At 47.5% G+C, this 266773-nt stretch overlaps 1 protein-coding gene and 1 long non-coding RNA gene across 3 annotated transcripts; both read right to left on the reverse strand.

Annotated features, from left to right (window-relative positions):
• Nucleotides 1–57588: 57588 nt before the first annotated feature.
• On the reverse strand, nt 57589–243231 carry LOC142588987 (uncharacterized). Of its 2 annotated transcripts, none has more exons than XM_075700781.1 (9): nt 243138–243231; nt 216442–216504; nt 188503–188673; nt 184345–184418; nt 182549–182694; nt 162797–162823; nt 129310–129383; nt 93826–93921; nt 57589–57720 (listed from the first exon to the last, which is right to left on the reverse strand). In XM_075700781.1, the coding sequence occupies exons 2-9, from the start codon at nt 216500–216502 to the stop codon at nt 57710–57712; spliced, it is 660 nt and encodes a 219-aa protein (XP_075556896.1). In that variant the 5' UTR covers nt 216503–216504; nt 243138–243231; the 3' UTR covers nt 57589–57709. The 2 variants fall into 2 exon arrangements, with proteins under 2 accessions (XP_075556896.1, XP_075556895.1); XM_075700780.1 differs by lacking the exon at nt 57589–57720 and adding an exon at nt 67869–68038 and having other exon boundaries at nt 243138–243230.
• LOC142587375 (uncharacterized) lies at nt 102498–112390 on the reverse strand. Its single transcript, XR_012829504.1, has 5 exons — nt 111971–112390; nt 111139–111229; nt 108203–108388; nt 106232–106393; nt 102498–102603 (listed from the first exon to the last, which is right to left on the reverse strand). It is a non-coding gene; the product is annotated as an uncharacterized LOC142587375 (long non-coding RNA).
• Nucleotides 243232–266773: the final 23542 nt, after the last annotated feature.

The raw sequence follows: 266773 nt of genomic DNA on the forward strand, positions 1-266773 counted from the left end.
GTATTGGATGCCATGTGGTGAGGTGAACCACATCGCCAGCAATGGACTGCGATGTCTCGATTGGCTTCGCGTAGTTCGGGCCGGGTGCCATGTTGGCCGGCCTCCCCAGGTCGCAACGTCCGCCATGCCGTTGAGCGCCACCTCGAACCCGCCGGGTCGAGGGAGAAGGGTGGCGGGGATTGCCATCCTGCGTACCCGGGCGAGGAAGGTGGCGATTGTCGGTGCATCTTGGATGCTGCGTGGAGACGCGATGGACGTGGGAGCCGTTCAAGTTTCTTCTGAGCTTGCTCCACGCTTCGTCCAATTTTCTCGGCCTTCTTGAGCGTGAGGACGGTCTTTACTACAGCAACCTTTCTCGTATTCTTGCTGATGTGACGCCTTGCAAGATTTGGTCACGAAGGGTCTCGTCGTGCCATGCGCCGAACGCACAAGCAGGCGCTAGCCTTTGTAATGCGGTGACGAAGTCCTGTAGGGTGTTTCAGGGTCGTTGCTTCCTGTCCCTGAAGACAATACGATGTACTAGGGAATTTGTGCCTTCCTCATGATGTCGGTCGAAGATACCAAGAATATCTTCGAATGTTGCAGTTGCCAGGTCTGTTTGCCCAGCCAGGTCGTAGTAGAGACGCTGCCCCTCAAAACTCAAATTACTGAGTAAAATGGCTTTCTTGCTCTCATCTTGTAGTATCTCGCATCCGGTCGCCTGGAGAAATGTGCAAAAAGAACGTTTGCAAGTCATCCACGGTCCCGAAGGAGTACCGGGAAATGCAAGGAAAGGTGGCATCGGGGGTGCGAACGCCACGCTGGAAACCGAGAACAAAGGCGGGGGAGTTGAGGCTGACGGAGCAGAAGTAGGCGTAGTTGCAGCGTCTTGCACTCCGGAAGCAGTATAGGAGCAGCAGTAGAACGGAAAAGGCAAGCAGCATGCAGAACAAACGGTTTACTTCGTCGCCAGTGTGTACTAGCTTTGACGGGGCGGCAGGACGCGGGACCTAGGGCGTGAGGCCTAACGGCCGGGCGCGAAGCGCCGCAGAAGAAGAGACGGACTGCTCTAGCCGGAGACTGGACAAACAATGCGTTCATTTCAGTGAGCAGAAAGCAAACACGGTAGGGTACACTTACAGCGTTAGGCGCGCAGTGGCGCTAGCAGCCAGAACCATTCGAAGCCGAAACAGGATATCACAAGGCATCAGGGTACCCTGCCCTTCTACCAAATACTATTTATTCTTTCTTTTTCAATGTTATATACAGCATCCAAACATACATCGCCACGTCCGGAGGGAGGCTAAAGGCTCTATATGCCTAACGAGGCCTATCCTCCTCGTGGTGGCAAACATTGCATTTGAAAGATCTTGATGCGGGCTACTTGGTTCATACTTAGAACTGAGGTGAAAGAGCGCTAAAAAGACGAGGACACAAGGAAACAAACACCACAGACAGCGCTTGTCTGTGGTATTTGTTTCCTTGTGCCCTCGTCTTTTTCGCGCTGTTTCACCTCAGTTCTATTGCATTTGAGACAACAAGCTTTCTTCGAAAGTAACATTAAAATCGCACAAAAGAAGAACATTCACAATTCTGTACAATATATAAACGTTTCGTGATAGTACTTTTTGAAATTACAGCTATGAAAAGAAACAGGAAAGAGAGCACACCAAAATAAATAAATAAGTAAACCACCGTTATCTAGCAATGTTCTATATAATCTGCCGCGTTAAAACTACAGCAGGTATGATCTGTTATGTTATGTTAAGATATGTTATGACCTAAGTAACAGATCCATAACTCTTTCTTTTGTAAAGTATTTTACTTGGGAAGTCGTGTATTAGCGTTTCGATATCTTTGTTCTCATTCAAGAAAGTTATAATGGTATGTTCAAAGGTCTCAAGCCCATAGTTAGTCCTAACCTCAGGAGTTTTGCGAGAGACATATCGGAGTTCATAAACAGCATCAGGCCGTGCAACTGAACAAAAGCTAAGGTTAGGTTTGCTGTGGATCAAGCAATGATCCTCTATTGCCTGTCAAAGTGTTATTAACTTATATATGTTAAGAAAGGCCCAGTGGTCTCCAGTATTCTCGTGTACTGCAATTGTAGGGAGCATTAAGGATTGTTCTAATTGCTTCTTTTGTAAGATAAATAAGGCGTTTAGGTCTGTAGACGTTGTTCTACCCCATACAAATAAGTAGTAGTGGAGAAATGACTGAATAAGGGTAAAATATAGTTGTTTTTTAGCCAGGTTGGTAGAAGAAGCCTTAATTTATGCATTAGTCCGACTGAGTGCGATATCTTGGAACGCAAGTAATTAATACGCTCAGTCAAGGTTAACCGCTCACTGAAGACAGCTCTATCAAATACTATGAGGTTAATTGACGGTTAGAGTGTTAGCGGGTGCAGCGCAGAGTGCAGCCAAGCAGTTCCAGCCAAACGACAGCGCGAGAAAAAGCAGCGATAATGACCCTTTGGTCTTTGTCTTCCTTACTTCAGGAGACGTGCCTCCGCAGTAACGTTTGCGCTATCTTTGTCATTACAATATATATATATATATATATATATATATATATATATATATATATATATATATATATATATATATATATATATATATATATATATATATATATATATATATGAAATGATATTTCCGAAATGAAAGCTCAACTAGCGAACGTCGAAAAAATAATTGGCAACCTTCAACAGATACTCACTACAATTGAAGAAAAACTTTCAGAAACTTCTCCTGCTGATGATGATCAGGTTGGAACCACCCTTAAATCATTGGAGCATGTCATTGATTTCCAGACAAAAAACTTAACAGATCTTGAAGACCGAAACAGGTGGTCAAGTATAATTATTCATGGCATAACTGACATCCCCGATGAAACTGAAGCGCTGATTAAGGAAAAGATTATCACTGAGCTAATTAAAGATTAGTTGACAGTGGAGTGCCATTCCATTGGCCGCATTCACAGACTTGGCCGAAAAAGTACTGACCGTCCAGTTATCATATATCTCCAGGATTTCAATGAAAAGAAACTGATATTTGGTAACTGTAGAATACTTAAAGGAACGAGCATAAGCATTAGGAATGATTACTCACAAGCTACACTAAAAAAAGGAAGCTTTTGTGGGACAGCGTGCAAGCTGAGAAACTTGGGGGTAAAAAAAGTATAGCTGATTCATGATAAACTTAACATTGATAAAGATATTTTTTTCTGGGATGAGGCAAAGAACATGCGCGTAAAAATAATGAGTAAACGCTCCTCGGAGCAAGAAACCTGACGCTCCTCCCGAGAATGCGGCAAACACTTGCGTATTATTAACCTAAACGCTCGCAGCGTCCTAAACAAAACAGAAAATCTTGAAATTACTTTATTAGAGCACAGACCACACATTGCAGTTATAACGGAGACGTGGCTGCGGTCCGAAATAGGTGACGAGGATGTGTTCCCACCCTGTTATCAAGTATTCCGCAACGATAGGAATTCTAGGGGAGGCGGCGTTGCAGTCCTTATTAAACACCATATAGAAGCTGTTCTACTAGAAGACGATAAAAGTCTCGAATGCTTATGCATAAAAATCACGTGTTGGGGTCACAAATTTCTTTTGTACGCAATTTACAGACCTCCCGATGCATCACCTGAATATCTAGTCAAGCTACAAGAAAGCATGTCCCTATTCCAGTCAAACAAATTGTTACTTGTGGGTGACCTGAACTTACTTGACGTCATTTGGGAGCGTTTGTAAGCACTTTCACGGAACAATAAACATTTAAACAGCATGCTTAACATAATGCTAACGCATGACCTAATTCAAGTCGTTCAGGAGCCAACACGTGTGCAAGGACCTTGCCAATCATTGCTTGATCTGGTATTTTTGCCCAGAATGTTAACTGAATATACCGTTGCAGTTGTAGAAGGTATATCTGATCATCTACTTGTCAGTATCGATATATCCATAGTCTCTTCCACCCCATCTGAAAAACCTGTGAGGCGTTCCTTCAAGGACTACTCACGCGCAAATGATGCAGCCATAATAGAACATATGGAAACATGTCTCACCGACTTTAACGACAGTGATGTGACAGCACTCTGGCACCGTTTTAAAAACATGTGTAAGTTCTGTATTGATAAATTTGTGCCTGATAAATACAAACTAGTCCGCAAACGAACACCGTGGATGACACGTGATATTATCCATATGACCCGCAAGATAAAAAGGTTAAAGAAAACACGATTACAACCTGATCGAGTTAAAGAAATGAAAAAAAATCAACCTTGCGCGTGCAGTATGCACCTCGAAGGAACACTATTTCAATATAATGCTACCAAACTTTATTGTTGAACAGCCCGAAAAGTTCTGGAATTGCTTGAGCGAAAAAAAGAAGCCAGTAGCACAAACCTGCATCGATGGTTCAATTATTACCGATCACAGGGAAATTGCGAGTAACTTCAATTATTATTTTCATAGTGTATTTTCTAACTCTGGCATTAGTTCATCTAGAGACAAAACGTTTCACCTATCCGAAACTAATTTTATTTCATACCCTGGCTTAGTTTCGATGCTAGTTAACCTAAAAACTAAATCTTCTTGCGGTCCTGACAACCTTCCGAACATTTTTTTGAAACGTTATGCTGAAACTATTGCAAGGTTCCTTCTTATTATATTTCATGCTTCATTGCTTGCTGGAAAATTACCGGATGACTGGAGGGTAGCCAGAGTAGTACCCGTATTCAAGAAGGGCGACTGTTCATTGTTAGAAAGTTACCGGCCAATATCATTGACATCCCCATGTTGCAAACTAATTGAACATATTGTTGCCAATCAGATTAACGAATTTCTAGATCAATATTCAATACTGTCTAATTTTCAACGCGGATTTAGAAAAGGCTAGTCGACAGTTACACAGCTTGTAACCGTAATTCATTCACTGGCCTCATGCCTCGATAAAAATGGTCAAATTGACGCCGTATTTCTTGATTTTAGCAAAGCCTTTGATACAGTTCCACATGACAAATTAATAATAAAACTTAGACATCTTGAGCTCCCTGAAATATTAATCGCATGGATAAAAAACTACCTAGCAAACCGCCGCCAGTTCGTGGAAATTAATAAGCAACTGTCTGGCTGTCTTCCGGACACCTCGGGAGTTCCTCAAGGAAGTGTCCTAGGGCCACTGCTCTTTTTACTCTATATAAATGATATTACTACTTCAATCCATCCCAGCGTGCAAATTAGGTTGTTTGCTGACGACTGTGTGCTTCTTAGAAAAATCACTTCAACCAACGATCAAACTGATTTTAATGCTTCTCTAGCTGGCATTACTGATTGGTGCAAAACATGGGGAATGCGGCTTAACGCCGAAAAGATGGTTCTTTCTTCGCTTCACTCGTCAGAGAGCTCCACTAACATTTAGTTACACGTTAGGTTCGTTGCCCTTGCAGGAAGTAACAAAATATAAGTACTTGGGCGTAACAATTACTAACAACTTATCATGGAATTTACACATTGATAATATCTGTTCTTCAGCCTTGCGTAAATTATATTTTTTGCGACATAAACTTAGAAATTCCCCACCTAACGTAAAACTGCTTGCTTACTATTCATTAATTAGACATAAACTTGAATATGCATGTGTTGTTTGGGACCCGTTTACTAAACAAAATATTAAATGTCTCGAAAGGGTACAGAAAAAAGCCGTACGATTCATATATTCTAAATTTTCTCGCTATGTTTCCCCCTCACAAATAATGCGTGATAATGCCATCGAAGTCCTTGAGAAGTGAAGGCAACATTTAAGAATTCGATTTCTTACCATGCTTATTAATGGAGACTTATCAATTAAACCTGCATCGTATCTGTTCAGTACAACGTCTAGGCTCACTCGACACCATCATCCGAATTCACCAACACCTTATTTTGCACGGACGGATGTATTCAAGTTTTCTTTTTTCCCCGAACTATAACACACTGGAGTAACTCGTTGTTGCCTGTTTAAATTGACTCATTGTATTACTGTTGTGTCTTACCACCTTACTTGATTGAATAATGCATTGTAATATTGTTGTGTTTAACCACCCTGCTTGGACCTGTTTTAGGTCTGCAGTATGAAATATATATATATATATATATATATATATATATATATATATTGTAAAGGGGGTTGATTTGGGTGGTAGAGCAGCAGCGACAACCGCAGCGTCAGCAGGTAGGGCGCAACCAGAGAGCGAACTCGGTAAGCGCCATGCGATCGCAGCGGAGCTTTCCAGCGTGCCAATTTTCTTCCACACAATCGCCACCGGAATAGCAGAGTAGCCATCCTGGCGACCTAAGAAGACGTAAGTGGATAGTAACAAAGCTTGAGCTGGTCAATGTGCTCAGTCGCTCGCCCGCGATGACGGATATAGGAAGATGGCGATATGGGTTCGACCCTGTAATTAACTGGTGATGGTTGAGTAACCACTAGATAGGGCCCGTAGTACTTCGGGAGCAGTTTGGACGAAAGGCCAGGAGCATCAACAAGCGGGACCCAAAGCCACAAGAGTGAGTCGATGGGGACGTGGTGAGGGGGTGGCTTGAGGTCATGACGCTATTTTTGGCGACACTATTGAGCAGACGATATCTAGTGACGAGCAGTGGGAGGCTGCCTTGCGCAGCTCCAGGCCCGATCTTCCGGAGGCCATTCTGGAGTGGGCTGAGAGGATAAAGGAGGCCTACTTCAAGTGGTTCCTCCTCCCACCCTCTATTCCATTGCCCCCTTCCCTTTAAAGAGGGATAAAGTTTTTCATCATCATCATCAAAGAGCCGGCACGTTCTCGGCATTTCTCCACGTGCAGAGCAATCGTAAAAACAGGTGAACAGTCAGGAGGGTCCGGCTGGTACGGGAGAACTGTGTCAATGGTGCTGGAGGGATGGCGGCCGTACAGCAGAAAGTATGGTGAGAAAAGAGTAGTGGGCGGCTTGAGAGGCAGTGTAATGTGCGTATGTGACGAACGGAAGTACAAGACCCCAGTTACAGTGGTCAGACACAAAATACATCGATAACATGCCACCAACAGTTCTGTTGAATCGTCCTGTTAACCCATTGGTCTGTGGGTGATAAGCAGTAGTGGTGCAGCGAATAATTTGGCATTGATACAGGAGTGACGGCAGGGCAACCGAGCGAAATACGCGACCCCGATTGCCCAGCAGTTCACGAGGTGCGCCCAGGCGGGGAACTAAGTTGTTTAGAATGAACGAGGCGACTTATTTTGCTCATGTGACAGACAAGGTGGCGGTTTCAGCATATCGTGTCAACTGATCTACGGCGATGACAATCCACCGGTTGCCAGCGCCAGTAGATGGAAGAGACCAGTATAAATCAATGCCGACACGGTTAAATAGGTGAGCTGGCAAGGATATATAGCGGCTGGACAGGTGCGGTGGAAGGATGCGGGGCAAATTTGTGTCGTTGGCAGGCAATGCAGGAGCGTACGTATTTGTGGACAAAGTTGTACATCCCATGCGAGTAATATCGTAGGCGAAGCCGTGTGTAGGTCTTCGACACTCCACGATGACCACAATGCGGGTGAGAGTGCAAAGCGGAGCATAAATCTTTTCGAAGGTGGTGGGACACTACTAAGAGCCATGTGCGGCTGTCAATGTGGTAGTTGCGGTGCAGATGGTGAAATGCTGCGCCTGTGGGCGTGACGCTCGGGGGGCTGAAGTTGCCGGAGAATTTGACAAAACACCAAATATCATGACGATCCATGAGTCCTTTAGTTGCTCCGAGGCCATGTCCATGATATTGACACGTGTACTTGTCTTTATCGGGGGACACGCTTTCGCCGCCTAGAAAATGTTAACGCACAGCCCGGAACGAGCCTGTATGTATCCGAAGTTTCTGGAAAGTTATCGATGCTTCTATCCGCTGTCTGTTGTCGCAGAACCTTATGTTATCTGATTTCATCGCGTGACGCGAATGGTGTAGAACTTTGTGGAAGGCCACGGCGGGTCCCAACAATTGCTCTGGAACATTCGACGACTGCTGTATAAAAGCCGACGCGCTCGACCCGCTGATCAGATTTTCGACGATCGCCGACCGTGTTCGCCCCTATCGTTGTGCTATAAGTGTAGCCTGTTTTGTGGGAACAGGTTCGCCCAATAAAAGTTAGTTTTGTCGTTCACAGTATTGCTACTGTGTTATTCAACGTCACCACCACGTGAGAACGTCGAGTGGGGAGATACCATGACTGTAGTCAGAAGTACTGGTGTCTGAAGTAACTGGGAAGCGCGAGAGGGCAGCGGCGTCACATTGTCTGCGTCTAGAGCGATAGACGACACGGATATCATATTCCCAGATTCGGAGGGCTCACCGAGCGAGGTGGCCCGACGGGTCTTTGAGGTGAGACAACTAAAGAGCGTGACGATCCGTCACCATCTCAAAGGGTCGACCGTAGAGATATGGGCGAAATTCCTGAAGAGCCCATACGATGGCCGGGCGCTCTTTGTTACTGAGTAAGTGACTTCATGTTTTGTGAGGGAACGGCTGTCATAAGGAATCAATTATTCGGCATAAATGTTCTTACGGTGTGAGAGCACGGCACCAGGGCCGACGCCACTGGTGTGAGCGTGAAGTTCTGTAGGTGCGCATGGATCAAAATGGTGTAAGATTGGCGGAAACCTAAATAGGTGGTGAATAATCGTAAAGGCGTCATCAGATGCTCCCGACGAAGTAGAACTTTCATTGTCGCCTTGAAGAAGTTGGTTTACGGGTGCGATAACAATAGCGCAATTGCCAAAGAAATCGTCGAAAATGGGAGTATAAGCCAATGAAGCTGCCTAGCTAGTGCTTTCAAGTTAGTGAGCTTCTGAAATTCGAATGCGGCGCGAAGTCTAGCAGGATCAGAAAGAACATCTTGTTTGGAGATAACGTGGCCTAATATAGTGAGTTTTCGAGCTGCAAATAGTCACTTTTTGAAGGTAGGCTGGGGTCCAATATTCCGGAGACAGTTCAAAACTTTATGTAAACGGCGAAGGTGAGAAATCTGAGGAAAAGACGAAAACGTCATCCTGGCAGGTAGCAGAGACAAGTATGCCACTTCCGATTGCGCAGGATGCAGTCCACCATGCGTTCAAAGGTGGCGGGCGCGTTGCACTGACCGCAAGGGATTACAGTGAATTCATACAACTTGTGTGGTATTACGAAGGGGTTTTGGAACAGTCAGCGTAAGCCATGGGAACCTGCGAGTCGCCAGAGCGGAGATCTAAAGAGATATCCTTGCTAACAGTCAAGGGCTTCCTCGAAACGTGTATACACCTTTTCGGGTAATGTTGTTAAACCTTCGATAATCAACGCAAAATCATATGGCGCCGTCTTTTTTAAAATTAGGACGACTGGTGATTCCCAGAAACTACAAGAAGGCTGGATGACACCACGTTTGAGCATATCGTTCACCTTGCCATCGATAACCTGTTTTTCGGTCGCCGATACTCGGTAGGAACGCTTTCGAGTGGCTGCATGGCTCCCAGTAGCTATAGTGTGCGAAACAGTCAAGTGAGGCCGAATGATGTTGCTTTGCAGTCAAAAGAGGAAGAGATGCCTTGGAGTAAGTGTTGAAGTTCGTCGCGCTGCGTCGTCGTAAGGTCACTGGCAATGGCTGGCGTAAAAGGACGCTGCAGTAACTGAGGTGGTGACGCGTCCAGATCGGCGAGTGGAGTCGTCCTTCGTGTCAAATATTGAAGGTAAGGCGAGTAGCTCTGCTCTGCGAATGCTTTCACGGTGGCGCAAAGTAATCGGTTCGGCCGATCGGTTTGAGACACATGAAGGAGGCGTCAGTTTTGAACTGGAGGATGCGATCGGCAGTGGTATAGTGATTGGCGGCGAACTAAGATGCTGCGAAGAGTATTGTGCCGTCATCTAGAGTCACAAGAGATACTGACAAGAACAGAAGACTAGACAGGTATAACGGTGTCTTCTGAAATGGCGATCTTGCGACAAGGGCCCTTGTGGTCAGTGATAAAATCTGTTGAAAACGGAAACAGCTCGATTTCGGCGTGGGCGCAGTCGATCGCATGATGTGGTGGAAAGAATGTCTCAACCTAATATGATGTCGTGAGATGATAATGGCAACAAGATGAATTGGACGACATAAAGGGCCTCCTGAATGCGCCGGATAGCTCTACATGTTGCACTTTTCCAGACCGAAAGGACAGTCCAGAAAGCGGCGTTGTCACTTTTCCTATGTTGCGGAAAATACGGGCATCTATCGCTGAACGTGCAGCGCCGGTGTCGAGAAGTGCTAGCGTCAATATTCCTTCTATTGCGACTTCAATAACGTTTTTCGGGGAAGTGTGAGGCCTTATACATTTCGCTGACGCCGCAGTTTTCGGCTCCTGCATTGCGATTTTTAGCTTTCCTAGCGCAGAGGGCTCCACCGACGGTGCATGGGGAAAAGGGAGCGGCGGCGAGGAGAAGGCGAACGACGAGCGGCGAATGCGGTCTCGACGGCAGGAGATTCAAAGCTGTCCGAATAGTTGCGGCGTTGGAAATGTGGCGCATATGGAAGCACATTGTTGTAATTCACAGTGACGTGCCACGTGTACAGCACGGCCACAATAAAAACAAATTGCACGGTTGTCTTCCATGCGCCAATGGTCTTGAGGTTGTGCATGCTGCACCACTGGCCTGGTCGGGAGGGTATGCGGGCGGGCGCTAAGGTGGACGAAGGGGACCTGGAGACCTCATGCAGGCCTCGTAGCGACTTTGGCGTACGTCAGGGGAGCGGCATTCGGAGCCTGCTGGAGAGACGGCGAAATGTGGTCGGCTACCTACTCCTTGATGACATATTGGAGAGCAGGCGCCAATGGAGAACTCGACTGACCGTGTGTAAGCGGTATCAGAAAAAGCTGACGAGCAACCTATTCACGAACGAACTCCTTGATCTGTAGCAGCTGCGAAGTTTTATCCGTGGCAGCAGCCAAGGTCGACATTGAAGTGGCCTTAGGAGGGCATTGGCGAGTGGCTACGCGTTCTTTGAGTAGTTCATCGAAGCTTTGAAAGAGACTGGCGAGTTTCAGACACTGTTGCCGGATTTTTCGCCACGATCATATGGAAGGCGTCGTCTTCAATGACTTTAAAGATATGCCTAATCTTTTCGGAATCAGCCATTGTGCGTCCACGCGGTTACAGAGGTCGTCAACATCTTCTACAGAACTAGTAAATGTCTCCCCGCTCTGTTGCCACAAAACGCAAACGTTGCTCGACGAGAAGCTTGCGAACGGCGGGGTACCGAATACCTCCGTCAGGTTAGTTTTGAAGGCCGCCCACGTCATGATATCACCTTCGTGGTTGCGATGCCACATGCTGGCGACAACGCCTAAACAAAACGACACGTAATTCAGTTTTGTTGGTGTCATCCAAGGTGTTGTGGATGCTCACACGGTCGTAGTCAGCCAGCCAGTCTTCTACGTCATGGTCTTCTGTACCGCTGAAGATGGGTGCGTCGCGTTGACGCAACGAGCCATGGCAGACCACGGTAGTCATCGGTGCAACAGGTTGTGGTTGTGGTTGTCCTTCTTCCGGCATACTGAAGACGAGATGCAGTGTCCGATTGCGAAGTTCCAGATTTCCTATTGTATCCCGGCACCTCCACCAATTGCCTAGGAAGTTTATTCGAGTCCTAGCAGCAGCGACAAACGCAGCACCAGCAGGTAGGGCTGAGCCTGATAGCGAACTGGGTACGAGCCACGCGATGGCAACGGGGCTTTTCAGCATGCCGATTTTCTTCCTCACAATATATATATAAATATATTATATATATATATATATATATATATATATATATATATATATATATATATATATATATATGGTCATATCATGAGAAGCCGACAAACACTGACACCAAGGACAACATAGGGGAAATTACTTGTGCTGAATAAATGAAATAAAGAAACGATAAATTAGTGGAAATTAAAGTGGATGAAAAAACAACTTGCCGCAGCTGGGAGCCGAACCCACAACCTTCGCATTTCGCGTGCGATGCTCTACCAATTGAGCTACCGCGGCGGCGTTTCCCCATCCACTTTCTTGGGTATTTATGTGTACTAGTAGAACCCTGGGAGTGTAAGCCAGCGCCACCACTCATAGACCATAGACCACCACTCATAGACCATAGACCGCAGGCGTCACGAGAACGTGATCTTTTTGGGTGAAGGCAACTAGTCAATAAACCCACATATGCTACCTGAAGGCATCAATGTTGCCGGATTCGAGACCCTCGTTATGTAATAAACGAGAAGAAAGGGGTTAACCGAGGGGCCCGATTTTTATTAGTCCATTAGTAGTTAGTAGTAGTTAGTAGTCGTTTGTAGTCGATTAGTTAGTAGTTAGTTATTAGTTAGTAGTTAGATTAGTAGTAGTTAGTAGTCGATTAGTAGTTAGTAGTCCATTAGTCCATTATTAGTCCATTAGGCGTCGTCATTCTCGTCATCTTGCGGCGGCGGGTCAATGGGGGTGCGTGATAGGCAATCGGCATCGGAGCGTTTTCGTCCGGACTTGTAGGTTACGGTGATGTCGTATTCTTGTAGTCTGAAGCTCCACCGCGCCAGTCGTCCTGAAGGATCCTTTATATTCGCTAGCCAACACAACGCGTGATGGTCACTGACGACTTTGAATGGCCTGCCATAAAGATAAGGGCGAAATTTAGCTGTAGCCCAAACGATGGCGAGGCATTCCTTTTCGGTCGTAGAATAGTTACCTTCCGCTTTTGACGGCGACCGGCTAGCGTAAGCTATCACCTGTTGGACTCCGTTTCTCCTCTGGACTAGAACGGCACTGAGGCCTAGGCTACTGGCGTCAGTATGGATTTCTGTATCGGCGTACTCGTCGAAGTGCGCAAGTACCGGCGGCGACTGCATGCGTCGCTTGAGTTCTTCAAATGCGTCGGCCTGCGGCGTTTCCCACTTGAACTCGACGTCACATTTAGTTAGCTGTGTCAGCGGCTCAGCGATACGTGAAAAGTCCTTGACAAATCGCCTGTAGTAGGCACACATGCCAAGAAATCTACGCACTGCCTTCTTGTCGATGGGCTGCGGGAACTTTGCAATGGCAGCTGTCTTCTGCGGGTCGGGGCGAACTCCAGACTTGCTGATGACGTGGCCTAGGAACAGAAGCTCATCGTAAGCGAAGCGCCACTTTTCTGGCTTCAGAGTGAGCCCGGATGACTTGATGGCCTCTAGTACTGTCGCAAGCCGCCTAAGATAATCGTCGAAATTTTCGGCGAAGACGACGACGTCATCCACGTAAACAAGACAGGTTTGCCACTTCAATCCTGCTAACACCGTGTCCATAACGCGCTGGAATGTTGCAGGCGCCGAGCAGAGTCCGAATGGCATGACCTTGAACTCGTAGAGGCCGTCTGGCGCGATGAAGGCATTCTTTTCGCGATCTCTCTCGTCGACTTCTATTTGCGAGTAGCCAGACTTGAGATCCATCGAAGAGAAGTATTTTGCGTTGCAGAGCCGATCTAATGCGTCGTCTATCCGTGGTAGGGGGTATACATCCTTCTTTGTGATTTTGTTCAGTCGATGATAATCGACGCAAAAACGTAAGGTGCTGTCCTTTTTCTTCACCAAGACAACAGGGGATGCCCACGGGCTTTTCGACGCCTGGATGATGTCGTCGCGCAGCATTTCGTCGACTTGTTCTTTTATAGCTTCACGTTCTCGCGGCGAAACTCGGTAAGGGCTCTGGCGGAGTGGTCGAGCACTCTCCTCGGTTATTATGCGGTGCTTGGCGACTGGTGTTTGTCGAATCCTCGATGACGTCGAAAAGCAGCCTTTGTATCGTTGGAGCAGACTTCTGAGCTGCTGTTGCTTAATCACGGTGAGACTTGGATTAATGTCGTAGTCTGGTTCGGGAACCATGGTCGTCGGGGTAGATGCGGCGGAATCCGAGAGGACAAACGCATTACTGGTTTCCAGAATTTCCTCGATGTACGCGATCGTCGTGCCCTTGTTGATGTGCTTGAACTCCTGGCTGAAGTTTGTCAGCAACACTTCAGTTTTCCCTCCATGCAGTCGAGCAATCCCTCTCGCGACGCAAATTTCACGGTCATTCCAAGCGATCGGTGCACCTCTTCTTTCACGATGTCGGCGATCGAAACCGCCAGGGGCTCACGCCGCAGTACGCCATCCAAGGACTGGATTCCGGCGACCTTCAGGAGACTATCAGGGCCATTGTGCGCGAAGAACTGTGCAAGGTCCTGCCTTCGTCGCAGCCCCAAGTGGCTTCGATCGCCGACATCGTGAAAGAAGAGGTGCACCGATCGCTTGGAGTTCCCGAGCTACAACCACAATTACCCACCACCTCCACCAGATGTCACGTGGTGGTGACGTTGAAACAGTAGCACAGTAGCAGTACTGTGAACGACAAAGCTAACCTTTATTGGGCGAACCAGTGCCCACGAAAGAGGCTACACTTATAGCACAACGATAGCGGCGAACACGCTCAGCGATCGTCGAAAATCTGATCAGCAGGTCAAGCGCGTCGGCTTTTATACAGCAGTCACCGAATGTTCCAGTCTAATCGTTGGGACCTGCATGCCTTCTACAAAGTTCTACACCATTCGTGTCAAACGATGAAATCAGATAACACAAGGTTCGGTGACAACAGACAGCGGATAGAAGCATCGATAACTTTCCAGAAACTTCGGATACATGCAGGCGCGTCCCGCGCTGTGCGATAACATTTCTTAGGCGGCAAAACATGTCGCCCAATAAAGACAAGTACACGTGTCAATATGTCGCTCAGTAGACGAGACGAGGTAGGGTTGCCGATGGATGGGGCTCGCATCACCGGTGTTTATTCGATGTTTTACGACAGATGTTTGTCCTAGAGGGCGTTCTCCAAGGTCGAATATGTCCCAGTATGAGGCAAGGAGGCAACGTTGTTCTTGAGCATGCTATGGAGGAAGGTCGGGAGCAATCATTTTTGTTAGGGCATTCAAGTCTGAAGGGACAGGGGGCGAAGCAAGAGTTGAAGACGAGGAGCTGTCACAAGTTATAGCCGAAATGTGGTAGTCTCTGGCTGGCGTTATTTGCGCCAGGGATATTCCGCGCGGGAGTACTTGTGTATAGAGTCCAAAGTTTACAAGCGGAAGGCAGGACGTGTAGTGGGAAATGGTAACGATGGTGTGAGGAAAAGCGACTTTATGCATGAGCAGGACATCCGGATTAGGAGATACGATGTAGTCCTCGTCTAGTACAGGTGGAACGGGGGAGGCACCAATGTAGGTAACGGCATGGTGAGGGAGGCGAATATGCTCTGTGGAACATAGCCGTATTGGAGCACTATTGAGGAGGTCAATAGCAGCAAGTAGAGCGAGTTGCACAACACCAGCAGAACAGTCGATCAAAGCGGAATGTGTGGACAGAAAGTCAAGGCCCAGGATAAGGTCGTGAGGGTAGTGCTCTAGTACACAAAATGAAACAGAAGTATTATGTCGGGCGACACTCACGCGAGCCGGACAGATGCCAATAACGGCTGGTGTTCCACCGTTGGCGACTTGGACCATAGGCGAAGGGGCAGGAGTGAGGACTTTCTTGAGACGATTTCGAAGCTGAGCATTCATCACAGATATGTGCGCGCCAGTGTCAATTAGAGCCGTAACAGGTACACCATCCACGTTCACGTTAATGAGGTTCCGATGTGTGGGCAAGGTCAAAAGAGGATTTTTGCGTCGGGTCGGTTTTGCAGCATCACCTCCAGGTGCTGAACCCATTAGTTTTCCGGAAGGGTGCGCCGGAAGGAACTAGGGGACGGTGATCGGCGAGATGGGGGCGATCGGCAGAAGCGGCGACGTGGCGAAGGAGGGCGGCTACAGCGGATAGGAAGAGAACTGTCGCCAGAATTTGCTGGCTGCGTTTGCGGGGCGAACTGAGGAGCAGCATGAGGGCCGTAGGATGGGTGGTAGGACCAGGGGGTCGAATTCCATGAAGACCGGCAGTGACGTGAAATATGGCCAAGACGGCCACAAGTGAAGCATATAGGCCTGTCGTCTGGAGTACGCCATTCGGCCGGGTTGCGATACCGCGTTGGGGCATTCAGGTTACGGGTGCGTATGACAGTGCTGGATGGACTGTAGTCAGGCCGATTAACTGAGCAGACGTTCGTCAAACCAACGTTGGCCAATTCTTGGCGCACGACGGGCTGTATCAATGAGAAGGTCGCCTGGCAATTGTCGGGGCCATGGGTTGGGGGCGTGACAGGAGATGCGGCTTCAATTTCACGTCGGATGACATGGAGGATGTCATCAGAAGGATTGGGTGTGGGCGGGCAGCGGACGGAGGTCTTCGCAGGTGGACGTAGCAGCCGTGTTTGGAAGGCGCGGAAATGGCTGGCCAATGCGGCGACTTTCCGCTTCTTCAAACCGCCGGCATTCAGTAATGATGGCTTGCACAGTGAAAGAATTCTTGAAGACAAGGAGATGGAAGGCATCATCTGCTATGCCCTTAATGACATGTGCAACCTTATTAGGTTCGGACATCTTCAGATCCACTTGGCGGCAGAGAGCGAGCACGTCCTGGATGTACGGGAGATAAGATTCAGTGCACGTCTGGACACGCGAAGCTAGGTCTTTTTGGGCGGCGCGCTGACGTCCAGCAGGCTTGTGAAATAAATCTTTGAGTTTCTGTTTACAAATGTCCCAGCTGGTAAGTTCCTCCTTGTGGGTCTGAAACCAGACGCCTACCGTGCCCACAAGGTAAAATATCAGATTAGCGAGCATGATGGTCTGGTCCCAGTAGTTGCTGGCGCTCCCCCGCTCATATAGTTGAAGCCAGTCTTGAACGTCAGTGTCGTCAGTGCCAGAAAAGGTTCCTGGGTCGCGGGGTTGTGCTAAAACGACGGTGGGCATGAGTGCCGACGGGCCCGAAGCATCCTCGCCTTGAGCTGGCATTGTAGATGCAGCCAAGGAGCACCCGCTGCGTAAATTCGTCTTGATAATGATCCCGCAACCTCTACCGAAAATGTTACGAGGTTAAACACAGTCAGACGTGTATTTACAGAATATCTACAATAATTATAGCAGCTGACAAGATGGTAGGCAGCGCGCGAAGATCAGAACATCGTCTTCTTCCGACGATGATTAAAACATCTTCTTCGTTAGCGTGTCACAAATGTATAATGCGAAAACGTTGGATCGTTCCCCACCTGCGGCAAGTTGTGTATCCACTTTCATTGCATTAATTTATCATTTATTTAATTCAATTAGTAAGTACTAGTTTTTCCCCCTATGTTGTCCTTGACATCTATGTATGTTTGTTCGTAGGGTAGCCAATCAGACTATTGACTGGTTAACATCCCTGCCTTCGTGTGTTCCTCTCTTTTTGTTTGTTCGCTTCTCATGATATGATTAAATAAAATTGGGACCCTCGGTTAATCCCCTTTCTTCTAGTCCATTATATAACGGGGGTCTCGAATCCGGCAACATTGAGGCCTTCAGGTAGCATGTGTGGGTTTATTGACCAGCTGGCTTCACCAAAAAAGATCATGTACACGTGTCGCCTGCGGCAGAAAGGATGTTTCACATCCGTCGCCCTCCCCCCCCCCCCCCGCACGGGCGTCTGCGTCAGCAGGCGTTTGGTGTTGCGACACCACGCACCCGAGCACATGAGGGTTGGACCCTCCCGCGTGTAGCCGTGCGCGGCTTAGCCTTGTCCGGGGAAAAGGGGATCCTGGGGGTTGAGCCAATGCCGGGTGTTTGGACTTTTAAGGCCCCTCGGCGGCGGCAACACACCCCTTTGGCCCCGGCTTCACGTAGACGGCACCCCTGGACTGACCCACCCGGGGGACATTGGTAGTTGCCTTTTCCTATCCTCCTCTCTAATCTTCGTCTTTCTCTTGCTTTCGGTCTTTCCTGTCTCCTCCTAGCTTCCTTTTTATTTCCACTTTTCCCAGGCAGCAAGGGTTAAACTTGTGTGGTATAGCCAACCTTGGTTATAACAGATTTGGTTATAGTAGTGCCGTAAAGCTGGCGCGTGCAGGCCGTGTCTTTTCACGGTCCTGCAGCGTCCCCTTGCTGGGCTCCATGGTGGGTGGCTGGCAGTGCTGCCGAATTTCCGCACTATCTATGGCAAGTTCTTTTCCACCCCTTCCTGATCGCCCTCATAAACGAGGGCGCACCAAAGAAGTATTTAGGTTCTATGGTCGTCATAACGAAAACTTTCCAAAATTTCATGTCATCCACTCGGAGAAAATCGCAAAGTCAGCGAGAATGATCTCTCCTTTTCTAGTGTCTAAATCAATAACTGATATTCTTGGCCAAGGCTTTAAAGTAACCAAACTTGCAAGTGGAGATCTCCTTTTGGAACTCCGAGATAAAAATCAGTTTGAAAAGCTGCCGAATCTTGTCTCTTTTGGGAAAGTTCCAGTGAATGTGACACCGCATCGCACCATGAACACCAGCCGTGGTGTTGTATCAGATAGTGACCTGATTGATCTGACAAAGGCTGAACTACTTGAAGGCTGGAGTGACCAGAATATGATCAGTGTAAAACTAATCAAAATGAGGCGCGATGGTAAAGAAATTCAGCCTAAGCATCTTATTCTTACAGTTGGTTCAAGCGTTCTGCCCGAAACAATCGAGGCAGGCTATGTGAAGATCAGGGTGAGGCCGTATATCCCAAATCCCCTCCGATGTTTTAAGTGTCAAAGGTTTGGCCACAGTTCCCAGAAATGCCGTGGCCGACTAACCTGTGCCAAATGTAGCGACCATGAACATCCGTCCGAGTCATGCAAGAACACGCCACACTGTGCAAATTGTGAAGGGGAGCACCCCGCGTATTCGCGGTCCTGTCCACATTGGAAAAAAGAAAAGGAAATAGTGCCAATCAAAACCAAAGAGGACATTTCGTTTAAGGAGGCTCGCAGGCGCGTATCCTTCTTACCGAAGAATAGCTTTGCCGAAGTGGCGCGTCAGGGGGCAGCGCCGCAATGGCCTCCGGCGGCTGGCCGGTTCACACCTAGTGAGCCGGCAGTGACGTCACCTGCCCCCGCGGCGGTTGCGGCTAGCGCTGCTCCGTCATCCGAGAAGGGGCCGTCGACCTCCGGGCTGGTGGCCTCAAGGGCCTCATCCTTTGAGAAGAGGCTTTCTCAACAAACAAATCGCTCACAAGAGCGGGTGTCCAGCGCTTCGCAAGAGGCGATGGACACGACACCAACTCAAAGGGCGCCACTAGCGCCTACGGAGCGGAGAGAATCGCTCGATCGCCCCAAAAAGAGAAACAGCGCATTACAGGACCGGAAAAGGGTCCTGTAACCTAAACTCTTTTTCTAGACACACAGCACTAACCTTGTTCCCGTTATGGATACCCAAATAATACAATGGAACGTAAGAGGACTTCTTCACAATCTTGATGATGTTAAAGAACTCCTTCGCAAATTCACTCCAAAGATGCTGTGTGTCCAAGAAACTCACCTAAAAGTAAAACAGACCAACTTTCTAAGGCAATATGCCACTTTCCGCAAAGACCGCGAAGATGCACTCACCTCCTCAGGGGGTGTAGCCGTAATAGTCGATAAAGGCGTTGCATGTCAGCAAATCAAACTCCGAACTCTCCTTGAGGCAGTTGCAGTCCGAGCTGTGCTGTTTCATAAGTTAATCACAGTTTGTTCGATATACGTCTCCCCCTCCTGTCAATTTTCTAAAGCAGAGTTTCAAAGCATTATCGATGAACTTCCTCCACCATACATAGTCGTTAGTGATTTAAACGCACATAGCCCCCTGTGGGGCGACTCGCGTTCCGATGCGCGTGGGCGTCTGATAGAAAATTTTTTGTTTTCTTCAGGTGCATGTTTATTGAACAAAAAAGAACCAACGTATTACAATGTTACACATAACACATACTCGTCCATAGACTTGAGCATCGTTTCGAGTTCCCTATTTCCTTACCTGGAGTGGTCTGTTCTCAAGAGCCCCTATGGGAGTAACCACTTCCCAATTACATTAAACCCAACCAAACCAGATGCATGCTCGCCGCATTTCCCTCGATGGAACCTCGAATCAGCAAACTGGGAACTGTTTCGAGAACTCACGTGTTTAGGATGGGACGACATTTCTGATTTTAATATAGACGATGCTGTGGCATACCTAACTGGTTTTATTATTGACGCTGCAACAAAATGCATTAAACAATTTAACGGACTGGCAAAGAACCGTCGCATCCCATGGTGGAATGACGAATGTGGAAATGCACGCAAAAATCAAAACAAAGCTTGGGGATTGCTTCGCAATTCTCCAACAGCTGAAAACCTTATTAATTTCAAACAAGTCGAATCTCAAGGCAGGAGAATACGTCGACGTGCGAAGAGAGAGAGCTGGGAGCCGGTACATATCTAGAATAAATACTTACAAGACGAGGCAAAAGTGTGGAATATGGTGAATAAACTAAAACGCCGAGAGACGAACCCCCTGCCTTTAGTAAGTACCCATGGAGATGGCCTGGAAGACCAGGCAGACGGTCTCGGTGAACACTTTGGGTATATCTCCAGTGCATCGCATTACTCACAGTCATTCCTGAAGTACAATAAACGCGCAGAGCGACAGCGCCTTGATCGGAAATGTGGCCATTATGAGGATTACTACCTCCCGTTCAGTTTAGCTGAGCTCAAAACTTCTCTTGCATGTTGGAACAGCTCAGCACCAGGTCGTGACCGTATGATTTATGAAATGATCAAGTACCTGCATCCTGAAACACAGAAAACACTCCTCTCACTTTTTAACGTCATGTGGGCCGCTGGGTATATTCCATCTTCTTGGAAAGAAGCTGTAATAATACCCATACTCAAACAAGGTAAGGACCCGTCCTTACATAGCAGTTACAGGCCTATAGTTTTGACAAGCTGTTTCTGCAAGCTCTTTGAAAAGATGATAAACCGGCGCCTAATCTATATCCTCGAGAGCAATAGACTACTAGATCCTTACCAGTGTGGTTTCAGAGAAGGCAGGTCGACCGCAGACCACCTTGTCCGCATTGAGGCAAATATAAGGGACGCCTTCATATACAAACAGTTCTTTCTCTCCGTATTTCTTGATTTGGAGAAAGGATACGACACCATATGGCGCTTCGGTATTATTTGAGACCTTTCCGCTATGGGTTTTCGCGGGAGTATGTTAAGTATTATTGAAAGTTACCTTTCTAACCGCACATTTCGTGTTAGGGTGGGCCATGCCTTGTCAAGGTCTTTCCCCCAGGAAACTGATGTTCCAAAAGGTGGTGTGCTAAGCTGCACACTTTTTATTGTGAAAATGAATTCTTTGGGCATGACTATCCCACGAACGATCTCATACTCTGTATATGTAGATGACGTGCAGCTTGGTTTTAAATCATGCAACTTAACTATCTGCGAACGACATGTCCAGCAAGCCCTAAATAAAGTTGCAAAATGGGCTGACGAAAATGGTTTCAGGTTGAGCCACAGAAAAGCACCTGCGTTCTTTTCACGAATAAGAGAGGAATAGTACCACATCCTGCTATTGAGCTCTCTGGTAGCAGATTACCTGTAAGCGAAGAGCACAAGTTTCTCGGCATCATACTGGATTCGAAACTGACATTCATCCCGCATATTAAATACTTCAAGGCCTCAAAACAATGAACTTATTGAAACTTCTATCAAGTACAACATGGGGCAGTGACAGGAAATGTCTTTTGAGCTTGTATAGGTGTCTTGTCGGCTCACGTATTGACTATGGCGCTATGGTATATCAGTCCGCTACACCAAGTGCTTTAAAGATGTTGAATCCTGTCCATCATTTAGGAATCCGCCTTGCGACTGGAGCCTTCAGGACAAGCCCCGTACAAAGCCTTTATGCAGAAGCAAATGTATGACCACTCCATTTTCAGAGATCATATAGCTGTTTTAAATATTTCCTCAAAGGAAATTCTAACCGCGAACACCCCTCTTATTCATGCATAAACGATATGACCGATGCCATACTCTTCAATAACCGACCTGCAGCGAGAAGACCGTTCTCTTTGCGCGCAAGGAACCGCAGTGAGGAAATGGGTGTTCCGGTGCTTGAACATTGTCTTATGGCTCCAGCGAAACTGTTAGCGCCATGGCAGTGGCAGCTGATAGAGTGTGACACATCGTTTGTAGAGGTCACTAAACATGCGCCAGAGACACATATCAAAATGTATTTCTTGGAGCTCCAGTACAAGTACTCGTGCACAGAGTTTTACACAGACGCCTTTAAGTCGCATGCCGGGGTGTCCGACGCAGCCATTGGTCCATCCTTCTCGGAATCCGGTGTAATGCACCCTGAAACAAGTATATTTACGGCTGAGGCCCATGCACTGTTGTCGGCTGTGAAACATATCAGAAAATCAGATCGTCAAAAATCAATTATATTTACAGACTCCTTAAGCGTCGTAAAAGCCTTGAAGTCACTCTGTAAACACAAAAACCCTGTACTTACTGAGCTCTATTTCATTCTCTGTAGAGCATATATGTCTAACCAGCATGCCACTATATGCTGGGTACCTGGCCATAGAGGCATCGAGGGGAGTGTACTAGCTGACGAAATGGCTACATCAATCACCTCGCAAGCTATTATTCCTATGGCTGCTGTCCCTGTCACAGATCTGAAGCCTCTCTTACGGAAGAATCTGCGAAGCCACTGGCAACGCTTGTGGGACATGGAAGGTACGAATAAGCCTCACTTGATTAAGCCAAAGTTAGGTTTCTGGCCCCCGAAAACGAAAACACGACGAACTGATGTCCTGTTCTGTCGACTCAGGGTAGGACACACCTATGACACCCACAATTTTTTACTGACCGGAAATGAACCTCCAACGTGTGGTAGATGTGGTGAGGGGCTGGAGTGTCGGGAAGCCGAAGCTTAGAGAAAGAGACATTTTCCCCTTGTATATCGCCAGCACACTCCTCTCCATCCAGCAATGTTTTTTGATGAAGAACCGTTCTTTGACACCAAAGCAATTCTAAATTTCTTGAACGATGTCGACATGGAAGTTTTTAGCCCCAGATATTCATAGCACATCCTCTTTCTAGAGGATGCCGCTGTGATGGTCGTCTAGCATAGCACAAGCCTACAGGCCCTTGCATCCCAAGGACTCTGTCAAGGCCGTAGTGCTTATCGGAAAAAGTATATCTGTGAGATATATCACTAAATCATCATTATTTCACAATGTGTATTTCGCGTCCATTGTACAGCCCATTAACCATCGGCATAGTTTTATCTTGTATAGGTTTTATGCACTTTAGAGCGACTGTTTTTAGGTCCCTTTACAGCCACCGTAACATCTGCCCTTCGTTATTCATACCTCCATTGCGAACGCATTATCACCGGCCTGGCGCTCCTTGGCCACATTTGGCCCTTGCGCCACAAAACACCACATTCACCATCATCATCCGTCGCCAAGTTTTCTGAGTGGTGGAGCTGGATAACACTCCCAAGGTTAGTTCTAGTAGTAAAAACATAAATACCCAAGAAAGCGGATGGGAAAACGGAGCCACGGCAGCTCAATTGGTTAGAGCATCGGACGCGTAATGCGTAGACGTGGGATCGTTCCCCACCTGCGGCAAGTTTTTTCATCCATTTCCATATATATATATATATATATATATATATATATATATATATATATATATATATATATATATATATATATATATATATATATATATATATATATATATATTGTCACGCAATGACAGTTGGAGATGTACCGTTCGTCGGCGAGACAGACAGTTGTACATGATGGCGTACGCAAAACTCAAGCCGGCGTCCTCAGCCTCTCCTTATTCTTCAGCGCCCACCTGTTGCCGAGCGCGCGTTCCAGTCACTTCTTAGCGCTGGCGCGTGAGACCTAGCGGCATATATCTTTTCCATCGTGGTGGCTTTGGTTAAGAATTCATCCACGGTCTTCTGCGGGCTTCGAAACAGGCCAGCAAATAGCTGTTCTTTAACTCACCGCATTAGATGGCACAGCTTCTTTTCCTCTGACATGGTAGGGTCCACCCGACGGAAGAGGCGCGTCATATCCTCTACGTACGACGTCACGCTCTCATTCGGCAGATGAATGCGGGGTTGGAGCGTCCGTTCGGCTCGTTCGCGACGATCAGCATTGGTGTATGTCTCCAGCAAGGCACGGCGGAACTTGAGCCACGATTTGAGGAGCCCTTCTCGGTTCTCGTACCAAGTGCTGGCACCGTCCTCCAAGCTGAAGTAGACATTTCTCAACTTCGCCGCGTCTCTCCATTCGTTTATCTCAGCAAAGCGCTCAAACTGGGTTAACCAGTCTTCTACATCCTCGAAGACATCCCCGTGGAACACTTTCGGCACTCTGAGATTTTAGAGCAGGTACTGAGTTGCCGTTGTGGCCGTACCTTGCATAATGGTCGATAGAGACGTCGATGTTCCTTCCATACTGCTCCGTGGGGGCGTCGATGTTGTTGCGGAGAGGTGATAAAGCTGCGGAGGTAATTCTCGGATTCTCCTGCTGGCCCGTTGAACAGGGGTGTCCACTAGTACAGGACTGGTACCCCTGCTACCAGGAGGTGTTTGTGGCATCGGATGAACCGTACCTCGCACCTCCACCAGTTTTGTGACGAAAAGACAGCTGAAGATCTACCCGGCGTCGGCGAGACAGACAGTTGTACAAGATGGCGTACACAAAACTCAAGCCCGCGTCCCCAGCCTCTACTTCTTCTTCAGCGCCCACCTCTTGCCGAGCGCGCGTTCCAGTCACTTTTTTCTCAGCGCTGGCGCCGTGACACCTAGCGGCAATATACGGGGAGAAAAGAAGGGCAGAAGACAGGCATACAAGATGGAGCCCGTACGCGCGACTATAGGCGATTCTCGTCTTCCTCAGTCCTCTCATCATTCTTCGCTCCTGCAGCGCGTCTTAGTATAACACAAATCGGCGAAGGCGCTGTCCCGGAGCTTGGTAAGCTTGAGAGATATCGCTTCAGTTGAGCGACGTGAAAGATATCAGAGGAGGAAGATCGCAGTGTGGAGGTATCGAGAGGTTGTAACTCGTAGGTCACGTCTGTCACTTGATGCAAGACACGGTATGGGCCTGAGTAGGATGAAGTCAGCTTCTCACAAATACCAACTCTCCATGCTGGTTTCCAAAGAAGCACGATGTCACCAGTGCTGAAGTGGGAATCGTGATGACGAGCGTCATATATGCGTCGTAGCTTCTCTTGGGAAGTGGTCAGACGCGGTTGTGCAATCTCACGTGCCTCGATCGCTCTAGATATGACATCTCGGGCATATTCGGACGTTGTATCGAAAACGGCTGGGAGGACTATGTCAAACGGTACTATAGGGTCTCGTCCATACAAGAGAAAAAATGGAGAGAAAACAGCAGAATTATGGCGGGACGTATTGTAGGCGAATGTGACGAACAGCAGAGCAACATCCCAGTCACGGTGGTCGGTGGAGACGTACATGGTGAGCATTTCTGGTGATAGTTCTATTGAGCAGCTCTGTGAGGCCGTTGGTGTGAGGCTGATAAGCCGTTGTAAACTTGTGATATGTAGCGCAGGTGTGCAAGATGTCCTGGACAACCTGTGAGAGAAAGTAGCGGCCCCGGTCGGTAAGGGGTTATCAGGGAGCGTCGTGGTGAAGTATCATTGCGTCGAGAATGAAGTCAGTGACGTCGGTTGCACAACTGGTAGGGGGAGCCCGTGTGATCACGTACCGGGTGGTGCAGTCCGTAGCAAGTACTATCCACTTGTCCCCAATAAGCAATACAGGAAAAGGACCAAGGAGATCAAGACCAACTCGAAAGAATGGCGAAGATGGTATTGCAATGGGCTGAAGACGGCCAGCTGGTAGGGCTGCTGGTTTTTTGCGGTGATGACAAGATTTACAGGAGGTGATGCAACGGCAGATGGGACGGTAAATATTGGGCCAAAAGAAACGAGGCCGAATACGGTGTCATATGTCGTTGAGACTCCCAGATGATTAGCGGTTGGGACATCATGCAACTGTGCGAGTACAGACTCACGCATGTGCTTGGAAACGACCAGTAGCAGTTCAGGACGATCAGGGTGCATGTTTTAACGGCACAATATACCATGTTGCAGCACAAATATACGCGAAAAGTGGGAAAGGGTCGCGTCGTTGCTCATCAGCGATATCGCCGAACGTGGTAAGCGGGAGGAGGCAAATTGACTCGCCGGTTTCAGGCTGGTCTGGGGTCTACAAATGACGTGACAAGCAATCGGTGTCCTCAGGGAGTCGGCCTGTGTTATACACCACTGTGTAAGGGTACTCATGGAGCCGTAGAGCCCACCGACCGAGACGTCCAACTGGATCTTTTAAAGACGAAAGCCAGCATAAGGCGTGGGGATCGGCGATAACCGTGAAAGGCCTTCTGTAGAGATAGGGGCGAAATTTACGTACTGCCCAAACGAGGGCGAGGCATTCACGTTCGGCTATCGAGTAATTGCGTTCGGCTGGTGACAGAAGGCGGCTAGCGTACGCAATGACACGGTGACACCTGTGCTGCCGTTGTGCCAAAAGAGCGCCGATACCGTGGCCGCTGGCGTCGGTGCAAACCTCCGTTGGGGCGGACACGTCAAAGTGGCCGAGAATCGGTGGCGATGCGAATTGCCACGTCAGCTCAGCGAATGCACTAGCTTGGCCGGGACCCCAGGCAAAAGTCTAGAGTTTCTTAAGAAGTTCCGTTAGAGGGCGTGCGATGTCAGCAAAATTTCGCACGAATCTGCGGACGCAGGAGCAGAGGCCTACAAAGCTTCGAACGTTGTTTGCGCAGGTGGGCACAGAAAAAGCCTTGACGGCTCGAACTTTTGCCGGATCGCGACTAACACCGGAAGAGTCGACGAGGTGTCCGAGCACAGTAAGTTCCCGGCGACCGAAGTGACATTTCGTCGAACTGAGCTGAAGTCTCGCCTTGCGAAACACTGAAGGAATTGTCGAGAGACGCCCGAGGTGTGTGTCAAAATTCGGCTAAAAGACAATGACATCATCGACGTAGCACAAGCAGAGTGACCACTTCAAGCCCTGAAGGAGGGCGTCCATCATTCGTTCGATTTGTAACGGGAGCATTGCATAGCCCGAATGGCATAACCTTAAAACTGATAGAGCCCATCAGGCGTAATAAACGCCATCTTTTCACGATTCATCTCGCCAACTGCAATCTGCCAATACCCGGAACGAAGGTCTATCGAAGAAAAATACTTCGAACCACTGAGACAGTCAAGGGCAAAATTTATCCGAGGTAAGGGGAACACGTCTTTTTTGGTACTTGGCTAAGATTCTGGTAGTCGATGCAGAAGTGCCAGCTGTTGTCCTTCTTTCTAACGAGCACGACAGGAGATGGCCACGGGCTTGAAGAAGGTTCCATGATATCAATGACAAGCATTTTGTCAACTTCCTTTTGTATAACTTGGTGCTCAGCGGAGGAGACACGATAGGGACGTCGGTGTACCGCTTTGGCTTCGCTGGTGTGAATCTGATGCTAGACAACTCTTGTTTGCCCAGTGGTCGATCATTGAGATCAAAAATGTACTGGTACGACATGAGCAGGCCCTTCAACGCGTGTACGTGTTCGGCTGGAAGGAATCTTCGTTATGTTATCTAACATCGTGGGGTTCGAATCAATAGCAGCAGGAGGCGGTGCGGCAGGCTAAGTTAAAGCGGAAATATGGTAGTCGGAGGCTGGAGCTAGGGTTGCAAGAGGGGTATCACTTGGGGGCATAGTCCAAAATTCACAAAGGCGAGACATGCGGCATTGCCCTTTATACTGATGACCGAGTGCAGGAACATGACATTCTACGAACAGAGGACGGTAGCGTTGGGCGACACGATGTAATCACCGTCGTCCACAAAGGGATCAGGAGCGACGTCGATGTACGTCACGGCTAGATGTGGTAGACGAATGTAATCGGCGGAACGCAGCCCACTCGGCGCAGGATCACAAGGCTCAACGGCATTAGGTAAGGCAAGCTGGATAGCCCCTGAAGATCAGTCAATAAGAGCCAAATGTGCCGAAATAAAGTAAAGTCCTAAGATGATTGTACGTGGGCACTGATCTAAGACGTAAATCAAAACTGAAGTGTGGCGTCCGTCAACAGTGACATGGGCGGTACACAAATCAGCAACCGCCGGAGTCGTACCATCGGCTACGCGGACTACAGCGATCGGAGCAGGGGTAAGAACTTTCTTCAGACCAATACGGAGGTTTTGAGTGTCCATGAGTGCGATGACAGGTATACCGTCCATGTCTACGTTGATGACGTTGTGATGTCCAGGTAGTGTGAGCAAAGGAATTTCGGGTCGCATGGTCGTGGCATGCTCACCTCTCGGAGCTGCACCCGTGAGTTTTACGATGAGCGGCGAGAGTATGAGGTAGAACGAGAGCGAAGACGCAGAGGTGAGCGGGGTAGGTGGCGGGGTGGCGAAGGGGAGAGGTTTGATCGTGCTGGCGATGATGGGGGAGCGCTGTCGTCGTCATTGTGTAGCAGCGCTCGAGAACTACCAACTGGACGTCGGATGTTTCGATAGCTCAGCGAAGGTTGTGAGTTCCAAGCACTGCGAATCGCGGGAAGTGTGTCCAACGCGTCCACAACAGAAGCAGATGGGCCTGTCATCGGAAGTGCGCCATTCTGCGGAATTCTGATGAGGAGGATGAGCGGTGGGACGTCTGTGTAACCCAGGTGCATCGTGTGGGCGGTAGTCAGCTCAGTCGACTGGGCAAAGCGTATCTAATTCTACGCTTACTAGTTCTTGAGGCACAACGGTCTGGATATCGGAAATAGTTGCATGGGGCTCGTCGGGGTTGTGCACCTGAAGCGGAGCTGGGGAGGCAGCTTCAATCTCGCGGCGGATGATGCGCACAGTATTGTCAGATGCAGCAGGAACGCGTGGAACGGGTCGGAGACGGAGGTCCTCGCAAGTAGACATGGCAGCCGTGTTCGGAACACGTGCGAAGTGCGGAGTAACGTGGCGACTTTTTGCTTCTTCATAGCGTCGGCATTCATTGATGACGTCTTGCACTTTGGATGATTTCCTAAAAACCAAAAGTGTAAACGCGTCATCCGCGATACCTTTGAGGATATTGGCAACCTTTTCAGTTTCCGGCATCGTGTTATCGACTTTTCGGTAAAGTGGCAGTACGTCTTGGATGTACTTCACGTAGGACTCGGTGCAAGACTGAGCTCGGCATGCAAGTTCTTTCTATGAAGCACGACGGCGTCCGATGGGCATGCCGAACAGATCGATGAGCTTTTGCTGACGTACCTCCCAGCTCGTAAGCTCCTATTCGTGTTTCAGAAGCCACACTTGTGTCATGCCCGCCAGGTAAAATATGATGTTCGCTAGCATCAGAGTCGGGTCCCAGTTGTTGCTAGTGCTAACCCGTTCGTACAGTTGAAGCCAGTCTTCGATGCCGATGTTGTCAGAGCCAGAATAAGTACCTAGGTCATGCGGTGGTGTGAAGACGACGGGGTGGTTGACGGCGGATGGTTGATGCGCGGTTGGTGACCTGCTGGAAGCAGTCTCGTCCCCTCCATGCACTGGCATGGAGAAAAGACTCTTGACAATATATTTACAAGATATATACAATGGGAAGGAGACAGGCATACAAGATGGAGCCCCCGTGCGTACGACTATCGGCGATCGTCGTCTTCGTCAGTCATCTCATCATCGGTCGCTCCTGCCTCGCCTCGTATATATATATATATATATATATATATATATATATATATATATATATATATATATATATATATGTATATATATTATTGTCGTATTTTTGAAAATGCTAGTCGACAACGATGTAACGCCACTTGGAAGCTCATCAATCATCACTTGAGCGTGAAAATAAACATGCTCTGCCTGAATCCTTAACACTTGGCGGTCGCAATTGAACTGGCACATCACTCGCAAATCACTTCAACAACCACTTCCTAAACGCAGTAACTCCATGTAATGAACATATGGAATTGGCTACAGGACGCGGTAATATGAAGCAGAGCATCTTTCTTGATCCAACAGATAAAAATGAAGTGTGTCGCACTTTTATGTGCTTAAATAATACTAAATCACTCGATGCCTATAATTTGCAGATCTCTTCTATAAAGCACGTTATACATTTCTTCGCAGAAGTTCTTGCACATATCTTTAACTTAATTATCGAATCTGGAGCTTTTCCAGAAGCTTTGAAAAGAGCCAGAGTATCAGTCATCTTTAAGGGAGGCGATCGTAACATAGAAAGTAATTACAGACCTATTTCTGTCCTTCCTGTCTTCTCTAAGTGCCTAGAAAAAATTATCTTTGTTCGAATTCAATGTTCAATGTTCTAACAGACGCACAGTTTGGCTTTCGAAGCGGCAGGTCTACTGAAACTGCATTGCTGACACTGAAAGAAGCTATAGTTCATCGCATTGAAAAAAACGAATTCACACTCGGTATTTTTTTTAGATTTCAGCAAGGCCTTTGATTCCCTCGACCACAGCATTTTTTTGCACAAACTAGAATCAAATGACATTCGTGGTAGTTGCTTATCTTTACTAGAATCTTATCTTCAAAACAGATTCTAGAGTGTACACATTAATAAATGTAGCTCGTCATTCTTACCTATCACTAGCGGTGTACCGCAAGGGAGTATTCTGGGTCCCCTGATGTTCAATGTTTACATCAACGATATCGGGAACATGGACACAATAGTTAAGTACGTAATATACGCAGATGATTCAACGATACTTATCTCTGACATTAACCTGCCTCATGTAATATCCAGAGCTAACGACTCACTTTCGGAGATTTCCTCGCGGTCAAAAATCAATTGACTAAAGATTAATCCAAATAAATCTAAAGCTGTTATATTTCATGCTAAAAATAAAATAATGCCTACTCACCAGCCGTTAATTCTTGATTCACAGCAAATAGATATTGTTGATACGCATAAAATACTTGGGGTTTACTTTTCATCGAACTTAAGTTGGGATGCTCACGTTAATTACCTATGTAGGAAAATCTCATCTGTAACAGGAGTCGTGTCTCGCTGCCGTAGTCTGCTGCCACTCAAGGCCAAACTTCAAATATATTACACATTATTTAACTCACATTTAAATTATTGTACGTTGATTTGGGGCACAACAACAAAAAGAAACATAAATAAAATACTTGTTCTACAAAAAAGGATAATTCGCTACGTTGGGAACATTGAACGTCTGAGAATCACACGCAAATCATTTGAAAGGTTCAGTATAGTTCGGGTTGACAACATTTACTCATACCGCTTGTTGAACACACTCTACTTTTCAAACAGAGAACTCTCGGACTTTATTACAGCCTTTTCATGTCTAGAGCGTTGTGTTATTACAGTACCTACAAGAAACACCCATATATGGTCTGTACCTCGATTTCGTACCACTTATAAGTATCAAACTTTGGCATACAACGTCCCAACAACACTAAACACATCTGAAAACACAACCAGTTGCAGTAAAAAACAGTTACGTTCTTTCTTTTGTTCAATTGTTTGCTAGTAAAAGATTCAGTATCTATAAATATCTACTATATATAATATATATGCTGCTTGCAAATCGCTTATTAATAACATTAAATTTATTTTTGCAGCATTTTTAGTGTGTTTCTGTGAGTGGTAAATATGCGGTACTATGTGTCGAAATTTGCATATGCATTTTCATGTGCATCGCATTTTAAGTGTATTTGTGTGATTTATGAATGTTATATTATGCATTGTAATCTGCATCTTTTTCATTTCTGCCTTTGTAACGGCGTATCTTAGTCCTTTTCCTCTGCACCTTGTATAGCCGCTGCCACGTAACGGTTACCTGGGCCCCGTCAGGCCGTTTTTACGGCTTTTAGCCCAGCGGACCTTCCAGCATATTGTCTGGTAAATAAACTTGAATTTGAATCGCATCATCGGTCGCTGCTGCCTCGCCTCGTATATATATTCATACATAGCGCAGTCGCGAAAAACAGAGCCATGGGCCCTAAATCCGCCTCCACCCACGACCCTTCTAATTGGGGAGTCCTTTTGGACTCGCAGTCACCCCCGCTTGGAGACGATGTACAAGTTTTCACGGCGACTGCACGGTAGGACTGCAACGCCGAACTAGCCTGGGACTTTTCCATGCTGACACAGCTGAGCGGCATGGCAAGCAACTCTACTTCCGGCATTGGGTGCTCTCCACTCTCTGATAATGGAATTCCAGAGTTTCGTGGGTTTCGCCACTTGGGTCTGATATGTCAGCTCTATTACCGCAAAACACTCTTGGCCAGAGTTCCTCAAGAAATACATCGCAGAAGGGTGTCTTCGAGCAGTTGCTGAGGCCTGGAATCGCTTCCATGGAAGCATACATGCGTCATGGCCAGCATGGAGTGCGGCTTTGATTTCCGTATTTGCAACCCTTCCGAATGCTTATGACGCTCGGTGCACGCATGTCGCCATGCTTTCTGCACAGACAGTCCAAATTGATATAGACTTTCGTTCGACGAGCAGCACAGCAGGACACTGCTAGTCGGCGCCTGGACGCTGGCTTTTCACAGGTGCCCACTACATCCTTACGCGGATGCTTTTTGTACGGGTGCTTCGGCCATGGGCATAAGACCTGCCCACAAATGCCCCGTCAAGGCATCGAATACCATGCGCTGCCGCTTCCAACAGTTAAGGTCCGTGTCGATAGCATCGGGGAGCTTAGGGCTCTGTTGGTACTGGAGCTCAGCGTACGGCGCTGTTTCGGCGCCACGCCCCAGTCGCCCTCCAGCCTTGGACCGAGGCGATCCTGTGGGGCTTCGGTGTGCTTTACCTGCAGCTCCAAACCGAAGCCGGGAACAAGTTTCTTGCCGCAGTTCCCGTCTTCGTGGACTTGCCTACTGACTTCGTTCTGGGAGCAGACCACCTCCTCTCTGGTGAAGTTGAGCTCACAGTAGACGACATTGGGGTCCACCTTTGCTGCTTGACTTCAAGTACTCCATAGGCTCAAGATTAACAAGCAAGATTCACGGTCAACCTTTCATACACTATCAGCTGTATTCGAAAAGTACGGATCCCCTTTTGCCGATGGTTACTGCGCCGATGGTTGCGCAGCTTCCCGGAACCAGCTTGCTAGAACACCACACACAAACTGGCTATTATCCTCCGGTGGCCATGCCGTTGCGACGGTATGCTGAACGAGAGAGCGCTGTAGTTGCCGAACCAATACAAAAAATGATAGCGGCTAATGTTATCAGGCGCTCGTCTAGTCCGTGGGTGACACCCGTCATTTTAGTGCGGAAAAAAGGCTGCAGTTTGCGATTTTTCGTGGACTATCGGGAGCTAAATAAGCACACAATTCCCGAATAATACCCGCTGCCACGTAATGATGATGCCATTGTCATTTTGCAAAATCTTTGATTTCTTTTCCTCTTCAAATTTAAAAGTAGAGTATTGGCAAATCAATGTAGCTGAGGAGGGTAAGTGCAAGACGGCTTTTAGGACAACTTCTTGCTTGTACGAGTTCAATGGAATACCTTTCGGACTGCGCACAGCCCCATTTACGTTCCAGTGACACACTACTAGGACCGCTGAAACATCGCGCCTGCGTTGTCTACCTCGACGACATCTTGGTTATCGGTGCAGTAATAGAACATCTGCAAAACCTTGACAAAGTACTCGTGAAGTTACACGACGCTGGATTACGACTTAACCAAGAAAAGTGCCAGTTTGGATTGACTGCTTTATCCTACCTCGGTTACACCATATCTCATGACGGCGTCCAGCCCCTTCCTGAAAGCATTGAAGCCGTAATGAACTATCCCGTGCCCACTTGTATTAAACAGCTGCAGCTATTCCTCGGAAGTGCGTCATATTTGTGCAAGTTTGTCCCCAACTCTGCGTCTGCTGCTGCTCCAATTACGGACCTACTTAAGAAAGGAGCTCAATTTCAATTGCGACCTTGGCAGAACGCCGCATTCCGGACCCTAAAACACTAGCTGACACAAGTCCTGCTCTGCGCCACGTTGGCTCCTGCTTTCACCTTGTTCTCATTTTGCTCATCATCTTGAATTTCCATCTCCCGCCTTCCCCGTGTTTTCCCTGAATTCCAGGAAAATTGGAAGACAAAAGTGCGCACTGATGCAAGTCAGTTTGGTGTCGGGGCAGTTCTGATCCAGCGCGACCCTGACAGACATGAGCACGTTGTCGCCTGCGGCAGCCGCAAACTCTCGCACGTGGAGCGCCATTACCACTCGAACGAACTAGAGTGCCTGGCCGTCATTGAAAGTGCCGACGAGAAGTTTTGACACTACTTGTTTAGCCGACAATTCCCCATTGTTACGGATAAGTCCGCTATTGCTTGTATATTTGCCAAACAATACCTCATGCACAAGTTTGTGCGGTGGATCGTTCGGCTGCAAGATTCCAATTACAACACCCGACACCGTGCAGGAGTACAACTCTAGGCCGGGGACGCTCTATCGCGAAACCCGGTTGAGGAAAGCTGCCCACAAAACCGAGAAGGCTGGATCACGTTCTCCCAACAGGACATTTCGAAGGCCCAACGTGTCGACAAAGACTTGGCGCCGATAATGAATTCCCTAACAGATGCGGCATGCCTTTCCAAGTTTATTTTTGCGCAAAGGTACGTTCGATCGTTGTCATAGGGTCAATAAGGAAGACGAACGCTACCTTCTGGTCATTCCTAGCTCTTGACGCTCAAGCATTTTGCGTGTAATCCATGATGCACTCGAAGGAGGCCACATGAGATATCGAACCACCCTGCGCAAGGCACAGGAGCGCTATTGGCGGCCGAGAATGGACCGAAATGTGCGTTCGTATGTCGCAGGTTGTGGTGTGTGCCAACAACACAAACGGCGTCGCGAGTGTCCACCTGGATACCTTACATCTATCACGCACTCTGAGACAATTTCTCGCACTGTGGGGATAGATCACATCGAGTCTTTTCGAAGAAGGACAGAGGGTAACCGATACATTACGCCTGCTGTGGACCATTTGTCAAAGTTTACAGAGGTCAATGCAGCGCCTTCGCTTGCCGCCAGCTGTGTCATAAGGTCCCTATGAGACCACCTCGAATGGAAACACGGCCTCCCTAAGAAGCTCATCTCCGACAGGTCAACCACGTTCCGCAGCCGCGAACTCCTCACTCATCTCCAAGTAGCTGGAGTTGAGCACCACTTCGCGCCAGCGTACCACCCACAAGCGAACGCTCTGACAGGGAGGTCGAACCAGACCATCCAAGCTCGACTCGCACTGTATTGAAGAAACAACAAGCCAGGTGAAGCCGATGGGGAAGAGCACTAGCGGCTGCATACGCAGTTAACGCAGCATTACAGAACGCCACAGGCACGTCCCCTTACGAGATTGTGTACGGCCAAATTCCAACACTGGGCGCTACACTCAGCTTAGACATACCTGTAAAATTGAGACGCCAGGTGCTTTGCCACATCATCCGAACAGAGTCGCGCAAGAGGATTCTGAATTCTCAACAGGCGCAAAAACGGTACTACGACCGCGGCCGCCACCTGGCACCGGAAAACAATATCGGCGACGAGGTGTGTTCATTGCACCGTCACCTTTAAAGAAATTCGGCGCAAAGTTCGCGAAGGGCCTTTCATTATTACCGCTCACGCGGACGCGAACACTTAGCGTGTGTGGTTCTCGGCGTCTGACTCACACGCGGACAAGAGAAAGCAAAACAACTTTCCCGTGCATGCGTCGCGTATGAAGAACTGCGTCCGTGGACAAATCTAAAGTACTGCGATGTGTTTTTCTTTCAGTGGCACACCAATCGCAGCGTGGCCGAGTATAAAGAAGACAGAGTGGAGCTCGGGCTGCGGTGCTCGCCCGGCGAGCGTGAGGAAGCAGAACGAGGCGAGACGGAATAGAAGTGCCAGCGCGGTGAGTGGGTGTTGTCTGTGTTTCTCCTTTGTAGCTGCAAGAAATAAATGTAAACCACGGCTCACCATGTGTGACGGATAAATAGGTTTATGTCTGTTAATTATAAAAACAACTGACGTACGCATGTCCAGGCTCTTTCACTTCTTGTAATAGTAATTCGCACTATATATATATATATATATATTGTAACGACGTGGGATCGACGAGTATGCGTAGCAGCACCGCCAAGAAACGCACTTTATCAGTCGTCCAAGGGAACAACAACAACGTCTTCGTTTCCCCCGCTTCACCTAAAAACCCGCGCTACTTCAGCGTCTTCCCCGCTGGCGCATACCCGCTGAATTATGGTTCTGCCAAATATAGTTGCGCCATTTGCTCCCCCTTTAGCAAAGATCATCGTCCCGATGATAGAGGCTTGGAAAGCAGTGGTAAAGAACTGCGCAGTCTTGGTAGTCCTCATAGTACGGCTTCATACGCAGCACGTGAACGACCTCGGGTAAATGCCGGCGGCGCTTTGAACAGTGCGAGCTGTCTGGAACGACTTCGTAGTTAACGTCACTGATGCGTCGGAGAACTGCGTCGGATTCCCTAGTGAATCGTGATCTAAATAATTCTTTTTTCATCTCAGTTGTACTTTGGTTGTAGGTTGTAAACAGATACGGTTTATAGATGTCTTGTATTCAATGTATTTTCTATGTACTGCCCCCCTTACTCAATGCCTCACTTTGAGGCCTGTAAGGTATTTTTAAATAAATAAATAAATAAATAAACTATGTAGGGCCCGAAGTATTTACGTAGGAGCTTTTCAGAGAGCCCACGCTGTCGAATAGGTGTCCAGACCCACACTTTGTCGCCGATGTTGTATGTTACGGCTTTGTGCCGAAGATTATAGCGTCTGGCGTCAATGTCCTGCTGTTCGTGGATTCGCAGACGCGCAAGCTGCCTAGCTGCCTCTGCTCGGTGTGTTATCTCTTCAGCACCCGTCTCGTTGTCGTCAAAATCATGAGGGAGCATTGCGTCTAATGTTGTTGTAACCTCACGGCCGTATACGAGACTGAAGGGCGTCTTGCGAGTGGTCTCTTGACGAGCCGTATTGTACGCGAAGGTGACATAAGGTAAAACCTCGTCCCAGTTCGTATGCTCTACATCTACGTACATGCTTATCATATCAGCCAATGTCCTATTGAGTCGTTCTGTCAGTCCGTTCGTTTGTGGGTGATACGCTGTTGTCTTCCGGTGGGCGGTACCACTTAGACGTAGAACGATATCTAAAAACTGGGCCATGAACGCAGTACCTCTGTCCGTGACGACTACTGCGGGAGCGCCATGCCTTAAAACGATGGATTCCAGAAAAAATCGTGCCGCTTCATCTGCTGTTGCCCGTTGCAGGGCACTTGTCTCGGAATATCTAGTGAGATAATCCGTGGCAACGATTATCCACCTATTACCAGTAGTAGACGTTGGGAAGGGGCCCAGAAAGTCCATGCCTACTTGTGCAAATGGTGTGGCCGGTACGTCAACAGGGTGCAGTAAGCCGGCTGGCTTGACGGATGGCGGTTTACGACGTTGGCAATCCAGACATGTCTGAACGTAACGTTTAACGACCGCAGTAAGTCGCGGCCAGTAGTAATTCTGCCGAATCCGTGCCAATGTGCGAGTGTAGCCCAAGTGCCCAGCAGTCGGCTCGTTGTGGCAGGCGTGTAAGATTTCACGTTGAAGCGGTGATGGAACAACAAGTAAGTAGTTGCTGCCGCTAGGCGAGAAGTTCTTCTTGTAGAGGACGTTGCGACGCAAGCAGTATGATGCCACCCCTCTTGCAAAGAGCCTCGGCACACGGTTGGTTCGTCCTTCGAGGTAATCAATAAGCGGCAGCAATTCAATGTCATCCCGCTGCTGGCGTGAAAGGTCGGCAGTATCCACGAGTCCCAGAAAAACCGTGTCGTCATCGTCTTGTGCTGCCGGCTCAACAGGAGACCGAGAAAGGCAGTCGGCGTCTGCGTGCCGTTTTCCCGACTTGTATGTAACAACAAAGTCGAACTCTTGGAGTCGAAGACTCCAGCGTGCGAGCCGGCCTGAAGGATCTTTCAAATTAATGAGCCAGCAGAGGGAATGGTGGTCACTAACGACGGTGACAGACCGACCATACAAATACGCACGAAATTTCAGAACTGCCCATACCATTGCGAGGCATTCTTTTTCAGTGGTGGAGTAGTTAGCTTCGGCTCGGGATAGTGTCATACTGGCGTAAGCAATCACCTTTTCGCTGTCGCCCTGCCATTGTACTAGCACCGCCCCTAGACCGACATTACTAGCGTCTGTATGCAATATCGTCGGGGCTTCCTCATCGAAGTGTGCTAATACGGGAGGCGATTGCATGCGTTGCCGGAGCTCGTGGAATGCCCGCTGCTGGTCTTCGCCCCAAGTAAAAGGCATATCTTCTCGGGTGAGCTGTGTTAACGGCCATGCGGTACGCGAGAAATTCGCAATAAATCGCCGGTAATATGCACAGAGTCCGCACGGCTTTTTTGTCTGATGGAATCGGGAAATTAGCGACGGCGGCAATTTTATCCGCATCAGGTCGGACTCCATGGCTACTGACGACGTGACCGAGGAACTGGAGCTCATGAAAACCAAAATGGCACTTCTCAGGCTTCAAAGTAAGACCGGCAGAGCGTATCGCTTCAAAAACAGTTTTCAGCCTTCGTAAGTGTTCGTCGAACGTTGCGGAAAAGACAATCACGTCATCCAAGTACACCAGGCACGTTTGCCATTTGAGTCCGGAGAGCACAGTGTCCATTAGACGCTGAAATGTTGCTGGCGCCGAACACAAACCGAAAGGAAGTACCTGAAATTCATAAAGTCCGTCAGGCGTCACAAAGGCTGTTTTCTCACGGTCTCTCTCATCCACTTCAATCTGTCAGTAACCGCTTTTCAAGTCCATTGAGGAAAAGTAGCACGAGTTTCGCAACCTATCCAAGGAATCATCAATACGCGGCAGTGGATAAACGTCCTTCTTTTTGACCTGATTGCGCTTCCGATAGTCGACGCAGAAGCGCAGGCTACCGTCCTTCTTCTTCACTAGAACTACAGATGATGCCCACGGACTATTAGATGGTCGAATAACGCCATCTTCTAGCATCGTCTTCACTTGTTTTTGTATTGCTTCGCGTTCCTTTGGGGCCACACGATAAGGGTTTTGTCGGATGGGTCTGGCGTCGACATTAGTAATGATGCGGTGTTTCGTAAGTGGCGTTCGACCAACTCTTGAGGCAGAGGAGAAACAGCCATGGTACTGCTTGATGAGCTCAAGCAGACGGTTCCGCTCAACGGCCGTTAACGTCGGATTAACGTCTACAATAGGTGCAGCTGTGTGGATTGTAGAGGCCGACTCCTGCGCTAAGTGGCAGTCTTGTATTTCTGTCACTTCGTCGAAATAGGCGACAGCAGTGCCTCGAACGATGTGTCGGCGCTCCCTACTAAAATTTGTCAGCAAGAGTTCGGCGCTTCCGTCGATTGCATTGATAAGTGCTCTGGCAATGGACACACCGCAATTCAGTGTTAGCGCACTGATGTGTTCAGCTACTCCAGTCCCACTTTGCAGGCTGTCACAGCGCACCTGTACGAGGGAGCAACTCCGCGGCAAAAGTATGACGTCGTCCGCGGCAATACGTAAGCGAGGTTGTTGTGGCTTCTCATGGGTGACATTATCCGAACTCGTGGCAAATGTGACGCTTCTGTCACGGATGTTAATCACGGCGCCGTACTCCCGTAGGAAATCCATGCCAAGTATAAGTTCTTTACAACACTCAGTAAGGATGACGAGGGTGACGACGAAGGTTGAACCGGCGATTAAGAGTCGGGCGGTGCATTTCCCGACAGGTGTCAACTGACCTCCGGCGGTTCTTATGTTGGGCCCGTGCCATGGTGTCTTCACCTTCCTCAGTTTGTCAGCAACCTGTAAGCTAAGGATTGAAAAATGGGAGCCAGTGTCAACCAGAGCGGCTATTTCGTGGCCGTCAATGCAAACGATGAGCTCGGCGCTGACGATGTCAGTTACGTCTTTCGTACTTCTATTCGTCGTATTCGTCGTTGTGCTGGGCGTCTTTTTCGTCAATGTAGTCTTCACGTCGTCGTTCGTCGATAACGGGGGATGTGGAGCAGTTAGAGTATTGGCAACCTCACCCCCGGAGGTCGCTGCGGCTAGTTTCCCCGTCGAGGGCTAGGCGATCTGCCCCTAGTGACGTCGGCAAAGCTGCGACGAGTCGGCGAATTGTAGCGCGCCGGAGATGGAGAAGGAGAACGTGGTCGGGGCGTCGTCGTATTTGGTGGCTGACTGTTCCCAGGAGCGTCGTTGTAAGCGCGTCGACCGTCGTACGGAGAATAAGCATAGTTGGCAGGAAAGCTTGGTTGTTGAGCGGCGCGATAGTTGTTCCATTTGCGGCAAACTCTATAGACGTGTCCAGCTTCACCACAATGGTAGCACACTGGTCGACGGTCGACGGTGCTCCACAAATCGGTTTTCCGACGCTGGTAGTTCGGCGGTAACTCTCCATGGAGCCAAGGGGTGTCGTGCGCATGTCAAAAATACGGCGTTGTTTGTGCTGGCATGATCGGCGGGGTCGGTAGAGTCGACGAGGGTGACGATGTCGGCTCTATTTGTGGCGTAGGTGGTGTTGTAGTTATGGGTGTCAACGGCGTTGAAGTTGCGTTGAGTGGACGGCGAACAGCTTCCGCATAAGTGTGGCGCCGCGGAACGTTGCCACAGTCTGGCGCTGAAAAAGCTTGCCGGACTTCCTCCCGGACGACATCAGCAACAAAAGATAACGCTGGCGTCGGTTCCGTAGGCGCAACCACAAAGCCGAGCTGCCGAAGCTCTTCGCGCACCACTTCGCGGACAACTTCACGCAGAGACATGTCGTTACTCGCAGCCAGTACGGAAGTGTTCGCCGTCGAGTTGCCCATGTCATGCTGGCGGTATCTTTGATGCAGGGCCCGTTCAATGGCTGTAGCCTCTTTTGTGAACTGTGCCACTGTTGTCGGTGGATTTCTCACAAGGCCGGCAAACAGTTGCTCCTTCACTCCTCGCAGGAGATATCGCAGCTTTCTTTCCTCTGGCATGTCTGGGTCTGCCCTACGGAGAAGACGGGCCATGTCTTCCGAGAACATAGCAACACTCTCATTGGACTTTTGAACGCGGATTTCAAGGAGACGCTGCGCGTTTTCCCTCCTGTCGACGCTTGAAAAGGTATCCATCAGCTGTGCGCGGAAGTCGTCCCACGTGGCAAAGCTCCTCTCCCGGTTTACGTACCACGTACGAGCATTGTCCTTCAAATAGAAATAGACACTCGAGAGTTTGTCCGCCGAGCTGGTCTTATGGTTATACTGGGCGACGCGCTCGAACTGGTCTAGCCAATCTTGGACGTCTTCAAAGGCATCACCATGAAAGCTCTCCGGGACCATAGGATTCTGTAGTGTTACTTGCGATGGAGCTGCGGTGGCCATGTTATTTGTCGGAGGCAAACGATTTCTCGAAGTTTCTTGCAGGGGACTGGACTCGGGCGCTAAGCCTAGCAGGTGACGACTGAAGCGGTGGACCGGTGTTTCGATGCGCGATGGTGATTCCGGGCTCGATCGTCGGCTCCGCGAAGGGGTGCCAAGCATGAAGAATACCCAGCACCTCCACCAGTGTAACGACGTGGGATCGACGAGTATGCGTAGCAGCACCGCGAAGAAGCGCACTTTATCCGTCGTCTAAGGGAACAACAACAACGTCTTCTTCGTTTCCCCCGCTTCACCTAAAAACCCGCGCTACTTCAGCGTCGTCCCCACTGGCGCATAACCGCTGAATTATGGTTCTGCCAAATATAGTTGCGTCAATATATATATATATATATATATATATATATATATATATATATATATATATATATTGATACAAGGCAGAAACACATTTAAACAATGCGCGCAGGTTCGTGCGCCCACTCAAGAGAACAATGGCGTATTGGAGGAAAAGAAAAGACGAAATAATGGCACGTGTTTTCGCCGCACGCACTCGCATCGCAGGTGGCCGTTGTCGGCGTCTACAAGAAGAAGACGAGGTAAAGCGACGCTCGAGAGAGAAGAAGAAGGCCTTCCTGATCTCTCGTTTAGAACGCGGCAGTGCTCTTTATTACCCCTAGGGCACAAGTTCGGCCACAATAAATAGTTGTATCTGGACTCCCTTAACTGTCCATTACAATTCACACAGGCGCAGACCATTCCGTTATGAGTAAAGTACTTGCCAGAAGACTGAAAAAAGTGCTGACTCATTGGAGAGGACCGCAAATTCGAAGCGCCGGTGGACCCCTTATCAACCCGGTGGGCAGGTGCGCTTCTAGAATCGGAATACGCGGCTTTACATACGTCGCCAATTTCATTGTCCTATCAGAATTCTCAAGGGATTTAATTATTGGAATGGACTTCTTGCAGGTGAGCGGTGCAGTTATCAACTTGCAGGAATCCTGTGTGTCTTTCTCAACGAAGCATGTCATCGCGACGTTCGAGTGTGAAGAACAATTCGATGCGCTTCAGATTATAGACGACGACGTCTCGGTACCCCCAAGATCCAGCATAGCTGTCGCCGTAAGAAGCACCATATTCATCGGCTATGAAGGAATAGCAGTCAGTAACACTGGGCTCTTACTCGAAAAAGGTATTTGTATGGCAAGGGGTCTTGTTCGGCTGCGTGGCGGGTGTTCAAATGTCTTCCTGACTAGTTTTGAAAATGAAGCCCAGCATGTTGCGAAGGGAACCGTCATTGCCCGCCTTAACGATTATGAACAGATTACGGATTTGAGCCCTTCTGATGCTGCACTACTGCAGTCTAACAACGTAGACTCCATACTCGCATCCGTCAACATCGAAGCAGCACTATCACCGAGCCAGAAGCAGCAAACAGAGAACCTTGTACGAGAATTCGCATCGTGTTTCTCAACGACATCGAAAGTCCAGAGAACATCCATCGCCAAACACCGTATCATTGTCGACGAAGCTGTGAGGCCTATCTGCCAGCATCCTTACCGAGCGTCACCGAAGTAGAGAGAGATCATCAGCAAACAAGTCGAAGAAATGCTTACAGATGACGTAATTCAACCATAGACCAGCCCGTGGGCTTCGCCTGTGGTGCTGGCAAAGAAAAAGGATCAGACCTTGCACTTCTGTGTTGATTATCGCAAGCTAAACGTCGTCACAAAGCGGGATGTCTATCCACTTCCGAGGATCGATGAAACCCTCAAAAGACTACGGGATGCGAAATTATTTTCCTCTCTGGACCTCAAAAGCGGATACTGGCAAATAGAATTGGACGAACGGTATTGTAAGAAGGCAGCATTTTTCGCACCAGACGGACTATACGAATTCAAGGTACTTCCGTTCGGCCTCTGTTCCTCACCTGCCACCATTAAGCGGATAATGGACACTGTGCTCTCCGGGTCCTGTCTGGTTCCGTCTGTCTGGCAGTCCTGTCTGGTTTATCTTGACGACGTCGTGATTTTTTCTACCACCTTTGCTCAGCATGTGGAACGACTAAGGACTGTGCTCAAAGCTATTAGTTCAGCAGGGTTGAAGGTAAAGACACAAAAATGTCACCTCGGCTTCCATGAGCTTCTTTTCCTCGGCCATGTGATTAGCTCCGAAGGCATCCGTCCTGACTCTGAGAAGACTGCAGCAGTAGAAAAGTTTCCTAGACCAAGCGACAAAAAGGCCGTTAGGCGATTCCTAGGACTTTGTGCGTATTGCAGGCGTTTCGTCAAATATTTTTCAAAGATTGCCGAGCCGTTAACGCGATTAACTAAAGAACATGTGCCTTTCGTATGGCACAGTGAACAAGAAGTTGCATTCAATGAGCTGCGACGGCGACTTCAAAACCACCCGGTCCTTGCGCACTTTGATGAGGAAGCGGAAACAGACATCCACACAGACGCCAGCAATTTAGGAGTGGGTGCCGTCCTCGTTCAATGGCAAAACGGAGAGGAAAGAGTGATTGCATACGCCAGCCGCACTCTTTCTAGGGCTGCAACCAACTATTCAGCCACAGAGAAAGAATGCCTCGCAGTAATATGGGCCATAGGAAAATTTCGACCATACTTATACGGTAGACCGTTCCGAGCAATCAGCGACCATCACTCATTGTGCTGGCTTGCAAACCTGAAAGATCCTTCTGGGTGACTTGCTAGATGGAGTCTGAGGCTGCAGGAATACGACATAACGGTCGTGTACAAGTCAGGTCGCAAGCACAGTGACGCTGGTTGTTTATCACGTGCGCCGGTCGAATCTGCTCCTGTGAAAGATGGACACGAATTTCCATTTCTTGGAGCCGTAACCACATCTGAGATGGCCAAACACCAGCAGTCTGACGCCGAGTAGCTTCTGCTCATCAGGCACCTCGAGGCACACCCCGTCCATGTTCCGCGAGTTTTCTGCCGGGGATTGTCATCGTATGTGATGAGAAATGGCGTTCTGTACAAAAGAAATTTTGAGCACAGCACAGAGAAATTTCTACTTGTCGTTCCTTCAGCTTTGCGATCCGAAATCTTAGAAGCCTGCCACGACGACCCATCAGCAGGACACCTCGGAGTGAGCAGAACGTTCGCCCGAATTCATGCTAAGTACTACTGGTCAAAACTATTGAATTCAGTACAGCATTGTGTACGAACACGTAGGGATTGTCAAAGACGCAAAACGCCTCCATATACAATATATATATATAGTTGGTGCTGCATACGTGGCTTGCGGCACCAACTTTGGCGGATGACGGAATCATCACCTGGCAACGCGGGCAATGCACCGGCACGAACATCGGATCCGGCGCGGGATATAAAAGCCCGCCACAACCGCTCTCTGCTGGGACGGACCCGGCTACGACAAGGGGACGCTCACCGCTTCTGTTGTTACAGGTTAGTTACCTGGACAATACCAGCGGCTTTAAGTTCAATAATTGCTGTGTAATAGCGGTGTCGTGCCCAATTGAGCTCTATGACAGTGTCAAACGCGCACTGTGCTGTTTTGTGCGACTTCATGCTTCTTTCTGTGTCTCGTTTCGATTGATGGTGTCTGGGGATGTCGAACTTAATCCTGGACCTGAAGGTTCTGTGTTAGACATTGTACGCAGTATAGAAGCAGGCTAAGCTGCAATTTTGGTGGAACTTAAGGGGATAAAAGAGAAGCAGGACGCCACAGACATTGAGGTGAAATGCCGTAAGGACAGAGTCGCCACTCTCGAGTTCACCCTTAGCCTATGTGAAACCTTTGGGACAGACGCACCTGACAGTATCCAGTCATTTTCTCGCCAGTTAAAAACCATAACTTCAAGGTGCGAGGACGCCGAAAACACACTACGTAGATCAAATTTACTTCTTTTGGCATTAGCTATGAGTCCGGTGAAGATTGGACGACTTCAGAGCAAAAACTCGTCAAACTCTGCGCTGAAAGGCTGGATCTTACTTTATCAAGCGACCAGTTTGAACGTGTGCACAGAATTGGTCGATTCGCTCATGACAAATGCAGGCCAATAATCGCTAAGCTTGTCCCATTTAAAGACAAACAGAACATTTTGGCTTCTGCAAGGAAGCTAAAAGGCTCCCGCTTATCTGTCCGCGAGGATTTCGCGCCAAGCACTCGCTTAGCAGGAAAAAAACTGCTAGAATATGCAAAAGCACAGGAGAAACCACGCCAACTTTCACTTGACAAGATGCGCATTAACAACAAGGAATACATGTACGACGCTGGTAGAGACACCGTCGTATTATGTAGCAGATAGCTAAAGAAATCTACGGGTGCACAGGTCCCTAAACTGCCCCCTCATACAGACTCATCTCGCTTGCTCACAATATCGTACACTAACATACGCAGCATACTATATAAGCGCGATATATTTTGTTCTTTTATAGAAGATAGCAATCCCGACATTCTAGCTCTAACAGAAACATGGCTGCACCACGATGTATCAGATAGGGAAATTTTTATAGAAAGTGACATATTCAGCATTTATCGGCATGATCGCAATGATAAAAAGGGCGGTAATGTCTTGCTTGCAATAAATAAAAGGATTCATTCTTATGAAATTGACACCTCATCATCACTTGATATTATCTGGGCTGCCTGTCAAACCATTTGTGGAAACATATTAGTTGGTGTCTATTACCGCCCCCCTGAATTGTCCCTTCCATTTGTTGATAAACTACGCGAAAGCATTGTTACTGCCATGCCAAAATGTTCAACTAGTTATGTTTATCTGCTTGGCGATTTCAATTTTCCACAAATCAACTGGCGATGCTTGTCATCGCCGTGCAAGCACGCAACCGATTTCATTGAATTAACCTTGGACTTAAACCTTTCTCAGGTAATCAATCAACCCACCCGTGACAATAGCCTTTTAGATTTGGCTCTAACTACCGCACCTGAAATCATGTGTCCTGTGTTAATTTCTGACGGTTTTAGTGACCATAAGCTGCTTCAGCTGGTGCTCCGAATACCCATGTTATTTACTGGGTTTCAATATAAAAAATTCGGGATTACAACAAAGCGAACTACGTTTCCATCAAGATTGAACTTCAGTTATTCCTCAATGACTCATTCTTGCCGTCTTTTCCACAACGTTCCGTTAACGAAAACTGGGTACTTTACAAAGACAAATTACTCGCTCTTGCAGACAAATATATTCCGTACGTTTCGGTAGCGAACGACAAGTATAAACCATGGTTCAATCAAGAACTTCGAACACTACGCAATAAAAAAAAAGCGTCTGTACCGCAATGCTATAAATCGTGCAGGCGAGTCCTCATGGAGCAAGTACAAAAGTTTCCCTAGTGAGCACACTTCAGCCTTACGCGCTTCTGAAGACAAGTACTTCACTCACGACTTACCTTCTCTCCTGAAGACTAATCCGCGAAAATTTTGGCAAACGTTAACACCCGGTCACACTTCTGATATTTCTCTGCTAGACGACAAGCAGCACCCTCTTTCAGACGGGGAATGTTCATCGCTATTTAATGCTTATTTTTCTTCTGTTTTTACAAGGGAAGACCATTCCGATATTCCAGTGGTTTCGGATTACGATTACCCATTTATGGCACCCATAAATATCTCAACTGAAGGCATTGCTAGCCTCATTAACGGACTTAAAACCACATCTGCCTGTGGTATTGACAATATTAACACTAATTAAGCTATTAAAAACACAGTATATACTTCAAGTGTCATTCTGTATCATATCTTCAAGCAGTCCTTGTCGCCTGGTGTCTTGCCTGTTGACTGGAAGATTGCGAAGGTTGTCCCCATTTTTAAAACTGGAGATAGACATAGGCCTGAAAACTATCGCCCAATATCGCTAACATCTGTGTCATGCAACCCATTTGAACACATAATCACCTCGCACATTTACACGCACCTAGAAAAAATAACTTTTTCTTTCAGAAGCAGCATGGCTTCAGGAAAGGTCTATCTTGTGAAACACAGTTACCAGAGTTTACCACCGATCTACACAGCAGTATGAACAACAGTCAACAAATAGACGCCATTTTTCTGGACTTCTCCAAAGCATTTGATCGCGTTGCCCATTGCCGGCTCATTTCTAAAATATCTCATCTATAGGTATCGACTCACTAACCCTTTCTTGGCTTAGAAACTTTTTATCGCTTCGTCGCCAATTTACCGTTGTTAACGATTGTCCTTCTCCTATCACTGAGGTCACGTCTGGTGTACCACAGGGGAGTGTGTTGGGGCCTCTGCTTTTCCTAATATTTATTAACGACCTACCTTCAAACATTTCCTCCTGCATACGACTGTTCGCCAACGATTGCGTTGTTTACCGACCAATTATTTCCATTAACGATCATACCGCCTTGCAGCATGACCTTCACATTATTACCCACTGGTGTAATATATGGAAAATGTCTCCTAACCCTTCCAAATGTAATAACATATCGTTCTCACGCAAGCGCACTAGCTACATTCACATACACCATAAATACACGAATCTGTCACGTACCATACTTACAAAAACCTTGGTGTAAACCTCACTAGTAACCTTTCTTGGTCTCCGCATATCACTACAATTTGCGCAACTGCATCGAAAACCCTTGGCTTTCTGAGGCGCAACTTGCAAAATTCATCTGCTGACGTGCGTAAATTAGGATACCTTACATTCGTACACCCGAAATTAGAATTTGCATCCGCTGTATGGTCACCGCACCAAGACTATTGAATAACCATGCTGGAACGCATCCAGAACAGAGCTGCCCGAAATATAACTCGGAATTTTCATCGAAAGTCAAGTATAAGGCAGATCAAGCTCGATATTTCTTTACAACCCCTAGACATCCGCCGCAAGATTGCTTTGCTCTGTCTATTTCACAAATATGTTCATTCTGATAAGCCATGCATATTACCCCTCGAAGCCCCCGTCCGTACGTGCTCAAGATTACATAATAATTTTAGCTTCAAGCGCATTTTCGGTAAGACCACTGCTTTCAATTTATCTGCTGTACCTCGTGCCATATCCTACTGGAATGGTCTTCCCGACGATACCGTCACGATAACTGATCGTAAAATATTTCGTGAACGCCTGTGCGTGCTTTTTACATAATCTCCTTCCTCTTATATATCTGCTATGCTTGATCATGCTGTGATTTGTTTTGTTTTTTAGTTCAGCCGCTGTACAGTTGTCTTAGGTTTATTTTTGAGTTGTTTCCGTTGTACTTAACAGTTCTTTGTTACATTGTCCCCCTTACTCAATGCCCGACAGGGCCTGTAAGGTGTTTTCTAAATAAATAAATAAATAAATAAATAAATATTATATATATATATATATATATATATATATATATATATATATATATATATATATATATATAGAGAGAGAGAGAGAGAGAGGGGTCAGATTGTTTGTGGCTTGCTCCTCCCTCCCCCCTCCCCCCGGCCTCCAATTCGAGAAATAGCTGGTACGCCAGTGTATACAAACTTAGCTTGTGTGATATCAGTGTCTAATGAACATTGATGCCTGTTTATCCACAACTGACGTGCAAGATTTGGCAAGCGCTGCTGTGCAATGCGTCGAGTGACTGGTCTTCGAAGTCTCGCGGTGCATGCCAGCGCAATATGAGTAAGGCTTTGCCGTATTCAATTGGGTCGCGGGGATCTCTAAAGTTTGTCCAGTAACCTTGGTGGATGTTATGGATGACGACGCCATTCTCGCCGTCAGATATAAATACGTCAGCACTCGCCTTTCACTTTATTTTGCAACTGGAAGTAACGATGAATAAAGCCTTGTAGGCATCCGCTTTTTTGCATTGCTTTCTGCTTTAACGCGAGAGCGCTAAGGGTCCCGCGTCGCAGAAAATCCGGCGACGGCACCCGGCGTCCAGCGTCGGACGTCGTCTCGGCAGAATTAATTTCGAACCATGCACATTCAACTACGCAGGCCTCCGTGTGGCGCGAGGAAGTTATTGAAGTAATTGAATTTTTCAAGGTAAAATACGTAAAAAAAATGGTAAAGTGCGACTTACACACAACCTGGAGACATGACAGCGTCGGATTACTATTTGAATATGCGCGAAAACATAGTTCTGTTACGCGAGAACTTAAAATAAACACACGCACACACAAACCCCTTTTCCAGCATTTCTACCGTTCATAGAGTGGCCATGGCCTCCCAGATTTGGGCTCGCAAATCTCAAAGGCCACGAGGGGAGCGGCCGTTTCCTTGCAACACCTCCGAATGGCGCTCTGCTCAGCCGCATCGTAAAGCCTTCCGCATCGCGGTCCATGCAAGATGCCGCGTTTCTACCAGAAATCTCGCCTTAGTGCATAGCGTTTGCCGCCAGCGCTTGCAGGTAAACATTCTGGTTGCATAAGCTGCAGTGGCCGGGAAGCAAGCAGACAACGATCTTTGATCTATATCGCGTTCCACTCTTAAGGGTGAAGCTTAAGCGTCCTCGAAATTTTTTATAGTAATAATTCCTCCTAGTACAGTCATTTCTATAGTAAGCAATTTTTTTAATTTCTCTGGGAAACCGAAGGACCTCCTCATGATATATTCCTGGTTGCGTTATTTATGTGCTAAAGCGACAATTACTTTCTATTTCGTACAGCTATTATGATAAAAAGCAGTTTAACATTTCAAGAAGAGCCTGGAATAGCTAACCATGAAAGTGCTTGGTGCACAATTCAGTTTGATAATACGTCATTGTTAATAGGTGTACCCGCCGTGGTTGCTCAGTGGCTATGGTGTTGGGCTGCTGAGCACGAGGTCGCGGGATCGAATCCCGGCCACGGCGGCCGCATTTCAATGGGGGCGAAATGCGAAAACACCCGTGTGCTTAGATTTAGGTGCACGTATAAGAACCTCAGGTGGTCAAAATTTCCGGAGTCCTCCACTACGGCGTGCCTCATAATCAGAAAGTGGTTTTGGCACGTAAAACCCCAAATATTATTTATTGTTAATAGGTGCTATTTACAGACACCCTGGAGCGCCTGAGGAATATCTTTTGAAAGTGCATGATTACCTAATCAGCAAAATTAATAACCGTACAAAGCTGTTATTAACTGGGGATTTTAATCTAGCCGGGATAGATTGGAATAAGTTAACTATCGGCAACAGAGATGCAAAAACTGTGAGCGCCTGTTTGACTTAATGTTTAGTTTTTCTTTATCACAGATTGTTAAAGAACCTACGCGTGCCCAAGGAAATGCCTGTTCAGTATTTGATCTTGCTTTGGTATCGCAGTCGATAACACCCCATATATCCGTTGAAGAAGGGATTTCAGATCATAAGATGCTGGTTCTAACATTTTTTACTCTGCGTATGAGCGCTGGGTGTAAGACCAAACCATCTCGAATAGCTTTCAAGGACTATAAGCGAGCTAATGATGAGAGTATTATTGACTACTTAGAGGAAATCTTGGATGGTTTCTCAGCTGAATCCTGCGGAGGCGTTAATGGCCATTGGATAAAAATTAAAAGAGGCTATAAGGCATTGCGAAAATAATTTCATACCTACAAAATTCAAAAGAACTGAGCGGAAAACACCGTGGATCACGCGGTGCATAATTCATCTAAAACGAAACCTAAAAAGACGTCGAAGAAAAAGGATAAATTCTGCGGAGATAATAGAGCTCGCACGCAAATTGAAATGAGAAATAAAAGCTGCAAAAGGCGATTTCGTTTCAAATAAGTTAACAAATTTCATAACGAATCAACCGCAAAACTTTTGGCGCTACTTGTCGAAGCCAGAAGGCGTGAGCAGTAAAATATAAGTGGCAGGTTTGGTCATAGAAGACATGCGCGTTGTAGCAAATACATTTAACACCTATTTCCAATCCGTTTTCGCGCGCTGGCGCCCGTGAGTGCGCCCGTGACAGCCGCTGACACCCGGATGGGCGGAGTTGTCATAACAGAGTCGGGCATTTTAAACTTGCTTTGGGAAATAGACACCAAGAAGGCGCCGGGGCTCGATTGTATATCAAATATATTTTTGAAACGATACACGCAGCAGCTGTCTCCCTTTTTGCAGATCATATTTTCTGAATCGCTGAGTACAGCCTCTCTCCCCAAGGATTGGCTATGTGCCAAAGTAATCCCCATTCATAAAGAAGGCAATAAATTACACGTGGAAACATATAGACCAATATCCCTAACCAGTTGCTGCTGTAAATTAATGGAACACATAGTAAGTAAAGCCGTCATGACATACTTAGAACAAAATAACATATTATATCCTAAGCAACATGGTTTTAGAAAAGGCTTGTCTACTATAACACAATTATTAGAAATAACACATGACTTCGCATCAATAATCAACTCCAAATTCCAAGCTGATGCTATTTTTATTTATTTTTCGAAGGCTTATGACCGCGTTGTGCACTGTAAACTAATCGAGAAAATAAAGTCGATCGGAATTGAACACAATGTAGTAGAATGGATAGCAGGCTATCTGTCAAACCGAGCTCAATATGTTACCATAAATAATTATGACTCGGACCAACTCGAAGTTTATTCAGGGGTACCGCAGGGGTCCGTATTGGGGCCATTATTATTTCTCATATACGTTAACGACATCGCTGTTTGTGCAGAAAATGGAGTAAAATTGCGGCTATTCGCCGATGACTTGGTAATTTATGCAAGCGTGCAAGAAATCGAGGACCAGCTTAGACTAAATACTACACTAAGCAATATAGCCCGCTGGTGTGGCATGTAGGGAATGGAAATTAGTCGTAAGAAAACACAGTATATGACCATAATTCATAGAAAGTCGATCGTTAGGTTCAATTATACGTTAATGGGCAACGATTTATTACAAACTGACACAGTAAAATATTTAGTCATAACCTTTACAAGCGCGTTAAAATGGAATACCCATATCGATAATACATGTACGAAGGCCTTCCGAACACTCGGTTTCTTGCGAAGAAAATTAACTGCAGCACCATCTTATGTGAAACTAACAGCATATAAAACTTTAGTAAGGCCAATTCTTGAGTATGGTAGCGTAGTGTGGAACCCGCACAAGAAAGGTCTCTCACAGAAATTAGAAAGTATTCAAAATAAAGCGTTGCGATTTATATCCTATAAGTATTTTCGACACGAAAGCGTAAGTGCTCTTAGAAGCCAGGCAGCACTGCCTACCTTTGTTTGTAGGCGTCGTGTGGCTGTCATGAAATTTCTCTTTATGCTATGTAATGACAACATTAATATAGATAAGCGAGATTACGTGCAGCCACCATACCGACGCTCCAATAGAACCTGTCATAATAAACACATCAGGCAGTATCCGACACAGTGCGACACGTTTAGATATTCATATTTCCTATGGGCAATCGAAATCTGGAATTCGTTGCCAAAGGAAATTGTAGAATCAGATTCTGTGGATGGCTCTGTCGCAATATTGAAGCCATATTTTGGTTGTTCATGAAAGTATTTGAGTGCGTAGTTCAAAGGTAATGCGTTGGTTGAGTGATTGGACATTAGTGCACGTGTGATTGCATACTGTCTCATGATTTCAAATGTAAATATAGCAATGTGCTGAATAGTGATGTTTTATAGATCCACGATAACTACAAGAATGTTATACGACTAATATTGAAGTTGTTTTGAGCACCTTTCGTTATTCCTTGATTCATGAGAAACAAATCAAATGTCTTGTGTTGAATACCAGTGCTGTTGTATGGCAGTTTTTTTTTGCTTCCTATATTTTTTCTTTTTCTTTTTTTCCTGTTTTTCCCATGCTCATGTGTATTTTTAGAGTCCACTTCCTGTTTGGGCCTGTGCAAAGTCCTACAGTATTGTTAAATCAAATAAATAAATAAATAAATAAACAGCATTGCCGAGCTTGTTTACACAAGGCACCGCAAGCTATCTGTTTAGCAACCTGAACAACTTAAAGGTCATATGCTGCAGGGGGGCCAGAACTTCCGTCATGAACTTAGGTGTGGACGCCCTTCGATATTTCATATGTGTTCAGAAAAGCTGATGCCATTCATCCATGCCGTGTAGGACTTATTGTAACTGACGCCAACTGAAACACCGATCAGAAATGATACAGAGATGTAGGAACACCAGAAAACATTTCCAATGGAATCCTTAGCGTTTAGAATGCATAATGGTGTATATATATATATATATATATATATATATATATATATATATATATATATATATATATATATATATATATATATATATATATATATATATATATATATATATATATATATATATTTTTCACCATATCACTCAAGAGAAAAGTGTATAACAGCTGTGTTTTACGAATACTCACCTACGGGGCAGAAGCCTGGAGGATTACGAAAAGGGTTCTACTTAAATTGTGGACGACGCAAAGAGCTATGGAAAGAAGAATGATGGGTGTAACATTAGCCAGGATAAGAAGAGAGCAGATTTGGTGAGGGAACAAACGCGATTTAATGACATCTTAGTTGAAAGCAAGAAAAAAAAACGGGGGGCATGGGCAGGACATGTAACGAGGCGGGAAGATAACCGATGGTCATTAAGGGTTACAGACTGGATTCCAAGAGAATGGAAGCCTAGCAGGGGGCGGTAGAAAGTTAGGTGGACGGATGAGGTTAAGAAGTTTGCAGGGACAACATGGCCACAACTAGCACATGACCGGGGTTGGAGGAGTATGGGAAAGGCCTTTGCCCTACAGTGGGCGTGGCCAACCTGATGATGATATAAGCTAAGCTTGTAACTCATGTTCCGCGTTCATTCATTTTTAAATATTACTATCCTGAAAGCAGTGTCCATGCTTTCTCGCAGTTCGCTCGTTTTGCATTCTTAGTGATGCGATGCCCTATAACGTAGAACTACTCCAATCTGTTTTTATTCCAATCTCCTGACGTGAAACCTACGTAACCACCGACGGAAGCAACGGGCGGTAACCCACAGCGTTGTTTGAAAAGCTCAATCAAACGCGCTCCTCGTTTATAGGAGGTCACTTCTTTTGCTCCCAAAGCGAATAGCATTGCCTAGATTGAGAAGATTTCCTGATCGAATTCGCTGACAAGAGGCGAGGAGCACACTCAAGTGGAGAGTGGTTCTATGGGGCTGAGACGTGCAGCACAGTGAAAGTAGATAACCGGCTAAAGCGGGTGGTGCAGGCGGCTGTGATTGATCCGCTTCTCCTTACATAGCTTGAAGTGGCTGGTCGAAAATCGCTGCGGCGTGCAACGGAACGTTAAAAATGCCGCCAGAACGGATCCTGAGCAAAGAAGAGTTGGCAAAGTGATGTCGCATACGTGCCGAAAGGGCTCGATAACGTTACAGTGTCACGGAAAATGTTTATTATGCTCAAAGAAATCCACGCTCTGCGGTCGCTCCCAGTAGCTTGTGCCAGAGCAATCGGTGGGCAGCCCTCTTGTATTCCTTTCGGGACGGAGCAGCCTCCTGCTACTGAGAAAAAAAATTCAGGTTTGTTCGGCCCACTAATGCGTCTTTAAAGCGTGCACGTCCCTTTGACGCTATGCGTGTTCGTGGATTTGTGGCATTGCGTGACAGACAGGCGAAGTGAACGCTGCCCCAAAACGTTTGAGCAATGGCAGATTACTATGGAGAAAAGGGCGTCGAACGAGAAACAATTATTTTTTCTTTCGTTCAGTCCAATCATACGTAGTCTGTGTGCGCACATCACATAGGATGGCGCGTTTCCGCGGTTTTCGTGAAGTCTCACGAGATACAGGCGATGTGAGGGTGGCCCGAAAATTTTTTGACCAATCTTGACGAGCTGATTGCAGAATTGGAATAGAAAAGTCTAGAATAGCTTTGCGTTATAGCATTCGTGATGTACCTAAAACCTTAGATAGCACTCCGCAATATTTAAAAAAAAAAGCAGGAAGCTCATGGTCTTACGTTGAAGCCCAACTTTTACAACAGAATTCTTTGTTGGGCTAGTTGGTGCAGATTATTTAACAGGAAACCTATGAAGCATAAAGACGCGTACACAAGAGAAGTGGCCAGAACGAGCACTGAACTTACAGCTCTTCCCTTTTAAGTCCAGCGTTCGTCCTGTCCACGTGTTCTCCTGCGTACGCGTTTATTAAACCGCAGTCACTGCGCGCAACGTCGACGGTACAAACCAAACAGTGTATGTCGTCGCACAAGTTCACCGCACATGGATTCGAGCACAACCCGAGATCGCTGCAAGCCAGCGACGATATCCTATCCTGCCCTTTGAACACGTAGCCCATGCATCCGCCTGTGCCAGGCAATATTGAAGGTACGTGTACGTTAGATACTACCACAGATACTCTTCGGGTATCTTGTATCTGTATCGTGATACCTCTGGCAAGACGCGTATCAGTATCTGTATTTAATTAATTAATTTAATTATGGGGTTTAACGTGCCAAAACTACTGTCTGATTATGAGGCACGCCGTAGTGAAGGACTCCGGAAATTTCGACCACCTGGGGTTCTTTAACGTGCACCTAACTCTAAGTACACGGGTGTTTTCTCATTTCGCCCCTATCGAAATTGCGGCCGCCGCGGCCGGGATTCGATCCCGCGATCTGCCTTTCCGATACATGAAAGAATGTATCCTGTATCTTAATATACAAGGTACTGGCTATCGCACCATTACCGTGCGAAACTGTAAACTTTCGCTGATGTCCGCTTCGCAAGCTGATATTGTGGCCACTAAGTCACCTAAATTTCTACAGGCACTGAATTTTATATTCTCTCAGCTTAACAGGAAAGTTGACAATACATCATGCTTAAATGTCATAGCCATTAGTGGTGTCACCTGTATCGTGTTTCTACGTATTCACTGTGATTATGTGATCTGGAATCACTTTTCTATTTTTCTTCGATATATTCTTTTTTTAGCTCACTCTTACTTTTTTTACTGTTTACTGTTACTGTTAATTTCTTACTATTTCAAATCACCAGGTAAGCGGAGCTATAAATCGCAGTAGTGTGAACAGTGGGGGTATGCTGCGACGCTTTGTGCCACTACAATACGTGCGAAACGTTGCTGGGCTGCACAAGTAGAAGAAACATCGTACGAGGATGGCACGTTAACGAGTATGTCGCCAACGAATGCCTTTGGACAGCAGATAAGTAGAATATGCAAGGTCATCGCCGCTCTATGGGCTCTCTGTGTACACGATGCGTTGCAAAAAAAAAAAAAAGATTGCTACCAGCGTAGTTGGTGCTGTAACTTGCCCGGTGATCCGGTATTGCGTAAACGGCAGTACGTTTACAGACAAGGTAAAGCTCCACAGATGTATTTGCGCAATTGTGCAGAGGCTTCTGATTGACGTTCTTGTAGTTAAATGGCGACCCGCTATCTGGTTGGCCAGCAGAGCAGTGACTCCCGTCAATTACAAAAGCGACAAGCAACAACCACTGACAGTGGCGCGTATAAAGAGCTTTCGTGTTAAGCATCTAGAGCAACCACACTAAATTGTTTCGGAATAAAACTATTATGCTTTGAACAAGAAAGAAAAACTGAGATACTGACAGACATTTCATTCAAATGAAACCTGGTTAGTGCTGTGCAATTTCCAATTTCCAAGCAATTTCCAAGAAAACATTCTTGCGCATACGCATTTGCTGATACAATATATAGATCTAAAATGCAAAAAAATTGCGAATGTATCCAAGTATCTTAAGATCCAAATCGAAAGTATCGTATCGGATGGACTAATTGCGGTAGTATGTTGTATCTGTACGTAAAATATTGCCCGAGTAGCTTGTATCGTATCATGATACAATTGCAAAGTATCTTTGCCAAACCCTGGCATGCGCTACATAAGAACCGCACACAGTGACGGGCGAACGAGCATTTATAGGACGTAAACGTAAATTTAAGAATCACATACGCGTATTTTACGAGCACTTTCCCAACCGTTGCCAAATGAAGCGAACGCATGCACGCACGACGTACCAGAGTCCTGAACAGGCGACACGAGCATACAGGTGTATGTTAGAAGTGAAACGTTATAGCCGGCGTCATGGGGGGTGGGGTTCCGGGGCTCGAGCCCCCTGTGGAGTTTTGCGGACGGGGCAGAGCCCCACCGGCGATGCCCCGTCCGCAGACGCGAGCTCGTGGCTCCGGATCTTCTGCGACTCGCTCACGTTTCGCCGCCACTTCACCGGCGCCATTATTCGGGATGGGACCGAAGTCGCCGCATCCGTTTTCGAGTAGCGGCGCGGCAGCTTTCGCGCCGCGCTTCCTCTTCTTCGGCAGTGACGGTCTCCTGTCGCCCCGTCTCTCTCTTCGTCGGGGACCCAGGGGTGAATCTCCGCATGCCTGCCATTGGCTGTTTTTAAAGGGACCCTGAAACAATTTTGAGGATTTTGTACAAACGTACTCAGTCGCTAGAGTAGGTCCTTCTGATAACTAATTGACGCAGCTAAGTGCTCCGCGCAAAGCGTGTAATTTATTATAAGGTTTTAAAAATGTACATCGCTGCCGACTGCAGCACACTGCTCGGTGGAATTTTCAACTGCCCCTGCCTATATGACGTAAATCACCCAATTGACGTCAGTAGGGCGAGCTACCCGATTGGCTGCCCAGGGCGCGTCATCGATAATTTTTCCACCTTTATTGTGAACAAATGGTGTTCATAATAGTTGGAATGCTAGTGAATTTGTTTCTATAAAAAGAAAGTAACAGAAAATAATGCACCAACACAATTTCTCACTACACTTACACTTAAGCACTTCTGGCACACAGCAAGCGTTGTCTGCTTGTGTTACAACGTGCTCCATTTTGACGAGAGCTCCGCCGTCAGAGTCGGTCTCAGTCTTTTCGCGAGCACTATGATTCGACTTGTTGCGTTATGCACTACAAACGTACCTACTGGCAATATGTCAAGCTGTGACGTCGTGTCCCTCTGCAAGGCGGCAGACGAGCGGACTGGCTGCAGCGCGTCAGACTGCCGCTATCCGATCGGCGCCAGGATTAGCGCGTTTGCGGCCGTGACTTTATACCGGAAGATTACTAACACCATAGCGGTTCGCGAGTCCGGTATTAGGGTAAACGCAAGCGCAAGAGGACAGGGCCTGACCGTTTGACCGTGTCGTTTCACGGGATGAGCAGAAGCGTAAATTTGAATGCTCTGCATGGTGCTGCCATCTGGTGGCACAGAGCTCAAACACACGCAGTAGCGGTAACGAAATACATTCTTCTCTGCTGCTGGCGTAAATTTTTCGCAGCAGTGTGATTTTTAACACGTTGTTTTTGTAAATGCTTAAAATGGTTAAAATGTTTTACACTTGGTTAGAGCAATATTAGCGCTTTGTTTGACTGCTTAAGCTCTGCGCTAACAGGTGGCTGGACCGTGCAGACCAATCAGGCCCCTCACGTACGTCTACGCTAAGGTTCCTTCATCAGCTTGAGTTTATGCCTCCAGTCACCCATCGAAACATCCAGCTAGCCCGTGGTTACCAGAATACCAGACACGTTCGGTGCTGCGACAGAATGCTCGCCACACACTCTGCTTCGATAGCTCTCGCTTGGGGTCGACTTCCAAGCAGCTGGCGGAGAGTTTGCAGAGGCTTCGCGCGCTCACTCCTAGAGAACCGTAAGTTGACGACACGACGTGCCATCATGACGCAGAGCCAGTGAAAGCGGAGCTTAACCCGATCACTCGGTGAACGAGTTGAGGAGAAAATGCATGACTATGGAGGAGGGTAACTTGTAGTCGTCCGTAGCTCTCTTAATATCAGACGTTTCCCACAAATTGTGGTGCGAATGATTAACTTAAACTGTACCCTGCGCGTCTACAATATTTGTCCGAACCGTTTCAGGGGCCCTTTAAGCAGACACTCTTTCGACGCTAGCGCCAAGGTTCCCTTCAGTTACGGTCCTAGCAGGCGGGCGATATTTTGGCAAAATGGCGGCGCGCACGATTGTTTGCGTTGTCGTGGCAACAGGAACAGCAGCTGCGCGGCTACTCCTCACCCCAGCGCTCTTTGTTTTTCTTTTTGTTTCTATTACGACGATCCGCTCCCTCTCCACCCTTCTCCATGCGCCGCGCACCTTCACTCTTGCTTTCTCTTTGCCTGTCGGCGGTGCGTTTTTTTTTATCGTGCGCACGCGCTACCCCAGGCATTGTTTGTGAACTGGCGCGTGGTGCACCGTGGGCTCTTTATGCGTTGTTAACACGCACGCAGTCTTGTACATACTTTGAGTATGCCAGCATATGCCGGAGATATATAAATTCCAATTCCAGCCCAACAGATCTATGGCCTCGTTTTATTGACTTCCGTTTCCGAAACCAAATATTTTCGCATAACTTGATATGATACACGCTCAGAAAATGAGGAAAAGTGAAGACTGTATGACATGTACATGGCTACTAAACAACACAAAAGTTCACAAACAGTGAAACAATAAAATAGAACTAAAGAAAGCGGGAAGGCCGTTTCATGTACACACATATAAATATATTTTTATATAATGCCCTAAAGACAAAAGTGTAGAAGAGCTTCTGATATGTGCACTGAGAGCTTCTGATATACTCGATGAGATATTGCACAAAACTGGACGACATATATGACATAGTCATGACAACTAAAGAAAGGGAAAATTCACTGGCAATGGCAAGAACAATGATACGTAAAACACCTATACATATAAACCAACATAAAAAACAAGAACTTACTTATAAACTTGCACAACAGTATATGAAATCCGCGACATGTTTATTACTGCTGAAGAAAATGAAAAAGACATGGCAGAACAAAATCATCATTGTACTAAGAACGGAAATACACATTTTGCACTTGGCCACAACTTGAGTAATGATGGCAAGGGGGAGCAGAAGGTAGACTCAGCTTTTGCAGCAGCACAGAGAAAACATTCGCAGAAAGGCCTATTCTTCAATCAAAGACCAAGTGAAATAAGCAAAAAACACGACTTTTCATTCACCACGAATGCAATGTCTAGCAGTAAAGTTACGCCGCTTAAGGCACTTAGTCATACCTACCGGGCACTCCTTTGTGTGATAAAGACGAACTGCAAAAATCTGCATATAGGACATTTGTAATGCTCATGCTTTCCAGAAAAAAAGAAAGCGTATCATGCATACACATGAAGGTCGTTCGCGTGGTTTTCCCATCGGCAATGACTGAGACAATACATAAACACAAACAGCAATTTTTGAGGTTTTAGTACGTTTGTAGAACGGTGACACACAGAAAAAGCACTGAGGACGAAATGGAAAGCTCGGCGAGTTACTGAAGTTGCAGAATGAGACTTGGAATAGAAAAACAAGTCATAGGCCAGGTGACAATGCGGAGGAACATCTATTTGTCAGCTTTCTCTACCGGTAAGAGAGAACTGTAGGATCATCAAGGCGCAACAACGTCCGGAGACGTATGGAGCACACTTCTTCACAGGGCCGTGTTCGTGTACATGCGTCTTCTTATGTCCTTGGGTCTGCGCGCTCAACTGTTGTCTTTAGGCATCCAGAAGAACCTTGCCAGACGTGTTTTTAAGGTATTCGTGCACCACTGAACGATGCACGAGCGGTGCGAGTTGTGAAACGGGAGAAACATCGCGGAGCACAAGCACACAGCTATCGTGGACCGCGAAACTGACGAAACTGCCCAGGCCGGTCAACGCACAACAGCGCACGCTTCCCGATAACAGCAGATAACGAAACATGAAACTTCATGCAGGGGCCTAAGCTGGCGCCGAGCCGGCGGGCCCGCGCGGAGACAGTCGAAAGTGCGAGAGTTGCGAGGGAGGGGAAGGGGAGAGGAGTTGAGAGGAGGGGCGAAAGGGCACGGCCTCCTGGATCGGCGCGCGCAGATCTCGGAGGCCGTGTTATGGAAGCGGAGTTGCTTTCCCGTCCTCCTGATGGATGGCGCCAATTACCTCTGCCACCAAAGCGCCAGAGTTGCCGTGGCCGGCCCGGCTGTTGGCGCGGCGGTGGAGCGGAGCTGCTTTTATACCCCCGTGGTGACATCAGGGCTTAGATCCGCATCTGTCCATGCGCGGCCTCCGTACGGCGCGGCGAGGCAAAGGTACGATGAAGTAGTGCAGGCGCGCGCGATGACGTCATCGCTTGGCGACGTTTTGCTGCGCACATTCGCCGGCCTAACCATCAGCTTAAGCAGGAACGTTGTTAATCAAGAAAAAACATCGTGATCGAGCTATTTCCTTATCTACCGTGCCACGGCTGAAGTAACACGTCGCGTTTGGTGTTAGTTGGAAACAAGCGGTGATAGTTGTCTTAGCGTAGATAAAGTGCACGGATGGCATTTTTATTTCTTTTTTGCCGCAATAACTAACACAACAAAAACGAATTCACAACGTCAGTGCAAAGGTCTAAAGGTGCACTTTGTTTCGTCCCAGTCGCCATGTCTCTCTACTGTGCAGAAGGCAAGCATGAGCCCTGCCTTGGGAGCTGCAGATACCAACAAGAGGAAGGTCGCAAACACATATCATTTATGGAAGTGTGGTGGTAGACCAAATGCATCGACTGTCATCATAAATTATGAAAACGTGCGACAAACCGGCAGCTTCAAGAGATAGCGGCAGAGGAATCCAACTTTGAGTCCTAGCCTGCGCGTGGATGTTCTAGCATTTATGGCCACAAACCCTCTTGACAGCGTGCGGGACGTGGCTGACCAGGTATCAATTTCCAGGTCATGAGTTTGGAGGATTCTAAGCGATGGCCTTTCACCCGTATCATCTTAACCTGCCCCAATGCTTGGGAGATATGGACAACATCATGTGCACAGATGAAGCCACTTTCTTCAGAAACGGCCAGGTAAATTTGCATAATGCACACTATTGGACTGACTACAATCCACACTGGGTAAAGCTCACTCGGCACCAGTGCCAGTAGTCGTGCAATGTGTGGATCAGAATTTACGCCGGTCCCATCTTCTTTGATTACACACTGACTGGACAGCGTTACGTGGACGAAATACTTGAAAGAAGGGGGGGGAGATCAGTTCCTCAGTGAAGTCCCGCTGTCATGTCTTCCACTTATCTTGTGTCAGCAAGATGGCGCGCCAGCACACAGCAGCAGCCGAGCACGAAAACTGGCCGGATGCAAGTTTTCATGCGCAATAGACTCGAAGGTACGGGCTTGTAAATTGGTTGGCTAGGTCACCTAACCTCTCTCCACTCAATTTCTTTCTTTGGGGTTATATGAAATATCGTCCTTACATGATCGAAACAGACGTCAGATTAGCTCAAGGCGAGGATAACGGATGTCTGCCGTAGAATTTCAGCGTCAGTCATCAAAAAACCCACTGAAGATGTGACAAAGCGGACTCGGTACTGGGTGGCTGCAGAAGGAGACCTACTCGAACACGTCCTCTAGGCAAGAGCTGGTGTTCGAAGGCGATTACGAATTCAAAGATAAAAAGGACACACTGAAATCTTATGTTATTTTTGTTTTGTTTAGTTTTTTGTGCAGGCGTCCCGACTACCATTTGGGCTAATTTAGAAGACGTATATTTACTTTTTTGAATGCTTCGCTTTTGCCTTTTCTCTACACGTGCGACACTTCCCGATATTTTTATTTCACTTTTATTTTTTACCCCGAACCTGTTTTAGCAGCACGTATACACTCTTATCAAAAATAAAACCGTCACTTTATGTTCACTTTGGTCCGAAGCAAGTTTCTGGCGTGAAATATGGCGGCGTGCACACTCTGTCGATGCGATGTGAGCAAAGCCGGGATTTTGAAACATTCTATGTCTATTACATTGCTTTTCGCGTTTCTTGCGTGTCAGAGCGGCGCTTCAGCTGCGTTATCAAGGCGCTTTTGTTATCAACATGATCAGTCGGTCTTGGGGGACGGATAATAAGAATGACATTGAAATGAGAGCAAGAAATAGCTTCGAAGCCACGAAACCTGCTGTTGCTTCTCCTTCCGTAAAGATGTGCTGTCTATTCGAGTTAGCGACGGGCATGCAGTTGCTTTCAATCAGCTTATTTGAGGGCGCTGCTTTATGATGGTGGTTGGAGCGCAGTCACTTGGTATGTTTGATATTTCAAGAGGTTGCTTTGCCAGCAGGAAAAAAAAAATTGTGGGCAATTAGTACGTCGCTGAAAACACTGCAGTTGGATGTCATTTGGGGGCGCCTACAAGTGCCTCATCGACAGTTTCATAATCAGGTCAGTAGTTACCGAGTTACGTAATTATTTGCAATTACCTAAGTAAATCTCAGTAACGAAAGAATTACTGGCGGCCGCTCCACTGTATTGGGAACAACATGTACTAAGTTTTCTTCGAGTAACGCAACAACTATCTTTTAGAGTCTTGGTGCATGATAGCTGGGGACCCTGTATGATTCACCCAGTAACCGAAATGAGACCAAGCCAAATTCACTCGAAATCAGAATGATAGCAGTCATGCGCAACAGCGCTTATACTCTGACTCGCAGCAAAAGAGAGAGATACAGAGGGCGCAATTTCGCCGGAATGGCGAAGCAGCGTTAGTGATAGCCAAGTATGCGACTATTACACGAAGGAAAATTACACCACCGAGAGATGCCAGATTCTTGGTGGTGCGAGGGCTCATGCTGTGAAATTGAATTGTCTCCTAGTATGAAGTCATGTAAATTCTCGTATAAGGCCGTGACTGCAGTGAACAATTCTTCGAGGTCAAACGAATTTTCTTCAATGCAAGAAATATATATATATATATATATATATATATATATATATATATATATATATATATCCATCTATCCATCCATACATACATGCGGGGTTCGGAAAGCTAGTTGCCCCCGCCCCCTCCTCTCGGAAAAATGAAAACTTTCCGCCAATTCCCGCCGTCACCTTCACGCGACTGCTGCAGCTATGGCCTACTGAGGTGTAGCACTGCTCTCGGAAAGCATGTCACAATTAGTTAAACCCTTATGCAACAGCGCACGACCAATAAACAAGACGAACCTACTCTGTGCTTTGTAACTGCCACTACGGTGGTTCGGGCTTCTTGCCTCTAGCAAGATGGTGGCGGCCGGCGTCGTTGGAAATCCACCTCCACTCCAGGAGTTTAAGTACATAAATTCCTTGAATAAGCCTTAAACTTTTATTTAGGGGCTTTAGCAGCCCTCGGTTGCGAGCGCCGCGGTGCGGAAGAGGAGGCGGCCCCGCCCACATAAAAAATTACGCTCTCTCCGTGCGATTGGGAGGACCGGAGAAAGACCTGCTGGCGCGCAAATCTCGGAGGCCATGAGCAGACGCCCATAGCAAAGCGTCGGGTATGCTCGCAAGTTTGCTAGAATAGCCGCTCACTTTCAGGCGTAAAGAAAAGCCACTGCCTAGCGCACAGAAGGAGAGTGTGCACACGGGCCCGTAAGTGCGCCGCTCTCCGTGTGTTTGGAGGCCACGGGTGGAAAGTCACAGCTGCTGCAGGTGCTTCAAGCAAGTAGGGTCTGCTCTTGTGTCACCAATGGACAACGCCTGCACCCGGGAATGTGAGACCCACTTGAGCGCTGTGAAAAATTGCATCTGCGAACACCAAGCGACTAAGAAGATGGCACATTGAAGGCACATTCTGTTATTTATCATTTTAGTATTCATTTGTTTAGTATTCTTTGCGATAAGGGCAAGTCACGTGTTGAGGGTCTCAAATGGTGCAGACGCAAAGAAGAGCGCATTGTTTTAAGCTGTTGGCCATTTCTGCGCGCGAAAGATGGACATTTTTAACTTTGTTGCTCATGTTCTGCAGAAACCTGATTTCGGAACGCTCGAGTAGAGAAAGCGTTATTGTTTCAGCTTGTTTCTTCTTTCTACATATATGTAGGCTAGGAAGAGCCTAAATGCTTAATTTAGGTGGTGACCTGTTTAATGTATCGTACTCGTTAGTTAATGACATCTTAGTGGAAATAATAAAAAGAAATGGCCATGGGCAGGAAATGTAGTGTGGAGAGAAGATAACCGATGGCCATTAAGGGTTACGGACTGGATTCCAAGAGAATGGAAGCTTAGCAGGGGGCAGTAGAAAGTTAGGTGGACGGATGAGGTTAAGAAGTTTGTAGGGACAACATGGACACAATTAGCACATGACCGGGGTTGTTGTAGAAGTATGGGAGAGGCCTTTGCCCTGCAGTGGGCGTAACCAGGCTGATGATGATGATGATGATGATGTTGACATGCTACTAAAGGTAGTTTGGTAGCATATACAGTAACTCTCCTTGCGATTTGAGATGCGCGCCGCATGGCGTCTATGCACGTGCGCTTTGAATTGCTCTTGCATATTATTACACCAGCAGGAACCTCGTGTAACAGTTGCATAGGTAGCGGTACAAGGTAGATAGGGAAGTCTTGAGGAAGAAAACGAAGATCATGGGGACGTATGAATATTGATGCCATGAAAAAGATGTATGGTATACTTTACTAATTCATGTAGGCTAGGTGACTGCTTTTCACCGTTTCGTTTCAAAGGGCATACCATTAATTCATAATCATCATCATTAGAAGCGTATCGTGCCATTTGACACGCGATGTCACATGCGCGCCGCGTATCATCGATGCGTACAAACCGTACATTGCAGCTCCGTTATATTCCAGCAGGTGTCACTACATGCTGCAGTTTCAGATGTCATTTGCATGCTGCACTTGGCTGGACCTGGTTAACTAAAGCTGGCTAGGTGGCTATTTGCCACCACCCCATTTCGAAGGGGATACAAATAAATCATCATTATCATCTCCATCATGAACAGCAACGTACAGTGCCACGGGTGAAGGGATGTGATATGTGCGCCAAGTAGTTTGGATAGCCGTATTTACTCTTCCGTAGATGTTATGGCGCCTCATCGCAAGGTACGAAGCGCTGCTCAAGAAGTGAATCGCAGAGCTACGCGTGCGGCTGCAACCGGGCAACATCGGGCTCAGCAGACCGCTGTGCAGGGAGACGGACAAACCGGAGGACTTGCCGTCGACGCCGGGCTGGCAGCACATATCCTTCTCCTGAATACGATGCGAAGACACTTCGCCGCGAAGACTCTGTAGTGCGTGGTGCCGAAAAATGGAGCTTACGCTGTGTCTGCCCTGCGTGTACTGAGCAGGCCTTTGATTTTTTTACACAAATGCCTACAGCAACCGATAGTCACATAAATATGCGTGGTAAGTTACCCAGTCAGAAAATCTTTTTGTGCCGCATCACAATGCATGAACGCCGAATCGCTTCTTGATATTGTGTTCCTCTTCATTCCTAAGCATATTTTAGAGGAGCGAACACGCATTCGGCCAAACTCGAGTGCATTCTTCAGTCTTATTTTTTGTACGCCATGCCTTCAGTGAATCTGGCTGCAGGGTTAAAATTCTAGTTTGCACAGCGGGAACATTAGCAGCAGCGCCGACGAGCTGTGACGGGTGGACCACGCGTGACAATGTGGTTGATTCCACTGTGCTTAAGTGGCTTATTTAAATTGCAGGGCCTCGTGACCCCCGGAAAGTCGTTGAGGATTCTAGTGCACGGGCATGGTGGGACCAGCTCGCGGGTGCCAGTGGGAGTTACAGCCAACAGAATGCCAGTAATGGAGAGGCGCGTCTTGCTGCCAGTCAGGCGATGGCAGCGCATGCTGACATCGACGTCGAAATGGGTGAGGAAGTCGGAGAGGAGGATGGCATGATTGTCGTCACTTACAATGAAGACCCACTGGAACGTGCGCAGCAGGCCACGGTTGAGAGTAAGAGACCGCAGACCATACGGGGCGATAGAGGTGGAGTTCGATCAGCGAAGTGGTTGAGGGTCAAGTCCGCTGCAGCGGCCAAGACAACTTGGGTGGACTGCGGCAAGCACTGCAGGGAGAGCTCGCTCAACTGCGCACCGTGCTAAGGAGCTGTCGCATGCTGTTAAGCAGCCGGGAGTAGCGCGAACTCCAAGCTCCTCGGAGGTAAGCAGGCGCTGGAGGCGCGCACTTTCACAAGCCGTGGTGCGGTCTAAAATACTTTGCATGATTTGCTGGTACGTGGCATTGTCCAAAGCTGCAGCGGTGACGTCCACCACCTATTGAGCCACCTCAGGAGACAGGTTGCAAAGTAAGTGTCGAAACCGAGAAGTCTCCCAGGTGATGTGATGCAGATTGAAGATGGCTTTGACCTGCCCGAAACAAACCTGCGGCTTCTGGTGCCAGAACGTGGGCAGCCATAGCTAGAGACGTCCCGTGGGCGCGAGAAAGCGCCAGGCGGAAAGTTGCCCGAGCACAGCAGGGTGCGTGGGGTCCGTTACCTCTTAGGCCAGGTCAGGTCAGGAACCGAAGGGTCGCAGCGGAGCGCCAGAACAAGAGGACTATGGTAACATGCTTGTAGAAAAGAACTGCTCGTGCCGTGCTTGCGCATCGAGCACGCGCCGCCCGTATTTATATTCTTCTCGTCTTTCGCAGCCGGCTGAGGGCGCCAACCTTGGCGTCCCCGCGTTGTGGGCGCTACATGATCGTCAACGTAGAGCCCCTTGCTCAGTTCAAAAACACAGCATAGCAACGCACAACGCCTCCTTGCTTTTATAGTGTCTTTTATTGCACCCTTTTGTTCCGTAATTCGCAGACAACCTTATCAGCTTCTCTCACGTCGATTACCGGACCAGCGCATGTGGATTTCCAGCTAAGAAGACAGCTGTTGATAGAACTTTTCACAGCATCCTTCTTCGCCCAGGATAGACACAGCGGTTTACCTGTGTTAGAAACAAAGGAGAAACTGAAATCTTTCTTCATATCAATAAAAAGCACACCCTAATACGCAGAATTAATCTTATATTAACCTGACGGAATATAGCTAAGGCAAAGACAAAAACAACAGCTGTGCACTTGAAAAGAAATCGCACAACAGGTGGGGGGGGGAGGGCACCGTACCAAAGTAGCAAAATCAACACAAAAGAAAAACTATCATCAGGTCTGCTGGTCACGGCCGGTGATAATTGACTGCGCCTATCACTCGAATTGGGGCGAATGACGTTATTTCTTGATGGCGAAAGGGTGTAGTTTTATCACGAAGTTTCGTCGCCGTAAATACGAAAGTCGAAAACAAAACTCAAAGCAATGATTTTATGTGAGGGCCGCCGAAATAAGAGCAGCTGCGAGCCGACGGAAGGACATGGAAATGTTGAGATCGCACTTGCCTGGATGTGATATAGCATACCAATAGCATCTCCAAAATTTTATTGTAGGGCAAATCGCATTTGGCGAAGTCTTTGTTCCAAGTACTCTGCTCGGAGCCGCACTGATCCAACAAATCATGCGCAATGCAGTGCCGTAATTGCTTATTCACTTGCCAAATTAGCCAAGCATTACTTTCCTTGTTCACAAATTCGCATTTGGCCCCCTTGCATTCTTGCTTGCAGCTCACCAGTTCTGTTATAATCCGCTGAACGAAACTTATTTAGTGTATTATAGGTCGACACGATCTTGCGAACACTTCGCAATGCTCGCCATCTCATATAAGATGACAATATGCTGAGAGATGGAGAGCTGACATGACTTAGCCTCAATAACCTTGACTCAACAAGTGGGCGGTTCGAACAAATTGCGACTACGTTGACTCCATACGAGACCGACACACACAAAGGAACAAACACATTCGCTATACATTCAACAGGTAGTAAACAAATGTGTCGGCAGTTGAAAGTCCACCGCGTGATTTTCACCCAATGTTTTGCGCTAATATATGTAATGGCTTATGGATAGGATCTTGATGAAAGGCGAGGAAAACGAAGAATGAAGATAGTGTTGGAATGACTTTGCCAACGTCTACAACTTCCTACTCGCGTCGCGTATACAAAAGTGATATAGACACCCCAATCTCTGATGTTTATGTTTTTAAGAAGTGTCTCCGTAAAAACAACAGTTGATCTATATTCAAATATTTTTTGCTAACTTGTGGTCTTGAAATGCGGGGGTCGCGCCATGAGTTTGACCCACTTATAGTTTAAACAGAAGGAGTACATCGGGAATAACCAGAAAAGACAAAATGACGCGGACCGCGGCTACACAAAGAAACCTTCCTTGGGCACAATGCGGCCCGAAGAATCAGTAGACGTGTTTCCTGGTAACCATAATAGTCGCACCTTGGGTAAATCAATGTTTTGCGCGTGTGCCTGGTAATCTACTCGAAAAATTTAAGGCATGAATTTCGGCAGCGTGCCTTCTTAACTTATGATCCCGTTAGTGGTTGTTATGAGAAGAGAGAGGGGGAGGTCGCGGAACACGAACAGACTGTCTCAAACGACGCGGACATCTGCATCGCTGCAAGGCCGAAGCAGTGCCTCATATTTCGTTTTTATCAGGATGCTTTCCTCCCATGATCAGTCCTGTTTTATTCCTATCATCTGACAAGCAACAACACTTTTCCAGGCCTATATGCCACCATGCGTGTGCATTCATCAACGGCAATTCGGAAAGCTTGCATAGATAGTTTGCAGTCCCTTCCTATTTTGTCTTGGCTCTGCTAAGTCAAGGTCTATAATCTGAAAAGGCTTTTCTGAGTGTTTTGAGTTATCGACTGCTTTTCCACGGGGTCGGAACATTGCGTTGAAGACTTGGAATTGATGGCACATTTTAATATATTAGGAAATATTGTTTTTCAATGTGCTCCAGTGAAGTCTCTCTTTTATCTTCCACTAGGTCATTCAGAATTCTTTATGACCACCAGATTCCGAAAAATTATGATAGAGTCGGAAATGTTTTCCACACTTGTTGTAGGCATATGCAGCTTACGATTTTTGAGAATCACCTCTTGCGTGTCGTCCTACAACTTATGGGGGACATACATGTTCTCGCCTGGGTTGCTAATTAGCACTCTCGACAAGGTGTCCGCATTTGGTGATTTCTTTGGCGGCCTATATGAAATATATCGAAAGCAATTAAACTGATGCATTTAGCTCCCCCACCTGAGCAGCCTTCATTTTAGGTCCGTTTTAGATTGGTTTTCATGCTTGGCAGCAGCGGAAGTGCTCGCGCACCAGCTAACGCATTCTTTTCTGCTTCTACAGGTTGGTTACGACAGCATATGTCCTTTTCTTTGTTATCCTCCTACTGTCGCTGCTACCACGAACTGTTTTTTTACGGTACTTGTGTCATTTCATTAGGTTTTTAGTTAAGTATTTAGTGTGTTTTTAGTTGTGTGATCTTAGATATGCCCATCTGTGTTGAGCTCGCTAAAGGATTGTTGAACTGGAGTCAAGACTTCTCTGTGAATCTGATCGTATGGCTGATCGCATTGTTGACAAGATTATCGTTAACATGGAGACCTCGGGGGTTGTTGTACTGGAGCTGAAGAAGCACATGGACCAGTTTAACCAGTTTAAGGTTTCTGAATAATCTGGTTGACAAGCTGCAAAGTGAAAATGCCTCACTTATGGCAGAAAACAAAGCCTTCAACACTGTTCACTTTCCCGCAAGGTCTGCGAGCTCGAGCAGTACTCTTGAATTAAAACATGGAAATCAGGGGTATCCCCTGTAATCAGGGTGAGGACTCTGTTGCTGTATTGGAGACAGCTGACAGGAAAATTTGATGTTCCGTGACTTCCTCTAATATAGACGTTGCTCATCGAGCCTCTACTAAAGATAAGGACAAGAAAAACATAATTGTTACATTCTGTTCCCGTATAAAAAATAATGGTTTTATCAGCAAAGCACGAAAGGCTAGGCTCAGCCTGAGTGACATCGGCAAATATGACAACTTTCCTATATTTATTATTGACCACTTGACACTACAAAATAAGGCAGTCTTCTCCAAAGCACTGTTGCTAAAGAACGCTAACAACTGGATGTAGATGTGGAAGGATAATTGCCAGATTAAGGCTAGAAAGACTAATGAGAGCCGTGTTTGTCGCATTGCTGATAAGTCTGACCTTTCTGTTTTCTACTAACTGCTTCTATTATAACCCTTAAACGTCATTACCATCCACCATGGATTCTTACGTGTCAGAAACTGCGCTGAATATATTCATTATGCAAGAAAGAGGTGACGCGTGCGGACAGGACACAAGAGTAGAGAAGTGGACAACACTAACGCCGGAATAAATTCATGAATAAATTCATGTCGCGCGACTACCATTCAGTCATTGACTTAAATGCTAAAAGTCTCTGCAAGCATTTTGATGATTTTCAGCACATGTTTTCGACACTTCACAACACCTTTTCAATGTATGTGTGTCTGAAATATGGCTTAGTAATGATGACAAGGACCTATTCTGCTTTAACTCAGACACTTCTGAGTATTCTCACAAACAGAGGAGTAATCACGGTGGTGCAGCTATATTTGTCTCATCTAACATTCCATGCAAACGCCGGCATGACTTGGGGTTGAATATTACTATGAATATGTATTTGTTGAACTTGATTCTCCCGTTTTCTGTATAGACAAGAACTTAATGTTTGGCTGCACTTACTGCTCCAATTCTGCTCTAGTTATTGACTTTTGTAGTGTCCTTGATCAAGTCATGGAAAAAATGTGGTTCACAAATTATAACGCAATAATCATGGCCGATATCAACATTAACCTCGTAGATACCACTTCATCTAATTATTTTAGTTATTCAAGCATCTTCAATAGTTTTGGGTATGAATGTTTAAATACTCTCCCTACCCGCTGTCCTAACATTGCTGGTGGCATTTTAATTGATCAGACATTATCGAACTTAACAGACGCACTAGATTCTGGCGTTGTTACCACCAATATTACCGATCAGTACCTTATCGTTCTACGCCTGCGCAATCACTCAACCTTATCAAACACTTCATTCAACAGAGTTGCACTTGACAAAGAAATATTCCTTGCTAGCGTAACTAAAACTGACAGGTCGGAAGTTGTACCATATAATGATCCTCAAAAAGCCTATTCACAATTTTTAATGGCACTTTCATGATATTTCAACGCAAATTCTCATAAACTAAAATGCAGAAAAAAAGTATAATCGCCCCAAAATCAGTGGTTTACAGATAGCTGATCGCAATGCGGTCTATGAAAATTAGCACAAACAACCAAGAAACAACCTTTCAATACTAAACTACTTGCCCGTTGCAAAAAAAAAAATTAACTCACTTTCTGCACAGCTGTGAAGTGCGGAGAGGAATTATAACGAGAAAAAATTATAGAATGTGGTAATAACACTAGGAAAAGATGACTGACTGACTGAATAAGCTTTATGGAAACCAGCAAGAGATGGTGGCTGGGCCTAGGCCTCCCACGTGGGGACGTCGAAGTGTTGCCTCTACGCCGTCTCGCAGGTTTGCTGGGTCGCCCAGAGTTGGTCGCCAAGGTTGGGAGCTGAGCAGGGCAGCTTGCCATCTCGACGAGAGGTTGGTGGGGTTACTGTCGGGGTATTGTTGTATATAGTCCCAAAGCATCCGTGGACGTGTGGCTGGCTGTGTCTTGCGGATATGGCACGTGGGATTGGTGCAAATGTCTGGGTAGATCTTGTTGTAACGGTGTGACGAGGGGTAGGTATTGGTTTGTAGCAGGTGGAAAGTTGTAGCCTGCGCTCAGGATAGTTTGTTGTGTGGACCGAGGAAAGTTCCACCCTCTAAGTAGAAGGATTTCACAAGATCATTTTAGCGTGTGAGGCGATCCGTACCGGTTGGGCCAGCTTCCACATCTCCCGCGTGGTTAACAAGCCCTCGCGCTAGGGAGTGGGTGACCTACTTGAGGCTGGGGACGTGCGGGTGGACGGCGCTTAAATGAGGTAGGAACCAGACGAGTGTAACCTGATGGTCCGTTGAGCGGGGTGCTTCCTGCAAGATGCACAAGGCTTGGTGTGAGATACAGCCGTTGATGTAGTTGATAACGGCGGAGCGGGAATCAGAAACGATGGTATGACCTGTTAGGTCTAGAGCGACTAGCGCGATGGCCAGTTCTTCAGCTTCATCAGCGTGTGGGGCTACTAGGCTGATAGTATGGAGGAGAGAGCCTTAACGCGTGGCGACGGCTGCAAAGCGTGTGCCGTGGGGATATTCGGTGGAGTCAACGAAACTCACACCGTCGTGGCGAGCAAGGGCTTTGGTAAGAACTGTGGCACGTGCTATGCAGCGTGCGCGGTTGTATTTGGGGTGCATGTTTCTGGGGATAGGGTTGGCGTGAATCCAGGCTCGTATGGGGGAGAGGATCTGGTGTTTATGGTCGTATTGATGGCGGTAGGTGATACCGAGGGAGGTGAGGATATGGCGGACCGTCGCTGTGAGAGAGTCTCTCCAGCTGAGAGCGGCCCTCGGCCTCGATGAGCTCGTCCAGCGTGTTATGGATGCCTAGTTGAAGGAGGAGGTCTGTGCTGGTGCAACTGTGGAGGCCGAGGGCTTATTTATAGGCACCGCGTAAGAGGATGTTGAGTTTGGTTTGTTCAGCCTTGTACCAGTTTAGATACGCAGCAACGTAAGTGATGTGGCAAATTACGAATGATTTGATTAATCGGAGGAGATTCTCCTCTTTCATACCACCACTGCGGTTGGAGACCAACTTCAAAAGTCTCATGGTGTTAGATGTATTGATCTTGATTTTGGCGAAAACCATGCCGTTTGCTCCGGTCGCCTGTATGAGCATGCCGAGCACACGGATATTGGTTAAGAGGGGTATGGGGCGGCCATCCGTGAGGTGAAGCGCGATGTCTTCGTACTGGAGTTTAGCGGTGGAATATTTAAGATGGGGGCCACGGAGAGTAGGCCTGTAGACGAGGAGTTCGGACTTCTCAGGGGAGCAGTGAAGCCCCGTGCCTTAGTGATATCTCTCGACTGTTTCAATGGCGGGTTGTAGTGCCGTCTCAGCTTGCTGTCATTGCCTTGGTGGGCCCAGATGGTTATATCGTCAGCGTAGATGGTGTGGGGGACACCGTCCACTTGCTGCAACTCCTTGGCAATATCGATCATGACGACATTAAAGAGCTTTGGGGGAGACAACGGAGCTCTGGAGGGTTCCCGCGCTGCCCAGCGTCTGGGCGTTGGAGCGGAGATCCCCCACCGAGAGGAAGGCCGTGCGATTAGAGAGAAAGTTTTTGACGTAATAACAAGTGCGGGTACCTAGGTTAAGGCGTGAGATGCGGTCAAGAATGGTGGAATGGGCTATGCTGTCAAAGGCTCTTTCGAGGTCGAGGCCAAGTATAGCTTTAGTAGTACGTGCTCTACCTTCGAGTATATGGTGCTTAAGTTGTAGCATGGCGTCTTGGGTCGACAAGCGGGCCCGGAAGTCAATGACCGAGTGAGGATACGCTGCAGTGTCTTCCACATGGGTGTTAATTCAGGTGAGGAAGGCATGATGCATAACCTTACCCACACATGAGGTTAGTGACATGAGGTGAAGATGATCGAGGCTAGAAGGTTTGCCATGTTTGGGAATAAGGATGACCTTTGCTGTTTTCTAGGCCGGGGGAATGGCACCATTGCGCCAGCAGCCATTGATATAATCTGTGAGGTGGCTGACGGAGGCGTCGTCCAGGTTACGGAGGGCTTTGTTAGTGACCCCATGGGGGCCAGGGGCAGAGAGGCTGTTTAATTTATGCAGGGCGGCTTGGATTTCAGCGATACTAATGTCTTCGTCCCGTAGGGGATTCGGGGCCCCTGTGTAGGAGCCGTGAGGTTGCACTGGGCCCACTGGGGCATACTTTTTCGTGAGGTAGTCTGACTTGGGGGGGGGGCGGCCTTGTTTCTTTGTTTCTGAACAGAGAAGTTTAGTGAGGCAATCTTGTTGGGAAGAGCGGGTGGCTTGACTATCAAGGAGGTATTTGAGAAACTTCCAAGAAGAGGGACAGTGGATCTGTCTGTCAGCAATATTGCACAGTTCAGTCCGCTGTTGAAGGCTGAGGGTGAGGCAATTGGCTTTGATTTCCTTGTTGAGGAGGGTTATTTTAGCTCGGAGGCGCCTGTTGAGGCGTTGCCCTTTCCACCGGGATAGGATGGATGTTTTCGCCGCGAGGAGGTGGACCGGTCTGCTGTCCATGCGCTCGACGGGGGTAGCGGTGGTAACGGTGTGCGTGACTGCCTTGGTATCGGAGGGGAGATTTCGGGTCCATGCATCAATGTCCGCTATGCGTTCTGCGTGCTGGTCAACGGATCGATACTTGCAAAATGCATCTCAGTCAACCCAGGTGAACTCACGTGGTTTGGGGGTGACTACAGCTATCCGAGGAATAAGTATTGCAATGATAAAATGGTCACTACCGAGAAAAAGTGGAAAAAATTAAACCGTAAGCTCATTTCAAGAATCATTCACAGTGACATGGTGTACAATGTGTTATTCCGCTTCATATTGCAAATGCCTTTTGTGATGCGTTCTTCAATAATACTTCTTATACCGCTTCATGCTGTAACATGTCATTTAATCGCTTACCTCCCCCCTATACATTTTTCCTTTTTTCCACCAACACCTGACGAAGTAATTTTAATAATCCGGACCCTTAAAGTCACTACCCCTGGTCCCGATATTATTAACGCTTACCACATTAAAATGATCCCACCCATATCGCTAACGTTCTCTCAGCTATCATTAACGTGATTGTGAAAACCAGTGTTTTCCCACGTGAACTCAAACGTTGTTGAGTTATTCCTGTTTAAAAAAAGTGATCGCATGCTTACACAGAATTATAGACCCACTTGCGTTCTTCCATTTTCTAATAAAGTTGTTTTAAAACTTATCGAAAAGCCTGTAAAAATATTTAGATAAATTTAGTATTCTTTCGCCTTACCAGTTTGACTTTCGTGCTGGCTTTTCAACTAATCTAGCACTTATCTCTCTTACTGATTATCTCAAAAAAATATTGATGAAGATAAATTTGCAGCCTCGATATTCACTGACCTGTCCAAAGCCCTTCGGCACAATTAATCACACAATTCTTCGTGCTAAACTTGAAGCCATTCGAATAACTGGTCCGCCTCTACTTCTAATCCACAGTTACTTACATGGCAGAAAACAAGTCGTTAACATTTCTGGGTACTACTCTGAAGAAGTTACTTCCAACATTGGTGTACCACTGGGGTATACATTAGGTCCCTTACTTTTCCTAACTTATATTAATGATGTGCCCAGTTGCCTCGCCTCATTGATGTGCATTCTGTACGCTGGCGATATTAATGATCTGTCCAATTGCCTCTCCTCATTGAAGTGCATTCTGAACGCTGACGACACTACTATATTTAGTTCTAACAATTGTGTAACAACGCTAACAACCAAGCTAGCCGAAGATCTTGTGAAAATTTTTACATGGCTTGAACTTAATAAACTGCAGAATAACCATAATAAGACAAATTTTGTCATCTTTCCCTCGCATCAGCGATCGCGTGAGCTCTTTCAGTCTATTTCCATCAACAATCACCTAATCAGTGCAGTTGATCATTGCATCTATTTAGGCGTGGAATTTGATCCCCACCTTAAATTTCGCCTTCCCTAAGCTAATGTAAAAAATAGTATACGGAATACGCGTTTTAATCAAAGCATGGCCATATTTCTCCTTTTCTACTCTCACGCTGCTTTATAATGCTTTTGTTCATTCTCATTTTAACTATACCATTGAATCATGGGGACCTAACTTCGTTGCGAGTCGTTCAGAATCGAGCTATTCGCCTAATAACATTTTCACCTCGTAGCGTAAGCGCAAATCAGGTATTACATGCACATAATATTTTGAATGTGACCGCTCTTGTTAAATACAACTTGGCCAAATTTATTTTTAGGGCATTGAACAATGATATTCCAGTAAGCATCATACCAACGACGTCCCTTACTAATATAAACAAAACAAGATTTGCAGGCAATATGAACTTCATTTCACCCTACGTTGGCACCAATTATGGTAAGCAGCCATTACACTTTTCAGCTTTATCTCTCTGTAACACATTACCATTTCCATTAAATTGCTCAAAGCTGACAGATTTCACACAGAACTTAAGCGCTTTCTTTTAGCTTCCTCCGAGTTTACTATTTTAATGTCGTATGTGTCGTATTTTTAACTTTAACTTTGTTTCTGTATTTGTTTCCCGCATTAAAATTGTTTCTCTTAAGCCCCCTTTGTAGTTTCACCGTTTGTTGACTAATCGGAAGCCTTGTTATTGTTTAAAGCATTCATCGGCTGCTTTTGTGTTCATTTATGGCTTGTCTCCCAAAAGCTTTTATTATCGTAAATTTTACATTTTGCCATTGTTGTTTGTATTATTAATTCTAGTCATCATGCACAGGAGGCCCCGTTTCAGTTTGTAACTACGGGACCTCTTCCTTTATCTACTTATCACGTAATTATCCCCATTTTTGTCATGAACCAATTGATACAGATTATGAAAGGTAAAGGGTTACGTCAGTGCTTGGTTGTCGCTGAATAGACAGAAGTGTTTTTCTTCCAGGTACGTCTTGAAATAACCTAAGGGCCATTGCGACAGGCAATGCTTCTTTTTCCGTCACCGCGTAGTTACCCTCTGCCTTGGTGAATGAATAATAGCTGATAACTCTGAGCTGTCTCTTCGGGTACTCGCTGTCATCCCGCTGGTATAGTACACAGCCAGTACTATAATGGGAAGCGTCGGTGTTTAGCTGGAACGGCTTCGAGAAATCCGGTATTGTAAACACCAGGTAAGATATAAATTTTGCAAGCTATTGACACGTTTAGTCGCATTCATCCATACAAATGGAATATATTTGTGTGTCAGCGACGTTAGAAATTTGGTGCTCCGGGCGTTGCCTTTTATAAAAGGCTAAATTTTTCAGCGAGACCCAAGAACACTCGAAGAGAATGCACGTCATACAGCTTGGTCAGGTGGAAGATACGCTTAACGGACTCTTCTGTGCTTTTTCTTTGCTCGGCAAAAACTCTTCCAAGAAAAGCGACGGCGTGCAGGAAAATTTCGATCTTCTTCACGTTAATCTTCAGTCCAGCTCTGGTACGTTCCCCTAGTACTCTGGACAGATGCGAGCAGTGATCAGTTGCTGCATAGATCATGATGTCATGCACATACCCGTAGCAAAATATGTCGGTAACTTCCCGAAACACGTTGTTCATGATCTTCTGAAACCATGCATCGGAATTTTTACACTATAATGAGGTCGGTTGACTTCGAAAATCTCGAAACGAGGAACGAACCACGCAAATCACTTGGAGTTTTCTTGGGGCGCAATCTGCCATTAAGTTTTGCAGCGGTCGGTGCGGGAAGCACGCACATTAATGTCGATGCTTAGCATCGAGCATGGTAATAAATCAGTCCGACAATTTACAAGTCTGCAATTAGTACACATTCTTAATGTTCTATAATCTTTGGTCACAGTTATGATCGGAGGTGGAAAGGTAGATGTTCATGGTCGAACAGTTTCAGCATCTAGAAAGCCATGTAACTCATCTTTAGGACATATCTGTTTTTGATAAGATAACCCATGGGGCTTTCTTCTAAGAGCCATCGTGTCGCTGAGCTTGAGCGGAACTTCCGTTATCTTCGCTGCAAGAGGGTAGACTCCGATCCATATCAGCTCAGGGTACTGTGTCAGTACATCTGAGCTCTCTCTGACCGACTTGAGACACGTTTGAGATTGTGATCCTACATTCAACCGGCAGGTCTGTCTGAACTGGGATGCCTACACTGAATTCATCATGCCTTAAGATATTTATCTGCAAGTCTTCCTGTCAAGGTGTGCCAGTATAAGATTTGATGAGGCGTCATTGCGTAGTAGTGCTTCTACAGTTGTTTTGCTTGTTTGACATTCCACGAATACGCTTGTATAATGCTCGAGCACTTCTATTATAACTGTGCTTTTGAAAACTTTACCGTTGAATATTTGCTCTTGCAAAATCAGCAGAGAATTAGCTATGGGAACTCATGCTCCCTTGTGAATTAATATATTCAATGACATTTCCTTTGACGCTCATCTTTCCTTTGAGTAGGCCTGCGATAGACGTCGCCGAGCAAACCCTTTTCTTTCTGTTTCTCCCCAGAGAAGAAAAGTCGGGGCGTACCAGCTGTTCTTAGTTGTCTCGGGTGTTGGTGTAAACTCATCGGTTGGGTCCACTTCAGCATAACTCAGTATACTGCTGCAGCCGTAGGACGCTTGGTGTTCTATGGAGCCAATTTTATAGCTTAGGCTGCTGATGTTGTTTGGTTAGTGGCTAGTAAAATGTAATCGGGAGCATCTTGCAATGACTGTAGGCGCTCATATAAGGTCGAAATTCTTTCTAATCCAGGAATAAGCAGGGGCACGATTGATGATTCCCGCGGGTCGGGGTCGGCGTGTCGCAAGAGCAAGCATTTATCGTAGAACTAGTAGATGACAGATTCTTCTCGCTGCTTGAATACAATGACCTTCTCTCACCCTACAAGTGTCAAGGCTTGCAAGCAGCGGTACCAAGTACCATATGTAGTAAGAGTAAGAAGAAGACAACACTCCGAAGTGGAGACCCAGATGGAATCGCCCCAATTGACACAGGAAACCCCTCCGGGTGCCAGCAGGCGCTCACGCTCAAGAAGCACATCAAGATCAAGACAGTGTTCAACATCAAGGGGAAGAAACAGTTCCAGGTCTCGGGAGGCGCAGGTGCGCTTCGAGGAACAGGAGGTGAAGACAAACAAGAAAAAGGAGCCAGCAGCGATCTGGGCCGAGAAAGACAAAGGCACTGTGAAAGTCACAGGAGCAATAGCTTCGCAGGAATAAAGCGATGATGCCAGAGTAGAACAGCTTATCAGAGAGGTTATATCACCAAAGAAAGCAAATGATGAACTTAAGAAGCAGATGACGGAAATGAACAAAGCGTTGAGGGCAGAAGGCGGCAATGTGGTAATAGCTAAGCCGGTGAGTAGAAGTAACAACCAGGAGGAAGAAGCCACACCGGCGCCCCCCAAAAGAGCGGTAGTCCCGGAGGTGGAATCCATGTGCTCGGTTCCGGAGGATATCAGGAATGTGATTAGGGACCTAAAGGACACGGTAGACAGCGTTAACCTTAAAGTGAATAAAAGATAGAAGTGGAAGTTAATAGCTGAGAAAAGGCTGAGAACGCTAGAGGCCCAAGGAGAGGATGAGGAATATATGCCCTCGGAAGCCGAAAGCGCTAGAAACACCCCTAGGAGCGGTAGGTGGTACAGTCAAGAGAACAGTGACAGGGGGTAGGAAGTCAGAAGATAACGGTAATAATAATGGATAGCAGAAAGAGACTTAGTGTGTGGCAGTGGAACTGCAGAGCATTTCAGCAAAAAAGAGTGTCACTAGCCCAGATAATCAAAACGGCTGAAAATAGGCCGATTTTAATAATGCTGCAGGAACCTCTAGCGGAGGAGATCGGGCTGTCCGGCTTTAAATCTGCAAAGGCAAGGAACCGGGCAGAAGAATTGCCACCCTAATTGACAAGAAAATTCCCTACATAGAACATGATGTAAAATCAGGGGCGAGTAAAATTGAATACTTATTTATAGAAATGGTCCTAAAAAGGCACAGAGGTAAAGCCCAGAGCTTGTGCTGCCTCAATTTTTAGTGAAAACTGCACCCCTCATAATAGGAGGGGACTTCTACGTCCAACACCAATGTTGGAGCTACCAGCTGGAGTAGTAAGAAAGGGACAGGAATCTGGCATCTCGCCACGGACTTAGGCCTCTCTCTTATCAGAGACCCAGCCTATCCTACTAGCTGTGGCACTTCCACGTGTAGGGGCACTACGTCGGACTTATCGTTCACTTATAGCTTACCCAGGGCACAATGGATCAACACTGGCACGGATCTAGGCAGCGACCATTATATACTACACACAATGATGTAAAAGACGGGGGTGGAGGTAAAACATTTCACTTACACAGACTGCGATCTATTTAGAAAAATCAGAAAAGACAGAGCAGACACTGATAGAAAAGAGCGCATCAGACTAGAGTGGGTGGCTCAGCGTAGGGACGACTTGAATGCAGCAACTAAGGCTATAGAGACATAGAAATAGGTCGAAGAAATTGACAGTTGATTGGCGCATTTTATCGAAGCCAAGCAATCGATTTTACAAAAATGGAAATCAGAACGCTTAAACAGAAGACTTAGGAAACGAATTGCTCAGCTCAACAGGGATATCGAGGAGCACGCACGATATTTGCAGAAACATAAATGTGATGAGGTGTGTAAATGTGTAGATAAAATGATAAAACGTGGAGGCGATTCGAGTCTGCTCAGGCATCTGCTCAATGAAAAAGGCAGTAAATTGAATACATGTATGGCAGTGGCGAAGCCGCTACAGTAGGAAGGTCAAACTGCAAGCGCAGAGAGCATAATGGAGCGAATGGCAATTGAATATTTTCCTCTCAGAAAAGAGTAGTATCAGGATGTAAGTTATCCCGATTACTTAGGGGTAGAAGGCAACTATATGAATAAGGACTTCACTGAAAGTGAGGTTCGCACGGCACTGTATGAATTGAATAGTAGGTTAGCAGCGGACCCGGATGGCGTCTCTAGCAGATTGCTTAAGAATTTGAACGACGAATCAATAAAATATCTGGCCACATAAATTAATGAATTATGGAAAGATGGGATATATGCCGAAGAATGGAGGACGGCCAATACTATCTTAATACCAAAGCTTGGTAAACAACTTGGATAACCTCAGGCCATTTTCGTTAACATCATGTCTAGGGAAGACAATGGAGCATGTCACATTGAACATGTTAACGAAATATGTGGAGGACAATGACATCCTACTGTATAATCTGATTGGTTTCAAACCAGGCTTGTACACGCAAGGTGACAGGTTGGTAATCAAACATCAACTGCTGTTAGTCGAGCCAGTGAACACTCGAGCTCTCTTGGGGTTAGGTGTGGAAAAAGATTTTGACAGAATTAAGCATAGAGCAATGCTTGAAGTCATTTCCGAACTGGGATTGAACAGAAAGCTCTATGAAGTGGTCAAAACCTTTCTTGGCAATCGTCCAGCTCACCTTAGATTCGGGGATATTAAATCAAAGAAGATGGATCTCATTGACAGAGGGAACCCACAAGGGTCGGTCTTGTCACCTATGCTTATCAACCTGGCCCTGTCAAAAGTGGTAAAGGGATTAAAAGGGATATAGGACGTTCACTTTACCATTTATACAGACGATGTGACTATATGAACCACTGAACGAAGTATGGTACACGCGGAAAGCAGACATCAGAATAGCATTTATGAGGTGGGGTCCATTCTAGAGGACATGGGACTCAAATGATCTGCTGATAAGTCTGAGCTCCTTGTAGTGAATAACAGGAGGAGGGGTAGAAAACCGAGGGGGGATGTTCCTGAGGAAGAACCCAGGTTAGTATTAACCACGAAGGCAGGCGAATCTATTAGGCAAGCAGAATCCATTAGAGTCTTAGACAAACGGGCCGAACGGAAGAACAATACAGCACATCACAAGCAAAAGTGAGGAAGTAATAAGATTGCTAAGGAGAGTCACTAACAGACACAGAGGGCTGGGAGAGGAGAGAGCCATGAAACTGGTCCATGCTTTCGCCCTGTGTCACTTCTCGTACGTAGCTGGGATGCTCAGTTGGACACAGACAGAGGTATATAAGTGGAGCAGATTATTTAAAAGGCTTGCCAAACAACAGTGGGGCTACCAATTAACACGCCAGATGATAAATTAATGAAACTGGGGCTCCACAACACAATAGCCGAGATAAAAAAAGCTCAGCAAATTGCCAACAGAGACGTTTTCTGGAACAGTCAGGTAGAGCAATACTCGAAGAGGTAAGGTTGTGCCCAAACGAATCCAAAATTTCAGGTGAAGGCACAGTAGAACTAAAAGATAGCATAAGAAGTATAATCAAGGCGACTCCTTTACCCAGAACTATGGTACATCTGTGTTAATAAGTATGCACAAGTTGAACCATTTCGCATTTCCAAAAATGAACGGCGCATACTGTAGATGGGGTCGCCATCCATGGTACAACTGTTATGCGAGCATGCATATTCATAAACGTGAAGCCGCACTGACGGGATTGATAACGTCTCATAGAAAAGATCAGGCTTTTCAAGTTCTTGAACTTTATTGATCTAAGCGCTGATGACAACAAAGCCAGAAGCACTTAATGTCACTGGGCTTGCTTTTGCTGATTTTGCACGCAGTTCTTTATGAGAAGGCCGGCGGCTTCAGTTTCATTTTTAACCACGGTTCGGTTACTCGAACTGTGAATACAGTGCTCGAAGTTGTTAACACGCATAATGATTCTGACTGAGCCAATACATTCCAGTTTCTTAAGTACTGAATGGCTTTATCGGCTAATAAGGCTAACAATTCCGGTGTGCTGACTTTTTCAGGTAACTGGACGGTATTGTCTTCATCCTCCTGTTAGTTGCTCACCAGCACACAGCCATCTTCATGTTGGGCGATGGTGAATGACACCCACACGGTTCCAAATGGTAACTGCGCCAAAGTGTACCATTCTGTTTATTCAAACATAGTTATTCTGAATGCATATTCCTGTTTTCTTCCCTTCCACTTGGCTCAACAAGCTCCCTTTTTTGTTCTCTTTTACCAGCGTTCCATGTTCTCTTTCACCAGCGTTCCAAACTTCAATTTTCTATGTCCATCCTTTCATTTAGGTGAGGTCAAGGCGATCGTTGTTGTACGCAAGCTTATTGTTTTAAACTCTGCTTCATCATCGTCATAGGGCGAAGAAACAAGAAATTCGTCGCCATCAGGGCCGTTACAGTGCTCGAGCTGCAAGTCCAAACGAAGTCCCAAAGTACCGGCGTAAATAATTGTCATTTTCACCTACCCAGTGGGGGCCGGTAAGTGAATGTTTATTCTGCGTAATAAACAAAGTTACCGCAGAACCTATTTCACAATGAATGTTGATGGTAATCCAATTTGCATTCGAGCAATGTAGCGACGCACCATATTTCTGAAGTCAAGTTTGTTTAACATCGGAAGTTGTGATTATGAGACTTCCACTGCTTTGGTTATATGTGGCCTAATCCGGTATCCTCCCATGTTGCTATGGAACTCGCTTACCACAGTAATGCTAAAGCATGGCGGCTTGACGACGGCTGTATGACGCCGACGAACTAATGGCTATGGAATGACGAAGAAGGAACGGCGTTGATATAACGACAAAGGCGTTATGACAACGACTATATCACATCGACGCACGGACGACCATGGAATAAAAAAGACAGAATGACGTCGATGCAACGACAAAGGTGGTATGACGATAACGGCATGATAGCAATAAGATGACCATTCTTTTAAATGTTGACCTTGGTATAACGACGACAGCATGACGACGACAATATGAAGACGGCTGGATGAGACGGCTGCAGGACGACGATGGTATGCCGACGGCGGTATGATAAAAACCGGGTGGCGACGATGGCGCGACGAAGATACCATAGCGATGATGGTATCACAACAGATGTATGATAGCGATGGTCTGAAGACGACGTAATTACGATGATGGCCTGACAGCGGTGGCATAATCACGATTGAATGACAACAGCATAATTATGATAGAAGGACGAAGAAAGATTGATGCCTATGGAATGACAAAGACAGTATTTCGACGATGGCAAGACGACAATGGGATGGCATCACTGAAATGATGACACTAATAAAACGATAGCGTGACGAAAACGGCATGACGACGAAGGCATGTCGAAAGCCAGACAACAAAGTTCGAATGACTACGATAGAACGACCGCGAAGGTTTCACGACCATGGTACTGCGACTAGCGCATGACGGCGATGACTTGACAACGGTATAAAGACAATCGGATGACGACAAGTCTATGATGGCAATGACGTAACGACGACTATATCACGAAGCCTGCATGACGACAATGGCATGACGAAAGGTGATTGAGAAGCTCGAATGACAATGTAGTATCGACCACAATGGCATCAACGAAATAAGCTCATAAGCAATGGTCACAGCTATTGCACAAATTGGCCCACTTTGTCGGCGTGGAAGACGTGACGACGTCGGCAGGACGTGAGTCATATGTCAAAGCTGGAATGAGGATGATGGAACGACCATGACGGCGTCAGGACCATGAGCACATACGTAGTGGCCCAAGTTTGTAGGCAACTTGGGGAACTCGATCGGCGTAAGAGTCCAGATAGATACGTAATATGAAAATTACGACAGAACTTATCTAAGGATGATTGTCGACGGTAGTGCAATTAGAATTCGAGCTATATAACAACGCACCGTATTTTCGAAATCAGGTTCATTTAGCATCTATAATGGCCATTCTGAGACTTCTGTTGCTTTGGTTATGTGCGAGATATTCAGCTATTGTCCCGTTTTGCTATGGCACTCGATTACCAAGGTTGCCCATGAGAATGGTAGGATGACGACGACTGTATGACGCCTACACAGTCCTAAAAATAGAATGACGTCGATGGAAAGAAGACAGCCTGACGACAATCGGATGAAGATTCTTGTATGATGGCGATGGTATAACGACGACAGCGTGACGACGACGATTGTACGACAACTGTATGACGACAAACGGAAGATGCAGGTGAAATGACGACGATGTTACAACCACGACGGCATGACGACGATGATGCGTAATAGTGACGGTCAGAAGACGATGCAATGAAGACGATGGCATACCAACGGCAGCATAGTGAGAATTGAATGACGAAAGCGCTATTGAGAAACAATGATAAAGCACTGAAGTTGCTGCGTAGACGAAGGTGGTTCGAAGACAATCGGATCGCCTTACTTTAGTGATGACGATGGGGAAAAGACAGCATGATGATCATGACGTGACGACAACAGTATGACATTTACTGGGACTACAACGGCGTCACAATGGCGGCACGACGCGAGTCGGTTGTCGAAGCTAGAATGACAATGACAGAACGAGCGCGACGGCATGACGGCGACGGTATGACGAGGAATGCATGACGACAATGCATGAAGACAATTGTGTGATGATTCTATGACGGCTATGGCGTGACGAAAACGGCAAGGTAGGAAATAGATATTAGCGCTGTTTGATGTGTGTTTTTTTACATGAAGCGCTTCGTGACATCTGCTGTATCGTGTGTTTTTGCTGACAGCTCACTGCCACGATGACGGGATCTGTGTTCGTCGCCTTCGTTGTTCTCGAGGCGTCTGTATACGTCGCACGTTCGAACATCAGTTATTGCGGTGAGTGAAATACTTGGTTTTTTGTCCACAATGATTGATTTTTTTTCATGTGTTAACCGCGACACATGATAGTTGGGCTCTTCTCCCTGCCCGTTTTCGTCATCTTTATTTTTATACGAAGGTTCTACTTGTTAGTCTTTATGATTTACGTAGCAGGAATCAACCGAAGGGAGCCCATTCGAAGAGGATGCGTTGGCCGTTATAGTGAGCAAGACATGAACTCGCCCGATGTTGTGTCCTTTTGTTTTTGCATGGGTTGCAGCTTTGCGTGTGTGTGTGTGCGTGTCTGTGACTATACAGCTTGCAGTGTTCGCACTTTATAGCAAAACAAAAATATAACTGCAACGCTTACTCGGGTTGTATAATGGCAAATTCAGTCGGCTGCTGATGTAAAAATTGCACTGGTATTTTGTTCCGAACAAGCTGCGAAACTTCTATGCTCCATCTAGGAGGGCAATCACGATTGCTTCCCATTTATTAATTGATGACTGTGGCACACCTCATTTGTAATTGCAAATCTGTCTTTCAGCTGACTTGATGCTTCCTTATTTTGTTCTTTCAGTGTAGAGATTGTTGGACATCCTGCTTGACTCTTGGCACTAGCTGGATGATGGGACCTCGATCATCCTTAGGATAAGTGTAAGCCATGTACGGTACCTTCTGTGGTCCTCACAGTGCTTTGTATAAATGTTAAGACCAGGGAGACCATCGCGGTAAAATAGTTAGTTGCTTTCTTATAAACGGAAATTCCTTTGCACCCATCCCTTATAAGTTGCAACTATTATTCCCAGTTTCTCAGCGCCTGCAGTGTACACAGTTGACTTCTAGTACTACTTAGTTTCCCTAACCTTTACAAAACCTCATAACTGTTGGTAGTCAATACCATGTGAGAAATGACAAATTAACTCTGTCGTGTTGTCATTTACCTGTATTCCATAAATAAGTAAAAATTTGCTACAACAGTGTGCGCCTGTCCTGTCTTCTTCCTTCGTGATCGTCTACAAAGCGCATCCAATCTTTCCAAAAACAGTGTACGTTGCACCTTGCTTCCTTAGCGCACAAATATATTCAAAGCAGTATGTGATGAGTTGTGCGTTATGAAATGTTGTGTGTGATTTAGTTTCTTTACGTGAATCTACTGTACAGCATAAACAAGGAATGTAATTTCATATGTTTGCGTGTGCTGCAGAACCTATGCTTTGCTGCTGCGTTTGATAAAACATGGGCCGAGGCTTCCATTGGCATTTGCCTTGCGCCTGCCGAGTGAACCGCACCAGGTAGCGTTTGCAGGCTCGTTTTTGACCTTACTGTGAGGGGATCGCACAATAATGTGTAAGGCACCTGCGTCTGCGATAGAGATTGCGTTTTTATATGTGCGTGTAGACCGGGCGTCATGTTGAAGGTTATATCAGTTTGCCGAGGTGTTTTGCAAGATTTTGTCATCAGTCTAATTTTACTTGCGCTATTTTTTTCTATCTATATAGATAGTATCATTAGAGGTGTTACTAGAATTTAGTAAGTTATTTGCATTGGCTCTCTGATTAGGCTGCCACGTTTGATCTTGCACAAGGTGGGCAATTCTTCAACATACGCTAATAAATCTTTCTGTGTGTAGTGTTTTCTCAATTGCTAGTTAGTGCAGATGCTGAGAATTACCTGACGCTATAGATGCACTGATGAATTTCCTACCTTTACAAACCACTTAGCACTTTCTGGCGCAACCAGCATGGTAACACATCCGAGACAGGGGCGATGTTCTCGTTTGATCACAGCATGAGATACTTTAATTTTGTATGACGCATCATCCAAGGCGATGCGTTATTGGTGTGAAGTATTGCCCTAAGCCACTTAGGGTCGCATGAACATGTATCAATAAAAGTGAATGACCCAGTCCCAGAGCATTACTTCATAATACTACTTTATCACCAGTCTTTTGCATGTTACCTGCTGACTCTACACTATGTCACGTTTAAGTTTAAAAAAAGGCAGTAACTAGACAGTTCAAAATGCCAAACTTGCTTTTGGTTTAACTTTTTAACCAAGATAGTACATCAATAACTGTTTTCAACTGATTAGATTTTGCAGGGAGATTTTCAGACTTGTTTGACAAGTTGATAAGGGCCTTTTTAGTGGCGAAACACGATGCATTATGTTGAAGGCTCACTCCGTCTCACATTCTTGAATGTATTGCATGTCTTACATGTCTTACTCTGGCTGCACTGTAATGACTGTGTGCCAGGAAATACACTAGTAATTTTAGACAGAGAAAAAAGCGCTTAAATTAATTTTAGTGTGAGACAAAGTTCCTGCTTGGCAAATATTGCTAACTGAAGTTCGAACCCGCACATTCTGATTTCCCTCCTCACATTTTTTCACTCTTCTGTGTAGCAATATTTTGCTTGCCTGTGTCTACAAGATCCTTCACGCGTGGCCAGTGACAGTAAGCATTTGTGGGCAGCCAGTGTTCTCCTATGAAGGCTGGCCTGCTATGGCTTCGGTCGCAATCGTATTGGAGATCCATTCATGGCCACCTTTGCTACTATTTGTCACTCTTGCTAATTGCACATCTGCATCTCTTCTAATTTATTAGGTAATAAAGTTTGACTATGCCACACGGTGAGAAGTGGCTGTCCTGCTTATTTTAACTTACTGTAATGTTTCCTGCGCTGCACTGCATAAAAGGCACATCGTAAAGTGTGTGTAAAAATACCAGCATACACTTTTTACTTTTCACTACCGGTAACATGAAATATGCAAAGAATTCATTGCAGGGACTGGCCATTGTTTCTGCGTGATGCTAGGCAAGTAAATGACGATACTTCACGAGGGCCACTTACAAATTGAGTTACAATTTACTTTGAAGTAAGGCATGGAGTTCAGAAAATATATATTGCAGCGTAGAGTGGTGAGCAAAATGTTTTTCCTGATGTGAAGCATGCTTTAATCTTTAAGAAATAATTGTAGTACATAATTTTGTTCGGTATCCTTGTGTCAAGCTATCTTGCCGCCTGTAATTGAAACCAGGATGCCATTTCTGCCTGAAACGCAGCGTAACTGACAAAATATATCCCCACTAGAAACTATTTCCGTTTGCAGGGAGACTCAGCAGGGCAAAGTTTTGTCACCAGTGACGTGTTTCATGCAGAGGTGCCATTCTTGTTTCAGTAAATGGGCGCACATTGGCATGACATCGACATGCAATACAGATCTTGTTTTATTTAAGAAATAACTGTGACAGGCGGCGTTCAGTTGACTGGTATAATCAAGATGCACTAGTCGACCACTCAAGCTTTACTACACCATTCCTGGGGTTAACACCTGGAAAAGGGACCAGTGCATCCCTCTACCTTACAGTATAAACTTTCTTCTGATGTGCGTGCTTCATTTATTATAAATTCTATAAAACGTCGTGTTACTGTAACCGGTGCCACAAATTTTGAGGGAATATCTAATAAAATATCCAGTTGGTCTTGTCAAGGTGTTCGTTAGCCAACGTTTAGCGTAATATTAGCAGGGCTTACTGAAGTACTTCTGAAAGTTCATGGTTATAAAATGTTTTGATCAAGACAGCTGCTACACTTCTGAAATATCCGTTCAAGATATCTTTTAGACTTCAAATAGATGCTTCCGTGTTTCGTGGGTGTAATATTTGAAATGCTGCATCTTATATACTTACTTTCACTTATGACGTGATTAGTTATCCTCGCTCCATTGTCTAGTTAGTCGTCCCCTCGAATTTAGTGAGCGGAATTATTTGAGGTGCAAGAGAACAAATAAACGTCTCCACCGTAAATGAATGGTGTAGTCGCAGTGAGTTCTGAGTTGAACCAATCGTATAAGTTTTCTGCTGGTTTTATTTATTTAGCAGTTCAAGTACGTTTTAGTTACCGACTCCATGACTGCCGTGATATTCCCGCAACGTTTATACTTGCTTCTTTAAGGACGGAAAAAACTTTAATGAAAAAAGGACCTCCTTGGTTGCCAGCCCGGGCTCAGACCACCCGGGCATTATGTGCTGTGAGGCAAACCCTTTCCACCGCTGCCCGGGCCCGCTGGATTGTCCATAGTTGGTCGTGTAGCTCCGAGCTAGTAAGAGCGTTTAGCCATCGCTTCTCGAGAAGGTGGTGTTCAATGTTGTCCTCCACATATATTGATCTGATCTCTGTGCATTTCCATAAGATGTGTGCCATGATTGCGTGTACGTGCTTGCAGAGCTTGCAGCTCGCGTCTGGCTATTGTCTTGGGTTTACTCTGTTTAAATGTGCTCGATTTCCGAACGTTCTCGTTTGCAACTTTCTCCAATCTGTTTCTTGAGACCTGTCGAGTTGTTTGTGGGGTTGTGAGTACGCTCATATTTGTTTCATATAGTGTGTCAGTATGTCGTGGTACCTGACCAGTCTGTCCCTGTTGTCTTGTATCACTACTTTGTCGTCGGCGCCTTCGCCGTGTTCTCTATGGCCTCCGCCGCAGTCCTGCCCCCTTCCCCGGAGGTTGCGGGGTGTTGGGCCGTCACTGTCCGAGCCACGGTGGGTTAGTTCTCGCGCGGCTCGGTGGGCCTTGTCGGTTGAGGTTGGGAGTAGCGTTCGTGGTTACTTATCCAATATGTGCCGGGACCCATTAGAGGTATTCGGGTGCGCTTTTGCCGTTCTTGAAGTCTTCTACTTTGCGGTTCAGGATTTTGGCGGCCACGATGGAGACCTAGCCCTTTGTGAAGTTCCTAGTGGCCGTCTTGGAGCCGCTGATTATTGTTCTGTCTTGTTACTGACCGTTGATTACAGCCAATGCGACTGCCATTTCTTCCGCTGCGTCTGACGATCTGGTCCTTACGGAGCCCACAGTCACGGTCTTTCCTTTCGTGCCTACGACCGCCATTGCGAAGAAGGAGGCACTCTCGTCACCGCCGACACTACCATTGCCGTCCCGGTTTCGGGGGTACTGGGCGGCGTCTACGAAGAGCACTCCCTACCACGCGCCGTGGTTTTTGAGAATGGTTTTCGTGAGGCATTTTCTTCTCTCGAGATTGTGCACAGGGTGCATGTTCTTCGGGATATTTTCCGTGTTTATTGCGGCGCTGACGTCCGAGTGAATCTGCGTCTTGGCATCGTCCATTCCGTGGTAGTTTATGCCGATCTTTTTCATGATTTCTCTACCCGCCTTGGTTCCGGAGAGACTTTCGGGTTGCGCTATCCTCTCTGCTTCCGGGATTTCCTCCAGCGTGTTATGTACCCCGAGTTTTAGTAACCTTTCGTTTGTTGTGTATTGGGGAGACCCAGTGCTGTTCTGCACGCTTTTCTAATGAGCGCGTCGATCTTGCCTTTCTTAGCCTTGTTCCAGTGGACGAATGCCACCATGTACGCGGCATGGCTGATCGCGAAAGCCTGGACGAGCCGTACAATGTTTCTTTAATGCTCCTTTTGTTGTTGGAGACCCTCTGTAGTAGCCGAACGGTCGCCGTGACTTTCTTTTCCAGGCGCGTTATGATTTTCGCGTTTGTTCCCCTGTCTTCGATCCAGAGACCCAGGACTGTGATCTTTTAGATAATAGGTATCTCTGTGTCTTTTCCTGTGGTTAATATGATTCCCCTTTTGTGTAGTTCCGCTACGTCTCTGGGCAGTTTGCCTACCCTCCTTGGATGGTAGAGCAGCAGTTCCAATTTCTCCGGCCAGCATTCTAGTCCGGTGCCCTCCAGATGATTTTCGATTGCCTCCACCGCCCCTTGAAGTCTGTTCTCCATATCGCCCTCGCTTGCTTCCTTCCTGCTGCAAATTGTCATGTCGTCAGCATAAACTGTGTGATTACTGCCTTCTATTCACTCCAGTTCACCCGATATCCCGATCATGACGAGGTTGAAGAACATCGGTGACACGACGCACCCTTGCGGTGTGCCAGCGCTGCCCATGTCCACCTGAATGCTCTCCTTCTCGTCCAGTCTGATTCTGGCTGTTCTTTCCGTAAGAAAATTTCGGATATATTTATACGTTGGTTCGTCCAGGCCGAGTTGCGCGATTCTGTCGAGGATGGCCGCGTGCTTGACCCTGTCGAAGGCCTTCTTTAGATCACGTTCAAGTATTGGCCTCAAGCCCCGCCCCGCGGTGCCTTAGACTCGCTTCTTGAGTTGTGCCATGACATCTTGGGTAGAGACCACTCTTCTGAAGCCAATTGTGTTGCTGTGGTACATGTCGTTTGACTCCAGGTAGCCGTTAACTCTACTCAGGCAGGTGTGCTCCATCACTTTACCAACGGAGGAAGTGAGGGAGATCGGCCGCATGATCTGTATTTCTAAGGATTTACCCGGCTTGGGGATGAGGATCATGTCGGGCCTCTCCCATTCATAGGGTGTCCCGCGATTCCGCCAGCACTCGTTGATGTATTCTGCCAAGCGGCTCGTTGTCGGGTAGTGCAGGTTCCGGAGCATCGTGTTGGTCACTTTGTGGGGGCCCGGAGCCGACTTCATCTTGATGGTTTGCAGGACCACTTTGATTTCTTACTTGCTCCTATAATTTTTCATACTCGAATTAATGAATTGCCACCTTGAATTTTTTCACATAGTCATTTGTTTGCGATGACTGTGCAGCATTACAAGAAATAACACATGTGAATGACATGGCAATCCTAAAAATGGTCTTAAAATTGTTTTGAAAGAACTAACCACCACCATCAGACGTATTTTTCGATTGAAGAGAGCCGAACGGAGCGAGAGGGGAGGCCTAACTACCGCAGTGTGCCTGGTAAGAGGCAAGTGATGTTTCGTAATAAAGTAAAAACAGAACTAATTGTCTGATATTAATTAACCAGGCCCCTCCAGCATAAGAGAGGGGTGTTCCAAAATAGTCCACGAAATGCATGCATACTTTTCTCGCGCCAAGTATCGCCTTGAGATAATTGGCGTTTGAAGCCTGTCGCCAAGGGACAATTTGTTTTTTAAAGGTAAGCACAGCTGTGCACGTGGCATCACGACGTGCATACGAGAAGTTGCCGAAGCAGTAACGGAGTAACGGCATATCAAGCAGGTGTCTTGATATCGATGCCGCCGTCGACATCATAACATCGCCGCAGGGGTCATGCCGCTGTTATCAAGCCATTACCTTTGCGCTTTTCTTATTGACGTTGGCGTCATACCGTCGTTGTTAGCTGTTGTTTTGTCGTCATGACCCACATGCTCGTGTCACGCACACACAATTGGCCATTTTGGACGTACGCGTTGTGCCGTCTAGCTGGTTCGTTTTACGCAACCCCAAACGAGGTTATACAGCCAGCAACACGCGAAACGCGTCGCATAACATTCACCTCCTCACTGCGTACGAGCCGCAATTTTTCTTTTGCTCACGCTTTCACATGTTACTGCCAGAAACCAATGCCCACGTCACCAGCTCAGTTAATTTCAGGCAACTGCAATCTACTCACCGTCTGTTGTTTTACCAACGGCCATTGCCACGCAGGAGTCCGTAGCTTGCGTCAGTGTGTACATGTTGCTAAGGCCGAAAGGAAGAACGTCTGATGCTGCAAAATACAACAAATATAATTTAGGTGCTACTCCGCAGAAAACAATGGCCCTTCGTTCGTTAAGTATTGTCGCGCTCACACCGGTAATCATTACAGGTTTTGCAGTTATAAAGGAAACGCAAACATGAATGAAGCCATATGTTGTTAGTAAAGATGCGCGTCATGAAGAGCAATGTTTCACTAACATAGCTATCAGCAATTTCTCCGCAAACAAGCTCCTTGCACTAACCAAACTACGCGTTGCACACTTCACGATTTCACTTTTTTGAAATAGTCTATGGGTGCGAAATTGAAGCTGATGAGAGTGCATTCATTTGAGCTCTGGCTACTGGTCACCCGCTTTGCTTCTGCCGTTAACCAGGCTACAACTTCTTCGGATTGTGCGAACGCAGAAAAATGACATAACAACGCTCGATATACTACGCTTATACCATTAAACAATGTGGGTAAACATGAACGCCAAAGAAAACAGCGTTGAAGGACGCTATGGAAGGAAAAAAAAGCAACAACTATAACAAATAGTGTGCCTCCGAAGTTGCACGATCCGTCAGTGTTACAGCACCGCCGGTTTCTTTCAGATTGCCGAGCGAGCGTACATACGTATAACATGAATTGTTCACCTGATATATCGCGAAGTTCTGAAAACCTTGTAGAATCTAGAGAAACATGTTTCATAAGCAGAATCCTCGGAGACTTCTCTCAAATATCCTTGATATTTTCCTTTACATTGGAACAATAGATGGACAGTAATAACCAATGATCTTGAATTTTTGGAAAATGTCATCGCCACCTTGCAGTTTGGGTGGTGCTTTATAGAGGGGGGGTAGGGAGGGATGCTTTTTATAGCAACTGCTTGCAGCTACAGAAACCAGTCCATGAGGGAGAGTTGCCGCGTGTTCCCCACTCGTGAAACACGCATCAGCTCTCCCTGAAACGCTGCTTTCTGCCGCTGTCAAAGGGGGCGACAAAAGATTATGCCTGCGCCGTCGCGGCAGCAGCTCGCATCCGCACAAGAGAAAGCAAATTTACACTTTGTTTTTAAAACCCAGGCAATTAAGTGTGGCAACTGTTACATCGAACGACGTGGACTACAAAATGCTGTCGTTCTGCAAAATTGCTATCAGAGGAATGCGGCGGTAAGTGCAAAATTTTTTTTTCGAACGCTCTAAGCAAAATATGCAGGGCCCTGTATATATACGGGTTGTTCAACCTAAATTGAGCGAAAGTTTTAAAAATGAAAGACACGCCGCACGTGAATTGAACCTAATGCATAATGTTGCACTGCCCTAGAGTTACTCAGGTTCTTTTTTATTTCCGCCTTAACTAACGGTTTAGTTATATTCAATTAATCAAAATTTTAAGTATTGGCTGCAAACCCGAAGTGTGATAGGCAAAGTTATAGAGCACCTTGAGAAACCTCAAAATAAATTGCTTCCAACACGTTATATCTCACGTGGAACTTTTTTCCACATTCCAAAGAAAGTTCGCGAAATATGAAAAAATACCACGTGATGGGGCGTTTGCGCACCGTTATTGTGCTGCTGTCAAGCGTGCGACGGATGAACAAGGTCGGCTGCAGCGAGACTGGCCCGCGACAGGGCGTTATGCCTGGTGTAGGTATCTAGGCATGCGGCTCTTTAGCACAACGGTGCAAATGCATGCTGCTGGCCAGGTGGCGCCGAAGCGATAAAGGATCTAAGGAAGTGACAGAGAACAAGAGCATAGCTTTATTTTTAATGCTTGAAATAGGAAAGAGCTGGTGGCCTGCCGACGGTGTGTAATGGGGTTGCGTGGGGAGGCCGCGTTAGCGATGGAATGATTTTCCAGTGACCTTCCATCGAAAAAGCACCCTTTGAATATAATCCGTGTTCGAAGAGGTCACCATCTGCTGCAATGAACATTTGGCATCTCGAAGGCACATTTTCCGACGCGTTCGTGATCATGGTATCATGGATGGAGTTGCAGACTTGTCTTATTTTTTTCTTTTAGGTTGTCTGATGTCGTGGTTGCTGTCCTGTTTACTTGATCCTTGACGTAGCCCCGGAGAAAGAAATGGAAGGGAGCTAAATCTGGCGACCGTGCCCGCCAAGCAATGGGCCCATGCCGCCCAAGTCACTGCTGCGGGAATATCTCATGCAGCCAATTGCAAGCCACGCTGCTGCGGTGCACGGGAGCACCATCATGCTGATACCAAATATCCTTGATCCTAGCCAGTGGAACTTCGCAAAGAAAATCCTCAACGCCCCATCAAGGATGTCATTGACGTATCTTTCACCTGTGAGCGTGTTATCAAAAAACACCGGGCCAATGATAGTGCCACCGTAATTTCTACACCACACATTAACCGACCACCGATTTGGTCGCCGATTTGGTGATGTGTGTTCAAAATACAGTGAGGGTTTTCGTTGCTCCAATAGTGAGCGTTGTGGATGTTCACTTGGGTGTTACGCGAGATGGTAGCTTCGTCAGTACACAATATTTTGTTGACAAACCCTGAGTCATCTTCCGCCTTGATTATAATCCAATTTGCAAAGTCCTTTCATGTTTCGAAATCGCGGGGCTCCAACATCTGGTGCGGCTGCACGTGGTACGGATGAAGTTGCCTCTTCTTAAGTAATCTCCACGCTGAAGACTTTGACAGTCCAGCTTCAGCACTCACACTACGAACACTTGCATGTGGGTATGAAGAAAACTTTGAGAGAATATCTTTCTCCACGTCCTCGCCCTGTATTGGAGATTTATGTCGCTTCTTCGTAAAACTCCCAGTGTGTCCCAACGTTTCATATGCACGCACAATTGTCATTGAGCTCGGACGCGTACCTGGATGTCAGCGTTGAAATAGCTCCACTGCGTGCCTTCTATGTCCACTTGACCCACATAGAGCCAAAACCATATCCTCTCTTCCCTCAATGGGGTAAGCCATATCCACTGCTCAATGTTTGTCACAGCCAAATAGCGTACCTGTGGAGAACACGCAGGAATACGGGCGCCTCAGGAGCACTGGATATATTGTATTTCGCTGGGATTGGTTCAGACGCGGTGCATGAGGTATGATCTATATCCGGTAAAATGGTACAGCCTACGGGCGCACTCTCTCAGGGACTGACGCGCCGGTCACAGTGCACAAGTATGAAGCCAGACGCGGCCACACGATACTGCGACCACGAAGCGATGCGCAAGTGCGGGGTGCCAGGTCAAAAATGAACGTCTGGTAGATAGTAAGCGTGAGAACATGTTCCTATGGGTGGGCAGCGCAACCCGGACGAAGGACAAGAGGAAGTACACAACACGAGCGCCTTGTCCTTCGTCCGGGTTGCGCTACCCACCCATAGGAACATGTTCAATCACCAACTCGCCCAGCTTGCCGTCTTAATTAAGCGTGAGAAGGAGAGCAGACGGGGCTAGGGGCAAAAGAGTCCTCGTCTGAAGAAGACATGCGTAATCTTCCTTGGATATAGCGAATGTTTTTTTACTATTAGTTAGATTTGCCCCCGTGTGCTTTATCCGCTGTTATTCGAGCCCTATAGGCTTAACGTTGTAGCATCATCGCTCCATTCGAAAACTACTACAAGGTCACTTCTGTACAAAGGCAAAATTGTAGCAGCCATCATCTCCTCCGATCGTTCCCACGCGCTTCGCCTCTTACTTCTTTGAAGCAGAATCGAAATGATGCTTTCGTTCTTTTTCGTGGCCTTACACGCTCGGCCAGCAGCATGCATTTGCACCGTCGTGCTAAAGAGCCGCATGCCAGGCATAACGCCCTGTCGCGGGCCAGTCTCGCTGCAGCCGACCTTGTTAATCCCTCGCACGCATGACAGCAGCACAATAATGGTGCGCAAACGCCCCGTCACGTGGCATTTTTTCATATTTCGCAGACTTTCTTTGGAATGCGGAAAAAAGTACCACGTGAGATATAACGTGTTGGAAGCAATTTATTGTGAGGTTTCTCAAGGTGGGGCTCTATAACTTTGCCTATCACACTTCGGGTTTGCAGCCATTACTTAAAAAGTTGATTATTTGAACGTAACTAAACCGTTAGTTAAGGGGAAAAATAGCTCTAGGCCAGTGCCAACATTATGCATTCAGTTCAACTCGCGCCCGGAATGCCTTTCATTAAAAAAATTATGCTTCAAGTTATGTGGGACAGCCTGTACAACTAATTTTGCGTTGCATTGTGTGTCTGCATATGCCAAAGAGCTACCAGTTGTGCAACAACATTTTAGTGATTTCGAGACGCGTTACAGAGTAAGCTGCACTGAACTCCGTAAGCTTGTATCTGTGTGCCTGTATCTGTGGCGTTCGTGTTGTCCACTTCTCTATTTTTGTGTCCTGTCTGCATGCCTCACCTCTTTTTTGCATAATGAATCCTTACCAACTAGCTCAGCCTTCTGTCGTTCTAGTGCGAAGATTCTGCCTGAAAACGCGCTTGTTTCTGCCTGCCATATAGTGCAGTGATTTCACCTGAAAACACGCCTGTTTCTGTGTGCCCTATAGTGCGTCGATGTAGCCTGAATACGCGCCTGTGTGTGTGCCATATAGAGCGCCGATTGTTCCTGCAAGCGCGCTTGTTTCTGTGTGCCATATATTGCATACATTCTGCCTGACAACACGCCTGTCTCTGTGTGCCATACAGTGTGTCGATTTCGCCTGAAATCGCGCATGTTTCTGTGTTTCATATAGTGCTCCGATTGTTCCTGCAAATGTGCTTGTTTCTGTGTGCCATATATTGCGTTGATTCTGCCTGGAGACGCGCTTGTTTCTGTGTGGCATATAATGAATGAATGAATGAAGTAACTTTATTTTGGTCCAGAGAAGACGCAGGGGAGATCCCGCGCCACCCGGCTAGTCCCACGTAGGGACCGCCAAGCCGAGCTTGACGGCCCGATCGCGGGCACTCTGGACGGCCAGGGTTTGGTCGTTGAGTTCGGGGCTGCCCAAGAGCGCAGCCCACCTATCCTCGCTGACGGAGGAGCCGATGGCTTCACACTCCCACAACACATGGTCCAATGTTGCCCTTAGTCCACAGGCAGGGCAGTCCGCACTGGGATATCTTTCGGGGTATATGGCATGAAAAACCGCGAGGTTAGGGTACGCACGGGCTTGTAAAAGTCGAAGGGTAACCGCCCGCGCCCTACATAAGGCGGGGTGCGGTAGGGGGAAGACTCGTCTTGACAGATAGTAGTGCGTAGTGATCTCATTAAACGTAAGCAAGGGTTCCCCGCGGGGCTGAGGGACTGCTGAGGCGGCGCGGTCAGTGAGTCCTCGCGCGGCCTCGTGTGTGCCCTCGTTAGGGTTAGAGGGAGAACCCTGAATCGACCCCAAGTGAGCGGGAAACCAAAATAAAGAATGCGGAGAGATACTTTTGGCGCTTTGGAGAATGCGGAGGGCCTGGGGGGAGACCATGCCGGTTTGGTAGGCCTTAATGGCTGCCTTGGAATCACTATATATTGCCTCTCTGCGACCATCGAGCACAGCCAGCGCGATTGCAACCTGTTCGGCTACCACGGGCCTTGAAGTGCGTACCGTAGCGCAGCAAGTGAGCCTTGAATTGGAGTCTACGATGGAGACGGCGAATGCCTCTTGTTGGACATATGCCGCGGCATCCACGAAGCTTGCCTCAATGTGGTTATTGCGGACATGTTCGAGTAGAGCTCTACCCCTGGCCCGATGTCTGCCGACGTTGTTTGCGGGGTGCATATTGCGGGGCAGGGGCGCGATGTGCAGTTGAGACCTGATGTCGCTGGGAATCCGCATGGCGTCAGGGCACTGGTCGACAGGATTGAGGCCCATCTCGTCGAGTATCTTGCGGCCCGTCGGGGTGCCGGATAGCCTGAGCAGCTGTGAGTGCTCTTGTGCCTCGATAATCTCTTCGAGCGTGTTGTGGACTCCGAGCTTCAACAGGTTTTCGGTTTGGGTGCTTGCAGGCAAGCCGAGGGCAAGCTTAAAAACCTTTCTGATGAGTGAATTGAGCTTGTTCCTCTCAGCCACATGCCAATTATGCATGGCCGCCAAGTATGAAAGGTGGCAGAGAACAAAAGCATGTATAATGCGGATGAGATTTTCTTCCTTGATTCCCCGGTGCCTGTTGGCGATCCTCCGAATGAGGCCGAGAGCACTCTCCGTCTTGGCGGTGATCTTTCTGAGTGCGGTTCCATTGGAACCGTTAGACTCGATATACATCCCCAATATTCGGAGTGAGTCCACTCTAGGCACTGGAGACCCGTCACCAGTGAAAAGCCGTATTTCGCTTTCGGACGCCGGTTTCCAATCACGATGGCCGCCACCTCTGGGTCTTTTCTTGTAGAGAAGTAGCTCAGATTTTGATGGAGAACATCTGAGCCCAGTGGGGCGGAGGAAGCGCTCGGTCGCATCGATGGCGCTCTGCATGGCGGCTTCAACTTGGCCGTCGCTCCCGCCGACGCACCAGATGGTGATGTCATCTGCGTAGATAGTATGGTTGATTCCTTGAATCTTCGCGAGCTCCTTAGAAAGCCCGACCATTGCGATGTTAAATAATGTTGGCGAGATGACTGAGCCCTGAGGCGTGCCGCGTGAACCGAGGGTGATCTCTTGCGAAAGGTATCCTTCGATCTTGAGCTTGGCAGTTCTCTGGCTAATGAAGGATCGGACGAAGTCGTAGACCCTCTTCCCGAGCCCGAGGCCGGCAATAGACTGGAGAATGAACTCGTGTGAAATATTGTCGAATGCCTTCTGCAGGTCTAGTCCAAGGATGGCTCTGGTATCTCCCGTGCTCCGGTCGATGATCTGATGCTTTATCAGCTTCATGGCGTCCTGTGTCGAGAGGCCGGCTCTGAAACCAATCATATTGTGGGTGTACATGTCATTGGCCTCGATGTGCACCTTGAGCCGGTTGAGCAGGGCATGCTCTGCAACCTTACCAACGCAGGACGTCAGGGAAATTGGTCTTAGATTCTCTATTCCTGGTGCTTTACCGGGTTCGGGGATGAGTACCGTGCAGGCCGCCTTCCACTGTGTGGGGACCTGTCCACTGCGCCAGACTTCATTAATTCTTTCAGTGAGGAAGTCGATCGACTCATCATCGAGATTCCTCAGCATCCTGTTAGTGACGCCATCTGGACCAGGGGCAGATTTGACGTTGAGTGAGAAGAGGACATCTCGGATCTCGGCCGCGGTAAAGTCCTGGTCCAACTCCGGCACCGCACACCCCGCGTAGTCCGGGAACTGGGTAGGGGCAGAGCTATCCGCGACCGGCAGGTACTTGTCTATGAGCCTGTCGACAATCGACACGTCCGGGGTAGAGTCCGTAGCCAGGTGGATGGCTCGCGCGAGGGATCGTCTCTGGCTGGATCTGGTGCTGCCCTCATCGAGAAGGTGTTTGCGCAGACCCCAGCTCTTGCCTGATCTGAGCTGACCCTCGACGGATTCGCAGAGCTCATCCCATTGTTGCTTACACAGGTTCTTGCAGTGATGTTCGATCTGCCTGTTAACTTCCGAAACCTTCTTGCGGAGCCGCCTGTTATGCTTCTGCCCCTTCCATCTCGTGAGGAGGGCTTGCTTGGCTTCCAGAAGGTGCGCCAATCTGCTATCCATCTTGTCAACGTCGAGCTCAGTGACGACCTCCTTGGTTGCCGCCGCGGCGTCATCCCTGATCCCTTTGCACCAACCTTCAAAATCTGTCTCCGCCATCGGCGCGCGCTCGGCTCTGATCTTGCGGAAAACGTCCCAGTCGATCAGCTTGAATTTCCTCGTCTTATAGCGGGCTATCGGGAGGGAGACTTCGATGACGTAGTGGTCACTTCCGAGGTCTAGAGCCGTGTTGACCCACTTGACCTCCCCTACACTGTAAAAAAAATTTGCCTTACTTTACAGAAAATTTGCTGGTAATTTGTGACCGAACACTCTTCCGTAAATTAAGAACGGTCATTTCCGTAGAACGGACAACTGTAAAAAAGAGACCGTAATACAAGATACGAGTGCTTCTGTATCTAGAAAACGGAAGACTCTGTATTCTGAATCTGTACTATAACCGTTAAAGTACGGTGCTTCTCGTATTCAGAAAACGGAACACACTGTAAGCTGAATCTGTACTATAACCGTTAAAAAACAGGTGCTTGCCATATTCAGAAAACGAGACTCCGTATGCTAAATCTGTACTATATCCGTTAAAGTACAGGTGCTTCCCGTATTTCATCTTGCAGAGCATATCCATTATTCGAAGAATGTGCCATCGGGGACAAAATTGCCCAGGACGTGCGAGAGTTGACCGAATTTTATTGTTGTGCTATTTGCTGGGATCAGCCGTGCCACCATCTGCGTTCGGAATGTGCATACGTGACCCACTGTTTTCAGCAGCCTTGAGCAGAAATGCAATTTGGTCAACGCTCGCACTTCCAGGGTACTTTTGTCCACGATAGTACATCTTTAATGCAAATGTCATGAAGGCAGCTCATAGTCAAAGCAGCAGGTCACCATTGAGAAAATTGTCTTGCCAACACACTGACATGGCTGCAGAGATAAAACACTTTGCACTTTGTGATATGAATGCACTGCATAGCATATATACACAAAGGTGCAACATTTCAGTCCTCAAGTTCTTAGATCACAGAAGCAACTTTATTTTCTTCAATCACTCGTCTTGCACTTCTTCCTGGTGAAAGTTGTTCTTGACTCCAAACGCTTGCAAGGATAAACTTGCTGCTGTTAGGAGAAACAAATAGTATTCGTGAATATCCATCCTAAAGAAAGCGGCAAAAAAGTATAATCACAGAACACGACAAAGCAGTAACTTCTGTGTTAGAAAAACATGTAAGTAGATCAACATTGTTGGAACAAGGGATGTTGCTGTAGCCAACATTTCGACATAGGTGCTTGTCATTAGGGTAGCAAATGTTTTCCTTGGCTGTGTTGTTTTGGATTGTGCATATCTCACTGGCCCCTAGCCTCATTGGGGGAGAAGTAACTGGTGCATATAATAGGTCAAGAGAAGCCAAAGTGTTAAAATAAAGGAAGGAAGGGTGTGCTTAGCAGTGGTGATTGTGATGGAACGGGTATGAGCAATGCTGTCAGTACTTGCCAAGAGTAGGGGTGACCAAAACAGAAAACGATGTACACATGTAAGCAGTCATTAATCCAGTAGACCCAATCTTCCCAGAAGACAAAATAAGTATCAAGATAAACAGTTTGCACTTTTGGAAAAGGAAAACGAAGAATTAAGGAAAATAAATTTTGTATCAAGATGCATCTGGTTAAGATCACTGCAAATGGTAAATGAAGGCACATTATGAATATATATTTTGTTGAAAGCCAATGAAGAAAAGATATATTAACCAAATATTAAAAAATAGGGACATTAAAATTAAACTGGGTATGACCATAAAACAGTAAAGAACAGCCTGTGGAAAAAAATGGGATGGATAATATAACCAGGTGCAAGATTGCAAAACGTCGAACGCTGTTTATATTCATGCTGCTGTTAACGGCTTCAAGTTTCTGTCTTCCTGTGGAACCTTTGTCTTACTTGAACAAGGAAATGGGTCATTTTTTAAACAAGCCAGTTCAAATGCGGTTCAAAGCTTCAGCAGTGTTATAATGAAAGAAAATATTATGGTCAGCTCTCCTGGGTGTGCTTTCATTCACCAGTTATTTCCACCAGTGTAAGTTCAAAATTTAATGGTCTATATGGACCTTAGCTCCTGGCAAACCATTAGCTGGTCTTTTTTTCAACACAGATGCCTGCACATTATATGTGTTGACAGGAGTGCTTGCGAACTACATTATACTTGTTGCCACAACCAAAGTGAAACTTGGTAACAGTGATTGAACAAAAAAAACAGCATTCCACAATACTGATTCAAGTCATCTGGAAAAGTTGCTTAAGTTAACGTACACCCCCTACTCCACCAGACACAATTATTCACCACACTGACTCTTATGGTGTCAACCATGCTATTACAACACTAGGCATCAAATGAGGAGAATTAGGGGATAAGAGGGCACAATGCTTTTTGTTAGAACATCAAATGTGCTTTACATAAATGCTACATTCCAACTAACAAAGGAGCAACCGGTTTGTGAGATAGTGACCAATGCATACGAAAGCTAATGACATTCTGTGCAGCAGAATGTTGACGATGAGGTGTTATGCGCACAAGTGTACTCTTTCACACAAAATGACATCCTGCACTCAAACCTTGTGCCAAGATTAGAGTTTTAAAAACACCATAGTGGAAAGCAAAGAGTGCTAAATTTGTTGAAAATTACTAAAAATTATTCGATTATTCATTATCCTTACTGTTCGTTAAAGATTCACAGATTGTTCCCTACGGGTGCTGTAAACAGGCACCCTGCTTTTACAGTGGTAGCAATAATGATCTGTGGCACAGACAAGAATAAATGCTCATGAAGTTTATGCAAGAGTATATCCTACAAATTACACCCCATTTCACATTCCAATATTGTAGAAGAGGAAGACGAAAAAAACTACTTTCTGGTGGAGGATGCATACCGCAGAATAGAAGAAACAAGTGTACCCTAACCATTGCTGCTGCCGATGCCTGTGCACTAACAGTTACATATAATATGGCAGTTACAATTGTTTTTCCACAAGCACTGCAAGCTGCGGCCAGTTTACCAGTACACAGCTGTAATAAATTTAGGGCAAGCTAAAGCTCTCTAATGGATTTATCTCATATGACACAATTGGAATGCAATATTCTGCAAATAAGTGAAGCGCGATGTGCCATCCCATACAATGAAACACCTTTGAAGAATCTGAATCACCACCTGCACTCTTAGGCAAAGTTACACCCTTTGGAGTGCCCCTTCTGCCACACAACAATAAACGTTATCTGCCTTGATGCGTTTCCTTTCTTGAAAACGCCACGCCCGCTACTTTGCTGTCGGGAATGCTATCATGCTGATAACGCGCATGCCGTTCGTTACTGGAAAGCACAGGGCTCGCAGCGTTAAAGAAAGGAAATGCATAAAGGCAGATGACAATTATCGTTGTGTGGAAGAAGGGGCACTTCAAAGGGTGTGCCTAAGAGTGTGAGCAGTGACGAGGGAAAAGAGTGTGTTCTGTGTAAAGTAGTGCACCTGTATAACCTAAAGCTTTGGAGAATGCATTTAGGATGAGCTGGGAAGGTTCCTAATTTTAATTGCACACAGTGAAAACCTCCATGCAGTTTTGCAAAACGCAAACCCCCTACCTTTTTGTTGTTCAAACGTAATGACACGCAGGGACATAACATGTACATTATGGGTTTCGTTCCCAAACAATCAAAGTGAATAGCACCACCCTAAGTGTCATGTGCCTTCTTGTTAGTGTCGAATGCTGCGATCGGCAGAGAAACGGATTTCTGGAGCAATATAAAGTATTAGGTACTGTGATCCCAGTCCTTTCACTGCTGTTTAAGCATTATCGGGTCCTAAAGTAAAAAAACGAGGAATAAATACATGCATATTTTACGTCACAACCCTCATAAGTATTTAGTAGTCTGGATTATAAAGGATTCCAGATTTACAATGCAGGACAGATTTTATTCCACTGAAAGAATGGCATCATGCCAATGATTCTGCATTTGGTGCTATATTTATTTGTATTTAGTTCAGTTGGAATGTGTGTGTACCGTCAGCGATATTGCTTGACATGTTTTATATTGACTGTTTCCTAAATTTAGGCAAATTCGTATTCGCAAATAACCTTGTATGACACCAAGAACTTGCTTAGCAGGAGTATTTCTAACATTTGCAAGATATGAGGCTCTTGAATGCATATCTAAGCCTGGGGTACACGCCGCCCCCTAATCTCATCAGCAAGTTTCTGGAACTCATCTACGAGGTTTCTTATGATGAATGTAAAGTTGCTTGAACGGGAGAAATATGGAATTTATAACAGGTGAATTATGCAGCATAAGAATGATGTCAGCAAGAAGCAAGCATCAAGAACTATAAAATGAAGACTATAAAATGCAAGAATTATTTGGGATGATTTAAAATTCTGGCATTGGAATGAAATGTCTTTCAATCTATATATAAACTCTGATTATTCACTCTACTACCACTACCTTCATTAGAAACATTCATAATCATTATCCTATCTATGCCACATCATCTTCGCTAATATTCAAGCCTTCATAAGCTGCTTTTTTTTACAGCTAATTCTCTGTGGGAAAGAGGTGTCCGTGTGAAGACCACATCATATACTTATTACCCGTTTTTTGATAAATGATAAGGGAAACACTTCACACCAAAAATGCATTGAGCTTGAGCAAGTTCTGCGTTTGATGCTATTGATTCTTTTTTCCCTTTGCCATCATTGACCCACCTGGTTAGCTAAGTAGACAGAAAAGCTGCAGGAGAAAGGTGGGGGTGCCAAACCAGACTTGTGCCCCAGGGGACCTTTTCACGGTCACTGGAGGAACTGCCTGTGGCCTCGGCATCTTCCTTGAGGGCCATGGCCATGTCTAAGAAACCTTGTCTCCACAGGCTGCACATAGAAAGATAATTTGCTGAGCTAAGTCTTTTTCTTAAAAGAACCCATTTAAGTTGTATTCATGACTTTGCACCACAAAACTGACACATGACTGGCCACTCAAGACACTTTATGTGTATTCGTAGGCTTATTCCTTGGAAAAAACACTTTTATGTAGCACACAATGAGTAAGAGTAACAAAAAAGTGTATCAGGAGGCTTTCATATTGCTCTACAACTTTTCGTTGACACATTTCATTTAATTATTTGAGATATTTAATAACTAATTAAGAATTATGTAATTAGGCAGAATGCACAATATAATCAGAGTATCTCCAAGCGATGGCAAACATCACCTTCATTTTGTCTAGTTACATCGCATTTACATATTTCTAAATCTTGGTGCATGATAGTTAAGACACCCTCAAAAACAATATTAAAATTTTCATAATCATCTCTTGCGTGTTATTGGTGGCTATGGCTGCTTCAAAGTTATTCTTTCAGTATGGTACAAGCAGTTTTGAAGTGAAATTGTTTTGCATCGAGGGCATGTAATCTAGACAATCAAGCAAAAGGTCAAGTTGTGTTCACTATTCAGATGTTTAACTAAGAAGCTGCAGGAAAAGGAAACAGGACACAACACCTAATCAACATTGCAAAATTTGAAAATTTAAACTGAACAAGAAACCAGTTTTTGAAAACACAGAAAAAAAGCCAGAAGCTTACATCGAATACACCCTTGCTATGTACTCCAAGTGAAGTTGTTACCGCAATGCTTGAGCACCATATGAACGTAACAATCAACAACTTCGAGCAGAATATTAACACCACTAAATGAACTGGCCTTTGAAGATTCTTGATCTGAAATCCTCAACGACTTGTTCTGGCATTTAATCTGTCAAGCTCAATCTGTATTCTCAAAAGCTGGCTCTCGGCCATAATTTCTCTAAACGCAACATCAGCTTAAATCTCAAGATAGGGTTGACCTCTAAATAAAGTGGATAATGCATGGCAAACATCATGAACTCTCTTACATGTTAACCAGAGGGTTCACTCATGCAGCCATGAAATTGTGATGCAGACACAATATATTGAAGCTGGTTTTGTGAAGTGTTTCATGCTTCCAAGGCTTCTTCAGTTGTGAAAGCTGTCTCCATTAGCTAAATAAGCGATGAGAATAAAAAAAGTACTTCAACATGCTCACAATATGTTGGCCATTTGCAAGTAAACAGCAGCCTTTTTGGGCGCCCAGGTTGCCTGGTGCAAATCTACTATGCCACAGTACTTGCGTTACCCAGTACCAGCAACTTTAAAATGCAATGTGTTCAGAGCCCTTTCCCTCTGTTTGTCTGCTTTGGAAACAGTTTAACATGTGTTCAGTAGGCGTCGAGAAAGGGGACAGAAAACACTGTGCACCACTGATTTCTAACATGTTTCGCTGGATGCAGCACACCGCACCGGATGCAGGTGAAGCCAGTGGAAATGCGATGTCATGCAGTCGCTTGTCCTGGAAGCAGGGCATATGGTGGACTAACTAGTGCGTGCGATCAGATAATATTGCTGCCGAAAAACTTTTCTTTGTGGTTTTTCACATTTTAGGAGGTCTCTACATGTCTGGTAAGCACTTTTATGACAATGTGAACCCGTATACGATAGTGTTCTCTTACATCAAGTTTTTTCTGATTTACCAGTGTTTCCATTGCAAGCCACTTATGTTAGCGACACTGTAGACACTACAACGGAAAAATTCTGGACACCTCGAAACACTGCTTGGGTAGGTTATGGCACATCAGGCAGGCATGTTAGGGGAAGAAATGCCACACACCCGTGCAACAAAGTGCTGCCGCAAAGTTGTGAAGCACCAACTTCCGGGACAAGGCCAGCTTCAGTCGAGGGCGCTCGATGTGCTGTTCATCCCCTGTAGTAGAGATCAGTGGCGTGTACCCTTTTATACTGGCTGTCTTTTCTGGTCGGAACCTTGGCAACAGCTTCCACCATACTTTTTTTGAACCTGCAACATGTGCAGAGAAAGTCACATCACTGTGCGTTGATTGTCTGGCTTTATTGTGCTACACATTCTATCAAATCATTAAAAGATACAGTTCACACATTTTTACTACTGTATATAGACAGTCTAGTTGCTATACACGCGAAACATTACCATTCCTCTGACAGAATGCAACAATAGAAGCGTACACTGTAAAGCTACACTAAAATTTAAATTGATGTGACACCGTATGAGCATACAGTATGCTTACTGTATGCTCTAGCCCTGTGTCAAGTAAAAGTTAATTGTCAATCATTTATGGTGTATTTCTACTTATTCTGGGTCATCAAACTGTACAATCAATGTTCCATGTTTACACATTGTTGGCTTTTGATTGCCTATGTGATCCGTTTCCTACTTACGCATGCAGTAATCCCACTGTAATAAGGAAAAAGAGAATAGGAAATGCCGTGATAATCTTCCACATTTGATGAGGGCAGGAGCAATGGCCAAAAGCATGTGGTTGAAGCTACGTAAATACTCAGTTTTCACACAGCTTAATTATTCAGCAAGTAATAAAGCGCTATCCTGTGCACCTCTGCATGACCAATAAAATCTGACTACTTGACACTGCACTAAGGCTGCCGCTTGGTACTGTTCGGCAGTTCAGCTTTGGTTTTCTGATATACAGAACTGTTTAGGTACCAGTAGTTTACTTTGCGATAAAATGGAGCTTGGAGCACTGGTCAGTCATTTGCACATAAATAATGCGACAGCAAATATAACACAAGGATAGGAATATGGGTCTCTTGGAAAAAGTACATACACATTATGATTATAATGTGATGTGATGCCACAATGAAACAGAAAGCAACGCATAGAAGTGGACGGCGCTTCCATGCCACCAAGGTTATTGGACAGACAGTACTTCAGAAGTGCCCGCAACACGATGTGTTGGCGGGCTAGTTGGTGTGAATCCATAAATACTTTGTTAAGCGCAAAACAATGGACACAAGACGACCAGCACAAGGCGGTACACTCAACTGACATCACTTTATTGCGTCGCTCCTTTATAAATAGTAGAATCTAGAAGAACATGCGCAGTGAGCACCATGTGCAGAGACCACCAACAACCAATCACAAGAGTGTACTCATGCGACGGGATCCACAAAACCATATTGAGCACTGCACAAGGTTAAAGAAGGCACACTAATGCACTGTGACCCCAATGACTGTATGAAGAAAGCTTCCGATAACTCTCGGGCGGTGGTATCACAGCACTTTTTCAAAATCGAAGTATCACGAGACATGGCTTTGCACTTCCATATTTTACAATGTTGAGCCAAATGGGAACCTGTGCCTGTTGGTATGGATCGCTTAGGTTCGCAATGTTTCGTGATGCTATGATTTTGAAAAAGAGCCGTGATACCTCCGCCAGAGAGTTATCGGAAGTTTTCTTCATACAGTCATTGGGGTCACAGTGCATTAGTGTGCTTTCTTTAACCTCGTACAGTGCTCAATATGTTTTTTTTTGGATTCTGTCGCATGAGTGTGCTTTTTTGATCAGATGTTGGTGGTTGCTGCACATGGGTGTTCACAGCGCATGTTCTTCTAGATTCTGCTGTCTACAAAGGAGGGACGCAATAAAGTGATGTCAGTTGAGAGTAGCACCTTGTTCTGTCGTTTTTCTTGTGTCCGTTGTTTTGAGCTAAAAAAGCAATGATGTATTCCTTGTGTGTGTTTGAAGACAGCTCCACACGCAGTAGCGTATCCAGTATTGCTGCCCAGTGGTTTAGCTCGCCGCAGTTTGAAGTGCCACAAAACATAAGGAGAGAAACCTGCATTATAGTCTTGTTGCAAACAAGAATATAACGTGAAGTGCATTCTGAGGCCAGAAACTATAAAAAAAAAATTTCATGATGCACTGCTGTGCAGGGTTTTATAGCAAAATCAAATACATTTAGTGTAAATATCACACTATGATGGTGCACAATGGTGGTAATCTGTAATAATATAAAAGGTGCCTTAATGTTACAACAAAAGCTGACATTACTTAATAATAGCCCTGTAAAATTTAGCATGCAGGGGCACCGCTTGGTTAAACAATAGTGATGTATTGTCTATGTACACAAGTATTACCCACGCATTTATGCCATTGTCTAAATGGCATAAATGAATAGGTAATACTTGTATACATAGATATTACATCTCTATTGTTTAACCAAGTGGGTAAACTATGTCTGCCTGACACAAGATTAGAATTAAACCATAAATTATATATATTCACCCTAACAGTAACACCTCATTTGAACTTCACAGTAAGTAGACGCCTGTTGATGCCAGCCTCCCCAAATGCTAAACTGTGCTGCATGCTCTACAGAGAAATTATAGTGGTATCACTCAACTCTGAAGCAATTCAGGACTGCAGCATTGTAGAAGACATCTACAAATGTCCCATTTCATGTATAACAGCCTGAATTGCTTGCACATCTTACCAAGTGCAAATTAAAATTTCTTCTTGTTTAGCATTTTTGCCTGCTAGACCACAATCCAATGTCATCAATATATTAACATATTACCTCAAAGAACCTAATTTGGTTTATAGATTAACACCTTTGCATACTGCCACAGCTGCACTCTGTCATATGCGTTGCAATCATAAAGGAGTGCTGGTCCACCAGCACTCCAATGTCACTAACAGTGATCACCTACACAGCTAAGTAAACGGTCATGATTCAGGTGGCAAATAGCTAAGAGAAAAAAAATCCACTCACCTTGAGAGCTACAATACTGCAATAACTTGAGAGAGATGGACCCATTGCAGGCAGCAGACCTCTTCTCAGCTCCAGCACAACAGCAACTTGCCTTTCAGTAAAAGAAAAGGATTGATTAGTAATGATAAGTTACCTTGTTTTTGCTGAGTATCAATACAATCTGACTTTCATGCATATCCACTCTCCGCTTTAGTAACACAACTGAATTATTCGTCAAATAAGAGAGTCTATGATGATACCATTCGCTTCTCTTGTAGGTCCAAATTTTTTCGCACTGATACCCCGTTTACTGCTTGCTTACTGACACGAATGCCTTGACTGCCCAGACATCATTCGAAGGAACACGTCTTGCTGCACCGCAAAAAGTTGCACCAAGGAAAAACAGTAGAGCAAAGAACTTTTTTTTCTGGTCACAATTAAAACGTGCACCCAAGCAAGAAAGTAACGATCACAGGTAGTGAGCGACTGCTATTGCCTCGAACATTTATTTCCGTATTTTAACAGAAGTTCTTGTATCGGATACAGTATGCTCTCAAGCCAATACAAGCTTCAATACAAGAGCTCAACTGAACGCAGTTTTATTCTACGCTTTTAACGCGAGTGAACAAAAGGTTAGAAGTACCTCACGGAAATTGCGATCGAGCCAATCGCGCTACGACTGGAATCGATCTGAAAAGATAGGGTGATCCCTTTCCCCATTCATGCGTCATTTTTGCCCTAAGACGTTGCATAGTGGTCTTTTGAAACAATATTTCTGTTCGCGACACCGGCTTACCACACATCATTTTAACACCTACGTTATGCAAACCAAATAAGATTAAAATGAGCTTACCTCATGAGCAAGTTACGAGCGCGCGTAGACTGTTGAACACCCGTTGAGAGCAAGCAGGCTATCCGTGTCCAAGCGCATACGTGCACCCAAACACAGGACAACTTCTTCGATGCCGCAGCGTGCAGAGTTTTGTACACGAAGTGAAAGACATCCAGCGCAAATATCTCCGCGCGATGACGGCAAATGACGAGCGCACAAGCGTACACGACACAGCGACAAATTCGGAACTTTGCCAATTCGAACGTGCCGAGACCCAAGCAGCGTAACCATCCATCATTTCTGTTTTTCGCTCCCGATGCGTCAATCTCTCTTCCTTGGGGTCTTGCTCCACTCTTGAGTACAAATCAAGAGATATTTACGGCGAATTAACAACACTTACAACACGACTCGAAAAATGCCGGCTGACTACACATGTGCAGCTCCGTCGTCCACTCCAACGGACGCGCAGCGCGTGCTGCCCCCTGGTGCCGCACTCTGAGCGCGGAGAACCGAACAGAATCGGTTTCGTTTTCGCATTTGTGCTCTAGTTACTCGAACTGCAATATAATTGCTTGACAATTAATTGAATTCTAAAAGAGGAGAACGCTTTCTCTCCCACAAGTTAGTGCGTTTTATACAAAGGGAGGGAGAATTCAAAAAGCTGAAAGGCAGGGAGGTCAACCAAAGCATTCGCTACTGGCGATAGCAAACCCCTGTGCTACAATAAAGTGCAAAGCAGTGCACTGCGATGCGTCCATAAGCTCTAGTACAGTGATAATTTGGGCTGGTTGGTGCATGTAATGAACGGGTAAATAATGAGTTGTGTCATAACATTACCCATGCATAAAGCACATGGAACTAATGGTGTTGCATTCTTGGTCAAAAAGAAATAAAGCTTGAATCGTTACATCTCGACACTGGGCATTCTGTCTTTCCGTATTATTTTTTTCTTCTTTTTGACAGTATACACAGTACTAGCACGGTAATAGGTCCTTCATCTTCAGTCACCTTCCAGTAGTTCACACATGTCGGTGCATGTTCGCGTTCTTTATTCTACCGTACAAGAACGAGCGCGCTTACCGGTCTTGTTTCAAGATGAAGCGCCAAATGTTTGCGATTACATCTTATCGCAAGAATTAACACATGAACAGTGAAGATTATGCGTAATCGATTTGTCTCAATGAATGGGCAGTTATTGTCAGAGACGAGATATTTGGTAAATATCATGGGAATGAGTTCAACCAACTACATTGCAGTTCAGCAGTGCCCTTTGACATTTGGTTTAATTGCTTGCCGCATTCGAAAATTTCCTCCGACCGTTGTACTTGGATCTATAGGCCGCCAGTCCCCTTCGAGACCATTTATTGCCAAATGTAAACGCAGTTACGGTCATTATACCACTCTCTGCGTTTCGGTACTGATTTAGAGTGCGCACAATTTTTGGCGTATATGACGTAAATGCTGGCGTAAATGCACCAGCACCTGAGTGCCGCAAGCTTGCTTACGTATGCACGTATGTCCCCGGCTCTTCATTCACTTAAACATATATGCTGTGTTATTAACTATAAAAGCGCTTAATTTGAGAACATTGCGAGAACACGCATATATTTGCGCATATGATCAGCGTTACAAAGCCCATATGCGCGGCAAACTGCGACCGGAATAGAAGATGCGTATATATATTTATACGATCTGTTATTGCAGCTTTTGGTAGAAGGCTAGCTCTCACATTTTGTACGCAACTTCATAATGCGTACAGTTTGCGTGTTCAATAAAGTATTGTTAGCTGAAACTTTATGAGTACGAGCGCTCATTCAGACAGCTTAAATTTTCTCACAATATACGGATGTTCAGATAACAAAAATACGGAATTCTCTCTGTTTCGTCCAAAACAGTGTATAGCCGTTATATGATTACAGTGAAAATGTCCGTAAAGCTGAATACGGAGAGCACTTTCCGTATATTAACGGCAGATTTTGCCGTATTTTTGAAATATGACATACTTTCCGTATTTTTATCTGCAGTTCTCCGTATAATGACAGAAATCCCCCGTAAAATTACGGAAATTTTTTACAGTGTACGTTCTTGACAAAAGAGAGGTCTGGGGTAGTGTCCCGGCATGCGGAGTTGCCTCTCCTAGTGGGGAAGTCCTTATCGGTGATAAGGGTCAAGTCCAGTTCCATCGCAGTCTGCCACAGTTCGCGTCCCTTGGGCGTGTCATGGGTGTACCCCCACACCCTATGTGGAGCGTTGAAATCCCCGACGATGACAAGGGGTGCCCACCGGCCAGGCTGACGGCCCTCTTGAGGAGAGAGTTCGCCCTCGCCCTGCGGTAGCTGGGGCTGCAGTATACGTTGAGGATATAAAGGCTGTTTCTTCTAAGACCCTTTCTGGGTGGGTTCATGAGGATTTCAGTCATGACGTACTCGATGCCATCACCAACTGGGCCGAGGTCGCGAGAGAGGCAATTGTACCTTTTGCTGACAAGGGTAGCAACTCCCCTACCTCCTGAATGTGAGGATACTACCAGATAACCTGCGAGTTTGATAGGAGTACTAGTTGCAACTTCCTGAATAGCGATGATTTGGGGCTTAACCGTGAGAGTTCTTAAATATTGCTGCAGAAGCGGCTTCTTGTTGGGAAACCCTCCGCAGTTCCATTGCCAAATACTAAAGTTCTCGTCCGCACTATCCATGGCTAGGCTGAGAGGAGGCTTGAACGGCCCTGAGAATCGCGCCCTCCGTCGGTGGTGCTAGTACATGACGTCGTGCTGCGACTTGCGAAGGAGCGGGGCTGGGTTCTCTCCTGGCATCGACCTCCTCTAATTTGCTTATCCGTTCACTGAGTGCACCTAAGCCCATTTTTGGGTGCGATATAGCTTCCTGGACCTTTGCTAAGCTAGCCTGCATGCTGGCGAAAGCATTCTTGAGTTCTGAGAGCAATTTTGTAGTCTCGTCTTCCTCTCTGTTCTCTACCGCTCGACGCTTGGGCGCGCGCGCCGCGTGGGATGTCTCGGATGTATCCACGGCGACCGGGGCCAAAGGGGGTTGCGGCGAGGAGGGTGAAAGCGCGAGTTTCCTAATCTCCGCCATCTCCGCAGCTAGCCTGCACATTTCTTGTCTAACCTGCGCGTTTTCTTTCCTCAACTGCTCGTTAACTCGTCGCAACTCCTCGAGCTCGTGTGCGTGGTGCGAATCGCGAGGCGGGTCGTCACCTCTTGGACCCTCACGTCCCCCTCGAACCTTGTCGGCCCAGGAGAGCGTGAACTTGCTTCTAAGAGCGGTGGGCGTGCGGGAGCGGGACCTGGTCCGCCTCGACGTGTCGCGCCCCGGCCTGGAGCTGGAGCGAGGCCGAGAACCGGAGCGTCCCCGGGAACAGGCCCGTCCTCTGGACCCACGGCGGGAGCCGGAACGTGCCCTGGAGGCGGAGTGGCCCCTGGATACGGAACGGACTCTCGAGCGGCCCCTGGAACGGGAGCGTCGTCTGCGCTGAGCACCCGGAGTGGACGAAGCCTGGACGAGTTCCGCAGTGTCCGAACGCTGATGAGGGGACGGTGACACGGCACCGGCCATCTTGGCGCGCTCACTGCGACGACGACGCACGATGTATGGGATCTTGAATCTTTGAGCACAGTCCTTATTAGCCGTGAGATGCTGGCCACCACAGAGCTTACACTTGGGGGTGCACTGATGCTGCTCATCGGGACTAGGGGCACCACAGCCACGGCAAATAGCGTCAGCTGGATTGGGACACACGTCGGAGCGATGACCGAGGCGGCCGCACGTATAGCACACGTCGAGTTGCTTGCGGTAGAGTGAGCACTGCATGAGTAACGGTCCATACCTGACAAAGTTCGGTACACGATGCCCGTCGAACGCGACGATGACCGTGCCAGTTTGAGCTATTCTCTTCGCTGCTAAGGCGAGTGGATTATTGGTGTTGACAATCTTGGCATCGATGATGTCAGGGCCGTCTTGAAGAGGGATGTTGCGGATCACTCCCTCGCACGTGGAGTGCGGGGCCGTCTCGTAGGCACTGAGCTCATATACCTTGCCCGAGATGAGCATCTGCTTCATCCGGACGTAGCGGTTCGCATTCTCGCGCTTGGGAGTACTAGCAACCATAATATTTTGCTGTAGATTCGGGCATAGACTATCTTGGCATAGATCTTCCTGACTAATGCCAGCGGCGGCGAGTATTGCGTCAGCCACCGTAACAACGCCAATCTTGGAGATATTGAGTCTACCTCGCGGCCTGATCACAATCTTGATATCATCTCGAGGAAGTGAGGGCATTCGTCCCGCCCGTATCACTCTGGATTTTAGCGCAGCACCGCCTGATTTGCCACGTCGCGCTCCCGGCTGGGGCGATAGCGCATTAGTGTCAGCCGTGCGTGTTTTGGCGCCAACTCTTCTGGCCTCCGCAGATTGCCAGCCTTGATCTTGGGTAACCTCTTCCGGGGAGATATCCTCCCCCGCCACTTGATACTCCATCTTGAGTATGAAGCGTACCCAGCCTTCAAAGGGCCAGTACGCGGCGGGCAGATGGTTCACGAAGTGAAGAGCTCGGTCTCAAAGCTCGGGCACGGGCAGGAGGCTCGTGGCCGAGGCGCGAGGCGCGTGGCCTCGGGGAGCAAAGCTTGGCAATCGTCCGTAGGCTTAGCTTGGCGGCCGCCGCCTTGCTGCTGTCAAAGCGTGTAAATATGTGAAAAAGAAACTCACAGCGCTGCGGATGGTCTCTCTGAATGCCGCTTTTCGAGCTGCGTCGAATAATGCAGACGTTCTGGCGCTTCCGGGTTGCAGTCCGCAGGAAGTACGCTTTGAAGCGGGAGCTCATGTGGAACAAGTCCGCTGAGTTGGCCCCCTCGCGGCAGAATATAGTGCGTTGATTATGCCTGAAAAGCTGCCTGTTACTGTGTACGTGCCATATAGTGCGTTGATTTCGCCTGAAAACGCGCCTGTTTCTGTACGCCACATAGTGCGTCGATTATGCCTGCAAACGCGCTTGTTTCTGTATGCCTTATAGTGCGTTGACTATGCCTGAAAACGCGCTTGTTTCTGTGTGCTATATAGTTCATAGATTCTGCCTGTAAACGGGCTTGTTTCTGCTTGCCATATATTACCTCGATTCTGCCTGAAAACGTGCTTGCGTTTGTCCGCTATATGGTGCGTCTATTTCGCCTGAAAACACGCCTGTTTCTGTGTGCCACATTGCGCGTCAATTCTATCTGCAAATGCGCTTGTTTCTGTGTGCCATATAGCGCGAAGATTCTGAAAACGCGCTTTTTTCTGTGTACCATATAGTGCGTCGCCTGAAAACGCGATTGCGCCTGTGTGCGATGCAGTGTGTCAATTCTGCCTGGGAGCGCACTTCTTTGTGTGTTTCATAAAGTGCGTCGACTGAAAACGCGCTTGTTTCTGTCTGCCATATATTGCGAGGATTCTGCCTGAAAGCGCGCTTGTTTCTGTGTTCCCCATAGTGTGTCGATCCTGCCTGAAAACGCGCTTGTTTGTGAGTGCCATATATATAGTGCGTCGATTGTGCCTCAAAACACGCTTGTTTCTGTGTGCCATATAGTGCGTCGATTTCGCCTGAAAACGCGCATGTTTCTGTGTGCCACATAGTGCGTCGATTCTGTCTGCAAACGCTCTTGTTTCTGTGTGCCATATAGTGCGAAGATTCTGCCTGAAAACGCGCTTTTTTGTGTGCCATATAGTGCATTGATAATGGCTGCAAACGCGCTTGTTTCCGCTTGCCATATATTCTGTCGATTTCTCCGGAAAACGCACCTGTTTCTCTGTGCCACATTGTGCGTCGATTCCGTTTGCAAACGCGCTTGTTTCTGTATGCCTTATAGTGCGTCGATTCTGCCTGAAAACACGCTTGTTTCTGTGTGTTATATAGTGCATCGCTTGAAAACGTGCTTGCATCTGTGTGGAAGGTAGTGCGTCGATTCTGCCTGGAAACGCACTTGTTTGTGTGTGTCATATTGTGCATCGGCTGAAAACGCTCTTATTTCTGCATGCCATATGTTGCGTTGATTCTGCCTGAATGCGCTTGTTTCTGAGTGCCATGTATATAGTGCGTCGACTGTGCCTCGAAACACGCTTGTTTCTGTGTGCGATGTAGTGCGTCCATTTAGCCTGAAAACACTCCTGTTTCTGTGTGCCACATTGCGCGTCAATTCTGTCTGCAAACGCACTTGTTTCTGTATGCCTTATAGTACGTCGATTCTGCCTGAAAACGCGCTTGTTTCTGTGTGCCATATAGTGGGAAGGTTCTGCCTGAAAACGCACTCTTTCTGTGTGCCATATAGTGCGTCGGCTGAAAACGCGATTGCGTCTGTGTGCGATGTAGTGCGTCGATTCTGCCTGGAAAAGCACTTATTTTTGCGTGTCATAATGTGCGCCGACTGAAAACGAGCTTGTTTCTGTATTCCATATGTCGCGATGATTCTGCCTGAAAGCGCGCTTGTTTCTGAGTGCCATATATATAGTGCATCGATTGTGCCTCGAAACAGGCTTGTTTCTGTGTGCCATATGTTTCGTAGATTGTGCCTGAAAGCGCGCTTGTTTCTGTATGCCATATGTTGCGTCAATTCTGCTTGAAAACGCGCTTGTTTCTGTGTGGCATATGGTGCTAAGATTGAGCCTGAAAACGCGCTTTTTTCTGTGTGCCATATAGTGCGTCACCTGAAAAGGCGATTGCATCTGTATGCGATGTAATGCGTCGATTCTGCCTGGAAGAGCACTTTTTTGTGTGTGTCATAATGTGCGTCGACTGAAAACTCGCTTGTTTCATAGCAAAGATCCATGAGAGACCGCTATCGGACGAGTTTCTTTTAGGTCCTTGGCCTAATGCAACCAGCGCAGCCCTGGTAACAAGAGCCGCTATAGCTTTTCTCCAAGCCACTGGGCTGGACGCACGGCTTTAGAGATGCCACAACTCCGTAAATTTGTATATAGGCATCTCTTCCTTACACCATCATCATTCATCAGCCCTTTCGCTCCCCGTCCCTTTTCCCCAGAGTAGAGTAGCAGACCAGAGCAAGTTATAGCTCAGGCCGACCTCTCTGCCTTTCTGTAAATAAATTTCTGTCTCTCTCTCTCTGTATGCCATATGTTGTGTCGATCCTGCCTGAAAACGCGCTTATTTCTGAGTGCCATATATATAGTGCGTCGATTGTGCCAGAAAACACGCTTGTTTCTGTGTGCCATATATATAGTACGTCGATTCTACACACAAACTCGCTTGCTTTTGTGTGCCATATAGTGCGTAACCTGAAAGCTCGCTTGTTTCTTTGTGCAATACAGTGCGTCGATTCTGCCTGCAAATTCGCTCGCTTCTATGTGCCTATATAGTGCGTCGATTGTGCCTGAAAGCACACTTGTTTCTGTGTTCTATACAGTGTGTCGATCAGGCCTGAAAACACGCTTGTTTGTGAGTGCCATATATATATTGCGTTGATTGTGCCTGAAAACACGCTTGTTTCTGTGTGCCGTATATATAGTGCGTCGATTGTGCATGCAAACGCGCTTGTTTCTGTGTGCCATATAATGCGTCGCCTGAAAACGCGCTTGTTTCTTTGTGCAATACAGTGCGTCGATTCTGCCTGCCAATGCGTTCGCTTCTATGTGCCTATAGTGCGTCAATTCTGCCTGAAAGCGCGCTTGTTTCCCTATTCCATATATTGAGACAATTCTGCCTGAAAGCGCGCTTGTTTCTGTGTTCTATACAGTGCGTCGATCCTCCCTGAAAACGCGCTTGTTTCTTTGTGCAATACAGTGCGTCGATTCTGCCTGCCAATGCGTTCGCTTCTATGTGCCTATAGTGCGTCGATTCTGCCTGAAAGCGCGCTTGTTTCCCTGTTCCATATATTGCGACGATTCTGCCTGAAAGCGCGCTTGTTTCTGTGTTCTATACAGTGCGTCGATCCTGCCTGAAAACGCGCTTGTTTCTTTGTGCAATACAGTGCGTCGATTCTGCCTGCCAATGCGTTCGCTTCTATGTGCCTATAGTGCGTCGATTCTGCCTGAAAGCGCGCTTGTTTCCCTGTTCCATATATTGCGACGATTCTGCCTGAAAGCGCGCTTGTTTCTGTGTTCTATACAGTGCGTCGATCCTGCCTGAAAACGCGCTTGTTTCTTTGTGCAATACAGTGCGTCGATTCTGCCTGCCAATGCGTTCGCTTCTATGTGCCTATAGTGCGTCGATTCTGCCTGAAAGCGCGCTTGTTTCCCTGTTCCATATATTGCGACGATTCTGCCTGAAAGCGCGCTTGTTTCTGTGTTCTATACAGTGCGTCGATCCTGCCTGAAAACGCGCTTGTTTCTTTGTGCAATACAGTGCGTCGATTCTGCCTGCCAATGCGTTCGCTTCTATATGCCTATAGTGCGTCGATTCTGCCTGAAAGTGCGCTTGTTTCCCTGTTCCATATATTGCGACGATTCTGCCTGAAAGCGCGCTTGTTTCTGTGTTCTATACAGTGCGTCGATCCTGCCTGAAAACACGCTTGTTTCTTTGTGCAATACAGTGCGTCGATTCTGCCTGCCAATGCGTTCGCTTCTATGTGCCTATAGTGCGTCCATTCTGCCTGAAAACGCGCTTGTTTCCCTATTCCATGTATTGCGACGATTCTGCGTGAAAGCGCGCTTGTTTCTGTGTTCTATACAGTGCGTCGATCCTTCCTGAAAACGCGCTTGTTTTTTTGTATCATACAGTGCGTCGATTCTGCCTGCAAGTGCGCTCGCTTCTATGTGCCTATAGTGCGTCCATTCTGCCTGAAAACGCGCTTGTTTCCCTATTCCATGTATTGCGACGATTCTGCGTGAGAGCGCGCTTGTTTCTGTGTTCTATACAGTGCGTCGATCCTGCCTGAAAACGCGCTTGTTTTTTTGTGTCATACAGTGCGTCGATTCTGCCTGCAAGTGCGCTCGCTTCTATGTGCCTATAGTGCGTCCATTCTGCCTGAAAACGGGCTTGTTTCCCTATTCCATGTATTGCGACGATTCTGCCTGAAAGCGCGCTTGTTTCTGTGTTCTATACAGTGCGTCGATCCTGCCTGAAAACGCGCTTGTTTTTTTGTGTCATACAGTGCGTCGATTCTGCCTGCAAGTGCGCTCGCTTCTATGTGCCTATAGTGCGTCCATTCTGCCTGAAAACGCGCTTGTTTCCCTATTCCATGTATTGCGACGATTCTGCCTGAAAGCGCGCTTGTTTCTGTGTTCTATACAGTGCGTCGATCCTGCCTGAAAACGCGCTTGTTTTTTTGTGTCATACAGTGCGTCGATTCTGCCTGCAAGTGCGCTCGCTTCTATGTGCCTATAGTGTGTCCATTCTGCCTGAAAACGCGCTTGTTTCTGTGTGCGACATATTGCACTTGAATGCCAACTAATAAATTGAGCGTACTTTGTTGTTCTCGTGGCATTGTGTTGATACGCAGATTGATAGAATTAGGTGACTATTAAGGGCGTCTGCAAGCACTGAAGAATCAAGGCCTTAGTATTGCCTAAATAGTGCACGTGTGAGGAGAAGAAAAATATAGTCGAGGGCTGCAGACAGCCGGCTAGGCGGTGTTTCGAAATTCTGAACCATGTAGGCATAGGTGAATGGTGTCGTTTGATATAAGATAGGGGAGATGATGATGATGATGTGTGGTGTTTTATGGCGCAAGGGCCAGGTTTGGCCAAAGAGCGCCATGACAAGTGGTAATGTTGACGATGTATTACCAATGGCGTGCACAACTAATTCCTCATGGTAGATGTCACATGGCTGTAAAAGGGCCTAAAACCTGTAGCTATAAGTGGCGTAGAATATATAGTTGCTAAAATAATGACGGTGACTAGGCAGTGATGTGGGCTATGGCAATGCGCTTTCGTTAAAATTTTATGCAATAAAACAACATTGACACCAGAGTTTCAAGAGAGCCCTTGAATGCAGGGCTGTTAGTCATGTGCTAAAAATTGCCTGGCCAAATGATTTTCAAGATGTCGGTTTCGATTAAAATCTAAGACTACTTGCAGTTTAAAAAATCGTTTGTCACTAAGGAAAAATGCAGGATGGAGAGGTATGTTTTCCCGATATGCAGAAGGGAAATAGTTTTTCCTCTCTGTTTCTATTGCAGGGCACTGGATAAGAACATGGAGGACAGTCAGGCTATCGCCGCACCTAGTACAAGTAGGAGGATCCCCGCCAGTCAAGAGGTAGGAGTGAGTACTGCAAGTATGTCCTTTTCTTAATCGGCAAAGAAGTACTTCTTTGTACCGTGCTGTTTTGTCACTTATCCAATTCTGCAATCTTGGTTTTATAATATGTAACTTATTCAATGTTTGTGTATCCCACTCTGCTTGCCAATGATTCCTCAATTTACGGCGCAGAAAGGGCTTTAGGTCTGTGGCAGGAATGGGGATATTTCCATCTGTGTGGCTAAAACTCACTGGCGTAGCGTTTTCGTCAGCAGCTACGTTGCCTTTTATACCTTTATGGCTAGGTACCCAGCAAAGGATAATCGCTTGGTTGCACATATATGCGAAGTACAACAAGCTATACAGCTCATTCAAAACGGTATTACTATGCTTTCGTAACCTTATTAGGGCTCTCACGACACTTTATGAGTCTGTAAATACAATAGCCTTAGCGACATTCCTGCGCCTAGCCGAAAGTATAGCGTACGCTTCTGCCGTGAAGATACTGGTGTGTGGGTTTAGTGGCCTAGATGTTGAAAATGAGGGTCCGAGAGCTGCGTACGCAACACCAGCAGGAGACTTCGAAGCATCTGTGTAATATTCGTCCCAGGAATACTTTTCTTTTAATTCAAGAAAATGCGATTGTATGTGAGCCTCAGGTGCTTGTTTCGATATTTCTAAGAAAGAGATGTTACATCTTATAGACTGCCACTCCCAAGGCGGTGGAAGCCGTGTAGGAGCCATTAGGACATTGTGTAAAAGAGGGACCCCTGTTTTTTTCTGAGCGTGCTTCCAACTGGAGGGACAGAGGAGGCCTAGTGGCCGGGCGGTTACGAAACAGCCTAGCAGTCGACAAGTCGCATATAGTGGAATGACAAGGATGTTTAACATCTGAGTTAACTTTCAGGGCGTAGGAGAAAGTTGAAGGGACACTAAAGGTTACTATTAAGTCAACGTGGACTGTTGAAATACCATCCCAGAAACCTCGAAACGCTAGTTTCGTGCCAAGGAGAGACTTCTTTTAAGAGAAAATGCGTTCCGAAGCGTCCGCGTACCTCTAGCGCAGTTCAAATCGCCCGCCCTCCGATCGAGGAGTACTGACATCATGATCTCATAGTGAAGTTGTGCCGTCGGTGAGTAAAACGGCGTCCGCAGACGGCGCTACGGCTTTTCTGCGCAAAACGCAAACGCGCGGCCAGAAACAGAGCCAAGACAGAGCCGACAGCAGAGCGAAAGCGGGAGTATGGTGGCTAGCGGAAGGAGAAACGCGCGACCATAAGCTGGTACTTCATTCTATGACGCAAACTTCAACGCTCGTCGCAATGGACCCTGACAACGACAGATTGGCTCGCGATGCTGGGCTCAACTTCAGCGATTTGAGCACTGACGAGCGTGACCTGCTGCTGAGAGCTCGCGCTGCCGGCGTCGTTGCATACTACGACGGCGGCCTCGACACCGGCTCTCCGGAGCGGGAAAGCAACGAGGGCTTCCCACGACATCACATGGACGTGGCATTCTCGCTGCTTGTTCCAAATGAAAGTTTCGCGAGTCAGCAGAACCCGCACAGCACGACGCGATAACGAAACTACTGAAACTCCAAAGGGTGCGCTGCGCAGAGTCGAGCCAAAACGAAACCTTTCGACCACCCATACTACTGAAGGGTAACGTCAAAATGTTATTTTTTCTTAGAATCGAATAGACGTAGTCAAGTAGCATTTTCTTCCATCTTATAATCGAATGAAATGATATTTTTAATACGAGTAGTTGAGTATTAGTAACACAAATTATGAGGAGTGCTTTCGTCATCGGGCTAGTACCGGAATGTCGCTGGGGGTCTCAAATAGTGCCATGCATTTACCTCAATTTCTCGGTTACTAAAGCTCTGTTCGCGATTATATTGACGCCTTAGACGTTCTAGAACATTGCTCTACCACTTTAACTTGACTTTCTGGTAACCTTTAGTGTCCCTTTAACTATGTCCTTTGGTAGTGCAATGACCATTCGTTTGATTCGACGTAGAGGCTTTGCACAGGGCTAGTCCTAAAGGCGCCTGTAGCAATGCGGATACCTAAGTGGTGAATAGGATCTAGCATTTTCAAAGCGCTAGGTGCAGCAGAATTGTAGACTATTGCTCCGTAGTCAAGCCGTGTTAATATTAGACTTTTGTAAAGTTTTAGAAGGCACCGTCTGTCGCTTCCCCAAGATGTGCGTGACAAGAGCTTCAGGAGATTGATAGTCTTGAGGCACTTTGATTTCAGATACTTCAGGTGTGGTACGAAATTCAGCTTACTGTCTAAAATGATTCCTAGAAATTTGTGTTCATGGCTCACAGATAGCCGCCCTCCATTTAGATCTACTGCGCGGTCCGCAAGTATACCTCTCTTGTTAGAAAACAGGACGCATGCACTTTTTTGTGGGTTTAGCTTGAAACCGTTTTTTTTCCGCCCACATACATAATTTATTTATGCAAAGCTGTACTTCCCGCTCGCAGATACTTAGGTTACATGATTTGAAACCTATCTGGGTGTCATCCACATATACAGAATAAAACATAGTATGTGGTATGGAGTTCATTTTGACAATAAAAAGAGTGCAGCTTAGCACACCACCTTGCGGAACACCAGCCTCTTGCGTAAATGGATGAGACAGAACGTTACCAACTCCAACACGGAACGTGTGATTGGAGAGGTAACTCTGAATCACGTTCAGCAAGTTGCCTCGAACTCCCATTTCAGACAGGTCACGGAGGATTCCATAGCGCCAGGTTGTGTCGTATGCCTTTTCCATATCTAAATATACTGATAGAAAAAATTGTTTGTGGACAAAGGCGTCTCGGATATTTGTCTCCATGCGTACAAGGTGATCTGTTGTGAATCTACCCTCTCTAAAACCGCACTGTAAGGGATCGAGTATCTTGTTGCTTTCAAGAAAATGGATGAGGCGACGGTTTGCCATTTTTTCAAATAATTTGCATAGACAACTTGTCAGAGCTATAGGCCTATAACTGTTGGGTGAGGAAGGGTCCTTGCCCTCTATGAGAATAGGAATTACGATTGCTTCATTCCAGGCAGAAGGAATGTAGCCGGCAGAGAACATGGAATTGAAGAGTGACAGTAGTGTTTTTTGGGTTTCAGGGTGTAAGTGTCTGATCATCTCATACATTTTTCTGTCACTTCCTGGAGCGGACTTGTTGCAACAGTTCAGTGAGGCCTGGAACTCAGCCATACTAAATGGATGATTGTATGCTTCATTTGATGTGCTTTTATGACCAAAATGCAGCTATTCTGCTAGTCGCTGGTATTTTAGGGATGTTTCTGTGTAATGAGATGTACTGGAAATGTGCTCGAAATGTGCTCCTAGACAATCAGCTTGTTCCTCAACAGTGTCTGCTTGTGTGTTTACTAATGGTAGAGGATGAGTTTCGCGGCCTTTTAATTTGTTTACCCTGTTCCAGGCTTTTCTTTCGTCTGTATAAGAATTAATGTCGGAAATATATTTTTACCAGCTATCCCTTTTGGCACGGTGGTGCGTTCTTCTGCCTTCTGATTTTATTTTCTTAAAGCTGATAAGGTTTTCGATAGTCGGAGAGTCACGGAGCTGATTCCAAGCCTTATTCTGTTTCTTTCGTGCTTCCTTACATTCATCATTCCACCAGGGAACACGTCGTTTATTAGGCGATGCATTTGTTTGCGGGATACATATCGACGCTACGTCGACAATAAATGCGGTTAAATATGACACTGCATCGTCGATACTAAGCGCATGAATATGATCCCAGGTCATATATGTCAGCTCTTCGTATCGCTGCCAGTTCGCTGAGTCAGCTTTCCACTGGGGTACATGTGGATAACATTCGTCCCGTTTCCTTAATTTTAATACAATCGGGAAATGATCACTCCCGTATGGATTGTTATGTACTTTCCACTCCAAGTACGGCACGACTGTACTTGAAACAATGGATAGGTCTATAGATGAAAATGTCTTGTTAGCAACGCTGTAAAATGTTGGCTCCTTCTTATTTAGCAAACATGCCCCTGTATTGAAGAAGAAGTTTTCAATCAGACGTCCTCTGGCATCACACCGAGAGTCACCCCATAAGGTATGATGAGCATTTAAGTCTCCAACGACAATGTAGGGTTCCGGCACTTGCGCAATAAAGCTATCAAATTCAGTTTTGGAGAGTTGACAGTTGGGAGGAATGTATAAAGATGCAATTGTCAGCAGCTTACTAAAAAGCACTGCTCTGACTGCAACTGCCTCTAGGGGCGTTTTAAGGGGTAACTGCCGGCAAGCAACACACTTATCTACTATTATTGTCACGCCGCCCGACGAGGCAGGGGCCTCGTTGCGGTCTTTCCAGAAAATGGCATACTGTCGGAGAAATTTGTTTGTGAAGGTTTAAGATGTGTTTCTTGGAGACACAGCACCTTTGGCGTGTACCTATGCAAAAGTTCCTTAATGTCGTCTAGGTTGTGGAGTAAACCCCTCACATTCCATTGTATTATCTGTGTATCCATAATGTATGTGTTTTGTGCTGTGTGTCTAAGAAATATAGATTAGATTATCTCACGGAACCTTTCCAGGCCCCGTGAAACGAGATCTCTCTATCTTCCGGACGCGCTCGAGGGAGCTGCGCCGTTCCTTGGGCGTCTGAGACGCCGGATTTGTGTTTGTATCTATCACCTCGTCCGAGGCGGTGGATAGTGCCTGCGCAGCGGGCACGTTCGCGGGGCTGGTGGGCCTATCTGCACACGCAGTGGCCCTGGGTTCAACAGGCCTGAGGGTCTGCTGTTCCTCCTTTGAGGGGGCCCGAACAGCGCTGGCTGTTCCGGCCGGGGGGGGGGCGGCTGGTGGCGTGACCGCCGTCACACTCCTTGTGACTTGGGCGGCCGCCGAATGATGTAGCGCTACCCCCCGGCGCGCCACATCGGTGTAAGACGAACTAGATTGGTTCATCGAGAAGCGCTTGCACGCCTCTGGGAAGGAAAGGTTCAGTTTGATTGTGATTTAGATTTTGATTTAGTCACACGGAGTGTGACGGCGGTCACGCCACCAGGCCCCCCCCCCCCCGGCCGGAACAGCCACTAAGATCGAGCAGGTCATCTTCAGAGGTGACACCGCGGGCAGTGTTCAAAGATCTGTGTGGGCCTACTGAAACTGGAATGTCCCCAAAAGCAATTAGTTTTGACAATTTACTGTACTGTGTCTTGTCACGAAGTTCAAGAAGATTGCCGCTTCCCATTTTAGCTACTTTGTAACCTGGGCCGATGGAGTTTGCCAATGATATTGCCACAACAAACGGAGATATTGTTCGGACTGTGTTGCTTTCATGTTGACTGTGAATAACATGGTATTTTGGGAATGTTTCTTTCTGACTCGTGAATTTGAAGGAATGTTCGGTGCGCCCCCTCTTGAAGGAGCGATCAGTGAGTGGAGAGAAATTTGATTCCATTAGTAATAATAATATATTCGGCAGGGATGGCCGCCACCCACCATGGAGCCCAACCAGGGGACGACACAGGACGGGAAGTATTCAGTTCTGCGCACGCCATCTGTACATCCCCACTATAACCAAATACCTATACCCGAGGTTGGGCATAATGCACAAGGTTAACCCTTGCCGCCAGGAAATACGGAAGTAATAAGAAGTGAAGACAGGAAAGATGGAAAAGTTGGAGAGAAAGACGAAGAATGGAGAGGAGGACAGGAAAAGGCGACTGCCGATTTCCTCCAGGTGGGTCATTCTGGAGGTGCCGTCTATGTGAAGCAGAGGCCAAAGAAGTGTGTTGCCTCCGCCGGGGAACCTTAAAGGTCCTAAAACCCGGCATCGACTCAACCGCCAGGATCCCCCTTTCCCCAGACACGACTAAGCCGCGCACGGCTACACGCGGGAGGGTCTAACCCTCATGTGCTCGGGTAAGTGGTGTCGCAACACACCAAACGCCTGCTGACGCAGACGCCCCTGCGAGGAGATAGGGGAGATCAGTGTCTTAAAGCGTCGTCTTGTAGTTGTCCTAAAATAGGCTGCGGATATGATAGAAAGCTCGCACACCTCCCTGTGATCGTGTGAATTTACATCCGGGACCTCAATGCCGCACATTGCGCTAATTATTCTGCTAGACTTTCGCGAAATGTAACTCCCGACATTGCACGTCGATGTAATTACAAATGCCGCACATGAGCCTTCGATTTTTTCGGCTCAGTGCGGCAGTTAGGACTAGAGTGACGTACTTTGCTTGCGCTGCAGTTTTTAAGGCTCACTCATACTAGGCCTACCAGACGCCGATTGCTGTCTGCCGTCTGTTGGCGACAGCATTTTTTACCTTCGTGTCAGGGCCTCTGTCACACTGTAGCGATGCCGCGCTCTCTGCCGACCGTCGGCAGATTGTCGGCGCTCGTACGTTGTGACAGAGGCGCCAACACAAAGGTGAAAAAAAGCAGTCACCGACAGTCGGCAGACCGAAATCGGTGTCTGGTCGGCCTAGTATGAGTGAACCTTTAGCATATGAGAGAACAGCAAGATCCAATTCAGGGTGCGCAACGGCGTTGCATATACATGGCAGTCGTGCGTCAACGTGCTTTCATACAAAGCAAAGCAAGGCTATGCCTTGTGAGCAAACGCACGCATCTGTTGCCTGGGTACGGAGTTTGAGGGTGCCTGCGCAGCGCTCTCGTTGCTGGCGAGGTCGTCGGAATGTCGGCAAATCAGTGACCGTTAGGGTTGGCGATGCGAGCGTTAACGTTGGCGCTATATTTTCTGCAGTGCTGCAAAGGGTGCTGTTTAAAACTGGCAAAACAAATATTACTCTACAGCAGTCCGCATTGCAATGCGTACGGGAGGGGAAACTAAAAGCAACTAAGAGTTGTGCACTGCCGCACCTTTGAGGGTTGCGTACGTACGCACCGGCTGCGGAACCTAACGTATTATTGCCTAAAGTAGTGCGAAGTGCGCAGATATAACCACGGCTCATGCACTTACCTGTGTCAACGCGCTCGCAGTAGTGACATTATGCTGAAACACTGCACTTATTGGAGCATGTCCAGAGTTGCGTGGTCATCCGCCTAGCTTTCATTAAACTATCGTTACAAATAAGAAAATGTATGGCTCAAGCAAGTATTTGTGCAAACTCCTGGAGACGTTCGAACGCAATATCATGAAATACTTTTTTTTCTCACCGTTTCCGTCAGCACTGAGTCTAAGGTAATTTCTTCCGAGATAGTTAGTCAACACCAGGGAAACTCTTGAGGTTCTGAAAGTGCATACCACATGTGTTACATATGTTGTTAAAGCCTTATAATAGCGTTTTTATGAAATACGAATATCTCTGACACGCGGGAACTACCAATGTGTTTAAACTAGGGGAAATCTGCCGGAAAAAGGCTCACACAGGGTGACACGAGAAATCGAGAAAACCTAATGATGCGGTAATAGTAACTTAAGCCCTTGGAAAAAAATCAAACTCGGGCTTGGTTTAGCGCTAAATGTGACAGAAATGAGTTAGCGTTACGGCGCGCGACTTTGACGTTGCGGATCCATGGTGTAAACTAAGCGCAATGCAAGGATATTACATGTGGCAAGGAAGATAACGAATATGAGTGCAGAGTCAGCAGCATGGGCAGCATCAATCGCGCGGCAGATGCTCGAGCTAGGGGACTGTGCTCGGTGCATCCTAGAACCGGCGCTCGAATTCGCTGGTTCTGATGGCAGAGGCTGATCGCCCGAAAACTGCCTTTGTTACAGCAGACGGCGTATATGAATTCACCGTCATGCCTTTCGGACTTTGCAACGCACCTGCTACGTTCGAAAGAATGATGGATAATGTTCTGCGTGGCCTCAACTGGAAAATTTGTCTTTGCTATCTTGACGACATTGTGGTGTTCGCCCCTTATTGCACAACGCACCTGCTCCACCTCCAGCACGTACACAGTTGTTTGAGCAACGCCGGGTTGCAACTTAATCCGAAGAAGTGTCGATTTTCTGTCTATCAGCTCACAATTTTAGGCCATGTCGTGTCAAAGGAGGGCATTCGGCCGGAATCCGAGAAACTACGTGTTGTTACTGCGTTCCCAAAACCTACCACTATGAAAGAGCTACGCAGTTTCATCAGCCTCTGCTCTTGCTTCCAGCGATTCGTTCGAAACATTGCGTCAATTATATCGCCTCTCACGCAGCTCCTTGGTGGTACTGGAGATCTCTCATCATGGTCGCCAGTGTGTGACGACGCCTTGACAACCTTGAGCCCTCTTCTCACGACGCCACCCATTCTTCGCCATTTTGGCCCTCAAGCGCCAAACGAAATCCATACTGATGCAAGCGGTGTAGGCTTTGGCGCTGTGTTCGCACAGCGTAAACCTGGCTCCACATAATACGTCGTCGCATACTCGAGTCGAACGTCAACCAAGGCGGAGACCACTTAAAGCGTGACAGAAAAAGAGTGTTTGGCCATTGTTGTGGCGCTTGGCAAGTTTCGCCCATGTTTATACGGCCGACCTTTTGCTGTAGTGACCGACCACCAGGCACTATGTTGGCTGTCGACGCTCAAAGACCCATCGGACCGTCTTGCCCCCTGGGCATTGCGAATCCAAGAATACGACGTCCGCGTGGTTTACCGTTCCGGGCGAAAGCTCTTCGACGCTGACGCGCTATCCCAATCACCGCTTCCCCCGAAGGCCAGTCACGACTCCTCCTGCGAGTGAACATTGTCCTCTCTGGACTTTGACACTATCGCTGCTGCACAGCGTAATGATCCCTGGACTGCCTCTCTGCTCGACCTTGTCTCAAATACGTCGAAAGTTCCAGCGTCACGTATGCTTCGGCGTCAAGTTCCTCATTTTGCGATTCCAGACCAGCTACTATATCGACGCAACTATGCCCCAGAGGGACGCACCTAGTTATTCGTCATTCCGGGCATCTTGCGATCAGAGCTCTGCTCCTCGTTCCACGTCGACCCTCAGTGTAGCCACGCGGGGGTCTTCAACACCTACGAAAGACTTCGACACCGCTGTTACTGGCAGGGAACGTACAATTTCGTTGAAACATCGTGCGCTGTTGTCATCAGTGCCAACGCCGCAAAGCGCCACCGCACAACTCCGCCAGTGAAATCCAGCCTTTACAATGCACATCCTGAACCTTTGGTCGCGTGGGCGTATATCTCTACGGGCCACTTCCGTTAACTCCGGCAACCGGTGGATAATCGTTGCGGTAGACCACTTAACCCGTTATGCGGAGGCCACTTAACCCGTTATGCGGAGATCATATGCTACAGCGCAGGAGGTCGCCAATTTCATACTTCGCCATTTCCTCCTTCGTCATGGAGGTCCACGTGAACTATTAAGCGACATAGGCCATCCCTTATCTGAAGTCATCGAACAACTGCTTGCTGAATGCGCTATTGTTCATCGTAAATGCACTGCTTATCACCCGCAGGATAAAGGTACCACGGGACGCTTTAATCGAACTCTTGGTGACATGCTCGCCATGTATGTCTCACCTGATCACTCTAATTGGGACCTAGTTCTTCCATTTGTCACCTACGCCTACAACACCACGACTCAGACCGCTACCGGATTCTCACCCTTTTACCTTCTTTGCGGCCATCATGCTTCGCACACAATTGATACCTTCTGCCCTACCGGCCGGACCCGTCCGAATGCCTGCCAATCTCGGAAGCCGCCAGACACGCCGAAGAATGTCGCCAGCTGGCCCGGCGATTCACTTCGGACGACCAGAACCGTCAAAAAGCCGTTCACGACGGCCAGAACTCGACACCCACTTTTCTTCCGGGTGCTCTCGCCTGTGCCACACCGCACGCCTGGGCTCGTTTCAAAACTCCCTCCGAAGTACGATGGGCCATACCGTGTTCGGGACAGAACATCACCCGTTAATTACCTGGTTGAGCCGCTAACGCCGCCGTCCGACATGCGACGTCGTAACCAACGTTACTTGGTCGTAACTGCGAAGTCGTTCACGTTCGGCGTCTCAAACCGTACCACCACTCTACCGTCCTTCCAGAAAACTAAGATGCAAGGATGGCTCCTTTATTTCCGCGGGGCCATTGTACGGAAGATAACCAACATGAGCGTAGAGTCAGCAGCGTCGGCAGCTTCAAGCGTGCAGCAGAGGCTCGAGCTAGGGCACTGTGCTCAGTGCATCCTATAACCGGCGGTCGCTACGAAACTAAATAAATCTCCTTTATAATATACAGGCTGTCCCAGTAAATTTAGCCAGAGTTTAAAGACATGCAAATGACATGTAGATGGCAAGAACACAGGTAATGTTGTTTGCCGTCACTTGGAGACACGCAAGTATTTTTTCATTCCGCCTTAATACATAATTAGTCGCAAATAAACAATCAACTTCTCAAATGTTATAATTAGTTGAAACGTGTCAATGAATAAATTGCACAGCGACATAAAAATTCCTGATAAAGCTTTGTTCCCCAATACGTGCTACATAAAAGTGTTTTTCAGAGCGTGAAAGAAGCCCGCGAATACACGCAAAATGCCTCGAGCGGTCAGTCGCGCGGTCAAATTTCCGTGCATTTGCGTGCATTTACGAGGGTACCAAGATTGGCGCCAGTCAGAAGACAATTTGACGTGTAGAGGTGGAATCGATCTCGGCAGCCATATTGTTTGTGCATCGGTGTCTGTCTTGTAAATATTGTAAATAGATCGTTATATGTGGTTTCTGGAACGGAGCAAATTAGTGAGAGGTGCGGTGTACCCACGAGAACAACAACGGAGCTCCACAGTTATCGTCACCTCAGACTGGACAACATGACGGAAGAAACAGGAGGACCCGACATGGCGCGGCCCACATCAACGCCTTCCCCCAAGACGGTTGTGCTGGCTCAGCCGCGGGATCCAGGGACGTTCCGCTGTATCAACCATCTCCATTCGGAAGACTGCATCGCCACGTATGAGCGTATAAGTGCCCACAACAAATGGGATCTGACGATTGTGTAGGCTAACTCGGTCTACTACCTACAAGGCACGGCGAAGGTGTGGTATGACAACCACGAGGGAGAGCTGAATGATTGGGACACGTGCAAACAGAAGCTGAGGGACTTGTTCGACCGTCCCTCCGGGCGAAAGATCACCACTAAGCAAGAACTAAGGACTCGCGCCGAAACTTCCACAGAATCATACGTTTCTTACATCCATTACGTGCGGGCTCTGTGCCGTAATGCCGACAGAAACACGGCTGAGTCAGACAAGGTTGGGCATGTACTGAAGGGGATCGCTGACGATGCTTTCAGCCTGTTCATGCGCAAAAATTGTGAAATAATACAGGACATCACAAAAGCGTGTCAGCGCTTTGAGCAGGCCAAGAGCCGCCGCATTTCAACGCCGTTGGCACGCCTGCCTAGCACAGCTGCGACTTCCTATTGTGACGCCAAGCTAGGAGTGCACTGCAATGACCTGACGCGGATAGTGCGGAGTGAAGTTGAAGCCATGGCTCCTGCAACCATTTTTTCCCACCCCATTGAGTCGAACAACTTGCCTACAGCATGATTTGTGCAGGCAATAGCCCGGGAAGAACTAGCTAATCTTGGAGTTCATTCTGTATGTGTTGTCGCTTCACAGTTGTCTCGGATGCCAGGCTCATAGATTGGTCCGCGGTATCCTGCACGGTACCAAAATCCTAGCGTTCATTACTATAGCAAGAGCCAAACAATAGTGGTCGTGCTTCCAGGAACAGTCTATCGTCGTCATTCCGGCGTCACCAGTCCCGCCGGCCACAAGCTCGTCGGCCATCATCCCTATCGCCGCAGGCTCGTCGCCTACCGTTCCCGATGCAGCCCGGACGCCCGTCTCCGGAAAATTAAGCGGTGCAGCTCCTGGAGGTGACACTGTATTGATGACTCGGCCGGAAAGCTCTGTGACAACTTTGCCGACCATACAGAACTTGATGGACGTTTTAGTCGATGGCATCAGTGTCCCAGCACTCATTGACAGTGGCGCGCACGTATACGCGATGAGTGCCCAATTGCGCTTACGCCTGAACAAAGCTCTCAAACCCGCTGCATCACGCACCCTCCGCGTCGCTGATGGAGGAACGCCTACCGTGCTTGGTATATGAACCGCTCGCGTTGGCTTCGCGGGGTGCCTAAAAGTGTTTTGGTAGCCGTTTTGGAACAATGTCCTTACGACGTTGTACTCGGCTTAAATTTTTCACTTTATTTTTAGCCCTCTTTGATTGCGTATCTAGTGTCATTCAGCTTGAACGGCCTCACGGCTCTTATAGTCCACGGATCACACAATCATGGTTACACTCTCCCAAAGGCATCCACCTGTCACCTCAAGCCACTACGTGCGTCACTCTAGGGTCATTCTCATATGTTCTTGACGGCGTCATTACTATACCGCCACGGACGTACTACTTGAAATAAATTTGGTCGTTGCCCATACCATGCCCACCGTCACAGGCAATAAGACTTCGCTCCCTCCCCTTAATTTTAACTGGTCGACTTAAGTTATCCCCAGAAGCATGTCCTTGGGCGACATCTCGCCTGCGAACGATTGCGAGATATCGGCTCTTGACGCCGAAATTCCGTCGCCCTCTACAGGAACCTCCGATTCACCGACTCTCTCAGACGAACTTAGCTAGATGATTGCACCTGATCTTCTCCCGGCACAAGCTGCCGACATCTGTCATCTCTTGGAAACTTATCACGGCATTTTTTACCTTGACGGCTGCCCTTTAGGCTAGACATCGGTTGTCACCCATCGGATTTACAACGGACACGCAAATCCCGTACGCCGCCGGCCGTACCATGTTTCACATGCTGAACGGCAAGTGATACAACAAGAAGTTGATAGGATGTTGACTAAAAGAGTTAGCGAGCCATCTTTCAATACATGGGTGTCCCCTGTTGCCCTTGGTAAGAAGGACGGCAGTTGGCACTTTTGTGTGGATTACACACACCTCAACAAAATCACACACAAGGATGTCTACCCCTTGCGGCGTATTCATGAGGCTTTGGAATGCCAAATATTTTCATCTATAGACCTCCGATCAGGCTATCGGAAAATCTCGGTAGGTGTCATGCACCTTGAGAAAACTGCCTTCGTAACACCTGACGGCCTGTACCAATTGAAGGCTATACCATTCGGCCTTTGTAATCCCCTGGAAACCTTCGAAAGACTTATGAACTCCTTACGTCGTGGCTATATATGGTCCAGACGTGTTATCTAGACGACGTTAATGTCTTTTGAACAACTTTCACGAATTGCCTAATGCGTCTGTTAGCTATTCTTGCTGTTTTTCGACGCGCCGGCCTGCAATTGAACTCATCCAAGTGCCAATTTGGACGACGGGAAATTACCGTTCTTAGCCAACTCCTCAGCGCCGCTAGCGTTCAGCCCGACTGTGACAAGGTTCGCGCTGTTCAGAACTTTCCTGTTCCGTCTTCTGCCGCAGACGTAAGAATCTTTGTAGGACTATGTTCGTATTTCCGTCGTTATATCAAGACTTTATCCGAAACCGCTAGCCCACTCACCTACTTAAGACGTTGCTTTCACATGGGGCTTTACTCAAACGAAAGCATTGTCCACTCTCGTACTCTTGCTGACGGCTCCCCCATTACTGGCTCATCCACTGCCACTGAAATTCACAAGGATGCCAGTGGTCATGAAATTGGGGCTGCACTTGTTCAATGGCAGCGTAACGCAGAGCGCATAATTCCATACGCCAGCCGCCTCCTGTCAGTCGCCGAGAGGAATTTTTCTATTACCGAACGGAAGTGCCTGGTGTTAGTTTGGGTAGTTGCCGAATTCCGCACCTACTTGTACGGCCGGGCATTTTTCGTGGTTACCAATCACCACGCCTTGTGCTGGTTCTCTTCACTTAGACTGGATGATTTCACTGGACGATTTGGTAGATGGGCGCTGCGGCTCCAAGAATATTAATTTGCTGTTTTAGACAACTCACGCCATTTGCACAAGGACGTCGACTGCCTCTACTGTCATCCAGTCAACCGCCATGAATCTGATGCGCGTGACACCGACTCTTGCGTCCTCGCCATTTCCGACCTGCGCGACATCCGCACTGAATCATGGCGCGACGACTGCTTACGTGTTCTCATCGACCGTCTCAATTCCAGACATACGGAGCCCACGCTGCGCATGTTCGTATTCTGCGACGACTTTCTCTGCAGTCTCAGCTTACGCCCCGAAGGACCAGAATTTCTGCTTCTTGTACCACGCCATCTTCGGCAGCAGTTCTTGAGCAGCTGCATTACGCCCCTACTGCAGGCCACCTCGGGGTTTCGCGCACTTACGACCACGTACGGCGCCGCATCTACTGGCCAGGCCTTTACCGCTCTTTGCACCGCTACGTTGCAGCCTGTGTACTCTGTCAGCACCGCAAAAATACTGCTGTGCTTCCGGCTGGACGCCTCCACCCCATCAATCTGACTTCGGAACCATTCTTTCGCGTCGGTCTTGATCTTCTCGGCCCTTTCCGACATCCAAATCTAGGAACAATTGGGTCGTTGTCCCGACTGTTTACGCAACCCGGTACGCGATAACACTAACTTTGCGCACAAGCTCGGCAACTGAGGGGGGAGATTTCATTTTACATGACGTCGTCCTCCGTTATGGCGCACCCGGGCAGCTCCTTAGTGATCGCGGCCGTACCTTCTTGTCCCGAGTAGTTAAAGACCTAAGTCTCTCATGTTCTGCCAAACACAAGTTTTCCGCCGCCTACCACCCGCAGATAAACGGACTGATGGAGCAGCTCAATCGCACGTTGACAGAAATGCTGTCTATGTACGTTTATGACAACCAGAGTGATTGGGACAGCTCGTTGCCCTTCGTGACTTTCGCCTATAATTTGTCCCGTCAAGAGACCGCTGACTTTTCACCCTTTTACCTTCTCTTCGCCCACCACTCTTCTTTCCCCTTTTACACACTGCTTCATTCCTCGACGAACACTCCCACAGAATACGCTCGAGACGTGTTCCCCCGGGCTCGCATGGCACGCCAGATTGTCCGCTCCCGGCTCACAGAGTCTCAGGCCGCGCAGAAGATCCGGTACGACAGCCAACATTCGGACGTCCGAGTTCCTGATGGCTCCTTTGTCCTCACATGGACACCATATCGCCACGGCGGCTTGTCTGAAAAGCTGCTGCCGCGCTACACAGGCCCCTGCACAATATTGCGTCAGCTTGGCGATGGGAACTACGAGATCGCTCCACTGGACTCGCGTATCCTCAAGGAGGTTCTGCATCTGTCCCAGCTGAAGCTTTACTTTGCCGCGAGTTCACCTGCCTTATTATTAGCGCCAAGATGGCACTTCTACAGGCAGTGGCTATGTTATGACGTAACCAAGAGTGGCGCCTGTTAAAAGAAGACGATTGGACGTGTAAAGGTGCAATTGGTGTCGACAGCCATCTTTTCTATGTATCGTTGTCTCTCGAGTAAATATTGTAGATACATCTTTATATGAGACTTCGGCAACCTAACAACATATATATATATATATATATATATATATATATATATATATATATATATATATATATATATATATATATATATAAATTGTAGTGGGCAATATGCATGTGGAGCTGTGCGGACTGCCACCGCTGCGGCGCGAGACCCGAGCTCGGGCTGCTGATGCGAACGCCTAGGACTCGCGATCATGCGCTACTTGCGATCCCGCGTACGAGCTGCAATAAACCCCCTTTCATTTGTTGGAGCTGCGGGGTAGACCTCGGAAACTGGAACTCCGAAGCCGGACGCTACCTACTGCTGCGACCATGCCTGACGAAACCACCCAGGAAGATGCACCACAGCCTCCGGCGGTCATCGTTTCCAATGTGTTGCGCCAGCGTGATCCTGCCATCTTTAGCGGCAGCGATGATCATGACGTGGAGGATCGGTTGTCATCTTACGAACGGGTGAGCCAGCATAACAAGTGGGACGACGTCACCAAGTAGCACAACGTGTTGTTTTACTTAACTGGCGTCGCGAACCTCTGGTTCCGAAACCACGAACACGATTTCGCAACATGGAGCACATTCAAAACAAGTTTCTCAGAAGTGTTCGGACGCCCCGCTGTGCGCAAGCTTCGCGCAGAACAACGCTTACGGGGGCGTAAGCAACATAACGGTGAAACTTTCACAAGTTACATCGAAGATGTCATTGACCTGTGTAAGCGCGTGAATCCCTCAATGTCAGAAAAGGACAAGATAAAACACATTATGAAAGGCATTGATGAGGACGCCTTTCAAATGTTGTTAGCGAAGGATCCGCGTACCGTGGCTGAAGTTATCAATTTGTGCCAAAGTTTTGACGAGTTGCGGAAACAACGCATCTTAGCTCGGCGCCCACCGCCTACGGAAGATTCGTTAGCAGCATTAATTATTGGCGACAACCACACAACTTTGCTGACGCAAATAAAAGAATTTGTGCGCGAGGAGGTTGCACGCGAGCTCTCGATTTTGCCGACCACGGAGAATCCTTCTCAATGTTTGGCTCCAGCGATCCGACAGATAATTCAAGAGCAAGTGACCGAAGCTATTCCACCTCCGTGTAAGGCGTCTCCCGTGGCCGCGCCTCTGACGTATGCTGAAGCCGTTGCACGGGCGCCTCGTCTGCCGGGGTTCTCTCCTCCGCCTTCAGCGCCTCGCCCGCCGGTGTTCTCTCCTCGGCCTTCGCCTCGCCAGCCGGCGGATCCCTTTTTCAGTGCACAGCAGCAGGGTACAAATCCTTGGCGCACTGCTGACAACCGCCCAATATGCTATGCCTGTGGTACCCCAAGTAATGTAGTGCGCTTCTGCCGCCGGCGCTTGCCGGCCTTCGTGGACAGCCCGCGACGACCCAGCTCCGACTTCCGACCTTTCCGTATGCCTCAACGACCACCACCGGAAGTCTACGCTGCTGATGACATACCGGCACCGCAGTCACAGCTTTACAGCACTCGTCGCTCGCCTTCCCTTCGTCGGCGCTCACTCTCACCCATGGGTACTGAAACTGATTTCCGCAGTTCCTGAGGCACGAACTGCGTCATCGTCGGAACATCAAAGTCCTCGTTTTTCCCCCGCTAAAGTTATTGAAGTGTCCGTTGATCGCATCAAATCTCTTGCGCTCGTCGATACAGGTGCTGCTGCATCCGTTATTAGTGAGAAGCTTTGTCGTGCATTACGGAAAGTGACCATGAAGCCGTCGGACCCGTTGCTTAGAACAGCCAGTGCACAACAAGTACAGCAAGTCGCTATGTGCACTGCCAGGGTGCTTATTCGAGACATCTTGTATTGGATTGATTTATTTGTGTTAACTTGTTGCTCCCACGATGTGATTCTCAGTTGGGATTTTCTGTTACGCCATCATGCCGTCATTGACTGTGTACGGGCTGCGGTTCAGTTCTCCGTTCTGTGCGATTTGCCATCTCACGACTTTCAAGTTCAGGATCTTAGCAGGATCTGTGTAGCTTCAGATACTGACCTTCCTCCTCATAGTGCTGTATTTGTCCCTCTTTCATGCGCATCGCTTGCCGAAGCGACGGTCATGTTTACACCCGCTGCCGTCTTCATTGGCCGCCAGCCTATATTATTGCCTTTCGCCCTCCTCACGGTTCACCATGGTGCTGCAGAAACACTGATTTCAAACCTAAATTCGTACACTTTGGCTTTGCACTGTGGCGAGATTATTGGTACCATCGAGTCTGTGGACCCTGACGGTATTGTGCATTTCCTTATTGCCGACGACGTAGATACTGCCAACGGAACAGCACTGACACTCCATGTGCCATCTACCCGAGTACCACCGGATGTTTTTTGTCGCTCCATTGCCGATGACCTCGAGCCGACACAACGTGAACAGCTAATAACTCTTTTAAAGGATTTTCACGCCTCTTTTGACTGGAACCAAACATCATTAGGCCGCACAAGCACCGTCTCCTACCACATTGATACGGGACATCACGCACCATTACGCCAGCGTCCGTACCGCGTGTCATCCACCGAGCGTCGTGTCATCACCCGGCAAGTTGAAGACATGCTTGACCGTGGTGTTATCAAGCCATACTGCAGCCCTTGGTCGTCGCCCGTAGTACACATTAAGAAAAAAGATAGCTCGATTCGTTTCTGTGTGAACTATCGTCGCGTCAACAAGATTACACGAAAAGATGTCTATCCTCTACCGCGCATAGATGACGCCCTGGATTGTCTACATGGTGCTGAATTATTTTCTTCTTTGGACTTGCGATCGGGCTACTGGCAAGTGCCAGTGGATGAATCCGACCGCTCGAAGACAGCTTTCATTACGCCTGATGGCCTGTATGAGTTTACAGTAATGCCATTCGGCCTCTGCAATACGCCCGCGACATTCGAAAGGATGATGGATAACATTCTGCGAGACCTCAAATGGAAGACGTGCCTGTGTTATTTAGACGACGTGGTAGTTTTCTTCCCTGATTTCACCACTCACCTCTCTCGTCTACGCGAAGTCCTTACTTGCCTTGCCACCGCCGGCCTTCAACTTAACTTGAAAAAGTGCCGCTTCGGAGCCCGCCAGCTGACCATACTTGGCCATGTCGTTTCCAAAGACGGCGTCCTTCCCGCCCTTGACAAACTTCGTGCTGTCGCAGAATTTCCACGGCCGACTACACTGAAAGAGCTCCGAAGTTTTGTCGGCCTTTGCTCTTATTTTCGACGCTTTGTGCGCAATTTTGCCAGCATCATCGCTCCCCTGACGAAGCTCCTGGCTGGCCCTGGTGACCTTCGCAATTGGACTACGGCATGTGACCAAGCCTTCACCACTTTGCGTCGCCTGCTTGCCTCACCGCCTGTTCTACGCCACTATGACCCGACTGCAACGACCGAAGTTCATACGGACGCCAGCGGCGTTGGTCTTGGAGCCGTCCTTGCGCAACGCAAGCCTAGTTTTCCGGAATATGTGGTTGCGTATGCGAGCCGTGCCCTCACGAAGGCAGAAACCAATTATTCTGTCATAGAAAAAGAATGTTTGGCTATAGTTGGGGCGTTAAACAAATTTCGCCCTTACTTGTATGGCCATCCGTTCGATGTTGTGACAGGCCACCACGCACTCTGCTGGCTTGCGTCACTGAAAGATCCGTCAGGCCGTCTTGGATGTTGGGCTCTTCGGCTCCAAGAATTTGACATTCGCGTCATCTATCGATCCGGGCGCCAACATTCTGGTGCAGATGCACTCTCCCGATCGCCCATGCGATCTGACGAAACGCCACCCCCATCCATAGAGTGCCCGGTTGCTACACTTGCTGTTACTGACATGCCGTCTGAACAGAGGAAAGATCCGTGGATTGTGTCTCTCATTGACATTCTTCACACTTCTTCAACGGCTACATGCCTTCGAGCCCTTCGTCGCCAAGCCACCCATTTCGTGCTACGGGACGCCGTCTTGTACCGCCGAAACTATCAGCCGGACGGTCGCAAATGGCTGCTAGTCATCCCTCGCCATTTGCGCTCCGACATATGCACGTATTTCCACGCCGACCCACAACAAGCTCATGCAGGCGTCCTGAAAACCTACGAGCGGCTCCGCCAGCACTACTACTGGCGCGGCATGTATTCTTATGTCCGCAAATACATTCGGTCATGTGTAGCCTGTCAGCGATCCAAGACATCTCCTCATACGACAGGCCCTCTGCAACCTTTACCGTGTCCTGCACGTCCTTTTGATCGGATTGGCATTGACCTTCATGGGCCTCTTCCACGCACTCCTAAAGGAAATCGTTGGATAATTATCGTAGTAGACCACATTACAAGATATGCCGAAACTGCTGCGCTTGCTTCGGCTGCTGCTCGCGATGTCGCCGCATTAATGTTACGGCATTTCATCTTACGGCATGCCGCACCACGAGAACTGCTCAGTGACCGAGGCCGTGTCTTCTTGTCCGAAGTTATTAATCAGCTGCTCGCCGCTTGCCGCACTATTCACCGCCCCACTACGGCGTATCAACCACAGACTAACGGTCTAACGGAACGCTTCAACCGCACTCTTGGTGACATGCTCACTATGTATGTTGCGTCTGATCATTCCAATTGGTACGATGTCCTCCCTTTTGTGACGTACGCGTATAATACCGCCATTCAGGCTACCACAGGCTTCTCACCATTTTTCCTTCTTTATGGACGTAAACCGTCCACTACCCTCGACACCGTGCTACCATATCATCCGGTTGCCTCTGAATTCACCCCTCTTTCCGAAGTTGCCCGCCATGCTGAAGAGTGCCGCCAACTGGCTCGCTCGTTCACGTCGGCTGCCCAAGGAATTCACAAAGATCGCCACGACAATGGGCAGCCCACACAGTCCTTCGCCGTGGACTCTCGCGTCTGGCTTCAGCTGCCCTTCCAATCTCCAGGCCTTAGCCCAAAGCTTGCTCCGAAATATCAGGGTCCGTACCGGGTCATCGTGTGTACATCGCCTGTGAATTATGTGGTTGAACCGGTGACGCCATCTCCGGACAAACACCGCCGTGGTCGCGAGACGGTTCACGTCAGCCGCCTGAAGCCGTACCACGACCCCCTTATTGTGCCATCCCTTTAGGTCGCCACGATGGCTCCTCTTCGCCGCGGGGGCAATTGTAGTGGGCAATATGCATGTGGCGCTGTGCGGACTGCCACTGCTGTGATGCGAGACCCGAGCTCGGCTGCTGATGCGAACGCCTAGGACTCTACTTGCGATCCCGCGTACGAGCTGCAATAAACCCCCTTTCAATATATATATATATATATATATATATATATATATATATATATATATATATATATAATATACATGTGGTGTGTGTGTGTGGGGGGGGGTGTTGTCACGCCGCCTCGGAGCGCAGTATAGGAAGAAGGAGCGGTGCGAGGTATTTGGGGATCCGCTGCTTCGGACCGTCTAATGTGTACTCTGCACTTTTCATTGTAAATAAATTCATTCTAAATCCCTAAGGAGTGGTGCAAATGCTGGGTATCGGAAGCCCCGGACAACCCAGTCCCACAAGATATTTGAAGCAGACGCCTGGCTGGACCACCAGCAGAGCCAGCAAGCATTGCCAACGGCCAAGCAACCCAGTCAACGAACACAAACCGAAGTGAGCTGAGCGTCGATCAAGTCAGCCAGAGATCAAGGCAACCTAGCCAGTGGATGCCTCGACCACGCATATTCAGGTAAAACAGATGAAGAAGGGTATAGTTGATTGGCTTAGGCACTACGAAAAAGTAAGCTGGCGTAACGGGTGGAGGACGTCAGCGCAGTTTGTGAACGGTGCATTTTTTTCTTCGCCGGTAACACTCTACTTTGGTTTGACAATTATGAATCCGTGTTGACCACTTAGGAACCTTTTGCCCAGATGTTGAAAGCCTACTTTGGCGACTAAAATTCTAAAGACATGAAAACGGAACGCACGCTCTCGCGCAGAGCCCAATTACCTGGTGTGCAACGTATATTGAAGAAACATTGAAGCTATGCAAAACTGTAAAGGCGAATGTCTGACGAAGAGAAAGAGGGACATCATTTAACAGGTGTCGCTGAAGACGTCTACAATTTTTGAATAACGGATAAAGATCAGAACTCTGCTTCCGAAGTCAGTCAGGCCGCAGTGTCGCGCGTTCAAAGCTCTGAAGACCCGAACTACCTTAGCGAAGCTCGGGCGCTTGGACAACGCCACCACAGTTGCCAGTATAGACGTCGCTACTTACGATGGCATCACCTCGATCATGCGTCGAGTGGTTCAAGATGAGCTAGCACGATATCAGGGTGTAAGTAGACGCTGGTTATCAGTGCGCGTTTGACGAGTGCATCCCCGAACCACCATCCCGGCCGCGAGAATGTCTCATCGAGCGCCGACCACCATCTTAAGAACTGCACCTAAGTAACACGAGCTTTCGGTCCCTCTCGGTTAATCTCGGTCGCCGCCAGTCCTCACAAATCCGTCGCGGAACCAACATCACAACATACTCCTGCCACCTTTGCCTTCCATGTTTTTACCGTCCCGCTAACTCTGCAGTCACCCTCTAGACTCGTTGCAACTATCGACATACTCTGTCCATTTGCGTACTCAGCCGCGTCCACATAGACCACGTCCCTGGCACTACGAAATCTTTGTGGAGAGCTCTCGTTCTTGCGTTTCTTAAATCTTGGTGAAACTCCGGGTGCATGTTTCTGGGGATTGGGGGTATTAATTGTTCCCTTATTTTCCTTGGGATGTCTCTCCGCACTCCGTGCTGTGCTTCGTAGGTTATTCCGATGTCATCTAAGATGTGTCTCCCCGTCAAACTCTGTGTGAGCCTTTCATACTGCGCTACTCTCTGGGCCTCAATAAGTTCGTCTAATGTGTTGTGCACGCCGAGCGCCAAGAATTTCTCGTTTGACGTATTTGCCGGAAGTCCCAAGGCTAGCTATATGCCCTTCTAATAATGCAGTCTATTTCGGCTTTTTCCGCAGAGTAGAGCTTGAGGTAAGGAACCACATATACAATACGACTGATTACGAATGTTTCTATTAATCGGATGAGATTGTGCTCTTTCATGCCATAGTGCCTGTTGGATATCCGCTTTATTACTGTGATTGTTTGTTGAACACTATTGTTAAGTAGTCTAATGGTTTCTCCGTTATGGCCGTTTTTGGATATGCAGAATCCCGGTATTCTCAGGCTCTCCACTATCGGTATCATGGTGCCTTCTGCTGTGATCACAATGCCCGGCCTTTTCCTAATGCTTTTTCGACCCCGAAATGTGGGTCTATAGAGCAGAAGTTCTGATTTTTGCTAGGAGCATCTCAGTCCCTTGTCTCTGATGCAGTCTTCCACCGTGTTTACTGCTGTTTGAAAGATCTCTTCCACATGCCCATCGCTTCCACCCGCCACCCAAAGGGTGATGTCGTCCGCCTAGAGGCTGTGTCCGAGTCCTTCGATCTTTTCGAGTCTCGCAGGAAGACCGATCATTGCCACGTTGAATAGAAAGGGAGATAAGACTGAAACCTGCGGGGTACCACTATTACCTAGTTTGAGCGCGTCCGATTTGGCTCCTCCAATTGAAATCTTTGTGGTACGATCTGTCAAGAAGTCTTTGGTGTACGCGTATGTTTCACGTCCTACATCCAGCTTTTGGAGATATTGTAGTATGGCCTTGTACGTGACGGTGTCAAAGGCCTTAGTTAGATCGAGACCTAGTATTGCCTTAGTGTCTAGACTTTTCTCACCCGCATCTATGATCTGATATTTTAGTTTGAGCATAATATCCTGCATCGATAGCTTTGGTCGAAATCCAACCATGGTATGTGGGTAAAGTCCTCCATCATCCATGCATCTCGTGAGACGTGTGAGAACCACATGTTACATGATTTTACCGAGGCAGGATGTCAGCGATATGGGCCTTAAGTTCGTCAGTTGTGGTTTCTTTCCAGGCTTTGGTATAAAAAGGATTTGGGCTGATTTCCATTGACTTGGAATGCTGCCTTGCTCCTTGCGTGGGCCTAAAGTACACAAGTATATCCGAGACAATAGCAAGGCAGATTTTGTCGTTATTAACTAAGAAATGTGTCAGTGCTTAGATACTTTTTCCTCCATTTTTGATACGCGCAGTGTACAAGAAAAAAAAACTGGGATTACATCGGGAGCCTAGTCTCTGATCTCACAAATGCGCATGGGCCCCTTCGGCGTGTGCGAAGCAACAACATCAAGAACAACAACAAAAAAAGAAAACGCCATGGCATAAATCGAATCGGAAATATTTGTGTAATAAGAAACGTCATTTCCCAGCTGCAAAGCAGCAAAGCACTTTAGATCACTGGGAAGGGCACCACAATGCAGAAGCAGAGCATGCGGAAGCTGTATATGCTGCTAAGAATAATTTTCATAACCATAACCGCTAATAACTTAATGTTATCGCTCAGTGCAAGTTGTCGGGATTATTCGACGCGCTGCAGACAGGCGGCAAGGCAAAGATTTTCTTCGTCGGTGACGTGTGGCAGCATGGCGTCGAGAAACGTTGTCGGATTTCTTCCGTAAAGTAGCTTGAACGGCGTGATCTGTGTTGTTTCTTGCACCGTAAGCAAATGTTACGTATGGAAGGGCGATATCCTACGTGTTGTTTACGTCGGCGTATAGTCAACCACAACATATTACGGAACACGAAATCTGAGAAAAAGCTGAATATCGGCGCAGCCTAGTATTCGCCTTTACAGCCTCTACTAGCAGATGTTAAGAGCATTGTGATATTCGCTTTTACTGACCACTGTTACAGGCTACTCGGAAATTTAACGTTTTCTGAGAACCCGTTGTCCGTAAACATTTGTGGTTTACTGTAGATTGCTAACATGTAGGCGAGCGTCTTGTTCAGTTGCGTTAGGGCATTCGTCTGCGGGTGGTAGGCGGTTGTCCTACAGTCACTTGTCTGGCTATACTGCAGGATGGCTTGAGTACGCTCAGCTGTGAAAGCCGTTCCCTTGTCAGTAATGAAGACTCCTGGCGCACCATGTCGCAGCAGGATGTTCTGGACGACAAAATTTGGCTACTTCCGCCGCACTACCTTTAGGAAGGGCTTTCGTTTCGGCGTAAAGGGTAAAGTAGTCGGCGTCCTCGATTATCCCCTTGTTTTGAGATGTTACCGTCGGAAAGGGCCCCAGCAAATTCATCCTTATCTGCTGAAAGGTCGGCAAGAAGGCTCTATCGGCTGTAGTCATTCGGCTGGCCTTCTCGGTGGTGTCTTCTGTCGCTGGCAGTCACGGCATGTCTAGACGTAACGGACGATGTCGGCGGTCAGGCGCAAGTAGTGGTAGTTCTCTTGTATTTATGCGAGGGTTCGGGAAGATCCGAGGTACCCGGCTGTCTGATCCTCGTGCAAGGCGTGCAGAACTTTTGACCGGAGTGCTGCGAGCACAACGAGAAGGTAATTTGGGTGGTATGGAGAGAGGTTTTTATTTACAAGGACGTGGTTCTGTAGCGAAAATGAAGTCAATGCACGCCTAAACACCCTCGGGAGGAAGTCAGTCTTGCCTTCCAAGTACTCAGCAAGGTTTCTTAATTTCGGGTCTGCTTGCTGCTTTTCGGCGAAGTCGTCGGCACTTATTGTCCCCAGGAAAGTGTCCTCGTCTTGGTCCTCCTGCGGCAGCAGGTCGATGTGTGCGTGAGAGAGGCAATTCGCATCAGAGACTTTGGTCCGGACTTACAGACCCCGCTGATGTCAGATTCTTCCAATCTAAGGGTCCGCCGTGCTAGGCACCCTGAAGTGCTCTTTAAATTTGAGAGCCAAGACAATGCGTGATGGTCGCTCACGACTTTCAAGGGCCTGCCACATAGGTAAGGCCGGAACTTTACGGTAGCCGAATGATAGCGAGGCATTTTTTTCCGTCACAGAAGAACTGCCTTCAGCTTTCGATAGTGAGCTCTAGCGTAAGCTATAACCCTTTCAAGCCTATCTTTTATTTGGACTAGCATAGCGCTGAGGCCTACCCTGCTTGCGGCAACATGGATTTCTGTATTGGCGTTTTTCTCGAAGTGGCGATTAGTGGTGCTGACTGCAGTCATCATTTAAGCTCTAATAATAATATTTGGGTTTTTACGTGCCAAAACCACTTTCTGATTATGAGGCACGCCGTAGTGGAGGACTCCGGAAATTTTGACCACCTGGGGTTCTTTAACGTGCACCTAAATCTAAGCACACGGGTGTTTTCGCATTTCGCCCCCATCGAAATGCGGCCGCCATGGCCGGGATTCGATCCCGCGACCTCGTGCTCAGCAGCCCAACACCATAGCCACTGAGCAACCACGGCGGGTCATTTAAGCTCTTGGAATAATTTGGCTTGCTGCGCTTGCCTCCTGAATTGAAAGTTTGATTTCGTGAGGTAGGTCAATGGCTCGGTTGTGTGAGAAATTCCTTAACAACGCGCCAATAATAGGCAATGACACCAAAGAATCGGCGCGCTTGTTTCTTGTCGACGGGTTACGGGGATATTGTTATTGCTGTTGTTTTCTATGGGTCTGGACAGACTCCGAACTTGCAAATGAAGTAGGTCAGCAACATGAGCTCTTCGTACGAGAAGCAGCATTTTCCGGCTTCAGGGTCAGCCAGGATAACTTGATTGTCTCGAGAACAGTTGCAAGCCACCTGATGTGGTCGTCGAAGTTTCTGACAAAGACGCCGACGTCAACCAAGCAGACGAGGTACATCTGCCACTTTAGGCCTGCCAGGACCGTATTCATAATGCGCTGGAATGTTGCAAATGCCGAGCAAAGGCCAAGCGGCTTGAACTTGAATTCGAAGAGGCCATCTGGCGTAATAAAGGTGGCCTTTCTGCTGCACCTCTCGTTCGATTTGCCCGTAGCCACTGTTAAGATCCATCGACGAAAAATGTTTCGCGCCACAGAGTCGGTTCAGTGCATCGTCCATCCGTGGGAAGGAGTACACGTCCTTCTTGGTGACCATATTGAGGCGGCGATAATCCACGCAAAAACGCATACTTCCATCACACTTCGTGACCAAGACAACAGGGGACGCCCACTGGTTTTTCGATGCTTAGATGATTCCGTCACGCAGCATTTGGTTGACTTGTTGCATCATAGCTTTTCGTTCTCGCGACGAAGCCCGGTAGGGGATCTGGCGGAATGGTCGAGCGCAATCTTCAGTTATTATGCGATGCCTATAGCAACTGGCCTTTGTAGAATCAATAATGACGTCGCAAAGCAATCTTTGTACCAGTGTAGGACACTTCGAAGCTTATCCTGTTGATGCCTTGCAAGACTTGAATTTATGTCGAAAGCTGGTTCGAGAACTAGGGCCGTCAATGTACGTACATATGGCAGAATCTGAGAGGACAAACGCGTTGTTGGGTTCCCCATTTCCTCGATGCAATTGGGGTGTTCCCTTGGATACGGAAATTTTGAGGGGGAGCAGTTGACGTTGGTCACCCTCGACGATGCCTTCTACATCTGCGGGTTTCTCAGTGTCGACGGAACAGACGCTGGTACGAGGCGGGATGCTGACTTGGTGCTCCACCAAATTCAAAGCACGGAAACTGTGAGGTATGTTCGCCGGGATCATTTGGTCTGTGGACAGCGTTATCAACTTGGATCGTTAATACCTGGACCATGCCGAGTATTACGTGCTTTCAGCATTGCTGAAGCTTAACAAACGTCCTTTAGAAACTTCATTTTAGAAAATTCGAAAAGTAACAACAAATTTACATGTAAAATATTATTATTAATCATATGCGAAACTTAACTTGCTCTTGCTTAAGTTTATCTTTTACTTTATGTATTTCAGTAATAAGTTCTTGTTACCATGCCTATAAAGGCAAGGTTGACTATCGTATGAAACAATATCTCATTTATTAATAGTCTATTTCTCATTTTAGGGGATTCTTCATTTATTTTCCTTTTTTGTGTTGCTTATTTATTTTATTTTCAATGATATTACCACCCGATTCATGGCCTATCCCCGGTACTGGGTTTGTGCCATTCATTGAGGCTTCATCATCATGATCATCATCATACGTTGAGACCACAACAATAACGACGACACGACAAGTTTTGTTGCAGTTCAGAGTGCATATTTCCCAGAACGCTAGTACGATCAGGCAAAACTCAACGGCGCAAACGTTACGCGGAGCGCGCGCCTGTCCGAAATAATTCGACGTCACACAGAGTGACTGAGTGCGTGCCGCGCGCAACGAGAAGCGCGCACATATTTGCAGATGTGCGTCCATAAGCCTTCAAAGCTTGCTTCAAACCATAAGCACTTTCCTGCGGCCGCCCGTGCGGCTTAACTCTGATCCCCCATTCCTCGGGAGATATGATTTTCTGATACCGGCTATGCGTGAAGGAAAAGCGCGCGGCCAACTCGTAATTGTCTCGTCTCTTATTGGAATAAAGCGTAGAGCAAGCGGCAAACTCTACTAAAACACCGAGCTTGCTACAATTCTTCAGTTATGAAAAAAAAAAAATGAAAGGGTAATTTCTGATGGCTTCAGCGCATGGCAACTGTGTAAAGCCGCGAAGCATTCAGGCTATTGCAGTGAAGCGAGTGATAATTTTCGCGCATACAGTGTACACAACACGTTATTATAAAAACTGTAAAGCTCACGGCCACGCTTGTAGCCTTTATTATCTCAGGTGCTCACCTGAGGCCTCCGCGCTGAAGCATACAGTGTGTTGCAGTGAAGAGGAGAATTTGCGCGCCTACTAAGTGTAAGCAACATGTTATAAAAACTGGAACTCCCACTGGGCCAGGGTTGTAGTCTTTATTATTATCTCGGATGCGCACCTGATGCCTCCGTCTGCCGGTATTATTTTTCTTTTTGCTTGCTATGCAAGTTCACCGTAGTACATAAAAGTATTGTGGAGAAGCTTTTTAAAGCACATTCACCATCATGTAATGCGTTTCTTTCTGTACTCTGTCTATACGTCTTCTTTATGCTCTAAATCGTGAAGTAGGCTTGATGTTGCAATAACAACACACAAGTCTACTGTTGCTCATTCAGCACGTCTTGAGCTGTTTCTACATTTGGTCTTATAACTCGGATAGCACTCAACTAGCCTAGAAGAAACAGTGTACTGACAGGGAAACGCTTCTTAATTTGCTCCTAATTCTCAAGAAATGTTGAAGTACCCCCTCCTTCGCCTCTAAAGAAACAAGAATACCTACCAGATCAAAAATGATGCAAAGAAGAGCCCATGAAATGGAAGCAGAAACAGGAGCGTAGTCTTTAGAAATCATTCCTCATCTTGCAAATATACGAACATGTTTTGGTTTCATTGGCATTGCTTAGACACATTTTTTGAAACCAATGCTTATTCAAACAAGGCATATAATCTGAAGAAAAGTGTAGAGGATTCTATAATGCCTTGCAGTTACGAGTGCAAGTGGAAATACTTGACCCAGATCTGGTACACTAACGAGAGACCTCAGCAACCACCTGTCAAAACGAAGCAAGTGGAGAGGTTATCCACTCGATGGCAGCATATTGTTTCTAGACTTGTTTTTAGAATTCGGGGATCACTCAACTAGCGTAGAAGAAACTGTCTACTGATAGGGAAGCACTTCTTAATTTGCTCTTAAATCTCAAGACATGCTGACGTGAGAGTGAGTTCATTATATGTGCGTGCAGAAGTGCGGTAAATGAAAATACTTTCATCCAAACGTAGAACATTGCAGAGCGTTGTCCTCATGAGCAACAGTAGACTTGCATGTTGTTATTGTGACATCAAGCCTACTTCACGATTTAGAGCATAGAAAGACGTATAAAAAGGCATACAAAAAGAAACGCATGTCATAATGGTGAATGTGCTTTGAAAAGCTTCTCCTCAATACTTATTTGTACTGTGGTGACATTGTATAGGAAGCGAAAAGAAAAAAATACCGGCTGTCGACTAGCCTTAGGTGTGCACCTGAGATTATAATAAAGACTACAACCGTGGCCGATTGGGGTTTGTAGTTTTTAACAAATTCTCACTTCGCTTCACTGCAGCACACTGTATGCTTCAGCGCGGAGGCCTCAGGTGAGCACCCGAGATAACAATAAATGCTAGAAGCGTGGCCGAGTGAGGTTTACAGTTTTTATAATGACGCGTTGCTTGCGCTGCGAATGCGCGCAAATTCTCACTCGTTTCACTGCAATTCAGTGCAATACACCATTTGCTTCGCCACAATACATACGTGCCATGCGTTGAAGCCATTAAAATTATCGTTTTTTTTCATAAATGAAGAATCGTAGCAAGCTCAACGTTTTAGTAGAGTTTCCCCCGTGATCTATGCTTTATTCCTATAAAAGAGGACGCAATTACGTGTTGGCCACGCGCTTTTCCTTGACGCATAGCGGATATGAGAAAATCATATAGCACGAAGAATGAGGGGTCAGAGTGAAACCGCACGCGTGGTAGCAGGAAAATGCTTATGATTTGAAGCATTCTTAGAAGGGTTGTGGACTCACATCTGCAAATATGTGCGCGCCTCTCGCTCCGCGCGGTATGCACTCAGTCACTCTGTGTGGCGTCAAATTATTTTGGGCAACAAGGTTCAGTACACTCTGAACTGCAACAAAAACTTACCGTGTCATCGTTATTGTTGTAGCCTCAACGCATGGCTCATGATCATGCCGCCGCCGTCTTCTTCCTTTTCGATGTGGCGCATGTCTACGTTCGGCATGAATGCTTTTTCAGCGTCGTTGAAAACGGAGCGACGTGGCTTTCGGCAGCGAGGCGTGGTGTTGTCAGGAGCCTGCACACAACCCCTGCGCGCGCAGGCATTTCTTGAAGCATTTCACGTTGCTTCACGTGCCTCGGATACATCACAATGGTAGTGATGCGTGCTACTGTCAGCAAATGGGCGTCAATGCCCACTGCTGCAGCGCGTTTACCGCGGCGGCAGCTCAGCGTCGGGGCGTAAATAACTTAAATCTCGGAGGCAACTTCGGAGGCCGCGGTCCTGGGTGCCGCCATGATAGCGGAACTCGCCTGTGGCGAGAGCCAATAGGCGAGCAACTCTGTCCCCCCGGCGCCCAGGGGATATGTTTTCCGTATTGGCAGTGAGGACTTACGGAGTCGCCATTTGTCGGAAGCGCCTCCCTTGCATAGTATGAGGGATCACGCAGCGCGCTCTCATAGGTTTGGCTTATGGCGCTTAAAACACCGCGTGGCAGCCCTCCTGTACGTTTCTGTAAGTACTCTCAAAACGAGGGAACTTTATTACTGTCGAAATAATAATCTTGGGCAGACTGAAGGCACAGAATCATTTACAGACGCTGTCTCTTTACCGAATACGTACAGTGAAAGCCACTGCGCGCGGTCGCCGCGATGGAGTCTCCCGAACCGGCTTCTTGCCTGAAAGGTCGGCAACCGCTGAGCGCCAACTATGTGAAATATGTTCTTACAATGGGTGGCCTGTATAACCAAATGGCGCATAACAGAGCGAAGCATCAATGCATGCGGCGAACACATGGGTTTGCGGCGACCGACTGCAAGTCTGCATGCATGTCCGCGCACAATGTTTCGCTTTCACTGAGAGGGTTTTGAAACCACGTTGTGAGCTTTAGGCACCAGCATATGAGCATTTAACAGTCCACAAGCAACCATTGTTGCGTGGACGTTATCAGAGCTGTTGAAACACAATTTCGTTTTAACAAGGGACTTCGACGCCTACGGCGACTGTGATGTGCCGTCGCGACGATTCAATAGTTTTTTTTTCTGCTGAATTCTTGGACGCTTCAATATTATTTCCAAAGTTGCGTCGCACTGTATGCTGTCAGCGGGCGATATCGCAGTGCTTCTGTCTCGTGATCCAGTGCGTTAATTCATAATACAAACATGACCATATGTCATACCATTATTTAATGTACTTCTTACCACTCCCTTTCCATTACAGTGAACATACCAGTGTCTAGCATCAACAAGTTCATAGACCAAACCGTCGTGACATTAGCCGGGCAGGGAGCGCGGGCGAACTCTCAGTGCGCGTTTACTGCTACTGACCGAACATCGCAGTCCCGGCGCCGTAGCAGAAATATTCCTGGCGTCTGTGCTTGCTGCATACCCGAGTTGTAGCCGATAGCTGTTTGCCGGTTCTAAGTTTCGCGAGCCAAGCGTCACGGAGCTTCTTGTCCTGCGGCTACGTGTGAATAGACAGTTTTAGTAATGCGCCATGACGATACGTACGCAGCACGCAAGTGCTTTGCGGAACGTGGGAGCGCGTGTCGCGTTAGCGCTTTTAGTACTGCGAAATGCCTTCGTACGTAAGCGGGCGAGCGTTAGGCGCCGGGCGCGCCGCAGCGCATTGGCCGCGTCCGCCAGTATACGTAGACCGTCTGTCGAACTACACGCTGTTGATCTCGCTAACGTGATGCAACGTGTGGGCGCGTTCCCGCTTCGTCGAACTATATTTAGGCCTTTAAGCGACTCTGCTTTTAATACGGATGGAATACACGAATCATATCGAAAAAAAAAAAACCGAGTACTTGCTTTACGAGGATGGCACGCTCATTTGCGATAAACTGCGCCAAAAGCAGGTCGAGCCTTTCGTGCAAACAGCACACACTGAACACTTCCTCAAAAACAAGGTTCCTATTTTCGCTACGCATTCCCACCGTGAAGGATCCGGGAAGGGCTTCTGCGCGTTCACTTCACGCAGCAAAGCCAAATCGTAGACCATTGAAAAGTACAGCCGTCCGCTGGTCGCCGTTGACGCTGCCCTTTTGGGAAACTAGTTTGTCTCGCGCTCTCCTGAACGAGCGAGAACCACGAGAGCAGCACTACGCTAATCGCTAATCGCATGCTCGGATATCTTCGTCGTAACTTTGCAAAATCACCTTCGCCTCTCAAACTAATGCTATATAAAACACTCATTCGCCCTAAGTTAGAATATGCCGCTTCGGTTTGGGATCCGCATTATAATACTTTGGTGCATACGCTTGAAATGGTGCAAAATAATTCCGTCCGTTTTATGCTTTCTAACTTATAGGGGTATTACTCAGGCTCGCGCGTGCGCACCTGACCCTTCTCTGGATCGCACAGCGCCGGCGGAGCGGCAGTCGCTCACTAGCACTTTCGCAGCAGCCCTAGCAGTCAGAGCTGTGACCCCTAACCCGCGGTTCGCAGTGAGTTGCGACCACGGCGGGTTCAGGCCAGTGGGGACAGGGTGAGTCTCGACCTAAGGTGTTTATTCACCTTAGAGTACAAGGATACCAACAGACAACAACAGCCACAACACATACAAATACAACACAAAACCACAGCGGCGGAGCATTCCGCACGTCTGGGGTGAAACAAACCGCACAATGTGGGAACCACAAAAGAGGCTGATAAGAGTTCAGCTCACCCAGAGTGGATCCGCGCTCGGGCCCTGGGGCGGTGAGTCGCACACAAAGGCCGGACGCAACAGGGGGACGGCGTGCGGCGGTCTCAGCGGCTGAATTGAGATGCGGCCAGTCGCAAGCTCCTCAACCGAAAGACAACCGTGCATCGGGGGAATAGCGCTTCTCCCCGAGCGGCGGAGAGGGAGTCTTCCCCGGTTCCAAGGAAAGGAAAGGAGGGAACGGGGTGCCTTGGGCTGCGGCGTCGCGGCCAGGCGCGAAGAGCAGCGGGAGCGGCGAACGTGCCCTCTCCCAGCCACTCTCCGCGAGCGAGCACGTGATTATCGCGTGATAACTGCGTGGCCGCTCCGGAGATATTGGGATGCGCGTGCGATCCCCACATCAACTACAGTCGAATCGCGAGCATCACGGTAATGAAAGCTAACCTTAATCTACCTACGCTTGCTTCTCGACGTGCGATGCTTCGGTTAAGCCTTTTTCACAAACTGTATCATCATCCCTACCTGCGTGATTTACTAATACTTCCTCCCCATTACGTTTCACACCGTTTGGATCATGCTCATAAAGTTGGCATTCCGTTGCGTAAAACAGAAACATTCCTACATTCCTACATACCACGCACATCAAATGATTGAAAGTGCCTTCCCAAATTGGTAGTAACAATTTCAGATCATGAAAAATGTGTGACTTCATTTACCAATGCTCTGTAACATCTTGTTTTTGTTTGCCTCTTTATAGCTATTATTGTATAATTAGAAAAACTGGACTGCTTCTTTGTATATATATGGTAATTTTCGTAACATGTATTTTGCCCCTTCATAACTACTATCGCATAATTAGAAACATTGTGCTGCTTCTTGCAGTTAAACTATTGCTTTTCTGTGTTTTGTACCACTCCCCTCTGTAATGTCTGTGGACCCTGAGGGTATCATAAATAAATAAATAAGTAAATAAATAAATAAATAAAAAAGGCTCCCTACGTACGCACGCAAGAATCGGATGCGTGCGTACGCAGTGGCCGCGTAAGCATCACGTTCCATTCGTGTTGCGTTCTGCACATGCGCACTTTGCAGAACGTAGCAAATCTTACGTGCGCAACGGCGTTGCGTACGCTACTTACGTAGTACTAAAACTAGACAGCTTTAGTATAGCGTAAAACGCTTGCGTTAGCGCTAGCGTCCGATACAGCGCTAACGCAAAGAAAGGCTGCACTGCGCGGCACAAGGTAGTGTTTTAGAATAGCGGAACGGAGAAAAGCGCTAACGTTAACGCAAACATATACGGCGCCATCTAGATGTAAAAACACGAAATACTGGCAAGCCAAATCCACAAGAAATGTCGAGCTAATCCAATGCCGAATCCGCAAGTATGTCCCTAAGTCAAGCTTGTCCAAAGCAACAGTCGCTGCGTTAATTACGCATGTAGGTATTTGGTTTCAGTGTTGTTTTGTCGAGAGTCGCAAAACACACCGATTATTTTTAGCATGCCGCGATCGAGTGTTCTGTGGGACCCATATTACCTGTACTTTCTAAGTAGGGATGACATAGACGCCCTCATGCTTCGTGAACAAGAGCGACCGCGCAGGTTGTACGTGTTCTCAAGAGGCGGCCTGCTCAATATCGAGGTGTATTCCGGAGGGGACGTTTCGCCGGCAATTTCGCTTCCAGATAGCGGATTTCCCACTTCTTTCCACTTTTTTGCAACAGACGCCCATCTTGACGTCTGTCGGAATGGGTTCAAGGCGAAAACCTCGTTCAGGAGGTTCATGTCGTCGTTGTTAGTGAAGCGCACACGCATTGTGACCACTGCACCGACCACACTACTTTGTTTTGCCGCGGAAAATGTGACATGCATCGGCTTGACATGCGGCTTTACACCAAGCGAACGAGCGCAATACACTTGGGCGCAATCTCGAGGCGGATACAGCAAACATAAGCAAACATGAGCAAACCTACTCGTTAAGCCTAGTGCGCCGCTAAACGAGAACGTATATCGTAAACAGCATCCATTTGTCACCTGTACGCCGCTGTCGAAGCATCATCACACAAATCTAAAGCGAACAAGAGCATTAGTTGGGAATGAATGAGCCGAACAGTGCAGGCCGACGACTCGATAGATCCGAAGCGGGCAGCTCTCACTTCGACTGGCGCCGCCATGTTGCCGTACGTAAGGCTCCCTTTGCGTGCGTTAGCGTTCACCGCTAAATCCTGCAAATAGCGTACGTACATAAGAGCTCCAGCAGCGTTTACGTACAGCGATGCGCAGTGTGGTGCACGCAACGCTAACGCTAACGCTAACTCTTTTCGTTTGCTGCTTTACGCTATACTAAATCTGTCTACTGTCTAATAAGGCTGACGTCTGGCTCCGTTGCATACGTCCGGCACTGCGACACCGAGCAGTAGCCTACCATGCTGCATGTCTCCAAAAGCAGCCACTACCTATTATAGTGATTTCAAATGTTGTCAAGCAGACACCCAAGGAGGGAAAGCCTCGCCACTTCATCAGAACCGTAGCGAAGGTAGGACTTTACACTTTAGTTTTCAGCTCGCTTCGGCGCTTCCGAAGCAGACGATGCGGCCGCTGTGTCCACGTGATCCCTCATTCCACGTCACGCCGACGTTGGCACCAGCTTTTCCAGTGGTGGAGCTCACCCCCATACGCCCCAGGAGAGGCTCTACTCAGTCCGCGCGCTAGGAGAAAAGTGTGGAGAAAATGACGTAGAAGATCCTTATTTTTACTTGCTGTATTTTTTTTTTGCTGTAGCGGCCATGTTTTTCTGGCCACAATAGCGGCTTTGTTATGGTTCTGCGCTCTCACACGTGTTGCTCCGTAGGTTTCGTAGCGTGGCAAAGGCGCCGTGTGGGCAAATTTGCGTTAGCCTCCGTGTTTTGTTGCACTGTGTTATCTGGGCCGTTCTCTCCGGGATGTCGCTGTGGCCAGGTGGCACAGGAGGAACTAAAGCTCGTGAAATGAAAGCGTAAGGAACGCTGTACGCAATGTACCACGCCACGGCAATAGCAACGAACAAAGGAATATCGGCGGGACATTTTGCCCTTTTCGGCGGAATCATGCTAACGTGCCATCGCAGGCCGAAACCCATGCGTTTCAGAATCTGTACCTGTACAATGAACGCCTTGCAGGTCAGTGATGCCTGCTTTTGACTTCCTGCGTTTGCGGCACGTAGAACGTGCGTTATGCAAGAATGCATAGTCCTGGTTTTAGAACATTCCTGTTCAGTAAGAACTTGCTTTTGTGCATATTACGCACGTTGCTTAACTGTTACTTGTTTCTTGCAGTACTGGCGACAGCACGGAGTCATTTAAGCAGAGCGTTCGAGGTTCATGCACAACTGCACAGGTGTACCATAATACACGTGCTGTTAGAGTGTCACGCAGAATATGCGCATTTTGCTGCCCACGGCACCGTGCGCCAGCCAGTTGACGCATCATCCGGAAGATGAGAAAGAAGTGGCTGTATTTACTTAAGGACCAATCTTCCCTACCACAAGCATATTTTATCTGTGCGCGCGAGAAGCGCAGGAAATTGAAGATTAGTGGATGCGCTGCAAGAGTGAGCAACGCTCCATACACTGTAGTACGCCTGCGAACACATGAAACGGCTGTTCCATGGTCGCACGTAGGCCCGTTCTACGCGCGTACTCTTCTGCACCGTGCGCCGGCTATCGAAAAACCGTTCCGTGAGGCTTCACTTATCGTGGGAAAGAAGGCACCTCAGGCCGCAGTCAACGAATCTAAACGCGGAGTCAGAAATGACGTTCTGCCTCCTCGGCGGCGTGCTGTCATAGTGATGAGCGGCCACCCAAAATTTGCTCAATAAAGCACGGCATTTCCTCAAGCCACAGCGAGAATGTGTGTTTGTGCTCATAAACTCCAAATGGATTGCAAATGTGTTCTTGCAATGCATGGAGAATGCGTACATTCTTTTCGTATCGCCAGTCGTCTAGCTTGCAAGGCCGTCTGAGAACCCCAGGAAGCCTAGGCAGAGGAATGCAAGTAGAAGGCAGTGATAAAGGCGACCTTATTTAAAAGCGCAAGAACAGGGCAGCAGCCGGTACCTGCGGTTGATGAGAACAGTTCAGTTGGCAGGCCCTATAAAGCTTGCTTATTTTCATAAAAGCCAATAAAAGCAGCCGATTCGACATTATTGCCCAATATGCGAAGTTCATTATGAACTTCTTTCAACATGACGTCGGCGACGGTAATGCAGTGAGGCATCACGATTACATCTATTTGTTTAGTATTGCTGTGGAGCGCGCGCTTCCGAGCAGCGCAGTTGCGCGCAGCGGGGCGTGATTTCACGAGAAATGTAAACAAGAGAGGAGAACTGGCCCGATATGATGGCGGAGCAACGCCAAAATCCGGCTTCACTTAGTTTAGCGAAGAGTGAGGCCAGGGCCCCGCCTCAGTTTTCCTTCCTCCATGATTGCCCCTCTGTTATTACGTCATCGCTTCGAATTTTCTGGGTAGCAGTGGGTCGTTGCTGCGTGGTGGAGATGGCTCTTGCAACGTCGTCGTCGTCGTCCTGACTCATGCGTCGGGGGCCACGTGAATCAGTCCTCGCAAGCTGATCAGCGGGTCAATCGCGTCGGTATTTATACACGACTCGTCGAACATTCCAGGGTAATCGCTGGTGTCCATGTGCCTTTCAGAAACTACTACACAATTGTTGTCGCGCATACAACCTGATCACGAATGGTTCGGCAAGAACATACACAACAGACAGAATCAGTGATAACATTAAAGTAAATTCGGAACCACGCAGGCGCGTCTTGCGCTGAGCTATAACATTAAGTTGTTAGTGGGGGAAATGCATTCCCCGAGAAAAGAATAACTAAGCACACCGGTCAATAGCATTTATAATGGCAACGGGCTGCGTGGAGATGAGGAAGGGGCACAATGCTTACACCATACTTAGATAACTCCCATAGGAATTTCTGCAGGAAGTTCTTTCTTGTTTTCTGCATTTTTTTCATAATCGGTTCCTATAATTCGTTTCATACATGAGGTACAACGCTGTGGAAGCTAGAAATACTTTTTGCAGTGGCTGCTTTAGAACTTGCGGATAGTTCGATATTTTTTGACCGCAATTCCGCGATTCCAGACATAGGCTCAATATTGAATGGAAAATAAAGTTTAATCCTTACAAAGAAAGCAACTGTGTTATGCAACTGCAAATGCGTTGTTCTAGATCAATTTGGTCTTCGTAGTTTTTATTTGCAGCCTGGCGCGGCAGCCTCCCGTGTGTGCGCGCACGAGGAAACGCCGTTGGTGCACAGCGAAGCATTGACGGAACGCGCGGAGTGATAAATTTTCGTGACCAAACTACTTGCGTAGCTGCCACAGCGCTGCACCTGATGTCTGAAAGGGTGTATAATTTTTGGCACATCCTTATCATTTTGCAACGAATTTGTTTGATCACCAACCACAAAAAAAGGGCTTGCGTGCTCGTCCACCATCACGTAGCACGCGTAACGAACTACTTTTCTCACTCTACTCACTTCCTGGCCCCACCGTACTTGTCTTGAGGAACGTGTCAACGACCTGAGCACTGCCACTGATGAGCGGCATGGCTCCGCGAATGCGCGGTGTATACCCCTGGAACCAATGAGTAATTTGGAAGGGTAGTGGTTTTGGCTAGTCGCTTTTGCATAATGGTAAGTGGTGCAGCGCCAAGCAGGCCAAAGGGACACGGAAAAGACGAGGACGAGCGCTTACTGCCATGTGAAATTTTGTTGTTTGGTAGTGAACTTTATGAAAAAAAAAACTGAAGAAAGAAAGATGCGAGAACGTGAAGTGAAGCCCCGTAACTGTACGTGTAATTACAGAATTCGTACAGATATCGTTGGGAATGTGGTGCATGCTACGTGTGCCAGACTAGCAGGTGTTTAAACGGTTGACTGCGAGAGCATGCCAACAATGTTAGGAACGGAAGGGAAAGGTTTCTAGCCCCACATTGTGGTGCGTGTGGCTGCGCCCCCACGTTCGGGAAAACAAAGGCAATTTTTGCGCGCATGGACGACCACACGCGCTTCGTTATCGAAGCAGCAGGCACGACACGTCTAGGATGTCCCTGCGTAAGCAAGTCATCTCTGGCCTTATCGCAACGGGAGTTGGCATTTATAGACCAACTCGACGCGAAAAGTGGGCTGTTAGAGTGTCTGTGTTTTACGTCGAATTTTCGTATCTTGTTTTGCTTCGGCGTTTTCTGGTTAAACTTCCACGTCAAAAATGAGATTTGCGTTGGCAGTAAGCGTTGGTCCTCATCCTTTTCGTGTCCTTCTGTCCTGCTTCGCGCTGCACCACTTACAAACGAGTAATCTCGTTAACACTTTCTTTTTTCTTTTTTTCCGTCTTCGTTTTAGTTTACTGTAACCTTTGAAAAAGGTCGACCCACTGACCGAAATAAACCGACGATAACCACGAATTTGTGCTTGCCATCCTTCGAAAAAGCTTGGCCCATTGAAAAATCCAGGCCGTATGTATGTATGTATGTATGTATGTATGTATGTATGTATGTATGTATGTATGTATGTATGTATGTATGTATGTATGTATGTATGTATGTATGTATGTATGTATGTATGTATGTATGTATGTATGTATGTATGTATGTATGTATGTATGTATGTATGTATGTATGTATGTATGTATGTATGTATGTATGTATGTATGTATGTATGTATGTATGTATGTATGTATATGTGACCGCGACCATAGTGTCGTTAGAATTGCTATTGCAATAAAAGTTGAACGAGTCTCCTGACATATGCGATGGCCTATTTTCAAAGTAGATTTCTGATATCATCGTCAGCATCGTCGCCAGAGGAGCAATGGCTTGCGTGATGACAACGATAAGAAGGCACGAGCATGGCGCCAAGGCAGCCATACGACCACGGAATCGGAGATGAAGGGTGACTTTGGCAAGGACCACAATTTGACGGCGATGACATAACAAGACGAATTCGACGACGAGAAGAACAGCATGACGACCATAATGGCGTGACGAATGCCAGGGCAGACGGTGGCACAACAACGACGACAGCGACAACTACGAAGTATCGCGTCGACAACGATGACAGCGGCATAACAATGGCGGTAGCATGACAAAGACGTCGACGCCACCGACAACGCCATGACGCCTACAATGGCGCAAAGATTACGGAAAGGTGGCGACTATAGTGTGCGGGCAATGAAGCGTAGATGAAAACGATAAGGACATAATGACGACAAGACGACGAAACTACGACGGGATAGGTGTTTTCGTAGTAAATTGCACCCAAATGAAGTTTCGTGCCCGAAAACGACGATGGAGACGGCAACGATGCATGACTACGACAATAGTGACAATGGCGTTTTAAAATTACAACAGCATGATAATGACGATAGCATTGCGCTTATGCCAGTTTGACGACAGCTGCACGTCAACTACGAAGGCGTGACGACAATTGGGAATAAAAAATTGTGATGGCACGAACACTGTGATGCATTACACAGGGACACTACTGACGGAACACGAACCACATAATGTAGACGTCATAATAATGACGTCGACATGACAATAACGGTGAAATGCTATCGCCATCGCATTCGTGCATCATTCGCATAAACATTGTTTCCCCCTAGTATGCGGCCTAAGCATATATATATATATATATATATATATATATATATATATATATATATATATATATATATATATATATATATTAATATAGCAATTTATTATTGGAAAGATATGTCAGATTTTTTGTAGGCACTTCGCTGGCGTAGTTACGCGTTATTATGAGTACTTTAAATGAGAAATTTACAATTTCTGCAGGACTAGATGGATAAATGGCAATGACAAAAATTTAGTTACACATACGTACTCTTTCACCAGCATGCCAGAAGGTTCCCTGGAAAGGTATAAAAGCATCTTTATAAAATACAGCACTCTCCAGTACACCTAGACAAACGAACGTGTAGCGTAACCTATTTACGCACGCATGGAGCGGAAGTAAAATACTGCATAATACAGGTGATCTAGTTCCCCAAAAGTCATGGCATGCATGATTGAGGTCAAAAAGACTTAGACATACTATTAAAAGAAAAGGGCCGAATGAATCTCTGAAAGACAAACTGACCTCCGTTCTAGCTGACTTCAGAGGAAAGTTAAAAAATGCAAAGCATCACTATTTCAGCATAACATTCTCCGACTTCATTACCAACAATCCACACAGGTTTTGGAAATACTTTCGCCCGTGTTCAGGTGTGTGACCTGAACGGTCTGTAGAAGAGAAAACGGCTCGAGCAAACACATTCAATAACTTTTTCTTTTCGGTTTTCACTTCAGATAATGGCTTAATTCCCTCCCTACCCCGTCCACCTAAAAGTATCAATTCATTAAGCATTACCAACGCCGGAGTTCTTAATCTATTGCTTAATCTCGACATCGAGAAAGCTAACGGGCCAGATAATATCCCGAATGAGTTTTTAAAAGCGTATGCAGAATGGTGTAGCCAATACTTTGCCATTATATACCGCAAATCACTTGCGTCCACTACCAGATGACTGGAAAAAAGTGAAGGTGATTCTTATACATAAATCTGGCGACAGCAACGAACCTTCTAACTACAGGCCAATCTCACTTATCAGCACATCTTGTAAAATATTGGAACATATCTTCAAACACACCACTATATTTCTCGAGCAAGAACGTATATTAATACCTCAACAACACGGCTTTAGAAGTGGCCTCTCAATGGTCACACAACTAACCGAAGTAGTGTATGACCTTGCGCTCAACCTGAACAGCCGAAATCAGACAGACATGATCCTCCTCGACTTCAGTGAAGCATTTGATTGTGTAAGCCATGTAAAATTAGTTGCAAAACTAGAGGCTACGATCGGGGACGGTCATATTACTGCATGGATAAAGAACTTATCGCATCGAACACAGCACGTTACTGTAGATAGCACCCCTTCCAGGTCTGTAGCTGTCACCTCTGGTGTTCCCCAAGGGTCAGTACTGGGCCCGTTGCTATTTTCGATCTTTATTAACGACATTGCTGCTAACATTGAATGTGACATTAAGCTCTTCGCGGATGATTGTATCATTTATACAGAAATTTTCAGTTACGCAGACCACTTATTATTAAACAGAGCACTCGATTTGGTGTCCGATTGGTGTAAAGAATGGCAAATGTCAATTAACACCAGTAAATCTGTATGCATGTCCTCTACAACAAAAAAGAAGCCTTGGGAATTTACTTACGCCCTCGGTGGTACTTGCCTTAATAATGTAAATAACCACAAATACCTAGGTTTGACATTTTCTGACCTTTCATGGTACTTACAGATTGATAATATTACCTCAGTCGCATTACGCAAGCTTTTTTTTCTTAGACGATGTTTAGGCCTTACGCCGAAGCACACCAGACTACTAGCCTATACAACTTTTGTTCGCCCTATCTTAGAATACGCTAACATTGCCTGGTTCCCGCACACACCAACTAACATATAAAAACTAGAAAAGGTGCGAAGAAAAGCTGTGAGGTTCATTTTTAACAAATACAGGCCCTATGACTCCCCAACAAACCTGTTAGCTAACGCACGTCTTAATACACTATCTGTTAGGGCCAGAGAAGCCCGCTTAAAATTCATCTACCAACTAATGCACGGCAGTTATAAGATACACCGAGCTAAGTACATTACTTTGTCTACATCACGTCTATCGCGAAAAAACCACCCATTTACACTAAACCAGTAAAGTGTTCGCAATGACGCGCTTAAGTTTTCACTTTTCCCATGTGCGATCAAAGGTTGGAATCTCCTCCACTCAGACGTAGTTTCCACTCCGTCACTATCATCATTTATCAACCTACTCGACACAGCCAACAGAGAAGACGGCACTTAACGCATCCACATATATTAAACTGTAATACTTACTTCTGCGCGTGGAACGTCTGCACTTCAACCCCCAAACTGGCCGCTTCTGCGCGGTTATCTGTTAGCTTTATAGCTTCTCTAATCCTACATGGGTCATTTATTCGCTAATTTTTATATAAATTCTAGTAATACTATATTATTATATTGTTATACCAACTATACTGTTATATTGTTATGGCCATATTGTTGTACCAACCAAAAGTATTGTACTTCACATCGGCATTGGTGATTTCTACAGTTGTTAATGAAGCTTTTTCTCTTTTCTTTCTTTCTTTTACTGTGCCATGTATAATGACCTGTTTGTTTCTTTTTGTAAGACTGTGCCCCCCTGCTTTGGTCTTACTGAGACTAGCAGTATTGCAAATAAAATAAATAAAGATAGCGTACGGTGACTTTAATTTTGAACATTGTTTAGGATGTCGCCTTCTTTGTAGGATTCGACGAGGCCAAGAGACACTGCTACGGCGAGGACTTGATGTATCATATTGACACGTACACAACAAAACATGAAAAAAATACCTCAAGATGTTAGTCCTAACTGCGGCGTGTGCTCTACTTTTGAAAAGATCCGCCATGTAATCTGCCTCCGCCTGCACTATGCGACTTAGCGGAGCACACTTCCAGCTCTCTATCTCCTCTAGGCTGGCAGCTACTTTCTGAGGAAGTTCTATGTGCCCAGAAAGACGTTAGAATATGCCTACGTGTAGCAAAAGTAGGGTCATGCTATTCATGTGTGGCCATTGTCGATGGCCAGTTCACAGGTGTTGATCTGATGTCTATATTTTGTTATTATGGGCTGCACTATTTCATGTTCAGATATTTATAGATAATTTATGTATATTGTCAGTTTATTTCGTGCTTGATCATGTGCTATGACAGTACAGCTTCGATACAGTGGTGTGTTCGTATAAGTGCTGTACAAATACTGCTAGCTTGTGTCATATTGCTTTATGTGCTTGTGACTAACAAAAACTTGTCGCGTCGGTTCTCCTTCTCAATCATTGCTGTTGTTACAATGTGTATTTCCCTGCAATTGCCAGGACAGTGACAAAATTTTGTATACGAAAGCTGGTGCTTAGGTAATTGTATTATTTCATCATCGTTACGCGTACTCCTTCATCACTCCTTTACTTTGTTGTATTTTACACTTTCTCTTTAACCTTGTGTGGAGCCGCAGTACGATCAAGCAGTACTTGCTGTGCATATCAAAAATGGAAGGTACAAAGACGGGACAACCACTTAGTGGTCTTACGGTGGCCTAATTCACTGTTTGCAACTTTATTAAAAGTTATCTTTATAATATGGATACCTTCATAGCAGAACAATAATCACGACAATAAGCTCACCTGCGGATTTACAGTGCCTACATTGGGTTGTAATTATATGAGTGGTAGTCTGTATTGGCGCAGGACGCATGCAATACGTTAAACGAACGAATTTTCTACTTTTATCAGGTTAAGATGCACCAGCTATACACCTTTTCACGCTGTAAAATGGGTTATGCATTTTTATTATTTAGTGCAAGATATTTCTCGTAGCACTTGAAAAATATTGCCGCCTATAATCTAAGCATTTCTGACGCTGACATCATCACAAATAAACCTTATACGGATGCTATAAGCCATAGGTAGTATTGTAACCAGGAGCAAGGAGCGAGGAGGGGGGTTGTGGAGACATATAAGCACATTTCGAAGTGTTCTATAGAAGTCATGCGCTGCCATATCATCATATGTAAAGGAACCAACCAAGCGCCGTCAAGTAAAACTATCTTGCACCGCTTTGAATAGATATCATTATGAGTTACACAGATAGTGGCTCGCGTACAAGATGGCAGCACATAGGATATATCCCCAATATAGTTCTCATAGCACATAGGCCTCGTAGACTTCGTAGGCCTCGTTTGCGCGAGTGTTAGCTGCGTCGTTACTCTCGGCACCAAATTACGCCTTCTGGTGAGGAATGCAGTGGACAGGAGAAAATGGCTGCACTTGCTGTGTGTTCACATATTGTGCTTTTAGACGTGTTGTAGGATCTGCTCAGGTGTTTGCTTTAGACGTGTTCTTATCTTCTGAGTGAGATGTACAAAGGTAATTCCCTGAGCAGCTCTATTCCGTCCTTGGCTACACAAAAAGCAAGCGAACTAGGAAGCTGCTCAAGCACGAGCCCTGCAGTCGACGTTCGAAGTTTGTGGTTGTGTGGAGTGCATTCGCTGTTCACGCAAGGTTTGTGCAGGGTCTGAGAAATGACACTATATGATAGTGGCTTTAAATTGGAAATACTTCATGCCCAGCAAGGTTGCTTGCGTGGCTATTCACTTTGTTGTCGTTAACTGCGCGATAGTGTGCGTCTTGCTTCCATGCGCTGCGGGTTTTTGATAAAAGCATAACAGTGCCGCTTAAGACCTTTCAGCATCTTTATTTTGGGTCTGCTCAGTTCACTTTCTGAATCGAAAGCCCATGGCGATCAACTCGTACTAAAAACTGCGCCTTGGATCCGAAATAGCTTTTATTCCGAAAAACTTTTATGTTTAGGCCAACGTTCGGCGCTCCCCTCAAGGTCGATCACCTACCAGTCCTCACCCGACACGTCTCTCACGTGCTGGATAAGCAAAGGCAGTAGAATGTTAGTTGTATGGAGTGAGCCAGTCCGTCCGTGACTTTGGCTTGATGTTACTGGGAATGGTGGAGAGGGCTGATTACAGGTTGGGTTGAATTTGAGCGCAATGCCATAGACAATGCTGTAGAGATGAATATTCCATGCAGTTCGGGCATTTTCGTCGCCCGGGCAGGCCCGGAATATAGTGGCGCAAAAAAGGAGTCATTATTTTCTTTGGAGTCTTCAGAGAATAGCATTGTACTCTCTCGAGGGGTCAGCAGGATGAGCGATAAGGGCAACGGCACTGGTGCGAAGTTTTTTAGAAGTGATTTGCGCACCTTGTGCAAAGACTTCCTGTGTTCCCTTGGTATAAATAAATTCGGGTGGCCATAACGACGGAGGAACCTGAAAACTAACTACACGGGTGAGCTCATGAGCTCGGGAGCTTCTTGCTCCCCCATCCCTTGATGCCCAAGTATCTACTGCAAGCTAACACAGAGGGAAGGGTGTACGTACAAGTGACATTGAAATATACGGCGTATATACCCAGGTAGCCAATTGTCGCTAAACCTGCGGCATGCATCTTGGTTGTCGGTGCGAGTAAAGATGCGTTGAGTAGAATGAGGAGGCAGGGTGACTGCTCCGAGCAGCACCCTGCGTGCTTCGGATGAGCCCGGGACTCCTATGTGTGCGTTTACAGGCTCGTAGCCAGGGACAATCACTGCAGTCAGATATCTACCCTCCAAGTGACTAGCACCCGTATAGTAATACGTAGAGGGTTTTCCCTATTTACTGGTTTGGCTATCTGGGAGCGGTGAGCTTCGTGTTTCGGTGACTGCATATGTTGTGGTATAGGTAGGACTGTGAATCTGGGCAGTGAGTCTCATGGTGGTGAATACAGTGGTGGAAGAGGGGTTAGAGCGCCTGTGTGATATGCTTGGTGATCGAGCAGTTTGTGCTTTTGTGGGGATGGTTGAAGCCTTTGAATCTGCGCTTGTCCTCAAATTGTAATGCGTTCGTCAGATGTGTTGAAAAGCCATCCATCCAATAACATTGTAACAGAATCATTATCGATTTGTATAGCAGGTTGTGTTTGGCCACGTATGTGACAGTGCTAATTGGGATGGCCATATCCTGTGGACCTCTTTTGTCTCGTTTAGCAATACTTTCTGGGAAAAAATGTTAATATTACGATAATGGTGTAAGTCCGCAAGCTTCTTGAATTAAAAGGATATCTGGGTTTTGCGTTTCTCGGCGGATGAATTGTTGCAAGAAAGCCTTCTTCATTCGAAGGCTTCTGCTATTCCATTGCCATATTGCTAGAGGTTGAATAGTGCTGGCCTTGTTATAGATCGGCAAAGCCGGAGGACTCATCAAACTTGGACTGCGCGGATGTCAGTGCACAAGCGAATATTTGTGCGTTTGCTACTAGCCGTTGAACCACGACATAGTGCGTGCGAGCTTTTGTTTTGGATACTGCATTTCAGCCTCTATCGTGCTGAAATGCAGTAACCTCGTTCGCGAGGCTGTCTTGTTTAGCCATTAGAACCTGGACAGCTCGACAAAAGCGTTGCATGCTTGTTTGGCCAGACATATGCGTTGGTGTTGTAGATTGTGTTGTAGGGCGATGAAGAGCTTCGGACTACGAGTGATCAAGAACTGGAATCCATAAAATAGAACGCGTAGCCTGTGAAGTGTTAAGTGAGGTTTGTGAGGAGTTAGTAGGTGGGTTTGGACGGACTGGCTCACCGACCTCAGAGGCTAGCTGGCTGTTATTTGTGGGACGTTTTAGCCCCGGAGTGGTAGATCATTTGGCGGCCGTAAATCGCGGGCTTCTATTCAAATAATTTCTTCTGCTGGTTTGGCTAGTACTGTGACTCCGACTGCGGCAGCGACTGTCCTTGCGAAGTTCTGGCGAAGTGGCAGTGGAAGTGTCTGGCGTCTTTCTGTTTATGGTGACTCTTCAGTCCTGTTGAGGGGGACAGTGTGTCCCATGTGACGATGCAGGGAAATCAGTCGTATACTGAAAGGCCTTCTTGTTGTGTATCTATCGGCCACAGTGCTTGGAAGCCCGCGAACGCGCCGCACGGTCCGCTTCTTTTCTTGCTGGACAGTCTTTCAAAGTTGGCGAATCTTCACCTCCAGATTTAGAGCAGTAGGGGAAGCAGTCCAAGGGTGAGGAATGCTTTCCGGACCAACAAATGTTCTACTGCAATGGTGGCATATACAACGCGTTAAACGATTTGGGCATACGTCGGTGGCGTGATCGAACGTGAAGCAATGGGAGTGCAGTGAACTTTTGCGTCGAAATGGGTGGAGACACTGAACAACGCGAATAATAAGGGCAAATCTGGGTAAACGTGGGTCTTCCACCGTCAAGAGCACGGCACTGGACGAGCTTATTCGGCGGGTAGTAAAGTGTTTTTGCTTGTTCTGCTTTCACAATACTCTGCAGGTCTTCGTCGGAGAGCGAGGAAGGTATTTTTTTGTCCGTTTTGTCCGTTTTGTCCGTTGATAGGATCAGCAGCCACGTAGGTGTTTGTCTCGTAAGACGCATCTTTGATGGTGATGCTCTTTAGTTCCGCTAGCTTGTCGCAGCAGATAGACGATAGGTGTCGACGGCCATCAGGTTTTGCGTGGTGCGAATTTTGAAGTATGTGTCGCTGCGTTCCATTGTGTTGAGTCCTGCAGCCGAGCGGACATCGTTACCGAGGCTACCGACGTCTATCGGGGTAAGGTTCAGGCGTGCCGCGATTTTAAAAATCACCGTGGTGGCTTGTTGCAAGGGCACGGCGTTGTTGCAACGGTGCACCACTGGCCGAGTGTGGAAGCGGACGCCGCTGCTTGCTCGATTTCCATGATTCAGAAGCCCACGAATGCGCGTGGCGTCGGTGGTGTCGAGGTGGCGTCGAGCCAAGCAGTAAGCTTAGCGGCCGGCGGCCGGAAACCTGGGAAACTTCTTGCAAAATCTGCACCGAAAGGATAAAAACTTCGTCTCACTGGAAGGTGGGTATTTTTATATGTTTTCTTAGCACAATTTTGGAGTCCTATAGGGGCAGTTGGGGCCGTTGATAGGGCGAAAGCTTTGAGGAGCGGAAGTGGATCCGTGCTGGCTTGGCGACCGCGTCTCAGCCCCAGCGATAGCGAGGGTGTGGATCTGAAAGAAGGGTAAGCAAGCAGAAAGCGTTCGGATGGGCCTGTCAACTTCGTAAGTTGTGTAGTGGTTGTTCCGGTACGACAGGTAAAGAAGACTGCACGTTAATTGACGGTTTTCACGTACTGTGTTTTCAGAGCGCAGCTCTTAGGCGCCCGTTCCTGTGGCCAGCATCAGGGCCGGCGTAACCGAGAGAATGAGCATAGCGAAGGATAAAAGACCGAAAGCGGAGCGCAGGTCGGCATGAAATACGCGAGGACGAAAGCGGAGGAGGAGGGTGCAGCGGAACCATTAGGCGGAAAGTGAAGGAGGAGGGTATGGCAAAAGGGTGAGAAGAAAAGCGTAGCGTGGTGAGAATGGATTACGAGGATTACGAGGTGGCGCCAGAGTAGTGCCCGTCGTCTGAACTGTCTGTTGGTGACTGCTGCTGTGCACCGTGCCCACACGTCACTTACGGGCTGACTCTCGCGATCTCCAGATTAGCGAGGCTGTCGGGCCAAAGTTCGCTCCATTTGCAGCGTGCCAGCCAATATATCGCGAAATTAAAACACTATAGAGATGGGCTCAAATTTCTCATTAGGGTGGATCGTAATCGTCGGTGATGTTTTTTTGCTACGTGATACGCATAGAATAAAGCGCCAAGGCTGAATAATATATGAATTGCAATTTTAAGCAATAAGTATGCCCTGTTTGTTAAGTCTACTTACGTATAGCAGTCTCATGTACTACATTCAAATTACTAAGACTTCACCGGCAGGCCATGCGACTTACCGATTTTAAGACATTCTTGCCCAATTTAAAGTTATCGTTTCTGCTAATATCGCAGACAGCGTGCTGGATTATATCGCGGCAAACTACGGTCATTTCATTTTGATTAACATATCACAACAGATTCTGGCCAATTGCCAGCCTCTTTAACGGTGCGACAGTCAATTTTGGCCAAAGAGCGGCCAACACATAGTCTTATGAATTAATAATGGCAACAAACGACGCAAAATAGCTGTAAAGGCGCCTAAAAGCAATCGCTGTAGATCGCTTAGGATATCGACACATGCACTTGTTTGTCTTTATCGGGCGACACGTTTCACCGCCTAACAAATGTTATCGTACAGCGCAGGACGCGCCTGCATGTATCGGAAGTTTCTGGAATGTTATCGATGCTTCCATCCGCTATCTGTGACCGAACCTTGTGTAATCTGATCGCATCTGTGCGCGACGCGAATAACGTAGAACTTTGTAGAAGGCACTTGGGTCCCAGCGATTACTCTGGAACATTCGACGACTGATGTATAAAAGCGCACGCGCTTCACCCGCTGATCACATTTTCGACGATCGCCAACCGTGTTCGCCGCTATCGTTGTGCTATAAGTGTAGCCTGTTTTTGTGGGCACATGTTCGCCGAATAAAAGTTAGTTTTGTCTTTCACAGTATTGCTACTGTGTTCTTCAACGTCACCACCATGTGACATCTGGTGGAGGTGCTTTTCGTTCGTGTACCGGACGCCCCCGACAAGCCGTGATCCAAGTCCGGACCGCAAAGAGAACACCAACATAGTCCCGGACCATCGAGCAAGCCGCCGTCTTCAACAACTTCCTTTGGAGCACGGACTTTTGCCTGGGATGACCAGGAAGATTGCCACCAAGTCCACCCCAATGGCAGCACCAGCGTCCCCCATCGTTCTGCAGCAGCCCAGGGAGCCTCCGGCCTTCCGCGGTTCAACGTTCGAGGACCCGGAAAGCTGGCTTGAGACATACGAGAGGGTCGCTGCTTTTAACAACTGGAACAGCGACGGCAAACTGCGACATGTCTTCTTCGCATTGGAAGACGCTGCCAGGACGTGGTTCGAGAACCGAGAAGCCACGTTAATGACCTAGGAGCTGTTCCGAAGCGGCTTCCTGCAGACATTCGCAAGCCTCGTACGGCGAGAACGAGTCCAAGCGCTATTAGGAACCCGGGTGCAGTTACCTAATGAGACAACCGCGATCTTCACGGAAGAAATGAACCGTCTATTCGACCATGCCGACCCTGAAATGCCCGAGGAGAAGAAAGTCCGCCTACTCATGCGTGGTGTGAAGGAGGAACTTTTTGCCGGAATGGTGCGAAGCCCACCGAAGACGGTCGAGGAGTTTCTTCGCGAGGCCACCAGCATCGAGAAGACACTCGACATGCGAAACCGGCAATTGGACCGCCGCATGAACTCGACAAACTACGCCGGTGTTCAGTCACTGGCCACAGAAGACCTTTGCGAGACTATCCGAGCGGTCGTGCGGGAGGAGCTACAGGATCTGTTCATATCATCACAGCCTCAAGTGGCTTCGATTGCCGACGCCGTACGTGAACAGCTCCAACAACAACTCGGAGGAGCCCCTGAATCGCCGCAACTTCAGCCACAAGCGATGAGATACGTCGCTGTAGCCCGCCATCACGTTCCCCCTCCGCGCCCACGGCAGGGCCCACTGACGACACAGTTACGTCGTCCACCACCAGCCCCGCCGCCAGCACGCCAACCCGTCACCCCACGCGGCATTCCAAGGAAGACTGACGTTTGACGCGCCCCCGACCACCGTCCGCTTTGCTATAACTGCGGAGGAGCCGCGCACATCTACCGCCAATGCCCATACCGGGAGATGGTACTCCGAGGGTTCGCCGTTAACGCGCGGCGACCACAGATTGGCGAACGACCTCGCGATATCGCCGACTACCTCGCCGCCACTCAGTGGAGCCCTCGACGACCGTCCCGTTCGCCGTCACCAGGCCGCTACCTGTCGCCGCAGCGCCAACCATACACCAGCCCAGCCCGGGGCCGCTCTGCGAGCCCATATCCGGAAAACTAAAAGCAGCAACCGATAGAGGTGCGGTTGCTGTCCGTCAAACTGACGAAGATCCTTCGCTGCCGACGAAGATGACGAAGAGACCATCTCGACGACATAATAACGACACGCCGCCATCCAGACGAAGTCAGGAAGCCAAGACTACACCGACGAAAGACGATCTGACGACGCGACGTTCCAACTTCAGTTCAACACGAAGCAGCCGTGATCCGACGCCAAGATCTAACTGCAACGCCAGACAAAGAACCACCGACCTCGACGTGCTTCTCGACGGCCACTCAATTACCGCCTTAGTGGACACAGGGACTGATTACTCCGTAGTGACTGGACACATTGCCGCCCAGTTGAAGAAAGTTAAGACTACATGGGAGGGCCCTCAAATTCGGACCGCTGGAGGACACCTTATAACGCCGACTGGAATGTGCATGGCAAGAATTACTATTCATGACCGGACTTACCCTGCCACCTTCGTTATCCTCCAACAGTGTTCACAAGACGTCATTCTCGGCATGGACTGCCTGAACCAACACGGTGCAATCATCGACCTGAAGTCGAAGTCAATAACGCTGTCGGAAGATCAAGCGATACCGCCGGAGAGCCTTCCTAGTCACTGCGCCTTGAGTGTGCTCGAAGATCAAGTGAGCATCCCGCCTCGCTCGAGCATTGCTATTTCTGTCAGCACCGAAACACCTGCTGACGTAGAAGGCGTCATCGAAGACGACCAACGTCTACTGCTCGTTCGCGAAATTTGCGTGGCAAGAAGAATCGCTCGACTGCACGGAGGAAACACGAAAGTGGTGCTAACAAACTTCAGCCAGGAGTTCAAGCACATCAACAAGAGCACGACGATCGCATACATAGAGGAAATTCTGGAAACCAGCAGTCCGTGTGTCCTCTCGGATTCTGCCGCGTGTACCCCCCGACGACCGTAATTCCCGAAGCAGACTTCGACATAAATCCAAGTCTCCCCATGATTACGCCACAACAGCTCAGAAGTTTGCTTCGACGATACAAAGAGTGCTTTTCTACGTCACCAATGGTTCGACAAACGCCAGTCGCAAAGCATGGCATAATAACCGAAGAGTCTGCTCGACCACTCCGCCAGAGCCCTTATCGAGTTTCTACACGAGAACGTGAGGCTATAAGGCACACAAGTCGACGAAATGCTGCGCAACGGCATCATCCAGCCGTCAAAAAGCCCGTGGGCATCTCCTGTAGTCTCGGTGAAGAAAATTGACGGAACCCTACATTTCTGCGTCGATTATTGTCGTCTGAATAAGATCACGAAGAAGGACTTATACCCGCTCCCACGAATAGACGAGGCATTGGATGGGCTCTGCAACCCTAAATACTTCTCATCGTTGGACCTCAAGTCTGGCTATTGGCAAAGAGAAGTCGACGAAAGAGATGGCGAAAAGACCGCCTTCATCACGCCAGCCGGCCTCTAGGATTTCGAGGTTATGCCATTCGGACAGTACTCGGCGCCTGCAATGTTCCAGCGCGTGATCGACACGGTTTTAGCAGGACTGAAGTGACAGACCTGTCTCGTATACTTGGATGACGTCGTCGTCTTCGCCGGAAATTTCGACAATCACCTTAGGTGGCTTGCAACAGTACTAGAGGCCATCAGGTCATCAGGGCTTACTCTGAAGCCGGAAAAGTACCACTTCGCTTAAGACGAGCTTCTTTTTTTAGGCCACGTCACCAGCAAATCTGGAGCCCGCCCGGACCCGCAGAAGACAGCTGCTATCGCAAAGTTCCCGCAGCCCGTTGACAAGAAGGCAGTGCGTAGATTCCTTGGCATGTGTGCCTACTACAGCGCTTTGTCAAGGACTTTTCACGCATCGCGAAGCCGCTAACACATGTAACCAAATGTGATGTCGAGTTCAAGTGGGAAACGCCGCCGGCCAATGAATTTCAAGAGCTCAAACGATGCATGGAGTCGCCGCCGGTACGTGCACACTTCTACAAGGACGCCGATACCGAAATCCACACTGACGCCAGTAGCCTAGGCCTAGGTGCCGTCCTAGTCCAGAGGAAAGACAGACTTGAGCGGGTGGTATCTTATGCTAGCCGGTCGCTGTCAAAAGCGGAAGGCAATTATTCCGCGATTGAAAAGGAATGCCTCGCCGTCATTTGGGCTATAGCAAAATTCCGCCCTTACCTCTATGGCAGGCCATTGAAAATCGTCAGCGACCATCACGCGCTGTGTCTAACTTAACGGACCCTTCAGGACGGCTGGCGCGGTGGAGCCTCAGACTACAAGAATACGATATCACTGTAACCTACAAAGCCGGACGAAAACACTCAGATGCCGATTGCCTATCGCGCGCCCCCATTGACCCACCGCCGCAAGATGACGAGGATGACGACGCGTTCCTTGAAATAATAAGCGCGGAAGACTTCGCTGAACAGCAACGAGCAGACCTGGAGCTAAAAGGCCGCGTCGATTATTTGGAAGGGCACACCGACGTTGTCCCTAGGGCACTTAAGCGCGGATTGTCTTCGTTCACGCTTCAAAACAACCTACTCGTGACGCGCCAACTACCTTCTTATTGTTCCGTCGGCGCTGCTTCCAGAAGTACTGCACGCCCTACGTGACGATCCGACCGCTGGGAACCTCGGTTTCTCCCGGAAGCTATCGAGGATCCACGAAAGGTATTACAGGCCGCGCCTAACCACCGATGTCGCCCGTTACGTCAAGACATGTCGAGACTGTGAGCGACGCAAGACACCACCGACAAGGCCAGCGGGATTACTACAGCCGATCAAGCCTCCTTACCGACCTTTTCAGCAGATCGGGGTGGACTTGCTGGGACCGTTTTCGACATCAACTTCCGGAAATAAGTGGATCGCCGTGGCGACGGACTATCTCACCTGCTTCGCTGAAACTAAAGCTCTACCGAAAGGCAGCGCAGCCGAAGTGGCGAAATTTTTCGTTGAGAACATCCTCCTGGGACACGGCGCTCCAGAAGATCCCATGACCGACAAAGGAACGGCTTTTACAGCAGAGCTCACCCAAGCCATTCTGCAATACAGCCAGACAAGCCACAGGAGGACAACCGCCTGCCACCCGCAGACGAATGGTCTCGCGGAGCGCCTGAACAAGACCATCGCCGACATGCTAGCAATGTACGTCGACGTCGAACACAAGACATGGGATGCTGTCCCGCAGTACGTAACATTCGCTTACAACACGGTGGTGCAAGAAACAACACAAATCAACCCGTTTGAGCTGGTTTACGGCCGGAACCCGACGATGACGCTCGACGCCATGCTGCCGCACGTCACTGACGAAGATAATCTTGACGTCGCTACCTATCTCCAGCGCGTCGAAGAAGCCCGACAGCTCACCCGCCTACGGATCAAGAACCAGCAGCGTACCGACAGCCGACACTACAACCTCCGACGATGCTTCGTCGAGTACCAGCCCGGCGACCGTGCTTGGGTTTGGACCCCGATAAGCCGACGATAAGCCGAATTATTGCGACGCTACTTCGGACCCTACGAGGTCATTCGACGTATTGGCGCAGTGGACTATGAGGTCGTGCCATACGGCATTTCGCATTCACAGCGGCGCCGCGCACGATCTGAAGTGGTCCACGTGGTGCGTCTTAAACCCTTTTATGGACGCTGACGAACTTTCCTTACTTTGTTGTTTTCTTTGCTACGAGTGCTTTTCTTTATTACTTTAGTTTGTTTGCAGCATCGGGTCGATGCTTTTTAAGAAAGGGGTAGGGACACGTGTACTTGTTTGTCTTTATCGGGTGACACGTTTCACCGCCTAACAAATGTTATCGTACAGCGCAGGACGCTCCTGCATGTATCGGAACTTTCTGCCATGTTATCGATGCTTTCATCCCCTGTCTGTGACCGAATCTTGTGTAATCTGATCGCATCTGTGCGCGACGCGAATAATGTAGAAATTTGTGGAAGGCACGCGGGTCCCAGCGATTACTCTGGAACATTCGACGACTGATGTGTAAAAGCGGACGCGCTTGACCCGCTGATCTCATTTTCGACGATCGCCGACCGTGTTCGCCGCTATCGTTGTGCTATAAGTGTAGCCTGTTTTTGTGGGCACAGGTGCGCCCAATAAAAGTTCTGTCTTTCACCGTATTGCTACTGTGTTCTTCAACGTCACCACCACGTGTCAATATAAATATAATTAAAAAAATTGGCTGAAGGCTTAGCTTGGTTAAGCCTGGAAGATTGCGAAAGCAATACCCTTGGCTGCGCCTTGGTTCGGCTGATGGTGTGGACATGGTTGCCCTTTGTTAAACTTGTGGCTATACATTGTTTTGGTGGAGGCTATACATGGATAGTGGAGGCGCGCAAGGCTTCGCCTCCACCATCAAGTCCGCGAGCTGGGGCCCCTTCTCTCGGTACGGCGTGACGTCACACCAGCGAGCGCCCTCTCTGGGTAGCGCCGCAGCAGCGGCGCGCAAGGCTTCGCCTCCACCACCGATGCCACGAGTTGGGGCCCCGTCTTTCGGTATGGCGTGACATCACACCAGCGAGCGCCCTCTCTGGGTAGCGCCGCAGCAGCGGCGCGCAAGGCTTCGCCTCCACCATCGATGCCGTGAGCTGGGGCCCCGTCTCTCGGTCTGGCGTGACGTCGCACGGTCACGAGACGCGCAGCTGTGTAAGGAGGCGCCACGACCACCGATTTGCCGAAAGTGCGAGCAGTATTGCTTTCGCAATAATAATGACAATTATTAGCGATATGCGCTAGAATCGTAAATGTTTCGGTCTGAAGAATCATTAGTTTACCGTATAGGTGAGGGTAGCACTAATAACTCATAGAGCTCTTGGGCGAAAGGGCTGGCAGGCACGGGCTCTAAAAATATGCTTGAATTGCTGCTGCAAGCAGTTCTGCTGAGATAACATGTCCAAGTGAGCTTAAAGGCGTCGGTTTCGGTTAAAACGTTTTAGACCGTGTTAAATAAAGTTGCAGTTTCGTGCGACAGGTAACGCACTGATTGCGAAAGCAAATTAGTAGACAGCTGTAAGAAGTAAAGATAATAGTGTTATCGGCCGCACATACATGGAAACATTCGCTTACTAACTGAATTAACAAGCATGGTGTCAACGTGCACAAATAAACATGTGAACACATCACAGCCGCTGTCAAAGCGCTGGTGCGAGTAAGCGCAGTAGCAGCAGCAAACTAAGTGACCTTCGTGCCGTCTATCGCTTCAACGCAAGACCGGCTAGAAGAGAGCACACACAAAAGCATGAGCCGCCTGCAGATCCCTTTCAAGATACGGAACGTTGGACCGCGCGATGCCGTGCAAACTACGCACTTACTTGTTGGCGGAGTCGAAGCTGCGCCCTCCCCTCCCTCGTTCGCTGCCTCCTCGCTTTTCTCCATATATGGCGCGTGAGATTGAACCGTGATCGTCGGCTTTCCTCGCCTGCTATCACTCACACATACAGTCTACGACCCGTGGCGACGGTGTTATCGCCCTTGGACTTTATACGGAACATCACAGCGACTCCGATGGCCACGGCAAATGCGTCTGGAGTATCCACATAATTTCTATCGCAGTAGTATAAAAAGCAGTTCATTGCACAGAAAAAAATGTGAGGTGGAGAGGTATGTGCTCACGATTCAGGGAAGGAAAATGCTTTTCTATGTTTGCTTCTATGTGAGGGCACTAAAGAACATGGATAATTGTGAGGCTGTTGCGACACCTACTACATGTCACAGTATCCCTTCTAGTCAGTTGGTAAGAGTGATTGACGTAGGTATGCACTATCCTCAATCTACAATCAAGCACTCCCTTGCATCTTTCTTTTATCGCAGATATTCAGTTCTCTCACCATCATCATCAGCAGCAGCCTGGCCACGCCCATTGCAGGGCAAAGGCCTCTCCCATACTTCTCCAACTACCCCGGTCATATGCTAATTGCGGCCATGTTGACCCTGCAAACTTCTTAATCTCATCCGTCCACCTAACTTTCTGCCGCCCCCTGCTACGCTTCCCTTCTCTTGGAATCCCATCTGTAAACTTTAATGACGATCGGTTATCTTCCCTGCTCTATACCTGTAATGCCCATGCCCATGCTCTAGATTATTCTCTCTTCCATTATCATCGTGGGTACCACTGGTACTGTACAAATCTCAATAGAGCTCCTAAGCCACTTGAACTATCTCATCCATATTAGCAATGATATTGCCGGCTTTGTCTCTTAACGCATACATCTGATTTTTGCCTATTCCTGGTTTCTTCACTGCTTTTAGGTTTCCTCTGTTCCTGAGAACATGCTCAATTCTATCCATGTTATGTTTTGTTATGTCAGCTATCTTACACTTGTTGATTATCTTGGCATGTTCTGCGATTTCTACTCTAGCTGTAGGGTCAGAGGCTTTCGCACATTGGCGTTTATTAATCAGATCTTTCGTCTCCTGCGATAGCTTACTGGTATCCTGTCTAATGAAGTTACCGCTGACCTCTTTTGCACACTCCTTAATGATGCCCATAAGATTGTCGTTCATTGCTTCAACGCTAAGGTCCTCTTCCTGAGTTAAAGCCGAATGCCTGTTCTTTAGCTCTATCAAGAGTTCCTATATTTTCGCTCTTACCGCTAACTCACTGATTGGCTTCTTATGTACCAGTTTCCTCCGTTCCCTCCTAAAGTATAGGCTAATTCGAGATCTTACCATCCTATGGTCACTGCAACGCACCTTGCCGAGCACATCCACATTTTGTATGATGCCAGGGATAGCGCAGAGTATGAAGTCTATTTCATTTCTTGTCTCGCCATTCGGGCTCCTCCACGTCCAATTTCGGCTATCTCGCTTCCGGGCGAATGTATTTATTCTCCGCATATTATTCCGTTCTGCAAACTCTACTAATAACGCTCCCCTGGTATTCCTAGAACCTATGCCATATTCACGCACTGACTTGTCTCCAGCCTGCTTCTTGCCTACCCTGGCATTGAAGTCGCCCGTCAATATAGTGCATTTTGTTTTGACTTTACCCCTCGCCGATTCCACGTCTTCATAGAAGCTTTCGACTTGCTGGTCATCGTGACTGAACGTAGGCGCGTGGACCTGTACGACCTTCAATTTGTACCTCTTATTAAGTTTCACAACAAGACCTGCCACCCTCTCGTTATTGTTCTAGAATTCCTGTATGCTACCAGCTATAACCTTATTAATCAGGCATCCACTCCTAGTTCTCCTCTCTCCGCTAAGCCCTGGTAGCGAGGGACGTGCCCGCTTTTTAGAACTGAACATGCCTCCTTTGTCCTCCTAACTTGGCTGAGCCCTATTATATCCCATTTAATGCCTGGAACAGGATTGGCCACCTTGGTGAAGCACTTGGCCACAACCTCCTATATGATTACAACACTCAAACCCCGGCCCTCAGTCTCCAGCAGCTTCGAAGCAACTGACCAAGGCGGCGGTCAGACCTGTGACGCAGTAGTGGGTGCTAAGAATCTCTGGATCCGGACAGGCCGCCATTCGAATCTGAACCTGGCAACGTTTAACGCTAGACCGTTATCTAGGGAGGCGAGTCTAGCAGTGCTATTGGAGGAATCGTTTGTAGTATAACAGCCCAAAAGGCGAGGTTAGCTCTTGGAGCTTTTCAGATTGATAAAAAAATGCATGTTATAAAATTAACGTCGTAAGCTTGTTCTTGAGCCTCCTCAATGGTAGCTTAGGAGGGCGTATTTCGTGGGTAGAATTCCTGATCTTGAAGTCCACTGGCGTACGTTGAAGGAAGACTTGAGTCTAAAGTTCAATCATTGGACGATTCGACTGCCTCGTGGAATCATAGGTCTGCGGTCGCTTGCTAGTTTTTCAGACAATTAAACCGCCGCGACATGTACACCGAAGCATATGAACGCTTTTTGAGGCAATCCTGCCGAATTCCAGGTGTGCTTTGCTAAGCAGAAAATACGTGGGCGTTTCTGATACTCTGTTCTTACCGGAGGATGAAGATGGCTCTGCTGCACCGTTTGAACCAGTGTCGCCTTTTTCCCGTTTCGAAGCGCAGCAAATTGTTTGGTCGCCGGGCGCAAATTAGCTCACAGATGGGATTTCCTTGCGTGGCTTGGCTTGTGGCCAGCGGACGAGCTCAACAGCCTTCGAAAAGTGAGTGTTCTATTGAACTGCAGCCTGGCGCGATATCCACTTTTCTGTTACCCCAACTACCTGACGGTCATGTACGAGGTCTTCTCGAAAAGCTCCAAGGTTCAGTCTTTCAAATGTATGTGAAGCGCAGCAACAGAACTTTCCAGCGGCAGTTTTCTGCACTATGGTGTTGAATGTCGCATGTGATCATATTGGAATTGAGCAACGGGATGAAGCTTTTTTGAACTTCCCTACGGCTGCACTGAATTTTTTTGAGTGCACTTCAGAGAGGCAGAAGACGTGGCATTGTTCTCCCCGGCTTCCTCACGTACATCGCTTGGTATAGCTTGAAGTTGCTGCTTTCCGGGCTTTCCGCGCAGTCCTGAGGTGGTTCCAAATAAATCAAACCTTTTGCTCTTGTTTGGTCGCTGGAAGTAGAAGGTGTCCCGTGGAGGAAATATGAATTATCCCGTGCCCTAGAGCATCACAAGGCGACGTGACCATGTGACGCAACCGCGTGCCGTGCTCAGCTTCAGAACCACGATGAAAGGGAGCCTCTACCCTCTGTTTCACCGTGATTAAATGAGGGCTTTTGGTTTATTTAAAAACATATTAGTTTTAAGCGCCTCATTTATTTATTTATTAAATTTATTCAATTTACCCTATAGGCTCGGAAGAGCGTTGAGTAGGAGGGAGATCTACAGAATATGACAATAATTAAGACAAGAAACTACGAACGTTCAATGAACATTTGTGACCTAGCGTTGATACTTAAAAACTGAAATAGGGAATCATGTTTGGACTGCCTAATAATGATTAGGCAGCCAAAACGGGATACGGTAGTTGAGTTTCAATGTGACTGGAGACATTCTGTTGTATACCTTTGGTGCAGGCCTTATTCTACAAAAGCTATTAGGTTTCGCTTCTCCTAATTAGAAAAGGAGAGATATGACGCTCAAACACCTGCTGTAGTAAAAACAGCTGACCTAGTGTATTTACATCACGCAGTGACAAACACGGCACTCACCGATACACTGTCCTAGACTCGATGGTTCTCTGAAATATTCCTTCTTTACTTGACAAAAAGCCGGACTCAATGCAGAACCAATCCGTATTTCCCCGCAATTTTTTCGAAACGTATGTTAGAGCGAGACGCTCTCGATACCGGAATAGCTGTAAGAAACAGAACCAGAATTTTTGTTTTATCGAACTGGGAGTCATTGGTTATCGCATCGCATTATTTTGACGTGAGGTTCAGGCGCGTAACGTTGCTATTTGCGGTTCTTTCGTGGTGGCAGGTCTGGATCCACTGATCAATAGCCCACTCTCATGTTTTGCAGTTCTCTTGTGTTATCACTTTTCTTGGACCGCTTATTATTTGGCACCCTCCTGGTAAACAAGAGCTACTCAAGATTATCTTGCTTTGACTCAAGCTTACCTGATGAGAACAAATCCCCTTCACCAAACGTTGACTTACAGTGACATTCCTTGGTCTACTGCTCATCATGATTTCAAGCTGCTCTTGTGGCTATAGCTGCTCACGCTTGAGCCACCTTCCGTGTTAAGACACCTTGGATGTGTTGTTCGGCTCCGCGGTCGAAATGATTGCTCAATAATATTCGTCGTTGCATGAAAAATTAGTAACTTTAAAGGGTGGTGAAACAATAAGTGATAGTTTTTTACGAAATAACAAATACAAAGGGCACATGGAAATTCTTTGTCTAGCAAATCAATCAAGTTTGTAATGTTTCTTATATGAATAAAGGGTAAACGAGACATCCACCCCAATGTAGCTAAGTGCTACAAAGGAAACCCATACGGGTTTCTTGAAAGAAAAGCTTCGCAGTTCAAGAAAAATTCGTGTGCACACGAATATATGTGTGAAATATGTGCAGCCAAAACGATGCTTTCAGTCTTAGTAACATGTTTTTGACTAAAACGCGTAGATGAACGTGCTTTACGCTCGACTATTGCAGGGAAGAAGAAAACATTATTACTCTTGTAAAAACCTTACAGTGATGCGATCGAAGTTTTCGCAACTTCCACGTCAAAAACGTTCCCATCTATACTGACAACCTCACTGCTGGTAGGTCAATCAAACAAGGAACAAAACGACTGTGGATTTGTTTGCGGATTCACATTAATACAAATATTACCCTGTTAACAATATTGCACAATGGATGCAAGAACACGGTCATGCCCACACCAATATATTTGCTTATCACAGTGGTCGCAAATATCCGCCCTTAACAAGAGCAGGCGCAACTAGGTGCCTGATTTATGTTAGCCGCAAACACATGCCACAACCACATGACACTCCTCCAAGCTGCCTCCCCTCTGTGGCCTGCTATTTTCATTGCTCTAAAATCTACCCGCCGTTGGTACACGGTGCCTTTATCACCATCATGTGTCTGTTCCATTTCGTAAACTATTCTCGGGGGAAGGTAGACTTCCTCTGGAAACGCGGGGCCAAGGCATCCCTTAAACCAGCCACAAATTGTACGTGGTGCCTACAATGTGAAGGAAATTTTAAAGTGTTCCGCTCTTGCATCTCCAGTGAATCTCCGTAATCAACTTTAGGCATGTAGGGAGACAATGTGGTTCCCAAATTTTTACCTAGTGGTGTGAAGTTGTGAGCAGACAATTCTGACAGCTGTGAAGGAGGGACCACAGACAATATGTTTCATGAGTCGCCGTCACACAATCTGTATTAAACGCGGCTCCATGCTTACGTACAATTTTATTCCTACATTAGGCAGCTTCGCAACCCAGGTGACTAAAAGAATTCTTAACAGATTATACCAAGTGTAGTATAGCTCTCACCTTCGAGGCATTTTTGTATTGCTTTTGACTCCACGTTGGGCGCTTCGAGAAGACATTCTTGTAAGGGTTAGCACCTAGATGCAAACAGGTAGGGGGTGGTTTTATCACTCGTTTGAAACATGTTGACTCCCTCCATCTATGCGTCTACCTTCATTTATGTAAGATATAATGTTTCGAGACATATATGAACTAAAAACTTCAATTTAAGCTTGCCAATTCAGGTAAAGTGTAGTTTCGAGGAACGAAATCATGTGCCAGATATATAGAGAAATCTTTAAGTACAGATGAAGCGACAGCCTAATGCAACCTTTAATTGAGATTTTTGGCCAGTTCTGTGTTTGGTACGTCCGCGCTGGTTGTTGAGCCATGATAGTCCGGGAGGCTTACGTATTAGCTTAAATATATGTTACCCTGCTCACAGGGAGCCTCACTTAAAAATTTTCCGTGTGTCATCAAAGCGACAATAAAGTTCAAAAAGGTTTCAGTGAAAACAAGAAAATATAAAGCATTATGCGGAAAACACCAATCGCGATAACAGGTGGCGTTGGTGTTTATTTTGCTCTAGTATCCCTGTGCATACAGCGACACTACTTTGCCCGTGTGTGGCGGAAGTCGTGCACTGCAAACAGTTGCAGAAAGCCGACAGCAAAAACGACAAAAAACACTAGTACAACTAACGCTAAAACCAACCAACCAACCAAAAACAAACAAACAGACAAAATATTAAACATATGCTTGTTTTCATGATGCGCTTATTTCTTGAGTGTCTTTCCTTTCACCACATATATGGAAATTGCCGTTTTATTTCTTCGAGTGGGAAAAACGCGATAACAATCAAGGAAGCTTCCGGAGCGGAAAAAAAGGTTTCTTCGGTTGTCTGAATTTTTTGAAGAAAACGAGTAACAGCGCTGAACAAGGGGACGTGACTGAGACAGTCGGAGTCACGCACAGTCGTCCAGCGCTGTTACTCGTTTTCTTCGGACATGTAGGAACCAGCCGAAGTTAGTACGTTAGCGCGTTTTCATTTGATTAGGTTATTCACATTTGATGGTATCTAGAGATTTGGCGTAGTCACGTCCGTGTAAAACTTCAAGAAGCTTCACGAACTGGCCATAAAATGCAGGTTTGCATTCGTCACGTTATCGCTCTACTTTTGGCTCTGTTCTTGCTTGGGAATAGTTTTTTAGCACCTGTGGCCGCTGTGTGGCAGCTAAATCTGTTTTGCAAGCTTTGCAGTTTCTTGAAAGCAGGGCTTAATCCAATTTCTTAATATATATATATATATATATATATATATATATATATATATATATATATATATATATATATATATATATATGTTACGGCAATGCCTACCACAATGAGCGAGGCGTTGTATATACGTGCCCTGCTGTTTTTATCTTGACTGTCATTTTGATAGTTTAGCCTCATTAGGGTTTGCTTTTGTTTCCTGTTGTGCCCACAAAACGTATTACTGCTGCCGAAAAAGGTGTGAGATGCGTGCTTTTCGCACAAGAATATGCTCAGCTCTTTTGTTCAACCAACTGCTCTTTTCTTCCCCAAAGTACATCGATTGACACGCACATGACAATTAAAAACGATTCACTGCTCTCGCGATAAATTACACTTACTGAAGTTCACACTTGTCCTTGCAGCTTCCACAGCGTATAAAATTGCCGTCTACATAGATAAGAAATTTATTTTTGTGCTTGGAATGCTGCTGCGTTTGGTTCATGATTGATTTTCGCATCTTCACGTTGTCTACGTGTATCCGCTACCTACGTCCCGAATGCTTCCTAACCATATAGTCAGAGACTGGACCCTTGTAGTACAATAGTCATAAATAAAAAAAAACTGCGGGAGGTCTATATAGGTTATATATTAGGTTTTAGTATCGCATGCAAAAAAAGTCCTCAAAGACCCGTAGTCGATTCCCTAATGCGATGACACTTAGAGTTCCAGTATAGTTCGTGCTAGCACCTACAGATTTGTCAGGGAGTTTCGTCCTGCAGTGTACAGAATATACCTTTCCGAGAACATAGCGCAGCAACGTTACATTCCTGCCCCAAGTGTTTTATTGCTGACGCAGGTGTAAAAAAATAATAAAGAAGCTAGAAGCGCGCGTGTTCCTTTGCCCGTGCAACAATATATTGTAGGGGCTCGAACTGTGCTATGCGACCCTTCCCCTGAATATACAAAGGTTTTAATTATCCAGGTGCTTCTTCTTTAGGTCAAGTCAGTACTATGCAACTTTGTAAGCTTTGCAGAGTCAAACGCCTTTAGAAAAGTGTGCTCAGGACATCCTAAACATTTATTTATACAGGTCACTTGTAGTAAAGGTCGAGCACCGCCCCACACACAAGAGAGCAGGCTAATCACTTTCAACAAAATAGAACTTTTCATCATCATCATCATCATCATCATCATCATCATCATCATCATCATCATCATATAGCCTGGTTACGCCCACTGCAGGGCCAAGGCCTCTCACATACTTCTCCAACTACCCCGGTCATGTGCTAATTGTGTGCGATGTTGTCCTTGCAAACGTCTTAATCTCATCCGCCCACCTACCTTTCTGCCGCCCCCTGCTTGAATCCAGACCGTAACCCTTAATGACAATCGGTTATATTCCCTTTTCATTACATGTCCTGCCCATGCGCATTTCTTTTTCTTAATTGCAACTGAGATGTCATTAGCTCGCGTTTGTTCCCTCACTTAGTCTGATCTTTTCTTGTCCCTTAACGTTACACCCATCATTCTTCTTTCCATAGCTCGTTGCGTCGTCCTCAAGTTAAGTAGACCCCTTTTCGTAAGCCTCGAGATTTCTGCCCCGTACGTGAGTACTGGTAAGACACAGCTGTTATACACTTTTTCTCTTGAGGGATAATGGCAACCTGCTGTTCATGATCTGAGAATGCTTGCCAAACGCACCCCAGCCCATTCTTATTCTACTGATTATTTCAGTCTCATGATCCGGATCCGCGGTCATTACTTGCCCTAAGTAGATGTATTCCCTTACCACTTCCAGTGCCTCGCTACCTATCGTAAACCGCTGTTCTCTTCCGAGACTGTGAAACATTACTTTAGTTTTCTGCAGCTTAATTTTAGACCCACCCTTCTTCTTTGCCTCTCCAAGTCAGTGAGCATGCATTCCAATTGGTCCCCTGAGTTACTAAGCAAGGCAATATCATCAGCGAATCGCAAGTTGCTAAGGAACGTTTATTGAACATAAGTTCGAGAGAAACAATTGGCTGATTTTCGTGCACGCTTTTTCCGACATAAATGGTGACTGCAGCTAAAGTTATTGCACCGAGCTTGACGGCATGCCCCGCGGCGAGATGTAGGAACTGCGCAAAATAAAACTGCCGATCGTCGAATGCTGCCATCATCTCCCTCGCCGTAAAATTTTTTTGTTGGTCTACGGGATCTTCACATACTTTTGCAATTGTTCACATTCTGATCGATCGCGCCCTAGATGGCTTTGAAGATGTGGTCTATCGTCAGTTACGATTAAATCCTGACGTCCTCATTAGCTACAGCGTATTCTCCAGCCAACTCAACCATTGAACAAGCAGCGCAACAGTTGAGCGATTGCTGGCGCGGTGCAGCAGGACTACTTCTGACACCCTCGTTAATTGCGTCGCTAGCGTTAGCTCTAGCGCAGAGTGCACGTCGGGGGACGTCTGCGGAGGGGAATGACGGTCCCCCTATGTGGCATTGATCGTACAGCAACAAATCAACCTCCGGGGACGCCAAAACTGCTTCGTTGTTCCGGCAAACTTGTTATAGTCTTTGTCGTAGAAGCACGCATAACACATGCGAAAGTTAGAAATCAGGTCGGGACCTAATCAATGCCTCGTTATACAGCTAATTTCGCTATAGAGGCGTTTGATGTAAAGGCATTCTGTTGTAGTGACCCCCGGTAGCAAAAGTATTTGCGTAGCGTTTTCATTCCAACCAGTATATTTGATAATCTTCGCCTATAGTGAAAAAGAAACGCGAACAAAACACCACAGTTGAGCTCGGGCTCGTCAGCACTGTTGTCGACACATTTCTTTGTATAAAGAAGTTCTTTTTGATACACTTTCATAGCATGGTCCAGAAAGTTCCTTCTTTTGCTAAGCAGTGTGTTCTCGGCATTGTGCTTGCACTTACCGCACTCCTTCCGGTCTACACACTGGCCATTGATGTTCAAGTATTTGTCATCTTTACACCCGCACCTGTTCCTTCCGGGTGTGCACTTCCATGACGACACTCCTGCACACTGTTTTCCAGGAATGTAACCACTTTGGGGACACCTCACACGTTTTTCGTTCCCTGCACAACCTGTAAAATTTTAAAACAAATATTGGTTGTGCTGTAGAATAAAAATTAAGGAGCACTGACATTGCAAATGCAGTTTGTGCCGGTGCACGCAATTTTTCCGCGTCGTGCCGCCACAGTCCACACTGGTTGAATTGCATATGCCCCGAATTTGATCTATATTTAAGAAGTTTAACACAGAACTTATATGTTGGAATGTATGGGCATCAAAACTGTAACGAAGCAGTTAAATAAATTCACTAGAACAAATTTTCATCTCTTACCCTTTAATTTCCCGCCATATTTGTTTTTGCAGCTGACAGATAACAACGTTAAACTCGTACAGTTTTTAAGTCTGTCATCGGGTGTTCGACGGAAACTCGTCTGGTCGGGATGAGACGTGACAAAGAAAGACGTGCACCGACCAAGTAAACGCATTAAAAGACAAGACGTTTCTTTGAACAAGGCACTTTGAAGCCGAAACGTCTTGTCTTTTGAAAAGTTTTACGTGGTTGGTGCAAGTCTTTCTTTGTTAGTGTTGACGTCTGTGCAGTTCACCGTTCAAAAGCTATGCTAAGATGTAAACACCAAGCAAGGCGAACGAACATTGTGCATATGTCACGAGGATGAAAGCGATGTATCAGATTTTCATAAAAAATCAAGCGCAATGAATGCGTCGCTTTATTAAAGATCATGCGCAATGGATATTTTCATGAAAAGATCCAAAAAACCATTAATAGTCTATTTCAAGAAGTACCGTAAGGTAGAGGGATTTGACCAACAATTGCGTATCACATGTTTTAAACCTGCATGACTAAGTGTGATGTTGGATAGAGGAACTGTTGAAATTAGAAACACATCTATAGTACATGATGAGTACTAGTCATAATGCACACAATGATGGAACGCTCGTACTTATCCATTTTATCTGCATACCGTCTAGCAATTTGTCCTTCTCAGAAGTACAATCCCACCGTCTTTTAGATTTAGGAAACTTGTACTCAATCTGATCGGCGCATGCTTCGAATCGAACTTACATAGTTCAGAGTTAAGAATGGCCCTGGATGGGATAAAAATTAAACATCGTGAAATAACCGCAAACTGTAAACTGACCGTAAACTGACGTGAAATATATACGTCAACTTAGGAGGAACACCTACGAGGCTTCATAAGTTTCAGGCGGTTTTCGATATCATCAGTGACGCGTAGATTCCACACGAATATTTCGACGAAGGAACGCTCCCACGCCCCGCTGGTTCGTGTAAAGGCATAGTCTTTTGAATACTTCGGTGTTGTGTCAAATGATTCGTCAAACTCGAAGTTTTTCCAGAAGTGCCAAAAACACTGCTAATACTTAATTACGATTCGCTTCCCCAGATTCACATATTTATTGATGATTTTGTTTTATTGCGAGAGCATTAATTAGCTCATTGTGCGACCCCGCTGTCACTAGAAAGCTGTGGCAGAAGAAAGGCACCTCCCCCCCCCCCCCCCGAATTACACCATCTCACTAAAAAAAAAAAAATGCAGATGCCACGTACTTTGGGAATCGATGTAAGCGAAGCTTTCTGTGCTGGATGCTTTGACTGACGATAAGTAGCGGTGATATTGACGGCTAAAGCTTAATTTCTTCAGCGTTTAGGCTAGCACGAGAGGGGTGATTTATTAAACGTTTCCTTGCGTGCACTCTGCTTTTTGTCTGCGTAGTAGACAGAAGACACAGGGAGAGGTGTTTGCTTGAGGCGTTGTTGTACGCCATATTCTATAAGCTCTGAGAGGGTTGAGCTTTGTCATTTCTTCACATGGCACACAGCATTGTGGCAGAAGTATAAAACTTGAATTGAATTATGGGGCTGTACGTGTACCACACTCGGATTATGAGGGAAGCCACAGTGGCGGATGCCGGATAATTTTGACACCGTGACTGTTCATTAACATGTCCCAAATCTAAGAGCACGTGCGTTTTCTATTTTGGCACCGTTGAAATGCGGCTGCCGTGATTGGGATCAAATACACCAGCTCTAGCAATGCCATAGCCGCTAAGCTGATGCGGCCTGCAACGAAGTGTTGATTTGACGGTCGACCGCTTGCGCAGTGTCTCCTGGACCCTGCGGTGCGCTTTAATTATTGCGGCTCTGATTCTGCACGCCCTGAGTGAGTTGCCGGCTTGACATATTTGCATGGCGTTTATTTTTCAGAAACGTACTGTACTGTACCTTGAACCTAAGCTTATCCAGTTTCCCCGCAACCGCTGTCGTATAGTAGTGGGGTTTCCTTGCCTTCTCACGTCACCTCCTCCATCTCTTGTACGGGAACTGCCTCTTCTCCTCCCTCTCCTTCTCCTATCTATAGTTCTATCTGCGCTCCTTCTGGCCTCACACATTTGTAGAAGGGGAAGCGCAGCAGTTTCTGCAATGCTTCTGAGGGGAGTCACGGATAATTACAGCTGTCAAGCTGCTATGTGGCGACGGCCAGGGAGCTCCAGGGGTCATTGTGCACATTTGACGCGGTGGGGTGAAAACGAGTCTCTAGTGTCGCCTTTCCTCTCTTACTCGCGCCTCTGCACCACCTTCCTACGCGGTGTGCGCGACAGCAGCAGCAGTGGGAAAGTCGAAGGAAGAGGCAAAGAAAGATTCGCTTCGAAAAATAGGCCGCGGTGAGTATTCGCTCCTCTGCCCCACCGACACCGTGGTGCGCAAACCGTGGTGTGCTAATCACTGCACCACGGTTGCATTGCGTTGCCGCTGCAACAGGCGACAGTGATGAATAGAGTGTTTTAGTTGAGCGTCATTGCGATATGCTCCGCTCCGCGTTGCCCCGCAAAGCCACAGTGGTGCGACGGGCGAATTTCACGTTTTAGTTATAGGTTCAGCTTAGCGGAGCGGACGGACGGATGGATGGATGGATCGATGTTATGAGCGTCCCCTTTGGAACGGGGTGGTGGGCTGCGCCACCAAGCTCTAGCTATTATACTGCCTAATGTCCTACCTAGGTTAAACAATGAAAAAAGAAAGAAAAACACTATGAACTACCACGCCCAAATTTTATGATCCCCTATTGCAAACTGTGCTTTTGTACGTCTCCGTCTTTTGTCGTTTCCCTACTTTTCTTCCACCAATCCTCCAATCGCCTCTTACTAATGCCTATAGCGGACGTGTTTGCTTTACCACTGCTCCCGCTGAACCCAAGAGCTTCAAGGAGGCCAGTGGTGCCAAAATCGACCGCTGGGTAGACGTCTTCACATTCTAATACAACATGCTCCGTTGTTTCCCTAGCTTTACCGCAGCAAGCACATGCTTGTTCTTCCTTCTTATATCTCCCTTCATAGGTGCGTGTTCTAAGGCATCCCGATCTCGCTTCGACAAGTAATGAGCTTACCTTTGAGTTATCATAAATGGTTCCTTTACTGGTTTCATTTTTTCCTCTTAAGTAGTTACTCATGGCAGGTTTCTTTTCCACTGCCGCCACCCATGAGATTATTTCAGCCTCTCTGACTTTCCGCTTGACGTTCTTTGTTGCTGTGTTGCCCACCCTACAGGCCGCATACTTGCTGGTAAGCTTCCTAGTTCTTTTCCTCCGCTGTGAATTAATGTTTTTCCTGTACAGATACCTGAACACTCCCCCAGACCATTTACTTTCTTCCATATTACTCAGCCGGTCTTCATACTCAATTTTACTGCGAACTTCCCTCACTTCAAAACTAGTCCAGTCCATGTCACCCTGCACAGCTTCATTTGTAGTCTTTCCGTGAGCGCCCAATGCGAGGCGACCCACTGACCATTGGTTCCCGTCGAGTCCTGATTGTACGCTTGATTTAAAGCAAACAACCCCATCTCCAAAAGTAAGTCCTGAAACCATTACACCTTTCCACATACCTCGGAGGACCTCGTACCTATTGTATCCCCATAGCGCTCTGTGCTTCATTATGGCTGCGTTTCTCTTCCCCTTTGCTGTTATTGTTTTTTCCTGTTTCCATATACCTATTGCCTTTCGTATTTTTCCTTTCGTACTTTTCAGCGTACTAGCGTACTTTTAAAAAGTACTTTCGCACTTTTCAGACCTTTCGTATTTGCAGCGCCTTCTGGCCAAATTCAGGGTAATGAAAGAAAATAAAAACAACTATTGATGAGTTTTATACAGCGAAACCTATATATGTGTATATATAACATATTTCTCCAGGAAGTACATAGACGCGCGATAGTAATGCGTCACTGGTCCATTTTACCTAATGGAATATAAAACGCCGTTTTGGGGAACGCCACGTGGTAGCCAGTGCGCTTGCTTTCTGCATCCAATCCAATCCTTTCTGACGCCAACGCTAGCCAAAGCGCTGCGCAGCACGCTCCGCTTAGGCAGCTTCTCAGCGGACCGTGTTCCTTTGTCCGCAAGTCCGCTTACGGCTAAACGGACGGCGCATGCGCATTCGCGCTTCCGCTCCGCTTAGTTGCTTAGCGGAGCGTAAACACGCTCAACTAACACACTCTATTATCTTCGAGGCTGTTCACGTGATTGGGTTCTGCCTGGCTGATGATTCACTAGATGGCGCATGACAGGAGTGGCGCCACTGCCGGTAGTGTGGAGTATTCATCGTCCAAAGTTGAATCTCTCGCGTCTACACCACGAGGCGAGACAGTAAAGCGTGACCGGAGGCGCCAGTTCACTGCCGGCGAAGAGACCATCGCAACGCAGAGAAACGGGCAATGCGAGCTGTAGCAGCGAAACAACGTTCACCACCTAAGTCCCCGACAACGTGAAAAGAAGAGCTAGCGGCTAGGGAGTGCGCACATCGACTACTTAGGTGCAGACGGAGAGGTGGGCGCTGTGCAGTTCGTCGTGACAGGATCATCATCATCAGCCTAGCTACGCCCACTGCAGGGCAAAGGCCTCTCCCATACTTCTTCCAACTACCCCGATCTTCTTAATCTCATCTGTCCACCTAACTTTCTGCCGCCCGCTGCTACGCTTTCATTCTCTTGGAATCCAGCCCGTAATCCTTAATGACCACCGGTTCTTTTCCCTCCTTACTACATGCCTTGCCCTGGTCCATTTCTTTTTCTTGATTTCAACTAATATGTCATTAACGCGCGTTTGTTCCATCACCCAATCTGCTCTCTTCTTATCCCTCCCCCCTAACGTTACACCTATCATTCTTCTTTCCATAGCTCGTTGCGTCGTCCTCAATGCAAGTAGAACCCTTTTCGTAAGCCTTCAGATTTCTGCCCCGTACGTGAGTACTGGTAAGACACAGCTGTTACACACTTTTCTCTTGACGGATAATGGCAGCATGCTGTTCACGATCTCAGAATGCCTGCCAAACGCACCCCAGTTGATCCTTATTCTTTTGGTTATTTCAGTGTCATGATCCGCATCCGCGGTCACTGCCTGCCATAAGTCGATGCCACTTCCAGTCTCTTACCACTTCCAGTGCCTCGCTACCTATCGCAAACCGCTGTTCTCTTCCGAGGCTGTTAGACATTACTTAGTTTTCTGCCGATTAATTTTTAGACCCACCCGTCTGCTTTGCTTGTCCAGGTCAGTGAGCATGCATTACAATTGGTCCCCCGAGTTACTAAGCAAAGTCGTAGTGGTGGCATAGAAGGTAGAGCATCCGCCTCGCGTACATGAGGACCGTGCTTCGAATCCCGGTGCCGCGCAATTTTTCACCGGATTAAAAAAAATTCGCATGTTGATAAAATTGCATAAGCAGGCCTGGAGTGCAGCCTGATCCCGGTGACCAGAACCGGTAATGCACTCCCTCACCAGAGCAGGATTGGCCACCCTGGAGCCGTACATGGCAACAACCTCGTAAATATGAATACAATAATCAAACCCAAGCCCTCAGTCCCCGGCAGCTTCGAAGCAATTGACCACGGTGGCGGTCAGACCTGTGACGCAGCATAGGGTGCTAAGAATGTCTGGGTCCGGACCACCATTGAAATCTGAACCTCGCAACGTTTAACGCTAGAACGCTATCTAGTGAGGCGAGTAAAGCAGTGCTATTGGAGGAATTACAGGGCAGTATATTCGATATAATAGGGCTCAGTGAGATTAGGAGGGCAAAAGAAGCATATACGATGCTGAAAAGCGGGCACGTACTGTGCTACAGGGGCTTAGCGGAGAGACGAGAACTAGAAGTCGGATTCCTGTTTAATAAGAATATAGCTGGTAACATACAGAAATTCTTGTCTTGTTCCGAAACTTAATAAGATGTACAAATTGGAGGTCGTACAGGTCTACGCCCCTACATCCAGTCATGATGAAGTGGAAAACTTCTATGAAGACGTGGAATGGGCGATGGGTAAACTCAAAACAAAATACACTATCCTGATCGGCGACTTCAGTGCCAGGGTAGGCAAGAAGCAGGCCGCAGACAAGTCGGGGGAGGAATGTGGTATAGGTTATAGGAATAGCAGGGAAGATTATTAGTAGCGTTTGCAGAACGGAATAATTTGCGGACAATGAATACCTTCTTTCGCAAGCGGGATAAACGAAAGTGTACTTGGAGGAGCCCGAATGGTGAGACTTGAAATGATATAGACTTCTTATTCTGCGTTAACCGTGGCATCATACAAGATGTGGACGTGCTCGGCAAGGTGCGCTGCAGTGACCATAGGATGTTAAGATGTCGAATTAGCCTAGACTTGAGGAGGGAACGGAAGAAACTGCTTAGATAAGAAGCCGATCAATGAGTTAGCGGTAAGAGGGCAAATGGAGGAATTCCGGATCAAGCTATACAGAACAGGTATTCAGCTTTAACTAAGGAAGAAGACCTTAGTGTTGAAGCAATGAACGATAATCTTAAGGACATCATTAAGGAGCGTGCAACAGAAGTCGGTGGTAACTCCGTCAGACAGGATACCGGTAAGCTATCGCAGGAGATGAAAGATCTGATTAAGAAATGCCAATGTATGAAAGCCTTTAATCCCTACAGCTAGAATAGAGCTGGCAGAACTTCCCAAAATAATCAACGAGCGTAAGATAGCTGACATAAGGTATTTTAATACGAACAGAATTGAGCATGCTCTCAGGAACGGAGGAGGCCTAAAAGCAGTGAAGAAACTAGGAATAGGCAAGAATCAGGTGTATGCGTTGACAGACAAAGCCGGCAATATCATTACTAATATGGATAAGATAGTTCAAGTGACTGAGCGGTTCTGTAGAGATTTATACAGTGCCAGTGGCACCCACGAAGTTCATTGAAGCGGGAATAGTCTAGAGGAATTTGACATGCCACAACTAACGTCGGAATAAATAAAGAAAGCTTTGGGAGCTATGCAAAGGGGGAAGGCAGCTGGGGAGGTTCACGTTACAGCAGATTTGTTGAAGGATGGTGGGCAGATTGTTCTGGAAAAACTGGCCACCCTGTATACGCAATGCCTTATGACCTCGAGCGTACCAGAGTTTTGGAACAATACCAACGTAATCCTAATCCATAAGAAAGGGGACGCCAAAGACTTGAAAAATTATAGACCGATCAGCTTACTGTCCATTGTCTACAAAGTATTTACTAAGGTAATCGCAAATAGAATCAGGAACACCTTAGACTTCTGCCAAGCAAAGGACCAAGCAGAATTACGTAAGGGCTACTCAACAATAGACCATATTCACACTATCAATGAGGTGATACAGAAATGTGGGGAATATAACCAACGCTTATATAGAGCTTTCATTGATTACGAGAAGGCGTTTGATTTTGTCTTCACGGGATATGTGGCGAGAAATCTGTCTGAAATGGACGCGGCAGCGGTCGTGAGGAACCTGCCTTTGCTTTAGGCTCTCTGCGGAAGGTCCATGCACGTTGTAGGAGACTTCAATCAGGACGCGTAATCATTGGCACCGACGCGTGCTGATCCCAACTTAAGACTCGCCTCTCCAATAGATTGAATTGCAACTTCGCGGGGCACTGGAATTAATCTGGCGTTCGAGAACATGCCACGCGCAGTGGACATGGTAGGCATAGGCTACTCCTACCACATGGCCATGCTACTGTTGATCAACCTGGACCAGCAGACGCCGTCGTCGGAGCCCATTGATGGTAGTTGAAGATAACCCCTTGTGCAGCTAAGTGTTCGAAAAAGACAACACACATCAAGGTCCTTTGTACGTCTGGAATTATACCCAGTGTTTCACAAAATGCATTTAAATTCTTCAAAGACAGCAAAGATCGCGTGTTTAAATGATTGAAAAGACGTGAGCCTTACCGTCGTGCAAGCATGAAACCAGTGAGATCCCGGCTTGATAAGACGCTTGCTTGATGCTCGCTCACCCGTGAGGCACAAGAACTAACATCACTGACGGGCTTCTATTATGGCGCAATAGTTGCGCTCTTCGGCTTTTCAGTTTGGCTTTGCTGTGTAAAATTGGGTGGAATGCATTACGCTGGAAAAATTTGCAGCGTCAAGTTTTTACAACTTTCGATGGTTTCCCAGATGGCGCGCTAGAAGTCTTCCATTGGTACCACTCGCATATTTCTTAGTTAATCATCAATAAAAAAATTAGCGTAATTTATTGCTTGTACAATTACTGCACAGAGTCATTGACATACACATATGTGGCAAAAGCAATAAAAATATATAAACATGTGAGCAGTTCCTTACGAATCTCCAAACGCATTTCAGGAACAACTGGTATATTTGAAACGAGGTATCGATGGAAATTGTATGCACACTCTAGGCGAATTTTTGTCATCGGCGTCGACATCAGTAGAAAGTCCAATGGCGATTAGATACTATAGGGCCCCGCGATGCGGTATGCTGTAAGGTGCGAGGTCGAAGCAAGACGGATATGACGTCTTCTCGGGTGCGCGCGACAAAGGGGCGGGGAGTTGTGTACGCACTAGGAGAGGCTAGGAATGGGCGGCTATTCTCATTTTCCACTCCGGGCGGCGACTGCGCATGGCGCGCCGCGCCGGCCGACCGGGGCCGCCAGCGCCGTATCTTGGAGGTAATTTGCTGCCGGTGCAATCTTGGCAACCACATACAGCTGATCGCTTCGTGTGGGCTTTGTTTTTGTGGACCGACTTCACGTTGAAGCAAGGGGCAACACGAAGGGCCAATTCGCTCGCCGCTGTAGCCGCTCTCTGTCACATCAGCGTTATGGCAGCGATAGTCTGTAGTAATCGAGTGAGATGTGTTCATGCGTGCCTGTGCGCACCTGACACCATCTTTGTTAATTTACTAAGGGAATGCTTACGGCACTTCATACGGCCATTAAAACTAGTTACCCTATTTCCTACAGCTGACTAATTATTTGCTATGCCAATAAATGATTTGCACTTCAAGCGACAGACAGGCAGGCAGGCAGGCAGGCAGGCAGACAGACAGACAGACAGACAGACAGACAGACAGACAGACAGACAGACAGACAGACAGACAGAGGGACGGACAACTTTAATTAGGTCCTGAGGTACGCTACCGCTCAAGGCGTTAGAGCAGCGGGCCGCTCCCACGTCGGGACGGGTAGGCCGAGCCTCACCGTCGCGGCGTGGGCTCTCTGGATGGCCCTGAGTGGATGTAGAAGGTCTGAGCTCCTGAGGATGGAGCTCCATTCCTCTTCGGCCGTGCGTTAAGCACCCTGTAATGAGGGGCACTGCCAGAGAATGTGATCTAACGTACAAACGGTGCCACAATCGGGGCATGTTGGATCGAGGCCTTCGACGAAATGGTTGTGGGAACGAAGACTATGGTACGACCTGGTATGAAGCATGGGAAGGCGAAGTTGCGAATTTTTGTCTATACGGCTCTCACGTTTTCACTGTTGGTGAAAGGTGTGTCTTGCCGCAACTATTATCTATAAACAGCCTAACAAGGGAAGCATCGGATTTCTAGATCTGCTTTTTATTCTAAGGGACAAGCACTTGTGATCATCCTACAGATGGCGTGACACATCGGCCTTAGTTCCAATCACTGCATCCACTCTTTCTTGCTATAAAAAAGTCATTTTCAAGGCTTTAGTAGTAATCTTTGCTAAATTTATGATCATGTTTATAACATGACGCTATATATTGTTACGTGTGGAAAGGCACAGACGAAAGATGCTATTTACACGCTATTTACACTGGAGCCAGGCAGCCAGGCTGACACTCGCTCGTGCCAAGGGCACCGACCAATTTCGTCGTTCTCGCGGCGGCTCGTCTCTTGAGCATCGCTCGATGATATCGTAATACTACCCCCCGGCGGCAAAAGCACCGTCACGGTGCTGTTAAATATCCAAGGTGCATGGAGAGTTGTAGGGCTTGATTCGGGCAACGTGGACAATGCCACTCGTTGTCCCAGCGGAGGACGTAGTGGGCGTGGCTAGAACGATTTCATAAGTGACATCGGTCACTTTGCGTATCACGCGATATGGGCCTGTGTAACAGGAAAGCAGTTTTTCACAAAGGCCGACTTTACGCGATGGTGGCCAAAGCAATACGAGGGCGCCGGGCACAAAATGAACATCACGGTGATGGAGGTCGTAGCGTTGTTTCAGCTTGTCTTGAGACACTTGTAGACGAGCGCGCGCAAGTTGGCGAGCATGGTAAGCATGGGCGATTGCATCACGGGCATAATCGCTAGTTGAAGCTGTGGCGGACGGAAGCGCAGTGTCCAGTGGTAGCGTCGGTTCGCGGCCATACAAAAGGTAAAACGGGGAAAAGCCAGCAGTTTCGAGACGGGAAGAGTTGTATGCAAAGGTAATGTAAGGTAGAGCCAGGTCCCAGTCACGGTGGTCGTCTGAAACGTATTTGGATAGCATGTCTGTAAGGGTGCGGTTCAAACGCTCAGTGAGGCCGTTCGTTTGGGGGTGGTAGGAGGTGGTAAATTTATGCTGTATTGAGCAGGCACACATGATGTCGTCAATGACATTGGCCAAAAAGGTGCGGCCGCGGTCTGTAAGCAATGGACGCGGAGCACTATGCATCAAAATGATATCATGCAGGAGGAAGTCCGCAACATCAGTTGCTCAACTGGTCGGAAGAGCACGGGTTACGGCTTAGCGGGTCGCGTATTCCGCCGCGACTGCAACCCACTTGTTTCCTGATGTGGATTCCGGAAATGGGCCGAGAAAGTCCAAGCTGACACGATGGAAGGGGTCGGCAGGGATGTCGAGCGGCTGCAGGTAACCAGCGGGGAGCTGGGAAGGCTTCTTGCGTCGTTGGCAAAGTTCACAAGCGGCGACGTAACGTCGTACGGAACGGGCAAGGCCCGGCCAGAAAAAACGGCGACGCACACGGTCATAGGTTCGAAATACGCCGAGGTGTCCTGCCGTTGGTGCGTCGTGAAGCTCTTCTAGAACGGTGGAGCGGAGGTGTTTAGGTATTGCAAGCAGGAACTCGGAGCCGTCCGGATGAAGGTTACGACGGTACAGAGTACCGTCGCGGAGGACGAAGAGGTGTAGAGCAGCATCGGCCGGAGAGTGTTCAAAACGGTCGAGGAGTGCTCTGATGTAGGCGTCACGGTGTTGCTCGTCGGCGAAATGAAGCAGCTGGGATACAGAGAATACGCAAGAAGCACTGGAAATATTGGAGCAGTCAGAGTAGTCAACAGGGTAACGCGACAAACTGTCAGCTTCTTGGTGCAGGCGGCCAGACTTGTACACCACGGAATATGAAAATTCCTGTAGCCTCAAAGCCCATCGACCAAGCCGGCCTGTAGGATCCTTTAGCGATGAGAGCCAGCAGAGAGCATGTTGGTCAGTGACTACGGAAAAAGGGCGACCGTAAAGGTAAGGACGGAATTCGCAACCGCCCAGACAACAGCAAGTCATTCGCGTTCCGCAATGGAATAGTTGCCCTCCGATGGTGCTAGGAGGCGGCTCGCATAAGCAATAACGCGATTCTTGCCACGCTGACGCTGGGCTAAGACGGCACCTACGCCATGACCGCTCGCATCTGTACGTAATTCCGTAGGGGCATCAGGGTCGAAGTGGGCGAGAACGGGTGGTGAGGTTAGAAGAGTGAGGAGACGAGAGAAGGCGGCGGCTTCTGCAGTACCCCACGAGAATTGTACGCCTTTCTTCAAAAGATTAGGTAGGGGCCTAGTAATTGTAAAATCTTCAACAAAACGACGATAGCACGAGCACAGCCCTACAAATCTTCCAACATCTGCGGCTGACTTCGGAACCGCAAACTCTCGGACAGCGCGAGTTTTGTCGGGATCAGGCTGTACTCCGGAAGCGTCAACGAGATGGCCCAGAAGAGTAATTTGTCAGTGGCCAAAACGACATTTGGACGAGTTAAGTTGCAGCTTCGCCTTTCGAAATACATCAAGTATAGTTGTGAGATACTCAAGGTGAGTGTCGAACATTGGCGAGAAGACGATGACGTCGTCGATGTAGCAGAGGCATGTGGAGCATTTGAAACCTTGGAGCAAGGAGTCCATCATACGCTCAAAGGTGGCAGGAGCGTTGCATAATCCAAACGGCATTACTTTAAATTGGTATAGGCCATCAGGTGTGGTGAACGCGGTTTTCTCTCTGTCCATATCGTCAACAGCAACCTGCCAATATCCTGAACGCAGATCAATAGACGAGAAATAGCTGGAACCGTGCAGGCAGCCAAGGGCATCGTCTACACGCGGTAGCGGGTAGACGTCCTTCTTTGTAATGCTGTTCAGACGACGGTAGTCTACACAGAAGCGCCACGTGCCATCCTTATTAACCAACACCACAGGTGACGTTCAGGGACTCGATGAAGGCTCAATGATGTTTTTATCGAGCATTTTGTTCACTTCATCTTGAATTACTCGGCGTTCCGATGCAGAAACTCGATACGGTCGTCGGTGAATAGGAGTAGCATCGCCAGTAAGAATCCGATGCTTGACCGCGAGCGTCTGGCCTAAAGGGCGATCGTCGAAGTCGAAAATACCGCGGTAGGACGATAATACTTCGCAAAGGTCTTCAGCCTGCGTAGAGGACAGGACCGTCGCAACCAATTTCTTTATGTTAGGATCGACGCCCGAGGCTGGCGCGATGGGCATGCTAAGCTGGCGAGAACCATCGGTCGATAACACTGCCACGTATTGGTCGACGAAACAATCAATGGTGGCAAGGCAAATACCTTGCGGTAGAATTTGCTTTGGCAATCCAATGTTACAAACGGCCATGCGAGTGTGGTTCGCAGTAATAGTAAGTATACTGTGAGGCACGGTGACGTCATGCTGTATTGGGATGTCGGGCAGAGGAGTGACGAGGTACTCGCCATCAGGAACAGGTGGGAAAGACAACAGTTCGATGTAGGCTAGGGACTTTGGTGGCAGGCGAAGAAAGCCGGTGGAGCGTAAGCGGCAGTGGGGTGCGTCAGAAGGTTCTGCGAGCATCGCCAACTCAAGGCGAAGGGTACTGGAAGAACAGAAAATAAGAGCACAATGGGCGGAGAGAAAATCGAGGCCGAGAATGAGGTCGTGGGGACAATGAGCAATTACGGTGAAGAGGACAGGAGTGTGGCGGCCGGCGATGCTGACACGTGTCGTACACATGCCGATGATAGGCACTGTACCGCCATCCGCAACGCGGACGACGCGTGCCGAGGCTGGGGTGAGGAGCTTGTTCAGTCGTCGTCGGAAGGCAGCACTCATAAAGAAAGATGTGCTCCTGTATGGATGAGTGCCGCGACAGGATAGCCGTCAACGTCAACGTCAAGAAGGTTTCGGTTAGTAGGTAACGTGAGCAGAGGATTTGAGGGCAGGGTCCACAACGCAGCTTCAGCTCCAGAAGCTGCAGTGCCTAGTTTTCCGGCTGGATCCGGGAGGTGATAGGCTGCGAAGAGAAGCGCGGGGTTGGGGCGAACGAGACTAATGGCGTTGAGGTAAGGGCGAGCGGCTGTAGCGAAGGTTCGGAGCAGGGGCATCAGCGGTAGTGGGTTCATGGAGGGTGGCATAGGGTACAGAACGTCCAAAGGTGCGGGAATAAGTGGCGGCGTAAGTCCGAGGAGGTGGTGGCCATCGGTTGCGGCAGTGACGGGCGACGTGGCCGATACGACAGCAGTGGAAGCAGATCGGCCTGTCATCAGGGGTACGCCATTCGGACGCGTTGCGGCGAGATGTGGCAGAAAAGGACTGCCGGGGACGAGGAGGGCCGCTAGATAACTGGCGAACGCTGGGTCGAGACGTGTAACACACGGTGTTCAGACCCATGTTTTCAAACTTCTGTCTGACGACGGCCTGAATCATCGCAATAGTTGTTGCTGGCGGATAGGGAGGCGTCGTGGAGAAGGCTGGCGAACAGGCAGCCTCGAGTTCGCGGTGAGCAATACGAGTGACGTCGTCACAGGTGGTCTTCTCTCGCGGTCGACCCTCACATGTCAACGTAGCAGCAGTGTTGGGTACAGTGGTGTAGCAACGAGGGGGGCCGGGGGGCCGTGGGCCCCGGGTGCAAGGGGCCAGAGGTAGGGGGGGTGTCATATACGTCTGGAGACACCCCTCTTTCCGCCGGCTACACTGCGGGGGGGGGAGTGACAGAAGACCTATGGGCCCCGGGTGCCAGACGACCTAGCTACGCCACTGGTTGGGTAGCCGTGCAATGTGGTGTGAGATCCGGCGGCTCTTAGCCTGTTCAAGGCGACGATAGTCGAGACGTTGCCGAAAACAAGCAAATTGAAAGCGTCGTCGGCGATGCCTTTTAGCACATGTGCCACTTTATATGCTTCGGACATATTATCGTCAGTTTTACAGCATAGAGCCAAGACGTCGAGGATGTAGGAAACGTATGGCTCTGTAGATGACTGAACACGAGACGCAAGAGTCTTTCTCGCGGCAGCCTTGCGCCCAATGGGGTCGCCGAACAGTTCCCGTAGCTTTTCTTCGAAACTGTCCCAACTGGTTATTTCGTCATCATGAGTTTGGTGCCACACGCGTGTGGTGCCGCCGAGATAAAAGATGACATTAATAATATTTGGGGTTTCACGTGCCAAAACCACTTTCTGATTATGAGGCTCGCCGTAGTGGAGGACTCCGGAAATTTTGACCACCTGGGGTTCTTTAACGTGCCCCTAAATCTAAGCACACGGGTGTTTTCGCATTTCGCCCCCATCGAAATGCGGCCGCCGTGGCCGGGATTCGATCCCGCGACATCGTGCTCAGCAGCCCAACACCATAGCCACTGAGCAACCACGGCGGGTAAAAGATGACATTGGCGAGCATAATCGTTGTGTCCCATCTGTTATTAGCGCTGGCATGTTCATATAGCTTGATCCAGTCGTCGACATCCTGTGCCTCCAGGCCAGAGAACACACCTGGGTCACGATGTGGGGCAACCGTGACGATTGGAGCAGTCGGACAAGCCGAAGGCGTTGCAGAGGCTGGCTCGTCACCGGGAGGCATGGTGACAAGCTCGGTGTGCCGACCACTTCGGAGTTCCGTGGTGAGGATGGGGATCGCTGACCTCCACCAGAAATGCTACGTGTGGAAAGACACAGACGAAAGATGCTATTTACACGCTATTTACACTGGAGCCAGGCAGCCAGGCTGACACTCGCTCGTGCCAAGGGCACCGACCAACTTCGTCGTTCTCGTGGCGGCTCGTCTCCTGAGCATCGCTCGATGATATCGTAATAATATCAAACCAAATAAAAAGGAGTGCTCCCCAGGAATATAAATTTTAGAGAGATATGTCACAGCGAACACGTAATACATTTTTGAAAAACAACCTTTATTGAGAAGCGTAGAAAATATTACCGGCGTTCCAATCGCAATGTATAAAAAAGAAGAAAATATTTTGAAATCTATAGAATGTTTCGATTTGTATTGCCCAGCGCACATGAAAGTTCGAAATTTGTAGCTGATTACAGACGTGAGCTGCAATTTTTTTCATTTGAGTGGTCATTGCCTTTTTTGTACGTGCGGCCATATAACGGGAAAAAAACACACTTTTTGAACCGTGGTAGGATATTCCCACAATATGCTTTTCTGACACAGTAAATAATACCCATATTATTTTCACACTGTGCATGCAATCTGAAGACACCATTCTTCGCTAAAGAATCGGCGACATTATTGCTTACATCTCCATGGCTTTATAGGCAGCGTAAAAAATCAGTAGATAACAAGCATGAAACGAAACCCGTAGTCGGGCACTTCAAGACAGTTTGGGCTAATTTCACGGGTCTCACTCTTCTAAATAAAATCGCATAGTCTGGCATCTTATCAGCCTTACTGCTACTTGCAGCATCCCAATATTACTCTGAACATGCCGCGGAATTTTGAAAGCAATGTTGTTCAGGCAAAGGCTCAGCTGCCAAAAGGTACCACTGGTTTTAGACCACTGTGCACCTTTGAAATAGCGTTGCCCTTATATGATAGACAGGCGCAAGTTTCATCAAAGTGGGGCTCACGGTCAGATGCTAATTATCCTAAGCATAGACTGATATCTGGTGCTAAAGTTCCTATTACTGAGAAAGTTAAAGGAAAGAAAATAGAACAGTTTCTAAGTAAGGGCAAAGCGTTGAAAGTGATGCAAAGCTAAGGATCGCGCTGAACCTCCTCGGATGGTCCCCTAACAATACGCAAGGAAGCTTCTGCTGCTCAGCATAAACAGCCCTCTGGTCGCTACAAGGTGCCTCACAACGCTGGCATAATTTAGTCACTCTGATCATTATCAGCCTATTTTTATGTCCACTGCAGGACGAAGAAGGCCTCTCCCTGCGATCTCCAATTACCTCTGTCTTGCGCTAGCTGATTCCAACTTACGGCTGCAAATTTTCTAATTTAATCACCCCACTTAGTTTTACGCCGTCTTCGACTGCACTTCCCTTCTCTTGGGAACCATTCTGTATCTCGAGTGGTCCACCAGTTATCCACCCTACGCATTGCATGGCCTGCCCAGCTCCATTTTTTTTCTCTCTTAATGTCAACTAGAATATCGGCTATGCCAGTTTGCTCTCTGATTCCACACCGCTGTCTTCCTATCTCTTAATGTTATGCGTAAGATTTTTTTTGTTCCATCGCTCTTTGTGCGTTCCTTAAGTTGTCTCAAACTTTTTTCATTCTACAAGTTTCTGCCCCATATGTTAGCACCCTAGAATGCAATGATTGTACACTTTTCTCTTCAACGACCGTGGTAAGGTCCTAGTCAGGATCTGGCAATACCTGCCATATGCACTCTAACTCATTTTTATTCTTCTGTAAATTTCGTTCTCATGATCAGGTTTCTCTGTGAGTATTCTACCTAGATAAACGTACTCCTGTGCAGACTCTAGAGGCTGACGGGCGATCCCGAATTCTCACTAACTTGGCAGGCAGCTGAACATTATCTTTGTGTTCTGCGTAATAATCTTCAAGTACTGTATATGGCTGTATGTGGCTGTATATGGAGTTGTTGCACATGACTCCAAGTAGGAGCTCTAGAGCTATCTAAACACCTACACTCACATTAGGGGAATGCAGCCGGCGGCGCTCTGGGCGTCACTCCTCAGTGGTGCACTAGATGACACGAAAGGAGAAAACCAGACGGCGCTTGTAGCTTGAACTTTACCATCGTCTGTTTCGCTCAAGGCACTGGATTCACACCGCTACACAGTAAGAGCCTTCTCTTTGTGCGTTCGACGCTTATGTCAGGCAGCGGAAGGTTGTGTAGAAGACTGAGCGGCTGCGTGCACTTGGCTTCGCAGTTTTTTTCATCCAAGTGCACTGCTCCTCTGTGGAGCACCTGGGGGCATTCTAACTCCTAACGCACGAGGCGTCTGGTCGATATGTCTACCGAGTCTAATGGTAAGTATCCCACCGTCTCATACTGGTGATTAGTTTCGAAACGCAAATGCTTTTTCTAGTGCCAAAAGGCTCGGTAATGAATATTCCGCGCGCCTAAGTCATTTGCTAGAATGAACATGCGTCGTAACTTATGCAAGTGAATTAAGAACACACGTAGGCCACGAAGCACTCAGTCAAACTCCAGGGTCTACCGAAGCTGCTTAGGTATTCATGAGAGTTGGGCAGCGGAAAGGATGCAATATTTGCCATCCGACTATACATTTTGGCGGGATTTCTATTAATTGAGAAAGTGCAGGGTTTTGACGTGAGTGGGTACCTGCTCAATCGACAATGGTGGAACGGACGCCACAGTTTGGGATAAGCGGCTAAGAAACTTCATGAAGATAAGCTCAACAAAGTGTCGACGCTAAAGAAAACAAGGTCAACGCACATGATGGTTAAAATTATCCGATCTTAATTTTATCTATCTAGCCTAGGTCTTTCTTTCTTTGTTTCATATCTATTATTAACTCATTTGGTTTCTTAGTGGTATCGCATGTCACGCGCACTTACGTTGATCTTGTCATTTCTATAACGTCGACATTTCGTCTACCCTCTCGTTCTTTTTTCCGCGTTTGCCGCTTTAAAAGTGCTACTCTCCTAGATTTTCTTTTTTCGTTTTGACGTCACCGCGAGGCACAGGACCCGCCAAACCAACCACCCTCCTCCTCTCTATCCCTGATCCATTCCACTCCATCGCCTGTATGGCTGACTCAGGCTTCCACCTTAGCGTCGCCACAGTACCTGGCGGATTTCATCAGCGCCACGCCGAAAGATCACATCATCGAGACTCTGGGCTGATGGTCTCTTCAGCTGCCTCATTATGCTAAATAAAGTTTGTTTCTCTTGTAGCTAGATTATTGACGGCTTCTTCAAAACCGACGCCAAAGGGACGGGTGGCGCACTGGCGTGGCTGGCAGCTTCCGCTCCTCCTGCATCTCCGACGAAGTTGTCATCCATCCCGATGATGACGATGATATTATTAATGCGAAAGCGTAATATGTTGCACAAGGCGAAAAATCCGGCGTAATCAAGCGATGGTACCCAAAATGGCCTACGGTGCAAAGAGTAAAACACGTCAAAAAGTCTCGGATTGATGTCAAATTTCTCAGGGAGGTTCCTGAAAACAGAGTAATTTAATGGCTTTGAAAAGAAAACTTGTTACATTTGGGCCTGGGTGGAGCACGCTTCTCCGACGACACGGCGGTTCCACGGTTCCGGCGTACTGAAGATGTGCCTAGTGCGTGCGTTATTGCACATGTCACGTCGCAGCCATCTGGCTGGCTAAAGGTGTGGGCTGGGACGTGTGTCCTTGGTCACGTGACGGCTCAGCCATTGGGGAGGAGGTGACACAGTCATGAGTGTCGACACGTTGTAACAAGCGAGGTTAAGGTTTCCTAAGGTGAAGAAAAGTGAATTAAGGTGAAATAACTTAATTAAGGTGAAATAAAGTGGACTAAGGTGCAGTAAAGTCGATTAAGGTGCAGTAAAGTCGATTAAGGTAGATTAAGGCTGGTACAAATTAGAGTGAACTGAATTAAGGGTGATTAAAGCGAATTAAGCGCGGTAGAAATTGGAGCAGTTGGTACAAATTAGAGCACAGTTTTGAAGGACACGTGACAATGTATGACGTCATGTATCACGGACGTAACCTATTAACTGGAGAAGTCACAATGCTTGCGCATTTAAATCGCGTAAGGATACTGTTCGCATCACCTTTGAAACAGGGTGGGGACAAATAGTCACGTAGAACGCTTGATCTAATCAGGTTTTAATACATCTATCGGCGTCTAGCATTTTGCCATCTTGATCTCGATCTTTACTTTCACCAGTAAAACCACTATCTCTACATTTCACCGTTACCTACAATTGCAACGATTATGGTTTTATCAATGGCGCTCCTCCTTTTTTTCACCAATATTCTAAGCGTATCTTACTTATATCTACACTGCGGACTAGTAAATACTTCCATCCTCTTTGAATTCCAGCGCTTCTGGAAAGTGGACGTTCCGTACCGATCTTGCTGGGTGAATACGTTTGCATTCCATTGCGATGTGCTGAGTCGTTGGAATTTCGCTGCCGCGAACACATGCCTCATCCTTTGGCGCATGTATGTAAGCTCAGGTTTCCAATAGCAAGGCGAATTTCTTTTTTATCCTACAGATTTCTCGCCGCATTTGATTCTTGCCATTTTTGTAAGTCTCCAAGGTCGTTTCTGTTTCTTTACTTTGCATCCAATTTACAATCTGTTTCTATCACTTTCTTTTCGATGACTCCGGTTGCCTACTTAAACTATCTATTACCCTCTACTTGATTGTGAACTTCCTCGAGGAGTTCTTTCCTTCGGTGACCATGCTCTTGAAGTATTTATATTTATGCACCTTCGTCGGCATTTTAAAAGGTTTTTCAAGTTTTTTCAAGTGTTTTTCAAATGCTTGAGTTAATATACACCAGTGCCAATAGTATGCGTTCGGTTCGATCCGACAATCATGGCTCAAGTTACATGGGACACCCCGTATATATATTGTTACGGGGAGAAAAGACGCTTGACAATATACTTACAAGATATATACAACGGGTTGAAGACACGCATGCAAGATGGAGCCCGTGCGTGTGACTCTCGGCGATCATCGTCATCGCCAATCCTCTCATCATCGTTCGCTACAGCAGCGCCTCGTGGCAGGACCCCCGGCTGCGAAGGTGCTGTCCCGGCACTTAGTAGGTTTGAGTGATATCTCTTCAGTCGAGCGACGTCAACGGTATTAGAGGAGGATCGCGATGTGGAGGTATCCAGAGGTTGTAACTCGTAAGTCAGGTCTGTCACTTGACGCAAGACACGGTATGAGCCTGAGTAAGGTGAAATCAGCTTCTCACAAAGACCAACTCGCCGTGCTGGTATCCCAAGAAGCACGATGTCACCAGGGTTAAAGTGGGCAGCGTGGTGGCGAGCATTATGTATGCGTTGTTGCTTTTCTTGGGAAGTGGTGAGATGCACGCGTGCAATCTCACGTGCCTCAGTCACTCTAGATATGGCGTCTCGGGCATATTCTGACGTTGTATCGAGAACGGCTGGGAGAATCGTATCAAAAGTTCGTCTAGGGTCTCATTCATACAAGAGAAAAAATGGAAAGAAGCAAACAGAATCATTATGAGACGTACTGTAGCGAATGTGACGAACGGCAGAGCAGCATACCAGTTACGGTGGTCGGTGGAGACGGACAGAGCGAGCATTTCTGTGATAGCTTTATTGAGCCAGTCTGTGAGGCCGTTGGTCTGAGGGTGATATGCCATTGTAAACTCGTGCTTTGTAGCGCAGGTGTGCAAGATGTCCTGGACCACCTGTGAGAGAAAGTAGCGGCCCCAGTCGGTAAGGAGTTGCCGGGGAGCGCCATGGTGAAGTACCATTGCGTCGAGAAGGAAGTCAGTGACGTCAGTTGGACTGCTGGTAGGGAGAGCCCCTGTGATCGCGTACCGGGTGGCGCAGTCCGTAGCAACTGCTATCCACTTGTTCCCACTAAGCGATAGAGCAAAAGGGCCCAGGAGATCAAGACCAACCCGAAAGAATGGCGCAGGTGGTATTTCAATGGGCTGAAGACGGCCAGCTGGTAGTGACGCAGTGTTTTTTGCGGTGCTGACAAGATTTACAGGGGGTGACGTAACGGCAAACAGAACGGTAAATACTGGGCCAATAAATACGCCGAACACGGTCTTGTGTACCTTAGACTGCCAGATGACCAGTTGGGACATTATGCAACTGAGTGAGTACAATCTCACGCATATGCTTGGGAACGACCAGTTCAGGGACAGGGACATGTTCAGGGACATCAGGGTGCATGTTATAACAGTACAATATGCCATCTGGTAGCACAAACACACGCGAAGAGGGCGAACTTGTCAGGTCCGTTAGGCTGAGAATGACGTCTTTCAAGTAAGGGTCGCGTCGTTGCTCATCGGCGATGTCACCAAAGGCGGTAAGCACGAGGACGCAAGTCCACCAGGCTGGTCTGGTGGATCTATTGCATGACGTGACAAGCAATCAGCGTCCTCATGAAGTCGGCCTGTCTTATACACCACTGTGTAAGACTACTCCTGGAGCCGTAGAGCCCACCGAGCGAGACGTCCCGCTGGATCTTTTAAAGACGAAAGCCAGCATAGGCCGTGGTGATCGGTGATAACCGCGAAAGGCTGTTCGTAGAGGCAGGGGCGAAATTTTCCCACTGCCCAAACGAGGGTAACGCATTCAGGTTCGGTGATCGAGTAATCGAGTGATCGGTGATCGAGGCTGGTGACAGAAGATGGCTGGCGTAGGCAATGACACGGTCGCAACCGTGCTATCGTTGTGTCAAAGCAGCGCCGATGCCATGACCGCTGGCGTCTGTGGGAACCTTCGTTCGGGCGAACACATCAAAGTGGCCGAGAATGGGTGGCAACACTAGTGGCGTCGTCAGCTCGGCGAATGTACTAGCTTGGTGGGGACCCCAGACAAAGTCGCGTCTTTCTTAAGCAGTACTGTTTGAGCGTATGCGATGTAAGCAAAGTTTCTCACGAATCTGCAGAAGTAGGAGAAGAGGCCTGGAAAGCTTTGAACGTCATTTGAGCAGGTTCACGCAGAGAAACCCTTGGCCACGTGAACTTTCTCCGGATCGGGACGAACCGCGGAAGAGTCGGCGAGGTGTCCGCGCACAGTATGTTGCGGGTGGCCGAAGTGACACTTCGTCGAATTGAGCTGAAGTCCCGCGTTGCGGAACGCTGAAAGAACTTTCGAGGGACGCTCGAGGTATCTGTCAAAAGTCGGCGAGAAGACAATGACACCATCGAGGTAGCATAAGCAGATTGACCACTTTGAAGCCTGAATGAGGGCGTCCATCATTCGTTCGAATGTGGCGGTAGCATTGCATAGTCAGAATGACACCACATTAGACTGGTAGAGCCCATCGGATGTAATAAAGGCCGTGTTTTCACGATCCATACGGTCAACTGCAATCTGCCAATAGCCGAAACGAAGGTCTATCGAAGAAAATGCTCGGAACCACTGATACAGTCAAGGGCGTCATCTATTCGAGGCAAGCGGTACACGTTGTTTTTGGTTACTTGGTTAAGATACCAGTAGTCGATACAAAAGCGCCAGATGCTGTCCTTCGTTTCTAACGAGCACGACGGGAGATGCTCATGGGCTCGAAGAAGGTTAGATGATATCAGGGGTAAGCATTTTGTCAACTTCCTTTTATATAACTTGGCGCTCAGCGGAGAACATACGATAGGAACGTCGGTGTATGGGCTTGGCATCGCCAGTGCGAATCCGATGCTTGACAACTGTTGTTTGGCTCAGTGGCCAGCCATTGAGATAATAAAAAATATCCTGGTGCAACATGAGCAGGCCAGGGGGCGCTTGGACGTGTTGGGCCGGAAGGTCAGTGGCCATCAATTTGGTTATGTTATCGAACATCTTGGGGTTTGAATGAATAGCAGGAGGAGGCGGTGCAGTAGGAGCAGTTAAGATGGAAACATGATATTCCGAGGCTGTTGCTAGGGTTTCAAGAGAGATAGATACCTTAGGGTAGCACTTTGCGAGCATAGTCCAAAATTGCATGCGGCACTGTCTCTTATACTTATGATGGAGTACGTGTATAAGACATTCTGCGAACAGAGGAAGGTAGCGTTGGGCGTCACAATGTAATTACCGTCGCCTAAAGGAGGAGCATGAGAGATCTTGATGTAGGTCACGGCTAGATGTGGTAGACGAATGTAATCGGCGGAGCACAGCCGGCTCGGCGCCGGATCAGAAGGTTCAATGGCATGCGGTAAGGCGAGCTGGATAACCGCTGCAGAGCAGTCGATAAGATCCGAATGTGCCGAGAGAAAGTCAATTCTAAGATGACTGCATGTGGGCACTGATCCAAGACGTAAAGCAAAAGTGAAGTGTGGCGTCCGGCAACAGTGACATGGGCGGTACACAACCGAGAAACAGTCGGAGTGGCACGATCGGGTACGCGCACTACAGCGATCGGAGCAGGGGTAAGAACTTTCTTCAGACGAGTACGGAGGTTTGAGTTCATGACCGATGTGTGGGAGCCGGTGTCAATGAGGACGATGACGGGTGCAGCGTGCATGTCTACGTTGATGAGGTTGTGGTGTCCAGGTAGTGTGAGCAGAGGAACTTCGTGTCGGATCGTCCAGCAAGCTCACCTTGCGGAGCTGCGCCCGTCAGTTTTCCGGTGAGTGGCAGGAGTATGAGGGAGAAGGAGAGCAACGACACAGAGGTGAGCTGGGCAATTGCCGGAATGTCGAATTTGAGCGGTTTGATAGTGCTGGTGGTGATGATGGCGGAGCACTGTCGTCGTCATTGTGTACCGGTATTCGGAAACTACCAGCTGAACATCGGATGTTTCGATAGTTAGGCCAAGGCTGCGAGTTCCAAGCACTGCGACAATGGCGGGAAATGTGTCCAACGCGTCCACAACAGAAGCAGATGGGCCTGTTATCGGAAGCACGCCATTCTGCGGAACTTCTGATAACTAGAGCTAATGTATGGGCTTCTGTATAACTCAGGTGCATCAGGTGGATGGTAGTCACGTGCGTTGACTGGGCAAAGCGTCTGCAATCCTGCGTTCGCTAGTTCTAGATACACAACGGTTTGGATAAGGGAAATTGTTGCATGGAAATCGTCGGGGTTACGCACCTGAAGGTGAAATGGGGGGGGGGGGGGGCTGCTTCAATCTCGCGCCGGATGATGCGCACAGTATTGTCGGATGCCGCAGGAACGGAGGAACGGGTCAGAGATGGAGGTCCTCGCAGGCAGACGTCGCAGCCATGCTCTTAAGACGTGTGAAGTTCGGCGTAATGCGGCGACTTTTTGCTTCTTCATAGCGTCGCCATTCATTGATGACGTCTTGCACTGTGGATGAGTTCCTAATAACCAGGAATGTAAACGCATCATCCGCGATACCTTTGAGGATATGCGCAACCTTTTCCGTTTCCAGCATCGTTTTATGCCGTTTCCGGCATAAAACGGCAAAGCGGGAGCACGTCCTGGCTGTACTTCACATAAGACTCGGTGCAAGTCTGAGCTCGGCACGGAAGTTATTTCTTCGCAGCACGACGCCATCCGATTGGCTTCCTGAACAGGTCGAGGAGCTTTTGCTTACATACCTTCCAGCTCGTGAGTTCGTGTTTGTGGTTCAGAAGGCACACTTGTGCCGTGCCCGCTAGGTAAAATATGATGTTCGTTAGTATCAGAGTCGGGCCCCAATTGTTGCTAGTGCTCACCCGTTCGTACAGTTGAAGCCCGTCTTCGACGCCGGTGTTGTCAGACCCAGAACAGGTACTTAGGTCGTGCGGTTAGGACGACGGGGCGGTTTGTGGCGAATGGTTTGAGGCATAGTTGGCGAGCTGCCCGGAGCATCCTCGTCCCCACCTTGCGCTCGCATTGTAGATGACACCAAGGAGCGTCCGCTGCGTAAATCCGTCTTGAAACGCTGCTCGCAAGGGTGGGTCTCCATCGCCTGACGCGAGTCGGTGGACAAAACACCGAGATAGGCGGTGTCGCCAGCTCCTAAGGAGCAGTGAGATTCTTGCGATCAATAAAAAAAAATTGTCCGTATCACAGGCCAGAAAAAGCGCTTTTTAAGCCAATATTATCTCTTAGACACGGAGCACAAATCTCTTTTCTACGAGTTATGCGCAAATATTGCAATGGTACGTTAGGTGTCTTCTCCATAAGCTTGAAGGCACCTTCACAAATATAGTCCGAGAATGCTGTGTGTTCAGGAAACGCTCTGCGAATCAGCGCACTTATGCCACTTTTCGCAAAGACCGCGAGGAAGCTACCACCTCGTCGACTGGTTTGGCTTTATTTGCCCACAAAGATGTTGCTTGCCGGCATTTAAAACTGGAAATAACACTTGGGGCAGTTGATGTTGAGCGTTCTTCTTCAATAAGCTTGTTAGCATCAGCTCAGCTTTATATGTATTTCTCTTAGTTATTAGCTTCATGGAACCAGTTTCGAGAGATTCATAGATGAATTTCCTGAACCATATGTTGTCGCAGGAGATGTGAACGCGTACGGCACTCTGTGGGGAAATTCTCCCTGCAATTCAAGATGGTGTTTATTTAAAGACTTCCCTCGTTTTCATCTTCTACATGCTTGCTTAATATCAAAGAACGAACGTACTATATCCTGGTGCATAAAACATAGTCATCCATATATTTAAACATATCAACTACGCCCATGCCATACCTTGAATCCAGGAATTCGGTGGAATCGAAGCTTTCGTGAGCCACAAGGACGAAACTGCGAGCCAGAAGACAAAGCGTGGCAGGTTTTTCCCACGAAGCCGTCTCGCAACTCTACTGGGCCCACTATGGCAAACCTTGTAATGCAGTGGGGTGTCCTATGTTGTATTAAGACGTATTGAAACAGGAGCAATACAGTGCCTAACCTTGCCGGAACGTTCCCCTGTTTCACCACATACCACCGCGTCCATACCGTGGGCTAAACCTTCGGACGCTTCCACAGAACGCTTTATTGAACAGGGCATAATAACTGCAGTTGGTAGTAATTTGTCCTGCTGACACCGTTTGATTACGGCAGAGCATATCTTACTTTGAAGAAATGACGGCTGCATGGTATTCCTTTTCAGGCGGAATAATATTTTGGCCAATATCAGTTCGAAGAGCGTGAGCTCTCGCGTTAGTGAATCAAGTGTTGATTGACGATGACGAGGCAAGCTGGTGAGTGTGTGATTCCAACATACCCAACATACTGGCAACAAAACGGTCGCTTAGAGAACACCACACGTAGGGTGACATCACCGACCTTCACGCGCATGCGCCAGGTTTTCCTCGGTTATGCGCCGCCGTCTTGCTAATAGTGTTCTGATCGCATCTGCGCCAGCTACACGTTTTCATTTACGGTTGTCACTGGATTTCTTTGAAAGATTTCCTAAAACATGGCTCTGTCAGGCAAGAAAATTTTGCATTAGGAACTTCTATGTGCTGTATTGTTCATAAAATGCCGCAACAAGATTTACGTGGAGGTACGTTTTGATTCTACAAAAAATTTAAATGCTTGGTGCGCACCGCTTTTGTTCTGACGCGAATTTCGCAGGAAGATCGTATTCTTTGAACATGCGTTGTTCGGCCAAGCAGTAAATATCTTTGTCTTTGCGGCACGTTTAGAAAAACAAAATAATACAGCGTCGTGAGAGCACCTCCACATGTGGAGTTTCGCTGCCTCTGATTACGAGCCGGAAGAAAGAACGATTTCAATTGTTTTATTGAAAGATGCGGAATAAAAAGTGCTGTCTAGGTGCGAAGCCTAGCTCAAAACAAAAATCTGCTAAGCTTGCAAGAACAGCAATGCAGGCCACTGTAACTCCGCACGCGCACACCGCACGCAAAGAGTGAACAGGTATGGAGCGCTTGCGAGCGTTCTCTACACGAAGTCGATCCAAGCCTGTTCTTTTTCTTTCTTTAAACTAACGACCGCTCGTCGTACCGTTGTGAAGGATGCGTTTATTTATGTATACTTATAACTAAGCAAGGATAGGCGCAAAACACATCTCCTGGTCTGTCGATCTCCCCGGCTTTGCTGCTATTCCTGGTGCGTTATTGCAGTTATTGTTCTTTATAAAAAAGCTGATGCATCTTCGTGTTTTTATTGTATCCTGGCACGCAGCACGCACACCCCACCATCGTTGAGCATGGATGAAAGTCGATGCGCTCGATGACGAAACGCCTGGTGTAAAGCTGAAATATCCACACGAAGGCTGAGAAAGCAGGGAACAGTCGCGACGTTGACAACATGGACCATGTTGCACTGCGTGGGGCTGCCACAGCGGTAGCGTAGTGAAATTGTTAGTGATATCGGTCTATTGGCAACAAGTTGCGTCCTACTGCTCACTCGGAAAATATTCGTTGAGAAGTTACCAGGTTGCGACGCACTACAGACGTAGTTTCGCAGACGAAATAAGACAATCGTCGTTCCTTTACTTAAAGCATGCCGCGATTTTTTTTGTTAAATGACATAAAGGTCTGGGAAGCCATGCACTTAAAACAAGATAGGGCAACTTACCTTCGCAGAAATAGGACACGCCGCACATGAACGTAAGAAATACGACGCACGTGGTCTTCATACCTGTGACAGAAGACAGCTTTTAAATTGTGGCTGCACGAGATTCCGTGCTCGTTATGGGTTGTATGTGGCCAGCGAGCAAACTTGTAGTGGCCTGCCGCTCAGTTTCAACTTGTACGCTTTGACAATTCTGCTATCAAAGCATGACCATATGATGATGGTTCGAATTCATAACGTGGACCACTAATTGTATGATGCGCAGTAAAACAGAAAATGTGGGGCACGGATCTCTTGCTGGGAGCAGGTAAGAAAGATGCACGAAAAAAGCACTTTGGCAAAACGTATGTTTCTGCGCATTAGTGGACATTGTAAAGTGCACGATAGGGTAGAGTAGCCGTAATCTCTTTATTCCTGTTAATTCTTATGGTGTCTATAACAAATGAAGTTGACGGTATTTTCTCTAATATGGATGAGAGAACTGTGATTTTCGTGTTCCTGTATTTGCGGTGTGCCTCGCACCTTGAAGCTGCCTTGAGGCGCTTTTCGTCTGGTGCCCCCCCCCCCCCCCCGCAAATGTGGGAAATAAAACGTGGTGGATCATTTACTGATTTTACTAAATGAAAATATTTTTAAAGTCAGCGAGAACAAGACCACAATGTTGATACTCTAAATAAAGGGCAAAGAAAACATGGACTAAGGTAGTACAAGACCCATACGCTAGCTTCAACAAATGATTTTTTCAAACAGGGCGCGAATATAGACATATATATAGACAAGGCCGAAGAAAAAAAAGAACCGTAGGTAGCCTTTGAATAAAAACATGCGTGCTGGTGTTCATGACGCCGTACGTTTTTAAAAAGATGGTTCACCCGTATAGAGAAAATGTAGAAATCGAGCTTTGGATGCTTGCAATCGCGCTCTTGTTAAACGCCGGGCCTTGGCTGAAGCGTCAAAATGAAAAGTTAGTTTGGGCGTTTCTACGTGCGCCTGCGCTTCTTTGAATATGTATGTATATATATAGCAAGAACGCCTGTGTCATCAGCTACCGGTGTCTTCTTGGTAAGCGAGAATGAGGGGTGGGATTCCCAGTTGATAAGGACATAGCGGGCAATATTTATGAATTCTAGAGCAGTATTCAAAAGGTACAAGTTGTTGTAATCAAGCTACAGTGGAGATATAGATTGAAGGTAGTACATGCCTATGTTTCGAATTGCCGTCATGATGAGGAATAGAATAGTTTTATGAAGGTACTGAATTACCAAAAAGAAAGGGGGCAAACTCAGTACACCGTAGCCATGGGCGATTTCAATGCAAAGGCAAGGAAAAAGCAGGCTGCCCAGGGGAACCAGCAACATGAAATTACAGTATCGATTTGAGGAATAGTAGAGGATAGAAATAAACTCCGAACGCCGAAAGAAATAAACTCCGAATAATTAATGCTTTAGCAAGTGCAGTAGCCGGAAGTGGACCTGGAAAAACGAGGAAACAAGAAATGAAATAGAGTTTCCACTCTCTTCAGATCCCCGCATAGTGCAGGATGTAGAACTGTTAGGTAGGGTAAAAGGCAGTGACCATGTATTATTGAAGTAGAGCATTGCTCTTAACTTGAAGAGAGAAGGATTAAAATTAGTCGAGAAGAAACAGACCAACATGATACAGCAAGGGCAAAAACAGACGAATGTAAGGCTGGTGCTTGCAAAAAAAACAGCTATAGAGCAGGGGGATGAATATAACACCCAGATAAAGTATGAAATTGTAACTAGGCGGGTTTAAGAAGCAGCACTGAAAGTGGGAGATAAGGCACCAAGCTAACCAGCAGGTAAGCTCTCCCAGTAGCAAGGGAACTAATAAAAAATACTACCCGACAAAGTATGAAAGTGTTGAACTCAAGAGATCAGACAGAATTTGCTGAACTGTCAAAGCTGGTAAAAAAGACGAAAGGAAGGAATATTTGAAGTCATAATGTCGGAAATATTTAGAAAGCAGTAAAAAATGGCCGCAGTATGGAATTAGTGAGAAGAGAACTTGTGATAGTACACGGCAACATGCCTGCAGTGTGAGATAAACAGGGTAATGTCAACAGCAATTTCGATGTTATAGCAGAAATAACACAATTCTGTACTGACCTGTAGAGTACCCAGAGCAGCCACTCAACCTTTAGTGAAAGTAGTGCAAAAAAAGAGACAGAGGCTTCTTCTATGATTAGCCATGAAGCTTGACTTTGCAAGCCATGTTCCCAGAAAAAAGCGGCAGGAGAAGATAGAAGAGTGGGCAATTTCATGAAATATGGAGGTGATATTATGCTCGAGTGGACTTGGTGATATTGTGCAGTGGACTTGGTGGCGCCGACCAGACGACCATGCTTATTCCTGCTCTTTTCGTTGTGCAGATTGCGCTGTGGCCAAGCGGCCTCACCACCGGGCAGGCCACACACATGCACGCAAACGGAACAATGCCAGTGGCTTCGGATGACAGAGCACGGGACAACAAATCTGCGCAGACTCCGATCACGATCGACGCCCTTCAGCTACACAGCGACCACGTTACGGATGCGGTCACGTCAACCTTATCAGGCGCTCGGCAGTATATAAACCCGACCCATGATCCCATCCGCTTCAGTGGACTTGGTGGCACCGACCAGACGACCATGCTTATTCCTGCTCTTTTCGTTGTGCAGGTCAGTAACTATTCTGTACCCTCTTTACGGGACAATGATGTAACGCTGACGGTGCTTGCAAGTCCACACTTTCTTGCTGTACTGATTGTTGAGTGCTATGATGTATTTAAGCTATGGCTACTAACATCGGGCGATGTCGAGCTTAACCCCGGTCTGACGTCAGACTCAGAATCTCGTCTTAATAACGACCTTCTGAAACAAATTCTGAAAGAACAATCTAAAACCAACAAAACGTTAAAAGAACTAGTAACTAACTTGAAAAAAGGTTGAGCGAACAGTTGATAACATGGAAACTAGGCTTGCCGCAATAGAAAACGACATGGAACGACTGAAGTATTGCGAAGAGAAGTTGGCCGAATGTGAAAATAATTATTACACCACGAAAAAATCATATCCAAGATCTTGCATTGAAATTGGACGATTTAGAAAATAGAAGTCGACGGAACAACTTCATTACTTACGGCGTAACGGAAAAAACCTAACGAAGATATAGTTTCACTCGAAAAGATAATGAGAGAAAACATTTTAAAAGAAACGCTAGGAATTGAAGTGAAAACCCTTGAAAGAACTCACGGGATAGGTGCCCGCACAAGTAACCGAGACCGCCCGATCATCCTTAGATTGTTTGATTACGCCGAAAAAAACCAAAATATTTCTTGCTGCTACAAACTGAAAGGCACACCATTAACTGTTTCCGAAGATCTTTCCAAGAGAGTAAGGGAAATGCGCACGCACTTGTGGCATTCAGCCGTAAATGAAAGGGCAAAACGGAGCGAAAGTTAGGCTAACATTCGACAAACTGAGAATCGATGAAAAAGTGTATACTTGGGACCCAGTGAAGAATATTAGGACGGAATTACCGCAGAAAAGCAAGTCTTTCTAAACAGTCCCTTTCCACTTAGACTTCGCTGAAGTCCTCTAAAAAAACAAGAAAGCTTCCAAATGACAGCCCATTACCAAAACTCTACGAATCCTTTCCCTATATGCCCATAGTTGGTAAATAAATTTGTTCAATTAGAAAACCTAATCTTGTCTTATCAACCTAACATTTTAGTAATATAACAGAAACGTGGCTTAACCCTGGTGTACGTGATTCTGAAGTTATTCTCCTTCATACAAACTGTTCCGTAAAGACAGAGGATCAAGAGGCGGCGGTGTCGCGATAGCAATTAAAAAATAATATAAAGTCCTTAGAACTTGATGGTATTCCCGACAATGAAAGCTTATGGTGCAAAAATAACATATTGTAACAAAAAACATAACTGTAGGGGGCGCTTATCGGCCCCCAAATGCAGCACCAGACTTCATCGATCAGATTCATGATTACCTTTCAAAACATACTAATTCTAGATCAAAACTTATTATTGCCGGGGATTTGAACCTTCCCGGAATAGACTGGAACAACCGCTCACATGACGGCCGTGATGTCGCAAGTTTAGAATCACTGCTAGACGTGGCATTTACGTTTTCACTGAGCCAAATGGTAACTGATAAGACTCGTATCACTTCAGCATCATCATATTTACTTATTCCACAAAGCGCTTATTCTAACCTGTCCCATTTCGACGACGCGAAAATACAAAAAACCACAACCTACATACTTTAAGGATTACACACGCGCAAATGATCCTGCTGTACTAGGTTTCCTAGAATTCCAGTTTCATTCATTCAATGAACTAACAAATGTACAAAAACTCTGGACGCGTTTTAGAAATATTGTTAAGTATTCCGAAAACACCTTCATTCCAAATACGAGAAACGCGTTAACCGAGAATACCCGTCGATAACACGTGAAATAATCCAACTAAAAATAAAAATAAAACGACGGCGGAGAAAGGGAGCCAAGTGCATATTAGACGATCTTATCGGTACATTCAAACAAAAAATATAGGAAGCAAAAGTCCGTTTCTTTGACGCTACATTACCTTCGTTTATGGCGCATGACCCTCACTAATTCTGGCGATATTTGTCAGATGAACGAGAAAAAATAACGCAAATCAATATCTCGGATCATGTTATTCAGGACCCTGAACTCATTGCTAAAGAAATGAATAACTTCTTTCAGATAGTTTTTAGGAAACATGCTACAAATACAGCTTTAACACCTTACGATGTCAAAATACCTATGGAAGAATTAACTAAGTGAGGAGGGCATACTGTCTCTATTGCATAAGCTCGATCTTAAAATAAATCTGCCGCCCCGATCAGATTTCTAACTCATTCTTAAGTCGATACGCAAGCTGGACATCAAAATATCTACTTAAAATATTCACTCTTTCTCTTCAAACATCAGTGTTACCAGATGATTGGCGCAAGGCTGCAATAATTCCAATACATAAATCGGGCTCAAAATTAGATTTAAATAACTACCGCCCAGTGTCATTAACAAGCTCATGCTGCAAAATAATGGAACACGTAATATTTAAGGCCATAATAACTCACCTAGAAACAAACGAACTTCTATATAAACAACATGGTTTCAGATCAAGCCTGTCAACTATAAACCAACTAGCAGAGTTAACTCATGACATAGCTAACGTACTTAATAATGATGGCCAATTAGATGCAGTTTTCTTAGACTTTTCTAAAGCGTTTGACGTAGTTCGGCACCAGGATTTACTCACAAAATTATGGACTTTCGGTATTAGTAATAAAATAATATCCTGGATCAACAGTTTTCTAACCAATCGTAAACAGAGCGTTTCAATCGATAATAATCTTTCACAAACACTCTATGTCTTCTCCGGAGTGCCTCAAGGATCAGTTCTGGCACCACTTTTGTTCTTGATGTACATTAAGGACATCCAGTTTTCCATTAAAACTCAATTCAGATGTGCCTGTTTGCTGATAACTGTGTCGTGTACACAGTCGTACACAACTAAGAAGACCAGATAGAACTTCATAATTCACTGCAAACCATTTACTCTTGGTGCAACACTTGGGGCATGAAACTGAACACATCAAAAACACATTACATGTCTTTCACAAATAAGAAACTCCCGCTTAACCTTACATATTCGATCGGAAGGTCAACAATCAACAAAAGCAACCAGGTAAAATACTTAGGCATTAAACTCACGTCTAACCTTAACTGGGAGCCTCATATTTTGACCATGTGTCAAAAAGCCATAGGCAAACTGTCCTTTATAAAAAGGAGACTGCGCGCAGCACCACCACACCTCAAACTAAATGCGTACAAAACACTAATAAGACCATGCCTAGAATACGCCGATATAATCTGGAGCCCTCATCAAAAATGCCTTATAAATAAAATAGAATGCATACAAAAATTAGCAATTAGGTTTGTATATTCGGACAACAAAAGGCAGTCCAGTATTATCAGGTCTGCTAGCAAGGGCAAACCTAAAATCCCTCTCGCAGAGAAGAGCAATTTCGTGACTAAAATTCGTCTATCAATTATACCATGGTCATTTCCAATAGCACGTTCTCATTACCTGCAAGATCCTCCAAAACGCTCAACCCGACAGTCATTCCAGAACAATCTATCTTCCCCCAAGTCGTGTTAATGTTCACAAGCATTCCCCTTTACCGCCTGCCATTTCCCAGTAGAACAAGTTAACTAACGATATTGTGTATTGCAATAACATCGACTCTTTTATTAACCGCATTCAGTGTATTTACTTGTCACCACGATTTGTTTCCATTGCATTTCTGTACCACTCCTGCACGGACCATAAAGGGCCTGCAGTATGTTCAAATAAAAAAAAAATAAAAAGCTTGCGGCCCTTTGTACGAATGCCACACGACTTCAAGCGTAAAAAAGAGCCTAAAGTATTCCAACATAATAATTGATAAGAAGGGAGACGTCAAACAATTGAATCATTATAGGCCCATTGGCTTGCTTTCAGAATAGTATAAGTGATACACCAAGATAATTTCCAACAGAACCAGGGGAACACTCACATCAGTCAACTTATAGGCTTGTTTCATGAAGAGATTTTCTACAATGGATCACGTCCATGTCACAAACACGTAATTGAGAAATCTGCGGAGTACAATCGACCACTCTCTGACTTTTATAGATTAGGAAAAGGTATTTGATTAAGTAGAGATACCAGCACTCATGGAGACGTCGCCTAACCAAGGAGTACAGAAGGCATACGTGAATATCCTAGGAAACGCCTACCATGAGTTCGCAGCCCTTAGGCAAACCTTAAGTTTCACAGTTCGCTATCCGCGCCCACTGGCTGGTGTAGCCGCAGCGGCTGTCGTTGGAACTACCGGCGCTGCAGTCGCGTCTTTCACCACGCGCCGCACTATGTCTGCTCCTGCTGCAATGCGTCGTTTGCACCGACTGCCCTGTAGCGCTTGTCCGTCGGTAAATGCAGTTTAGCTACACATTCAGAGTTTTGGGACGACTCTACAAAGCTTAAGTAACAGGGACTTCACGGTGTGTGTGTATCTGTGTCACTCACGGTCACGCGGTCACGTCTCTCTTCAGGCACGGTGCTTCGTCTGCAGTATAATTGCTGCGAAGGGTTGCTTTAATCCCCTATCATGCACCGCTCGCTCGTCAGTGAATGTAGTTGAGCTGCCACATGAAAACTTTATGGCAAGGATGATGCGAAAAAAGTTACCCGGTGCCGATCTCGAAAAACGCACGTAGCTGCTGGCTCGAAGTTAAAGCTGTACTACAGAATTAAGCAGTCGTGCGCGATGATTCAGCTTTCCAATCAACTTTTCGAAGTTGAAACCGGCACGTCGCTGTACTCAGTTTTTTTTTGCGGCCTATACTTAACATGTGTAATAAAGACGATGAAAGTCTGTATAGAAGCAGCAGTATCAAGAGCGAATGCATTTTGACAGTCACTCGCGGATACAGAAAGATGTGCGTTCAATGTGACCGGCAGGAAGTGGCAAGAACCGATTACAAAACTGAACATTCACAGTTCAAAGGTTTTTCATTTCGATGAACAAAATTGGCAACGAACATTGTGACGCCTTTTATTTACTTAAGCAACATTTTCTTTTGCGAAGTATTTTTTCCTTTTTCTGGCGGACTGTGTACCTGTGGGCTGTAAACGATAACCTTATATATTTTTCTTTTTTTATAAGTGCATGATCATGACCGTACAAAACTTGATTAAGCATGCCAAGGTTTACAAATAATCGCATCCAAATGCTGTGTCTTTACATAGTTGCTCCAGCCTGACCGGGTTGTTCCAGAGTAAATCGCCGGAAATAGGACTCACCCAAATGCGTTACGAATAGATTTCAGAGCGCAGCTATTAAGCGTCTATTATGAGCAGCTATTAAGCGGCTAGCGTCGTCCTTATCCTATGGCGTAACCGAGCAAAGCGAAAGATGAGATCGAACGCGTAGTGCCGAACGTACTGACAAAACGGCGAGAGAGAAGGGGCGTGAGGAGGACAGCGGGGAGGAGGGTGCAGCGGTACCATGAGGCAGAAAGCGGAGGAGCTTAGGGCAAAAGCGTGAGAAGGAAATCATAGTGCCGCGAAAGACTTGCGACGACCGTTACGAGATGGCGCCAGATGAACACGCCGTCGAAAGTCCATTAGCAAGGGGCTTTAATGCCGTCGTCTGTTCACCGATGGCCTGCGGCGAGCGTGTCGCCCGGTACCAAAAACGGAAACAATGCGCTGCATTAGTGGAGGTCTGTCTGAGGTGGCTACTGTCAATCGCGCCAACGCGTCACCCACGCGCTGCCTATCGGGATCTCTCGATTAGTGAGGAAGTGACGTCCCACTTCGCTCCCTTTGCAACGTGTCGCACGAGCCAGATCAGACGCGCCAACCAATATTTCGCGAAATCAAAACACGTATAGAGCTGCGCTCAAATTTCGCATCATGTATCACGTTTCTTAGCTTCGAAATGCGTTCATGAAGATTGGGAAAAATGAGGTCTAAGATCGCGCCGCGAACGCGCGTCCATATTTCCCGCAAGTATCAGTATACCATTGTTTTCAAGAATAACGTTTAAAAGTATCCGTCGTCCTTAACATGACGTTCGCACATTTCGCACTTATCTGTGAGGAACTCTTCCTTTCGGGGTAGCATGTTTCCATGTGTAAAACTCTCTTTCGTCATCGCGGTGCGAACAAAAACAGTGAGCACCAGCATTAGTATGGATCTAGCCACTGGAGAAGCCGTGGACAAAGCAGGACCGCATAGGAAACTTATCCCTGTCATGTGATGCCAAAACACTTCTGCGCGATACTTTTCACCGGAAAAAGCAGCCTCACGTCAAACATCGCCAACAACATGACGACAGTATACCGACAGGCCGTAGAAATGCACTAAAATCAACACAGAAGTGAAAGCAGAAGCTGCAGAAGTGACGAAAGATGCGATCGCAACGCCACTAGATTGCGCGACCACCACTTCGGCCATCTCCTGAGAGGCGTTGTGAAACTGAAGTGTATCTAAGAACGTTGTTCACAGCCACCATGTTTCTTCACAAGTGAAAAGAACTACGAAGCAAGGGCTTGGGCAAAGAGACACAAACTGTGCAATGCTAGTCACTGCATGCTCGGAAGTATTCAAGATATTAGAATTGGAAGGCTTAAGAGAGCGAATCATAGGCGAATATCTAAACATGCTTCGGTTTACGGATGACATTGTCCTGTTCAGCAACAATGGGAATGAATCGCAAGAAATTACTTAACGATATCTTTACCGAGAAAGTGCAAGAGTAGGGTTGAGGATTAATATGCAGAAGACAAAGGCAATGTTTAATAGCCTGGCAAGGGAACAATAATTCACAATCGCACGTCAGCCTCTAAAGTTTATGCAGGAGTACGCTTATTTAGGTCAATTACTCACGGGGGAACATTGGTCATGAGAAGGAAATTATTAAAAAAAATAAAAATGGGTTGGAGGGCATACCATAAGCATTACAAAATCCTGAGTGGAAGCTTACCGCTGACGTTGATAAGAAAAGTGTACAAGCATCACATTCTGAAGGTACTAACATATTAACATGGAAGCTGGATAACAAGTTAAGGAAAGTGCAAACAGTGATGGAACGAAGAATGTTAGACATGACATGAAGAGACAGGATGGGAGCGGTGTGGATCAGAGAGCAAACAGGGGTAATCAATGTTCTAGTTGAGATTAGGGCAACAAAATAAAAAACTAAACCTGGTAAAACCGGCTGCGTTGGCTTAGCGGCTACGGCGTTGATCTCTTAAGCACGAGGTCGCGGGACCAAATCGAGGCCGCAGCGGCCTCATTCCGATGGAGGTGAAATACAAAAGCGCCCATGTCCCGTACATTGGGGGGCACGTTAAAGTTTCCCTAGTGATAAAGATTAATCCGGAGTCCCCGCTATGGCGTGTGTCATAATGAATTTGTGATTGCCGCATGTAAAACTCCAGAATTTAATACCAGTTTATTTTAATGGACCTGCGCAGGTCATAGGGCAGATAAGCGGTGGACCGACAAAGTTAAAGATTTGTTCCCAAGGGAAGGCAAGCGCAGTCAAGGACGGCAGAAAATTAGGTGGAGCGTTCAAATGATTAAATTTGGAGGTGAAAGTTGGAATCAGCTAGCGCAAGACAGATCTCTGGGAGAGGCCTTCGTACTGCAGTGGACATACAAATGCCCTGATGATATATATATATATATATATATATATATATATATATATATATATATACAGCACAAGGATGGGTCTCAAAATTCAAAATTAATCTGCAGAAAACTAAAGTAATGTTTAATAGTCTCGGAAGAGAACAGCAGTTTACGATAGGTAGCCAGGCACTGGAAGTGCTAAGGGAATACATCTACTTAGGGCAGGCAGTGACCACGGATCCGGATCGTGAGACTAAAATAATTAGAAGACTTAGAATAGGCAGGAATGCGTTCGGTAGGCATTCTCAGATCATGAACAGGAGGTGGCCATTATCCCTCAAGACAAAATTGTATAAGAGCTGTGTCTTACCAGTACTTACGTATGGGGCAGAAACCTGGAGCCTTACGAAAAGGGTTCTACTTAAATTGAGGACGACGCAACGAGCTATGGAAAGAAAAATGATAGGTGTAACGTTAAGGGATAAGAAAAGAGCAGATTGGGTGAGGGAACAAACGCGACTTAATAAGATCTTAGTTGAAATCAAGAAAAAGAAATGGGGGCATGGGCAGGCCATGTAATGAGGAGGGAAGATAATCGATGGTCATTAAGGGTTACGAACTGGATTCCAAGAGAAGGGAAGCATAGCAGGGGAGGGCAGAAAGTTACGTGGGCGGATAAGATTAAGAAGTTTGCAGGGACAACATGGCCACAATTAGTACATAACCGGGGTAGTTGAAGAAATATGGGAGAGGCCTTTGCCCTGCAGTGGGCGTAACCAGGCTGATGATGATGATTCAGCAGCACTGCGCAACTGAAGCAGAGAATGAGCAAGCAGGGTGTGCTCGCATTGGCTCGTTTGCACTCCGCGCCGGCTGGGCCTTCCCTGTGGCATCCTCGTGGACCTCGTTTCGCTCTGTGAATAAACATCTTTAGTAACATCTTTGGCGGAGGTGCTGGGTCATTCCTGGACGATCTTGGACGACCCAGCTCTACCGGCTGTTTGACGGAGTAGGCCCTTGGCCGGTTTACAACCACAAGCAGCGAACATGGCCGATTCCGGAGAAGGCAATGATGACCCCACTGGCGGCGAACCAGACAGCATTCACGCAGGGCAGGCTGGCTACTGGACACCGCTGCGAGAGCCACCCACCATTTCCGGGAAAACGAACAAAGAAGTCGACGATTGGCTAAAACGCTACAAAGCAATGAGTTGCCACGACCACTGGAGCACTGCGACGAAGCTCAATAAGGTGGTTTGTTTTCTCGCTTTAACCGCGCTCCTCTGGTTTGAAAACTACGAAAACGTTCTGACGAGCTGTGGTAATTTTGTAGAAGAATTCACCAAGTGCTTCGGAGACCCAATCTCTAAGAAAAAGAAGGCTGAGCAGACGCTTTCCCGACGAGCTCAATTACCTGGCGAAACTTGTACAACGTATATAGAGGCTGTTTTGAAATTATGCCGAATCGTCAGCGCCACCGTGACAGACGAAGACAAAGTAGGACATCTGCTGAAAGGAATCACTGAAGATGTTTATTCTTTTCTACTAACGAAGGAAGGTCTTAGTACTCCGTCTGATCTAGAAGGATTGGACCAAAGTTCAGACGCTTGGGCAATGTCACTACTATTGCAAGTGTGTCCGTCCTAGCCCTTGACAACATCTCGTTGATTCGGCAAGTGTTAAAGAACTTGAATGCCTTAACGTTGTTGACGACGCTCATGCGTATCATCACTGTGCATTTGTCGATCGCTTTCGTGTGCCACCGGCCACCTGGTCCCGTTAGCCTTACCGGGAGCCTCGCAGGACCTATGGTGATCGCCCGGAGACCAGCAACTTGCCACCGCAACCGTCAAGTCTCGGACGCCGGCAAGATGCACCACAACGATTTGTTCCGCGGGCTGCTCCCTCTTACAAGCAGCCTACTATTGTGGTGAGTGACGTGGCATTACTGTGCATTTTTCATGTTTTTACTCTCTTCCTTCTCCTTTTATTGCCCTTTCCCCAGCACAGGGTAGCCAGCCGGTATTTACAATGGCTAACCTCCCTGTCTTTCCTTCCCTTTTGTCTCTCTCTCTGCGAGTTCGTTTTTACCCGTGACACCCATGTCAACGGTGTCACCTGTGACAAGCCGCGACTGCCGTATTTGCTACAGCTGTGGTGTGCCTGGAGACATTGCTAGGTATTCGCATCGCCGCCCGCAGCGTGCTCCACGGTTTAATTCCTATACATCCCGTGTGCCCGCTGACGAGCCCTGGCCGCATCCCAGTTATTTCCAACGGCTGCAGCAGGAACGCGTGAACCGCAGCGGCTCCCCCGTTTCCGAGCGCAGCCTTACACCACCACCGACACGACAACGGCGCTGTCCGTCACCTCATCGTCGCTCATTCGCACCGCCGCCGCTGGGAAACAAGCTGGTGTGGCCGACGGAGGTGCGGCCGCAATATATTCATCATCAAGACCCCCTTACCCTAGTACAATAATGTTTAAAAAACAAAGTTTGTATTTCAGTTGACAATGCGAGTGCTTTTCGAAGTTCCTGTTATGAGCCTGTCCTTCAAAAAATCGTCTTGGACAAAAAGTTATGTTTTCTTGGGATCGGAACGCTACTTTCGAGGAGTTGGCGGGGAAATGTTACGCCCACTTGAGGGTCTGTTCTGTTTCAGGTATGATAGGGGACCGGACATCTCGAAGTGAATTTACTGTGCCTGCACGTACAACGCATGGCATTATTTTAGGAATTGATTTCTCGCGTGATTGGCGGGCAACATTGGATTGTGGAGGTGGCGCGATTTCTCTTCGTCGGGACGAGCGAACTCCAATGACAGATAACACCAGTGATACCGCGGACGCCCTCTGCCTGCCGCAAAATGCGTGTTTGCTCCCTCAGACTGCAGTGTTTGTACCTGTCAATACTTCTCGCCCAACGTTACTAGATCATCTTACTCCTCGCCCATCGCAACTAGAAAGTATCCAGTAGCGATGTTCTCGCCCTCGTACGGGTTCTTGCTTTAGTTAGCCGAGCCTGATTAAAACAACACGCTCAAGAAAAATGTGACAGTCCCTCGCATCCTCGTTGTCACCACTGGTAGTGGTACTCGTTTGTGGCTAGTGAACGTTTCAACACAATCCATAATTTTGCCGCTAGGACTTAAACTGGCAAGCTTTGACAAACAAGCCATTGTCAGCGTCGTAACGGTCGAATCGTTAACTGCCAGAAAAAAACACCAACCCCGATTTCAACCATGATAATTCTGCTGACTTTAAGCGCATAATTAAGAAGTCGCTGTCTTCTAGTGAGCAGTGTCTGCTTCAAGAAATGCTGGCTTCCTATACAACAATATTTGATTTTGCTCAACACCAACGACCGTCCTATACACCACTGGCGTCTCATATTCAACACCGCGTTCATACAGGGCAAGCGACGCCAATTTGTCAGAAGCCGTATCGCGTTTCACCTCTAAAGAGAAAAGTCATCGCCGGGCAGGTCGAAGAAATGTTACGCAAAAGAGTTATCCAGGAATCCTGTAGCCTCTGGGCTGCTCCTGTGGTCCTATCAAGAAAAAAAAGTCAACTCATGGAGATTCTGTGCGGATTATCGCCTCCTGACCACCGTCACGAAGAAAGACGCGTACCCGTACCACGAATAGACGACGCCATCGTCTGCCTCCACTCCGCGTCGTATTTATCTGCTAGTGATTCACGGTCAGGGTATTTGCAAATTACAATGCACTCCTCAGACAAGGAGAAGACTGCCTTTATAACACCTGATGGTCTCTGAGTTCAACGTTATACCATTTGGCTTATGCAACACTTCAACTACATGCGAGCGTTTGATGAATAGCGTGCTCCACGGACTCAGATGGGAACTTTTCATTGGCTATTTAGACGACGTCATTATCTTCAGCCGGACATTTCGCGAGCGGAATTAGCGCCTGTCGGTCGTTTTTGACGGTTTCCCGCAAGCTGGCCTTAGTTTAAGCTCGAAGAATTGTCATTTAGGTGAGCGTCAAGTCCTCGTACTAGGCTTTCTGGTCGACAAATCATAGGACCAGACCAGACACACGGGGAAAGACCTGCGAAGTTTTTAGGATGTTTTCTCATATTTCCGGCCCTTTATCAAGAATTTCGCACAGCTTACCTCTCTCCTCACGTCTTTCTTTCACAAAGACACCCAATACTAATGGACCGCTGTCTGCGAGTCTGCTTGAACAGCTGAAATTTTTGTTGACTTCTGGACCGGCAATCGATCGGATAGAGCAGTAACTCTGAAGATGCGGTATCCAGTGCGCCCCTGAAAAAATTGGAGCTACTTAAACTCAAGGCAAGAACCCGGGGAAGACCGCCAGTCTACGTCGCCCCAGATGCCAACGTCAGACTCAATGGAATCGATATTGCTGAAGTTAGCTGACTGGAAAGAAGACAATATCCTTTAACACATCCAAAATTAAGCAAGGAAGAAGCCACCGCCCTCCGCAAACTACAAACGAATACGTATGTCCATGGAATTATCCATGCACCAGATGCACTCTACCAAATTCTCATACCTATGCCGATATTGTGATGTACCAGACACCCTCCAACACACGGTGTTGGTGTGCCCACACCGCGCTGAAAAACAGTCAAAATGATGCCTCAGGACCGCTACAAGTGATCGAAAAAAACGTTGGAGGCTATGTTAAAGGGCACAGAGCTTGGAAGATCAGTGAAATCTGGTGGACTGGGCTCGGGCATCGGCATTAGCCAACGGCTTTCTGGACTAAGAGAGCCGCCCTCCTAGGGCAAAGAAAGAACACTTTCTCGCTGTTTCTCACAATAACTGTTCATTCCTCCTCCTCTGGACCGGTTCTGCGGCATTTTGATGCGGAGGCGTCAACAGAGCTGCATACTGACAGCAGCGGTGTAGGTGTTGGCGCTGTGTTTGTTCATATATGCGGTGGCCGCCAACATGTCATTGCCTAGGCTAGTTGCACACTTAAAAAAGCGGAGAGAATTTGCACAATTACTGAACTCGAGTGTCTAGCAGTCGTCTTCCCCATTCAGAAGTTCCGTCCGTATCTGCACGACCACGCATACATGATAGTGACTGACCATCATGCACTCCGTTGGCTCGTTGGGCTGCTGACCCATCTGGCCGGTTGGCCCGCTAGGCTTTGCGCCTTCAAGAGTACAGTTCGCCGTCACCTACAAGAGCGGACGATGTCACGCGGATGCTGATTGCCTATCCCGTCTCCCTTCGCCGCACGCTAAAGCTGACGATGATTATTTCGACGACTACCTAGTTTCCATCTATTTCGACTTTCCAGACCTGAATACCTTCGAGATCTAGCAATGTTGCGACCATACTCTTATATCTCTGCGGGTAGCTACGTGAGTCAGCAAGAACAACGACGTTTACTTTTAATAATGGTTTGCTGTACAAAAAAATACTCAGCGGATGGCCCTCCATTGCTCCTAGTTGTACCCAAAAAAAAAAAAAAACGTGCACCCTGCTGTCGTCCGTTCCATGCATGGCGATTTCCCGTCCGGGCACCTTGGCTTCGCACGCACACTAACCGACTTCACCAGAGATTTTTCTCGCCCATGCTCTTGAAAACAATTGAACAGCATGTCGGCAGCTGTTCTGTTTGCCAGCGCCACCAGCAAACGAAGATGGCTCCAGCAGGCTACTTGCAACCAGTAGGGCGCCGACATTACCCTTTGAAAAAGTCGGCATCGACTTGCTCGGCCCGCTGCCAAATACGTCAGCTGGCTATCGCTGGATTATAGTACCCGCAGATTATCTTACTCGCTACACAGAAATGGCGGCACTTCCATCTGCCGCTGCAGCAGATGCCTCCTATTTTTTGTTGCATCACGTCATGCTACGTTACGGCGCTCCGCGCGTTGTCGTCAGTGACGGTGGACGGCAATTCACCGCCGACGTCGTTGAAGAACTTTTACGGCTTTGTAATTCTGCATATCGTCATTCCACTCCTTACTACCCGCAAACCAATGACCTCACGGAGTGGACGAATCGAACCCTTACCAACATGCTATGAATGTATGTCGCCGCAACGAAAATTGGGATGCCACATGCTTCTGCTGAATTTAATGTTTCTAGAAAAATAAACGTGGCGCTATTTGTTGTTATTGTCATGAAAATGTGTAATTTATGCCTAGATGACGATAGAGCAAAGTGCATTACAAATTTTAAGGAACATCTGCAGTATGACCGTAAGGAATCTCGTAAGGATACTTCGTTCGCAATGCTATAGATCTGAATGAGTCTTTAGGAGCATTGCATGCTGTGTCGCGAAACAAAACTTTATATAAACAAATATAGAATTTTTCCATAGAATTTGCAGAATATTTATCGGCACATTAGCACAAGGAGAGCGGTACAGAAAATTCACCAGGTATAGCATATTTTGCGGACTAGCAAGCATACCCGTTCTATGGAATAAAAAAAGGTGTTTGTTTTACTGGTGTGCGAAAAACGTGTATCTACTGCTCTTGATAGTTTTTTTTATTATTCACAAATAAGTGTTGCTACAATAATTGCATTGGCGTATTGTGTAGAAATTGTAGGAGGTTTTTTTATGCATGTATGATCGTAGTACAGAATGCGTCCATTTGTACTCATTAATGAGATACTCAGCTCTAGATTTTTGTGTTGTGCATTGAATGCCTTGCAGCGCGATAGGTTTGTAATAAAAACAGTGAATAAACCAAATTTGTTCCCCCTTATGTTGTGCCCCCCCCCAAAAAAAAGAACACAGCCGCGCGCCATGGCATGCTGCTCACGCATCTTGAACAGAAAAATAAAAGTTTTCACACAGATGCGCTGTACGTACGTTGCTAGTACGGAAAGAAAATTACAAGCCGAAGGATATTGAAAACGAGATCTGAAACATAAAAACTATGTAAAAAAATTAAATGCAAGAGTTGTTGGTTTCCATTGGTGCTTGCAGAGAAATTCCTGTGCTCTTCGAGCGCATAGCAGACAAGCAGGATAGTGTTTCCTCCTGGCGCATCAACAAGATCGTTGTCATGGCATGATGCCTAATTTTTACAGCTAAGCTATTAGGGCTAGTTCCCTTGCTGTTGTGGCTGCATGTAGAAAAAAGAAACTATCATCATCTCGCGAACGCGCTGGTGCGGCTGCTCCCGCATTCGTCGTCTTCTTCTACAGCTGCTCCGTTACCGCTTGTCATTCCAGCGTAGAATTTCACTTCTCTTCTGTCGTCGTAATGGGAAGGCCGAGTTTACGGGGGTATGAGCCAATGTTTAAGGGAGAGAGAGAGAGAGAGAGAGAGAGAGAGGGAAAACATTTATTTTTCATAAGATTGGGCGACTTCCTCACAGGGTGGAGCCTTAGTTCAGGGCGCCATTGGCTAGCGCCACTTTGCGTGCCCGCCGGATCAGCCATCGCTGCTCTTGCGGGTCTGAGCTGGTCAGCGCAGTCTCCCAGGAGGAAGGTGAGGGAATAGGGGAGTAGCCCGAAGGGTGTGGCCACTCCCAGGTGCAATGATATACTGTAGGCTTTGCTCCACAATGGGGACAGTATGAGGGATATTGTGTGGGGTGGAAGAGGTGACGATAAAAGAGGCAGGGAAATGAATTAGTTTGAAGCTGTCGCCACGCGACGGCATCTTCTCGATTAAGGGAATTATGCGGTGGAGGGAAGTGTCTCCTGGTATCTCTGTAATATTGTAGAGTTTCAGTGCAGTTCAGTGGTTCTGTCGGTGCGTCGTCTGGGTTGGACAGATGTTCCAATGGTGCCCGGTTAGCGAGCTCTCGTGCTACCGCATTAGCGCGTTCATTACCATGGAGAGAGGCGTGTCCAGTTGTCCAGACGATACACACCCTGTGTAACGCTGTGGGGTGTAATGATGTAAGGATGCGGTGTGTGTAGGCTGTCACCCTCCCTTGTGCCAAAGTCGTGCAGGCGGTCTGTGGATCAGCGACCACTGTGATAGGTCCATCCGGTGCTGGCATGGTTGAAGCGTGTACGATGGCTAGGGCGATAGCAGCCTCCTCCGCCGTGCCACTGTCACAGTGTTTAGCGTGGCCGAAGCCCTCAGAATGTCTGCACTATCTATTGCGACTAGACATAGGGCACGTTTCTGTGGGTAGCGGGCCACGTCGGTGTATAGGACCGGTGTGTTCGATGTGTTATCGCCAAAGAGTGGAGCCAGGGCTTGTGCTCTTGCGTTTCTTCGGCCTTTATGACAGTCAGGGTGCATATTCCGGGGAATCGGGGTCACGTGAACTTTGTTGCGATTGCTAAGCAGAAGTGTGCGGTTTTCCTGTTCTGGTTTTCTTGGTGTTTGGTATCCTAACCGGGATAGAATGTGGCACCCCTGCATTGTTCGTTGCAGACGTTGCAATTGGCTGTTAAGATGACCTTCAACTAGTTCGCGGATGGTGTTGTGCACCCACAGTCGTAGTAGGAGCTGCGTAGACGCATGTTGGGGAAGTCCCAGCGCTGCCTTTAGTGCCGTACGGAGGAGGATGTCCATCTGGCGTATCTCAGTCCGAGTCAGATTATTATAGGGGAGGTGATAGGTTAATCGGCTAATTATGAGGGCTTGCACAATTCGGAGTACATCTTTTTCTTGGAGTCCTTGACGGCGGTTGATAATGTGCTTTATCATGTGCGTTACTTGGGTAAGTTGTTGGCGGGACACGTGTAGGGTATGTGTGGCCTTCCCGTTGTGTGGTATGTGAAGGCATAGTACACGTAGTCTGTCTACCCTTGGAATAACGTAGCCATTGAGATGCAATGTGATGGCTGGTGAAATATCGACCTTATTGCGTTTTTTGAATACAAGCAGGAGCTCCGACTTCTCAGCTGCGCATGTGAGTCCTCCGGCTGTTGCATACTCTTGTACTTTATTTACGGCTTCCTGTAGTGCGTCTTGAATGGCGCCGTCTGACCCTGTGGTAACCCAGGTTGTAACATCATCTGCGTACAGGGTGTGCTGCACGTTCGGAAGTTTGTTGAGGAGCGGTGGTAGCTTTGCCATCGCCACGTTGAACGGGTGGGTGAGAGAACCGAACCCTGCGGAGTCCCTCTGCCGTAAAGTTTTATGATATCCGACCGAATTTCACCTAGGACGATGGTGGCTGTTCGGTCAGATAAAAAGGATCGGACATAGTCATAGATGCGTTTTTCGCATCGGGAGAATGCAAGATGTGAGATGTTATCGAAGGCCCCTTTGAGGTCTAACGCTAGAATGGCTTTTGTTTGAGCTGTACTTGGACTATCCACAACATCCTCCTTAATTTGTAGGAGTATGTCCTGCGCAGAAAGACCTAGTCGATAGCCGATCAAGGTATTGCGGAAGGATTGGTTCGAGGTGAGGCTGGAGGTGATTTAGAACTACGTGCTCGAAGAGTTTGCCAAGTACACGAAGTCAGGGAAATGGGTATGTGATTTTGGAAGAACAGCGGTTTCCCGGGTTTCGGAATTAAGGTGATATCGGCGTGTCGCGATTCCTGTGGAAGCGTTCCGTTTTTCCAATTGTCGTTGTAGTAAGCAGCGAGTTGCCGTATGGCCTGGTCGTCGAGGTTGCGTAGCAGTGCATAGTGAATGCCATCTCCTCCGGGCGCCGTGTTACGTCTTATGCCGTGTAAGGCTGCCCTCACTTCTGTCTCTGTAATATCGCCATCCAATTGGGTTTCTTCCTCGTGTGGATAGTCTTCGTACTCCAGTCGGGGACATGTAGCAATGTATCTCTGTTGCAGTGTTTGGAGGAGCGCGTCATCATCCATTTGTTGTTTGTGGATGATAGTGTGGACGGTGTTCGTTCTGTGCGTTTTTGTGTGTCTTGGGTTGAGTAGTGCTCCGAGGAGGAGGACATTTTGTAACTGCTTAGTGTGCCATTAAGGCGGTCGCCGAGGTTGTGCCATTTGCTATTAGTGAGGCTGCTGGCGTATTCCTCAGCTTCTGCTGTGATCCGGGCGATTCTTTGTTTCAGCCTGCGGTTGTGCCGCTACCTCTTCCATCGTTTTGTCGAGCATGCCAGAGATGGAGCAGATGTCTGTCCACATCCGGTGTCTCCGGTGTTGCAGTAAGTTGCTTAGTGGCTGCTTTCATGTCTGCTTGTAGCTGCTGTGTCCACTCGTGTAGAGATGGCGTGTCGTGTTGTTAAGATTTGGTTCTTTTGCACCGGAAAGCGTCCTCATTCGTTAGTTTAATTGGACGTTCTGGGGTGCGTATGGCCACCAGTTGGACTTCTGTGGCTAGAATGCTGTGGTCACTGCCCAGATTCTCGATTAGGTTGTTCCAGGAGCATTGAGTCAACCCCTTGACCATTGTTAGGTCAGGGCAGGTATGCCGGCTTACGCTGTTGCCCGTTCTGCTTGGTGTGTCAGGTTCTGTCAGCAGAGTGAATTGATGAAGGTGCATGACGTGGGCTAGACGGCGGCCCTTTGGAGTTTATATTTGGTACTCCCAGGCTGGGCGGGACGCATTGAAATCTCGCAGAATAATAAATTGTTTGGCTCGTTTACTGGCGGCCGAAAAAAGTTGTCCGAAGTCGTCTCGTCGCGATTTGGGTGCTATATAGATATTAAGTAAAACCAAGCTAGTTTCATATCGATTCCTAGGTACAATTTCTAAGAGCACATGCGGAATATGGGAGCTGTCGAGCGTGTGCTCGATCACTGTGATTTGTTTGGACACAAAGGTGGCAGCTAGTGGTGGTTTGGTGGTGTGATGGTTGTTGATGTATGCATTGTATCCAGTGAGTGCGGGAGTGCAATGTACTTCTTGAAGTGCTATAGCGTCTGGTGGGTGAGGCTGTGTGGCTAGAAACTGTGTGAGGGAACCCCTCTTCCTTCGGTACCCTCTACAATTTCATTGCCAGACCGGGAAGGAGGTGGCGTGGGCTAGACGGCGTCTCTCACGTTTGCTGGCCATATTGGTTGATACCGCCTCGTTGGTGAGAGCAGGTGTTGTACGAGCCGGACGGGTAAAAGGGTGTGACCTTCTTGGTTCTTGAGTGGCGTTAGTGTCATGTGGAAGTGAGTCGTCTTGATGGCTGAAAGTTGAGCTAAAATTTGCACTGATGAATTGTTGTATGACCTGTTGAAGCATGTGCTTGACATCAGCCATGATCACTCCCTTCCTTTTTTGCATCTCCGCTCTCAAAACAGTTACCATTTCCTCTATCATTTCGCACACTTCTTGTTTGGTGCAGGAATTGTGAGGGAGTTTCTCAGGTGCGAGTGTGGGTGTCTGGGTGAGTGAAAGCGTCGCTGTGGGAGACAGTTTGTTTTGCTTGTTTGTTTGCTGTGCGGACGGAGGTGAAGGAAGGGAGGAGGAAAGAGGGGAAACTGCGCTGACGAACTCACCGCTGTGACCTTCCTGGTGTGATGGTCTGGCGTTTTTGTCCATGCGGCATGAGGTTCCTTCGGTAGCTGTTTGTGCTGCATCAAGCTGCAGCTCCCAGATCGGCTTCAACCACGTGGTTGCTTCTGGTCCTTGGACGGCCGCGGACCCTGGACGTACTGCGACTTTGGGACTGGCTGTGTACCCGGGATCGGTAACGGGAACGACCACGAGTTGCATCAGTGGTCGTAGGTGCCGCACCATTGAATTTCGTTACCTTGCTGTACTTGTCGCGCTGGAGTTGTTGCTCCACCATTTTCTGCTGCTCTCGGAACACGTGGATCTTGTTAAAGGGTTTGCGTTGCCTTACTGGACATCCAGAGTCAGTGGCGGGCTGCTCACCCCCACAATAAAACATTTCAGCGTGCAATCATGTCCTTCGGAGGGGTTGGAAGTTCCGCACGCAGCACACCGGGGGTTTCCCCGGGGTTGGGCAACCATTCACTCGATGAGCCGTGGAGAGGCACACGCTGCACAGCTGGTGTCGGGGTTTATGAATGTAGCACTGGTATTCTGCTCCGTAATAGTAGATGTACCGGGAAAGCCGAATTCCAGAGAACGTGATGATGGCCGTGGCTGAATTTCCATCATCCTTGCATGCAGGACCTGAGCCATCGGTCATCGGATATTTGTCATCAGCGTTGTCGGCGTTGTGTTCTTTTCTATGCCGGAGGTGACTCCTTTGCAGGAAGCATCCGGAGCAGCCACCATAGGCCTGAACCTCGTACGGCTTGCTTTCCAGGCATATAGACTTGATCAGTTGCAGTCTTGCCGCTAGTTCTTCGTCCGGTGTGCTGACCACTGCGACGTTCTGCTCTCGGCGTATGCGGATGGTTAGCTGGTGGAGCGTGCTCTCGTTTAATTGAGCCACCGTGCCTATAGCTCTGGCTATAGAGTGCTGCGGCCACTCGCTGAGATTCAGTCCATCTCTTGGTCGGAAGACCACTTTCAAGGCGTCGATAGGTAGGGGAGGGGGCAGCTGCTAGCTCTTATTGCGCAATGTCAGATGTAGGTGATCCTGCTGTGCGGGTTCGGAGTTGGGTGGCAAGCTCGACGTAGCTTGGACCTCTCTCTTGCGCTTTCGGGCGACGAGAAACCAAGTCCCGTCTTCGTTGTATTGACTCGGTTCTTGATCCAAAGCGGCGGCTGGTGTAGTTTCGTCCAATGCTGCGGCAGGCAGTGGGTCTCGGGCAGCCATCGTCACGGTAGCAGTGCAGTGGTCATGAGCGGCACGCGATGCTGTCGCGCCGTAATCGCGGCGCCTACGTTAGGTCTAGCGCTGCTGCCAGCTCGCCTCGAAATGTCCAAGGGCGGAGGTCTCACCAGATCTGAGACATCTTGGTCTCAAAAGATTTCACCTGTTAAGATCCGTCGACTGGTGGTGGTAAGCACGTTGTAGAAACAAGGGAGTATGAGCCATTCATTGTCTTATGGGACGGACAGATTTAATTCTGAAGCAATTTAATTTTGAAGAATCGGAATAGGCAGTGCCAGTCGGATGCTGCTAACCACGCCACCGAGCAAACTCGCGACATCGAACCCAAGCGACCACGATGGACGGTGGGCATACCATCACTGACGTATTTCTCTCCGTCGCAGTCGAACGTGTGCGTAACCTCATTAAGAAACACAAAAACGTAACCAATAATTGAGAAATGCTTTAAGGAACCATCGGGATTAACCCACTGATGAACACCGGGGCCGCACGTTTCAGCTTTGCTCGCTGACCATCTGTACGAAGTGCTTAGGCGGTGAAGTTTTCATTTCCTTTTCCTCTCGGAGTTTGGCCGACCAAGCACCTGAGGAGAAATTGGCGCTCGGGACGCAATTCACGCTTACCTGGGGGGTATAGCAGCTTACATAGAGATGGTAACGAAACCTGCGCTGTATTCCACTGCGCAATCGTAACAACTGCCTTGCAGAACGCTACATATAGCTTTCCGCAACATACCTAATGCTCCACGGGTTTCCTTTCACGGCAGAAGCGACGTAGTTGGGTTTGAACATCTGTGACGACCACCAGCGCTTTATGCGGAGGTGCGTTTCCGTCACGGGACTGCGAGCCAGTCTTCTCAAGGTCATTGCTTAGGGCTGCATTCAATGTTACGTCGGGCATCCGTTTGCGAACCTGGCTTGCGCGCCGGTGAACTGCAGTCTTGTCCGTCTCTACACTCACCCCTCTAAAATCCACCGTGAATCTGATCTTGCCAGGAGATGCTGCTCAACGCTCTGATGAGCAGCATGCTAGAACTTTGAGAGCATCGCACTGCCGGCACAATAACCAGATGGCTGCTGTACAGCAATCCCCGGTAATCTCACAGCTCGTGCCAATTTTTTGGTATTCTGGAAGGTCTATTTCATAGCTACTTGATTATCTTGGCCAGCCGTCGACGGCATACATGTACACCGCAGAAAGCGTGACGTCGGTCGATGTTAACCCTTGCTTTTCCTTCGAAGCCATAGCCGGCTCGTCCCCTGGTGCAGCATGAGCACGCATTCCGTCGAATGTTCCTCGGCGCCAACTTCGGGCTGCAAAGTTGAGGCAAACGTCTCAGTGCGTCAGCGCTTACTAGCTATGTACTGGGCCACAGGCAATACTTGTAAGCACGAAACAGAAACGCCCATTTTTCAATTCTCGCGGCGGTTATCGCTGGTGTTTGATGGTCCGGTCTTAGCAAGCGCAACAACCGCTGCTGAACTCTATTAATTCGAAATTGTCGCCCAAGAAGGTAATCTGGAAACCTTCTGACAAGAAAGACAAGTGCGAGTGCCATTCGCTAAATTCGAGAACAGTTCTTTTCGGCAACTGTCAACGTTTGGGATCTGAATCCCATTGGTTGCTGCTCGCTATCAATGGGATGGAAGAGAGCGGCACCAATGCCGTAAGGCGATGCGTTGCATCCTAAGAGGAGCTAACGGTCCGGATTGAAATGGCGAGAACAGGCGCTGAACAAAGCGAATCTTTAGCACTCTTAAAAGCAGTTTGTTCTTTGGTGCCCCACACCGATCTGGCTTCTTTTTACAACAGTCTTTAAGCGGTGCGACAATCGTAGACAAATAAGGTAAGAAGTTATTATAAAACGTGATCATGTCTAGGAATGAACGCAGTTCACTGACGTTCCGGAGCTTCAGGGCTAATCTGATAGCCTCGACATGTTTTGCGATGGGATGCGAACCCTTGCCATCGATGTGATGTCGAAGATAAGTTACTGGTGGTTCCGGGAAACGACGCTTGTCTGAACGAAGCTTTACAGCATGCTCACGGAAGCGTTGCAAGACCACTTTCAAGTTTTTGTTGTGCTCCCACGTTTTTTATGATACGAAAATGTCATCCAGGTATGCCTGTATTTCGGATAGCACTTGTAATAGTGTCTCTATTATTTTCTGAAATATTGCCGGGGCTGAATAGATACCAAAAGGCAGCCTGTTTTATCGACAAAGTTCCTTGTGTGTGTTGATAACTGTCAAATTCCAAGTGTCTTGGTCTAAAGGATTTTCATTGTAAACATCTCTTAAATCTTGGATGCTGAATTGCAGGCCGCCGTGCAAATTAGCAAACATGTCGTGAAGCACGCGTAGCAGGTATTGTTCAACCTCACATACCAGGTTCAATGTGACCTTGAAGTCACTAGAAATTCTGATCGCCTTGTCTTTTCTTAGCACTGGAACTATCAATGTGGCCCATTCGGAGTGTTTGATGGGTGTTAAGATTCCCGCGGCCACCAGCCTGTCTAGCTAATCGGAAACTTTATCCTCAGTGCAAATGGAACTTGTCTTACCTTGTAAAATTTGGGCTTTGCTCGGTCCCGGATCAGGAGGAGCGCTGGCCGCCCCTTGACGAGTCTAAGGTCTTCCGTGAAGAGGGCGGTGAAGTTTTCGTTAAGGTAGTGTCCGTGTTCTTCTGACCAGTCAGTACAGTGACATGCCGGAGTGATTGTCCTTCGACATTCAGTTTCTGCGACAATTCGCGACCACAGAAGCTGGGGAAGTTGCAGCTTAGCACCGCCAACTGTTGCCGACTTGTACAAAACGTGCAATGGCAGTATGCCGAGAACTGGAAGTTTTCCACAATAACAAGATAGCGAGTTATATGCTTCCTGTAGTGGCAGCAACTACGGACGGCGAGCTTCGTAGACGTCTTTCGGTATAACACAAACTGGTGAGCAGGTGTCGATGTCCACATTTTTCACGCCATTCCACTTGAAAATTTCTCGTATAGGTGGAACTCGCAATGGTTACGGACCGAATTTGTGCGCCTCATTGTCGCTTTCGCCACTCTCACACTGTACCATCATGGTCATCGTTACGTTCGTGGTTTCGTGCTGTCCGCCCGTCCGGGCTAAGTGCCCTTGTTGGCCGCACTAGAAACACCTACGCTTGCGTACCAGGAGAGTCGCGCCGTGGTGACTTGAAATACCACAGCACTCACCGTTTTTCATCGCCAGGCTGCTCAACCTTTCCAGATGTAGACTGGTGCTGTTCCTTTACTCTTAGAACACATCCCTGCTGTGAAGGCGCTGTGCCCATAGATTTCGCATCCCTTCCTGCGTTTTTACAGCTAATGCAAGTAGTTGCGCATCCTTCGGAGTAAATTCTTTCTTCGCAAGCAGCTGAATTTGCAGGTTCTTTGATTGCACGCCGCATACAACTCGGTCCCTTAGCATCCTATCTCTCATAGAACCAAAGTTAAAGTGTTGTGCGAGCCTCCGAATTTCTACCAGGAACGTGTGCACTGATTCTCTCTCCTGCTGCCATTTAACCTTTAAAAAGTTTTCGGAAGTGTTCGCTGAAACACCCTGTATATGTATGCTGTGATCCCGCAATATAGTATACTAGTTGTTGGAAGTTAGCACCAAACATGTGTGTCGTCTGTATTTTTCTTTGGCCCTATTTATGACGCGCAATGCCTTTTGCTTCCATCATGATGTACCAACAAAGCGAACCTGAAAATTTGGAGGATGAGAGAGTTGACGCTACTTAAGATGGTGTTGTCGAAACAGTTCCCTCGGTTTTCGCAGTTAGCCATTATAATCTGTACACACTCTTCAAAACTTAGGTCGACTTTTTTTCGAATGATAGGAAGCCTTACCTTGATCGTCGGCCTCGGGGTCCCTTTATGATAGGTATTGTTTCTTGCCTACGGACCGCATGTCCGTCTACGCGAAAGGTTGCCGAAGATGAGCGCTTTCTGGAATTTGCAAAAGGTCTGACAGATCACGCAGCGCTCTTTTGCTTCTGCCCACATCCTTATGTCTTATACATAGATCTCAATATGATAATTCAGGCTAACAACATTCACAAGCATAAAAAAGATTTGTATGAGCGGTGAACACAAAATTTGACACTGTCGATGTTATTTAAAACCATAAAGTTTCCAACGACATTCAACGTGAGTGAATCATGTCGGAAGTCAGTTCTTTGGTACGGAAAATTGTGCAAGAGCTCTTCGTGCGTACATTAGACGTGAAACGGATAGCCGATCTCATATTTATTTATCTGGAAGTACAGCAGGCCACATGGCCCAAGCAGGGCGGCCAGTACGGAACACGACGCAACCATAGACAATAATATGAAAGTACAAAAATTCATAACAGAAATTGAATTGAGAAATTGCTAGAAGCACCAAAGACCAACGCAACGGGAAAAGATTGCATGTGCATGCAACTACCTCTAATTGCTAATACGCGGAAAATGCACTAATTGAGATATGAAGAGACATCACATACAAGGTAAGAGCTAATTGGACAATAAAGCAACACTGGACGCTACAAAAAGCAGTTTAGGTTGTAGCATTGAAGTGTACGATCAGCAACATGTGAGAGATACTACAAATCACTAATAACGTCTGGAAATAACGAGAATTTGCATACACTCCTTCTGACAAAATAGGGAGCTAGACAAAGTCGGTGTTCATGACGAGTTCAGCAGGAGTAATAGATATGTTGGGAGTTCGGTTCGGCAGAGGCAAGGAATACACGTTTTGACAGCTTGAGAATGGAGAGTCGACTGGCTTTGTTCAAAAGTGAAAGCCTGTTTCCCCAGTAACAGTGGTGGATCCCCAGTCGGGCAACCGCTCTTCGGTTCCAAGAAATGGCAGGACTCGACTAGAAGGTGAATCTGCTCTTTTTGGTCTTCGTCTGTGAGACTTGCAACGACAATGTCGTGAAGGTAGACGAAAATGAACGGCAGGCCGCGAGTAACCTCGTACATGATCCTTTGAAATGTTTGCGCCGCATTCTTCAAACCGTAAATCAAACGGACAAGCTCAATCGGGCCAAGGAATTAGTGACGGCTGTCTTCGGAGTGTCGCTGGGTTCGACAGGAATTTGGTGGTACGCGGTCATCAAATCGATCTTGCTGTATATTTTGGTTCCTGCGAGACGGGCGCCGAAGTCATATATGTGGGCAGGGGTATATTGATCCCGAGTAGTGAAGGCATTCAAAGCTCGATAATCACCACAAGGCCACCAATCGCCACTACCGTGTTTTGGGATCAGATGAAGTCTGCACCAATTGCTGGAGGAATAACGGCGAGCTGAAGCATGTGTTCTAACTCACTGTAGGCGACTTCCTACCTCTGTCCATCGAGCCACCGTAGCTGGGCGGTGGCAGGTGGGCCGGTGGTCGTGATAGGACCTTGTGTTTCACCTGCAGCGCATCGTTTCGAGTCTTCATGAGTTGCGGGTACTCAGCAAGTATCTTGTCCTACGTTGATACCGGTGGAAACGTACGGATGCCAAATGAGATGAGGTTCGACTGCAGGCGAAGTTAATTGAGAGATGTGACGTTACTCTTTAGGCGCTGATCGTGAAGACACACATTTAGGTTGAAATGGCTGAGGAAGTCTGCCACCAGTATGGCAAAGCTGGCGTCGGTGATCACTCACACCCATCTGTACAAGCGCCGGAGTCCGATGTGTAGCATTACTGACCGGAGACCATACGGCGCGATATCAGTGTTCACTTCATGGAGCGTGGGTGCGAACTGCCGCGTTGGTGATCTGCGGCCGTGGTGGAAACGATAGACAGCTCGAGTTCGATGTCGGCGAGGAAGCATGCGTCGGTGATGCGGCCGACTGCGAAGAATAGGCGGCTTGCGTGAGAGTTGATATCGCATGCTGTCGTTAGCGAGAGGCCGGTGCGTTTCCCGTCCATGAACGGGGCTGGGTGCAGCAATATGCTTGTTCGTGAAAGCGGCGGTGGTACCAGCACAACAGCCACGGCGAGTCTGAAGCCGCGCTGCGAGACTGTGAAGGCGAATGGTTGCGCTGAAGTTGGTCGCTAATATTGCCACCCGTCGTCAGCTTTTCCAGTGCACTGGTAAGGCGGATGACTGTTTCCTCCAGGAGCGACAGTCGGTCTTCGGGCTATGAGACTCTCGCAGCAGTGATAGCTACATGCTGCAGACGAGCAGTCGCATATGCGGTCACCGAGTCCAGCTACCCAATAGGGATTCATCTCGTCGGAACTCGCCAGTACCATGCGTGCGGACTGTGCAAGGCGTTGCAAGAACAGCTCGCGCAAAATTGGAAGCTGGCTCTCGTTTTCGGAGTGCTCATCCAGTAACTGACGCAACCGGTGCTAGAGTTGTGACGGTCGTTGGTCGGTGAGTTCCTCGGAGAGGAGCTGTTTAAGGCTACTTTGTTGCGATGGCTCAATGCGCTGCAGGAGCGTGCGTTTCAGGCCATCGTATGCTGTCACCGAAGACGTACCCACTAGGAAGTCGTCTATGGCATCGGTGATGTCGGAGGGTGGCGCGGCAACGTAGTGCAGGTACTTTAGTGTCTGTGAAGGGATGCGCCGGGGTTGAAAACTGGCATTTATTTGTATAAACAAAACTCGGCTATTCTCGGGCCAAAAGCTGCGAAGCTGAAGCTCTGTGGCGTTGACATGAGACGTAATCGGGGTGTCGTCTCTGTCATCAGGAGTAGAAGCAGCGCCGTCCATGGCGAGTTCTCGAAAAAAAAACTTAAATATCCCGGGTCACCCCTTGTTGGGAGCTCCATTTGGGGGAGGCAAGGAATACATGTTTTGACAGCTTGAGAACGGAGAGTCGACTGGCTTTATTCAAAAGTAAAAGCAAGTTTTCCAAGTGGCAGTAGTGGCGCCGCAGTCGGGCAGCCGCTCTTTGGTTCCAAGGAAGAGCAGGGGGTGATGGGCCCCCACGGCGAGGCAAACTGGATATCTGGAGCACGGGGCACTGGCCCCCACGTCGTGGACAACGAAGTGACGAACCGTTGCTACAGATAGAAGGAAGGTTTAGGGTCGGAACCTCTAATACACATAAACAATAAAAAAAACCGACGCAGAACTTTGTGCCGGGATCGCAACGAAGTAACCTGGTTAGATTCAATATGTGATGAAACACAATATGAGCAATCTTATCTAAACAAAATAAATCGCACACTTAGCATGCACAACGAAGTCTATCGGGCTCCGGTATGACTTGAGGCAAAGCGAAAAAAGTGCGCGCAGGACAGCATACTGAGGCGTAGATACAGCTCTACTAACAATTCATGGTTCATTGCTCATGGTTAACAGATATCCACCATAGTAAAACAGAAACAAAACATGGAAAAAAATATCGCTGTCGCAACATAGATTGCTTTTCGGCATAGTCATCGATCCTAGGCACTATCATGATATAGAACACGATTTCTTTTTTCGACAGTGATACAGATGGGCAGCTTACAGATTTATAGCTTCTAATCATTTCGAACTCCTTGACAATCTCCAAAGTCACTTGATTCGCGTGTTTGGATACCACTTTTGATCTGTCAAACAATGATTTACAGCCACAGCGCAGGCAGTGTGCAGCTAGATGACCGGTGTTTGCCAGATTGCCAACATTGTTCGGATGGCAGCGGCCTCAGCTCTCAGTCGCATGACTTGCCGTGTGAGCTACTCGTTAGTTTCGATGAGACGTGCATAGCTGTCGCCAGCTGCGGCGCCGTGGGACGGCGAGTCAGGAGGGCGATGAAATTTGGCCACGGGGGAGAACCGACATCCACAATCTTTGTCGGCCACTGGGCCAGAGATTCCAGCGTCGAGAATGAAGACGCAGCCCGGATCATGCGCACCTGTCGTGGAAGACGGTGTAGGAAACATTCCCGGAGAAGTGCGCTGTCAGTTGAAAGAGCCAAGCCTCCAACCAAGGCTTGCACATGAGGCAATAAGGCGGTAGGTTTGCGGTCGCCGAGCTGCTCCAATGTAAGAAGTTGCTGTAATTGATGCCGCTCCGTCTCAGTGGTGCACTTGATAAGCACGCCTTAAGGTGGTCATAGGAGCGATCGATGGGCAGGGAGCATAGAACATCGCGAACAATCGCAGCAATAGTAGGTGCAAGCGCTCCAAAGACGTGGTCGAACATGGTGAACAGCGAACTGAGGCAGTGGTGACGGACCAAGGATCCGATGGTAATGAACGAAGTTCCCAGTCCGACGACCAGAACTCCGGAAGCTTGAGAGCAGAGAAGGTACCTGGGGATCGCGGGGTAGTGGTGCTGACGGCAGTACTTAATCGGTATAATCCGAGGCCATGGCTGACTGGATAGAAGGCGGACTCCGAAGACAGCGGGGCTTGAGCTCCTTGCTGCAGTTGGCCAAGCGAAGCGGCTGAGGCACCCGAAGCTGAGAGCGATGACGCGGAGTTGGGAGTCACAAATTTGTGGGGCAGAAAATCCAGACAGACGCTGGTGCCTCGTGTCCCCAAATCACATTTTCAGCGAAGCCCGCTCAATCAGGCGGAAGCCTGATTCCGCCGATTCCACTGCTCGTGCACCGTCAGCGTGCTCGTCGTATCGCCGTCATCTTTTGCGCCCGGACCATTGCGGCACGTAGTAGTAAGCTACATAGCGACCGCTTTCCCTCCCTTTTTCTTTGTGCTTCGAGGCTGCGGTGCTCGCTGCACACGTTCGCGGCGTTTCTTTGCATGCCTAGCACTTGCGCTTTGCCTGTGGCACAACAGGCGGCGCACCATCGATATCAATGTAGCGTCCACGACTGCATTCCCGCCCTTTGAGTTTGTGGTTTGAAGCCGCAGTGGTCGTTGCGCGTGTTCGCGGCGTCCATACGCTTGCGCGTAACCGGCGTTAACAAACTGCAACGTTAGAGGGGCCTAGAGGAGTGGCGCGCGCTGTCGCCAACCGATCTCCGAGGTCTTGGACGGGAAAAAGCGGCCATGTCACCACGATTGTAACGCATGTTTCGCACGACTTGTGAAATATTATTATCGGTTGAAGTTTGATCTCTGTTGAAGCAGACATGCTGTGCTAGTGCTCAACCCCAGCTGAAATGGACGACCAAGAAGATGCGAACGTTCACGGAATGACTGGTCTCCACCGTCATCAGCAAAGCAACAAGGCGGCAACTACAGAAAGTGTAAGCGGATCTGTATCTTAAGAGAACCATGCAGCAAATGCAAAAGGGCGTGATGTTAGATGGAGAGCTAAACTTTGTCTCTCTGCCTATCTGCAGACGATGGCATCTTCCTAAAGGGCAGCATACTTGCACTGAAATCGATGCGCGTGGAAGTTCTGACAAAAATCCGTGAAGAGTAATGGGCATAATTTCAAAGCCCGAATCCCTAGATTCCTTTTCTGGCCTGGAATAAGCCGCGACATTGAGGATCATGTCCTTGCATGCAGTGTTTGTTCAAAATACGCCTACAGCGAGCCATACAAACCTTCCGTGCTACAGCAAACGCAAGATAGATCGTGGTATTGAGCAAGCATTGACCTATTCCAGTCAAATTCTAGAAACTGGACGGCACAACAGCGCGCTAAGTGCTCACATAGATATTTGCGATCTTTTCGCGATGCGTCATTTCTATGCAAGTGCACACTATCTACACGGCTCAGTTTGCATAGTGAGAGTTTGCGTGGTTCGCTGTCGGGATGACAGAATGCACATCAGGTAAAGTCCCAAGTTCTCACGCTCAAATGAATTGGCTGAGAAGGGACTTCGCATCATGAAACGAATTCTTTCAAAAAAAAAAAAAGAACTCGCGAGGCCCGCTATGAATTCTGCTTGGATATGTTGTCTTATCGGTTTCCCTATTTTTACAGTGGCTATTCGCCTATAGGGAATTACTGTAAGATTGTCGCCTCCGCAGCACATTTTCCGAGCTGGACACCGCGGCAAAAATTCACGGGCCGAAGTGCCATCAGTGTTTCCGAGGAAAGCCGTTACCACCGCTAAATAGTCGAGCCGGGGTCCGTGTCAGAAGTGGTAGCTGATTAGGCCGAGTGCAGGGGATGAAAGAAACCACACCACTGTCATACCTCGTCCGAACAGAAAATCACAGCCTCATGCGTTTAATGTGGCGAATCAGCTGTGTTGGTGCATATTTCAAAACGCGGCAGCGCAAAAGAAAAAAGAAGACGGACGGAGACGAGGTGACAAAGACGATTGCTGATACGTTCCACACGCGTTTCTTTGTCTTAGCTACCCCTACCCATTACGGAGTAGAAAATCGACCTTTTCGTCTAGTCAAACACGGAACTTGCGTTTTTTGTCATTTCGTGCGGTATAAAACACTGTAAAATGAAGCTTCGAGCGCATTAAAATTATCACAAGGTAAAAAAATCAGCGTTGCAACAACATTATTGAAAATGTGCGGTTCCTTCAAGTTATGGAAGCAAGTAGTGCACAATGAGCTGCACGTGTAGAGTCTATGTAGATAGCGGGAAAAGGTCGTCGGTGATTTCAATAGGAACATATGTGGCTTTGCTGTCTTTCCTGCAGCTGGTCCGCGACCTCTATAAAAAAGAGAGAAGTGAAAAGGCCGTTGCCTGCCATATTCCGAAGTGCAACTGCGGTTTCGGTGTGGGCACAGCCTTCTGACGCTGCTTTCATGGGATGAACTTTAGAACGCAGCTCTTAGGTGGCCGTTCCTACGTTGAGCGTCGGCGTGCCTCGGAGTCGTACCTCACAACAGAGCGAAAGATTAAAGCGAGCGCGGAGCGCAGTGGGAGATGAAAGAAGAGCGTGCAAGGAGGAAAGTGGAGGAGGTGACAGTGAAAACATGAGGTGGAAAGTGGAGGGAGAGCGGAAGAAAAACGGCCTGCATTTGTGCTGAGTTGCCGGCGGCCACCGCATCCGCCGCTGCCTGGGCGATCTGATCTGCGCTTCCGAGGGAGGCGAGGGTGGCGTAAGGTGGGGAAGACTACGCTCATCCGCCGCGTGAGCAGCTGTGGGATGGGAACCAGTGCTCCTGCAAGGGGCGCTGAGGAGGGGCTAAAGGTAAGGCTCGATGATAAGCTCACTCGGTTGTTGTCGCCGCTGAGACTGGTGGCAGGAACTCGAAGGCTTAACGTGGGATCGAGGGAGTATAGTCGGGACTTTCTGAAATGTGGCTCATTTCATTGCGAAGTGGTACGCTGGCGAGCAAACAGGTGGTGCTTCTGTGCTGCCTCAGTTCTAGAAAGGGGTAGTCGCGCGTAGCGGTCCTCAGTATGGGCCGAACGGGCAGCTTGATCGGTCCGTTCATGGCCGATAATACCGCAGTGACTTGGAAGCCATTGGAAAGTTATTTCATAGCTTGCATCACCTATAGGGTGCATCGTCTCTATAATCTGAAATATTAGCTGTTCATGCAGTCCGCGTCGTAATGGTGACAGTAGAGACTGCAGTGCCGCCTTTGAATAGCAGGAGATCGTACACATGTGTGGCGGTTCATCGCCAATGTAATGAAGGGCAGTAAAGAGCGCTGCGAGCTCTGCTGCCGTCGATGTTCTCGCGCGAGTCTCCTTAAATTTGATAGTTGTAACTTTCGCTGGCAGACCGACTTTCGCAACGGAGCTGCTTGGCAGGGGAGATCAATCAGTGTAGATTTGCGTAGAGTCACGGTAGTTCTAGTACAAAAGTAGGAACGTGGGGAGCTGTTTGAGGGCTGTGGATGACAGATAATCTTTTTTCGTGATGCCAGGTATTGTGAGGTTGATTTTTGGCTGAGCGAGGCAACATGGAGGAATCAAACGTCTGGCAGCCGGATTGAAACAAGCTTCACCATGTGCGCTTATTGTTTGGCTGAATGATGTGCGTGGTCTGTCCGCTGGTAGAGAGGCTAGGCGGTAGGGAGGAGATCTGGCTAAATGCCTTATGTGGGTCCTCAGCACTTCAGTTTTAATGTGGGTCTTGACAAGGTGGTCTCTAGCGATTGCAATGGTAGCCACTGTTGATGCTTTCTGAGGCCGGCCTAGACAGATCCGGAGCGCTTGAGCCTGAACACTTTGTATTGTGCGTAGATTCGTTTTGCTTGTGTTGGTTTGCCTGCCTTGTAAGAGCAATTATGATAAAGTGGTGCTGTCTCTTCCACACACAACTGGAACACAGCAGTCACTCATCCATTCTTACCATATGGCAACATGTTTTACGTGTACGAGCTGCTGTATCTATTCTGTCTGAATCATTTTATTACGGCATAAATTATATGGACACTCTAGGGGCTTTGCCGTCGCCATCGCCATTGTGTTCTGTACAAAGCCCAAGAGCGATAACACTGTCGCCGCGCGCCGTATGCTGTATGTGTGAGTGAAAGCAGGCGAGGGGAGCCGGCGATTTCGGCCAAATCTGGCGCGCACGAGGCAGGAAAGCGAGAAAGGTCGCGCGAAAGGCCGCGGTGGTTGGCAGGGAGGAAGGAGGACGGCGTTGTGCTGCGGCAGCAAATGCTTATTTTACGACTGTGCGTAAGGAGAACTGAAGAACGTGGCTCGCTATCGTGCGCGAAAGGGAGAAAAGTGGGGAGGCAGCGTAGGAGGGAGGGGGGGGGGCAGCTTCTACTCCGCCATCGACTGCGCACGTTGCGCAGCCGCGCGCAATCGGGTGCACTGCATCTTAGATAGATAGATAGAATAAACTTTATTGTGCAAAGGATAAGGTCATCTACTCACCCTCCGACACGCAGTTTAGGGGGCGGGTGCCGCCGCGTAATATGGGAATGCCCGTACTTTCGCGGAGGGACGCACAATATAGGTAGTAGAGACACCTGGGAAATCCTGCTGCTCAGCTCAGTTTGCGTTGAAGCGATACACAGCCGGATGGCCACTTCTCTCGCTGCTGCTTCCGCTTTCCCACGCCAGTGTTTTGGCAGTGAGTGTCCGCAGTCATCATGTGTTGATGTTCGCCTGTGAACGCTAACACCGTGCTTGTTAATTCAATTAACAAGCGAATGTTTCTAAGCTTGTACGACCGATAAAAGTACTGGGGTGCAATCGGAGATGATTGTTCGGCGCGTCCTTTCGGTTGCCGGCGCGCGCGATTGGCCTACTCCGCGCCGACGTCGCCAGCCGCGGGGCGCGGCCACGTTTTTGGTTACGTCAAAATGACGACACGCTCCTGTCAATCATCCTCCCACCGAGCATTTCGTCTGCTAGGCGCCGAACCCGACGGGAGCTGGGAAGTTTGGAGCGATCATACGGCTTCGCATGGCACGTCTGGTGGATTTGATTGGATCCAACAGGCGGCCTTTTCGGCTGCGGAATGGCACGTTTGAATCCAATCCATAGTTTAATTCGAGAAAATGGAGCTTCCATAGGGAACTTTCGTTGTTGCGCTGGCGTTTCTAGAGAAAGGAGGAGAGCGGGTGGCGGTGCGAAACGCGTTTGAAGAAATGGCAGAAAGTGAATTCCGGCGTCGTTTTTGTTTCTCGAAACAAAGAATTCGTTGGTTGTACAGAGAAATCGACAACATCATCGGTGCCAGCGAGCCACTGGAATGTTGTCGCTGCCTCTTGAAAAGCGCGCCACTCTTCCCGTCGTTTTTTTTCCTTTTTTCTTCTCGCTGGGCGGGACACCACCTAAGGACGACGCAAAGAACCTAATAGTTATAAATTGCAGTAGTCACACGTACTACTATTTGAAAACGTGTTTGGGCTTGAGAAGAAAAAATTACATTTTTTAGAGAAAGATTTAATTCATTTGGAAGACGAGAAACATTTGATTTTGTAGTATACTCTTTGCAAGCAGACGACAAACGACGGAAGTAAACTTTCGGGGAGGTCACCGCTTCCTGATTGGCTGCTCTCTCCGCCCCGCTGTCACAAATTTTGCATACTGCAACTTTGTGACTTTGCAGCAACTGAACAGAACGCGTATCGAATAAAATATCTCCGATCGCGCCCCTGTCTACTAATACTAATTGCTGTTTACTAATTCACTATCGCACTCCATGCTTCGCCTTCCGGGCGAAACTGGGACCTTTTTAAATGATTGGGTTACTCTGCTAAGACAACCTACCGGCGTACAGCTGGATTGTTTCAGAAAAGCGCTTTTAAAGTCCCAAGTGGCATGCATTTCCCATAATATGCCCAGTGATAGCATATTAGTGTCTTAAGTATCAAAAAGACTGCCGACATGTCTTTGTACTAGGCTAGAAAGGTTGCACACTGCAATAGTATATTAAGACGAGACATCTCCTAATGTAACTGCCACAGATCTAGACATCTAATGGGAAAGTTACAGATTCACTTAGAATTGAATTGAATGGGAAAGCATTCTGGGCATGTCGACTATATCGTCCTGTACATTTTTTTACATCCATGTGCGCGCCGTCGTCACATGACATCATGACTTGGTCATGTGACCTTGAAACTTAAGCTTCTCGCTTGGCCACGTAGCTATGTAACATGACGTGATCACTTGGTCATAAGCTGGAATTGGGCAGCAAATTTTTAGGGTGGGCCGCCCAAATTATTGTAGATGGTCCAAGTCAATGGTGGCAGTCGGCCAGGTCAGTTTTGAACGCGGGTTAACTCAATTTTCGAATTATGCATAGCAAACGTTGGGGGTTGATCAGCCAAATTCTGGGGCGGGCTAAGTCGAATTGGGTGTTCGACCAGGCGGGTTTTGAGCGTGGGACAACCCGAATTGGGCAAAGTCGATTTTGGGAGTGGATCAAGTCAATTTAGGGATTGGGCCAGGCAAGTTTTGAATGTGGGCCAAATGAATTTTTGAATCGGGCTAAGTCTATTTAGCGGTCGTGCTATACAAGTTGGGGGGTGAGCCAAGTCAATTTTGGGAGTGGGCCAGGTTGCTTTGGATTGTGGGTCATCTCATTTTTTAAAGTGGGCAAAGTAAATTTGTCGGGTGTGGGCCACGGCGTTGGTCCTACGCCGCGGCTGTTCACCTTCGCACCTCGCAGTGCGAGCCGCAGCAGGTCCAGTGCCAGGAGCAAGACGCCAACACTTGGTCACGTGAGTTTTCATGTCATCGAAGTTAACGCCCGATGCTCGCAGGATTTTTCACGGGGCATATAATACTTTCGTTGTAATAACTTTCGTAGTGAAGGAAAACAAGTCCTTGAAAGCATTTACCTACTGCGGGGTGATCTTCGTCTCCCTGTAACAGCAGCGACCAATGTCTTTAATTGAGACCTAGCAAACACGGCTTAAGGGAAATGTTACTGTGAGGCTTTTCAGCAAACATTAGTTCATCTTCCATTACATCAGTAATTGTTTGTCAGCTCCTTTAGGGAGTAATATCATAAAGCGGTCACATTGGAAATATTTTCAGTTTGTATGAAATCACGTTCTAAGGGCAATGAAACGTTTTCGATGCTTTTCTGGATTTAAGAAATATTCCAGGGAAACAGACACCTCTTGCAGCTGACCACGGCATTGTGATAATGTTTATCACGCTATTCTATGAATGAGTGGAGCCAATTGTAACTTTTGCGATTACAGATGCTGCACCAGGCTTTGTGCTAGCAAAAAGAGTAATTGAGTCTGCGTAGCAGCCTAGCAAGCATGAGGTGACTGTTGTTGCTATCATGAGCGATGGATCAGGCACCAACAAATCTGTGTGGACTCATCTGCGAGTGTCGGGCAAGCTTTCAGAGCCCATCAACAAGACACCTAAACCATCACTTAAAGAAGTACGCTTTCTGCACTTCGTGTGTGATGTTCCACACATATTTAAGTGCGTGCGCATCCATCTCTCGTCACACATATATGGGAAGGTAATGTTAGTGTTCATCAAACATTACATTTTTTACTCCTGCAGGATATTGGAATATTAATAAGCATTATTGTTTTTGAAGCTGGCTCCGAATGCATCAACTTTAAGCATTTCCAACTCCTTTACGAGATCGAGAAAGACCAACAGCTCAAAGATGCGCAGAATTTGACAGCTTCTCACGTGAATCCAGGAAATTTGCAGGAAATGAATGTGCGACTTGCAACACAGGTACAAAAGCAATGTTTTGTTGGCTGTGTGCTACCTTACCATGTGTGCTGGTGATTTAGAAATAAAGTCCTGCTCGTGGTCCATCAGTCCTGATTTTATAATTGCAGTAGTGAAGTCGTAAATAAATAGACTTTCAGTGTCAACTAATATTGGCTGCCTACTATAGCTGTTGTGGTGAAGTGGCTATATATATATTGACACGAATCACAAGCAGCTGGAACTGATATAAAAGGGCAGAACACTTTAATTGCAGGCCAAGTGAAAAACGATCGCGCAGAGACCTCTTCTTCTCTTCCGCCATGCGCGAGGTCCTCTCTACGTGCGGCGTATTTGATGTGGCATTTGCCTCCCTCCAGAGAGAGCATCATCCTGATGGTGTATATATTGTAGCCAGATATAAGCTATTCTTTGTCATCTGTACATGATCATCATCATGTGGGGCTCATATGGGGTTCTTCTTCATCATCGCTTGTGGGGCTGGCTCTCGAGTGTGATCCGTGCTGTGGGCGTGATCGGTTCGCCGTATCTTCGAGTCGGAATAAACGTAGTGACAACTGCTACGTCACAAGTGGTGGGGTGTGCTTTTCGGTCCTCCGTCTTCTGACTCCCCGCTCAACCTCCTGGACCTTCGATCGGGTCGCCGATTGTGCCAGCTGTCCGCCAGCATGTCGCAGGACGAGCCCATAGGCACTTCTACTTCCACCATCTCGGACTCGACTACCCCAGTCTCCCCGTATTGGGTTGTCAGTGGACACCAGCGTGATCCCCATCTGTTTGCTAGACTTCGCGGGGAAGACGTCGAGGATTGGCTGGACGACTACGACCGAGAGAGTTCGGCTAACCGTTGGGACGATGCGTCCAACCTACGTCACGTCGCCTTTTATCTGACCGGAGTAGCAAAGACTTGGTTTTGCAACCATGAGGTTGATTTCACGAACTGGGGCGCTTTTAAACAGCAGCTCCGCCAAATCTTTGGCACACCGGCTGTTCGTTCCGCCCTCGCAAAAAAGACGCTCGACACTCGCAAGCAACAAACCGGTGAATCGTATACGTCGTACATTGAGGATGTGCTTGCTCTTTGTCGACGGGTGAACCCGGCTATGACCGAATCAGACAGGGTTCGCCACATCCTCAAAGGCATCGGAGCTATTGCTTTCAATGCTTTAGTTATCCAGAATCCCGCTACCGTTGCTGATATCGTCGCTACTTGCCAGCGCCTTGACGAACTCGAATCAGTACGGTTGCAGCCAGACACCACTGCGAACACTACTGCCGACGATCCTACTTTACGAGCAATGATACGCGCAATAATTCGAGAAGAGCTCCAGTATCTTGGCTTAGCCGCAGGGCCTATGCCTTGTCATGCCTCCGATACCAATTTCCGAGACGTTATCAAGGAGGAATTGGCGTCCATGACTGGTGCAGCGTACACGGACCCTCTAACCCCTAGGGCCCCATCCACGTACGCACAAGTAGCCGCAGCTACTCCAGTCATCGTTTCACCGATGCCTCCAAAACCAACGCCGGCCCCCATCGCGTCCATGACTACCAGCGCACCTACCCAAACCAGCTATCCGCACTGGCGTCCTCCTCGTCCCATCTGCTACTACTGCGGCTATCGTGGCCACATAGCACGTTTTTGCCGCAAGCGCCAGCAAGACGAGCGTCGCGGACATGACGTATACGAACGGGATGACTTTTCGCCCGGAGCTACTTTTCAACGTCTAGGGAGCTTCCATGACCAACGCCGTCCTTATGGTCCACCGCGCGGACGCTCTCCATCGCCTACTGTAGCATCCGAGACGGCTCAGACGTGCCGTCCTGCGAGACGCCGCTCACCGTCCCCCCTTCGCCGCTCTACGTCCCCACTAAGACCTGCTTCTCAATTTTCCGATCGTCGTCCGGAAAACTAAATTATGCAGCTTTTGGAGGAAAAGCTGCATCGAACGACAGGACAGAAATTCCTCCATCGCGTCCGTGCAATGTGATATTGGTTGTAATAGAAGGCGTACAAGTAGAAGCTTTAATAGACACTGGTGCTAGTGTTTCAATCATTCACTGTGAATTGTGTTCACGACTTCGGAAAGTTACGACCCCCTATGATGGACCTACGCTACTCGCTGCTCAAGGGGCTGCCATTCGACCTATCGCCATGTGCACAGCTCGTGTTTCCATCGATGGACTTCTGCATTACGTACAATTTGCAGTGCTAAGTTCGTGTGCCCAGCAACTCATATTGGGATTGGATTTTCTTTCTACGGCCTCCGCCTCCATCTGCTGTGGGCAACGCGTTCTCCACATGACCGACACGACATATTCACTTCATGCAGATGACGCACGACTTCACTTTCTTGCTGCAGAAAATACCGCGCTACCTCCTCGCCATCAAAGCATTGTGACTATCACGTCTGATGTGATTGGCTGCGGCGACGTGCTTGTATTACCATCTGCACGCTGTCTCGCAAGAGGGATTACCTTTGCATCAGGGCTGGTTAGGTTTGATCATGGCTCTGCACTTCTCTACGCTACAAACCCGACATCTGAAAAAATTCTCATTCCTAAAGGCACTACATTGGCTTCCGCCACTGAATCTGAGTCTATATCTGTTGTTTCATTTGAAGGCCCCTCGCCTTCGCTCAGGGGGTCCGCGAGCCGCGACCAGCACGACAAAGGACCAAAGGCGCAAGGAACAAAGACCGCTTTAATTTACGATAGAACGTAACACTGAAAATTACCGCAGCATCGCGGCCAATAGCAGAAAAGAACAAGGCAAAGAAGCAAGCAGCAAAGAAGCAAAGCAGCAAAAAGCAGCAAAAGCAAAGAAGCAAGCAGCAAAGCAGCGAGGCAACAAAATATGCAAGCCAAAGGGAGCGACGAAAGAACGGCCGCTACAAACCGTCAACCAACACAATCTTTCGGGCGATAACAGAATGCATAAAGCGCAGAAAGCAAGCAAGCACCGAACCAGGCGCGCAGATAGTCCCAAAAATGAACAACAAGAGCACTCTTTCATGCAGACACAATACAACGACGCTTTTCCCCCTGCTCTGCGGCACGCTCGGAAAGAAACCTAGACGGGCCACGCCCCACCAGCGCCTCCCCAGGCCCGCGCCCCGCAAAAAGCCCCGAGTGCCGTCTCAGCTGCCTTCTTATCGGGCAGCCGCCTTCCCGGCATTCCCCGCCCGAATTCTCACGATGCGCGATCGGTGCGCATGCTCCATGCGACGAGTGCCGCTGTGGCGCGCGTTTCAAAGGCCTCCCCCGTGCGCGCTGCAGGGAGGGCCCAAGGGCCCGACACATTTAATCCAGCTTCCTCTGAAGTTCCTTGTACCGGACGGGCCGCATATCCTTCAGCTCTTGCAGCTGCCATCAGTTCCGACCTGACACCTTCGCAGTCACAACAATTGCTTGCTTTGCTCCAGAAACATGAAGCTTCGTTTGACGTGCATTTAGCTTCGTTGGGAAAGACTTCGATTACGACGCATCCGATAGAGACAGATGGTACATCCATCGTGCGCCGTAGACCGCAACGCGTATCGCTAGCCGAGAGGAAAGTCATTGACGAGAACGTCACCGACATGCTCCAACGGAATATAATACGCCCTTCTGCTAGCCCTTGGTCTTCCCCCGTTGTTTTGGTTCGGAAAAAAGACGGCTCTGTTCGATTTTGTCGACTACCGAGCACTTAACAAGATCACACGCAAGGATGTATACCCTATGCCGCGAATAGACGATGCCTTGGATTCCCTGCAGGGTGCCGAGTACTTCTCCAGCATCGATCTACGTTCCGGCTACTGGCAGATACCTATGCATGAGGACGATAAAGAGAAAACAGCGTTTTCAACACCAGATGGGCTCTACGAGTTTAATGTCATGCCATTCGGCCTCTGCAATGCACCCGCAACGTTCATACGCATGATTGACACCGTTCTTCATGGCCTGAAGTGGAAGACTTGCCTGTTCTATCTGGATGACATTGTTGTTTTCTCGTCAACTTTCTCTCAGCACCTGCAACGTCTGGATGAAGTTCTCACATGCCTTGCCAACGCTGGACTTCAGCTAAACACCAAGAAATGCCATGTTGCGAGCAAGACGATCAAGGTACTAGGTCACATTGTGAGGAAAGATGGCATTCGTCCTGATCCTGACAAGGTTTCGGCAGTTCGGCACTTCCCTCGTCCCGAAAAGACAAAAGATTTCGCAGTTTCCTAGGCCTCGCCTCCTATTTTCGCCGATTCATACGAGGCTTCGCCTCAATAGCGTCACCTCTGCACAAATTACTGGGTTCTAATGTTCCCTTTGTGTGGTCTCCCGAATGTGAATCTGCGTTCGCCCATCTGAAGCGCGCTCTTACATCGGAACCAGTACTACGCCATTTTGATGAAGCTGCTCCTACCTTCCTGCATACGGATGCTAGTGGTCATGGCATTGGTGGCATTCTTCTACAGCAAGACGACACTTAAGGGAGAGGGTCGTCGCATACGCAAGTCGCGTTCTGACAAACGCGGAAAAGAATTACACCATCACGGAGCAGGAATGCCTAGCTATCGTTTGGTCTGTACAGAAGTTTCGACCTTATCTTCACGGCCGCCATTTCACCATTGTTACAGACCATCATGCATTATGCTGGCTTTCGACGCTGAAAAACTTGTCTGGACGGCTTGGTCGGTGGATCCTTCGTCTACAAGAATACGACTTTACTATTACCTACAAGTGCGGAAAAAAACACCAGGATGCAGACGCGCTGTCTCGCTGTCCGCTTCCTACGACACCATGCAATGGACCTCCAACTACCATCCGTGGCAAGCTTTCGCACGACCCCTCTTCACATGCTTTCTTGTTGGCCACTGTAGACGAGATGCCTAAACACGACAACAGATTATTCCAATCTCATCAATTTGCGGACTCTTACTGTCGGCGCTACATAGACCACCTTCAAGGAACTTCGCGCCCGCCTAATGCCCGCCTTCGTCGACAGCTGACGCAATTTAAGATTGACAACCGCGTCCTGTACCGTCATGTCTATCACCCTGACGGCGAGCGCTGGGTTCCTGTCCTGCCACGCTCTCTACGTGCTCATGTCCTGCAGGCTTCTCACGACGACATGAATGCTGGTCACCTTGGTTTCCAGAAAACCTGTGACCGCATCAAAGGTCGCTTCTACTGGCCTGGATTGTCCGCCAGTGTAGCGGGGTATGTCGCTTCCTGCGCCCTATGTCAGCGTCGAAAGCTCCCTACATCAGTTCCAAGCGGACAACTGCAACCGGTTCCTTGTCCATCGCAACCATTTGAAATCGTTGGCATTGACCTATATGGTCCTCTTCCTGTGACTCCCACCGGTAAACGATAGATTGTGACAGCCGTTAATCACTTGACACGCTACGCCGAAACAACTTGTGTGAGCTCTGCCTCAGCCTCTGAAGTTGCTGCAGTCATACTTCAATCCTTAATACTGCGCCACGGTGCTCCTCGCGTCCTCCTGAGCGACCGTGGAAAAGCATTCCTCTCGCAACTAGTAGACGAAGTACTCAGAGCCTCCGGAACCACCCACAAGACTACCCCCAGTTACCATCCGCAAACTAACGGCCTCACAGAGCGATTTCATCGCACGCTGTCAGACATGCTAGCCATGTAAATCGAACCGGATCACAGAAACTGGGACGCAATTTTGCCATTCGTGACTTTTGCGTATAATACCGCCGTTCAACGCACGACCGGTTACTCACCATTCTACCTTGTCTATGGTCGTTCGCCCAGTTCCTGTCTTGACGTCTCTTTCTTCGCGCCAACTGTCAATCAATGTCCATCCTCCTGTGAAGAATATGTGTCCCGCATTCTGCGTTGTCGCCAGCTCGCCCACATCAACACCGAAGCACAGCAACAGGACCGCAAGCCGCATTACGACGCCTCTCATCGCGTCGTGTGCTTCCGCCCTGGCGACGAAGTGCTACTTCGGACACCAGTACGTACTCCTGGCTTGTGTGACAAGTTTCAACTTCGGTTCATCGGCCCCTACAAAGTCTTGGAGCAGACTTCTCTGGTTAACTATCGCGTGGTACCAGTTATTGCTCCAAATGACCGCCGCTGCCGCGCCGCTGAGGTTGTCCACGTGTCTGTATGAAGCCTTTCACGAGGCGTTCGCCGCCCCTTTGAATTGCGGCCAGGATGGCCGCTCTCGCGCGAGGGGACATTAGTGTAGCCAGATATAAGCTATTCTTTGTCATCTGTACATGATCATCATCATGTGGGGCTCATATGGGGTTCTTCTTCATCATCGCTTGTGGGGCTGGCTCTCGAGTGTGATCCGTGCTGTGGGCGTGATCGGTTCGCCGTATCTTCGAGTCGGAATAAACGTAGTGACAACTGCTACGTTACAATATATATATATATATATATATATATATATATATATATATATATATATATATATATATATATATATATATATATATGTCTGTGTTTTTGTGTGTGTGTGTGTGTGTGTGTGTTGAGCTGATACCCGACGCTATTTACAATGTATTTACAAGGAAGCTGATGCTACGGAACAGCCGCCACAGTGTGGCTGCACTGAGGAGGAAGAAGACGACGTGTGCCTGCTTGATATAGCGTCGCCATTTTGGCCTCTGTTAGCTTGCCTGTAAATAAATTGTAAATAGCATTGGGCATCAGCTCAACATATATATATATATATATATATATATATATATATATATATATATGTTGAGCTCATACCCAATGTTATTTACAATTTATTTACAGGGAAGCTAACGGAGGCCAAAATGGCGACACTATATCACGCCGGCACACACGTAGTCTTCTTCCTCCTCAGTGCAGCCACACTGTGGCGGCCGTTCCGTAGCATCAGCCCCGGCGGTAGAAGCACCGTCCCGGTGCTTAATCTACACATCCGCGGTGAAACGTGTGTAGTATGGCTTTAGTCTCGCCACGTGAACGATGTCACTTGCAGCTGACGATGACGCTGAGAGGTCGGTGGGGAGGATTTCATAATGACGTCGGTCCACACGGTATGGGCCAGAGTAGCGCGACAGCAGGTTTTCGGAAAGGCCCACACGTCGAATGGGTGACCAGAGAAGCACCAGAGAACCCGGAGAAAAGTGCACGTCACGATGGTGGCAATCATAGAGGTGTCTGTAATGCTCCTGTGAGGCCTCGAGACGGGAACAGCCGCCACACTGGGGCGGCTGTTCTGTAGCTATATGTATCTTGCGACATGTAGGTAGTGGGTCAAGGCTAAAAGAACAAACGCCGCGAGCCTTCTCTGCTCGCGAGCCAATGCCGATGGACGCGCTTTCCGAGAGCCAGCTGCTCTGCGGTTTATTAAAACCCTAAGAGTACTTCTGAAGCCTCGTGACGAGCTGGTGGAGTTGCTGGGTAGCCCTCACGGATGTTGCAAACCCCTCCAAGGATCCGCACGACGAATCCAGTGCCAGTTGACACTGCCGTGCATAGTGCCAGCCGCAGGATCAGAGGACCAGCCCCGGAAGTCGTCGACGCTACGGTTTCCGCCACTTCAACCGGTATGACCAGCACTTCTGCTGAACCCGCCACAACCAGCACGGAGAGCACGATGTTGAACCGGCATACACTTGAGAGCCCACGGCTTTCGACGACGTTCTATGACGCAATGTTCGAAGACGTCGAAGACTAGATGGTGGACTTCGAGCGCGTGAGACACTGAGACACGTCTACTTCTACCGGCAGGATGGCGCGCATACATGGTTTCTGAACCGTGAGGAGCAACTGACGTCATGGCACGAATTTTGTCGTCGGCTTCTTGATAGCTACACTAGTGTCTATCGCCATGAACGAGCGGAACGAGCGATTAAGGCCCTCGCGCAGTTTCAAAACAAAACTGTGACCACGTACATCAAAGACATGACGTGCCTCTTCGGACGAGCTCATCCAGGGATGACGGAGGAAAAGAAGTCACGCCATATGATGTACGGGATCAAGGAGCAGCAGTCGTCGCAGCCGATATCATACTGCGAAGCTGGGTACACGCCGCCGCCCTTTGCGCATGCCGCTCCAGTCGCCCATCGTCCGGAGCAACCGGTCCATTACGTTCACGATAGACGCACGCCCCCTCGGAAGTCAGATGTTTGGCGCGCACTCGATACCGGCCTCTGTGCTTTCACTGCGGGGAGGCTGACCACCTGTGCCGGCAGTGTCCATACCGGCACCTTGGACTTCGCGGCTTTGCCGCATACTGACCGCCGCCGCGATACGACCAGGGACCCCGGGACATTGAAGGCTAGCTCTCTCAGCAGCGCTTGCCACCACCTGCCGGGCGGCACTCACGGTCACCGCCTCCGAGAGGATTTCCGCCTCGGCCCCAGCGGTATTCTACCGAGCGGTCGCTTAGTCCCCACCGGGAAAACTAACTAAAACGATCATTGGGGGCGAGGCCGCTGACGATCGATGTGCTGAAGACCCCCGATCGACGCAGACACGGACAGATTGCGCTCTTACACCACCTGCACCTGAACAGGACGACCGAGTTTCTTTCGATATAGCAGTGGCTATTTACGGCTACGCCGTTAGCACTTTAGTGGAAATCGCGCAGACTACTTATACCAAGTGGGAAAATGGCAACGCAGCTGTAGAACGTAATCGCGCCCTGGTATAACTCACAGATTCGGAGAGCTGGTGGCCCCGTCGTTACCCCACTGGACGCTAGCAAGACTGGAGTTGACATTCAAGGATCTACATTCATACGCGTTGCCTTGTCTTACGGGAATTCTCCCGCGACATTATTGATTTTAATGAAATTTGTTGCATTTGAGAGAGAAATATTAATTATGAACTTTGTTAAAAGAAACTTCGAAAATCTGAAGACCTACCGTGGTTGCTCAGTGGCTATGGTGTTGGGCTGCTGAGCACGACGTCGCAGGATCGAATCCCGGCCACGGCGGCCGCGTTTCGATGGGGGCGAAATGCGCGAACACCCGTGTACTTAGATTTAGGTGCACGGTAAAGAACCCCAGGTGGTCGAAATTTCCGGAGTGCTCCACTACGGTGTGCCTCATAATCAGAAAGTGGTTTTGGCACGTAAAACCCCAAATTTAATTAAAAATCTGAAAGTGCGAAAAATTAGAAGCACGACGTTCCCAGAAATAATAGCTTTGCATAAAGAACAGATATCGCGCTTCTGTACACGGCATCCCTTACATCATTGAAACAGGACAAATTCGTTATGTCAATTTAAACCTGACGTGAATTCGTTACGTTGTGTACAAGGGTTCTGTAAAAGCTTCATTTCCATATTACTAAATTTTTTGAGATTCATGTGCAATATATCTATTTTGTCCGCTTTTGATTTACTGTTAGATTCAATGCACAGAATTGTGAAATCGTTTTTAATTGCCGAAAGACAGAGTTGTAAACTTCACCGTTTTGTTTTGCGAAAATGTGCAATTTTTACAATTTTATTTAAAAAATGATGACCTGAATTGAAAACTTGAAACCAAGTATCAATATAATTTAAGTTTTTGTTTTAAATGCAACAAAACTCGTCAAATGTGGTACAGCGGTTGCGGAGGGAAACGAATTCTCCTTTTACATGTATTTCGATAGGAGCACCCGAGCTAAATTTAAAGCTTCCTCTTAAGGGCTACTTTCCCCAATCTCTTGTCCGTGTGTAGAAAAAGATCCCGTAGATAGTGCAATGCCGGGCAGACCCGTGGTGGAGGTGCAGTTCGCCATTAAGGACCCACATACACAGCTTCGCAGGTCGTACTTCTTCACAGAATGGAAGGGAACCGCGCTTGCTCTTCATTGATTTTGCTTTTAGAAAGAGCTAATCCTAGAAATGAAATGTTATTCATTCTTGTCTCGTAGATTTAAATATGGCTTGAAATAAACTCTTTAGCCCTTTCATCCGCAAGAGTAGGTGTATGCGGGGAAATGCTGGCTCGCTCGCTCACACACGCATTCGCACGCGCTCACACAAACGCAAACACAGAGAGATATGGCAAAATGCTTGCCTGCATTCACATTTACACACGCTCACGCATGCACACACGCACAAAAATGTACGCAAGCACGCGCGCGGAAGTGCACGCACACACGAACACCGATATGCTCGCACGTACATACAGGCACTCGTGCGCGCGCATATTCAAATGCTGAGACACGAACACGCGCGCACACGCAAATACAAGTACACGCGCACGCATGCTCAAGGCGTGCACATCCATATACACTCCCTCTCCTTTTCTGTTGCCTCACAAAACATGCACGTGCAAACAGACTGAGTGACACTCGCTCTGCAATTACTGTTCAATACTCCAGCTCTAATAAATCGCTTCACGGTTTAAACTTTGCGGTTCTTTAAGTCAATGTGGCCTCTGCTGAGACGGTGCAAAACCACTTGCTCCTGTCGTGAAGATGAGCAAAACGAGAACAAGGTGAAAGCAGAAGCCAACTTTTCGACAAGTGGACTTGTCTCCTCAAGGCAAGTCCACTTGTCGAAACGTTGGCTTTCACCTGGTTCTCGTTTTGCTCATCGTCTTGAATTTACATCTCCCGCCTTCCCTATGTTTTCCCTTGCTCCTGTCGTGTGACGTAACCACCCGTCCTCCAAAAAACACTGTTTTAAAGCACCACCAATGTTCCGACTAAGTGCCACAAATGCATCTGGTGTTACAAAGGACTACGTTCTTGGCGCAGACAGTTGAAACTTATTGATACTCGGCTGTTATAAAGAAATAAAATTGTTTAAAATTCTACCCATTCCGTTACGCATGTGCATTGCCGTGAAGTTCGACAGGATGGTGAAGGTGCAATGTCCAGAATTCCTGGGTGTGCCCATGCTACAAGGCACGATAGTATAGTACATTTTTAAACGTAACACAAAGAAATACGCATGCACGTTGGTATGTTGTCCAAGGAATAAAATCTGATAATAAAGCGATAACTTCACATATAAGCAAGTCAGTGATACGTTTTAAAGGGGTTGGGACACCAAATTTTGAGAATATAAAAAGCATGTTGTAGGCTGCTTCCGTAGGCAAGGACACCCAGAATGAGGTATTGGACGCTGCAAACATTTCAAAATAATTTCACTTCAGCTCCAAAAAGTCATTAAAAACTCCTTCTCGTAGTCGAGACCCATCGCTAGCGCGGCAGTTACTACGTCACAGAGGAGGAACGAAAATATTGACGTCATAGCACACTAGCACAAAAACGTGACGTATGATGAGTAGCGATGAAATGCCGATTACGGAGCCTGCTGAGCCGAGCGACCGAGCATAGCCTCCACTATGACCGAGCTACAGGCATATAGAAATCCTTTCTTAATGCAAAGAAGGGGTAAGGCGTGCAGACACGGACACAAGAGAGAAGTGGACAACACGAACGCCGCACGGCGGCCCGCGAACGGCAAACTGCGTGCGGCGAGTTGCCGTGCGGACGGGCCTTTACACGTTAGAGTGTAACGCCCGTCCACTAGCCGGCCGACTCCGAAAGGGACCAGGATATACGGCGTTCGTGTTGTCCGCTTCTCTCCTCGCATAGTCGCATAGT

This window comes from Dermacentor variabilis, chromosome 7 (genome assembly GCF_050947875.1).
Source record: "Dermacentor variabilis isolate Ectoservices chromosome 7, ASM5094787v1, whole genome shotgun sequence".
In the NCBI taxonomy this organism is placed as follows: Eukaryota; Metazoa; Arthropoda; class Arachnida; order Ixodida; family Ixodidae; genus Dermacentor; species Dermacentor variabilis.

Coding starts and splice junctions, on each gene's coding strand:
- LOC142588987 (XM_075700780.1), bottom strand. CDS start 216,502: ATGAAGACCACGTGCGTCGTATTTCTTACGTTCATGTGCGGCGTGTCC. Junction 162,824..182,548: donor GAGTCTAGGACAGTGTATCG/GTGAGTGCCGTG, acceptor ATACCTTTCCAG/GGAACCTTCTGGCATGCTGG. Junction 68,039..93,825: donor CGTTGGTAAAACAACAGACG/GTGAGTAGATTG, acceptor TTTCTAACACAG/GTAAACCGCTGTGTCTATCC.